Below are 269,760 nucleotides of genomic sequence, written 5' to 3'. Positions count from 1 at the left end.
CCGGTGTCGGTGATGGTGTCCGAGCCGGTGTCGGTGATGGTGTCCGTGCTGGTGTACGTGTCCGTGCCGGTGTCCGAGCTGGTGTCGGTGATGGTGTCCGAGCCGGTGTCCGAGCCGGTGTAAGTGCTGGTGACTCGTTGGCCTTTAAGGCGCGTCTCATCCTTTTAGCGAGACGGTCCACCTGAGTGTTTTGCCACCACTCCAACAGACCCAGGAAGTTCCACACTTTGTCCCAAATCTCAGCGTACATGTCAGCTTGAGACTGAGGAACACTGAGGGTCCCGTCTGACTCACTCCCTCTAGACGCTCCCTTGGGTGGCTTCCTCTCCGTCACACGTCTGAAGATGAAGTTACTCAGCACCCGTGTGATGATCAGGGCTTTTCCTTTTGGAATCCTCTTTAACATGGGCAGCACACATTCCTGGTTTCCGGCCTGTGGGGTTCCATCGTCCGCTGTCATGGTGGGGATGATGTCATTTATGTCTGACAGCGTCAAGGGGCCGCTTTTAGCTTTGGAGTGATGCTGAAATTTGGTCTTTAGTTGAACCAGCATGCGATTCAGCCAGGTTTTGACAAAGTGCTTTCCAAAAAAGCTCTTGAGTTTGCTTCCTTTGTCTGTCTCGGCCGGCTCGCTCTCCTGTTTGCCCTCCACTTCCTCAGATTCCTGCAGCTCTTGAAGGATGTCCTCATCAACTGTTATTTCCAGGGAGCTTTCAGACTGCAACCTCTCGTACTCAGAGTCTGACATTTCCTCCAAGAGAGAGTCAGTGATGCTACTCATCTCCCTCTGAATTATTTCTTGGGGTGATTGAACTCTCTCCGTCTCTGTCACGCTGTCTGATGGGACCTTCTCTGGGTTTTCTGTTCTCACAGGTGAAACCAGTGTTTGATAGTGCTCATCACTGTCTGAGTTTTCTGGTTTTGGAGACTCATCAACTGGCGACTCCAGGTCGATCATCACCAGGTCTTGGCTTTTTCTCTGCCGTTGTGGTCGAGGTGTGAAAATCCTTTTCATCTTGCCCGTAAATTTCTTTGTCATTTTCAGGGCGTGATGAACCATTGTGTTGAGTCTTCCAGGGGGAGTGATGTGCTGTGAATTGACACTTGCTGCGACCTCTGTGTTGATTAGGTCTTGCAAGCGGTCCACGCTTTTGCACTGGACATGGCCTGGGATGTCCAGAACAACCTGAAAACAGAGTGTGACTTTGTCGCCCAGTCTGGCCTTGACGTCTTCTTCAGACACCGACATGTCTTTGCTCCCTAATTCTGTCTCGTAGGCTTTGGACAACGTTGTTATCACCTCCAAAACCAGTTCTGCCATCAAAACGTTGGTGGTGTCATCTGGGGTGCCGGATTTTAACAGTCCCCACTGTTCTGCTGAAAGCCTCTTAAAAAAGGAGTCGATCAGTGGGTGAATTTCAAAAGAGACCTCCATCACCTGCTCCTTCTGTGATTCTTTGGATTCATTCATGGTGCTTGTTGCCGTTTCATTATGGCCGATCACCTTCTGTGCTTTGATCTTCCGCTTTGCGTCCTGCACTGTGTTATCCGGCGCCGGAGAAGCACGATTCGGCGGAGCAGCGCTCTTCTGGTGGACGACGTCAGGTGATGGTGTCCGTGCCGGGGTCGGTATCGGTGATGGTGTCCGTGCCGGGGTCGGTATCGGTGATGGTGTCCGTGCCGGTGACGGTGTCGGTGATGGTGTCCGTGCTTGTGTCCGTGGTGGTGTCAGTGCTGGTGACTCGTTGGCCTTTAAGGCGCGTCTCATCTTTTTAGCGAGACGGTCCACCTGAGTGTTTTGCCACCACTCCAACAGACCCAGGAAGTTCCACACTTTGTCCCAAATCTCAGCGTACATGTCAGCTTGAGACTGAGGAATGCTGAGGGTCCCGTCTGACTCACTCCCTCTAGACGCTCCCTTGGGCGGCTTCCTCTCCGTCACATGTCTGAAGATGAAGTTACTCAGCACCCGTGTGATGATCAGGGCTTTTCCTTTTGGAATCCTCTTTAACATGGGCAGCACACATTCCTGGTTTCCGGCCTGTGGGGTTCCATCGTCCGCTGTCATGGTGGGGATGATGTCATTTATGTCTGACAGCGTCAAGGGGCCGCTTTTAGCTTTGGAGTGATGCTGAAATTTGGTCTTTAGTTGAACCAGCATGCGATTCAGCCAGGTTTTGACAAAGTGCTTTCCAAAAAAAGCTCTTGAGTTTGCTTCCTTTGTCTGTCTCGGCCGGCTCGCTCTCCTGTTTGCCCTCCACTTCCTCAGATTCCTGCAGCTCTTGAAGGATGTCCTCATCAACTATTATTTCCAGGGAGCTTTCAGACTGCAACCTCTCGTACTCAGAGTCTGACATTTCCTCCAAGAGAGAGTCAGTGATGCTACTCATCTCCCTCTGAATTATTTCCTGGGGTGATTGAACTCTCTCCGTCTCTGTCACGCTGTCTGATGGGACCTTCTCTGAGTTTTCTGGTTTTGGAGACTCATCAACTGGCGACTCCAGGTCGGTCATCACCAGGTCTTGGCTTTTTCTCTGCCGTTGTGTTTGAGGTCTGAAAATCCTCTTCATCTTGCCCGTGAATCTCCTTGCCATTTTCAGGGCGTGATGAACCATTGTGTCGAGTCTTCCGGGGGGGAGTGATGTGCTGTGAATTGACACTGGCCGCGACCTCTGCGTTGATCAGGTCTAGCAAGCGGTCCATGCTTTTGCACTGGACTTGGCCTGTGATGTCCAGAACAATGTTAAAACAGAATTTGACCGTCTCCCCCAGTCTGGCCTTGACGTCTTCTTCAGACACCGTTATGTTTTTGCTCTTTAATTCTGTCTCGTGGGCTTTGGACAACGTTGTTATCATCTCCAAAACCAGTTCTGCCATCAAAACTTTGGTGATTTCATCTGGTCTGCCAGATTTTAACCGTCCCCACTGTTTTGCTGAAAGCTTCATGAAAAAGGAGTCGATCAGCGGGTGGATTTCAAAACTGAACTCCATCTCCTGCATCTTCTGTGATTCTTCTGATTTATTCATGGTGCTTGTTGCCGTTTTATTATGGCCGATTACCTTCTGTGCTCTGTGCTCTGAGAGCTGACTGTCCTCGTCGCCTGTTGGTTTAAAACTGACGAGCAGTAGAAATGTTGGCTGGATATAGGCTTCAACAAATGTCCTACTTCAAAGAATCAAAGCCATGACATCACACATCAAAACCACTGGACCACAGCTGAAGCCAAACAAAAACAACTCCCGCAGCTCGGCAACCGTTGCTAGACAACGGCGGCACAAATCCAAACAGACAAAAACTCTTTTATGTGGTTTTCATCTTGACCACACCTAGGTCTCACCTGGATGTGGTCTCACCTCTCGAGCTCTCATCGCCACCTCAGTGGTCGACACACAGCTAGAAGGCGAGGGTTCGATTCCCGGACCTGAGCCATCTCTCAGTTTGTGTGTTCGACTACTGGGGTGGCGTGAGTGGGTTTTCTCCGGGTTCTCCGGTTCCCCCACACACAGTTCAAGATCTAATAACTAATTAAATAAAAAATAAAAAAATCAGAAATAAATTCTCACTTTCTGTATTTTTCTGTAATTATTCAACTTGGTCTAAAGTTGTGATGATTCAGTGAACTTCACATTTGTAAAAAGTATAATAAAAATTACCAAAAGAGTAAAATACAAACCAGTGTATTCTTTTACAACAGTGTTTTTTATTAAAACGCAATAAAGTCATAGTAATAACCACGTTTAATTCCTACAAAATAACCAAATTAACTTCCTAGAAGAACAACAATATTAAATCAAAAATCATGACCAATTTCAGACTTTAACAACCAATTTCAAAATATAAAAACATACATTCACATATTATATCTGTACATTGCACATATTCTCCATACTGTGAACTTTTGCATATCCTCTGATAATTATTTTTGCAATTCAACATTATCTTAATAAATATGTGCTAATTGGCATAATTCAAATTTTTGGTTTTATTTTGTTGACATACTAGAGTCAAAGGTTTCTTCACAGGAAATCACTCCAAAAATCACGGAAATTATTGGACTGTCAACGGGATGACAGTGTCAAAAAAACACTACAATCAATGGATGTAAGTCAAACAACATGTGCTCAAAGAAAAATATTGAAATGTGTTAATTTCAGGTGCAGTGGCGTGTAATTTTTTTTCAAATAAGTTACTGTACTGAACCAAAAATGTGGGTACTTTCAATCATTTACTCCTTCTGAGGAGAAATGTAAATGTAAGAAATGTAAAACTAGACGTCCAAAGGTCAACATTCAAATAACACAGAAAAGATTAATGTAACTATTTGAAGAATAATGTAACTCTAGAAAAGAAAAGGTAAACAAAGAGAACACATTTTAATACATGAACTTTAACATTGAGCATTCAAGATTGTGTATTTTACACATGTCTATCTTATACACCTGGTTTATTCATCAACCATTTATTTTAATGTTTGTTATTAAAGGTGTTTTGACAAAATTACAACAATTATACCTCTCATCTGGTGAGACAAGAGCCTGAAAGACGTTCAAATTAGGCACAAAACCCCCCCACAATTGTAAATAACATGTTTTGGTTTCATCAAACGTGATAAGTCACCGTCCCATTTATATTTATACCACTTCTAGAGCCTTAAGGCACATTGGGATTGGACCTAAACCATAGAGATAAGGAGCATTGACAGTCATGTGACCACATCGATCCAATCAATGGGCTGTTGATATTTCAGATATCTCTGCCCAGGAGGGTTTGACAGATATTGAACACCGTGTTCCTGTGTAAAAAGCTCACTAACTTCTATCACTTCATCCTTTTGTTCGTCCAGCGTTGATCCTGTACAGTTGAAGAACAGCTGACATGGCATTAAATGGTAAAACTGCAGTGCTAACTGGAGCAGCGCTGGGGATAGGGAAAGCAATAACGGAGAGTTTAGACACAGTTACACATCATAAGTGAACAGTGAGTGGGTGTGCACATTTTATGGGCACCTGTGTGCTATTGTTCACATTACAACAAGCAAAGAGCCATCATTTTTGCAATTTCGTGTATATATTTTGTGCAATAACATGTAACAATGTGCAGTTTTTTGATAGTTGTATTTAATGGTGAACGTTTTACTACAAAGTAATACATAAAAGATAAAATCAAGAGCTCTTACTTTTGTTTTTTGCATTACTTACAGTGTATGTTTGGCAGTTAATTATGACATAAATATGGGTAAGAGTATTCATCGACATTACTTTTTGTGACGTATACATATATATTTTCTGTGCCCATTGAATGGCAGTATATCTCTAGAAACCGTCCAAAAAAATGCATTCATGAATTGCACATGTTTATATATCTGGTGGTCCTCCACCTGTGCAGGTAGCCCTCCTGGATGTGAATGAATCTGCAGGGAAGAGTTTGGAGGAAGCTCTCAACAAACAGTACGGACAACAGAGAACTCTGTTCCTCAACTGTAAGGTTGAATCAGAGGAGCAAATCAAAGGTGACTCGCACTTATTTTCATTATCACCACTGAAAATGGTGATAATAGGACAATAAAAGGATGACCTTTTCATCCTTTTATTGCATGCATTCTACATTTAGCCTCTGAGCAATTGAAACCTGATTGTGTGTGTTTTTGTGTCGTTTCCCAGGCTGCCTCCACCGGCGCGGGCTACGGTATACGGTTCAACGCCCTTTGTCCAGCTTTCGTCCAAACTGACCTCTTCTCCAACATTTATGACAGAATGGGACAATTTTCCCAGCTGGCTGCTGAGACACGAGTGTTTGTGGACAAAGGGGTGTTGAAGTGAGTTGAAGATTTTTTAAGAAATCGAACCACATTCTTTATCTTATTGTTTGCATTTTCTTAGCTGTGAGGTGTGTTTGTGTTCATGCCAATTGTCTAAAAGGGGAACGTGACAGTGTAAGTAAGTAACAAAAATGCAATGTTAATCATACCAAATATAATTTTAATGCAACGTCCAAATCTAAGAAGTGAACTCAATGCAAAGTGCCTTAAACTTGCAGTCTTTCTAATGGCCATCAGGGGGCGACTCCTCTAGTTATATAGAAGTCTATGAGAAAATGACTCTACTTCTAACTTGATTTATTCCCTCAGTAAACATTGTAAACATGAGTTTATGTTCTCAATCTTTTAGTTTCAAGTCTAATTATTGTCCATTTAGAGTCAAATATACCATAAAGCAGGGTATGCTTGTGTGTTGTCAGTTCATGAAAGTTCATTGTAACAATTTTGGTCACCAAAATGTCCTTATTTAGCGTTCGATTTTACTTATCTACACCCTCTCACCTCACCTCTGGTTGTAAAATAACAAGATGGCATCGGCCAATATGCCAAACTCAAGGCTTCAAAACAGCAGTCTACAAACCAACGGGTGACGCCACAGTGACGACGTCCATTTCTCAAATACAGTCTATGGCACAACACCGTTATCTAGGATTCATTGCAGTCTGCTTTAAATGTTGCCCAGAGGAATCTCTGAATGGAGACCTGTATTAAATGTTGACAAAACCAAAATGTTTAATGTTTACATGCTTCTGCCATTAAACCACTGTACCTTTTTCATTCAGTCCGTCTGAGGTAGCGGAGGGCCTCCTCGAGCTGGTGACCAACGAGACGAAGAATGGAGAGGCCTTCATGGTGAAATGCAACGTAAAGAAATACATGACGTTTCCTGATTTAAGCTAGTGGCTTCTGACACAACAACAAACAAAACGAATCCTGCAATGTTTCTCAGTGCTATAATCATAAAATAACATCACGTTTTGTAATATTTTTATCGTAACATAGTCCACACTGGTACAAGTCAGAGCGATGAAGTCCAGGGGATCATAACCTGTAGAACAGATAGATTATTGATTATATTCATTTTGAAAAAGAATATGTTCAATCATTACTTATCTGACTATCAGGCGACATGTAATGCAAATAATAATCAAATATAAAACATTTGAATAGAACCTTACATCTCCTTAAATGTTATGTGTCTCATTATCTTTTACAACCATCTGAGATTGGTTCTGTTTTGTTTTACTGCGCTGTAGCAGTTGTTGACAGTGGTGGTAAGTATGTGTATTTATTTAATTACATACATAAGTACAGTTTTGAGGTAATTGTACTTGAATTTTAGCAATTTAATTATATACCTATTAAACAGACAAACCCAGCCTGCAGGCAACTATGTCAAACCAGTTAGTGGATTTAATTCAGTTTCTCATGAGGAGTAGCATAAGTAAGCTAGCTCGTGATCCAAAGTTATATAGGAATTAAGGCTATGAAGTATATAAAGTATAATTTGTCTGTACATGCACTTGAAAAATCAACGTATTTGACTCCTTTAACGCAGATGTATTCTTAAAAAACACGGGACAGCTTGGATGAGGGCCGAGACCTGCAAGATGCAGGTGACATTAATCAACATTAGGGTTAAATCCTGACTAGGGATGCACAAAATTCTACGTTGTCTTTTATTTTACAACATGATCATCATCTACATTTCTTTATGCATTGTGGAATGGGTGTCTATATAATAATTAATCCCCGTTCAGCAACAAGTAGAGGTCCAAGACCAACAAATCAACCTCCTATCGAGGCAGGTTTGATCCTCCGCAGGTTGACATCATACAGGTTTTGTGGCTGCCCCGTATCCAAAACACTACAAGCAGTGCAGCTAAAGCAGGTCTGTAACTCGAATCATTTTCTTTACTCTTATCAGATGTGCTAATAGTAGTATCAAAAACGTAGTTACTGTGTTAAACATATTCAAAATACGACAAATGAAAATAAATGTTACTCCCCCGTAACGTACTTCCCCGGTCGGTCCACAAAAGGTCACCCCACCCTTTTATGCTTTAAGTTTTCACCCCATGAGGTAAAAATTTGGCATGGAGGTCAAGTAGGCGGGTAATAAAAATGCAATGCTATTTATACAAAATTATTCTTTTCATGCAACATTCCAAATCTGAAAAGACACACCAATTCAGAAATGTCTTAAACCTCCATTCTCTCCAATGGCCATCAGTGGAGTTGGCTCCTCTGGCTGCAAAAAATAAGTCTGATTGTATGGAAGTTTATGAGAATATGACTCGTACTTCTCTCTTGATTTATTCCCTCAGCAAACATCGTAAACATGAGTTTATGATCTCAATATCTAGTTTGAAGTCTTCTCCAATACAGTTTAGAGGGTTGAAAGCACAGAGGAAGAATAAATCTTTTCCTGCCGTGAAGTATACCGTATGTCTTAACTATTCTTTAAACACAGGTCTGTAAATCTAAGTTTGCCTTTAAATAGAGTGTAAATGCTAGATTTTAAGAGTTTAAAATTTAATTTACAAGATCATGTTGTCATAGTGATATGTTTTTGAGAACATTCTGTAAAATGGAGATGGAAGGCTGTAGGCTAACCTGCTAATGCTAGGGGACTTTTAGCTAGCAGGTGGGGAAAGCTAACCGACAAAAAAAACTACTGAGAAACTCATGCAATAAGTTATTTTCTGGTTATTATGTGTAGTCAAACGGACACATTTGGGGGATATGACCCTAAAACAGAATAGCGCTATTGTAACGTTGTAAATGGCGAAAGCATCACAAAGGACAGCGCCATTAAAAGGAGTGGGAAAGTATCTGTTGTACTTGAACTTAATGTTTGAAAATGTATAAAGGTGAAACATGTGTTTTTATGTTAAGAGAATGAAACCAGAACAATAGATGTTATGTTACCTGCAGGACAAAAGCCATGTTATTATTTATTTTATAAAGAATGGTCTGCCAAGGCACAGAGAATTGTTGACTCTGTGGCACTGGTGTCGGACCGCATGCCAGCCTCTATAATATTAGGAGAATAGCATTATTGATTATATTAGATCATGAACTGAGATACTTGGACTGTTCAACCATTGATTACATGTATTTTGCATATTTGAACATATATGACCTTTAACCACAGAGCACAGCTCAGTTTCCCTGAAGGCCCTCTTATTTTTATGATACCTCCCTTCATGTTGAAAGTGGCCATTAGTCATTAGTTTGTTGCTGAATAGTCTGTGGTACATTAACAGTGTTGTGAGGTTAACAATGCCTGTTAAAGGTGCTCTTTCGAGGACTTTTCAGCATTATTGCTGATGGCCATAACTAGGTTTCCACTTTAAAAAGAAATATTAGAAAATAATGAAAATGTACTCACATGTAATAAGTAGCTTGCCTTTGATAAAATAATATAGCATTTTCCTTACTTATTACATTATTAACAGGATAACTTTTCATCTGTAACCTATTACATTTATATAGTGTAACATTCTCAACACTGTTTATTACACAGTATCATACTGTTAAGTTTTTGCTGTTTAGCATGCAGCAACAAACAATGTTTTGGCCTCTTGTTTGCACACCATGCCTTGTAAATTCGTTCTCTCCTCTGCAGTGTATTTTTGCTGTGAAATGGGCTGAAAACGTATTTTATAGGCAACAGTGATAGTCCACGAAGGCAAACGCATAAGCAAGCTAACACCAAACATTTCATTTAAAATGTAAAAGTTTACTTTTCACATATATATACATATACATAATAATAATATAATAATAATAATAATAATAATACATAATAATAATAATATATGTATATACATATACGTATATATGTGTAATACGTAATAATAATAATAATATATATATACATATACATATATATATACATATACATACATATAATAATAATATATATACATATACATATATATATACACATACATATATATATACATATATACATACATACATAATATATACACATACATATACATACATACATATATATACATATACACATACATATATATATATATACACATACATATATACATATACACATATATATATATATACATATAGTACATACATATACACATACTAATACATATACACATACATATATACATACATATACATATATGTGTATATAATAATAATAATACGTACATATAATACATAATACGTATATACATATATGTAATAATATACATATATGTATATACATATATATATACATGTATACATATATACGTAATAATACATATACATATACATATATATAATACATACATATATATATACATATAATAATATATATTTTTACATACATATATATATAATACATATATATATAATACATATATACATACATACGTATATATATACACATACATATACGTACATACATAATATATACATACATAATACATAATACATACATATATACATACATACATATATATATATACATACATATATATATACATACATACATATATATATAATAATATATATATATATAATACATACATATATATATGCATATACATACATATATATACATAATAATAATTACATACACATATATATATATATATACATACACATATATATACACACATATATATACACATATATATACATATATATACACACATATATATATATACACATATATATATATATATACACACATATATATATATAAACATATATATAGTCAGGTAATACATCTCTGTGCGCTGAATATGATGATAATATTTCATCATATAATATTTCTCTCTTCCATAGGAAGGTCAAAGTGCATTTTCCTCCATATATAATTGAAACATTTTGGTCGGCTATTGAATAGAATTCGCCAAGCTTAGATTAATTAAAAACGGGTGGGGGTGCCATTACAACTTAAAAAAAAAGTAAATAAAAACACAAACAAAATTGTCTATCAATAAATCAGCTAACAAGCTTTCTATTTAAGTACACTGGTATTTGTGAGCGATAAAATCCATATATATATACATATATGGATTTTATCGCTATATATATATATATATATATATATATATATATATATATATATATATAAAAAGATATATAGTGTGTTACTTTCCTTTTATTATTATCTTGCATGTATTTCAGAGAGGCTTTCTTCATCTTCTTGGCTGTGGCTGGCCTGAGGGTGTACAATACGTGTGAATGTGTGCCATTGTGTGTATGTGTGCCTATGTGGAATAGAGCAAATACAGCTCATTCATCATCCCTGTTATCCGTTCTGCTAATGAACCTGAGGCTGGCTGCACCTAAGGGACAAGAGATGTGGTCAGAGGTTGCACCTCCCAGATAAGCAAAACCCTCTTAGGCCACACAGTCCACAGAACACTACTAACTGGTCTAAAACGTCCATCAGCATATTCAGATCTCTAGATGTGCTCCCTCACCCATGTTTTCACATATTTGTTGAAGCTGGTAATTCTGTCATTACACAGATTTGAATTGTGGTTCAGCGATAATACTGCACCTAGACTTCATTATACATTGCTCTCACTGGCCCATCCTCTCTTCTCTCCAATCCATCCCCTTTCTCCATTCTCTCGCTAGCTGATCTCAAAGGAACAAAATCCAAAATCATGCTGATCCTTCCACCCACTGTTGGCCTGTTTCAGTTTCTCAGGGTAACCAAGTCAGTTGTATAAATAGTCATGTGCTGTACGCAGAACGAATTTTTGAGGGGGCGTTATTCAGAACTCAGTCAGAAATGAAAGTGAAATACTATGAATCAAGTCCAGGATAAATCTATTTCCCCCTTGAGAATCCTTCACCAACATGATCTATTGCTCCTGATGCAAATTGTAGCACATGGCAGATCCGTCATTTCCCACCACTCCTAAAGCATACAGATACAGAAAGTAGTAGACAGTCTGTGAAGATACAACAATGGCACACAACCTGGCAAGACTGATTGGAAAAGCTCCCCCCCGAGGTAACAATATTAGAAATGTGAGGAAGAGCACCAGAGGAGGGATCAAGTCTACACCGTCTGTGAGCGCTGAACAATACCGTTGTGATTTCACATTTATTTCATCAGCACAATAATTACACAGTTTGAACTATAACACTGCCAAGAATATATACATTTTTGTTAAAGCAATTCAAGGATCTTACGTAATTAGAGCAGAGCAGAAAGTAATTTTTAATAGTGGCTATAGCAGCAAGTGCATTAAAATGTATTATAATTTGCCCTTTATGGACCTTATGCAATATGCTTTTATCTTTATGTAGAGCTCGTTTTAATGTGCATTTTTCATAGAACCCATGGGTTCAAATTGGGTGAAAGGCAGGATACTGGTTGGTCTAAATCTCATTCTTATCACACCCATAGTCACACACTTATTGGTAATTAAGTCACCCATTCACCATCTTTGGACAATAGAAATCACTGGCACAAAGGTGCAGTACTTAGCAATGTAGCTTCACAGAAACAAGTATATGATCCATCTCTTTTGTGACATTCTTCCTCAACACTTGCAGTCCGTGAACATAAAACTTCTAATTCCCTTATATCACACTGGCTGAAATCTGGTCCTCTCCCTGACCTACTTCTTGCTTCTGAGCCCCATCTCACAACAAGGACCTAACCAGCATAATGAGAGAGGGCATACACCAGGTGGTCGAAGGTGACACATGACAAATTGGTCGCATGTACTTTTGCTTTAAATAGAGTTGAATGGAATAGTAATATGCTAGTGGGATTCATTCTACAGAGACTTGCTGGACCTTTCATGTTAGTCCCATCTGTTGTCCATGATACAGCCCAGTAACATGCTGCAGCGCTCGCCAGATAAACATCCAGTAACCTGAGCATGAGAGCGGAGTGGAAATATCCCTAATGGTTGCTTGAAATCAGCAAAGACTTGTTCTTGGATAGAAATGATCAGATAAAAAGGGGAATGTCTGTTGTAAAGAGAGTCATATATATATATAATGCATAATTAGTGTTGTGCCTCTAGTCCTAATCAGTTACAGCAATAGAGATGCTAACATCTACGTAGGTTCGGGGAATGGTATGAATAACTCACAAAAGGAGTTGGTGTTGAGTTGAACAGTTGCCTTACAGCAATAACAAACATATACATTACTGCACTTTGCATATGAAAAATGAAATGAAAAAATATAGCTCATTAAAGTATCAAATAGAATAGACAAAAAACAAAGAATGAATCCTCTTTGAGTGGAAATCTACAAGGAATGCTCCTTTAAGTTCAGTTCCTCCTCCTTATGTGTGTGTAATAGATGTACTAACACAACAACAATTTCTACCCTGGTAGAGCTAAAACTGTATATGCGTTCTTATTTGGTGATCGTCCACAGTCTCACTGGGCTGGACCCGACATCATGGAATCCTCCAGATTCTATCTAGTAGTTAAAAAAATCAACCTACATAAATAGCTGAGAGTATTACGTTATTCCGCTCTGTCTGTTGCTAACATGAGACTTCATTAACTTCTTTCATTCATTTTGAATATCTTAGAATGTATAAGCAATATCTTAGGAAAAACTTCATTTATAATAAGAAAAATTTCCATTACAATGAGAATATTTTCCATTAAAATGAGATCAAACAACAATTGACATTTTAGCATTATTAAACTAATTATTTATCTTTGAACCTGTTACCAACAGCGTTCGAGCTACATTCACTTAGCAGTTTCAACCCCACTTCTTCAGTTTATGTTTCTATGTGTTTTCTTTGCATCATCTGACAGGAAATTAATTAATTTAGAGCTAAAAGTGTGACTGAGGAAACTAAAGTCAGGTGATGCACAGTTTTAACATTTGGAAAAGAGCACTTTGACACTGAAAACAAAAAGGACAGGATCAGTTTCCCACTCTGCCACCATCCTGTGGACACCACAGGAATGAGATTACTTCCTATACGTCCTTCAACAGTATTATGTTATCATTTCCTTCACGTAGAGGTCGCTTTTGAAATTTGATTCTTAGTAAGTCAGACAGTAATATGAGGAATGATTGAAAGAGAGAGGAGACAATAAAGTGATGAAGAGGCATAATGAAACGTTCTGTTAAAGATTGAATGTCTACAGCTGAAATAAAACGAGAGGATGAGGAGAAGGTTGTGTCTCCTAATAGGTGAAACTTTAAATGTGCAAAATTCAAAATTCAGAGCAACTATGATTGAGGGATTGCCACCACATGAATCTCAACACATTGACTGCTAAGCCAGCAGCTAGCAGCTAACAATGCGAATAATAGCAACACTGCTGACAGAGCAAACTTTATTTACCTGGGAGGGAAACAGAGGTTGGGCGCTATTCATTTGCATATTGTGTGAAACTAAAAGACAGAGCAGATCCCTGCTGGAAGGTTGAGGGTAAATGCTCTGAATTTGGAATCAAACACCTTTAACGTTTGGCAAACGGTTGATGCCTGGACAAAAAGGAGGCGTAAAACCTTGCTGGTCTCTTACAGACATGGTCTTCTCATTAGCGGAAGTTGAATGTTCCCATAACGCCACGGCCTTCAGAATGTATTCAACACCCTTCTCGAGTTACACCAGGTCTCAAATTTGCAATAAAGCACATTTGGCTGCCAGATTCAGTTTCCCTGGATATGCCTTTCATCTTGGCACAGTTCCTGTTTCTCCTTTTCAGAGTGGCTCAAGCTCGGTAAAACTGGATGAGTATCTGTGAACAGCTATCATTGTAATGATTGATTTTCAGTGACTGTCAAAGGGAAATCTGTACTCCAGCCTGACGACTCAAGGACTTTAAAGTGTTGCTGTTTCAAAATTGTTTTAGTTTTCATTGATAAGTATGCTTGGGGCACAAATGTTTGCATTACTCCCTCTATCTTAATATATAAATCAACCATCCCCTGCTGCTGAAACAAAATTGTATGATGCTTCATCATGGTGCTACGCACAAGCAATTGCTTTAGATGCGGAGACCTTAATCTCTTATGTGTACAGGTCTTTCACAAAATACATTTTGGAACGTCACAAAAGGAGGAAATTAATAATTGCTTAGTTACATTTAGCTGCTTTAGTTTCAGGGTCCTGTTGTTTTGCACAGAGTTGATGCAGATAGCTGCATAGATTATAAAAAGAGCATATGTGTTGCTTGAGATATATGAGGGAAAAACGCGTTTAATAGACTTGCTGTCTAGACTTAGAGGCACACATCATTACTGTGGTGAAGTCAATTTAGTTGCGCATTGAGAATTTCCCAGCATGTTTTGCAACATGTGATCAGCTCTTCTTCTTCTCCCCTGCATTGCCAATCAGACTATTTTGAACGATTATTGTCCGATGACAATTGGTAACCAATTGATGGAGTACCCTTAGCAGAAATGTGAGGATTTTTTTTTTTTATAGTAAACTTGTTTTTTTTGGGATATCCCTCTACCTAACATCCCTAAAACTCCCTGGGCTTCCAGGAATCATGACCCAGTTACTCAAGATAATCCACAGACCTTGTTGTGAGCAGGTTCATGTAGAAACTGGGTTGAGAATTCTCAAAAGAGACATTGCTGGTGAGTTTAAAAAAATATATATGTTTTTGGTGTTTTGAGAGCTACAAGCTGAGCGCCATATATTCCCAATATATTCGAGAGAAGATAGACATCTCTACATCCAGAATCTCAAATAACACCTAAACAATCTAGAATTTTATAAATAGTACTACAGGCAAGAGGACATTTTTTATTATTATTATTTTGGGTAGAACTGTCGCGTTAAAACTGCAAAAAAAAAAATCAGGTTTAACAGTATGTCCCTTCATAATATGCTGATGCAGCTATCACACTAAGGTCTCTTATGTCAGTGGAGGACTGAAAACATGGTTCTGTAAAATGTCATCCTTTTCACTAGAGTAGATGTACCGGTGTACCTCAGCTTAAAGAAAAGGAGTCCAGAGAGCAAAAGTCAGCAATGGATTAGGAGGACTGGAAGAGCAAGACAGAGATAGAGTCAGTCTAAGAACATCCAAGCAGGGCTTTAATTTCCCAGGGGGCCTCACTGGGATCTTTTAGTCCCCAATAAACTAGTCTTGGCTGAAGAGAACTCTGACCGAATGAAACCAAGTGCAAACCCCATCAATGACAAGCAGGCCAATTAAGGCTCAACCGAGGGTGTCAGATGACCTTTGACATGTCAGAACTTACGTGAGAAGAAAGTGGAACTGTGTTGGATGCTGCTACTGCACCCTATTGTGTGGAGCTGTATATGACTATATGCATGTGTGTTAACATGTTTGTTGTCTGTCCTAATCCGATTTGAGAATCTTAAATGCTTATGCGTATATAACACTTTCCCTCTCAGGCCACATGTTGTTTTTGATTATAACATTTTGTCAAGAGTCAGAGGCTGGATGATAAATACTAAGGTTGACTTGAATAAGACTCTTGAAAGCTATAAGGAGCCAGATATATATATATGGGCGGCTGTGGCGTAGTGGAGAGCAAGGTAGTTCTCCAATCAGAGAGTCGGTGGTTCGATACCCGGCTTCGGCAGTCGATGTGTCCTTGGGCAAGACACTTAACCCCAAGTTGCTCCCGAAGGCTTGCCATCGGTGTGGACTGGATGTTGCATGAATGTTAGTTAGAATCTGATGGTGGCACCTTGCATGGTAGCCTGTCATCAGTGTGTGAATGATGTGTAATATACTACTGATTGTAAGTCGCTTTGGATAAAAGCGTCTGCTAAATGACTGTAATGTAATATATAGCATACATTGTCTTAATTAACATAATGCCCTGTGCAAAGGGTCAGACTCACATCTAGAGTTCAACTCTATTCATAAAACCTAAGCAGTCCACACAGACAGCCTCTTAAGTGCAGGCCAGCAATTAGTTTTCTTCATCGCCTCACTAAAGTGGATAAAGTGGCCTTAGAGGCAAACACACAACGTATAAATTACCCCCCAAAATAGGACTACCGCTCACTGTGATCTGTCTTCATTTTTTATGCCTGGTTGACAGGATTAATGAAGGGGTTTTGAGCAGATGCTATTGTTGTCTTCGTTCAGAGGAAATGACATAAGGATGAATGGCCGAGTTACGAAACTGGCAAAGTTTTACAAAATCACCAATCTCCATATGTGTGTCAAATCACCATTTTCTTTTCCTCTGAGAAGTGCAGTTTTAGTTTTGTACCTTTAGACAGTTTCATAAAGCTAAGTGAATTCAATTTGATATTAGTTCTGTAGGTTAGAGTTTGAAAACTTGGCAAACACAAATCCTGATAGGATTAAGTTGACTGCAAGGTTATAGAATAACATCTTGTTGCGCTAATGGAATCTTGATTAGTCGTGTCTGAGACCAAGCCAAGAAACCACTGGACTTGAACACTTTGTTTTATTTAAATTGTTTTTTATGACCATGGACATACATTACATTTTTTTTACATTACAGTCATTTTAGCAGACGCTTTTATCCAAAGCGACTTACAATCAGTAGTACATATTAAGTATCATTCACCCATTCACACACTGATGCAAGATCCAGTCCACACCGACGGCAAGCCTTCGGGAGCAACTTGGGGTTAAGTGTCTTGCCCAAGGACACATCAACTGCCGAAGCCTGGTATCGAACCACCGATCCTCTGATTGGAGAACTACCTTGCGCTCCACTACGCCACAGCCGCCCAACATACTGTTCTCATTGTCTATAAATAGTTACTAGGACTAAAGTGAACTCATCTAAACCTATTCATCATGTAACATTAACAAAAATAAGTCTACCATTTAAGTTCCATTCTATTCAAACCTCCTAACATATTTTTAGCCATGCTAGCAGAATGTTTGGATGGCAAATTGGTCTTTAGGGTCACCACTTTGAGCCAGACTAAAATATCTCAACAACTATTAGATAGATTGGCAGCAAATTTTGGTCCCCAGAGGCTTAATCCTTATGACCTTGGAGATCATCAGATTATCCTCTAGCGCCATTGGGTAAAATGTCTTGACAACTGGTACAGACATTCATATCACCCATGGCAGTATGGTTTGTTAAAGATTAGAACTGTTTAATATCAGCATTTTAGGATTGCCATTGTGAGCATGCAGACATTTGGCTCAAAGCAACGCTGTTAACAAGTACAGTGTCACAGAGCTACTAGCAGGGCTAATGGCTCTTAGATGTCTATTGCTTAAATTCCATAATTAAACCAAACACCATTTAATAGATGTGGGCTCTTTAAATGTAGGAGAGCATCTACTTTTACAGTCAAGAAGCTGAATGATAGATTCAGATATGATAATACAACCTTGAAAATTGAGCCAATTGTCTGGCGATTGGTTTGTTGTTGAAAGTAATAATGACACTGATTTAGCTTTTGCTATTTTTTTTTATGTAGCGTTTCATTATGAAAAGCAAAAAAAATGCATGAACTGTCTTCACAACTTGCAATCACAGTCTCTTTTCATTTGTAGTGTAGATGCAGCATAAGGACATCATGTGGGGACACCATCAGCAGATCTAAAGGGAAATCCGTGAGTCACAGCATGTTTGTGATCTAACCTTCCTCAAACACATTCCTGTGATTGCATCATCTTTACAAAACACATCCAAACATTTAAAATAGATGTATCCAGGGAATACGACACACATGGCTTCAGGAGTCCACAGAGACGTCGCTCAGTGAACAGCTAATTGGTTTTTCACATTTGTTGTTGTTGTTTAACATTGCGCCAAACAACAGCTGATGATTGATATTATTATTATCTTGGCGAACATTTTGCTGAAGGTTATCAGTTACAGTGTGGTTGTTGTTATTTATTATCATACCACCAGACTCTTGCCAACCTGTTCTGATCTTATGGTTTGAAAGGAAGCCAAGCGTTGAGCTTCTAAATCAACATTGGTGGCTGTGTGAATTAGAATTAAGAAAAGATCTGTGAGTAACGGTAATCTACTGAAATGCTTTAAATTTGACTGTTGACATGTAAATGTATTAGAAGTGAATTTGTGGTTTTGGTAAGTTCAATTATCTTTCCTGTAAACTTCTGACAGAAAGTGATTAGTGGTTTGATTCATAGCCTGCTATTGATACTGTATATTGTGAAGAGAGGAAAATGCAATAATGCAGCGTTTATTGCCAGCGAAGCAGCCACTCACTAAACTAGTAGAGATTGTAAATACTAAAATTAGTAACAGATCAAAGTCGAGATTTATGTCAAAGGACCAAAATAGAATAAAGTAATGTTAAATGTTTCTGTGTCAAATGCTTATTTGAAACTCCCTGAAAGTAAACACCTGAGGGTTCTCTGACCCTGCCAAAATAAAACTTTTAAAAGGTTTCAACAATGTGACCTGATTTTTTTTTTTTTCTGTCAGTATAGCATTTCAAAAACCTTTTCAACTTTCAATCAAATGTTCTTATATCAAATGCTTATATTGAACAAGGTTTAAAGATCTCCAACACGGCTCTGTCACTCTCACCACTGTGTCGTTGTTTTCTAAATTAGAACACAGTAGTAAAACAGCGAACATACCCCATGGGAATATGAGATTTACCGGGGCAGCTGAAAATGACCTGTTCTTCAATGGACATTTTTGTTGAAGGGGAATATTCAGAGCTAAAAGAAAGTGCAATGACCCACAACTCTATTTAAATTCCAGTCATTTTTATTTACTTTTCCTGCTTAAAACTAACAGTAAACAGATATGTCTTGCTCATACTGTTCAATTAGATAAATATATTTCAGATTCAGTAAAAGGCCAATCAATTTCAACATGTATACACCTTCAACACCACATTTCAATGAGAAATAGGTAAAAGGAGCCCGCTTATATTACATGCTGCAGTTTGCTGCTTTCCCGTCAGTTTAGACAGCTAGAATAACTAATATTTCAGCAGACACTTATGGACTGATGATAATAATGGTCGGTCCAGGTCACAAGACAGGGAAAAAAGGGTTAGTTGATTTTGGGTTGCTTGAGTGTGTTTTGTTGCTCTGACAAGATCCGTACTTGTTGCCATATAGGTTCTAGTGTCTGCACTGCAGTTCATCCCACTTTCTTTCAATAATTAAAACATTATGTAATACCCTAACTAAATTCCAGTACATATTTTGGAGACACCGAGCAGGTTGCGACTCTAATCAATAAGCCTCCTTGCGGAAGAAACCTCACAAGGATGATCCGGTTCATTTAATGCCATTTCTTCGTTAGAAAAACTGGCTTCTTATCAGCTTCACAACGTATACTAAATTAAATTTATCTCGTTGAGCACGGCCCCCTGTGGTGAGAGCTTGATGATATTGATGCGCAGTGAATTCATAGAAAGTTGATGTTGTGGAAAAGTAGGTTAAGCCTGGTATGCACTGAATACATATTACCACAGGAAAGATACATGTATTGAAATACATTTGCATTAACCTCAATGGGAAGACTATGAGAAATAATTTATTATGCATGTAGCTCATTTCTATCAGCTTCTCTTCATCGTGTCCTGAGAGAGGATTCGTTGTGTGCGTTTTATCTTCCAGTGCCTCAATGGGAAAAGGAAGGCTATTACTGCTATTATACATTAATGTTCTACAACACTTAGGGTAATGGGAAACACAGAGGGTGGTGAAAGGTTGTGTGAGTGGGTGTGAATAGACAAAGCACAAATGAATAACAATCTGGAAGGTAGAGAGGGGAAAGTCAAAAGCTGGTAGCGCCATACAGAGAGCACAGATGCTTGTCGATGTTAGAAATAAACCTCTGATCCTTCCCGTCTTCCCTGTAGAACAGGACTCACTCTGCTTACTGATTTGAACGCCTTTACACAAGGGCGAATAACAAAAAAACTGAACTGACTAAACTTATAATCATACATATGTATTTTTTTCTGGATTTTTTGGGGAGAAAAAAAAAGGGATGCTCGACAACTACACAAAGTGAATCAGCAGGCCCTTTTAGAATGGACTGGCTCTTTTGTTACAAGATTGCTGTAACAAAACGTATAATGTATTATGGATTGTTTACAGTATAGTGTACATGTTGCTGGGCTAGTCACATAGGATCAACTTGTCTGTCTACATTTAGTAATCCCCCAAAGTGTCGATCTATGTACAATTTACAGAGACTGCTTACGTGTTATATGAATATACAGCACGCATCATTAGACCAGACTGATCTTTAAGGTTAATGTAGTCCTTTTCATAGAAAACGTCCAGTCATAAAAATAATCAAGGCACAAATCATGACAAAAAAAAAAAAAGAAAAGTGAAACCGTAAAAACTGCCTTTCTACAATCCAAGCAGTCTGGGAACCATGTTTAAATTCATGGCGATTTCCAACTTAACTGTAACTCGGTCGAGCGATAGCGTCACACAACACAGCAGGAAGCAATGGTGCTTTAGCCTTAGCCCTGGCTGCCTACAGGTCACAGACCTCCTCTCCTAAAGCAAGAACATCTAACTGTGAAGAGTCTTTCACAGCACTTGCAGTCAGTCACACCTGTTCTTGATTCACTCAATGAGGTGTAAAAGCCTGAAAAATAACTTGCCGTGTGTTGAGGTGAACTTTGCTTTCATGTTTACTAAGGTATTTGTTAACTTGAAAAATCAATAATCCAATCTGCAATGTCTGTTAGCCTTTCACTGATGCACAGGCCAGCAGTAGCCTTACATAATTGTTTTTTCTAAAGCCACTGAAATAGGTGATTGTAGCACACACACACGCACGCACACACACGCACGCACGCCTTTGTAAACAATTTGTAGGTCACAACAAGGGAACCTAATGTCAAACTTACATTAAGTGATGAAGAGCAACAAGCTTCTAATGGTAATTCAGTGACATTCTGTGTTCAGAGACTGTTCTGTAGATTGTAGTGACTGACGGGGAATAAGCTTCACAGCCTTCTTTGTTGAGTTTTACATATCTGACTTTTCTTACAAGTTGCACAGTGAATGAGTCATAAATGGAGATAATGATGGATTTGCAGGCAGTATGTTTTTTTAATATTTAGCTCTACGCAAATGCCAAGATAGTTAGTTAGTTTGACAGAAATAAGCGGATCCCATAGGGGAAACCTAAATTAGCAATTCCGCCATGACTTTCAGAGCTTTACAAACATTATAAATTATTCCTTAGTCATTTTATCTACTCCACATGAGAAAACCTTTCATCTTGCCAATCGTACTTATCGCTTGGCTGGCTGTGACCTAGTAATCGTAAAAACCCAGCTTTCCAACTTTGGGACGCCTCTACCACCTAAGGGGTCACCACTGCTGGAGTCAATAAAACTATTTGAGGTCTTTTGATGAGGCAGCAGTGGAAGGAAATGTAATTTAGCTGAATCGTTACTGCTGGATCTCCTCTCATAGCTCGTGTGCTGTGGTAATTGAATCAAGCACAGCAAGGGCACCGTTAGCCTAGCTCTATCCCCCCTTCCCCAGTCTCATCAATCAGACTTAATCACTTCCACTTAAACAAGCCTCTCCTTTATACACATACTTGGCTTTATAAAGCGAGGAGTAAAATAAATCACAATGATGGCTGGATACTCATCGACTCCCCCCCCCCCCATTTGGTTGAGATTTGACGGGCTTTGTTGATGGTTTGATCGCTTATCGATTGGCCAGGCTAGTGCAGGAAATCCATAAGGTGACTGAAAGTAAATTATGGTCACCACAAACATGAAACTGAGACATAAATGCTGATGTTTTAATTTTTACATGCAAGTTTCCTTTGAAACACAAAATGTTCTCTCACTAACAAACAAACTCCATAAAACGATGAGTCAATACACTCAGTAACTCCACCACCAATACAATACATAAGTGGCTTAAAATAGCCGATAACACTTCACAAAATGCTTTAAACTACCAGTATCACACTTAAGGTTTGTGTAGTAATTATAATATGGTGCTCAGGTTTTCTGTTCCCAATATAGGCCAGGTAAACATGCAATCTGAATGAGACAACTTCCAATTCACGATGATGTAAAAGTCTGGTCGGGGTCATAAAAGGTCATCATCAGTTAAGAAGCTTTCCCCTAATCATTGTTTGAGATAAAGAAGTTCCCCTGTAGCGAGTCTTTATGTTAGCTTACCAGGCTAATACATTCTTAATAAGCACTGTTGAGGATAAGGACAGCGAAAAGACTTATGTTACATGAAAAATCATCAAGAATCATCAGTGACTGAACAACCTTGTACAGTATATTGAGGCCAGAAATCACAATGGATTTCCAAATGTACAGTGCACACAACTTATATGGTAATAATTGTGTAAATCATGGCTCTGGAGAAAATTAAACCCTGAACTTCCTATTAGCATTACATGATGGATAGATGGCCCCTTGGTGACAAATCTTAAATTGGCTGCAAACCACTGAGTTGTCACAGTTTTACTGGTGTAACAAAGATGGCGGAAGCAGCACTTTGTGGTTAAGCTACACCACGCGGTATCTTGTATTATTAATTGCAGCGGTAATGTTATGGAGAGAGCAATGAGTCGAGGGGGATGGGTTGGATGTTGACGTTTTGGACAGGGGAGATTGATGGTTATGGAGAAGGCGCTGCAGGACTTCCCTGGAGAAGTTCTGGCATGAGGTCAATATAAATCAGGTTTCTGTAGATGATATGTTTGCCTTTTGCTGGGCCCGTTCTATCCATATCTCCAGCTTGTCATTCCACTGTAACATGTCACATCTGTCACAATGACAGGTTAACATTAAACTACCTTCCCCCTGTTTCTATTTTTATGCACATCGTTTACTCATGGGCGGCTGTGGCACATGAGGTAGAGCGCTTGTCCCGTAACCACAAGGTTGGTGGTTCAAACCCCTCTACCGGCAACATGCCGAGGTGTCCTTGAGCAAGACACCTAACCCCAAGTTGCTCCCCAGGCGCTTCATTGCAGCCCACTGCTCCTCCGGGATGGGTTAAATGCAGAGAAATAATTTCCCCATTGTGGGACTAATAAAGGATTGATTATTATTATTATTATTACTCTGTATGAAAATGATATTTTTTTGCAGAAAAGAAAAATAATCATATTTAGTCTAGGGCAGAAAAAAAACAAAACATTGAAATGCTTGCCTGTTCTTTTGGCTAGAAAAGAAAAACTTGTACAAGGGGTTTTCAGAATTACACCTTCAAGAGCGTTGTGAAAATCTAGCTCATTAAGAAAAACAAATTGCGATAGTCATGTAAATTTGGGGTAAAACTATGCACCTTTACAGAGAGTCTCTCGTGGAAGGCATTCATAGTTTTGCACTTGCTTGTACTATACAAAAAGTGACAAAAATGATGGTAAAAAGAATAGCAAAAGAGAGCTTTATGAGAGAGAAGTTAAAACCCTGCTTACATTCTCACTTCCATACAGCTGGCCATCTGGTGTGAATGTGGGACAGTCAGTTTTGGAAAAAAACAAACAGAAATTGTCCTGCACAGCCTCCGCAATTTAGCCTTCGGAAAGGTGTTGAGGAAAAAAAGGTTTTGATATATCCTCATTACATTACATTACAGTCATTTAGCAGATGCTTTTATCCTCCCCACTTGATTCCAACTGTTTAAGTATAAACTCATGACATAACAACAGTATCTACTCTGCTACTACTGCTAACAAAGGTTTTACAAGGAGGCTTTAAAAAAAAAACTATCCAAAGGCCATAAGCATTATCCAGGACTAGTGGACAAGGCTGTCGGAAGAAGAATGACTCTCACTCTCAACATGACACCTTGGCAGAACCGTGAAGCACATTCAGCGAGAGACCTCTGCGTGTACTGTGTTCTAAGGAACTTTCCAGGAAGCTTCTTAATCACATATAGCTGTAAAATTGAAATAATGCACCTGCTAGCTGGCCACAGTATATCTATTGGACTCAACATTTATAATTAATGAATGATGGCATCGTTTTGAAGCTCTTAAAGGCATACATCTGCTTTGTGTTAGATTTTCGTGAGGCGGTTTTATAGTCTTTGGAGGCTGGGAGTGAAATGAAGTTTGGGAGTGAAGTTGCTGTATTGCTGAGGATAAAATAGCCATTAATTACAGGAAAAACTGCTTTAACCGGATTAAATTAGTCCGGTTAAAGCAAACTCTAAGTGTAATGCTCTGCAGAGGTAATGGACAAGTCTGACTGGTCAGACACAATATAATCTTGATTTCTTTCCTTGCATATTGCTGTGCTGAGGCACTTTGTTTGTTTCCTGTTATGGCTTTTAAACCTCCCTCTCCAAACCTCCATCCATCAATTTGTTCACCTCACTGTCATCCTGACGCTGCCACCTCACCTCTTCATCCGTTGTTCTCTCTTGTTCCACTCCTTCTGCATCACACATTTCTTTATGCATCTTGCTTTTCTCGTAGATCAATATGAAGATTGAAAAGATGAATGTGTCACATTTTAAATCAACAAAAAGTAAGTGAAAGGACAAGATGAATGAATTGATCTTGATTGAGCAAAGATCCACTTCAGACGAGGACGCCAACCTGTTTTGCAAAGTACATAAAAAGTATATATATATTGTTATAGCCTATACCATGCCAATACGTTTTTTTATGGTGAGTCACGTTATTGAGAACATCATCATATACCTCACACCTTTTTTTGTCATTCAGTCTTTTCACTGCAAAACAAGTATATGCTGATGTGCTTTCACATTCTCTGCCCTGGCACCTCCGATCATGTCTTTACAACCACTGAGTAAGTCTTAACCGTCTGGAGCAATATCCCACGACCTCAAGAGACGCTGAACTTTTGACTGAAGCAACAGGGTGTACAGCGTGAAGCAAAAGCTGGAGAGATCTCAGCATGAATAAGCAATGCCGGATATATGTGTGCATGCATGAGATAGCGGGAGCGACAGTATGGGGCAGTCAAAAAAAAGTCTGCAGGCTTGTTAGAGATGAGTGGTCTGCTCGCCTGCAAAAAGTGGTCGACAGTTTCCAGCAGCCTTCAAAGAATATACAGGAAGTCACAGGAATATTTATATCCCATTAGATCCATCTAGCTGTGGTTTCTAGACCATCTCGGATTTCTGGAAATGTGTTTGTATGTGGAAATGTGTTTGTATCTGGCCTTGTACTCTATAATTATTTTGATGTGGTCAAAACTGAGAGCCAATCAGCTCTTAGATCAGGCGAGAGTCAGACGTTTCCCCATTGTGCCCTGGGTCTTGCAGTCGGTGGAGAGCAGCTGCTGCGCCTGGCTCTAGAAACTGCAGCTGCCTCGTGTGAACAACACAATGACATCAGAGGAAGTCGGGATCAAGTCAAATGTGCAAATCTGATCGCCGTCGATCGATTCTGCACAGTCCTGGCTCATGTCGAACTTCTTTTCATGCTAGGTTTTAAACACAATATGCATGATACAAATATCAGTACATGGAAAAAGCCAATAATTCCTCTTTTTTCATTAATTTCCTCTTCCTTTCATGCATCAGCCCAGTTTCTCTTCCGGCAATCAGCACCTTTCTCAGTCTACCTAGGTTCTAAATTTATTTTTTCCTTCACTCCCTTCTATTCTTCATCCTTTTAATTGCCTTCCTCTCCACTTCTTCCAGCACACCCCTCCTGTCTCCATTTCCTCGCTCTCCGTGTTTGTCTGCAGTGGTCAGCTGCAGTGTGATTCATATCTCCCCGATGACGGTGGCCACTCCTCAACCACGTCTGCGTATTAAATCAGTCGTACAAGCTCACATACGTGCACAGAAACACACACACACACACACACACAAAACATAACAGGATCAAAACATAAAGGGGCACGACAGATGACAGACACACAAACATGGTCTTAGTCATTTGCATATGTCCTTGTGGGCTTTCTTGCCCTTTATCAGAGTCATGTCTTGCTCTGATTAACATTCCAAACCCTTTCTTTATGTTTTTATTTTCCTTTCCTTGGTGGAAAATGGGCAACTTGAACTCGTCAAAAATAATTTCTTTCTTTACTGAGAAATTGGGAGGTACAGGAGAGTGTGTCCTGACCGGATTCTTGGCCAGCACATCTTTGTCATCCGTCACTGCCTCTGGCTAGATTCCCATTTCTAAATTACAACGCTTGAGAGTTTAGCCTCGCTTGTTGATATAATCACCTCAGTCCCACAGGTATTGTTTTTCCATTTAGATCACTCATTTCTATTACCTGTTGCAAAAACACCACTTAGTCCCTGACTAGGGATAAAGTTATTGACTCATTAACCCAGACTTATGAAGCTCTAGCGCAAGTTCAGACAGGAAGACAATACTCTTGTATGCTTAGTCTTGTAAGTCTTTATTTCTCATACATCTGCCATTCTCTCCTCATGCATGCTCACTCATGTTTTCCTCGCTGTCATTGTTTGGGGGTGTCAATCATGATATCAGCTGTTTAGATCAGCTGGTCTCCTCAATCCAATAGCACAGCGACATCATGACATGGTTAGCCTATCATCTTGCTGCTGTCTCTTTTAAATATGACTGTCTCTCTACCTTCAGTACGTTCATGCTGCTGCTGCTACGCGCCCCTCCACCTCCCCATCTCTGCCCAATCTTTGCAGATTCATCAGCTTCATCAACTCATCATTGTATCAGCCTCATCAGCCACCACCACGACCAGTGTCTGGACTCCAGGGGGGGGGTTTATCTTGCTGCTGCTCAGGGCAGACACCCCTCGATAACAAATGTCCCCGTGGAGTCCAAGCGCCAAAGACTTTGTCAAGACTTTATGATCACATCTCATCTGTTAATAATAAATGATTATCTTTTCCTCATTTGCTTTGTAATGATTGCCATTCTTCATGCGTATTGCTCGCCATTATGCTGTCAATATCAGTACAGCTGGCACTTGAGCAAGAAAGAAAATCCCATGATTGATGGTTGATGTATTGGCTTACTTGACTGATCAGAGCTACAAATCAACAAAGGGATTCTAGAGTCTACTGCAAAGACAATGCCACAGTAAGTGGGTTAACATTAGCTAGGAGGGAAAACCAATGTCTAGTTAATGCCTAAAATATCACATGTATAAAAATTCCACAATATAATATATACCGTATATTGAAATACAAAAAACACTCAGGCCTAAACAACTTCATGTCTTAGCTTTTCTTTCTGCATTAGAGGACTCGGTTTCAGACCTTCCCTCTCGTGTGCACATAGTGAATATCAATATTTTATGATGTATGTCTCGGCTATTTTCAGCCCATTCGAGGAATCATGTTCATATCAGAGGATTTCGCATTTGGCAGCCAACATCCAACACCAACACTGAGTGGCAATGGGGGAATTGATGTGCCTGTTGTTTGTTAAGGACCAAAAATAAGGAAGTAGAGGTTTGGGTGTTTTGTTGTGTAGCAAGTACGACTTTAATGGGACCAAAGTTTGCATCCTGTTACAGACTTGCAGCTGCCAATAGCCATTTAATGAACACTAACAATAATCTTTCTCCAATCTTAATTGGATAATAAGTGTTTTATTTGCCCATGCCTAACATTACCATCTTAACCATAGTATTCAGCCATGTGCACACATAAAAACTGACTTGGCATTGGATGTTAAAAAACTAAAAAAATCCATGATTTTGCAGAATTGTCCAATATAAATTTTCTTGTCTGGCACCGTTATCTTTCCCTGGTTGTGTTGCAGTCTGTGTTCATAATTTTGTTGTGCTTGCTAGTGGCTGTTTGTTTATAGTGACAAAAATTAAAGAAACAGAGTTTGAGCAGCAACCATCTGGAGAGCATCATTGGTTTACACAATAAATTAGGAGACACAGTGAATTCCTGCAGAGTGAGAGAGGCACTGCTGAACTTGAGCCAACTGATCTCCCAAAGCGGAGGTTATCTGCTTCCTCAACCCAATTAGTCAGGCTAATTTAAATTATTTGTATGCAATGTGGCTGATGAAAGAGATCAGTCTGGTGGTGACCGGATAGTAAATTAAGTCTATCATTACTACATCATCAAGTTGCACTTGGCACTGCTTTTGTTCATTAAGAAAGCTATAACTCCAGCCATCCACAGGTAATGAGGTAATAAAGTCCTGACACGGTCTCACGGAGTCTCACGGAGTCTCACACAGTGGATGCACGGCCTTGGGGAGCCTGGAAGCTTGCAAAGGTAGGCCATTGCCTCCGCAGAGAATATACGTCTCTGAGATCATAAATCATCAAGCAAAGAAAAGGTCCTCTGACAGCAATGGTAAGAGAGCTCTTGTCTGCGCATCTCCTCAGTTCCTTTTTTTGTGTGGCCACAGTTCAGATTTAGTCAGGCTGTAAGTGAGAGTTTATATGGAATAGTTGCCTTCTCTGAGGACTAAGGCATGAAGGTGTAAAACGGGCATAAATTAAATATAGACCAATATATGAATAAAACAATTCTTCAAAAGAAAAAATTGAGCAATGATTATTGATGAATACAATATCTGAATACTGTAAGAGCAAACCAACAGGTGACTTGTTAGAACCCCATGCTCTGCTCAGAGCTGCTAGACCGGAGTAGAGGTCAAGTTTTTGTTATAGAGAGCAAAGGTCCTACAAGCCTCTTCCATTATTCACACAGTCCTTGTGAAGCAGGGCGCACTAAGAGCCCATATAGACATCTATGCATGCATGCAAAAGGACATGCGAAACACTCTCGGCTATGCTTTTTGTCTTTCACACTAGGTCAACGCGTCTGAGATATAATATCACATGGTCACAATGGGCCTTATGCATGAATCGTGCTTATGCACGGATTTGATAGATTTTGTGGCATTCATTCATCCCTTTCTGCCTACTTCCTGCTTGTTTTTAGGCAATACCAAACTTTAAGTGCCTTGGACCACACGTAAGGCAGTATGCACAAAAGCTAACTTGCATTTTGTACTGTGAAATCTTAAATTTGTAAATTGTTCATTTATTTATCTAATAATTGAAATGTTAACACTTAAAGTTTTAAGTCTCGCCTAAATGAAAACAAAATTAGACACACGCATCTGTGCAATCATTAATTATGAAGTTTGCTGTCATAATTAGTAGTTTACATAGTAAAATAATGGTGCAGAGCAAAGCGCAAAACAAATCACAATGGCCTATTTGATACAGGTTAATGCGTTGGCAAATCAAGCCGTGAGAAGAGAGCGTGTACGAAGAGAGAGAGCAGATCTGTTTGCCAAAAGTGACAAGTGGCTCATTAGCAGTTTGATTACAGAGGCAGATTCCTCAAAACCAGTGTGCCGTTCTGGAGCCTCAACTTCGATTAGAGACAAAACTATTTAATCCAACTGTGCCTCATCAAGTTCTCGTTGCTACTGGTTTCATGGCTCCTGGAACCTTCAAGAGTTATACAACTATTCCATTCAATTGAAAAATGTCCTGCATAGTACATCAATACCTTTCAACATAAATTCAACTTGTAATCTAGGTGATCGGGGCTATCCCTTACTGCAGCAGTTTATGACAACCCTTACTAACCCTCAGTCTGCATGAGGTGACATAACTAGAAACTGATGGCAAGCTTTTTCTTACACACCTGAAGATGTGTGCAATATAATCACAGCCTGTTGTGTTCTGCACAATATTGCACTACACCATGGTGTACCAACCCAACCCACCTGCCACAACCTGAAGACATGGAGGCTCATGATTTTATGGGACCTGGTGTTGAAACCCAAAAGCAGCTCATTTCATTTTATTAACTTGCAAGCACATCACCTTTGTTACATTATGAAATGGCCTAGGCCTATACTTAAGGACCAAAAAATGTCATGGCATTCATTTGATTAAAAGGAAAAGAAAAAAAAAACTCTCTAAGTTTCATTTATTTCTTTGAGTGTCCTTAAATGAGAAAAATTGGATGACATTTTGAATAGTCTAATATCTTCTTTACCAAAGTCTTATATTCTCTTTTAGGACTCACTCTGAGATGATCGCTGCTCTAATGGATAGTCCATATATTTTTTTGTTTTTGTTGTTGTTGTAGTCATATACCAATGATTTTAATTGGCCATTTGATCAACAGCTATAGCTTTTTGAAATACTTTTAATGTGGAATCATATGAAGCTATCAACTGAATCAAATTCACTTTGAAGTTTGGTTGTGTACTTGCCATTGTCCTCACTGGTTGCTCGTTGACCCTGGGGCTTGCTGTCTGAGGGGATGTTGATGGCTGACAGGATGTTTAATGGCTATTGTCCAGACAAATATCAGACTGCATCCCCGACTCTTCAATCCAATCATCCATGTCTGTTGTTCTGACACTCTTTTATCTGAGTTTAACATAAGCTTTCAAATGTCAGTGGCTTGTTTGTGTGTGGTTTGCACAAGGTACTAAAGTCTGCTGCCCTTATATGGATTTATGGGGGCATTTGCCCTATGCTAATGCCAAATTGCCTAGCACTTGCATCAAATTTAAGAGGAAATGTCACGCATCAACATACCCAGGTGAGGAAGAAAAGACTCAAGTGCACATTTCAGGAATCCTATTCGATTTTCTTATTTTACTTTTATTGCAGAACAAATATAAGAGAAAATTAAGAATGCATTCATGCATGAGTCCCAATGTTTGCACAGCAGAGAATGAAGTCCACCTGGATCGTTACGGATTTAAAAGAATGTTTCTGCTTCTCCATCTATATTGACTGTTAAGCTTTTCAGGATAATACTGAAAGGGCTGGAGGAACAAACAGGGTTGATGGGGTATTGGGTCTCCAACTGGCATGAGCTCCTTACCCTTTCCTACTTATAACAAAAATGTTTCTTAAGCATGCATTTGTTTAAGCCAAATGTAACAATGTAAACTCATGAAAATAGTGCAACAACCTTTTCAAAGAGCAAAAAACTCAGAAACAGTGCATTTCGACATGAGCCTTGTTTTATTTTCTTTGTGCCGAGTGCTGCGCTTGAAGGCTTCAATAAAAGTAGATGACAATAGATGCTCTGCCAGATTTACCTGCAACGAGAAAACTGTCCTGTCACAGTTAAGCTTGGTCGTTTTTGTTTCTTTGCCAAACTTTTTAAATGTGAAGATTTTTCACAACAACAAAAAAAAAAAGGAGCAGCAAACCCAGCAAATCAACAGCATCTGAATAAACAAATGACCGTCGCAGAAAACTTTATTAACTATTTTCTGCTTTCAACACAGTGGTGTTATTATGCATTTAACCAAACTGTTGTAACACGCCTAATTTGTTATGTTTTCCTTAAATTGCGGTTTCTAACTATCCCTGTTAAGGGCTGTTGGAGTGCAAGTTGATGGGCTTTGATAAAATCCCTGCCTGTTTCGGCCCACTTATGAATCCACATCCATGGTGCCTCTACAGATTACAGACAAAAATTGTACTGTAAGAAATATGGTAATAAATTATAGTGGTGCCTTTCTCGTTGTTATTCATTGAAATTTTACGGTTTACATTTTTTCATTGATGAATTAGTCAGCCAATTAGTTAGGACTGGAGGGATATCAAAATGCAATTACCCCATGAGCACGCTGTACTGGCCATCTGGAACAGCAGGAGTTTTCCTTGTTGGCCAGTTGACCTGCTGGGCCAACAGTTTGTCAAGCAACATCAATATAAGGTTTTGAACAAGTCAAAGTTGATTATGATTACCTGTACTGATTAGACCAGGCAGGTGGCTAATTCCTGGTTTGTTAGAAGAGGTAAAATACGTGAGTTCATCTTTTTTCCACTCGTCAATATTATTTTTATACATGTCTGCCTTTCCTATTTAACTCAACGGTAGGTTTCCTTTTCAGTGGGGGCCCGCTGTAAATAGCAGAATTATGAGAATAAACCTAAGTTTCAGACACTGATCGAATATGGTTACACGTCATGCAAGGTAAGCAAGCAATGGTGATAAGTAAGAAAGTGGGATTTGTCTTAATAAAAAAAAGCAATTTTCTATGGATTTACTGATGAAAACTATGATGGGAATATATTGAAAAATTCAAGGCAGGCGGATGAGCTTGGTGACCTTGCCCAAAGGCGTCAACAACGACAACAAGCAGAGTGGAACAGAAGGAAAAAACTGCATTCATGTGATTTTCATGATCAGTCAAGGTGATAAGAGTGTTGTAATTTATAGTTTTAATTGTTTCCAATTTTTCTTCTGCAAGAAACATGCATGTGAGGAAAAAAAATAAATAAAAAAAATCACTGAATATTGCATATTAATACACAGTATTTCAACTATGGTGTCAAGGGAGGAAGATACATTTAAGAGTAGACTTGTCTCAGCAAGCTTCAAATTATTTTAGAAAACCATTAATGCAACATCTAAAACGTTTACAAGTATTAATAGGCCTAATAATCTTACTGACCTGTCAATTTATTTTTATTCAGCAGATGACATGGGTTTCGGATAATTTGTTTAAAGCACACAAAGGTACATCCCTATTAGATCCCTGTGTTTGGGAAACATTTCAATTAATAACAAGGGTATACCTGCTGTGAAAAACTGTGTGTAAAAATCATAGGAAATGCATCAAACAAAATAATTGCATCAAATTTTACTCTTAAAAATAATTCTGCTATTTTTACTTCTTCTCGGTCAAAATACGAATTAACTAAAATTAATTCAACTTAAGTGAACTTTTATGGGGCAATGGGATACATACCATTCTAATGAAATTATAATGTCATGTTCAGGTTAAAACTCAATGTTCAGTCTGTAAACATTACATGTTACAGTTACATGTAGTCTTTTTATACAAAGATGTACTTGAGATTAGAACAAATGTACGTTTTTTTTTTTTTGTAAATATCCTAAACTGAGTGAAACTGACTTTTATTGATTTAGTTATGTTAGTTATGTTAAGCTGTACATTTTAGGTTGTGTATTTATATTTTGTTTAACCTAATTACAGTTGTATTTAGATGGTTTCACTGATGTATGTTTGGCTGTGACGCTGTAATTCTTAAGAGAAGCAAGTTAGTGAAGCCGTAAGAAAGGACAGTCAGGATAGCGGCAGTGAAAGATATTCACCCAAGACTGTCTTTCTGTTTGTATTCACAGAATTAAAAACTCATCTGGCAACTGAATGGAAATTGTCATCATTCAGTGTGTAACACATGAGTTATCATTTAATTCCACCTAACATCTTTGTGTAGTCTAAAGTAGGGCACACCGGCTATGCCTCGGAAGGTTTGGACATAAATCATCACGTGACAAATTAATGGAAGCAAAGAGGAGACAGGTGCTCAGAGCAGCACAGAACATAGCAAACACAGCAAACACAGCACTGGTCAGGATCAGATAAATAGCAGCAGCTGCTGCACAGAGTCACATGCAGATACACTCTGTACTGATAACAGTAGCTACAAAGAATAAACACATATAGGTAAACAAAGCATAACCTCATAATCTGTTTTAACATATCCAACCCTTATCTAAGCTAATGTGTTAATGGAGAACAGTGGTGGAATGTAAAATAGTATACAGATTTACTCTAAATTGGAAGAACTTGTTCAAATTTGGAATTAGTGAATGCAGCCAATGGGGGAAGGACCCAAATGCAGACGAAAGGAGGCAGAAAAGCTCAGTTCAGGCATCTAATGAGGAAGTTGCTAAACGGTCAGCTTGTTAGGTTGGTGTGTAGTTAATTGGGTAGTCAGCAAGACTGCTGGTAGACTCTTTTCAAAACTTACTCACAAACTTAGTAGGCAAGGATGAAAACCACGAGGGAAGTCCCAACAGGCAAACAAATCCAAAGGGGCCGTCGAGAAATTCAAAGTCCAAAAGATGTGGCAGAAGTTCAGAACCAGCAGGTTACAAGTTCCAGATTCCAGGTTTTAAAAATAACATGGCAACTTTGACAAATTGGACACTGACTGGGGAAAAGGGGCTAGCAGGGCTGATGAGGAAATGAGGTGCAGGTGGGAGATTGGTGGGGAAGCTCGGGGAGGTGAACGAGGTGATTGCAGGGCAGATGGGAGTGGCTAGATCTGGTATGACAGGAGAAAAGTCTGAGGGCATCTGGTGCACAGGTAAAGTATAACACTGAAGGGGCCCACAAAAGATGTATCTTAAGAGAGGAGCAGAATGTGGCAGGAAGCTGGACATTGTGACATATTTCCATTCTATTCAATTTTATACTTCTACTCCACTACTGAGATGCACATTTTTACTTTTAACTCCACAAAATACTTCTTCCACCCCTGATGAAAAGCAGTCAAGGTGTTTGACTAGCTGTGAGAGTAGGGAAGTGACCTTACCAGATAGTGTTAACCGACAAGCGCCATTGACTCACCTTCTTTTCTTAAAATTTGGTGAAACCAAAAAAAACATGTAACCAAAACACAAGAACACTCGAGCCATTTGTGACGTTCCCAGATTTACAGGTATTTTCAGATCTCTTGGTGAGGTTTGTGTGGATGACAGCCTGGATATGTAGAGCCACATCCCTTTCAGAGTGAGACTGACCTCATCTTTAATTCAGATAGGAGTCTTCACCACACTTGGGTATGATGAGGAGGGTGGAATCAGGATGCCTGAGACACCAAAAACAGAAGACATGAAGGAAAGAGCCAGTTTATGAAAGGGAAGATGCACAATAGAACATCAGAGAACATGCAGTGATTTTGACCAATGACAGCGGTATGGCACAAATGAGGCTCGGTTTCATTGATGAATTCAGCATACTTCTAAATCTCTAACTGTGAAGAGTGGAGATACAGACGCCCTCAGTTCACGTTCTCCAAATCTGACACAGCACTGACATTTCCTTTCCTTTTAAGTTGATGTGGGGAACTTGTCAGCAAACAGCTGCCTATTTACACATCCAGCAGGTACGCAGCAACACTCGCTTTAATCTGTAGTTATGTTTCTGGCCACCATGTCGAGATAGAATTATGCAAGCAGGAGGAGTCTCACTCTCTGTATTTGTTCTTCAAATGCACGTTGGCACCAGTCTGTGCTAACGAATGCAAAATTTATTGATAGCAGAGAGAAACTGCGTTGAAATTGACATCAGCAGAATGAATGTGCAGAGTCAGTATAACAGGTGGTAGCCAGGGCCCATGAGAGCTATGAACGCTCTCTGCTTTCCACAACTATCTATTTAAATATCAGGATGATTTTATTATCCAAGACTTTAGGTGATCACTAATATATGTTGCTTTTCAAACAGCTTTATTTTATTGTTACTTTTTATTGCTCTATTTATGTGTTCCTGAAATGACCTTGATATGCATTTGCAATGACTTTATGACCCAGTAGGCTGCAACCTTAACTGGTAAATCACTGGATTTATCAGTGCTGTAAAACCTGTTTGCAAGTATAATCTTACACTAAAAAGCACAAAACAAATTCTGCAAAGCAGTTTTTTTTAATTAGCTAAGGTTTTATAGATATACAGTGTACTCAATAAATCAATGTTTATAGAGGAACAGTACACACACACTCCCCTTTACACACATTGCAAAAGCTGAGACCATATATTATTTGTGATTGACAATGCAATAAAATATTCTGCCAAAACAAAGATTGGGAACTAAGAGGGAGAATTGGGAGCTGATGTGACTTGAAAGACCATATATTACCATTATGGAGGTATGCTAATGAGGAAGGGAAAGGAGCCTGGACTCACCATGCATACCAGAATTTAAGAAGGCGTAAACCCTAGACATGGCAGAGGAAGGCAGCATTGTGTTTATGAATTAAACATAGTTTCATAACAAGAGAGTAAAACTTTCACCTTAAAACAAGAGTTTACAAGACAGAGTGCTTCCTTCTGCCCTCAGTTTTCAGGGACCTGGAAAGTTGAACACTCAGTTTTAAAAGCCACTGAGAAGCTGTAGTTGTAGTATTTTTTTTTTATGGAAATAAGATTTATTTACCTGATTTCAACACTTCCTGTTGTGATATTTCTTTTTATGTGACACTGTGTCAATCATGCTGTTAGTATCTGCTTATTTAAAACTTTCTTTTCAAGAACTTCTACTTAATGTTTTACTATTTTATTACGTGAGTGAAGAGGCAATAAAGATACCTGGCTTGTTCCATTTCTTGATGAGATAAAACACTTCACACCAGAGCGACTGTGAGTCACTGCACTGCTTGAGGAGAGAAGAGGAGACGGAAGGAGGGAAGGGGGGGGTCAGAAAAGAAGGACAAAGGGGGTTTGGAAGGAGAGACAAGAAGACGAGACAAGAAGGGAGGAGATAAGAGGCTGGTATTTAGTATTTAGGCTTTAAACACTGGCAGGAAACCATTAAATGTAATTTAGCCTATAAATGTGATGGCACTGATCAATTTTCAAAGTTTGTGTCTGAGAAACTTGGAACAAGAATAAAGATTAAATAAATTTTGTCTCAACTTCACAGAGTTGAGTGGGTGCACAAGTGTTAGAGTTAGAGAGCTATATTTATAGACAGCCTTCTGAAGTTTCTTGCTTACCTTGACAGTTTGAGCTTGTTGTGTTGGCATAACATGACACAGTTAATGATGAAAATTGGGATTTTTACAAAATGTATGTTGAAGTGTAAGCAAAATTCCAACAAAAGCTGGCAGTAAAAACGTTTAAAAAAAGACTAGTGTGGCAGCTGTGGCTCATGGGGTAGAGCGTGTCGTCCTTTGATCAGAAAAGTTGACGGTTTGATTCCCGGCTTGAGCAGGCTCTGTACCCCTAGTTCCTGCCCAGGCGCTTCACTGCAGCCAACTGCTCCTTATGTTAAGGATGGGTGAAATGCAGAAGTCGAATTTCATATTTGCGTGATGATGAGACAATACAAGACAGGTGTTTGTAGGAGACAAGATATACAAAAAATATGCAGAAACAATATGCAGGGGACAGATTGAGGTCTTCACTTATTACTTCAAAACTCATCACAGTGACAGATAGGGTCCTGTCAGAGGGAGAGAGTAGTTTGGGTTCATACCTGCATCAATAATATTGAAAACAAACAAAAGGCTATGGTGGTTCCTTAAAATAAAGTCGTACAGATCCTTAAGACTTTAAATGTTTGTACTTTTACATTACTGTAATGGTGTCATCTAAGCATAGAGCTCTTTAGTTTTTTTTGTCTATTTTTTGTTCCTCAAGGGAGCAGAGGAGTCAAGCAGAGTGATCAAAAGCCCCAGCCCCTCAGTGTTGAGCAGAGGCGCTTGAGTAATGTTGTAAGTAGCTGTCAAAAAGTGGCCTCCGAGAATTTGCTAGCAGAGACAGAGGTAAAGACACTGCTCAAGGACATGGATTTAAATGGACGCTTGTCTACATCGAATTAACTGAAAAGATTCAATAAGATGAATAAAGTCAACCCCCAGGTCTCATGGGCAACGGCTGGTACAAGCCAGGTACAAATACTGTATCATGGATATAAAGCATGATCAAGAGCAGCAGTGAGGTCTCTGGTGTTTGCAGAGGGAAAGCATCTCACCTTGAAGTAAATATGGCCATATTAAAGGACGCTGGAGAGGATTTGAGATCAAGTTTGACATAAAGATTTACATACATTGATTGTTTATTATGTCTTTAGCAGCCAAAACCCACAAATCTAAGTCCAATATCAAACTGTTTTAAACCCAAATGGCCCATTGATTGTGCATGACCTGATAACCTTCATTCTTTAATTTGCTCAGCATGCTGAAGCAAATGTTCATTCAAGGCAGTCTGGAAAACCGTAATGAGAAAGGGAATAGGTTGCGTTCAAAGTATTTAAATGAGAAAGAGAAGGTTTAAGGGAAAAGGACAATTAGGAATGAGTTAATTTAACTTTTAGCCTGCTGCTAACGCTGTTGGTTCTCCTTCCTAACTGATGTATCAACCTGTAATTTAAGCTCCCATTAATAAAATCAGGCAGTTCATTTTGCAATTGTGGGCCCTTTCTGGCTGAAAGATTAAGTGGAAGTATTAATAGTAACAGCAATAGTAGTATAAAGAGTGACAAAGTAGGTCCATATCTTATGAGTGGGTTGTGATGGATGAAAGGATCAAACATAGGACGGACACCTGGGTCCTTGTTTTGCCATGATATACACACCCGGGTGTAAATTGCCATATTGTTTTTTTTCCCACTTTCTGGGGTCTGTAAACAAGCTGGAATAAGAGTGTCGATTAGGAAAAAAATTCCCCCTATTGTCAAAAGATTATTATTTAGTTATTTGGTCTGATTGTATACAATTTATCAGCAAATGTGGAGTGATCTGACAGTTGGAAGGGATGCTTCCTGCTGTTAAGTTGGGAATGAGCAAAGGAGACGAATGAGTGCTGTTGTAGTTACATAAGCTCATTACGCGCACTCACACTCACTTTCTCTCTCTCTCTCACACACACACACACACACACACACACACACACACACACACACACACACACACACACACACACACACACACACACACACACACAGGGACAACGCTATGTTGCATTTTGCTGCCTGCAGTCTATCATTAACCTTGACTGTATTTCCACTGTGACCCCACTCCTGCCTCTCCCTCTCACAGGCTGGACCAGGATAGGTTAAACATCAATACACAGGACTGTGCCAGTATTTTATAGTTGTTTTATGTTATTGTTCTTGAATCCAGGTTAATTGTGTTGTTTCCCATGAGTTATGAATAGCCTTACTTCTCATAAAGGCACCACTCTGCTGCTGCCTCTCACTGGGCTTAAGCACGTTTTTAATGGGAAACCAATTAGACCTTCAAACAACATGATAAATCTCCCAGGAAGCTCACATGATAGTTGGCCATGTCTCTACATGTTCAATCAATTTAAATGATTACAACCATTTGTTGTACAAAATATAACCAATTAAAGCTTATGGAAAGCATGCCCTGCACCCCTCTAAGTTTAGAGGGAGATTTATTCTGGTGTTGGAAAGTTAATTGATTACCCCAGACAGGTTTGTGTTTAAGCCCAGTGAGAAACTGCAGCAAGCCTATTTTATTTAAATACCAAGTGACACGTCACGGCCAAATTTCAATGCCATAAATAAGAGTTGTTTGAACCCTTGTTCTGTCATGGTTGTTAACTTTCGATGTCTTTTCTTTAACTATTTCAGCGACTGCATTTCAATGTCTCCTGACTTGAATGGATTGAAAGTGTAGCTACTCAAACAGTAAACCCAGAATTGGTCATTTGGTCTCAAGGTTTATTTGTACAATAACTAAATATGAAACAAGTGACTGTAAGAACAATACTTGAAAAATATATATATAAAAAGAGAAACCATCAAGCTAATCTGCAACAAATTTTAAACAATCATGACATCTTTGAGCAGGCTATTCTATCTTGATCCAATTTAATTTTGAAATTACTCCAAAAAATGTGTGGTAATGGACAAAATCAAACAGATGTTTGTTATAAAGCTGAACTGGCAGCTACAGAGCAGTCAGCTTATGGGATGCTGCAGATTTGCTTCTGTAATTTTTCTTTTGACTTCAACCAACTGCACTGTAGACTGGTAAAATAATAATAATAAAAAAAATGTGAATATTCTTGAGGAATAGTTCCCAATTACGATATAATGACCCTTACTCGATTCATACAGAATAATGCAAAGATGTGTTAAATGAAATGAAGCACCAGACTTATCCTTTCATACGTAGATTCTTACCTTGCATAATTCACGAGGGATATGCAAAGCAATGCTTTGAAGTGTAACTCTACAATCAGAATCAGTTTAACATTGAGGTCATGGGTAATTGTCAAGTGTTTCTGAGTAGTCCGACTGATTTAGATTTTTGCCTTCAGATGAAAAGCTGATGAGACAAGCTCCAACCAAGTGATATGAAAAGAGATTATTGATCATTTCAGGCTCCATAACGCTAAATAAAAAGGTGGCATTCTCATAGATGTGAGCTAAATCCAATTCAGACACCAATGTTACATATTAGTCCAATGTTGAGACTGATTTTGAAAATAAGGTAAATTGTTTAAGGCATTTTATATCGAGTGCATCAAGACCTTTTTTGTTTGATTGTCTCTTAAAATTGATCCTTTATTCTAGTGGGTTTTATGTTTTAAAATGTTACTGTGTGTGCATTTGAGCCAACATTTAAGTTAACAAATGAGGCGGGTGAGAGAGCAGAGCAAGAGGACGTGTCAACTGTCAAGTGGTTGTCAGGTTATGTAAATGCGGGGCGAAGGCAGGAACATAGCGAGGACACCAGGCTCAGGGAGCTGGAAAAAAATATGCGTCACCATTCAAAATCAATCTCCATCGATCCTCTGCAGCGACATGATCTTCCAATAGCCACTCACTGTCAAAGTTACAACACCATTCGCTTTTTCCCGCAGCCCTCACAAATAAAACACAACTCAGTGGGCAAGGATGAAAAAAAATACATACATGTTTATTTTACAAGAAGGGCACATTTTTTTTTGTACAAACTGTAAACTAAATACTGTAAATATTCGAAGGGTTATAATCTTTGACATCACGTTCATGAATGAACACCAGAAACATGTAAATAAATAAATATATAAATAATCAGTGACTGCTGCATCTTACTGTAAATTATAATCCCGCACTGGAGAAAACATACAGCATGTAAGTCTGCTACACATATTAAGGATTCCTTGAAGATAAAAAGCACTTGTGTTCATCACGACTACATTTTGAACATCATTGTACAATACTCTATCCCTGCACTCCCCAACCCTTAAATACTGCAATTTAATTTTGTACATGAAGCTTTGTCAGTGAATTGATGTCGAGGTAGGGACAGTTTAAGTGAGCTGAAACATCATCACCACATCCCCAAGGCCCGGGAGTGTTGCTCGGCCCTACGTCTGCTGCGGTCCGTCATTCCGAGTGAGAAGATGGATTCTGCACTGTCAGATTTGCTTATGATGTCATACGTCATGTAAGTACACTGATTGCGAGACTGTGTGCTGTCACCATAGCTCCCCAAAGCAACATGTAGGACGGCCTGGAGGAAAGGCTCTGGATCAAACAAAACATCTCGCTTGTGGGGCTGCTGCCTGACATCGCCCTTCTCCAAAAATCAAAGCAGTGGCATCTGGAAAGATGACTCACCGAGTTGACAAGGTGAGGGCTCAGGGGGGTTTTACATGGAGCCAAAATACAGCAGAGATCATTTCAACTCGCAGCTGGAGGTATGTTTCTATAAATGTGTACATACAGCATATATGAAAAAACATCTGGTAAACCTGTAAATGCCAATGATGTCACAACAAATGGCAGATTAATCTCTATATCATAAAGAAACCCCACACACACACCCCCACACCCCCAACCCCCACATTTCATCTTATAAAACACTGGTTAACTCACAGCAAAAGCTACAGTACAGCCACATTCAGCCAAAAATAAGAATTTTTGGCAACAGCAATAATCATAATAATAATAAGCAAACGGACAGGTGGGGCTTTGATTCAGCGATTTAACTCGAACCACAGAAGGGAAACAGTAGGCCCTGTCTGTTTAATAAGAAATCCAGTCTGTGTTAACATTGGGAACACTCATCAAGTCGACAGAGGCAGCCAAGAGAAAAGAAAAAGAGATGGAGAAAAAGGGGAGGGTGGGGTGGAGGTGGAGGGGGGGAAACCAAATCTTCCCTAAGGCAGTTCCCCTCCATGTCCAGGCCTGACAGATTATGTGCAGTTCATGTTTTCTTGCATGTTTGAGAGGGCTTGTGTTTGGAAATAATTAGGGATTAAATCAAGAAGAACTGATGAAGAGGGAAAAGGGAGAGTCACTGAGCTGATATGGTCGAGAGTTTCTAAAAGGCATAGGAATAGAGGGGAACGTTTTAGTATTTGTGGCACTTGAAATCGAAATTTAATTACTCGGAAAATTTAATTAATTCATAATAAAAGATCGCTAATCCAAATTCCGCGTCTGTTTTTAAAGTGATGGAGCAGAGCAGCTAGCAGCAGCCGAGGACAGGGTGGCAGCGAGGACAGTGAGTTGCTTTTGTGTCACAAGCCAAGTCACATATTGAGCTAAAAGCTTTCCCCTCCCTTTTTTTTGCCATCGAGATAGCATTGGATTTTCCAGAGCAGGAAAATCAAATGCTTCATTCAAGACCAATTGCTTTCTATTGGATCAGCTCTTCCTTTCTCTGATGTGAAACAGTTTCACGCCTTCATGGACACACGGTGGACGCCCAGCATACAATGTCAGAAAGCATGGTGCTGAGCATTCTTTTCCCCAGCAACACTGAACACAACAAAGCTGGACAGGCTTCAATAGAGAGCTAATAATGTGTGATAATTATGTGTAGACTTTGCCTTCATTTAAACTCTGAAAATGGATTTAATTTATTTCAAAGGATAAAAAAAGAATCTTTGACATTATGAATTATGTAAGGGAAAAGATAATAAATAGGCCATGGGACTTTTTCCACACTCATATACTTTGTCCTTGTGTTTGTATTTTAAATCAGGCACAAATGCATAAAACTCAAACTTAAACTTATGTAACCTTTAAAAGAAGAAATAGCACAATTCTTCTCTTACAAAATAAACATTTGAATTCATAAGCATTAACATAGAGGATTGCTCAATTAGATACCCTCAGAGGTTTTGCTGCTACAGCCTGATTTGGTCTGGTATGACCAGTACTTTATTATGGCTAATGGTAGCTCATGTTAGCAAGCTTTAGATTAGCTGTAGAATGGACATTACAGAGTCGCTGATGACTCGAACTACTACTGCGACACTATGTTTTAAGATTTTCCATTTACACAGTGGCTACACTGGCCAATGTTAAGCAAATGTTACATTGTCTCACTGCACTCAAACTTAACCTTGCATGTAAAACTACATATTGTATATAATTATCTTTTATAAAAAGTGTTAAACATCAGTGCATATATATATATATATATATATATATATATATATATATATATATATATATATATATATATATATATATATATATATATATGCTACAGTGCATAAACAAATAACTGGGAGAGGAGTGGCAATAAAAATATGTTCGATATCTTGAAGGTGATCCTCACCATAGTGGTTTGTCTTGGACTCCACCCCTGCAAACACAGCGACTGTCAACCTGCATTGCTCCAAATCGCCACTCCAGAGCAGCATGTCTCCCAGCATGAGCAATTTACAAAAACATATACCTGCAAGTTTACAAAAGGTCAATAAGTGTCAACTCTGCTGCTGCTGCTGTCTCCTCTGTCCAAGTGCAGGAGTTTTAGTTTACAGATTTACATTCTTTTTGAATTATGGACTGACGACATTTGCCAAAATAGAATAATAAGTACCACTTTGAGTGGGCAGAGTAATGAAATGGAGGGCTGCCAGAGGAGACGTGGAGGAGGAGGCAGACAGACAAAGAAAAATATAAAAGGAAGTTGTGGTGCAGGTGTGAAGGACCGTGCTGACTGAGCGAACGGTCGGGAGGAGGGAAGCGAGAAGAGGTGAAGGTGAAGAAATAAGGGCAGCAAGAGGGAGGAAGGGACTTTGCTGACTGCGGAGAGAAAAGCAGGAAAAAGGGAAAGGAAAGCAGACTGTAGGGCCCTAGAGAGGGTTTGATGAAGAGCGACAGAGAGGGGGAGAAGCTAATGAAAAACGGGAGAAAGGAGAAGAAATGGAGGAAACGTCTGATCTGTCCCAAGAGGATTTGTCTCAGGATGGGCCAGAGTAGGATAGTAGGAAAGGAAAGTAGACAATAGGAGTGTTTTTTTTCTCATCTGGGAATAGTGAGAGACAACATGGGTAGTGGGGGGTGTAAAAATGAAAAATTTATAAATATATGACTTGGCATACGGTTTTCAACTCCATTATCTGCCCCCCTGCCTGTTTTATATTGAATCAGAACAGAATACTGTTACTTTGGTGTCTGAGGTGTTTTGATTCAGCAATAAAATTGTTATTAGAAATGTACTGAAGAGAAATAACTGCAACAAACAACTAATTAATCTGTACCGAAAATCCATTTACCCACATGGTTCTCTCTCTTCCATGAAACACATACAAAGCACCTACATACAAGACATGTTACTAATAGTTACTACATCTTCCTCCACTGTATATACTGTGTTTAAGTCCTTCCAGGATTGTGTCAGTACTGTACAGTATACACATGCAGATGTATACATCTTTGTAAATGTAAAAAAAAAAATGTATACATGTGCACAAAGCTAGTGTTCTGCTTTAATATTCACATTATCAACATTTATCATCAAATGTGTCAATTTCATCAATAAATGCTGAGAGTATTTTGCAGATAGTTATATCCAGGATAAAGTGCCTTTACTTTAAAACATTCTGTAGGTTTTTCCATGTAGATTTTTGTTGACAGTCATAAGGTCCTGTAATCCCACTCAGTGTTTCCCTGTCAGGCATGTTCTTAAAGATAACCGTCTCTTTTGTTACTTTGGCTGTGCTCCTGTGTGAGCTTTTCTTCCCTTTGTGTGTACATCCATGCCTCGGTGTACTCCGATCAATCTTTGCCTTCTCTCAACAAGACACGGTTTTATGCTGTCCGTTCTGTGTTATGGGATTGATCTTTTCCAGGGTGACCTCAGTATCGCTGTCTAAATTCCCAGAGATGGCTGGGGAGAGTTTCTCCAGGCTTTTGTTTACCATTCCCACCTCGATCTCCAATCCGCATCCATCCTTCTTCTGTAACTCCTCCTCCTGACACAGGATGCTGTGGGGGATCACATAGTTGGCTGAATGGTTGCCCTCCTTCGGGATGTGACTCTTGGGCTGATACTGACAGTTGGGATTTGAGGTGGGGGCGCCCATGTTGTTGTTAATGCTGACGATCTCAATGGCGTTGCTCCCGGGGCAGAGCCGGTGACAGCCCAGGAGGATGGAGAAGGCCTTGCGGAAGTCGGCGTTGAAGGCATAGATGATAGGATTTAGCGAGGAGTTTGCCCAGCCAAACCACACAAACACATCGAAGGTGGTGGAGCTGATGCAGAAGAAGTCTGCGGTCCCGTCCGGCATGTTCGGCTCGCAGAACGGAACCATGCAGTTAAGGATGAAGAAGGGCAACCAGCAGCACACAAACACTCCCATGATGACTGAGAGCGTCTTTAAGACTTTGGTTTCTCGCTTGAATGACATTTTGAACGAGCTCTCGCTCTCAATGCTCGAACTATTCCCCATGCTGCTGTGGCGGTTTTTGGCACTCTCTGCTGCCCGCTCCAGGGCAGATATTCTCCGTATTTGTTTCTGTGCGATGCGGTAGATCCGGGTGTAGGTGACGATCATGATGGCCACGGGAATGTAGAAGCTGATAAGGGAGGAAGAGATGGCGTAGGTCCTGTTAAGGCTGGAGTCGCAGTTGTCAGGGGGCAGGTCGCCGGGGTATGTTCCATTTAGCTCTGCGTAGCTGGTCGTCTGAGCTTTGTGCCAGTTTAGCTGAACAGGAATGAAGGAGATGAGGACTGACAGGGTCCACGCCACACTGATCATCAGACATGCCACTTTAGGGGTCATCTTGCGTTCGTAGCGGAACGGGCTCGAGATGGCCCAGTAGCGGTCTACGCTGATCACACACAGGTTCAAGATGGAGGCAGTGGAGCACATGATGTCGAACGCCACCCAGACGTTGCAGAACGCGCCGAACGGCCAGAAGCCCACGATCTCGGTCGCCGCCTTCCACGGCATTACCAGGATAGCCACCAGGAGGTCAGAGATGGCCAGCGAGATCACAAAGAAGTTGGTGACCTTCGACCTCAGGTGTCGGAACTTGGTGACGGCGACGCACACTAGCGTGTTGCCTAGTAGCGTGGTGAAGATGAGGAGGAAGAGGAAGCATCCTGTCAGCACGCGTTTAGACGAGTCTCGCTCTGGCAGCAGCTGCTTTCCATCTCGAACCGTTGAGAAATTCTGATCCATTGTTTATATTACACTGCTAATAAAGTAAGATAGGGGGGTGGGTGAGGGGGGTGTCAACAGTCACCCCATCACATCCCCAGCCTGCAGCAGCTGTGCCTCTCTGGGGAGGGGTTTTAGACAGACGGCGTAGCTGGAGGAGAGGTCGATTGTCTCGGCACCAGCTCTCCCACAGACTGGGTCATCCATAAGCTCCTTGTCACAACCACCATCTTTGCATAAGAAATGCTAAAAATATTTCAAAAATATCTCTTGGCCCCCCAAAATACCTGGTCCGTATACTCCTGCTGCAGCAGACATTCTAGATGGAAGAGGAGGAGGGATATTCCAGCTGTTGTTTGCGGTTCTTTTTCCAAGCACAGTCGTCATGAAATTGTATAAAGCAGCAGCAAGTATTCAATTAAAAGTGAAGTCCTTGTTACTTTTTTTTTTCCTCCGCTCTCTGGATGCCTCAAAGTTTCACACCATATTGTTGCCGAGCTGTTGAGTAAACAGAGGCTTGGCCAATCATTAGCCTTATATACCACCTCATCAATAACTTCTATCGATGGTGTTCGCGCTGCGTTTATCTGATTTGTTTAATGATCCTCTAGGCGTGTCCGTGTGATTATATTGGTGCCTGTATAGAAGCTGATCCACCCCAGTTATTAGGCGTCGTGTGTTTTTATTATTATTATTATTATTATTATTATTATTATTATTATTATTATTATTATTATTTACAGAATGCAGCTCCCTGTTACTTCATGGCACAGCATTTCTCCCAAAAAAAATGTGCCAAAAATTGGGCTGAAAAAAACTGCATTCAAAAGTCTCAACAGTCCATCTCGAGAACAGGCAGATAACATATTAAATGTCAAATGCATCACATAAAGCAAAGCACAGCAATCTCACCGCTCTGTTAATGCTGACATGTCGCTGTAATCCAGATGCGAGGTCGTTTTTTTTTTCTTTCTTTTTTTCCTCTTTGGCTTTAGTTCGCCTGCCCATTTGTGTGGACACAGCAAAACGACCGTTCGGCTTTCCAAAACATTCAGGAGTTATTTGGGCACAACCACCTAAAGTAATCTCTGGCTGTGGAATCCCCGGGTTGACGTCTGGGAAACAGGGTCGCAGTTTATTGTTTCTTATATTTCTAAATCTTTAGACAGCCTCCTGTGGATGTGGTCAGCTCAGGACCACACACACAAAAAAAACAACAACTCTGGTAATTGAACAGAGTAAAAAAAAAAAAAAAAAAAAAAAAAAAAAAAAAAAAATGATTCAGTCCATCCTGAAAATCCACATCTCTTCAATTTATATCAAACTTGTGTATCTTGGAACCAAGTGAAGGAGAATGAGATCACCCCTCTCTCTCTCTCTCTCTCTCTCTCTCTCTCTCTCTCTTGCGCACTCCTCCGTGGGAAGTCAGTCACGCTCCCCTGTTGCGACGGTCCTCAGGTGTTTTTTATCAGTCCACATGCGTCTCTGTTTGTAGGGTCATCCTCTGTTAGCCTCTGAGGTGTCTGATGGGAGTGATGGGGAAGGACTCGGTCTCTCCCAAGTCCCCGTTTCCATGCGCGCTCCTCTCTCTCCGCTCAGCTGCAGCCTGCTTCTGTGCGCCACGGTCTTTGCCTCAACTGCTCCATCTATCCAGGGGGAGGCTGTGAAGGGTGAAGCCAACCAAATTCACACCGTAGAGCAATATTGTGTTTTTATCTTAAAAAAGAAAAAAAAAAAAAAAAAGTTAGCCCACATATAAGAACATATAAGGATTATTATGGGCTAATAAAATACAGAGGGGAAACATAAGCTTACTTTTTTCAGTTTCTTAAAAAAAATACTTACATTTCTGCCTGAAACCAGGTTGGTGTCATATTTGATATTCCTCACTCAAAAATAGGCTACCTAACAAACTCACTGTCGCATGTTTTACAGTACCATTAATGATTGTGTCCTCTTTTTCTGCTTGCACTTGATGTTGCACTTGACCTCAACTGACAAAAACAGTATAATATCACTGCTGTAAAGTCCCAAAAAGTAAAGAAAGGGCTAAAAAATGAAGGTGTCTTAATGTCCTGAGATGAACTTGTAGCCAGCAGGCATGCACACAGAGGCACAATGAGGCCATCTACTGGATACAAGGATGGAAGATTAAGTGAGAGTGGGAGCCGAGAGAGTGAGCTGCAGTGCTGTTGAATTAACGTCACCTCAATAAACATGACTGAACAACTCTGAATTAGATTAAGGTCCCATGAGCCACTGCAGCAGGAAGACCCATGAAGTAAGAGAGACAGCGTGTGTTGAGATATGTGAATGTGTGTGTGTGTGTGTGTGTGTGTGTGTGTGTGTGTGTGTGTGTGTGTGTGTGTGTGTGTGTGTGTGTGTGTGTGTGTGTGTGTGTATTACAGAAGCTAATGCTATTACGCCGTTAGCTGCTGCCTGGCAGGCCTGGCCAGTGTGAATATTAACTATTTAGCTAGATGAAATCCTCAATGGACTCCGTCCTCCTGAGTCTCCTGTGTGTGACTCTTGTTATGCATGTGTGTCTGACTATGTGCATGTGCACCTATGACTGAGCATGTCTGTGTGTGTGTTGCAGATCTGTACACATGTATTTGTGTGTATGACTGTGTGTGTGTGTGTGTGTGTGTGTGTGTGTGTGTGTGTGTGTGTGTGTGTGTGTGTGTGTGTGTGTGTGTGTGAGTGTGTGTGTGAGTAATGCATGTAGACAAGCCAAGTGTAAGAGGCCTGGCAGACACAACGCCCACATTTCCCTGTAGCACAGAGCCAGGGTGTGCGTGCAGCCGACAAAGTTCAAACCAAGACCACGTCACACACAAAAACACACACACAGAGTCGCTCATGCACGCACACACACAACCAGCCATGCAGGGTAATTTATGTCTGCTCCAAAAAGCAAACAAAATAGAATAGAAATGTATTTTTGGGATGACTTTTTGCCTCATACAAATGTGGGTCAGATATTTCATTTGTCCTTCAATCTTTCCAAACATGACTTTACAGTATTTGTTTCCCATGTGGCGCCCTACATTAAAAATGCCAGAATTAAAAACAAAAGCGTACCCTCTGGTCATTAGGCTCTGTGCATCAACATTCACATCAGCGTACGTCTCTCATGATTCAATGAATGTCCTTGATGCATTTGAAATGAGCAGCAAGTCGTCGTACACACATCTGCTGGTTTAATTCAAATGAATGCAGCAAGTTTGCTAATGAAGCGGTATTCCAAAACATTGTGTAACTTTTCATAGCGCTCAAAAAGTGTGTCAGCTCGCCTCCTGGCAGGAAGTTAATCAAGTGACTCCATTTGGCGTTCTGCCGACCCTCCGTCATTCCTACGGGCAATGAATTGTAGGAGATAACCTGAAACTCTCCGGAAAGGTTTCTCACCGTGTCTGTATTGTGCTTGGTGAACTCTGTGGGGGGAATAGTGCCATCTTTTAATTTTCAAGGATTCAGCCTTAACCCAGTCCAATTCTAAAATATTACCACAAGAAAAGAAACCACATGTCAAAGATTTAAGGCTTTCGGGGGGCCAGAAACCACAACTTTCATCAAAAAACTTTTGAATATTGAATAAGGTTCCAACAACAATGTTTTACATGCATAAACTTGAATGTTGATGCTATCATAAAGGATAACTGCAGTCAGAAGGGGTGTGTGCAGCCAAGAGGCATCATCCCGCAGCACACAGATGAACGTGTATGCAAATTGTTATTCAGGCTCTAAAGTGCGTTTCTTAAATGAAAACAAAGCTGGTTTTGTGTACCATCATATTTAAGTGACGTTCACGAGTGTGTCTACCAAATGTCAGGTGGCTGTCTTCATTTGAATTTCACATCTGGTGCGATACATTTACAGCAGGTATTGTAGCAACCAATTAAAATTATAGCTTTTTTTCATGACATTCACCAGAGGCAGCCTTCATCACTCATTAGCTGGAGCCTATTTATTTTCTTCAACAATAAGTGGGGCAATTACCTAAAAACAACAGTGAATGAATACTTCACTGTTGTTCACAGCTTCCTATGATACAGATCTGTTCTTAAATTTTCTTTGAGATAGGCATTGGATCTTAAGGGATCAGGGATGGCACAGCAAATGTTTAGAGTCAATGTAAATATCCAATCAGCTGTATCAATGATATGATTGTTGACATAACTTAGTGTTTGAAATGAAAAGGCATCATTAGGATGGTTGACATCTATAACCAAGGTCAAGAGAGTAAAACAACCAAAATCAATAAAATATAGTTAAAAAAGAAAAAAAAACAACAATGTTAACGCCTCCTCTAAGACTTGATGTTTGCTGTCAGAACAGATTGCTTTTCAAAGGCACATTGATTTTTTCTGAGTAGTACAAGAAATCTAATTTGTGGTGAACAACGATAATAAAACATCAGTGGAAATTTATGAGACTTCTATCAAGGTGAACGCTGCGAAATTACACCGTTTTTCAAGCCTGTCGACAGCATTAGATTATATTCTGTAAAATGACCAAATAAAAATATGATTAAATAATAAGACCTGTCAGATATTAGTGAGTCATGCTAATCCAATATTTTACTGACAAGTTAGGAGCATGTCTCTGTGTGTGTGAGAGAGAGAGAGAGAAAGGGCCTGGGATGAACTGGAGACTAATCCTCAGCAGATATGGCCCAAACACACACATATACAGTACACACACACACACTCTCTCTCTCTCTCTCTCTCTCTCTCTGTCTTCCAAATCCTCTTTGTCAGAGTGCCATCCATCAGGTCCCAGGTTGTCGTGTCAGAGCCTCTCACCACCAGACACCCAGCAAGAAGGAAATGCTGAGCGCTAATCCTACCACTGAGACTCAACATCTGACACACAAAAGTATTGGTGACGTTCAACCTCATTCTCCTCATTGTGGTAATTTTAGGCAATGTATTCAAAACCTAATATATCATCTGTTTGTGTCACCACATTTATTTGGCAGCTTTTCATGTGATAGAAGCTCATTGCTATTTCCAAAGGGACCATTTAGATCTCTTTCAGTTATTAGGACCTTAATTAGTGCTTGCTTTGAAATACCTCAGAGTGATAAAAGGTAATTTATTACACTACTTCAGACAGGAGATAAGACAAAGGAGACAGCATGTAAAAGTAAAGAGATGATAGGTAATGAGTAAAATAGGCCCTTTCATCATTAAATGGAGCATTAAAAAACCTCACTTTGGTCATTAAAAAGTCTACTTTATAATTTGTACATTTAGAGACATGACATGTAAAAGTTTCCAGTCTTTTTAAAGTGCCATTACTTTGGTGGAACCATTAAATACATGACCTTTGTAATATTTGTGTGTTTTTAATATCTGCAGATTCCAGTTATGCACATACACAAGCTGGCAAGCACTTATCCTCTCCCTTTCTTCTTCTCATCATCCCTTGTCTCTTCCTTTTGTACCCGAGGATAATCAATTCAGATCAGTTGATGATATTTGGACCATCTGTCGGGAATTTCATTTGATAAAGTAGGTTTATAAAGAAGTGAAGGCAACACTCACGCAAAAGGTCAATCTCTTAATATAATGTTTGCACACACACTATCTATCAGAATTATGTAGCACGTTTGCTTGGTGCAATAATTAATTTCATAACAAATTAGGCTGTTATGGAAGACTATCAGAAGTGTCTGTTGGAGTTTACTCATCCATTTTCACATCTTTTCATTCAGTGGCAGGTTTCATGCATATGTTTACAGCCTTGCAGTGAGATTATTTACTGCAGGAGGGTGGGGGGGCAGCAAATTTCCTTGTGATGGTCGGTATAAACATTTTCTTGCAAAAGTATTTGCTGCTTCACTTTTAACATATGTTGAAGGTTGTTTTTTTTTAGCTTGTGCAAAGAAAAAACAACCTACAAGGAGGCATTACAGCAAAATACGATTATACTATCACTTTCCACTTTCTAATAACTTTATTCTAAAGTGCTCAAAAAACTGATAATTTCTTATCTTTCAAATGTAACATTTGATTGTGCTTAAAGTTATGATTTTCAGTAATTGTCTTTTCTTTCTTTTCCTCTAGCAAATCAAAGACAGGGGACTCTCCCTTGTTGGCAGTACTTTGTTCAGAGATAATATGTTTGTGTCACAAGCCCAAAGACATTGAATATGATTATGCACATTTCTTATTTATCATTTGCTTTCAAATGATTGTCAACAAAATGTTTTTTTTTTCTGATGGAATAATGTTTAACTAAATGTGTTTTGTATCTTTAATACAACTCTTCAGTCAGTTAGTCTCAGAGATTTCTCTCCCCAACAGCTTCTTTCTCTTGATCTTGATGTGCCGGCCTGGCAGGACACCATCGCCTGTTTTGAGATTGTTTGAAAATTTCATTGCTTCCTTTATGAATTTTAATTGCTAAAGGGAATTCATTCATTTCAGTCGGGCACATTTTTATCTTTTTCTCTCACACACACACACACACACACACACACACACACACACACACACACACACACACACACACACACACACACACACACACACACACACACACACACACACACCACACAGTAGGATTGCTTCCCACCAGACACTATACAAAGTATTGCATCCTTTTTATCAAGACAGCTTTGCAGCTCAGCTTTAGTGTGCACGGCTTTAAATCCTTGCTAGTGCAGCTTACATCCTGCTGTGGATTAAACACAAAAAGTTTAACCTCGCTCAATTCCAAGCTAGGGATGTTTCGCTTTTGTTTGTTTGTGTGTGTGTGTGTGTGTGTGTGTGTGTGTGTGTGTTATTGGTTATAGCATCAGTAATGAGGGAGACGAGGTAGCAGTGGTGTGAAACAAGGTATTTAACCAAAATCGATGATGAATGAAGCATCTTAACCCTCTAGTCTGTTGAAACCTTTCTTTGTTGCCAAGCTTAATATGTTTCTTTTTAATAAATGTCTTGCAGTGTGGCCTCTGGCTGTAAAACTAGAATGTATGAAGCCTGTGCCTCTCAGGGGCTGGGAGAAGCAGCTACAGGGTATAATCAGCAAGTAGCAATGAGAGGAAAATAAGCAACAATTGGCAGTCATTTCGTGGAAAAATGCTGAATTGGAAGTGGCACAGAGTGAGAATAACTTTCCAAAGATGGTTATCCCAGATGATACTTTATTACAATAGCAAAATGGAAGTGACTTCTACATTAGGAGATGGAAGTGTATCGGAGACAGAATAATTGCTTCATTTGAGAGTCTGGGCTGGTAGCTGGATGAGCAAATGAGCTTTCGGAAAAAAAGCTGTGATCTACTCTTTTGCAGGACCACGGCACACATCTGTATGCTACACACACAGAAGGACACAGTTGGATCAAACGGGTCTCACTGCCAACTCTTTAAAAAAACAACAGTTGGTCGGTGGCACCCTGCGTTTGAAACAGAAGCACCACAATTTCAATTAACTCAAATGTAAACCCATGTTCGTCATCAGTAGTTGATCAAAAGTTATAAAAAGCAAGATAACAAACACAGGACTTTTGTCCAGGAGAGGGCCGTTTGTGTCTGGTGCAGTACTAAAAGTAAACATTGGTATTTTGACCCGTCATTAGTCACGTGAGTCGCAACCAACGGGGCTCGTTTGTCACTCGCTTGTCAAGTGACGTGAGTCGTTAGTCGGGAAAGGTAACCTTGACTGCACTCTTTTCCTAAAACTAACCAACTGTGCGTTCCAATACCCCTACTACCACATTTTTCAATATGCCAGAACAAGATTTAGTATGTCCCATTACATAGTATGTCAAATGCAGTATTCCAAAAATACCAGGATGTTCTAGTACATCGGGTCACATTTGTGCAGAATGCAAGCCAGCATGCTATTCTGGCTATTCTGACCCACAATCCCTTGCGCAGCAGATATGAGCAAGAGGGTCAACATGGCTGGTGCCATTGTAATAAAAAAGTAGCATGTCCCAATTTAAAATATACTGCATGCAGAAATATCTACTTAGTGAGGGCAGCTGCAGTATGTACTAAAAGTTTAATAAAAATGTTGGGATTTGTAACGCAGCGCAAGGGATTTTGTTGCCTAACCCTAACTAGGATGGAAGTTTATTTTGAAAAGACAGTATTGCTATTATGTAAGTAGAAATTGACATGCATCCCTGTCGCATCCAAAATAAATACCAAGATCATCATAGTTTGAAGCTTAGGTACACTGACCAGAGCTCGGTATTTGTCAGAGGGGGGAATGTATGGTTTGGACAAATAAAGATTCAGACAAACTACAGAGAGTGTGTCGACATTTATCCAAGAAAAAAAAACTCCAAATAACCACACAACCACTTCAAAATAAGTTGTACAGCTCTCTATTCATGTGTATTCTGCATGTTAAAAAAAGAGCATGAGCTAAGCTTTATATCTCATTTTTAAATAAAGGCGATGTCAACATTTGGTCAAGTAACGTTTAAAGTAAAAAATGTAGACTATCATGACTTGTCATTTTTGCAGATTACTTTCTGCATTTGTGTGGTTTTCCTGAGTGTTGAGTGGCTGCCCCGCCCTAATTAGTTTCACCTGTCCCTCGTTAGCATTGCACTCAACAAACCTCCAGCTCACCTGTTTCCACTCTCCCATCAGTCAGTCACTAGCCCAGGTCCCCTTTGTCAGTTTGTCTTTGTTGCATCATGTGTTTGGAATATGTTGCCTGTTCCTTGTTGCCCTGCTGCCTGTTGGACTTCATGGAAGTGTATGCCATTCATTAATTCATTGAATTGTTCCTGCTGCCTCCTCATCTGTATCTGAGTTTGGGTCATTCTCTTGCTACTTACACTCCTAATCATAACACAACTATAATTAAAAAAAACCCCAGATATTTATAATAAAATAAAAAATATAAACTTTGAGAATATTTTCATTCATCAACCATCCTGTCGGTTTTATTTGTATTAGCAGCAGTTGAGCCCGGACAATATTTGAATTAGCTTGTCATTCCTACATCGCAGGCTCAATGGTAGTATTGTTTTTCCTCTGAATTGACTCAAGGGAAAGAGGTGAACCTGGCTGGGCTCTGAAGATCTAAAACATCACTCAGAAAGACATCCAACACAGCTGTTTTCATCCACTGCTGTGAAAGCTAGACTTTCATCAATGCTGGTGTCACTCAGATACAGCCATCACAGTGTCCTGGAGTAATGCCTTTAATAAAGCTTCAGAGATACAGTCAACACCTGCATGCTCAGAAAGATTGTAAAAATCATTGAACTATGTCAGTAATTTGAAATGTAGGAGGGATTCTGGATACAAAGAGTGGCATTGATGAATCATGTTAGACTTCAGATGGCTGACAGCCTGGTTTCACAAATGAACATGATCATCATAATTACTTGAATAAGTACAATTTGAATAGAAATAACACGCTCAGTGCTGCAACATGAGAAACGTATGTCCTCACAATGAGATAATTAATGCATGCAAGAGAGATGATGAGAGACATTGATTTAATAAGGAAGGAAGCATGGCAGACATAGAATATCTTCAGCCATGTTGCAAAATGTTATTTGATTCTCTCTCCAGGCTAAACATAGACCGACTCAAAATTTATTCGCTTTTTTTATCTCCTTGATACTTTTTGTGAGAATTCCTAAATTTCCTCATTTCTAAATTACTCCATTTTTAGATGTCTGCTTCAGGTTCCTCCAGTCCAAATGTTCAAAGTGTCCTCGGGCAAGCTACTGCTCCCCACACCGCACGGTTTCTAGGAGACAAGACATGAGTAGAACAGATGAGTGCCTTAGATCAGCAACAGCAAAAGCCAGACAGCATAGTCACCTCTCTTGTTCATAATAATTGTACCCTTTCAAGCTGGTTGTCTTCGGTGAACACACTTGGCAACTTTACCTCTTCTGATTTCACGCACCAGCTCATTTTCCATCATGCAAGTTTCATCAAAGTGGGGCATCGAGCCCGAAGCTGAGATAAGATGGCAGGAACAAAACAATATGGCGAGATATTGCAACATCATGAAGCATCTGTTCAATAAACCAATATTTATTTCCAAACACACCATATCCGCAGGAGTTGAAATGCACAACAATATGGCAGGAAACCTTGTCAGTTCAGCTCAGCAGTCAAAGTAACAAAATGTCAATCATTTATTTTATTTAACCTTTATTTATCTAGGATAATCCCTTTAAGATTTTGAATCTCTTTTACAAGAGAGTCCTGGTCAAGATGGCAGTGTGAAAGTTTCACCACATGAAATCAGATAACAGACTTACAAAAAAAAACAGTACATATGTCTTCAAAAATCTGAGTTGGCAGGTATAGGCAAATATAGTGTAGGTCTCAAACAAACCATTATGATATATGGTGTATCCACAGTGCTCACACGTTTTAATTGAGGTTTTAAAAAGGCTTCAATCACAACACAGTTCAAACTGTATCAATGATTGGGTGGATATCACTTACAGAGACATTTGTCTTTACTCAAGCATATTTCATGTGTTTTTAAGTCAATTTTCTAAATGCACTAAAACCAATGGATGCCAGAAGCTGCCTGAAATGTAGGGAGATCTTTCACAACTATGAAAACCGTCAGATAATTTGCAGAAAATAGTGCCAGTGTAAAATGTTTTACGAAACTAGGATTAGAAGAAAAAGGGATAAAAACTTTACTGATGCTTTCACAGAATGTAAAAAATACCTTCAGAGTAGATTCATTGAAAGCTGATTTATATTTTATCCTCCCTCTGTCTTCCACCTCACTTTTCCCTCTCCATTTCTTTGATGCTTTGGTGGTCCAGTGGCTCACTGTTGTGCCATCGATGCTCTGTATCTCCTGACACCACTACGCCTCAGTAGAGTGAGGCTAATTTATCTCCCATTACCAGGTCTGGCCCATTTCCATCTTCTCTCACCGGCTTTGTGTCTCTATCTCTTTCTGCAGTGGTCTCCCTCTATGTGCGAGTATTTGGTCCCATAAAAGCAGAGCTAGCAGTGTGTGTGTGTGTGTGTGTGTGTGTGTGTGTGTGTGTGTGTGTGTGTGTGTGTGTGTGTGTGTGTGTGTGTGTGTGTGTGTGTGTGTGTGTGTGTGTGTGTGTGTGTGTGTGTGTGTGTTTCTGTGTAATATGTGTGTCTATCTGTTTTCCCGTTTGGTTTTATTATTCAACTAGTAATGTGTTTATTTTCATAATTACTGGCCTTTATCTTTTGGACAGTTTGCCACGCATAAATTTACTGCATGATACATTTAGCAGACCCATAATTCAGTCAGGTGCTGTGTGCCTCCCAAATCCCTGTGCCTTTCACATGGACGACCTGTTAACTCAGGTGTGACTAACAATATTAAAAATGGCCGCATTCCATTTGGCGGTACCACTTCAAGCAATTTCTCACAGAACACATTGTGAAATTGAAAAACATAGGCGTGAATAATGTAATAAATGATAGCTGAATTCTATTTCAATGTTGCAAATTCAGTGTTTACTGTCATGCCTAACTGGGACACTTTTATAAGATGGAGGCATGGTTAATGTTATGAGTAACACCTGTGCTTTTGTGAAAAAGGCCTATTGTGCATGCTGGACACTTTGCTGGCCTTTGTTATTGTTATTAATGCGATATTCTCATACAACGGTCAAGTTGCAAGAGTCACACGTACATTTTTCCCGTGTCAATTTCCACTCGTTACATGCATACAGTTTTTTCAACATAAACTTCAATCTTCACAGGAAACTACTCCGTTAGTCTTAGGCAACAAAACTGACTGGTTAGGTTTAGGATAAGATTGTGAAAAACTAAGTTAAGTTTAGGCAACTAACCTACTTAGTGGATTAGGAAAAAAACGTTGTTTGGGTTTGAATAACTCAGAAGTGCCATCACTGAAGTGTGCAAGTTACTTGACAAATAAATCGTTTCAAATGCCGAACCCATCCTCATCCCCTCCCTCCAGCCCTGTGTGGGCATTCGTGGTCTTTATACTTGCTCGTTCATGATTAAGTGGATAACATTCAAAACATTTTTTAACATTATTTTTTGCAGGTATCACAAGGCTATGCTGGATGAAACCAGCCTGAAATAATTACAAATGTGCTAGGACAGGAAACATCTATACTTTACACTCTTGTATTGGTGATAGTCCACTGAGGCTGTCATTCAATATAATCTTCTCTCCTTCTAGCCAGCAGCCACTTCTGTCACCTCCACCTTTTCTGTTATTAGAAGAGAAGTGGAGGAAGGTATCTGCTACCACTCTGCTCTGGGGTACTTTGGCTTCTCTTTCTGTTGTGACTGTGGTCTTTTCAGCATAAGCTGAGTATGTGTTTTTTAGATATTAAATAACATTAAATATCAAGTAGGCCAAATTAAGACAGGCCATGTATGGGCTGAAACACAGGTTCATTGAGTCATCTTTGTGTTTAGTGTTATTTCTGTGAGCAGTTAGTCTGAATTTATTCAATAGATAATCATAAATGTACAGTATTAACTGTTAATTTGAACACTGAACATGTATTTTGCACTGTCTGTCTGATAAAGACATATTCACAGTATTCACTGTCTGAAAAGAAAAAATAAATTAAAACAAAACATTTTTTTTTTCTCTCTCTCTTTTTATTTTTTTTACAAATAACTATCATGAAATATTTTTGCCAGTTTTGTCCGTAATAGTACAGGGTAGGCAAATGCCAGCATGAGCCGCCTGCTAATAATCAACCAAATCCACACAAGGAACTAACGTTAGATAATGAGTGGAGTGTATTGATAAGCTGGATATCAAATCTAGATCTTATAATGCCTCTCGCAATACTAGTGGTAGTAAAAAGTGTTGGGTGACTATTGTTCTAGTTGCTGTCATCATTTAGAGGAAGTTATGCTGTAGGAAGCTGCTCACAGAATTCATAATTTGTTTTTTGTGTTGCATTTTGGGAAATACACTTATTTGCTTTCTTTCCCAAGTTGTCTGTATGCTAGGTATGAAGCTAGCCAGCTAGCTTATTATAAAGACCGTAAGTGGGGAAACACCCGACTCGAGAAACAACATATATCAGTGCCATCACTTCTAAAGAGCTTTGGTTGACACAGAGCCAGGCTAGCTGTTTCCTCCTGTTTCCTGTCTTTATGCTACCTAAGCTAACAGTCTCCGGGCCACAGTGTGAAACGTGGTATACTGAGCTTCCCATTCATTTTCGTCAATAAAGCAAATAAGCACATTTCCCAAAATGTCTAACTATTTTTAGAAAGTAAAATGGTCTCACAGCTGACCCAGGCCAATGCAATCTAAATTGGACTGCTGGCTGTTTTATACAAGCGCTAATGTCATAAAGTTGGAATAACATTTGAGAGTTTATGCATGCAAATTCTACCAGAGTGACAGTAAAGCCAATAGCTCTGGCACCAGGGTCATATTCAAAACCTGCCGCACGACCACAGAATGGCTTGTAAACAGACCCTTTCCACGGAAGTGTCATGAGCACAGCTGCAGCTAATAAGATGAATAATGGGTCCATGTGATTCAGGTGTGCCAATATGCAAGCGCTGACAATATGCAATTGTTTTGTCATGCATATATTGATAATAGGCTCACTTAAATCAACAATACCCATCGTTAATTGCTTGCAGCTGCCTATTGTACATTTTACGTGGATTTTAGGATAAATTGTCATTTATTGTAGGACATTACACAGAGAGTGAAATAAAGGCAGACATGTTGGACATGAAGAGACACAAACAGAGAGGACCCTTTAATTACCTCATTACTGCCATTCACAACCAGGAGGTGTTAATTCATTATTTCCCCCGTATCTTTACCCATTTGACTTGCTTATATCCACCTAATTATTTTTCTCCACCTTCTCATATTCGCCTGGTTCTATATCTTTACTCTCTGCTAATCAGTTGCTTGGGTAGCCACAGTCCAGGGCAGGGAGAAAAGCCAGCAGCATAGAGATATTAAGAGAGAGATAATCTTTTTTTCTATTTCTCCAAACCACTGCCATTTTCCCTTCCCTCCACCATATGCCCTTGGGGCAGGCACAAAACAGCATTGCAACCCTGATGAAGGGACAATTGAGCAAAGGAAGTGGATCGCCGGAGAACTTGCCGACATGGGGATGAGATGCAGGTGAAGGGGCAGATGGGGATGGACGGACAGCTGACTAGGGAAGTTGGAACAGGTGTGTGGATGGGTGTGGCAACCATGCGATGGGGAAAAGAGTGAGAGTCCGAGGGCATCTGGTGGATGCATGGAAAATGGCAATGGTTTGATTTGGAGAGCTAGAAATGTGTCTGGGGAGGAGGGACAGAGAGGGCAAGTGTGACAGATATGGGGGATAACAGAACAATCTTATTGACGATCCTTCCATAGTGTTGGACGTATTAAAAGTGACAGAAATAATTGTGTGAAGAATAATAACTGAGACCTTGAGGGAGAAGTTTGAACCCTGCCCACGTTATCATACGGACATCTGGTCAATTGCTGTTTGAAATGGGTGCAATTGGCGGGGGGGTTTCAGATTTCTCTATGATAACATTGAATTATTCTTATCACATAAGCCAGCAACATCTACTGTCTAGATGAGGGCATATTCTGCCAGAGACGGTGAAGATGTATCCTATCTTTATCTTACATAATATTTAATACGGTCATCAGTCATGTCCTTGGCTGCCTTTTTGACCCAAACTGAGGGAATAAATGTGTAGCCATGCATGAAAACAAAGAGCCGAGTCTTTACTGAAGAGCACAGTGAAAGTGGTTTAAAAACTGCCTAGTATAAGCCAACGGAGTATTTCTGGTGATATTAACTGATGGGAGTAAAGTGAGGTCGATAAAAGAGAGTACAATGCCACATAAGCTTATGTTGGAGTTTTCTTAAAGCCTCTTCCGCTAGAACTTTAAAATCAAAAACGGGGGAAAGAAAAACATTTAAGACAATCTATTACTTATAGCCCTGAGCATAAATATAAATAAAACGGATAAAAGTGTCACTCACAAAGCCACACCAAAAAAACAACTCCTTGTGAAAGAACTACAATGCACTAATAGCTTGCTGGGAATTGATTCAAACACAGATGTATGTGTTCTTGTTTCCCAGGCATTGCACCATGCAGGTTTTAAATGAAACACTGGTTCTTTTTTTTTTTCATGTGTAAATAAAAGGATATAACTCTGGAAATGGATGTAAAAAGAAACAGCAAAGAAAGCTGAGCTGAGCGTGGCAAGAAGAGGTCAAGTCACTATTCATTTTGGAGCTGGATATGAGGGGAAGAAGTTGCTTTTCAGAGCTCAATCCATCTCTATTTTAGGCTTAGAACCATCTTTAGGAGACTGGCCGAAATAGGTCCTATTCTGAGAACTCAGTGGGGAAGTTTTTTGAAATAGAGTTGGTTCTGAAAAAAACAAGATTCGCTTTAAAGAATTATTGTTGGTTACTTTGTCGTGGAATTTGCCACGTTATGTATAATTTCAACTCTTCAACCAGCAGTTGCACCCTGATGGCACCCTCTAATGGATCAAATGAATGAGCTTTTCTTCCTCTTTCATCTCAATTCTCTTTCTCGAGACGTTTTCCAGCGAGCGGACCCAGCGAGTCCAATTTGCCATCAAAACAATCCCCTTTAGGATTTAATAAAATATTGGCGCTGCAATTTTTGTGAAAGGAGTTTATGAAATGTCAAATAACAGACGGTTCACGGTAAGTTAAGTCTGCCAGTTCTGCTGCAGCGTGCACCACTGATGACTGCTGTCAGTCCACAGCATCTCATTCATTAATCTAGCAGGAAAATATGGCTTTCAACCACTTTCTCTGCTGTCAATTCATCAGCATTGTTTTCCTTCTATCTTCTTCCACTCGCGCCTTTGAGCCCCCTCATCTTTTCCCTCCTCCATCCTTACTTGCTCGGGAGAGAACCTTGCTGGTTCCAGATTCGTCCGTGTGATTATCAAAAACGGCAAGTAAACCAATTCCATTAGCCATTTAGATCGGAAGGGGTGACCGTGGGCATGTGGGATTAGGCTTTCACACTCAAGCACATACACATAATAACACTCACATACACATATACCTCAAGTGGTCCAACACAATACACAAGGTCATGGCATTTTCATGACGGGACAGGATGAAAATAGAAAAAGGGCCATGAGCTGGACGGACTGAGGCACAATGAGTCAGTGGGCTGATAACAGAGACAGACTGAATCAGTGGGCTGAAAGCAGAAGGCGGCTTGTGGGAGTGAGTGTGTGTGTGTGTGTGTGTGTGTGTGTGTGTGTGTGTGTGTGTGTGTGTGTGTGTGTGTGTGTGTGTGTGTGTGTGTGTGTGTGTGTGTGTGTTTGTGTGTGAATTCTTTTAAGGGGGATAGAACGGAGAGGAAGTCAGAGATATGATGTTTTCAGTTCTATAGGGGTTTAGCTGCAGGTGGTGGAACACCAGTCCTGCAGGTCCCTGTGGATGTCGGCAAACTGTTCTTCATACCCCAAACAGAGGCTCAAAATAACTCATGTCCCTTTATCCCAATTAGATTTCTTCTCTCCCTCCCTTTCTCACAACACACACACACACACACACACACACACACACACACACACACACACACACACACACACACACACACACACACACACACACACACACACACACACACAGTTTCTCAGCTGTCTTGGAAGTTTTATGCTCTTTTTAATTCAGTTTTAATGGAATGACTAAGAAGAGCGCAGGAAAATGATTGCTTTTTTTTGTAAATTTTCAAGGATCATTTATTTTTTCTTCTCCATAAAATGATACTACTCTATATCGTACAGTTTTTAGGATCTAACTGGATTCTGAGATACTGCAATGGCCAACAGCCTAGAATTGTCACAGCAATACTCTTAACAAATGAGTGCCCAGCAATATGTGGAGAGGAGAGACCAGAATATGGTGTGATCTGTGAGATTTGGCAGCCATGGCGTTTCCAAAGGGAAACACTGTCCTCTTGTGGAATAATGTTCTAAGAGGAGGGACTGTCAGGAACATGTACCAATAGACCTACTTGAATGGATCAGATGTTAAGGTAGGATGAATCGTAAGAATCAGGCTGCTTTATAAAATTACTTAGCCTTAATAAACAAATAAAATAAACTCAATATTAGTGATCATTTTGTTGTATCTTCCCTAAGAGCCACTGTACTTGGGGCTGAGTGCCACGGAGTGTATGGAAATAATGCTGATGTCTTCAAGGTATTTGTTGATAAAAAGAAACAAACAATGGAATAACACCATCTCTACTTTTTTTTTTTTTTTTTTTTTTTTTTTTTTTTTTTTAAGATTTTAGGGATGCAAGACTTTTGTTTTGGGGTTCATTTGTACTGCAGTTCCATAATAATTCAAAAATAAATTATATTTCTTCTGTCAGAATATAAGGGTTGGAATACGATTGTTTATGAGGGATAGCCTACACATATTACAAGGAGATGAACATATTTCGTTTCATATAAAACGTTTGGTTGCGGGCCAAAAATCGATGTCTTCATCAGTACACAAGTTATATTTATAATAATGAATCATAACTCAACTTCTTGCATATTGAATGAGACGACTATTAACTGTGGTGCCCTAATGCATACAATAAAAGTACATAAAGATGGTTGTAACATATTGTTTGTTATGAAGAAAACATAAATAACATTTAGAACAGGATACTCTCACTCTCACCCACTCTCTCACCCACTCTCACAGTGGGTGAGAGGAGGATGAAGGCCAAACTCAGAGCCATCCTGGACAATCCCTCTCACCCTCTCCATGAGGAACTGTGGCAGCTGGGCAGCTCATTCAGTCATCGGCTCATTCTACCAAAGAGCAGGACGGAGCGCTTCAGACACTCATTTGTGCCCACTGCCATCAGACCACAGTATGTCATCATGCTGACCAGCCCCCCCCCATATGGATATACTGTACATTTTTATTTTTATTGTATAATATTTTTTTATTTATTTATTATCTGTTTCTCTGTAGCTGCTGCAACACCTGAATTTCCCCCCATGGGGATCAATAAAGGAATATATCTATCTATCTATAAACAAGTTAAATTCCCCCAAACTGTACAGGATCAACTCTTTCCATTCTTTCTTATAACCACTTTAAAAAAAATCCATTATAATAATTAAGGTTCTTTTAATATTCTAAAAAGTCCCATGAAATTTCACATGGGAATAGTCGGGTCATCCTGAACAGGAATCCACTGAAAGCTAGATAACCAACAAAGGAAATATTTAATAGGTCAAATATTATTATTAGATCATACAGTACCAGTCAAAAGTTTGGACACACCTTCTCATTCAATGGTTTTTCTTTATTTTATTTTTTTCTACATTGTATAGATTAATATTGAAGACATCCAAACTATGAAGGAACACATATGGAATTATGTGGTAAACAAACAAATGCTCAACAAACCAGAATATGTTTTATATTTTAGATTCTTCAAAGTAGTTAAATGAGAAGGTGTGTCCAAACTTTTGACTGGTACTGTATAAACAAGTTAAATTCCTCAAAACTGTACAGGGTCAACTTAAACAGGAATCCATTCTTTCTTATAACCACTTAAAACATTTTTTTTTTAATTAAGGTTCTTTTAATATTCAAAAAAATTGTACAAAAGTCCCATGAAATGTCACATGTGAATAGTCGGGTCATCCTGAACAGGGATCCACTGAAAGCTAGATAACCAACAAAGGAAATATGTAATATGTAAAATATTATTATTTGATCATATTTTAATTTTGAGAACTATTAAGACGCTCCATGATCCACCATTGCTGTAAAAAAAAAATAAATAATAATAATAATAAAATAAAATAAAGAAAAGTCCATTAGCTGCCGATTTGAGTGTTCATGACCGATCTATATGTTTCTATTCTATGCTCGTGTTCCCAAACCCGGAAGTGAGAACACGCCGCTCACGTTGTTTTCCTCTTAGCGCGGAAACTTAACTTCCACGTCTGAACCACAACAACCCTGTGAGTTTGGTTGACTGAAGGGCACATATATACGCCTGCAGACTACTACTTACCAGCAAAAGAGAAACGTTGTTGTTTTACTGCACGGAGGAGCAATTTGTTGGTCAAGTGAGTCGCTAACTATCAAACGCTGCAACGTAGCATGTAGCCCGGAAGCTGACTGTACACAGGTTGTGTATTCAACCCAACAGTCTCAACAATAACAACTTTGTTAAGACCCGTATTTGTGTGAACTTTGTATCATACTTTCATTTTCTTCAAATCAAAACTCATTGGCAAGGATAGAGGATTTGTCATATTCCTTTCAATCTAAAAATGTCTGTTCCACTCTTCACTTTCACTTTCTCAGTTTTTTAGTGTCTATTATTCACATGATACATTTGCTCTGGAAAGCAGTTTATACACAAAATGTCACAGATAAGTTGAGCTCATTACTGACTTTAAATGTCTCACATACTGCATGCATTTAAATTGAGATATTCTTGCACCAGATCAATAAAAGAAGTGAATTAAATGTAACTTACAGAGCATGTGCACATGACACACTGATTGCTTTGCTTGGACGGGAAGAGGTCGAGCTTAGTGAAGGTTTCCCCCCCGGCTGATAAATACATATAAAAAGAGTAATTAAGTTTCACAGGTTTTGTCACTTTTTCATATTGTCACTAAATCCCATGAAAATACCAAAGTTCATAGTAAAGTAAGTTTACTGAATGTGTTCACACCGCGGAGCTCTTGCATACAAATACTGTGTCTCATAATTCAAACTTTCTATTTTAGTGTGATTAAAAGGTACAATTGAGTGTAAATCTGTGACACAGTGACAGTTTTGTACACTTTTTCAGCACAGTGCTCAATGATAATGTTTATCATATTTAGGGCCCATTTAGAATCTGCAAAGTGTTAATCTGTGAAGCTACAGACACATTTTTAGGTGCCATTGCAAATTAGCAGTCGATATTCTTTGTGCCGTTGCATATGCTTTTCAGTTGATCTCGCAGTGAAATCCTTTGCTTTGTCTTTTGCCTGGCCTGTTTTCCCCTCTCTTTCTCTCATTCTGTCTCTCTTTTTCTTTTTCTCTTTCAGAACGCAAAAATGTCAAAGATAGACAAGATGAGCATCCTCGGGGTGAGGAGCTTTGGGATTGAGGATAAAGACAAACAAGTCATTTCATTCTTCACTCCGCTGACCGTGCTGGTTGGACCCAACGGAGCAGGGAAAACGGTACGAGAACATGTTTTGAAGAGAGCAAAGGTTGACTGTGAAGCATGACCTGCAGAGAGGAACAAGACAGTTGACAGTATGAATTGGGATTAGACTAAATGGTCTGGTGATTTGTACAGTTTTTTTTTTTTATATTTTGCATATAGCCACAGCAAAATATGGAACAAATATTTGAAAATGTTTACTGCAACTCTCAAGTTTTTCATCACATGACCTTTTTTCTTTTCTGTTTCCAGACTATTATTGAGTGCCTTAGGTATGCAACAACAGGAGAGCTTCCCCCTGGATCTAAAGGAGGGGCATTTGTTCATGATCCAAAGGTGAGCTTCCTCAATTGTACTTAACTTCTTATTTTGCAGGGATGTTACAGTGTCCACAGTGATCCATTCTTTATTTGAAAAATGTCAAGTTTCTCACTATTGAGTAGTCTTGTGTGTTCAAGTAACGCTGAAAATGATGTAATATGAAGACCACACATTTTATGAATTAAGATGTTTGAGTCTAGCCATCCTAACATGCAATAGCAAGATTATACATTTTAATATTTTAGTTGTAAAGTGTATGTGTTTAACTAAATCAGTACCAGATCATACCAGAGAAAGAGTACCTACTTTAGATGAAGGAATGGTATACTTCTAAGACTGAATACGACTTATTGGATGGATCGGGCCAATTTGTAATGGCTTTATCATTAAAACAAGCTAATTTATATATTTTTTATTGCCCTTATTATTTGAATCATTACCTAATTAAAGTCTCTGTCGCTAGTCCCTGACAGATGAGGATCACTTAGCCTATCTTTGTTTTGATAAATTCTTGCTGTGTGAATTCCAGGACGCCCATGAGACAGATGTGCGAGCACAGATTCGACTCTTATTCACCGATGTCAACGGAGAGAAATTGACTATCCATCGCTCCATGTCCTGCACTCAGAAGGCAAAGAACTACACCTTCAAAAGCTTGGAGCAGGTCATAACCAGGATAAAGTGAGCCACAGTCCAAAGTTTCATTCCTCACTTATCGATAGAAAAAAACCATAATGCCTGGACTGATATTTATGGTACTTGACCCTTTTTCTTTACATGTGACCTCCTTCCTCATTCACCCAGGGACGGTGAGAAGAAGAGCTTGTCATCAAAGTGTGGTGAACTGGATCGGGAGATGATTTCTGCGCTGGGTGTGTCGAAGCCTGTGCTGAATCATGTCATCTTTTGTCACCAAGAAGAATCCAACTGGCCACTCTGCGAGGGCAAAGCGCTCAAAGACAAGTTCGACTCCATCTTCGCTGCCACCAAGTAAAGAAGCACTCATTTTACATTTTTGTCATTTTGTTTATGTAACGCATCACATTCATAATCATTCCGAAGCAAAGCAAAAACATTAACCTGCATATGCCGTTCAGATGCTGCAATAATCTCTTTGTGTTTCTCTCAGGTATATCAAAGCTCTGGAGACAATGCGTCAGTTGCGTCTCAAAAAAAGTCAAACTGTCAAAGAGTGTCAAGTGGAGTTGCGCTACCTGAAGCAGAATAAGGAGAAAGCCATGCAGATTAGAGAGACCGTGGCCACCAAGGAAGCTCAGCTGACGTCCTCTAGAGACAGGATCCAGCAGATAGAGAGCGTGATTGAGCCACTGGAGGTTGGTTGGTGATGCATGTGTGTATTGATACACATTTTAAAAACAAAGCAAACAGATGGTTGTGTTGTTCCTTATATTTTTCACATAGATCTCAAATGACAAAAAATGTTTAGTAAGCGTTCTAACATTGTACTATAAGTTTGCACAGATCTTTTAATCATTTTAAGAATACACATACTCTGGGGTGCACTGTTAAATCGACAGACCACTTGTATTTATTTGATCATTTTCACCATTTTAAACGGATTAATAAACTATCGAATGTCAAAAATAATGCCAGATTGCCATCACTAGTGAAGTTAATGATAGACAGACAGAAACTTTTCCATTTTACAGCTGTAATCAGCAAATGTGTTGTACTTGACTTGACAATAATTTTGGGATATTTGACTTAATTACAACATTTGTAATCAACTAAGAGACTAATCAAGCACGAGTTTCAGTGCTAGATATGGTATCACTCTGAGAAACATCTACAGTTATGTTAAAAGCTCTGAATGTCTTAGAAGGAGAGATGAAGGCATTTGGTCAACTGGAGAGCCGAGAAGCTAAAATCACATGATTTAAGGGAAACGTACAGTTAACCCAGGAGGGTTATTGCATGTTTTACGGGTGTAGGCACATCTGAAAGGTAATTGTAGTGTTCCTAAAGTTATAAATGAACTTTTTAAATTATATTTTTCAGAATCGAATGACTGATATTGACTTAAAACTGGGGAAAGTGATGAAGCTGGACAACGACATCAAAGCTTTAGACAGCAGGAAGAAACAGATGGAGGAGGATAACAAGGAGCTGGAGGAAACCATGGAACAGGTAACATAGCAATAAGTAATATTAACACATGAAAACAAACTCAAGTTATTCTTTGTTGTGATGTTGAAATGGAAAATGAATCATTTGACTGGTTCCAGCACTACAAGCACTGCTCACCCTCCACAGACAACTCCAATTGTGGAGGCATCACATTGGCTTAAATGTTTTTAGAGAGCTGACAAGATACTTGAAAGGTAATTAAGGAGTGATAGATAAAAAAAGAGAAATAAAATAAAATGCAAGCACGAAGATGCTGATCTTCAAAAGAGGAAAACACAGCAAGTCCCCCTATTTGTCTCTCTGTTCGAGAACACCTGCTCAATAATACTCCAGGCTCACAGGCCACTCTGTAATTGTCATTAGCCTAAATGGGGAAGCTAACAGAAAGACTGCAGATGGTGAATGAGGTTGTTGTTGTTGATTCTGTAATCAAGCCAGTTCTGCATTGATATGAATGTCATTTACGACTGTTGGGTGTTTCTACTGTTCTGCCTTAAGGGAGCCAGGAGTCTCTTCCTCCCATCTGGTTGTTGCTTCTCGGTTGTGGATATGTCTGCATTTGAAGAGCGATTGTTTTTTGTTCGAGAGAGTGAAAGAGTCAGGAACCGAACGCTTTTGTGTATTTGTTGCTTGATTTCGGTTGCAAAGTGGGCGTAGTCATTTTTTCTCCCTTGGAGATAAAACAGCTGTCAATCTTGTTTGATTTGTTGTCGATAAAAGATCATTTGCGGACAGTTGCCAGTGAGAAGACAGACAGGAGAGAAACGGTATGACATGCAACAAAAGGTCCATGGCTGGAATCGAAACACTGTTGCCATTCGGCTACCGAGGCGCTACAATTTTTGCTTGTTTACTGTAGTTGCACTTATGTAATGTAGTAATGATGTAATGCTCTTACTGTATGCAGGTATTGTTTCACCTGAAGCAGATGTACGCTGCATCTATCGTCCGGATCGTTTTCAAAGATCCGTTGCTGCATATATTTTTTATCATTAAGGGGCCTAGTGAAGTCAAACCTTTGTCCATGACAGTTTGCTAAGCTGTCCTGATTGAGCTTCAGAGCTTCTCTGAGCCAGTGAACTGTGTATGCGGCAGGTGTTCCAGGGTTCAGACGAGCAGCTGCAGGAGATTTACCAAAACCACCAGAGGACTGTGAGAGAGAAGGAGCGGAGGCTGACGGACTGCCAGAAGGAGCTGGAGAGAGCTGGATGGGAGTGTCAGAGACTCAACAGGGTCAAGGCTGAACTCCTGGTAGAACAAGGTACACTCACCTGTACACATGAACCAGTCTAAGTACTGGGGTAGACTTTGACCAAAATAGCATCTCACCGAATCGTTAAGCTCACATACACCCCTAGTCTTGATCTATTTCTGGTGCCGCATTATTTAATGGCATACATCTTTCAGTGCCCTAGTAGAATGTCAGTAGAAATCTTAGAAACAAGTCCAAGGGGGACTCGAAATACTCTGCTGTTGTCTCAAGATATATACAAGGAAAGGATGACCAGACAGGTGGATAACTAGAGATGCCTTCTGAACACTAAATTGTTTTTTTTTGTTTTTTCCCAGGTCGTCTACAGCTGGAGGCTGACCGCCACACTCAAAACATCAAGAGCCGCGACACTCTGGTGAGAGGGAATAAATCTACCTCTCTCCACTTGTACTGAACAAACTTTTTTAGTTGTTTGGAAGGAAGGAAGGAATGCACTTACATTTCTTCTGACATCGACCTCTTGTTTCCATGGAGGTCAAATGGGTGAACTCCACCATACAAAGTCAACCCTATCAGTTCTATTAATGCACAGTATCTAAACTTAAAACTTTTTTTCCTTTCTATTAACAAAAACACAATGAATGTGAGTGGTTTGCGATATGTATAAAATTACAAAAAAAATGTAATTAAGAATTAAAAGCGCCATTATTGTAATTCAGTGCATGCATTGTACCTGAAATATAAAACACTTAAGCATTTCTTACAAAATAAAGAATATATCATTTTAAACTTGTTTGATATAAGTACTTGTGTATCTGTTCCTCAGGTTCGCTCTTTGTCGTCCTATCTGGGGATGGAGGGTTACGACCGACCGCCCTTCACTAAACTTCAGCTTGAGAGCTTTAATCGTCACGTCACAGAGAGACTTGAGCAGGAAAAAGCGACAGTCAGTCAGGTTATGGTAAGAAATACCCTGATCACAATACATATATCTACTATTATTTTTGCAGCCGTGGCATTTAATGCTATTTAATGTGTTATTTCACATAAAAAAAAAAAGTAAATTCTACCTTCAAGAATATTCTCAGTGACATTCAGCCAGATCATGAATAAATGTCCTTTATAAATGTAATGCCTGATTCCTCCTCTTATTATTCTGTACACTCAGGCGGACCTGCAGGAAAAGGAGCAGCAGAAGCAGCAGTCCATTGATGAAATGAGGGATAAGAAGACCAGCCTGGAGAGAACTGTGGAGTTGAAGAGAGACCTGCAGGGGAAAAAGCAGCAAGAACTGAGGAACATCAGGGCAGAGCTGCAGAGGCTGGAGGGTTCGTCTAGCCGGCTGCAAGAACTGGAGAATGACCTGGCTAAAGTGGTGAGCAAACACTCAATAGCTACGGTGAGGTTTTCCTGGATGGTGTGAATTTCAACAGGTGGTAAGTGTGTATAAAACTCACTCACTCGCCCCTTACCCTCTTTTCAGTTGGATACGTTGTGTAAAACACAGTTTAAAGGATCAGCTATGTGGATGTGTACACGAAGGTCGACTTGTTACATGAATTCATTTTATGAAGACGCAAAAACTCAATGTGTGTGTGTTTTTTTTCATTTTCAGGAGCGTGAGCTACAAAGTGCAGTTCAGAGCTCCAACGTGGAGGAGCTGAAGGCAGAGGTGGAGGAGCTCCAGAGAGAAAAGGTTGAACTTGACCGCGCACAGAGACAGCTCGACCAAGAGATGGGGATGCTCAACACACACACCACCGCACGCACACAGATGGACATGCTGAAAAAGGACAAGGTAATATGTAACCTAAATTCATTTGAAGGTCACTGGTGTTGAACGTTCTCCCCTTGAACTCGCATGTTAACGGAAAAAAACTGAAACATGCATTACTCTACTTCTATTTCTTCCTCTTTCTTTCTCTCCCTCCCTGAGTAAAACTGAATGACCCCTTCAGTGGTGATTTAACCCGGTGTGCTCATCTCCTCTCTCTGCTTTTCCTCTTCCTCTTTCCCCTTCTTCCTTACCTGCTCCTGTCGTCTTTCCTTCCTCTGGTTGATCCCCTCTCATCTTTCGTCTAAATTCATTCCTCCTAGACAGAGAAGGAGGAGCAGGTTCGTAAGATCAAGTCTCGTCACAGTGAGGAGCTGGTGACATTGCTGGGCCACTTTCCCAACAAGAGAGAACTGGAGGACTGGATCTATGCCAAATCTAAGGAAATCAACAGTACCAGGGACAGACTTGCCAAACTCAAGTTAGTCAGATTGATTTAAATCAAAGCTCACACATTATAAAACGAAAATGTGAATATAATCACTCGTATTATGTCATGATTTTCACAATTCTCAGTAAGGACCTGGCATCTAGTGAGCAGAATAAGAGCCACATTGCTGCTGAGGTACGGAAGAAGGAGCAGCAGTTAGCCAGCGACGAAGAGAAGTTCTTCAAAGTGTGTGGCAGTCAGGATCTGGAGCAGGACCTGGGCAAACTGCGAGAAGATCTGGAGAAGATCTCCAAACAAAGAGGTGAGTGCTTCGAAATGAAATTTAGAAGGAGCTTCGTGCCGTAGACAAATAAAAAAACTTTATATAGAGCACCACTTTTTCCTCAACATACAATGCTTGCCATTTGGTAGATATGAGTTAGATTTATGTGACACTAGTTTGAGTATCGGTACCGTTGATCTCTATGTTTAGTGTAAAACAAGAAGGAGGAGCCGATACAAGTTAATTAAGTAAAAATAAATGTATTCTTTCGTCCTCCACCTGTGTTTTTATAGCCATGCTAGCTGGAGCCACAGCGGTCTACACCCAGTTCATCAGCCAGCTGACGGAGGAGAGAGAGCCCTGCTGCCCTGTGTGCCAGAGGACGTTCCCCTCAGACTCCGATCTGCAGGAAGTCATCAGTGACATGCAGTCCAAACTACGCCTGGTGCCAGACAAGCTGAAAAACACCGAGCACGACCTGAAGAGGAAGGAGCAGAAGAGAGATGAGATGATGGCTCTCAGACCTGTCAGGTATGAAGACAGCTGGCTCTGGCAAAACGGAGATTGTGTGTTTGTGCAACAAGTGTACTGGACTCCAAGAAAATGTACAAAAAAAAGTTAGTTTTTTTACTTTCTACACAACTACTTGTCTCTTTACTTAAGTGCAACACAATGAATGTCGAAAAATGTATACCTTTTATTTTAGCAACAATCAAGTATCTCCCTTCTCTATGACTGCTGGCTTTTTGCCCGTCTTTGAGTGCGTCTAGTTTTGTCATCGGTTAATAATAAAGTTACTTCTCACACTTAATGAGAAGCACGATTTAGTGGTGAGCAGTGTTACACAGCAAGTTACTTTCAAAATAGTTAGTTTAAAAAGTAACAAGTTACCTTACCATTATATACTGTCTGTGTAGAGTGATGCTTTGCTGATTACACCACGTTTGTATTACTTTCACAATGATAAATGAATTGAATGATTGCAGCATTTTAAAACAGATTTATAATAAAAACTTTAAAAGTGCCAGTAAAGGGCATAATTACATTGTACTGTTTAGATCAGCTTGAGTATCATCAGTGGATTCTGTTCCACATTTAAGTGGCTTGCACTACGGTACCTTCATTACCCACGATCAAGCCAATTTAAAAGGGTAATCAAAAATATTAATATGTATTAATCCAATCACCCAACAGACTGTAGCCTTGCTTGTCACACTAAAACTACATATGCTGCTGTGTTCATTCAAGCAGGACGGCATGCAGAGAAAAGAGGATGAGTTTTTACCAGCCCACTAGGCTGCGGAGCACAAGATAGTTAGACTGAATTTGAGTCACGGAATTCATGACCTTGACAAAAACATGAATGACAAATATAGGATTTATATTCTTTTTTTAAATGAAGTTGTGTATTACATCTAAATAAGTCTGCTTCCGTCATTTATTTTCATAGTGTTACATAACTGTTTTCATTCAGATACTCGTATTCCGCTAGTTTTGATTGACATGTACCCCACTAGATGGAGCCATATTCTCATATAATGGAGGTTTTACCTCTGTTTCTCTCCACTGTCTTTTCATGACCTGAGGAGAACCCTACCACTATGAGTGAATAAACTCTCCCTTTTTTTTCAAAATTTCAAAGATTGAAGTGATATTCAGCAATTGAAACTATTGAAATTTGAGAGGAAAGCTCATTTAGAAGAAACAAATGTACAAAGTACAAAGCTTATATATGGGTTTCATTGATAGAATCTCCCAAAAATGACTGCTACATAATCATATATTTTGTTTATGGTGTAATGTGTATGGTAAACGGCTACCCTGTGGTTCAGGGGTCTTGCTAGCTCAAGTTCAACATATAATATAAAATATAATCCATCCTGAATAACAGCAAGGAGTCAAAGAAGATAGAATGTTGGATAAAAGTATCTAAATAAAAGTAACATACACTTTTATTATCTGCTCAAAGTATTTTTCTATTCTCTTCCATGCCTCCCAGGCAGTCCATTGTACAGTTTCAGGAAAAGGAGTTGCCTGAGTTGAAAAACCACTTGCAGACTGTTAACAGAGAAATCGAGAGGCTGAAGGGCGACGTGGAGGAGCAGGAGACTCTGCTTGGTACCCTGATGTCAGAGGAGGAAACTGCCAAGGCCTGCCTGCAGGACATATCTCTCATGGACAGATACCTGGTACCATCCTCCTGTCTGTCTCACTCTTTCTGACCGCCTCTGTCCCTTTCCATCCTTTACAATCTTCCTACAGGTTAGGGGATGGGCAAAAAATCGATACAGCATAGTATCGCGATATTTAGCGTGGAGATATTGTATTGATACATGATTGCAACGTATCGATCTTTTTATTATATATACTATTAACATTTTAATTAGGGATGTCAGGATCAAACTGTAATTACAGTTATATAAGTCAGTGTCATAACCATAATAATTTATAAAGCTATGATATCTATGCTATGCTGTTTCATGCATTTAGACATGTTCTTTGTGCATGCTGAATCTCCTCTCACGCGAGTCATTGGACACGTGTGCTCCTCTTTTCAGTTTCCATATTTTTCTGATGTCAAAGTTACAAATAACAGCAGTGTGGGCCAAGAAAAGCGATAAAATTGGCATTTTAGTTGTGACACAGATACATTTTGGTGATTAAGACACATCACTGGAAATGTATACACACACCTCTTCTCCCTTGTGTTTTTTCTTCACCTTACTAAATATTTGTTTCTTTCCAGATGGACCTTAAAGAGTTGGAGAAGAAAATCGCTCAGCAGGCTGCCAAACTCCAGGGAGTGGACCTGACCAGAACCATCCAGCAAGTCAGTCAGGAGAAACAAGAGACTCAGCACAAGCTAGACACCAGTAAGATGTCATAATACATGCATTCCCACTTTGAAGGAAATTCCATTTCTCTACAGTCTGGGTTCTAATGTAGTTTTACCACCAGTTATTTTAACCATCTTACACAGCAACTACATGCAGGCATCAACAATGTATTTTTTTTGGGGGGTAGGAATTTTAACACTGGTCTTCAATTTCTCATCTGAAGTTAAAGGTTCCCTAAAATATTGACAGGTGTTTCTATTGTCACATTTGTCCACCTCATGTATGTAAGTGATACGCTAAATCATAAAAACAGTTAATTGTATAATGCAAACTGTTTGCTATCACACATACTACAGTCTCATACTGTGGTATGTACCATACAGTTGAATCCCCAACTTTCTTGAGCACTTTAAACTAAAACTGAACATAATTACCTTCATGAACGTTAGTCTTACTTTAAAAATAGGCTAAATATCTCGATAATGTAGATGTACAGTACTTCATACACCGTTAAGTGAAATTTCCCCTTTTTTCTTCCCTGCCTTTCCTGTCTGTCTCCAAGCTGTAACTATCCAATTAAGCTTTAGATACTGGAAGCATGCTTAAAATAGGTCATCAATCAAAGTGATGAGAGTCAATGGGGTGTTGAGTGTTTGCATCATTAAAGCCAGAATTAATATAAAATCCTGTTGTATGCTTTAGACAAATATGCTTTCGACCACTTCAACACTAAAGATCCCTCGTTGGTCTTAGTTGCAGATTGTTTACTTCACAAGTCAGATGGTAAAGAGAATGGAGTGTAAGCATTTTTTAGCTTTTTGTCTTTGTCCGTTTGTAAAAAAAAAAAAAATGTTGTACTTGCAGCCTCCAGCAAGATGGAGCTGAAACGTAAGCTGATCCAGGACCAGCAGGATCAGATTCAGATACTGAAAAGTGCTGTGAATGAGACCAGAGAAGAGAAACTCCAGCTGAGCAGTGACATGCAGAAGCAGCAGCAGCTGGAAGAGCAGTGTGTCGAGTTCACCACTGAAATACAGGACTTAACCAGGGACATCAAGGTACATTTGATTGTTTTTGTTTATGTGAGCTACTTCTCTGAGGATGTTGATGTAGAAGCACTTGTGAATTACTGTAGATCACACAAAAATATGCAGGACACAAGATTGTTTATAGTCTATACTCTCATCTTTTGAAGTTCAAGTTCACCCTCTAGGCGTGTGAACGAGAATATAATGCAGGTTTTACACATTTCTCTTCCATACAAACATATATATATATATTATCTTATATACAGATAGTATCATTTCACTATACTCCTATTGTGCATGCCCTGCATTCTACTGTCATGTATATCCTGTTGTGTTCTTTTAATTTATAACTTTCTATTTGACATGTGTGCTTCATTTCCCCTTTTTTTTTGATGTTGTCACTTTAACTCTTACTTTGTGTCCAACCAGGAAGCGAAAGAACAGCTGGCTCCTTTGTCTGCTGCTCTGGAGAAGCTGCAACAGGAGAGGCAGGAGCTGGTGGAGCGCAAGAGGCAGAGGCAGGAAGAGGGGCAGGAGAAGGTGGACACATTCTCGCTTTTGTTGCTTATTCACTGCACTCTCTCTCTCTATACTGAAAATCAGTTAATTCACTTACATGAGACTGGACAAGGTAGATTATATCCACCTCTGCTTGTTATGTCTTTTCCTCTTTTGGTGTAACTCCATTTTTTTGTTTTCTTCGATTTAACGGGAACAGATGACGATGGGCCTTTTTCTGTTTTTCCTCTTTTTATTCCCTTACATTTAAAACCTAGATATATTTAAAAGCCAAAATGAATATTCAAAAGTGAGTTAGCATTATTTTAAAATGCCTTGAAATTTGTAGAAATACCTGTTGTTGTGGCTCTATAGTAAAAAAAAACTTAACATCCAACACATCGTCAAACAGGTCACATTACCTGATAATGATTTAAGTAAAATATTGACAGTGACTTCTTATCGCGTTTCTACAACAAGTTAGTTATCACAAAAAACGGTAAGGATGGAATAAAAGCAGTTTTTTAGCCTCTTCTGCTTCATTTGATTAATCTAGTCACTGTTCTAACCCTTTGTCTCTGACAGATCAGTGCCATTAAAGAGAGAGTAAAGGCGATCACCACCTTGGAAAGAGACATCACCAAATACGTTGATGATTGCAAAGATGAATATAAAGAGGTAACATGTTTGCTACTATCATACTTGATACATCCGTGTGTCTGATACCTCCATTGTTCATTTTGTGATGGGCACATGTTTATTATAAAAGGTTAACTTAAGCCGCATTCATTCACTCTGAAACACCAGCTTTCCTTTTATTTGAATAACCTAAACTCTGCTGTAGGAGCTTGTGTTGGATTATTCATTTTTTGTACTGAAGTACTGAACAAATTAATTGACATTGTCTGTTGTTTTTAATGAAGCAAAAAGAAGCTGAGCTCCAAGAAACCAACACTCAGCTCCATGAGGCCGAGAAGAATAAAGAGAAGATCAACAAGGAGATGGGGAACGTCCGTCAGGACATAGACACTCAAAAGGTACGGCCTCCGGAGTCATTATTGTCTTAATCCTCGTCTTTCCGTCTCTTTTCTTCTACTTTTCATATAAAAGTTTTCATTTCAAACCACCATTGTACTGCTTGGTGCAAATAAGGCTTTAGTAGATTCTGAATGTTTTTGGAACAATTTCACCTATTTGGAGGATGCACCAAGAAGGGAAGCCGTCTAAAAGGGTAACTTTTTTTTATATTAAGGTCCAGGAGCGCTGGTTGCAGGACAACTTGACCTTAAGGAAGCGTGTTGAGGAGTTGAAGGAGGTTGTGTCAAAACGCGAGGCTCTAATGAAAGACATGGGCAACATGCAAGTGTTGCAGCTACGCCAGTAAGAGCACTACACCGTTATTAATAAGAGCAATACATTTGCTAACCGTTCCATCCCCAATCTCTTTGTTCATGGTGGTATCATACTTGTAAAGGTTGCTTGCGGTGAGGCTGGTAGTAACATTAGAGGTTACCGACAATGTTTCGACTTTATCGCTTTCTGTGGTTGTCCAGAGAACGACGTGAAGCAGATCGCAAGTTGGAAGAGTTGAAGAAGAACCGCAGTATTGCCATGGGTCGTCAAAAAGGGTTCGAGGAGGAGATACTGCATTACAAGTGAGATGTGGAGATCTATTCAGTTGAGATGTTCAAATACCAATCTAGTATCGAAGGCAGGCCTTTGTCAGTGCACCTATAGTGATGAGGAAAGATTTTCCCATTAACATTTTCAGTACTTAAAGACTAAGCCACTGGTAATTGTTTCACTGGTTTCATGTGTTCATCACTACTGGTGGCTCCTGCTTTATATCAATAATATGGTGTCTTTTAATGCATTGAACTTCCTATTTGAACCTTATTGCTTACAGAAAAGAGCTGCGAGAAGATCAGTATGACAAAGCTGATGAGTACTACAAAAACATGATGATAACCATGAGGACAACAGAGCTGGTCATCAAAGACCTGGATCTCTACTACAAGGCCCTTGATCAGTAAGTGTTGCCCAAACATGTACACATACACTTAAAGTAGGTGTTAGCCACAAAGCATTTCTCGATTCAGTTCTAACTAATCAGAGATTTCAATGGATGGTTAGTATTGTCCTTTTTCTGTTTTTAATATTGTCAGCAAATGTCAGATGTTGACTCAGCCTGGGACTATGTATATGTACGTACACAATGACTCAAACCGAAACATCTGAATGAACGATTTCAGTGTGAAACTGCAGAGACGAATGTAACCACATGATAAAAGGCTGGGGAATTAATGAAGAATGTAAAAAAAACATGGCTGATATGTTGAGAAGAACCAAGAACAACACAACTTCATTGTATTTGAGTATAAGTTTACCTAGTATCAATAACTGCTCTAAAACAAATCCCTCAAAATGCATGTATATATAAAAACAACACTGCAGAATAATTGTTTGAATAAAAAAAAAAACACACACACACACTGAGATCTATCAGTATCTGATTTTGTTCATGAAAGGGACTTAGTGCTTAGGATGTATTAGTGTTGGTAAAATGGGGTGTCAGCTTTTGCACATCCTTTGTGGAACCATCTCTTATAGTTTTGAGAAATCCGTTCGTGTTCTCCTTATCAGGCCCTTTGAAGGATAGTTATCAAACCCACCACAAAGCTTTCAGATTACCAGGAAGTCAGTTGCCTCATGGTGGGGAACTTTAGTTTGAACGGTGATGTCAGTTCTCTTGACATTCTTCCACACAGTAGCACCGGGGGCTTGAGAAATGTCTCCGTAGGAAGGGTCCACAGTTTAACATTTGACTATTCCTAATAATTAAGAATGATGACGGCACGGTAATGCAGTGTCACAACAAGTGTTAATAGTTCTGGGTTTTTCAACTGCGACCTATTTTAGATCTCAAGTGAATTATCTCATCCTGTCAGCGTGTGAAGCTTTATTACCTCAAGCAGCTGCAGAACTGTTTAAAGTAGCATTCATTTAATGCTAATTTATCTCAATTGAACGTAATAAGTTGGATATCAAAAAATAGTGAGTCGTGACTCACCAGCAGCTTGTCATTATTGCTGTGACTGGCCAACTATGCAGCTGTGATCAACAAATACAATCTTGATACAATAGGATATTATTGCATAATGTCCAGTATTCCACTAATATAAATAATTTATAGTTTTGAGGCTAATTGAGTCATTTCATTACGGAAAACTGGCCAACTTTTCTTAAACTTAATTGTAAAAAAAAAAAATTGCATATTCATACCTTGATTAAAACTATGTAAACCACAACTTTATTTTGAGTTTTTAAGTAGCCCGTTCTGCCCCACTACATTTTACGACAAAAAAAATGATTTAGCCAACTTACCTATTTTTGAGTTGGTGCTGATCAAAATCAGAATCAGACTTTTATTCACCAAGTAAATGTGTCCAAAATGTTTGCTTTAGTCCACATGTCAGTACGGCAATCGAAAGAAATGTGAGAACACAATCAGAATGAGATTAGGTACATTAAGATCAGATTTAAAAATGCAAATATAAATACGTATGAACATATTTGTTAGTATACAAATGTACAATATAGAACAGAAACTCCCGTACACTGGCTTCTTCACTTGCGTATAAATGTATTTTAGTCACGACGTTTCGGTACGTAGACCTTCATCAGGTTATTTTACCTAAAGTCAAAAAATAACCTGATGAAGGTCTACGTACCGAAACGTCGTGACTAAAATACATTTATACGCAAGTGAAGAAGCCAGTGTGCAGGAGTTTTTGTTCTATATTGTCTACCTAAGGTATTCTCCTACGCACCTGTCGTCCTACTGGAGTGCAAAAGTTTTGCTCTTTTTAGTATACAAATGTACAAAAAAACAAACTGAACTTACAGTGGGTTAAATGTGTTATTGTATGGTTAAATACTGCTCTACACTCTAAATTCTGTGCAACGATATCAGTTATGTTTACGGATTGATATAGCACAGTCAGCGGTTTGGATGGATACATGCATTCAAAAAGTGAAGCAGTGACGACATTTGTGACAAATTGATTACATGTTGCAGCAGTTGAGTTTCCTTTTGTGTAGGCGGACAAAGTCTATGCAGTAAGACCTTTCAGTAGTCATTCATTTAAACTTTATCTTATCTTTCCTCATCCTAATGCACTAGAAAGTGTTTTGAAAAATACTTGATGGGTTTGCAAAGTCTTTTACTGTTTGGTTTTGGACTTTAGTTATTTATTTATTTTTGTATTTAAAGCCATCCCAGCGATGTCACATTTAACGAGTATAAAGGGCTGGGCAATATATGGATATTGTATGAATATCAAGATATGAGACTAGAAGTTGTATTATGGCATGTGTTGTCTTTTCCTGTTTTTTAATGGCTACATTACAGTAAAGTGATGTCATTTTCTAAACTTACAAGCCTGCATTATGCATTTTAGAGCTGCAACGATTTAGCAATTAATCTAGTAAGTCAATCAAGAGTGACTGACAATCCATTTAATAGTTTTAATCATTTTTAAGAAAAAGTGCCAAATATTTGGGGATTCCAGCTTTTTTAACATGCTACTGCCTTTTATCATCACATTTCATTATAAACTTTGGGTTTTTGACTGGTTTTGATAAAAAAACAAAAACATTTATATTCATTTTAATTAACGTTGGAAAATGATAATTTAAATCATCTTTCTTATGCCTTCACGCCAGTGACAGCCGTAGCTGGATGCATTATTTGTTCAGATTGTCCATCCGTCCATCCGGTCCATTCTCGTGTGCACCATATCTCAGGAACTTCTGGTGGGAAGATCTTCAAATTTGGTGCAAACGTCCACCTTGACTCAAGAATGAACTGATCAGATTTCGGTGGTCAAAGTTCATTTGTGCTCATGTCTGTCCTCTGCTTGCGATTGCGATATATATTAAGAACACCCTTTGGGAAATTCATTACATCTGGCACAAACATCCACTTGGACTCAAGGATGAACTGATTAGAATTGGTGATCAAAAATCAAAGTCACCCTGATCTCAGAAAACACGAATTGAACTGTAAATCAAGGAAACCTAATTTTGACAATATCACCCAAATGTCTAAAAGAGAAAATGATGAAGCAATGAGGTTTTAGACAGACATGGATGTTAACTGCAAAATGAGTAGTTGCAGTAATACAACTGCTAGGCAGTAATACTAGTTCACTATTCACTGACACTATTTACTGACTAAACAATTAGTTGATTCACTGAGAAAATAATCAGCATATTAATTGACAAGTAAAACAATATTTAGTTGCATTTCTAATGCATTTAGTTTAAAAATCAATATATTGTTTATTATTGTATCAAAAATCAATATATTGTTTATTGTATCAAAAGTAAAGAAAATATTATTTAATTGGCCATTTCAAATTATAATTAATGATTATTTTCAACAATCACATAAGTGTATATATATATGTGTGTGTGTGTATGTGTATATGTGTGTGTGTATATATATAACAAAAACAATGAATTCACCATGTAATTTTCTAAACGTATTGAAAACATTCAAAACTATCATACAATTTTCACTTTTCAACTGCTTTTTCTCGAGTACAATAATAGGCCAGCAGTAGATTCTATGAAATATAACTGATACATAAATTAATTAAGTGGTCAAATTTACCCCCGTGCTTACGAGCACAAAACTTATCACAAACTGTCAAGTTATTTCCTTGAATATGACCGCATCACTATCATTGGCATCATTGTAACGTGGCATCATTGTAAGGTTGGCATTTGCGATGTTGATTCCTGTGATAAGAATTTGCAAATAATTGAAACTCATCAGCAGGGCAGCAAAGCACGACACACAGCTAAAATAACAAAGGAGTGGCTTCGGAACAAGTCATGACCATTCTTGACTGACCACCATCCAGCCTTTAGAACTGGAGAGGATCTGCAAGGAAGAATGCCCCAAAATCCAGGTGTGAGAAACTTGTTGCATCATTCCCAAGAAGACTCATGGCTGTACTAGCTCAAAGGTGCTTCTACTCAATACTGAACACACAACGTAAAATGATGAACTGTATTAGAGGAGTTTGCAATCAGTTTGATTGCAAATTGCACAAATAGGTTTATTGTTTTATAGAGACTCAGGTGTTAAGACCTTTGCTTATTTTGCTTTTTCAGCTGCTTTTTCTTTTCCAAAAAGACTAATCAAAATCAATTTGGTAAACCATTTTTCTTTGGGGGGGGTTCTTGGATATATGGATAAGTCTGACAGAGACCCTAAATGTAAATAAGTAAGCCTCGGTAGGAAAGTGTGAAATCACCGTCCCAGATACCATCTGAGAAGAGAGCAGAAACATTTACCCATGTGTGTGGGTTAAGGCAGCAGAGTCTGCTCTGATGCACTGTCTGTTATCAAGATTGAAGATTGAAAGCAGGCCTTAGCAGCTTTCCAGCAGACCAGACATCCAGGTCACAGTCTCTGTCTTAATACACAGAAAATGTTGTCATGGTGAGATGTTTTGATTCGGAAGCGGAAAGAAAAATCAATATGAAACTCTTATCAGTCACTCGCTTTACAATAACTTGTTGTCTGTGAATAATCGATCAAACCCCTGAATGCAATGCTGACTTTAAGTCAAAACTGATTTATGTAAGTGTGTGTATGTTTGTTGGATAGTGCACATTAATGTCCATTGGAATTTTTTTAAAACATTGCTGTCTATGGTCTTATTTTCAAGGATCTCAAGACAAACCAAAATAGAATTGTAGCATATTATGTAATCACGACATGGTATAGCTGTCCTGGTGACTCATTTTCTCAAAATAATTTCTGTTAAAACTCAAACTTTCCTACAAGCAACTGTAGCCACCAGCTTTCTATTCATGTCATTCAAAACAAGAATAAATATGTTAGTGTACAGCTATTTATGAAGTCCACGTGATACTGAAACCGAATGTAAAGTATCTTCAAAAAGGGTCCCAGGCTGTAGTGTCACATATAGAGAGCATTCGACATAGGGCTGTGAACCAAATATTGTAAGTGTGATCACAAAAATAGCTTTCAAAACACTGGACCGGCATCTATTTTTTCTGCAGTAAACTGGTTATCAAACTTTCCCACTTTATGTATCTCCCCTTCCACCATAGCTTAGCAAGGAAACACAGTTTAAGGAAAAACAAGGGAAGAATTCTGTCTCCAAACAGGGCGTAACTTTGGAAGACACACGCTGAATTTGATCAACTCAGACTGCTGGAGACTTGTATTCAACTTACACTCAACTTCTGATAGCCTTTGGAATATGTTTTTGCACGGAGCAAGGACTATGTTTTTTGTCTCTTACATTGGAAGCATGTCAGGAAGGGACATTTTAAAAGCCAGTATTAATGGGAGGATAATTGAAATGTTATTTTTTCTACATTTTCTAATTCAATATTCATTAACAATATAACATGACAAGTCCAAGGAATACTTTTAATCGTCCCTGACAGCAATGTGATGTATCTCAAATGTAAAATAACTCTAGTTTTCATTTAAAGCAACACTAGGTCAGATTGACGCATTAGAACTGCTCTACTCCCTCTTTCTTTTCTTCCAATCTTCGTGGTTTGTCGATTTATCCACCAAATATGGGCTTTAGAAGAAGCGCTGTTGGTTATACTGTTATCACTGGTGTTTTCAAACCACATTAGAGTTTCTCGTCAATTTGGTAGATGATAGACAAAAGGATTCCTAGTATGCCGGAAAGCAGCCTCCAGCTGCCCGCCTTCATATCTTTTATATCAACATATATGTTTATTTAGTCAAAATAAAAAAATTGCTGTCGCTATCATTTTGTAACCAAATGATCAGAAAATAGCTTGCAGTTTGTCAAACAACTACCGTTAATGCACGCATGCTTGTGTGCACACACTGTGGTGTGTTCTGCAAAATGTTCACCTTTGATCCAACCCAGAGTTTGATCTGCCATACACTCTCATCCACAACACTGCTCCTATTTCTACCTGAAATACACATCATGACTACTCATCACATTTATAGTGTTATATCCTCTAGATCCATTGCACATTTTTCCCTCTATTGCACCACGACATATTAAATGACATTGTGTCCTCTCTTGCACCGAGATATATTAAATGACACATCAAAGCAGTTGTGCTCATTGTGAACTATGGGAAAGTGATCACAGATGAAAATACAAGACACAGGAAATGCATGATAGCCATTTTGTCCCCTTGTGGTGTGACTTGTATATTTTTTTATGTTATATGATTATTTTATATTATTAAACATACAATTTGATACTTATAAATCACAATCATGATACTGCTTCTGTCTTGTGTTTGTCAACTGATTGTCACAACAGAAATGACACTTGGGTGAAGTGAACCAAACAATGTCTTGTAGATGCTTGGGCTTTTTGAAGGTAAACACATCATCTTGTCCACGATTCGGTTTGTAGCTTTGTTTTCTTTTTGTTTTCCCCAGAACCATCATGAAATTCCACAGCATGAAGATGGATGAGATCAACAAGATTATCAGAGATCTATGGCGCAGCACCTACAGGGGTCAAGGTGCACCTCACTTTTAGATCTATTATTTTTAATGTGTACTTGTATGCACATAGTTCTCCTCCCTAATTCCTCCGCCTCTCAGTGTTTCATCCCTCCCTCTTGCCCCCTATCCAGACATTGAGTATGTGGAGATCAGGTCTGATATGGACGAAAACTCGTCCGCTGGAGTCAGGCGGAGGTTGTACAACTACAGAGTAGTTATGGTTAAAGGAGACACGGCTTTGGATATGAGAGGACGCTGCAGTGCCGGACAGAAGGTACCAGAAAAGGGTTGTCTTTATAAGCACATCTGTCACATATGTGAGTTATAAAAAAAATATATATATATATTTTCCATTGAATGAATCTATAAGCAAGTGAAGTACGAAACAAAGTCAGATATCTACTGTAGAGTTAATTTGCGAGTTTTTCTTTAATTGATTCCTTTCAGTTTTTATTATTTTCTCTTCTCATAACTTTGACTTCGTGTGTCCAGGTGTTGGCGTCCCTGATCATTCGTCTAGCTCTGGCCGAGACCTTCTGTCTGAACTGTGGGATCCTGGCCCTGGACGAGCCCACCACAAATTTGGACCGAGACAACATTGAGTCACTGGCACACGCCCTCGTAGAGTCAGTACACACGTACACACACACACACACACACACACACACACACACACACACACACACACACACACACACACACACACACACACACACACACACACACACACACACACACACACACACACACACACACACACACCTCTTCACCCACGTCTCCAGCCTTGCTTTGACTTCAAGGCTCTGCGTCAACAAAATACAAAAGGCTCCCTTGATCTGGTTTGTACTATATGACTATATCTCCCTTTTGCCCGCTCTCCCCAGAATCATCAAGAGTCGCTCACGCCAACGCAACTTCCAGCTGCTGATCATCACCCATGACGAGGACTTCGTGGAGCTGCTGGGGCGGTCCAGCTACATTGAGCACTTCTACCGCATCCGTAAAAACCAGGACCAGAACTCTGAGATCACAAAGTGCAGCATCTCCTCCCTCTCTGCCTATCTCCACTGAGCAGACGAAAGACTCTTTAAACTCTTTCGTAAATACACACTTATCCTCCTTTATAGACTTAAAACATATATTTTTTAAAACTGACATTGAAAGTTATAATGCTAATTAATAGCATGAACCGTTTACATGCTATGGACCTTGACTTATTTAAATAGTCTTGCACTGATGTTTGTAATCTTTACAAAGTGTTCAGTAGCCATCTGCTGGCCATGATCTCTGCTTAAAAAATCATTATGTTTGCAAGTTTGTGAGCTGAAAATGCTCTGTCATTAAACCTCTTGTGAATGACTTGAATTGGTATTTGTGACTGTCACTCTTTTCGCTGGATAAGTGAATGCTTTTTGGGTTGACAACCGTAAAGATTCAGTTCAAAGAAACTTAGCTAAGTTTTAGAGAAGTTGCTCATAAACCACAGCTCATTCATACAAATCTTATCTCACCTACTGCAGACTCACTGCATTTTCCTTTTTTGTAATGAGTGGAAAAACGCGGCAAAGGCGTGGGCAATGCAAGTATAAATTGTTGTGTTCTCAGCCAAGACCTCAGAACAAGCTGCAAGCTGACAATTGAAGAATCAATTCAAAGACTTCTTGAAAAAGCTTCTTCCAGAGGTCGAGAGCCAACGCGCTAGAGTCATGAAGAAGATGATCTTCCTGCTGGTATCTGCTGTGGCACTGCTGTACAGTGAAGCTGCGCCTACGCATCCCTATAGAGAAAACCTAAATCATATAATTGACCTGGCTCCACAATACAATGCATCTTTCTATCAGGTAAACAATCGTCTGATGAGCAAAACTGTTTTTTTGTTTAAGTTATTTTTCAAACAATTTATTGGTGCCTAAAGTAATACATTGTCAAATTTCTCTTTGTACTGCAGGACAACTATGTGGAAGATGTTGAACATCTGGTTGAAAGTGGATGTGAGGTGAGAAATGGCGTGATTTTTTTGGGGAAACTTAATATAACTTTTGCAATTAGACAGTAGCACCAGTATTTTGACTTATTTCTGTTTGTCTAGTATCAGTTTTCTGATTGACACCAAACACAGCAACTGAAGAAGACAAATTACAATGGCCATAATTTAACCTGAATGTGTGCCTGGTTTATTTTTAAAAGCCAATGTATTCTTGCTTATGTTCAAAACAGAATAAGTTCTTCTGCAAAGTGCAGAGTATCCTGAAGAAACATAAAACCTTCGCTAAGAGAGAAGAGGACAAGAAAGAGAAGGCGATTCTGAGAAACTTTGAGATATTTATCAATGGAACAGAGGTAAGTATTTCCCTTTGACATCACATTTGCAAAATGAGAAGGTTAACAAAGGATAAGAGTACCACACACATAGATAAACAAAGCAAATGCAGCGGCAATGTTGAGAAACGTTAATGCAAGTTGGTGCGCTGAACCAATTTTGATTTCTTGTTTTTCAGAAAAACTGTGCTGAGTTAGTAAAGGATGTGAGGGATCCAGGCATCAAAACAACAATTCCCACACTTGTGGGTCACCTCGTCAAATGTATCCAGAAGAGAAACATGAGCGGTGTCTGAGAAGAAACGCCTGAATGCCTCCAAGACCTGCGACCCGACTGTCAGGGTTGAGTTCTTGAGTGTTTCATTCTTTTCCGATTAGGAACTAAATAAGAAAAAAAGATATTTTAATTTTTAAGAAGTTAATATTGATAATAATAACGAGCAAAGTATTGGCGTATATAGTTATAGAGACATTGAATGATTTATGTTAGTTTATTATATTGTTTGTTATTTAACAGGTAAAACAATTTGTTACAGAATATAATTTTTTTTAATAGATTATTGATTGTTTTTGTTAACCAGCAACTATATACAGTATATTTACAAAGATTCACTGATATTGAGTTATTTTCAAACCAATTTATGTCTGCAGTCCCTCGGCACAATGCACAGCCAGCACAGTTCAAGACCATACCATAGTGAACTACAACAATGTGATCGTTAGTCATTTAACAGATATTTACTGTCCAGTTAGCTGTTTTTATTCAGCACAGCAGCCACTGTAGCAACTTGATAAAAGGCTCTGGGCTCACACAGCTTTCCAAGTAGAAAAATTAAAACAGGGCTGTTGTTATGACCAGGGTCCGGGTGTAAAAATAAACCTGCATATTTATTTGTTTCCATTGTATTTAACATAAGTTAATAAGTTAAGGCTCTTAAATACTTGAATGACATATTTATTGTAATAATATCATACAGTGTTGTAATAAGTGTATTCAGAAAAATAAATCTTATTGCCCATGAGTGGAGTGTGTATGTAAATGCTTTGTTCTATATGTTTATCGACACTTACAGAAAAAAAAGAATACTTTTCATCAAGAATATTTTTATATATTGCATTGATCTTGAGGTTGTACTTTTGAAAAGTCATCTTTTCTCATTTAGTTCTTCAATCTACTTACTATACGCCTTTTACATCCTAAAAAATAAAAAAAATCCTTGGAATGTGTTGAATCACATTTAAATGGACAATTATGAATGCAGCATATTGACATAATGTAGTAAGTGACTTTTGGTACTCTCACATTTAACTAGATATTTGTTGATTTCAAGATGGATTAAACCTAGATGTTTGAAATCAGTTTAAGTAGAGAACCGCAGAATTAAAAAAATAAAGACCAAGTTACTGCAGGTATGTAGAGCAATGGCTGGTAATCTCGTGAATGATTGATCATTTCCATTGTATATATGACAAGTGAAATATCTATTTGTTTTTGTTTGCTGAACTGACTATGGGAACTACTTTTGCCACTCACCTTTGACAGCAACACAAAATCCTCACACACTTATCCTCCTTAATAGACTTAAAACATATTAAAAAACAAACTGATATTGAAAGTTATAATGCTAATCAATAGCATGAACAGTTTATATGCTATGGACCTTGACTTATTTATATAGTCTTGCACTGATGTTTGTAATCTTTACGAAGTGTTCAGTAGCCATCTGCTGGCCAGCAGTGGCAACAGAAAGATGATCTCTGCTTAAAAATCATTATGTTTGCAAGTTTGTGAGCTGAAAATGCTCTGTCATTAAACCTCTTGTGAATGACTTGAATTGGTATTTGTGACTGTCACTCTTTTCGCTGGATAAGTGAATGCTTTTTGGGTTGACAACCGTAAAGATTCAGTTCAAAGAAACATAGCTACGTTTTAGATGAGTTGCTCATAAACCACAGCTCAATCATACAAATCTTATCTCACATACTGCAGACTCACTGCATTATTTTCTTTTGTAATGAGGGGAAAAACACGGCAAAGGCGTGGGCAATGCAAGTATAAATTGTTGTGTTCTCAGCCAAGACCTCAGAACAAGCTGCAAGCTGACAATTGAAGAATCAATTCAAAGACTTCTTGAAAAAGCTTCTTCCAGAGGTCGAGAGCCAACGCGCTAGAGTCATGAAGAAGATGATCTTCCTGCTGGTATCTGCTGTGGCACTGCTGTACAGTGAAGCTGCGCCTACGCATCCCTATAGAGAAAACCTAAATCATATAATTGACCTGGCTCCACAATACAATGCATCTTTCTATCAGGTAAACAATCGTCTGATGAGCAAAACTGTTTTTTTGTTTAAGTTATTTTTCAAACAATTTATTGGTGCCTAAAGTAATACATTGTCAAATTTCTCTTTGTACTGCAGGACAACTATGTGGAAGATGTTGAACATCTGGTTGAAAGTGGATGTGAGGTGAGAAATGGCGTGATTTTTTTGGGGGAAACTTAATATAACTTTTGCAATTAGACAGTAGCACCAGTATTTTGACTTATTTCTGTTTGTCTAGTATCAGTTTTCTGATTGACACCAAACACAGCAACTGAAGAAGACAAATTACAATGGCCATAATTTAACCTGAATGTGTGCCTGGTTTATTTTTAAAAGCCAATGTATTCTTGCTTATGTTCAAAACAGAATAAGTTCTTCTGCAAAGTGCAGAGTATCCTGAAGAAACATAAAACCTTCGCTAAGAGAGAAGAGGACAAGAAAGAGAAGGCGATTCTGAGAAACTTTGAGATATTTATCAATGGAACAGAGGTAAGTATTTCCCTTTGACATCACATTTGCAAAATGAGAAGGTTAACAAAGGATAAGAGTACCACACACATAGATAAACAAAGCAAATGCAGCGGCAATGTTGAGAAACGTTAATGCAAGTTGGTGCGCTGAACCAATTTTGATTTCTTGTTTTTCAGAAAAACTGTGCTGAGTTAGTAAAGGATGTGAGGGATCCAGGCATCAAAACAACAATTCCCACACTTGTGGGTCACCTCGTCAAATGTATCCAGAAGAGAAACATGAGCGGTGTCTGAGAAGAAACGCCTGAATGCCTCCAAGACCTGCGACCCGACTGTCAGGGTTGAGTTCTTGAGTGTTTCATTCTTTTCCGATTAGGAACTAAATAAGAAAAAAAGATATTTTAATTTTTAAGAAGTTAATATTGATAATAATAACGAGCAAAGTATTGGCGTATATAGTTATAGAGACATTGAATGATTTATGTTAGTTTATTATATTGTTTGTTATTTAACAGGTAAAACAATTTGTTACAGAATATAATTTTTTTTAATAGATTATTGATTGTTTTTGTTAACCAGCAACTATATACAGTATATTTACAAAGATTCACTGATATTGAGTTATTTTCAAACCAATTTATGTCTGCAGTCCCTCGGCACAATGCACAGCCAGCACAGTTCAAGACCATACCATAGTGAACTACAACAATGTGATCGTTAGTCATTTAACAGATATTTACTGTCCAGTTAGCTGTTTTTATTCAGCACAGCAGCCACTGTAGCAACTTGATAAAAGGCTCTGGGCTCACACAGCTTTCCAAGTAGAAAAATTAAAACAGGGCTGTTGTTATGACCAGGGTCCGGGTGTAAAAATAAACCTGCATATTTATTTGTTTCCATTGTATTTAACATAAGTTAATAAGTTAAGGCTCTTAAATACTTGAATGACATATTTATTGTAATAATATCATACAGTGTTGTAATAAGTGTATTCAGAAAAATAAATCTTATTGCCCATGAGTGGAGTGTGTATGTAAATGCTTTGTTCTATATGTTTATCGACACTTACAGAAAAAAAAGAATACTTTTCATCAAGAATATTTTTATATATTGCATTGATCTTGAGGTTGTACTTTTGAAAAGTCATCTTTTCTCATTTAGTTCTTCAATCTACTTACTATACGCCTTTTACATCCTAAAAAAAAAAAAATCCTTGGAATGTGTTGAATCACATTTAAATGGACAATTATGAATGCAGCATATTGACATAATGTAGTAAGTGACTTTTGGTACTCTCACATTTAACTAGATATTTGTTGATTTCAAGATGGATTAAACCTAGATGTTTGAAATCAGTTTAAGTAGAGAACCGCAGAATTAAAAAAATAAAGACCAAGTTACTGCAGGTATGTAGAGCAATGGCTGGTAATCTCGTGAATGATTGATCATTTCCATTGTATATATGACAAGTGAAATATCTATTTGTTTTTGTTTGCTGAACTGACTATGGGAACTACTTTTGCCACTCACCTTTGACAGCAACACAAAATCCTCACACACTTATCCTCCTTAATAGACTTAAAACATATTAAAAAACAAACTGATATTGAAAGTTATAATGCTAATCAATAGCATGAACAGTTTATATGCTATGGACCTTGACTTATTTATATAGTCTTGCACTGATGTTTGTAATCTTTACGAAGTGTTCAGTAGCCATCTGCTGGCCAGCAGTGGCAACAGAAAGATGATCTCTGCTTAAAAATCATTATGTTTGCGAGTTTGTGAGCTGAAAATGCTCTGTCATTAAACCTCTTGTGAATGACTTGAATTGGTATTTGTGACTGTCACTCTTTTCGCTGGATAAGTGAATGCTTTTTGGGTTGACAACCGTAAAGATTCAGTTCAAAGAAACATAGCTACGTTTTAGATGAGTTGCTCATAAACCACAGCTCATTCATACAAATCTTATCTCACATACTGCAGACTCACTGCATTATTTTCTTTTGTAATGAGGGGAAAAACACGGCAAAGGCGTGGGCAATGCAAGTATAAATTGTTGTGTTCTCAGCCAAGACCTCAGAACAGGCTGCAAGCTGACAATTGAAGAATCAATTCAAAGACTTCTTGAAAAAGCTTCTTCCAGAGGTCGAGAGCCAACGCGCTAGAGTCATGAAGAAGATGATCTTCCTGCTGGTATCTGCTGTGGCACTGCTGTACAGTGAAGCTGCGCCTACGCATCCCTATAGAGAAAACCTAAATCATATAATTGACCTGGCTCCACAATACAATGCATCTTTCTATCAGGTAAACAATCGTCTGATGAGCAAAACTGTTTTTTTGTTTAAGTTATTTTTCAAACAATTTATTGGTGCCTAAAGTAATACATTGTCAAATTTCTCTTTGTACTGCAGGACAACTATGTGGAAGATGTTGCACATCTGGTTGAAAGTGGATGTGAGGTGAGAAATGGCGTGATTTTTTGGGGGGAAACTTAATATAACTTTTGCAATTAGACAGTAGCACCAGTATTTTGACTTATTTCTGTTTGTCTAGTATCAGTTTTCTGATTGACACCAAACACAGCAACTGAAGAAGACAAATTACAATGGCCATAATTTAACCTGAATGTGTGCCTGGTTTATTTTTAAAAGCCAATGTATTCTTGCTTATGTTCAAAACAGAATAAGTTCTTCTGCAAAGTGCAGAGTATCCTGAAGAAACATAAAACCTTCGCTAAGAGAGAAGAGGACAAGAAAGAGAAGGCGATTCTGAGAAACTTGGAGATATTTATCAATGGAACAGAGGTAAGTATTTCCCTTTGACATCACATTTGCAAAATGAGAAGGTTAACAAAGGATAAGAGTACCACACACATAGATAAACAAAGCAAATGCAGCGGCAATGTTGAGAAACGTTAATGCAAGTTGGTGCGCTGAACCAATTTTGATTTCTTGTTTTTCAGAAAAACTGTGCTGAGTTAGTAAAGGATGTGAGGGATCCAGGCATCAAAACAACAATTCCCACACTTGTGGGTCACCTCGTCAAATGTATCCAGAAGAGAAACATGAGCGGTGTCTGAGAAGAAACGCCTGAATGCCTCCAAGACCTGCGACCCGACTGTCAGGGTTGAGTTCTTGAGTGTTTCATTCTTTTCCGATTAGGAACTAAATAAGAAAAAAGATATTTTAATTTTTAAGAAGTTAATATTGATAATAATAACGAGCAAAGTATTGGCGTATATAGTTATAGAGACATTGAATGATTTATGTTAGTTTATTATATTGTTTGTTATTTAACAGGTAAAACAATTTGTTACAGAATATATATATTTTCATAGATTATTGATTGTTTTTGTTTACCAGCAACTATATACAGTATATTTACAAAGATTCACTGATATTGAGTTATTTTCAAACCAATTTATGTCTGCAGTCCCTCGGCACAATGCACAGCCAGCACAGTTGAAGACCATACCATAGTGAACTACAACAATGTGATCGTTAGTCATTTAACAGATATTTACTGTCCAGTTAGCTGTTTTTATTCAGCACAGCAGCCACTGTAGCAACTTGATAAAAGGCTCTGGGCTCACACAGCTTTCCAAGTAGAAAAATTAAAACAGGGCTGTTGTTATGACCAGGGTCCGGGTGTAAAAATATACACCTGCATATTTATTTGTTTCCATTGTATTTAACATAAGTTAATAAGTTAAGGCTCTTAAATACTTGAATGACATATTTATTGTAATAATATCATACAGTGTTGTAATAAGTGTATTCAGAAAAATAAATCTTATTGCCCATGAGTGGAGTGTGTATGTAAATGCTTTGTTCTATATGTTTATCGACACTTACAGAAAAAAAGAATACTTTTCATCAAGAATATTTTTATATATTGCATTGATCTTGAGGTTGTACTTTTGAAAAGTCATCTTTTCTCATTTAGTTCTTCAATCTACTTACTATACGCCTTTTACATCCTAAAAAAAAAAAGAATGGAAAGATCTTTCCAAAAATTTTCCAAAATGAATTGCAAACATATCAGCATTCTTCCAGGAGGCTTTAAATCTGCTGACCAGTGATTACTCCTTGATATCCATTACACTGTAAAAGCAATGAAACTGTGATTTTAACACGTGGCGGGTGTATTATTGGGTACCCAAGGACTTGCACTACGGAAGCCGTCCCAATTTGGACAGGTTACAAGTTCAATATTTAAAAAACTGAATATACTAGACCCTTTGTGCAGTAGCGGGGGCGTGGCTTCACTCCGTATGCTGATGATGTGATGTCACTTTGCAACTCCAATCAAGCTGGAGTCATCCGCAGCGGGCCTCGAGGCCAATTGACAGCAGTGCACTCTTCTTAACTTCTCCAGATGTTGGAACAGCGCCACTCTGCCATTGGAACTGAAATAGAATACGTTTTTTATTTTATTTTTTAGTTTCTGCCATATTTACCTATAACCCTACTGCTGGAGTTCAACAGGGAGCAGAACTACAACATACACCTGAAAAATAACTCTGCTAATTCAGTATATGCTAAATTGATACACCTGCTAAGCGTTGTGTGTGTTTTCTTTTGGTGAACAATACTGTATACCACTGGTGGTGACTTTCTCATAAACCTTTCTGCTTATGGCAAACAGTAAAAATAGAAAGGAATGAAAAAATAATAATACTGCAGTTTTTTTTTCTTCATTTCAGTTATTTTCATGTTAAGTGGTCATCATTTTCAGCTCCTCTGCCATTAATTCACTTATTACTTGTTACTAATTCTTACTAATTTCCTGAATCTCTGAATGATAGGGCATGAATGCATGAATGCTTGAATGGTTTTGTTTCTATTGTGGCTACCGCCTTATCGATAGAGTTCAGAGAAGCTTACCTCTTTAGTTTTAGTGAAGTTGCTCATCACCCATGCCATATTCAGTCAGCAAAAGTTGTGGGCAAAGCAAGTATAAATATTGTGTTCTCAGCCGCGACCTCAGAAAAGCTGAGTGATCAGTTTAAAGACTTCTTGAAAGAGCTTTTTATAGAGGTCATTAACTATCCAGCTGGTATCATAAAGATAATGGTCCTTCTCCTGGTATCTGCTGTGGATCGGTTGGTCAACGCAGCTGTTACCAGTCCTCTTCGCATTCTCAATCCGATGTTATTCAGCATAATCCTCACAGGATATATGACCTGGCTGAGGAATGCAGAGCATCTATCGCTAAGGTAAGAACTGTAATCTTGTTTTGTGATTGTCTCTATTTCTTGATGCATTATCTTTAAAAAGAAAACATTGTATGTAAAATACTGAGGTCATGAGTCCAAATTCCCCTATCAGAAACCATTGTATGTAGTTTTTGGCCTAAAAACAATAACATTATAAGATATTCAGTGTCCTTAAGTCACAATTACCCATCTGTGTGACTGTTTTATTTTATATATTTGTTTTTGTGATAAATAAGTTGTTTATAACTAATAATGAGGTCTTAAAACGTTTTTCTGTACTATATTACACAGTCGTTACAATGATCAATACACAATTCTTGCTTATGTTCCCTACAGGAAGAGTTCTGCTACATAGTGCATTATAGCTTGAACAACCAGGAAGACTTCTGGAAAAGAAAAGAGGAGGAGGAACTTGTGAGAACCCTGAGGATGTATAATTAGAACAGAGACGTAAGAACTGGGAGCTCTGTGTTCTTCTGACAGTTCTGGCAGCTGGAAAAACACTTATGAAGCTCTGAACTGCTGATTTATTGTCTTTCAGGTAAAGTGTAAAAAAAACACAACAAGTGTAGGTTTTAAAATCAGATTTTACAGAGTTTGGTCCAACATGGAAGTTGTTGTGGTATGATCAAATACACCTGCTTTTTTATTACTTTTTTTCTACTGTATTTAACAGAAATAATTAAGCTACGACTGTTGAATATGCTTGAATAACATTTATTGTAATGATATCATACAGCTTTGAAATATAACTGTAGGGGGAAAAAAGTGAAATAAATATCATTGCTCTTGAATGGAGTTTGTATGGAAATGCTTTTTGCTGTGTGTCATTTAATCAAATATTGCAGAAACATAGAACATTTGTAATATTTACCTTGTTGTATTTTAAATGGTAAAAAAGTATCAATAGTCTTAAATTTGCTTGTATTCAAAATAGATCTTGCAAATTCGATTATGAATAGTCATAAATAAAAACAAGACACGAAAAAACTCAAATGATACTTCGAAATGTTATCAGTTGATTATTTACTTTTCAATAGGACCGGGGGGAACCACACAATAAAATTATTATTTTATTTATGTGTGGCACATAAATAGCACTGCAGAAACGTTTACAAGTTCAAGCGATTGCTCAAATATGAATGACTCTGTAAATCATTCAGCCCCCGTAGAACTTCTGAAGAACCCTGTTTTCGTGGAGTGCACTCAACCAATCGGTGCGCCCCCAGAAATACATATATGCGTAGATTCTCTGAGTCTGGCTGTGGTGAGCTGGTTGCCTGACTGAGGAGCTCTCTGGGAGAAACATTTTTCACCACTCTTTTCCCCCTTGCCTTGGACAATGTACCTGTCACTCAGTGACTTGATGCAATGTGAGAGCTATGGGGAGGCTTGCTCTTGGTGGTGGTTGGGTCTCTGTGTGGCGCTCAGCAGTGTGTATGTGGGCCAATGAACCGTGGCTCCCTCATTACTAAGTAAAGAGAATCACTCTCCTTTTCAACAGTTCTTTTTATAGAACTGTTGGAATATTCCCAATACTTTTCCTCCCATCCTTTTTTATTTTTTTATTTGAAGGACTTCAAAGGACAAATAAACTCTCAGGTCAGTTTAACATTAATTATCAGTGGTGGATGAAGTATGTTGAGCCTTTACTTAAGTAAAAGCCGCAGCGCAATTATGGAGAAATACATCATTACAAGTGAAAGTTCTGCATTCACAATCTTTTTTATAAGAAATAAACAGAAGTATATAGTTAAATATAGTTCAATTTTCCCTGGTAAAACTACTCATTATGACGTCTGTCAGTGTTATATTATTATTTTTGTATAATTTCATTATTATAACTTATTCGTCAACATAGGCAGCATTTTAATGTTGTAGCAGGTCGATAAGAGCCTAATAACTCTATATAATGTTTGGTCATTTTAGAAATTAAATTGATCATATTTTATCAAGCGTTCTAGGGCCGTCACAGTATCAGATTTTCAACCCCAAAACAATTCACAATACCAGTATTATTGCCATATCTTTAGAAAATTGGAAAAGCCAAAATCATACTTTCAGTAACATTAATCTCTAACTTCATTTTAATTGCGCTTTTTGACAAATTAATTACACCCAAAATACATGTGTGGGGAGTCGGAGAGAGAGTCTGTAACCGTAACCGTATATGTAAAACTATTTAAGTGCCGCTGGATTTTTTACATTATAATATTATCATGATATCAGTATGTCATTTTAACAATAGCACGCATATCGTCTATACCAGTATATCGCAACACCCATAAAGCAATCATCCATTATGGATTTTTTAAAAACAATGCAGATACCTCAAAATTGCCCTCTGGTAGGGGTTTAAATAGGCTAAATGTACTTGGATACATTCCACCACTGCTGATAGACGTGTGTTGAATGTATGTGTAAGAGAAAGAACATACTTTGATGTTACAGAAAAAACGACTCTTGTTGCTTGTAGAATCCGGGGACCACATGTACTGACATGTACTTAAGTCATTTAAAGCAACCTGAGTTGTGGACTCATTAAAGGATAAAATAAGATTTATTCAGACCTGTTATCGAGGCTACCAATCCAAACCCCATGTGGGAATATTTGAAAGCATGCAAATGAGCTTCAATCAGCCCAAGGCGATTTAACCTGAAACCCCATATTCAACCATATCACACTACCTTTGTTCTTCTACCTGATCTGATGGCCATTATTCTGTCAACTGAAGGATACTCACCGCGTCAAACGTCTCCGTTCAAATCTTTGCTCATTGACCAGAACCGTGTAGGCGTGAACCTCTTATGGTGTGTGAAAGGCCACGCTGATGAGGATCATCACTCTTGTATTTAGGGCGGCTTGATAAATATCGTAATGTTACGTTTCTTTCTCTTGATCAGCGCTCGCTCAGACATATGCGCTCAGCATCGGTTGACTCTGCTGCTTCTTTATTGCGTTCCTGGTCGATTAGCCTCGGGGCTGTCTTCAGGGCCTGGGGCCAGTGGGAGTAGACGGGGAGGGGGGAGGAGGCGGGTGGCTGCATCTGCTAGGGGACCTCCTTCAGGGGCCCCACTGTGGCCTGGCTTGGTTTTCATGTCTGTCTTCAAAAGCACAGCCCTGTGGAGGGGGTGAGAGGGGGAGAGAGAGAGAGAGAGAGAGAGAGAGAGAGAGAGAGAGAGAGAGAGAGAGAGAAGGAAGACAGTTCGCCAACAGTGGAGCTGCCATTGTTGTTTTCCCATGTGCCCTCAGTCTGTATGTGTCTGAGGTGGCGGAGCATGTCAACACCGAGCTGCTTTTCACGTCCTTGTTTACATGATTTTCACCCTCAAGGCTATCAGAAATGCAGAGTGTACACAGTGCAATCAAAGGATGTGTTTCCATCCAACGTTATGATTTTACTTGATTTTTCTGACAAACCCTGATTTATGTTATTAGCAGCAGGATTATTATTCATAAAGTATTTATATAAATGACTGTATGGTAAAAGAAAATACAGAATGTACTGTATGTTTCCATGGCCTACTGTTCTTTTAATGTTCTGATGAGGCCTAAGCATGATTGTTAAATCAACAATACTTTTATTTCATTTATAACACTGGGCCCATCACATTTTCCTAACATATATTGTATTTATTTTTGAGCTATACAAAATGATTTCTTTCATCTGCTACTTTTTTCCCCCTTTTTGTTCTGGGCTTTATGATGGAGCAGACATTTGACAGTGGGTGGCAGCATCGCCCAAATGTTGCATCTTAAATGAAAAAAAAAAAGTAGGAGAAGCCGCTCTCAGCATGTTTATTTTAAAAGGGCAATTTCCATCTTTCTTTATAACCTGACCGCATCCTCATGTAAAACTACAATATTCCGTATTCAGTTTCTCTTGTGCACAAAATCAACATAAAACAGGAGTGAAGAGCTAATTAACAAGCTGTCGAAATGGCCTCCTCCTATCTCCTCTCCTCTTGGCTGTGTGTCCTCTGGGTGCTCCCGCTGTCACACAAGTTTAGTGTCAGACGGTTCGGACCGGCAGGGACGCACTCACCTTGACATGATCAACTTGGAAATGAAAAGAACGAAATCCAGACCGTCAGAATGACAGAAACGTCAACCAGGGATTTAGTCTTATTCTTTCTTTTCTACTCTCTTTCCCTCTTTCTTTCACATGTCATATCTCTGGCTTCTCCTTCTTTAACCCCTCCTCCTTCCTTTCCTCCTTCCATCTATCTTTTCTGTCTTCCTTTACCACGTTTATTCCTGTTTTATTTCCTTCACTGCTTCCTCCTGCCATTCTTGTCTCTATTGTGTGTCTTTTTCTTCGTTCTTTTTCTTTGATACTCTCTTCCTGACTGTGATCACTCTCACTTGTGCCTCCCTTGAAAACAATTCTTTCCTTCCTTTTTTTCACTTCCTCTCCTCTTCCCGTCTCACCCATTTCTCCCGTATCTAGTATACACTACAGCCACATTTTCTTAGAGAGGATTATTATGTTCAGCAGACTGTATGGCGATTATATGTTCATCTAGTCTAATTTGAGTTTGTGTGCAGACTTGCACACGACCAGCTAAGTGCTTTGTAGAAAAAAAAAATCACGCCACAGTGAGTTATTTCTGGCTGGGTTAATCTTATTTCTCTGGGCACTTTGATAATGGAGAGGACTTGAATAATGAATGGAGTATATAATACTTTTCTTCAGGCCCGCTGCATGAATTAAGCAAGTACCTATAAGTGAGTTTCTGTGAGTGTCTCTAATATAGTGACCCGCGTCATCCTTTGTCCTTTCAATTCCATGTTCTTCGTTTGTATTTTTGAAATTAGAGCAGAAACATACGCTTCAGCAGAGAAAGATACAGGAGCAAAATGACAGAATGCTATTAATGTTTGCTGAAATATAGATCACACAATTGTCTCTAACATTTCTTATCAAGAAGGATCAGTCTCTCTGTGTGCTCTCATCTCTTCATGTGTGTGTGTGCACATTTCAGTAGTCTCTGCATAATGGATGGTGTGTTAGTTAGCACACAATATGAGCTCACAGACAGACAGACCATAACAATAGTTTTTCTCCGTCACAGAGGTTCACTGGTCGCCCTGCAGAGCTGATGCTTAGTGCATTTCAAGAGTAACGATCTTGTGTGAAGAGGGAGAGTCGATCTTTCATTTCATAGACGATTGTTCCGTTAACGCATAAATCGTTAATGTGTTTCATTTGATAAAATAAAGCGACCAATGGGGAAAAGTTTTTGTTTCATATCCACTTTGTCAGAGTTCAGAATGCAGCGAGGAAAAGTCACTAAATTATAGCAGTTATTGAACATACTCAGTAAGTAATTCAATTTTAGTTGTGGCAATATTTTAGTTTTTCAATTATCATCATATATTGAATATGTATTCAATATTTAGATGTAGACTGGGAAATCACAGACAGTAGTGACAAATGCCAATCACAGGCAGGTCCTACATCAAAGTGATGTCTAAACAGTCCAAAAATATTAAATGTTCTATTATATAACAGAGTAAAGCATTACTCATCAAAAACCGTTATCGATTAATTTCATGCTGATAACAAAATATATATAAAAACTTCATTATAAGTAAAACTCTTCATTCAAAACTGTATTTTAAAGGTAAAAGTAATTTTAAAGTATTTTTACTAAGGCATTATCAGCATAATTTACCCTACTGAGTATAAAAATAAAAGTACAGACTTTGCAAGCAAAATGAACTGTCAGAGTTTAAATGATCTAAATTATTATAATCATTGCTGATGCAGTAAATAACATTTTAATTAGTAACAGATGGCCCTAGGTGGAGCTGATTTTATATTTTATATTTAGTGAGTAGTAAAAAAGCAGAAATATAAAGTAGCGTTGAAATGATACTACATATCTGAGTGATAAGTTATTTTAGTTATTCATTCTTGCCCTGATCTGAATAGAATCAATCGTATAATAGACTACGTGGCTACAGATGGAAAGCATCTCCTGCTTTACCTTTTAAAAGACACCCATCAACCGGCCTCAAGTTTCTAGAGAGTAACCCAATCTCTCTCTGTGTGTGTGTGTGTGTGTGTGTGTGTGTGTGTGTGTGTGTGTGTGTGTGTGTGTGTGTGTGTGTGTGTGTGAGTGTGTCCATACTTGTACTGCACACAGGTGTGCGTGTAGACTTCAGCAGGAGTTTGGTCCCAGGCTGGTTTGTCTTGTGATGATAATAGGAGGTGACTAATAGAGAGCGCAGAGGTAGCTGTCTCCCTTCGCTCTGGTCACATTCTCATTTGTTGCTGCTGGCATTGGATGAATTATTGAGTTTGGGGCGTCTTGGCTCCGACCCCTCCCCTCCTTGCATTCCCTCACTCTGCTCCTAAAGATGACAGCCACCCTGTGTGTGTGTGTGTGTGTGTGTGTGTGTGTGTGTGTGTGTGTGTGTGTGTGTGTGTGTGTGTGTGTATTGTGTAGTGTGTGTATGTGCATGCATTCTTCAGCAATTAAACATAGCTTTCATCCTCATTCTGTCAAAAAAGGTCTTCCTTGCATGAAAACATCTCAAGCAACCACTCTCTCTCCATCTCTCTCTCTCTATTTCTCTCTCTCTCTATCTCTCTCACTTTCTTTTGTTTGTTTGTCTATCTCTCCTCATAATTTGCTCTGTGTCAAACAAAAAGTCTCCACTCAGCTCTTTAATTCTGCTTATAGTTTTAACTAATCAACTTGCATAAGGCTTTATTCTAAACGACTTTTTCTATTCAACATAATGCATCATTTGGAGTCGACGCACTCCCATTATTGCATGAGAAAACGCAATACACCTTTCAGCTGCTGCTGAATAATTCAAGTGGCCACAGTCGCCACATGCCGCTTACAAGCCTTCAGCTCAACTTACCAGGTGGCGAGTGCGTTATGATATCAATCCGCATTACAAAGATCAATTATTCACACGGAGAGGCTCCTCTCTTAACCTTTGCGTCAAACACACAGAGATGTGGTGCGTTTGAGGCCCAATCGTTGTCATTCTTAGATGGTTTGATATTTTAATGAAGCCAGTTAAATATTTCCAAATAGATATGTGTCACACTTTGGAAAGAGGCTTATGATGACAATAATTAACATTCGTATTTTACTTTTTGCCTTCCCTCTAAAAAAAAAAAAAAAAAAAAAATAATTCACATTTAACGCCATAAATTAAATACTGTGATTAATCACTTCTCAGCATCAAAGAGAATATTAATAAGAGCCACAAACGTTTCCGCCCTAATTGTGAAATATTGATCCCCTGGCTGAAAACAAGCCGCCGACAGTCTCACTGGGAAAACCCCACAACCGCTGGTCATGTTGTTACTTTGAAGCTTTTTATTGTTATAATTATTCAAAACAAAGTGTTTGGTTAATATTAGGAGAAAGTGGCCACTGTTGTGAGCGGATACACATAGCAGGAACAATGCGTAACATTACACTTAACATGAATAAAGCATACGAATTGCGATTACTTTGAACCATATTAATAATAAAAAAAATTATAGTAATAATAGTAATAGCAATAGCAATGTTGGCCTAAATGGATACAGAAGTAGCCTAGTGAGCTTGTGCCCTGATCCTCTAAATTAAAATGATTTAAAGAAAAATAAATATAATAAAGGGGGAAAATACTTACTTATTAAAAAGAGTTTTAAAAAAAAGAAACTAGTGCTCCTCTGTCCTCGGTGGACCTGTTGTGTGTCCAGTCCGTCTCTCCCGAGAGTTTCCAGACAACCTTCTCCTCCCAACGCCTCCACATTACTTTGTTTTATACCAATATATAATTAATATTGCATCGTCATTACTTAATAATTTCAAACCCCGTGAACGAGATAACCCGGTGACATGGGGGGGCATCCATAATTAAAGCCACTAATCAGGACTCAGGAGGCCTTCACGTGCAGCGCTCCGCGGTGTGAAAGTTGAGGCCCTTTATTTTCCTGTGGCGTTTATATCATGTACGACGATACATGTTTAATCCCAGCAGAGGTTTGGGGAGTCATAAATAAAACAGTCGGGCCAATTCCCATCAAACAAACAAAGATCGTATCGCGCACTGCGGCTCAGGGTTTATTTATAGGAACTCAGGTTTGTTAGACAGTTCATAACCTTTTTTTTTTTTTTTTTTTTTTTTTTTTTTAGTCTATAGTTAAACTCTTTGTAGCATTTATATGCCTCAATATTAGATTAAAACAACTTAATAAAGGACAAAAAGTCGCTGCCCCAGTGAATTAAAAAAAAAAAAAAAAAAAAAAAAAAAAAAAAAGCAATAATTTATTTAGTTTAAACATACATTTTTTTTTTTAAAGTGAAATCAAGAGTGAGGAAAAAAATAAATACTTCAATTAGGTGATACTGTATATATCTGGGCTACATAGTAATTATAGCTCACCTCTAATGCTCAAAAACACGTTCACGTCAAAATACTAAAATATAGCAGCAGTCAAAGCCACATGTACGTGCCTCATATGAAGGTGTCATTTCCATTTTTAAATAATTCAAGATAAACAGACTCAGTGTGTCATACCTTGTGAAATTACATCACTGTAATTATGCATATTTGTGCGTAAATGACCACCTTTAAAAAAAATGTGAATTGTTGAACCCCTCACCTTGAATCACATTAGTCTGAATTAATAGATTTAAAAAAAAATAAGTGAGAACACAGTTCAAGATAAGATGCAGGTGTGAGCCAGTGATGTGGAGGATAACTCAACATTACAAAACAAATCCAGTACCATCATCTCTTTCTCTTTTAGAATCAGTTTTTACACCACTGACATATAACCAGCCTCTAATCTCCATTTCATTGTTTATAAAAAAACAAAAAGTGAGTTAATATCCCTGAATGTGACAAACTGTCAGGGTGGATTTGCTGAAAGTTCATATTTAGTGTGTGCAAGATACATGATCAACAACATTAAAATCACCCTCCTCACAGATCTATAACGCAATCATTTATGAGTCCCGTATCAATAACTAAATCGAGAGAAAAAAAAAAAAAAAAAAAAGGTGCAACAACGAGGAGTGAGTGACACCGAAATGAAAAAAAAAAAAAAAAAAAATCAAAAGTCTTTTTTTTGGAGATAATCCCAGACGAGACGTGGAGAGCTGTTGATGGATCCCTGTTAGTTAGGCTACTTAGGCTATTATTAATCACTCGATCAAAAATGTAGTAGGGTATTTAATTCATGATGTGTGAAACTCAGTGCACCGCCGAGTATTTCATTCGTTTCTGTTTCTGCCTCTGGTTGCAAAACCACACTCGGACCACGTTCTTCTTCAGGTCCAGTTTCTCAGCGATGGCTGCAATTTTCTCGGAGGAGGGCCGAGGCTGGATGGCAAAGTACGCCTCCAGAGAGCGCTTCTCCGGGGCCGCGATGGAGGTGCGCTTCCTTTTCCTCTCGTTGCCGTTGAAAAGGTCCGGTTTGGTGCTCTTCTCCCGGTACGCAGCCTCCGCCTCCTCCAACCAGGCCTGGAGAACCGGCTTGAGTGCGATCATGTTGTTGTGGGACAAGGTGAGGGACTCGAACCTGCAGATGGTGCTCTGGCTCAAAGACCCCACTCCGGGGATCTTCAGGTTGGCCAGTGCCGACCCGACGTCCGCCTGGGTCACCCCGAGTTTGATCCTCCTCTGCTTGAACCTCTCGGCGAAGGCTTCCAGCTCCCTGGGATCCGACTCCACGTCGTTGACGCACGCCATGCCGCCGTGCACCGACAGAGAGTGAGGGTGGGCCATGTTGGCCATCGCCTGGTGCAGCTGCCCCATGGTCTGCAGGTGGTGGTGGGGGTGCTGGTGCTGGTGCTGGTGCTGGTGGTGGTGCGCCGACCCGGTCATCCCTGGAGGCTCCGAAGCGCCCATCCCGGTCACGGCCAGGCTGGTGGAGAGGTGGTCCAGGAGGTCCACCCCGGCCTCCAGGGTCTGTCCGAGGTGGTGGTGGTGGTGATGGTGGTGGGAGGCAATGCTGGAGGGGACGTGGGAGATGGGCACGCTGGTGGAGGAGGCAGAGGATGCTGAGGTGCAGGGGACACTGCTCATGGTATGGTAAGTCACGTCTGGTTTGAACGGGTGACTCTTGCCGTGAGAGACAATGCTGTCAGCCGCCGCCAGAGCCTCTGCCCGTGCCAGCAGGCTCTCATCAAAGCCTCCGAATATATTGCCCTGCAGCTGCAAGCAAGAGTGCGCATACTGGAGTCAGTGGGGAATTCTGTCATCTAAAAAAAAAAACATTTTCTTTTTTTTTTTTTTTCCAAAAGGCAAGAGGAGAGAGGAGAGAGGGAGAAGCCCTCCTCAGAGCGCAGGTCATAAAAATTAATATGAGAGCAAGAGCATTGCTTGAATGAGGGGGGAGGAGGGGATGAGGAGGGGGGGACAGGGAGGGGGGGGGGGAGACAGAGAGAGAGAGAGAGAGAGAGAGAGAGAGAGAGAGAGAGAGAGAGAGATAGTGGATAGAACAAAGTCCTGTCAAATCAACTTTACAGATATTTCCAGTGTGATATTTTCCCCCTCCTCTCCCCCCACAGACATTCTCCCCTCTCTCTCTCTCTCCCCCCCCCCCCCCCCTGACCCCCCTGACCCCCTGGACGTACCTGCGGGGCGGGCAGACAGACTCTGCGCATGCCCTCCGAGCCTGAGTGCAGGCCGGGATACTGCATGGAGAAATGCTGTTTGCCGTTCATGGTCATCATCCTCCTCCCTTCAAGCACCTCGCCAGCAGTGTGGCCCCTGACATGGAAGCCGGGGGAGGTGACAGCTAACAGAGCTCCTCTGCTCTCCGTCACCAGACTGAGCTGTTCACTACCAGCGGCGCCTCCCGGCATCCCTCTCTCCCTCCTGCTCCCCTCCTCCTCCTCCTCCTCCCTCCTGCTCTTCTTTCAGCCTCCCTGTCCTCCTTCCCTCCCACCTGCTCAGTTTACAAGTTGAGAAATGTCGCCCTTTGTGCGCAAGCGTCAAAATGAACCCAAACAAAATCACTAATGATATTCTAATAAAAACGCTGTTTTGTGTTGAGATACACAGTACCAGTCAAAAGTTTGGACACACCTTCTCATTTAATGTTTTTTCTTTATTTTTATTTTATTTTTTTCTACATTGTAGATTAATATTGAAGACATCCAAACTATGAAGGAACACATATGGAATTATGTGGTAAACAAACAAATGCAGAATATGTTTTATATTTAAGATTCTTCAAAGTAGTTGAATGAGAAGGTGTGTCCAAACTTTTGACTGGTACTGTATTTATTATGTTTTATTATTATAATTTTTTTTGCTGATGATGATATTAGAAATAAAACCACAGCACCACAATGGTCCAGTTATTTCAGCACCATGGACAGCGCAGCACCGCTGAGACTACAGCAGGCTGCTCAGGCGCTGTCCGTGGTGCTGACAGTGTTCCCTATACAAGTCTATATCACAGGTAGATATTTTCAATAAAATGTAAAAAGCACAAAAGATCACAATTATTGATCCACACGTTTTGGTATAACACTCTACACATTCTTTTGAAGTGATGAGGCCTGCGTGGCTGCTGACCGGTTGACCCCAGGGCCTTGGCCTGCTCTCCTGCCATGTGAACGCCCATCCTCGGGGCTGCTTTACAGCCTTCTCGTGTGGCTGCGTGGTGACTCACGAAGTCGGGGCGGACGGGCCGAAAGAGGAGCCAGTCGGGCAGAGGCAGGCCGATGACACAGCGGGTCCATCCGATCCTGCTAGCCGCCTCTCTGGTTCCCCAGACTCTGAATAATTTAGCTGCACGGTGGCAGGCATCCATTACCGCGCTGGCATGCTCTCATTCATTACATAAATTAAAACGGCCGAGGCCTTTTTTTTCTCACCATGCAGACCTGTTGCAGTCTGGGGAGCCAAACTTTAAGGGGCTGCGTGCAGACTGGCTATTGCATGAGGATAGGGCAGAGAAAAGACTTAACTTAAATGGAGATACATTTAAATAATTAAAAAAAAAAGAAAAGTTGAGATCTTTGATCACAGACTGAACGTTTTGATTTTGTATCTGATGAGTGAATATTGAAATGTTTCAATATAGCTTTAATATAATTCACCTTTTTTTTTTTTATGTGAAAAATGTAAACGTGAGAGAAAAGAATTGTTGGTGTCAGGCAACATGTGAGAACGTATGAGAAAGCCGTGCATGGATCCTGTGAGATGTTAGAGTGCATAAGGCCTCAAGTCCCTCTTCTCACACTTCCCTTTTTCCTTCCCCTTAATGGCTGTTATATAGCTGGGACCATTCATCATTTAGAGGCCAATGTTTACGTCTCTGTCATATCTGTGCTTTTTATTTTCATATTGTGAAGATTGAATTTGACATGTTTAATGAAGAGTGTTGTTATATTGTGGCCAAATATAACAGTGGCTCTTTTCTTTTCACCCCCCCCATCCGGCCTGCATACAGTCCACCAGATGACCCGACTACCGTCTCTCCATGCATTCCTTTACACACTGTGGTTAGTAGGTTTCGTACAGGCTGCTCATTTTGGTTAGCTACAATTTAGCAGCCATTTTTTGATGTTTCTCAATTAATCATAACTGATATGGATCTGTTCTCTAGACATGTCAAATCAGAGTTTGTTTATATATATACAGTACCAGTCAAAAGTTTGGACACACCTTCTCATTCATTGTTTTTTCTTTATTTTTTTCTACATGGTAGATTAATATTGAAGACATCCAAACTATAAAGGAACACATATGGAATTATGTGGTAAACAAACAAATGCTCAACAAACCAGAATGTTTTATATTTTAGATTCTTCAAAGTAGTTGAATGAGAAGGTGTGTCCAAACGTTTGACTGGTACTGTATATATACACATACATAACTTTACTTACTAAGGCAGTATTTCTTAGATCCTGTCTAGTAATTTAACATGTCATTTTTCCATTATTATTATTACACTAGCCTGAGCCATAATATTAAAAAAACATCCATTACAAATTCTTCTTTTTTTAATATCAAATTGAACTAGTAGAAACTGGCTTCCATAGAGAACAAGTAGGCTACAAGTGCTGGTTCCCTCACCTCCCAGTTACCAGGTTGCTGGGGGATCTTCCCACCACAGCGCTCACGCCCTATTTTGAAATCCTTTCTTCTCGGAGCCCCCTGCATTAAACTCAACAGACTCACTGGACTTCCTATTGCATTATTCAGGGCTATTTCAAAAGGTCATAGTTGCTGTACTTAAACTCAGTGTCAGAGGTCACAGTTTGTACGGTGATGTGGTGGGATTTGTTCTGGGGGTGACAAAGTGGAGGTTATTCTCATATATATATATATCAACATTAATAGTTTCATAGATACAATGGAAGGTATTGAAATATATTGACTATCCAGTTACATGCTCTATGCATTTGTGCCCCAGTTGTATTTATAGACCAATCATAAAACATGCAGCAATAATTGTGTTTTTGAGGAGTATTTAGAGCCCTGGGCACTCCAAGGTGTCCTGTCATATGAAAATAGAGCATGAGGCAGAGGCCTGCTGTATTTTTATAAAACAGGACACCCCGTCTCAGAGGCCTCTGCATAGTTGTCCGTGGTACTTTCGGTGAGCCAATTGGTTAACATTTCTATCATAACGTGAAAAATGAAGGAGACCACACAAGAGTTTAAGGTAATATTTTCTGGAATGCTTTTGCTTTCATTTTTTCCCCCTCCCCAATATTGACCTCTTTTTTTGGTCAATTTTCTTTTATCTCAAATTATTTTTCTTTCTTTCCCAAATCTAATTCAAATTGTATATTTTTTTTCTCTTTTTTTCCGCCCCCCTTTCTTCTCTTTTGATCGTCTTTCAAGCACCCCATTCCTCCATCTTTATTGGCAAAAGCAAACATGCTAGTAAATTAGAAATCCATTTTTTACAAACAAAAATACATGAAGAAAATACATCCACATCCTGCAAATATAAACAGTAACAAATCCAAAACTATTATCCAATAAACATTTACATTTTTTTTTTTTTTTTTTTTACACACCATTGTGATAGTAGCATACAGAAGATAGTAAAAAAAGTGGGAGACTTTTCACTGTTTTCTTGCTTACACAAGCAAGAACCCTGCCTGTATAGGTTTGCCCTATATAGACAAACCTATACACATGGGCAATATCATATATACATGGGCAAATCATATTAAAGTACTGAGTGCCAAAGAGAGAAGCTTCAGCTTTCCGTTGCACACCTGAAACTAATTGAACACCAAAGAACTCAATGGTTGAAATGGGACAATGACGTCACTGGCAGGAGGCTTCTGAGTTATTAGTCCACAGTGAGATATGAAATCCAAACAAGGGCGCTACCGACATTTTAGGTGGGAGGAAATCATGTAATGCGTTTCAAATGGTTTCCTTGTGATGCTAGTTAACGTTAGGGAACAATGCAGACCGCTTATGTTGTAATTTATGTTACTGACTATTCCCACGCAGGCAGAAATCTGCTTGTATATTTACATGCAGATTTCCATATACAGGAAGATCTCTACCTGCACGTTTGTGTTAAGTAGTCAGACTGCTACAGGTAACTAATAAGTTACTGTTCTTTGTTTTGGTGCTTCATTCTGACTGGTTCTGTGACTGGATATGATTTGTTGAGTTATGATAAGCACAAGTCCAAGAACACTTTATTAAGCTGGATGTAAACAGTTGTTGGTTTCAGGGAAGCACCAAAAGTAAAAACTTTCTAAAAATGTAAAAAAAAAATCTTGCATTGAGCACATTTTAATATAAACTTTAATGAATTGAATTCCTCCCACCCAAAGGATTCTAAAATACAGTATTTGCAAAGAAGGCAAAATAAAAATAAAAATTCATGAAAGGTGGACAGGTCGGTTTAGAGCACGGGCTGACAATGTTCAGCTGCAGGCAAAGCTGCACTGATGTAAAAATTATATTATGAGTGTTTTCCACAGCTCTGACTGTTCCTTTAAAAATAAATTTCCTACTAAGATGACAAATTGGCAAATGGAAAATTCTTGCAAATAAGCAGAGACGCTAAGCACTCTTGCTTGACCTTTTCTACCTGACTGAACCTTGTCATTTGTTTAAAATGACAGAAAAAAGAAACTCAAAGAAAAAGGAAACAAAAACAGTAATTTATCTTTCAAGCATTTACAAAATTTACAAAAGTAAATCACTTATCTTGTAAAAATTCAGCCATCTGCTGATTGTGTAAGGCAAAGAAATTATATATATATATATTGACGCCTAATATATATATATATATATATGTATATATATATATATATATTAAAATCAACTGTTCAGTTTTACATTCAAACACCTGTCTAGGGATCTCACATTTTTGAAATGGGTGATCTGATCCTTGTCCTGCCCGGCCCTTTGTAAGACCAGGAGACAGAAGAAAACAAGTGAAAAATGTTACACACTCTTAGGAAATGTAGAACCCCCGAGTGGGAGTTTAGATTTACACAGAGTGGCACCGGACATTTGGTGAGCATAAAAACGCAAGAGGGGAAAATTTGCAGATTTACTACAAGACTGTATCTGACGTGCATGAACACGGCAATTTGTAAACATAGTTTGGATTTTTCTATTGCACTGGAATCTTTCTGTACCTGCACTGGCTCTGAAATGGTTAAAGTATCATCAGCTTTAGGTGCTGAGCAGTTTGCTTAGAATACAACATGCGCTGACTAGTATGTATTCATGCCACCACAGTGAGTCGCTGTCAAACACATTTGGATTGTTTAACATTTTGGGCTTACCCATACCTAAACAAGCAGAGCAAAGTGAAATGGAAAAACCATACCATACTGTGCCAATATAGGTACGGCACAGTGCATTTATGCAGTGGAAAAATAAATAAATATCTCTCTGGTAGCAACAGAGAACGTTCTATTGGTGAAGGAATGGCTGTCCCTGAACGGAGGACAAGATTTTTCAAAAAACTGGTGAGAAAAGAGCTTAAATACAGTATGTATAAAAATACCTATTCACAGTAGACACAAATGTTGTGCATTACTGATATTAATCATCTGGTATGCACACTGAAACTTACATATGTTTTTCTATCTATAAGAACAACTTAACATTTATCTTTCTCAGCAGAAGTGAGATGTTTTAAATAATTGTTCAGTTCGAGGGATACAAAAACTGTCTGCCCTCTAAACTTCTTTTGATGTACAGTAAAGTAAAGACGCGTTTTACTTTAATTAGAGTCTAAAATTATTTTGTTTGAAAATACTGGAAAGGAAAACAAAAAGTCCACTGTATTGATTTTATCTGCACGTGGGGTAAAGAAACGACTGGTTCTGCTGGAGAGCAGGCCGAGACGAATCACAACGCCCTCATCGTCTCCAAGATCGGCTCTCATACTCGTCGTCTTCGTCGTCGTCTTCCTCCTCCTCCTCTTCTTCATCACCAGGCAAATAAGAGCTAGCTTCCTTCTGTACGAATGAAACAAAATCTATTGTTTAGCTGCGAACACTTCAACTGATGAGAAGATTGCCCGATGTTTCTGTACATCGCGTGTCACATATTGAGGGGATTTTAAAATCGAATAGTAGCAATACTCATTTAGATCATATTGACAAATGTTACTTCGCATGTGAGAAGGTTTGCAAATTTCAGCTAGAACCCATTTCTAAGTGGAAACAAATATGTATTCGCTGGATGGACTTGAAAAACAAGCAACCACCCGACTGAGCTGCAGCTTTGAATTGTGCAACAAGACGGAGAGAAGAGAGAGAAGCGGGATTCAAGCGAAACATTCATGACTTTTTGAGTTTTCTCACATGAACCACATTTTCTTTACTTGTTTTGCTAGACTGTTTAAAAGGTAAGCTTCTGTTTCCTTCTCTCTGAGGTCTGAGATACTGGCAGAGTGTTTAGGTTCAACAGAGAAGTCAGTTATCAATGGCTTCTCTGTTGAATCCTTTTGGTGTCTGTAACACAAAAAGTCAGCCCATAGTTCACAAAACTTACTTGCACATAAGAAAAAAATGCGACCTCAAAACAAAAAAGCGACCAAAATCATGAAAATACAGTATGAGGATTTCACCTGACAGTAATGCAGTTTTACTCAAAGGGCTAAGAAGCTCTTAGTACTGAGAGGCTTGCCCTGATTTTCCATTGGGAGACGCAGTGAAAAATTTAGAAGCACTGGAAAGAAATGTACAAGTAAAATCTGTGAATATAACTAAAACTTTCAAAACTTTTCCCACTTAGAATCTCAAGATGTATTGTAAATGGACTCCCTTTTAATGCTTTCTGGTCGGCTGTAGGTTTCTAAAGAGAACACGTGAAGCCATAGGTCTGTGTGTATGATGCGTCGTACCGTATTGTCCTCGTCTTTAGCCTCTTCCTCCTCCGGCTCTGTTGTAACAGAAGGCGTCTTAGGCTTGTACCAGGCAATCTGCAGCACACGACCTTTGAACTTAGCTCCCTGGTTAGCTGCCTAGAAAACAAAACAGTTGCAAGTTATACTTAAAAGTTTTCGCTGCTTTTGTAGCAAGTATTTTACTGTTTCAAATCATTTCAGGTGACAAGGAAAGGAAGAAAGAACGGGGAGAAGATGGACTGGTCTGGTCTGCAGTGACGTGACTTACATTCTCTGCTTCGCTTCTCGTCTTGAACGTCATGACAACACTGTTTGCGTCCTGGTCACGGACATCTTCGACCTCACCAAATTTCTAACATCAAAAGAAGATCAGTATTAATTTTAGTGTAATTCTTCAATAATCAATTCAGTTCTCTGTGTAACAGTTATAAGTGTTACTCCTGAAGCTGTTACTAAATAACAAAACAAAACAAAAAAAATGTAACACAGTCCTCACCACAAAGTGTGGCATTAGCTCTTCCTTCTCCTCCTGAGTGACCCCCAGTATAGACAGGGCCCTGGGTCTGTGGTCAACCGACATACGGTTCACGGTCCCGCCTCGACCCATCATCTCCCGGCTTCGTCCCCTGCCGCGGCCCAGGTGCACCGAACCGGGCTCCATCGGCATCTTCCCTCGGCCCCGGCCTCGACCCGCTGGGGGCCGGATCAGACCCAACCGAGTCGCCTAGAGGAGGACAGGTCGGGAGGTTTAATGTTATGAAACAACTGATTGGCTGCAGCCTTTTTCAACAGACAAGAGTGGAATGGCGCCACCTGGCTGTGATAAAAGAATCATTAGGAACAGATGTGGAAAACTTGAGTAGATGTGTTGTGCTTCTGTGAAATGTGGAAAAACTAAACATACCAGGAAACTACATTTTCTGTATTTATCACGTGTCTAGCATAATGAAAATAATAAATTCTTAATTCATACAATTAACAGCTTCATGCAAAATAAAAATACATTCGGTATCCGCAAAATATTACGTCATTTTCTTATCCTTAGCGCTTAAGCATTTTCTTTGTATTGACTCTGGCCTCCTTCTCCATCACTCTCTGCCCTTTACAATTAGTTGTCACTCCTGCATGTTTAAAGTGACATATCCTTGCTTCCCTACCATTCCACAACCACTCTCTCATCCATTTGTCCCGTGCTCCCTTCTCACTCTCTAATTGTCCCCCCGCAATATTCCTACAAGGACCAGCAGCTCAAACTTTAATGAAGCTGGCTCCATCAGAGTAAGACCTGTGTCTGATTTGGCTTCGTTAGCGGCTGTTCCTCTGGGCTTGCTTAAGTGGCTGCAGCTTAATGTGCAGAATGAAGGTTGGGTTTGGATGGGGGGGGGGGGGATATGCATTTTTAATATCTAGCTAATTTAAGACCCAGAGGGGTAGAAGAAAAAGAAAAAAGAAAAAAGAAAAACATGCTAGGCAGGGTGTTGCTAACAAAAGCTATGTTCTCGTTAGGCTGATGTTGTGACCCAGCCGACCTCGTCTGTGTTTGTGTGCGCGAGCTGTGGGCCAAGTCTGAGCTGACTCACAGCTTTGGATGCAGCTTAGAGACATTTTTTTTTTCTTTTCATGGTTCCAACAAAAAACCAAGAACTACTTAAATTCTATGATGAACAGCCTTAAGCAAACAAATTCACAGATTCAAGTTCTTTTTGGGTGTGTGACAATTATCAACTCAATTACTTCAGAATCAATAATATCATACTTTAGCTAATATCAATACGCTTCAAAGTTTGTGTTAAACTGTCCTACACAACAAGACATCTGGTGATCACATATTGTCTCGCATTCTTACTTCTTATTATTCTGTGCCATTTGTTTTTATTTCTAACATACCAATCACATATTGATAGCAGGGTAATTTAGATATCCCTTAAAGCATGATTTGCAAAAGACGCTTTTGATTTGCAAATCTCCAAAATAATTCATTCAAACATTATATGACCTATGACTTTTTAATTGTTAAGTAATTATATTTTTAAACAATCTTATAGACATTGATTGTATCTCAGAAATTGTATACAATACTACCTCAATTAATCTTAAAATACTAAGTGGCACGCACTGACTTACTACAGATAAGCTCATTATAATATCAATACAGTTTATGAGTTATAAAATGCATTATATCTATGGGACACACACTTATACAGAATAACAACTGCATTCAAATCTCAGAATTCTTAGTACTGCACACAGGTCACTAGTGAATAAGGTCATTATAATGACCTGTACAGTTTATAAACTGTAATATCTAAGAGTCCAAATCAGATGATCTTAAAAGCTCCCATTCACTCCCAGTGAATCTAAAATTCAACCTTACCATAAGTGTCAGAGTTTTCATATCATCTTAAAGTCATCTATTAACATTCCAATTAGCATCAGTGCCTACAGCAGTAGCACAAATTTTCTTCAGATAAAGAATTCTATAGTTCACAAATTCTTTCTGGCGTGAAACTCCACACTGATAGTGCGAATACAAAAACCGCATCAAAATTCTTCTTTTCTACTTATATCTTACTTAAATCAGGCAGTGTTGTGCGGTAGATGTGACAAGTATCTTTTTTGCTGACTTCCTCTTGTTTCTTAGAATCACATGGCCTCAAATTCTGCACAAACAAAATGCTGCTGATGCAAGATGCAGTCTGTCTTTGTGGTGTGTCCTTATAGACCTGTTTGTTGCAGTTCAAGCTATCTTCTCAGATTGTTTGCCTGTGGTTATGTACTGTGTGTGTGTGTGTTGTGTGTGCATGTGTGTGTGTGTGTGTGTGTGTGTGTGTGTGTGTGTGTGTGTGTGTGTGTGTGTGTGCGCGCGCATTACCTCCACCTGTAACTGTCCCAGTTTTCTCTTGAGGTCTGTTGTGTCCTCTCCAGAGATCTTCTTCTTGTGAAAGTCCAGCTCAACATCCAGCAATTCCTTCTGGGCCTGGTCATGTATCATGTAAATAAAAAACAACAACACTTGATTCACAAAAAAAAAAAAAAAAAAAAAAAAAAAAATACATAAACGCAATGAAAAACTAATAAGGATTTTCAAAATAGCTCTACAGTGGCAGGACAGAACTTCAGTCCATTCTCTGTGTAAATGAGATGAGACATTCCCGTCAAGCTCCCGGCCAAAATAGCCCGAACTTACGTCAGTCTTTGTCTTGGACTGGCCGTGGTTTGGTTTGGCACTGGATACCTGGGAGGCAGGGTTCATTTCATTCTGCAGCTGTGCGATCTTCTCTGTCAGCTCCTTTAGCGTCTTCATGATGTTGGCTCGCTCCTCAGGCTTCATCCCTCGGTTCTTCTCCAGGCGGTTGATTAAGGCCTGGAGATAGAAGGACAAGCAGTGAGGGAAGAAGGTGTTAAAGACAGCATAAGAGATATAGTGAAGGGATAATATAGTAAAAAAAATAGACAAAAGCAAGGCATGGACAGAGCATGGGAAAAAAAGATGAGGAGGACAGCAAGAGCTGAGGAGGGATGTTAAGGCCGGTCTTACCTTCTGGCACTCAATCTGTGTCTTTAACATCTCTTGCTTCTTCTTTCTCATGTCCTGCTGGAGTTTTAATGCCTCCTGAATGAAGAAAAAAAACCAAAACAATAAACAAAATACCTTTACAGAGGTTGAAAATATGCTATTTGCTGTTGGTAAAATTTCATTTCTCAATGGAAGCCTGCTTCCCAATAGTGGCCTCTTAGGGGACAAGAAAAGGTAAATCCCAGCTCTGCTATTCTCATCCCAGTCAAAATAAGTATTAAAAAAATGAAGCTGCATGCCTGTTTTTTCTTGAGGACTTCCTGTGCTTCTAGTGCTTTTCCCGTTTTCCCAAAGCTCTTTGAGGATGACTTGAGGGCTGTGGAAGTGTAAGGGCTCTTCTGGGTGTTTGTCAGTGCAGGCGCCACCTAAGAGAGAGAGAGAGAGAGAGGGAGAGAGAGAGATTGAGCAACACATTTAGGTCTCCAGAATGAGCTTGTGTACAGCTGCAACAGACACGAGAAAGACACCAAAATACAATTTATTCTCCTGCATTGCTCCTAATGTTATATCCTGTTAAGCTGTGTGAGGCTGTCTGGGCAGTGTCACTGGGCCCAATCTCAATGTCTCCGTGGCCACACAAGTTTCATGGTGGTAAACTGGCGGTAACAGTGTTCTCCCGTTTGTAATGTCACACACATCGCAAGGCTGTGTGTGTTGACCCTGATATTGTTGTGTTATGAATATCCCACATTAGCACGTTTGGAGAGCCTCTAGACTGCCCACACCGACTCGTAGTACTGATACTGATATTATACCGAGCATGACAATACGCTAAACTATAATAGTTGACATTATACCCGTCTAAACAACGGCATGTTAGCATTGTCATTGTGAGCATATAAGCATGCTTTGGTCAACTTAATTAACTTTCCACAGAGACACTACTTCCCTGGAATTATCTGTATTCTGCTGAAGATAACAAGTGTGGATTTCAAAGCTTGCTGAAGCAAATCATTTATTTGAAATTGCCATTTCATCGAGGTCTGGCATAACCTGCGTAAAGACTAAAACGTACAGGGGCGGCGTCTGTGTTTGGGTTCAGGCTGTCCGGCTTGGTTGTAGCTGTGATCCCAGGCGTCGCTGGCATGCGATGCTTTGGTACAGTCTTGTTAAACACGTAGGCGGCTGGACTGTGCTGCTTTATCCCCTGCTGATAAAAAAAAAAGTAAATCTGATGAAGGGGTTGCAGAAGTGTGGCGAGACTAAGAGATCAGCGTTAAAAGATAAAGGACTTGTGTATGCGTCAGCGCTTAATACTAACCTTATGCATGTTGCCATGCTGCAGCGCCTGGCTGGGTGCTGATCCGGCCAACTGGCTGCCTGAACTCTGCTCCTGCTGCTGAAGCCCCGTGGCGTTGGTGCCGGGTTCGCGGTGCCAGTACACACGGATGAAGCGGTTGTTGAGGACCGCCTCAATGCTCGATATGGCCCGCCTGGCTTCTTCATTCTTTGTGTACTGGATCAACGCCGCCTCTGGGTCACCGCCGAACACCACCTGGATTTAGAGCAGAGCGTGCAGATTAGGGAATCTGTATATGAAGAAACAAATTATTCTGCAGAGATTACCTTCTCTAGGAACTCCAAGACTGTGTTTTGGCAAGAATCTACTGATACGATACGCGTCATGATAAAGGGGTAACGATTCAATATATTGTGATACTGTAAGCAATGCAATATATTGCAATGTCTTTAATCTAATTTTAGGAAAACTGTGTTAGTTTAAAGAACACAACACCATATGCATAAAATCTGAGTATAAAACGTTTTACTTTTCTTATGCAATCAGAACAGTGGGATTCATCTGTAACATCCAACTTTAGTGCACTTTTTTTGTCCAATATGAGTCGCTATCTGCCATGAATCTTTACATGTAAACAACAAATAAAAAAATCAATAGTGTTTTTGAGAATTTGTACAGTATCATAGAATATCATAAAAACAGATGCAATTTACAAAAGTATTTTAAATAGTCATATTCCATGTCGTGTTGAGTCTAAAGGTGTTTGTGAGCCTCATATAGTCCTTTTACATTTTGTCACGCAACGTGTGTGAATCCTGCACTTTATGTCCGTCATGCATCTTAAAAAAATACTAAATGAAAATTATTTTTACTAGACTTTTTTGTAAACTAGGGTCAACTACTTCTCCTACCACTAATCTTGCAGGTTTGCTTAGTGCAAAACCACAGAGTAGCTGTCGTTAGGCCTATTTCGCAGTTAATGAAGCTGTTTCAATTATCTGACTACGACCAATAAAAAAAAATCTTGTTTCCTGTTTACTTGATAGATCAGATTTTTTGAGTGGAGCTGCATTTTGCAATTGCCAGATTACGAGCAGCCCCTCTTCTTTCACTCAGTGCACAGCCATTGTTTTGCATTAACAAGTGACCATGTTAACTGGTGTCTCCCTGCCGAATAAAATTGTTTATTAGGTAGTTTTTGTTGGTTGCATAATTGGATGTTGTGCTGATGTTACGGCACTTGCTATCTGTGATATGTATCTGGTTTATGTGGCCACCGTGCCAGGCCGTGTCATGCCGTTAGTGCTGCTCTTGTTGGTGCTTGTAACATCACCTATGAAGATAATGTATAAGAACTGTATGATGTAACTGTAGTGCATTCAAGTGAAGTAGTAATGGTTTATTATGGTCAACTGACACCTGATTTTCTCCGTGACCACCACCACCACTGTGACTTCTGCCTACAACACTGGTGCAAAGCAGCAAATGATGCATTTTACCTGGATATTGACGATGGTTCCAAACTTGCTGAAGTGCTCGTTGAGCTTGGTGATGTTGTTGAGCTCACGTGGGATCTTGCGCACCTCCAACTTGGTGTTCACATAATGATACCTCTTGGGGAAAGTGTTCTTATGTTGGTTGTTAAAGCTTGGCCTGAAATGAGAAGAAGAGCGTGATGCTGACATCTGGAGTTTTCCCATAGTATTTGTTTTAAAGACAAATTTGTAATAAAAGAAGACAAGCTTGTCAACATTTTGAGCGAGATCACTAATAATGATGATGATGATGATGGCAGTGAAATGCAACCCAGATTAAAAAAGGCAGGAGGTTTGAGTTTCTGCCTTCATGTTGAAGTTCCTAACCGTATACTTATGTGTCAACCTGGTTCACACTTAAAATAAATTACAAGAAGACCCTTTGCAAATGAAGCAACATAGTCACGGTGATGAGGTTTGTGTGAACCTTCTTCCCACGACTGACACAAAAGATGGGCTCTTGAATTATGAGTCACCTTGGCTTGAAACTAGGCTCCCATTACTTTTTCAAGGAAAAGAGGGAGGTACACAGTGTTATTTCTGTGGGTGATCCAAGTTTAAGGATGTTTTCCCTTTCAAATTGTAACATCTTCTTTTGGAGTGAAATTGTTAAAATGGTTTCTTTAAAAATCCCTACTTCTCCATCCAGGGTTTTTTAACTGCCGGTGCCTCGGCTGTACTGGGTCCCATGGTTCTCTTCCTGCTGTCCTGCTCCGTGTTGAAACGGGCCACGTTACTTCCAGGAGTGCTGGCTGCAGTGGCAGGCTCTGTCTGTATCACTATGTTGGCAGCTGGAGGATAAACACACAGAAAAGAACAAAGCAAAACCAAAGTAAACACTAGGGAGCTTTTGCAATTTGCTACAGAACTTTTGTTTGGACAAGCATTAATACTTTCCTAAATAAATATCAGCCCAACAGTGCCCATTACCCAGGATTAGGTTGGGGAAGAGTGTGAGTACTAAGAAGGCCAATACTTGCTACCTCTGGATCCTTGTCCTTCATTGGAGGTGAGGCCGATAAGGTTGGAGCGCTGGGTCTGCACCCGGGGAATGAACTGACGGTACGGGTTACGACCGGCTGCAGTCAGGCCTGGCGATTCTGGGTTATAGCCCTCTGGATCATAGTTATCTAGTGTGTAAAAATGAACACAGGCATAGAACACAAACACAGGCTTAGAGGGAATATAATAAAAAAAAATTAACAGCCATAAAAATGTGAAGAAACTAACTTAAAATACAAAAAAAAAAAAAAAAAAAAAAAAAAGGAAGATAGACTGAAATTACACAATGAAAACAAGCAGTACTGCATTAATAAACAAGTACTGCCTGGCATTCAGTGACTTAGCTAGCACAAACCAATGTTGTTAAGAATGTGATGATTTTAAATGTGTGCAATGAAGTTACAGCAACTGAGACAGTCTATGGCAAATACAGCTCTGAGTACTATTTAAATTAAAATTGTTATATTGAGAGAACTATTTACAAATGCTCACATGGTGAAAAAATGAAAGTACAATTATACCAATAGAAAAAACATATATCATAAGATGATAATCAAGATGAAATACCATAAGATGATACACTGTTTGATGAGACACGGTTTACTGTAAAACTAAATTTAACTTTCATGACAGTAATGAGTTGATTTAAGGTCAAAAACATGAGTTGGTAATTAACTAAAAATAGAAAACCTCCATTTTGTGTTGAATTTGAATTATTCATGTGCTGAAGTATGGGATAAGCACACCACACAATAGGATGTGGCAGAGTTCATGATAATTGCTCGTAGCTACTTTGCCTTAGGTTAATAAACAGTGCTACCCTCTGGTCAACTTTCATTACTGCAGCCTGAAGAAATTTCAAATCTGAATACGAAAAGGATTCAGTGCTTACATTCAGACTGGACATATTGGGGACGAAGAGACACCGATGAGGACGAGGAGGGGGGAGGTGGAGGAGGACGAGGATGAGTAGGCGGCATCCCCACCCCAGGTGGTCCGATAGGAGGAGAAGCAGTGATTGCCGTTTGGTGGTTGGGGGTATCAATCCCACTGGTTGGTATCATTTGGGGTCCTGTGGGAGACACAAGCCCAAGCTTAGGTCTCAGTATAGCGCAGCTATGAGAGTGAGTCTTTGGTTTATGCTACTAAAACCTTTTTCATGCCACACAGTTTGCTTGAATATGGCAGTGAAGGAAGTAGGAAGTGATAACAACTGTTCAAAAGCAATGCTTCAACTTGAACATGATTTATAGTTTGACAGAAAACAAACCTCACAGTAAGAAAATCATTTCTAGAATCAGTATCATGAAGACAATGGGCTACAAGTCAGTGAGCCACAATTAGACCCTAACAAAAAGGGTCTAATGTTTTTGATTTTATGTAATGGCCCTATACAAAATAGTAAAAACTGGTGAAGATGAAAAAAACTTCTGAAAAGAGGTAACACCAGATATTAATTAGGGACTTTATAGCAAAGAGGGTGAATATATATGCCCACACAACTTTTTTTATTTTTCTGACAATTTTTTGTAGGTCAATTACCTAAAGTTTTAATAAAAATCCATTTTGGGACTAGGATATAGTGCAAAAAAATTGAAAAACCACCAAGGAGGGTGAATAATGATAGGCACTGTCTCCAGCTGCATTGGTTTGTATAAATCAAAAGTCACCAGTTGCTTTCACAATTGTACTAGCCAGTGGAAATGTTGCTGTTCACATCAAATGGCACCACATACGCAATTTCTAGAAGTTGCATTTTAAGCACCAGTTTGGTGGTATTACTTACCACTCATAGGGAATACACCTGGTGGTGGAGGCTGGCCAAACGGTGGCATCGCAGGCATCCTGAGGGGAGGTGGTGGCTCAGTGATCGGGGGCATGGGCATGCCAGCAGGGGGCATGACGGGTGGGGGAGGGAACGGGATCATGTTCGGTAGATTGACATCATCGACGATGAGAGGGTCGTTTCCGTGGTCGAATGGACAAAGGTCACCACGCACACAAAATCCCTTTTCTGTTTGAGGCGGAGACACAGATGTCAAAACTTTGCTTTTTCATTTATAAAACATGGAGGTATATTACAAGTTCAGGACAGCATGAACAAACGTGCTCTAGGCCCCAAAGTAACCTACTGTAATCGTTTTAAGGGGTTTGGGCAAGTCAAATTCATTCACAAAAATATGACTGAAAGGAAAATGTAAACAAATGAAAAGATCAGTGAGAATAAAATTAAAAAAACAAGATGAAAGCTTGTTCAAAGCATCTAAGACATAGAGTATATGTATTTACCCCACAGTCTCATTAAGGATCTAGGTCCCTAGTGGCAGTGTTTGAGCACTGTGACAGATAGCAGTGTGCTTCAGGGACCGCGGGTAAGTTTAAACCCTTGAGTGTCTCTGGGGTGAGGTGGGTGCGAGCCGGATTGCTTTCCTGCCTTTCACTGGGGAGAAGTGCCTAACAGTGGTCATTAGTGATGAGGCTAAACAAGGCAACCAATAAGCCTCACGGGAACGATAATGGTCGCGGTTACACAGCAAACGTCATTTTCAATAGGCACCGTGATGGGGGGAAGGAATGTGTCAGCAACAGAAAAAAAGAACTGATAGAAAGCAGAAATCAAAAGGTATTGAGGAAATGATGATTCGCTCTGTTCTTACCATCGTAATCCCTGCAGCGCTGTTTGAGCGAAACGCTCTTGTTGCTGAATGGCTTGCTGACACCATCCTGCCTCTGGTTGCCGTAGTAGCCAGACCAGCTGTCTGTAGTGCTGTCGGGCAGGTGAGCCGGTGTTACTACGGGAACACCTCCCGCTCCTGAGGCTCCGGCGGACGACGAGGAAGAAAACGGGTGCGGAGGCGTGGGCAGGGGCAGGAGAGGCGACGGGTGCTGCTGCTGCTGCTGCTGCTGCTGCTGCTGCTGGGAGCCAGATGTGTTGGAGGAGTTGTAGCAGTCTGTATCCTTCCTTTCCAACTCAAACTTTGACTTGAATTCTGTTAAAGACAAGCACAACACACAAATAAGTCAAACAGTCGAGCCGTGGACCAAAGCAGAAGTTCAAACCCTAAACAATTTTAAGCTTTTGAAGAAAGACTAGTGTAGATTACCGTAACCTTGAAGGTGATATGGCCAATTCCAGGCCGTGTCGTTGAAACCCCAATGGTGTAATTTTAAAGCAGTCCACATTGTTCCTTATTGATAAAAAAGGGCAGAAAACTGCCAGCAACACTGACCAACAATCTAACAGAATATACTACAAACGGCTACATCCAGAACTCTACTCAAAAAACAAGACGTAAGCGCCTCTGTTCGTTCCACACTGAGGATGTCTTTAGCAGCCCTTCTTCATCACTACTGAACGGTTCAACTGTGCCTACAGGAGCATCAGGACCTCCTCCTGGGTCTGAACCCCTCCCTGTGCTGTTGTTATTGGTTGTGGGGGGGGGACGGGGGACTTTCTCACCTCTGCCTCCTCTGTGCTCCCTGTCCCTGCTCTTTCCCCGGCTGCCACTCCTGCTCCGGCTGAGGCTCCGGCTGTAGCTCCGCCCTCGGGGGCTGCCCCTGCGACGCTCGTGACGCTCCCGCTCGCGGTGGGATTCGCTTCCGCTTTTCCCGTGTCGATCGAAGTCACGGCGCTTGCGCTCATCTCGCCGCCTGTCATCGCGGCCCCTGTATGGTTGAGGAGTTAGAGGGAATATACTTTAATAATTATCTGTATGTCTGCTTTGAATACAAAAGTCCAACAGACATATTTAAGAGGATTGTGGCTGGATTAAATCTTAAACCAGCAACAGCAAATGTAGGTCTAAATGACTTTAACAAAATACTTAAAATCTGTTTTCATTAGAAAGATGTTTTAATCATATCAAGTGTATTCAATCATATCTTAGAAAGTGAGATGCCTCCATTCTTTCTGATCTGCTCAAAAGCACTGTGATAATTTGCTGTTCCCGCAGCTTTCTGTTAATGAAACCTCAGCAAATTTCTCAATGTATTTTATATATTACAACAATTACAGCATTTCTTGGAACACAATCCTGTTCTTTCCCTAAAGGGCTGTTAAGAGTTCAAAATCTACAGGGTGTGTTGAGATTCATTAACTTAACACAGTGGAAGCAAAGGAAAAATGTAATTGATCAGAATGAATAAATATCATACAGACAGAGCAAGTGGTGATTACGGCATGATTATGTTGTTCAGCCGTTTTAATTCTGCAGAATATAAATCACGGACCAAAGCTCGTTAAACACTTCAACTGTTGTTCTGAATGTTGGCATGACGGGTATTGTTTTGTCCTATCCGTTATTGACAAGGTGTGTTGTAGTCAAGGGACAGGCTGCTGGAAGCCAGGGCCTTCATCAAGCTAAAAGCAGGACTCACGGGATTTCAAAGTAACAATGCAAGTATATCCACAGGGTAGTTCTGTACACAACAACTATGCTAAACGATGTTGTATTTCTTACAGCAGTAAGAAATGAAGGACCTGTTTATCAGAAATTTTAGCCTAACTGAGACTGGAATTAAGGTGCTAGGTGTCTCATGTCAGAATAATATATGCATATGGACCGCTTCGACAATAAGCAGTTTTGAAAGGCTCAGCCCTACCTGGCATCGTTGAAGTCCGGGCGATTTCTCAGAGGACTTCTTCTCCGCCTGTTTTCTCTCTCTTCCTCTGGAGTTTCAGCCTATAGGGGGAAAAAACAGAAACTTCAATTAAACTCTTCTCTATTTTGTGTTTTGAAAACAGAAGATTTATATACAGTGGATCAATGAGTTTGATGAATATCTCATTGTACATTATAGGACCAAGTCTTATATAAAGAATCACAATTTGCTGTGATATGCTCTACCGACTTATCTAGAAAAGTACTTAAAAGACACTTTGATGTGTGGCAAGCTATATTTCACAGGCAAGCTATTCATTTTCAAAAGGCCTATTGTAGACAAAACACTACTCACTAAGGGCATCTGTCCATATAGCGCTTTTTTCCCTCTGCGCCAGCATCTCTTTTTCAATTGTTCCCAATGGCTAAAGAGCGTATGCAACCGCATGAAGCTGCCTAGAGAAAAAGCGTTGCACCGAGCGTATTCCTTCTGAGCGCCCTGCCTTTTTTAGTGTGGCCGCTCTGAGCGTTTTTAGTTGAAAATATCTGAACTTTTCAGAAGTGATGTCACTGCAAAAAATGGAAGTTTGATTTTACCAAGTTTGCCTATCCTGAGCTTTATATGTCAGACAGATGCCGTCATAGCAAAGACTAAAAAGCCCATTTATGAAAGCAGTTCGAGCGGCTGGAAACTGAATGTTGCTCATGAGTGTTGTGCTTAGAGGGGTGACATGTTGTCAAATTATTGTTGTCAAAGAAACATAACAAAAAACTGCTCAGCGCGCTTTACCAATAAAACGCTGGGATGAAGATGCTTTGCCCTTACTCTTCTTACCTCCACACCATCGGCTTTGACTGCAGGTGGTTTGACTTCTTCTTTCGGTACTTCCTTGGCTGCAGGATTTCCCAGGTAGTTTTTGGTCGTCAGACTTTCAAAAAGTTTATCGACAAATCCTGTTGTCTCTGCAAAGACAACATGAATCATGTGAATATATTTAATATTTTACTGAATTGTGTGCAGTTTTGCCAATTTTCTCTGAATGAGCAATTTATTAAATTAATTATGGTCCTGTTAAATTTAGGGCCCTGGGATTAAGCATTCTTGCTCACTGCAATGGCTGTGACACCCTGAAGAGAATGGTATTGTAATTAATTTGATCAATTACCCTTGTGGTGGTTACCTAAGTGCTGCTGTGAAAAGGGCCTATTGGCACTCAGGCGTAAAATGTACTGACTGAAGCGCCCTACAATGAAGGATTCTTTCTTCCTGGCTGCACTTAAGATATCCAAAGTCTAACAAACACCAAATCACAACACAGAAACAGCACATTAAGCGGGAAAAGCTGCTTTATAAAAAAGTTACAAAGGCCACAAAGATTAAAATGCAATCCACAAAATTGTTTTTACGTTCATTAAAAGAGGTAGTTTGAACCATTTGTTTGAGTGCAATCTTCCACAGAAAGAGGTTGCTATAATTAAGTTCGGACAGGCTCAAGTGTTAGTAACTTAATATGTGGGCTTGCCCTTTGCTTTTGTTCAGAAATGGTTAAGGTGTCAGGGAATTTTAATTTCAAAACAAAAATTAAGAGTTGCAAAACCAAAGTTCTCTACTTTTAAATGATGCAACACATACTCTGCTGGACATATGTTTGGGATCCACCAGTAGCAGATGGTGATCATGTACAGCTCATTGCATCTCTAAGTGTATAACTTAAAGTAACTTAAATAAACTACATCCATCTTGTTAGCTCAATGATAGAATTATCTGCCAGAGGAAAACCTTCTGCACAACTTTCTTGACCAGCATGAGCTGAGGATCAACATGAAAACCGCATGTTGCATTCAGCCACATTGGCAGAGAAGCTTTGTGTGACATGGCATTCATACCTTTTTGTAGGAAGACATCAAGCTGATCAGCACACAGTGCTTTCAGATCTTTCTCCAGTTTGTCCTTCTTCACAAGAGCCACCACATAGTTGGCTAATGCAGAGGGGTCAGCATCACATCTGTAGGATCAAATAAATACACATTCTCAAATTCAGCTATCCCGTATTTTACTCCAACAATACAATGGAAAAAAGAAAAAAAAAAACCAAAAAAAAAAACAATGAAGCTTCCAAACACAGGAGACGAAACTGAGAGAAAACCGAGTTCAAATTCATAATTAAAGTAACTGCAATAGCCTGCGTGTCAGCCCAACCATGCATGCAGCCATGTTCAAAACAAACCTAAATATAGTCAGTACCAAGTGAAACCCTAACCATACCTGCATGGTAGAACATTGCCACAAAAACATCCCAAAATAGCAGCCAAACCTTAAATCCACATGGCCCGGCATACATTCTATTTCACATAATCTTTGCATATCAACTGCTAAAAAGACAACATCACAAGCACCCACAGCTACAGGAAAAACCCTCTTGACAACTCCAAGCTAATATATAACCAGCAACAGAACTTAATGACTAACTATATACCCTCAACACTACCTTCACTTCCATTTGACCTTAGAGAACCAATAGGGTCAGAGATGAATAAGCTGTCAGTGAGAATTATTTCTGATAAAAGTTGATCAAATGCAGCAGCTGTGAGAGCATGCTTTTAATATGTGAGACAGCTGTTACTGCGTCACCTAAACACTGTCTGTGTGCACAACACCACCAACATCATCATCATCTCTAATCACTTTGTTTAACACATACATTCACCAATCCATCAGTGCCCTCTTCACTACAACGTAATGCAATGATTTACATTTGAAAGAGAGAGGCACCAAGAGAGGGAGAAAGAGAAGAAGTGTGTGTGTGTGTGTGTGTGTGTGTAACTATGGTGACTCAAAGAGCTATGTTTGTATTTATAAAAAACATGCATAACTCAATAACAACACACTAGACATATGATAATGCTATCATCAGCATGCAAAAGTCTGTTGCAGCTCGATAGCTTCCCCACAGAGCTGGGATAAAGTCACGTTAACGTGGGCCATCTGCGTGCCTAACTTACCCTGAGATAATGTCTGCACAATTTAAATGTATTTATCTTTACATATCAAGAAGTCTCACAGTCTCTATTTTCTATTTAAAGCCAGCTAGCGGCAATGCTGGTTTGCTAACTCGTGCAAGAAGTCGCCATCAGATTCTAGCAAGTCCCCCATTGATGCCCGGCTGGCTAACCCTCTGGCTAGCTGGGCTAACGCGGCTACGTACCATGCAAGCTAAACGCCATTTCTATTCAACACTCACATTGGTTCCAGGAGTTTTGCCAGCCAAGACTTCAAGGCTTCCACATTCTCTATGAGCATGGTGATAAAGACTATAATACTGTCTATAAAATGAAAGTGCGTTTCGATAATCCTGCTTTCATCGTCTATAAATTCATGAGCTTGTAAGGCCTGCTGTCTCTCTCCACTGGCAGGTCGGACCGAAGTGCTTTACGGCACGGCAACACAAGCGGAGTTGCCGTAACGCAGGCGTTAAAAAAAGACGTAAAAAATAAATAAAAATCGCGTCGTTATTAAACGACGTTAATTAAATTCAAATCAGCAGTTGTTGTGTTAATATATTTCACATTAACAACAACAACAAAAAATATACAAGTTTAAAAGTCCTAGTTTATGAGAAATGTAACAATAAGACTATCCGGACTGCATTTCCCAGCATGCATTGCGAAAAGCTGATTGTGGGTGTCATCAGCCAGGCACCGGTGGCGTGGGTTTCTCTTGTCAAACGGGAAACTATTTCTACAGTTCTTTCCTGTTTTAACACAATAATAGTTCGCATAATTGCTCGTATTTCGGGTCGAAATGACGGTAGGTCATTGGCTCCATTTATCCACAGCTTAAAACAGTTAATGTTTGTTTGTGTGAAGTGGTTTCCTTAACTTACTGGAGCTAGGAGCTAAGTGAGCTAACACAAGCTAGCTGGCTGTCGTGTCAATGCAGACTCAGAAATCTGTCTGAGCTCCACCAGAGATTACAGCTGTTTTCTTGTTAAACACATGTGTTGATTTTTTTTTTTTTTTTTAATTCTTATCTATTATATTATATTCTTGGCTACTTAAGGGTTTTTCTTAAAGTGTATTTTTTATTATCAAAAAGTGTGTATTCAGTTGAATTGCATTTTTCCTCTAATGGTCTATAACCTTGCACTTCATTGTGTTACAGGAGCGGAAGGGAACAGCAAAGTTGGACTTCTTGAGAAAGATTGAGCTAGAGATCCAGGAGAAATGGGAGAAAGAGAAGGCATTTGAACAAGATGCACCGACAACAGTTGGGGAAAGCACAAAGTGAGGAAGGACCATATGGTTATTTTCACTCTTTTACATACTTGACCGAGGAATAGTCATAAATGTAACACTATCTTTAAGGAAAGCAGTTCTCATAGATTGCTGTACTCAGGAAGGCCAGAGCATTTCTTTGCAGGTGTACTTCCTTCAACTGATATCTTCCTGGTGCAACTTAATATGTATTTTTTCCATTTGGGGGAAAAAAGAAAATACAAGCCATGCAAGTGTGGTTGAAGCTCTAAGCTTCAGTCATTTGGTGTAGTTAACATAGGGTGAGCCTCTGAAACTAATGGTTGCACCGTGTTAATCCCCAATTTACAGCACTTTGCTCATAGAAAGATGACAGATTTGAAATCCTTAACATATATTGATGAAACCCTTTATTTCCCTTCCAGCAAAACCAAGTTCTTCGTCACCTTCCCCTACCCTTACATGAATGGCCGATTGCACCTTGGTCACACGTTCAGTTTGTCAAAGTGTGAGGTAAGTTTTCATACAAAAGCAACTGAAATGACTTGTTCAGTCTGCACATTATGTATGATTAGGATCACTGGTCTCTGACTCACTGTTGTACTTTTTTCTCATAGTTTGCTGTTGGTTACCAGTCTCTGAAAGGGAAGAAATGCCTCTTCCCATTCGGGCTGCACTGCACAGGAATGCCAATCAAAGTTAGTGTTATTGTTTTCTATTCAGTCAATCACATACGCACTGTTTACGTTGTTGCAATGACATACAGAGGTCGAGGTAATTTTTAGGTAATACAATTGTTAGCATTTCTTGATATTGTCTTCACAATTTTCATCCGTAAAACAATATGCAAGTTGTCTCCAACTACATTATTTTCCTAACTTTCCTAAATAAGGCATAAGGTGGTAATCAGTACTGCATTTTTGCTGATAATCTACTTTTAACAATTAGTACATCATCTGCATCTTCAACCCCCTCACACACACTGCCTTTTCATCTCTATGGTGTTAATACATTCATATTGTTTCCACCAGGCCTGTTCCGACAAGCTGAAGAGAGAGATGGAGCTTTATGGAAACCCCCCACAGTTTCCAGATGAGGACGAGGAGGTGAAGGAAAAGCCAGAGACATCTGATGAATTCATCATCAAGGACAAAGCAAAGGGCAAGAAGGTTAGGATCCGAGGAACCTGACTGATGCAAATTTCTACATAGGGATCGGGGGAAAAAACAGAGTTTATGTTTTTGTTACAAACAACTAGGGCTCATTACTCTAATTTTCCTCTTTTTTTTTTTTTTTTTAGGATCAGCATTCTCAAAGGGTGTGTCAATTAGCATTATTTTCATCTCTTTTCTTTTTCTTTCTCTTTTAGAGTAAAGCAGTGGCCAAATCTGGAACCGCCACATTCCAGTGGGATATTATGAGGTCTCTGGGCCTGAAGGACCAAGAGATATCCAAGTTTGCCAGTGCTGAGCACTGGCTGGAGTACTTTCCTCCTTTGGCTGTTAAAGATCTCAAGCTGATGGGAGTCAAGGTGAATAATTGTAATAATGTAACTCTAGCAAACATCTGATTTTGTTTTGTTTCTGTACCTATGACCCGTTAATATGCTTTGATTCTACATTCTTTTTTTTAATAGTGTACATTTTACTGTTGAGCCTTCTCGCAATGTCATGGGGCTAAATTATCCAAGCATATGTGTTAAGAGGTACACACTAGAGTGAGTCATCTTTTAGTTTGACAGCTAGAAATCACCAGAGCGAATTAACCCTGAGAATAATCATGTTATTCATTAAGCCGATTGCCCCTAAATCCTGGTGTCATGCCATCACTTCACAGGTGGACTGGAGGCGTTCATTCATCACCACCGATGTGAACCCCTTTTATGACTCATTCGTCAGGTGGCAGTTTATCACACTAAAGGAGAGAAAGAAGATCAAGTTTGGCAAAAGGTGAGATGGTTTAGGAGTTACCGTGTCATTTTTTTTACTTTCTCTCCAACGCTGTCTTTGTGGTAACTTAGAGGAAAGTAGGATATGCTCTACATCAGGTGATATGAAAATGACCTACACTTTGTCTTTATTGCTATCAGGATCAGTTGAACTGTTTTGCCTAACACAATGTACTGTACCAATGTCATTTCTTTCCATGGGGTAAAAGCAAAGGGAATATATAAAATGAAGACACTTGTAGATTACTGTTGTTAAAGTTTGCCTTAAGTCTTAGGCAGTTTAATTTGCATTTGGCATCGTATTTCTTTCATTTATATATTGTGACTGTCCATGACTCCTCTGCAGATATACCATCTACTCCCCCAAGGATGGACAGCCATGCATGGACCATGACAGGCAGACAGGAGAGGTAAACTTACCTGGCTCAATGAAATAATGTATTAGTTGTGAAAAACAAAGCTGTGATCTGATTTATATATGATCAATCCTACAGTAAAACATTCAAAGGAATGTGTTCTCAGAATTTTGCTAATTTTTTAATTATTGTACTTTACTGTACTGCAAATTTACCAGACTACCTCACACCTGACATCCAAAACACCTCTCCATGGGATCACTAGTGCTTTTATTTAACTTACCATTTTTGCATTATACTGCAGTTTACTGGGGATGTAGAATATTCTCGTATTTAGTTTAGCAAATGTTTGCTTAACTGCACAAAAAGGAAAAAACAAATCTATTAAAACGGTCTTTCACTTTGAATTGGGATGATTTGAAAGCTGTATTGTGTTTCTTTTTCTTCACCTGCAGGGAGTTGGACCTCAGGAGTACACTCTCATCAAGATGAAAATAGTTGAACCCTACACGGCAAAATTCAAGTCCAAAGTCTTTTATAGCGGGTAAGAAATTACAATCACAGACAGATACTACATGCAGATACTACACCACAGACATGTTTAAATGCACTTATGTCTAATTATCATTTCGATAAACACAGTAATACCAACTCTTAATTTGAGACAGAAGTAAAGTTCTAATGCTATCCTCCTCACAGCGCCGTGAAAGGCAAAAACATCTACCTGGTGGCTGCCACTCTGAGACCAGAGACCATGTTCGGTCAGACCAACTGCTGGGTAAGGCCCGACATCAAGTACGTTGCCTTTGAGACAGCCAGCGGGGACATCTTCATTTCCACCAGTCGGTCTGCCAGGAACATGTCTTACCAGGGTTTCACCAAAGAGAATGGAGTCGTGCCCGTGGCCATGGAAATACTGGGACAGGTACTAACTTTGTCTGTTTCTTGCTTTCAGCTGCAATTATATTCTAATTCATATCAGGCATTAAAGACTTTTAAATGCAAGTGGTAAATTAGCAGCGTAAAGACATTTGAACAGACAAGGTTTTATAGCTTTGGTGCAAACATTGTTGTTCCTTTCTAGGATATCCTTGGCTGTGCCCTGAGTGCCCCTCTGACCTCCTATAAGATCATCTACGCTCTGCCCATGCTCACCATCAAGGAGGACAAAGGTATGAGTCAAGAAGTTAGGGGAAAAAAATAGCAGAGAGGAATTTATTCAAAGTTTTTGCGTTGATTGAATTTGACAGTGTTTTTCAAGGCAGAACATTTTTGGCTTTGTTGTTTAAAGGTTTTCTTTGCCAGTGTCACTCACAGCAGTCAGGATACCCTTGGGTCGAGGCACTTTACTTTCTGTTTTTTATGTGCCAACTTGAACTGGAGTGAAATGTATCTGACGGTTGGTGGATAGTTCACAGAAGCTGCTTTAAATAAAGTTTTAAATAAAGCTAATTTATTCCTGCTCCTATTGCTTAAGGTATTACTTTCTGCAGAAAATCTGCACTGAGCTTCATCCCTTATCCTTCCTTGTCTTCGATATAATTGGAGGAGCTTTTAGAAAAGTCTCAAAATAGCAAGCCAAGGTCACCATAGAATGTATTAGGTGCTGTGCTGTGATGTCACAGGATGAAAATTAATGGCTGCTTTTTTGCCCTGAAGGAAGACATTAAATGGTTCTAATTGCACCCAGAGTGCCCTTGTCCTGTCAGAAGTCGGTGCTATCTATTTTTCTGGTCCGTTGTGCTTGAGGGGAGTACTTTTTCTGAGTGTCTTCATGTGTCCTGTTGAGGGTTGTTTTGTAAATAGCCTTAATTGGAATTTCTGAATTACAAAGTGACCAGTGTGTCAATGAGGGAGAGGGAATCTGCGACGACCGGTGACATTTTTCAGTTTTCAGATCGGGTTTTTTCTTCTTCCTGCCCTCTACACAGTTAGTTGCTCCAGTGTAGCTGCTCGGCAGTTGAAATGTTGAATGTGGCGGCAATAGCAGCTAATGTTTATATTGTCACTGAGACGTATACTACCCAGCGTGCATAACTACATTTTATGTGTTGTCAATGTTTTTCTCAGGTACGGGGGTAGTTACCAGTGTGCCTTCTGATGCTCCTGATGACATCGCTGCTCTCAGAGACCTTAAGAAAAAACAGGTGAGGAAATGTCTACTATGCTGCCAAACAGGAAGCCTTTATACCTCAGGTGAAGTTATTAAGGTTGTGCTATTAAATCTGCTTTGCTATTTACTTAAGTTCAGATGGACTAAATCCCTCATTGTTAAGAAGAAACTTTTGAAAGATGCACTACCTTTTGCATTTGATTAAGGTGGCTCTTAATTCTTGCTTTTCCAACAGGCTCTGCGGGAGAAGTTTGGAATCGAGGACAAGATGGTGTTGCCTTTTGAGCCAGTAAGCTGATCTCTTTGTTTTTTGCCTTGAACAAATTCAGTCTAAGAGGTTTAAGAGCCTTAATGTGTGTGTTTTTATATTTGTGTGTGCGCATGACAGGTCCCCATCATAGAGATACCAGGCTACGGTAACCTATCTGCTCCTACGGTGTGTGATGAGTTGAAGATCCAGAGCCAGAATGATAAGGAGAAGCTGGCCGAGGCCAAGGAGAAAGTCTACCTGAAGGGATTTTATGAAGGGGTGAGTCGACTTAGTGGGTAGTAAGTAAAAAATACATGCATAGGTCAGCAAAATGCACCCCTCCTTTTGGTTTAACTAGGTTTGAAGCTTGTATGATTTATCTACAAGCCACAAACAAGTGATTCACACCTTTTTTTTTTTTTTTTTGTTGCAAAAACATTTTTTCCTGCCACAATGTCATGATATTAGTCAAGTCAAACCTACACTGTCAGCTGATATATGTACACTGACTCTGTGTCATCCCTGTCTCAGATCATGCTGGTTGATGGCTACAAGGGGCAGAAGGTCCAGGATGTCAAGAAACCCATCCAGAAGATGATGACGGAGAGGGTAAGATTTCTTTTGTTTCTAATGCAAAAAAAGGAAGTAAGAAAAAGTACATTCAAATAACATGCGGTACCACAACTTCAAATCACAACTTAATCCTGAATTATGTTTGTTGCACCTATATCGAAGAGTGCATTGTATGCCATGTATGGTAGATGTTTGATCTATATTAACCTGTAACAATGTTGGCTCTGTATTCATTTTATCACAGGGCGAGGCCATGATCTACATGGAGCCAGAAAAACAGGTCATGTCGCGTTCAGCTGACGAGTGTGTGGTTGCTCACTGTGACCAGTGGTGAGTGCTACTTGAATTCTGAACACAAATTATTTTTTATACTATTAAGCTTAAAGTGAGCTTACTTGTAACAGGACAAACTTGACAGACTGGATCTGAAGCTGCATTGTAGTGTGATAGAAACTAGGGGAATGTAAATTAATATATTTTTTTGAGGTAGCTTTGTTGTTAAATGCTGGTAACAAAACTTTTAATAATTTATGACAAAATATGACCAAAATCATGCCATTTGGGCTTTCTGTGATTAGCGGCATGCAAATGTGTCTTTCAGGTATTTGGACTATGGGGATGCAGAGTGGAAGCAGAAGGCTAATGAAGCCCTCAAAACTTTGGAGACGTAAGATACTGACCTCTGTTCTGACATACTGAATTCTCTTCCCTATCATATTATGCTCTGTGCAGTGTTTGTCCATGCCTGTGAGGGGCTCCTGTGAATGTCTAGACAACAAAACAAATTATATTGCTCTGTTGCCTGTTACTGACAACTGAAAACAAATCAAATCAACAACTACATTTTCATCCTGTGATATTATATTCTCTATTTTGCACAACATTACACAGATTTTGTGAAGAGACCAGAAGAAACTTCGAGGCAACTTTGGCCTGGCTACAGGAGCATGCCTGTTCTCGTACCTATGGACTGGGTGAGCGTTTATCTCTGGTTCTTGTGTGTTAATGATTGGATCATGACTGCAGTCACTGTTAATGTACTTGACATAGACAACTCTGTTGCTGTCATTGCTACAAATTTAAAATGTGTGTCTTGTATTGTACCACCCAGCCAGAGATGAACAGGACTTTATTTAAGTAGTGTATGACCGATGTTTTTGGTCTATAGATGGAGACAGAGGACTAATGATAAAGCACCTAGTAACAGTCTGCAGTTCTGTTCATGCAGGAATAGATGCAGACTCGGGGCCAGCTGGCACACAGTACAGGCCAGTGCAGTAGTCTAGGTCTGTTGTAGTCTCCCACTGTAGAAATCTCCCCACACATTTTTAGATTATGAAGCATAAAGTTTCACCAACCAGCATACCAGACATACCGGTATGCTTCATCATTTTACTACATGGTGCAGGTTGTGCAGATTTCTTTTAGGGCTGCAACTAACGATTATTTTTTATTTTCCATGAATCTGAAGAATTAGTTGTTTGGTCTCTATGATTTCAGAAAATTATAAAATAACGATTGATCAATGTTTCTAGAACCCCATAATGATGTCCTCAAGTGTCTTGTTTTGTGAAGCAACCAGAAAGTATTCACATTTAACAGGCTGGAATCAGAGAAATTTGACTCATTTCTTTAGACATTTTTTAATTGGAGCTCACTGGAAAAACTAAAACATGAGCTTAGGGCATTCAAGGCTGACTGAGTAATGTTGTTGTCCCCCCCCACCCTCCCCTCCACTCCTAAAAGTTACCAAAATTGTAATTTGAGAAAAAGCTGCAAATCAGCGAGTGAAGAATTGTTTCTGGTGTCTTTCAAAGCAGCAGGTTAGCAGGCTGACTTTAGTTACGTTTATTTGACGATAAAATATTTACTTCCCAGCTTGTTTGCCAAGAATTCCACACAATGACGCCAAGGACTTATTCTATTCTGTGAGTGTTTTTCTTGGCACCAGAATGTAACCAGCTTGACAGGATGGCAAATGCAACAAGAGATTGTGTCGGCTCAGAGGAGACAATTGTCCTTTTTAATAATTTTGTGTCTCTTTTTGTTGCTTTCTCTCCCATGTGTGCGTATGTGTTTGCCTGTGTGTGTGTGTGTGTGTGCGTGTGCGTGCGTGTGTTTGTGTGCACGAACCTCTTGGTTACCATAGGAACGCGGCTGCCTTGGGACGAGCAGTGGCTGATTGAGTCGCTATCAGACTCCACCATCTACATGGCTTACTACACCGTAGCACACCTCCTCCAGGGAGGTGTGCTCAACGGACAGGGAGCCTCACCACTGGGCATCAAGTACGGACACAAAACTGACAACACACACTAGATTAAACAAGGGTTAAGCCCTAACTGATTGCCTCTGTCTCCTCTCCTTCTGTCATCCTTCTCTTTGTGCATTCAAACAACCATAGACATGCTCCGACTGTGGGAGAAAAGACTCCAATTTAAAAACTAAATGTAATCATTTCAAATGACAGGTGTTGCTTTGTAGACAAAGTCAATATGTTGCTTGGTATTCACCCATAATGTGAAATGAATTGAAAAAAGTGTCCACCCAATGACAAATGAAAAAATCAATTCATACCTCCATGTTCATCTAAGCACTCTGAAATCTGAGACAAAATGGCATCACTGTCAAATGCTACATTTAATTACGTCTCTTCATCTTGCTTCAGCCGAATGCATTACTCTTTCTACCCTTGACCATTTCTTGTGTATTTTATTTATTTATTTTTTGCCCCACAGGCCGGAGCAGATGACCAGAGATGTATGGGACTTCATATTCTTTAAGACGTCTCCTTTCCCAAAGACTGACATCCCTAAAGACCGTCTTCAGAGGCTCAGGAGGGAGTTTGAGTACTGGTACCCTGTGGACGTCCGTGTGTCCGGCAAAGACCTGGTGCCCAACCACCTGTCTTACTACCTGTACAACCATGTGGCTATGTGGCCCAAAGACAAGTGAGTTTGCCCGCCTATTTGACCAGTACAGAGAGAATGAGAAAATGATTAAAGATCTATAGCATGTATTATAATGCATAGCATTCAGATCTAAAGTTGCTAGCATAATTTAATTTATATAGTGATTGTTTTTCTCTATGAAATGTTTAATTAGGGTCCAGTGAACTGGTGTTTTCTAGAAGTTTGATGGACTGTTAGGACTGGGGAACAGTGATATTTTTACTTTCTTACCAAGAATTAGATGAAACAAATGTGCAACTTTTTTAAGCCACTATTATTTTATATAACTTTTTGATAATTATTTTTATAAATCTAAATTATTTATTGCATTTAGTTGATTATTTTAAAGTCATTTTGCATAAGTTTGTTAGATATAAAGATGCATATTGATAAAGGATAAAAGGTCCTTATTTATATTATGGTAATGATTTTAATCAAATTGTCCAGCCTTAATGTGCATTTATTGAATGTATTAATTAAAGGTCTTACAAAGTATTGCATTTGATATTTAAAAAGTGAGCGTTGGATTCGGGTGAACTTGATTTATATTGATGGTGAAGATGACACACATGAGAACATTCTCTCTCGTCCACAGTGGTAAGTGGCCACAAGCAGTGCGAGCCAACGGACATCTGCTCCTCAACTCTGAAAAGGTGTGTCAAATATTAATGGTTGGCAATATGAATCTGTATAATTTAATAGGAATCTCTTAATTTGATATCAAGATTATAATCTCAGGAGTTACGGTCAGGTTCCATCTGATGTGCTATTTTCTCTGTGTTATTGAAACTTTGAATAACAATTTTATATTTTATATTTTTCTCTAAAGCTTAGTTTTTAAACTCTTATGTGTTGGTAATTATCTAGTGTTTGATGCTGTTATGAATTTTAATTACGCACATTGTATGTGCTGTTGGTTTTTTTTTGTTGATTTAACACCAACAGTCTGCAACTTGATGGTTTATTCCACAAAGCTTTGTAATGAACTTGTGTGGGTGGGCATGCTTGAAAGATTCTGGCTGCTAACATCTGTTTTCTGTTCACCAGATGTCTAAATCAACTGGAAACTTCCTCACACTCTGCCAAGCCATTGACAAGTTCTCAGCAGACGGTACACTCACTTTTTTCTAAATGAATCTCCCCTTTCGTGTTCTGTTTCCGATCGCTTGCTCTCTTATCTCTATCATGTTTCATTGAAACGTGGGAGACAAAACACATCGTTTAGAAGAGTTTTCATAGTGCATGGGCCTTTACCCTTGGTTATCTATTCTATCATCTATTATCCTGTTCTGAAGATAATTAGAAAACGCCCCATCTTCATAAGACAGTTGATGTGTTGTTATTGGGTGCTTTGAGCTATTGTAAACATCAGAACCCTTTTTAATTGCACTGTAAGTAATGAGTTTCTGTATTAATTTATTATTAATGCAGTGCTCATTTAAAATATGCCTGGTCAGACCGGGCCTAATGCTTGGCATTTGTTTTTTGCTACTTGCAGCACGCTCGTGCAAACAACTTCACATTCAACATTGTGCTTCCTTGTCCTGAGCAAAACACCTGCCATGACATAGTTGCGTCAAACACCCAAGTCACAGCCTCTAAAGCTTTGTTCATACTCGCTCTTGGCACCGTAGCGCAAGCCTCCGTAGATAGCGCGCTAGCGCCGAACAAGCATGGAGGAGTTAATGCTCAATGCGCTGTCCGTTGCATTATTCTCCAAAATGAACTGTGAAGAATTAATTAAAGACTCAGTGTAAACCCATAGACTGTGGGTGTAACCGTCAAAAAGCCATGAAACATCCTCCACCATGCTAAGAAGGGATTGTAATTATCGGTTATCTCATAACTCGTATTCATGGACTACTTTTTGCTTTTATACCAGCCCTGTAAAGAAAAAAAGTCAAGTCGTACATGTATTATAAAGAACCAAATGTTGAATATCCTGTAAACAATTTAATTTGGCTGCAAAATATTTACTCAAATGAAGATTTTTAAGACCTCCTGTTTCTAAAGCAGCTATAAATGAATTGGCCTTCTTTATATAATCGCTAGACATGTAAATAGTGCTTTTATCAGTGAACTATTTGTTCTTTTATCAGTGAATTATTTGTTATTTTATCAGTGAACTATTTGTTCTTTTATCATTTAACTATTTGTTCTTTTATCAGTGAACTATTTCTGACAATCACTTGATTGCGCCTGCCAAGTTACAAAAATTCAGAGGTGCACTACCAAGCGCAGCGACCTCTTTCGGACCCTTTTTTTTGTTTAATAGTCACTTGCTATGAAGGTGGTTATAAAGTAGAGCATGGATTTAATTAGTGGAGGTGATTTAGATCAGATGAGCTGGAGAGATATGCGATCGCAGACAGACGGAGATTACTTTCTTTATAGTTGGATGTATGCTTAACTCAAGGTGTAAAAGTAAGGCAGTTAAAATTCAACATTAGGTCCAGCAGCTTTATGATATTATTGCAATAGAAATGTTCCAATCAATCGTGAATTATTATGTGTTTTCATGAGCGTCATTCCAGAAAGTCAGTAGCTTGTGATGGTCTCTCCACATCCACTCGTAATGAAATATTTATAGGAACATGAGAGGAAGACATGATTTTCACTGAGACCAAGAATGAGACTTGATGCACAGTGAAAATGTATTTTAAAACATAACCCTTATGTTTCGGGGGGTCTCGTGAGGCATAATTAATGATAATCTATTTTGGAGAAGAGAGTCGAGTGTTGTTCATCTCCTAATGTTCACTTGGTTTTCCGCTGTGTGTTTGTAGCTATGGTTATCTGATCGTTTTCATCTATACCCGGTAGAGACATAAATTAACTCTTTTATACCCTCTGCCCTCAGTATACCTCAGGTTTAGTTGATTCATCCTTTTTGTTTTTTGTTATTTTTTTTTTTGTTATTTCTACCTTCTTTGTTTTTTATGTTCTGAACGAGCTGAATAATAGATAGATGTGTTTGTTGTGTCTCTGGAAGCTGCCCTGCTATGGGAGTTAAAGAAACAATATGGACTGACAGCAGATAGATGTATTAAGTTGACTTCCTGTCTAAGAGCTTGGAGTGATGTCTGCTGGGTATTTGAAGTTCTGTTATGCTGTGGAACTTTCCGCAGATCCTCTGAACTTCACCTGGTTGTCAAAGTATTTTGCAGAAGAGAAAATAAGTGCTATGTTTCTTGTTTGAATGCGTACCTCCAAAGGGAACTATGCAGTTGAATATTGACTTCACAGAAAATTACAAAGGCGTTGAGAATGGAGGCAATGGCCGTGTTAGTGTTTTGCTCTGAAACATTAACCATAAATCATCTACACACCAGTTATATTGCATCTGTTCGGTCTTCCTGCTTTATTAACTCGTTTTTTTTCTTCTTTTCCTCTTTCAGGTATGCGTCTGGCTCTAGCCGATGCTGGGGACACGGTGGAGGACGCCAACTTTGTGGAGACCATGGCTGACGCTGGCATCCTGCGCCTCTACACATGGGTGGAGTGGGTGAAGGAGATGATTGCCAACCAGAACAACCTGAGGACAGGACCTGCAGACACTTTCAACGATCGGGTCTTTGCCAGGTAGACGCAACTATTCATTGAGATAGGGTGTGATTGCAGGTACCAAGATATACTCCATAGCTTTCATACGGGTTTTTTTCAGGATATCTTATTAAGCAGGGTCATAAATTGATTTGAGAGATGGGGAATTCATAGCTGAAGTTCACATTTGATAAAGACATCCTTCAACAACGGAGTCTTTGATATGTCAATGGATGTAGGAATACATATTAGAAGCAATGATTGGTTGTGAAACCAATAAAGTCAAATTTGAGTTTGTTTATTATTCAGTCAATTTTTGAATCTATAAAGCGTCTCAACATAAGAGAAAATTTCCATCGTTAGACACGTATACGAAAGTTTGAAATTGTTATTAGAACTATAAATTAAGGGAATGAAACATTATTAACATTGTTATTTTTCATTTATATTCAACTACTCAATGAGTCTAAAAAAACACTTCATGTGTACTCTGTATTCACTTTAGTGTAAAATGTAAAAATAATCTATACTGTGTGTGGCCAAGTGGCACTCAATGAAACCAGCCAAGTAGAAGTAAGCCCGTCCTTCAGAGTTTGTATGGTTCCCTTTGGAAAAAGCCTGACCTTTTTGGCTCTGTACTTCCCAGCGCTGGATAAGTGAATGGTTTACTGGTTTGGCAAACTGATTGTAAGGATTTTGTGTCCCGTCTGTCTAGCGAGATAAATTCCGGCATCTTGAAGACGGAGCAGCACTACGACAGGATGATGTACAAAGAGGCTCTGAAGAGTGGCTTTTTTGAGTTCCAGGTAAATAAAATGTCCATTATAAACCCGCTCTGTAATGCAAGTTTAGTCATCTTTATGTCTTAAAGACAAGCATGCTCTTCATCCTCCGTAAGGATTTTACGATGATATTAAAAAAACTGCAGTAGAGAGAGCGTAACGTGACTGAAGATTCAAATTTCATCCTGAGCATGTGGTGGATCCACTGGAATAATGATGATGTCTAGGATAGTTTGGAAATAACATAATGACGTGACAATAACCTTTTTAACTGTCTATGTATGCAGGCAGCCAAAGATAAGTATCGTGAGCTTGCTATAGAGGGCATGCACAAGGACCTCGTCTTCCAGTTCATAGAGAGACAAACTCTGCTGCTGGCCCCCATCTGCCCACACCTTTGTGAATATACATGGGGTCTGCTTGGCAAGGTAAGAAAATATGTCTTTGACCTCATAATGTGGGTTGCCTGTTCACTTTGACTTTGTCTCCCCTTTATACTTGCAAGTAAAACTGAAATACTGTGGAAAAAGACGCATTTAATCTTCCTGTGTTCATTTACATTCATGAATACACCTGGGAACAACATGCTAATATAACATACTTCATGTACTGTAGGTCTGAAGGAGCACTTATCCCACTGCTTACTGCCACTTGTGTGAAATGGCTGCTAACACACACACACACACACACACACACACACACACACACACACACACACACACACACACACACACACACACACATATTCCCTCTGTTGGCGTACATGTCCACCAGCAGCCTGTCTTCCCACTATGGGCTTCCCATCAGTATGAAAGGAATGCACACACTTTTGCACGCTCCCAACAGCACGGCAGAGAGCCGAGAATATTTTTAACACTGGAATTTATAAATATGAAAGAGTGCTGCTGCCCTAGAGAGATTTTTTTTATTTGGTTGGTTGTGGGGCTTTTGTTGTTGCTAAGCGACAGTGTTTTCTCCAATCATGTGTTCAGCACTGCTAGCTAAAGCGCTAAGAGGGCGCTCTGTGGACACGGTGGTACACACATCAATCTGGCAGTCTTTCTCATGGTTAATACGGAGTGCACCTAGTTTTGTTATTTTTTTTGCCACCCAAAAAAACACATCTTGACACATCTTGCCATCCCTTCTTTCCCCAATAGACCAGTTCTCTGATGAAGGCATCGTGGCCCGTGGCAGGTCCAGTAGATGAGATTCTGATCCGTTCTTCTCAGTACCTGATGGAGACGGCACATGACCTCCGGCTGAGACTGAAAGCATACATGCAGCCCCCAAAAAGCAAAGTAAGAAATGTGTCTGTGTTGTTGCACATGCTTCACTACCTGTAGTGGCTTTTTATAGTCATTCTGAAAATGAATATTGATTTCACAATTGATTGCTTTCTTTTTTTATAGTTATTATGAAATTCAACACTTGTCTCAAAGTGCATTCAGTTTGGTAATTAAATCAGGGGCAGTGTTGTGTCGGAGTCGTTTTCTGCCTCAGATGTTGTTTTATTGTTTCATGGTTGTTTGATGAAGAGCACAATGAGGCAGAAAACAATAAAAAACAGATTGAAAATACCAGGCAGCATGCCGAAAGTAGAATTGAAGTTCAATAGCATTTTATCATATCTGCTTACAATCTGTTTCTTGCTCTAAATCAAGTTAAATCACTTATTAAATCTATTGAGTATTAGGATAACTAAAACTTAGGCTTGTTGAATGTCATTTGCTTTTTAGATAAACGAACCAAGGAGGTATTCATTTGACTTGGAGCTTAACACATCTATGCATTTTATCTGCTTGGAACTGGATTAAAAAAACAGCTATTTTAAGTATAAAGAGTAAGCTTGATACTACTGACTATCATACATTTCCCTTTGGAAAACTGTGCATATAGATTATGTTTTGAACAAAAATTAGGTCTATTTAAGTCCTGCTCTCATCCTGAATTCTGTGTTTTCCATTTGCAAGTTTCACTGACCCTGTTCTAACCATGCATATAAAATATGTAGGAATTACCTTTTCACTGGTGTCAACTTCACAGTTCGACTGATAGCAATTGTAGATTATCGGTGTTGCCACTTTGTCCACCACAGCATTTTGTATATAAAAGGCCTTGGGATATAGCTCTAAGGTTATTTGTAATAATGATCTATATGACTAAAGTCTTGTTCCCTTTAAATACTCTAAGAACTTTATATAACTCCACTTCAAAAAATTCTAACTGCTCCTTAAGTCTGTGTTCTGTTCACTGCAGGAAAGTGAGTCTATTGTTTGGTAACAGTTTGGCTCTTCGATAAGTGGCTCGAGGCAGATGCGAAAAACCAAAAACAACTGACAAGATTTGAAACAGCCGATATCTCAGGCTTCCAGACTGCTGTTATTGATTTGCTGTAAATGTTTTGTTGCCATGGAGACAAGATGGAAGGATAACGGGGGAAAAAGGGAGACGGGGAAAGTTGGAAGAGGCTTTTTATCATGATAAAAATATTATTTTCGTACATTTATGTCAAGGAGGCAGAAAGATTTTGTCTCTTACCCTAACCTCTTTCTGGCTGGAACTGTAATTGGACATGCGACTATAATTTTCCAAATTATATCATCATATCACATCATATGAAATTTGTGAAAACACCAAAAAATCGATTTTAAGAATCAATTGATTAACAACTTAAAGTGAGAGTGATGAATCATTTTCCAGAAGTTGTATCATGTCCTCTGTGTGACCTGTGGACATGAAACGTCACCAACCCAATGCAGTGTACACCATGAGTTCACGCAACATGACATTTTTTTTTTCCAACACATTTGATGCAATAAATGTTGCATGAAAGTTTAATTTATTTATTTTTTTCCCCATTAAGCAGCTTAATCTAATTCTGATAAAGCTCAATTGACAGTGGTAACATACTGTTACATCAAGACTCGGTTGAAATACAAGCATGCATACAGAACAGGACTAGAGTTGACTTGACTGCTGTTGCTTAAAATAAGTTCACAGATCGTCTTCATTGTAGAAGATCACACTCTCTCTCTCTCTCTCACACACACACTCTCTCTACACTCACGCACACACACTATTGTCTTCTCATTGAGGCCCTCTTCGGACATATATGCTGTCACTGTATTAAATAAAAGCAAAATCATCTGAGTCATTTACATGACTATGGATACATGAGATGAATCTGAAATGCTCCTCTTTTTTATGCTGGTTTCTTCCCAACAGAAAGGCGACTCAAAGCCCCCGGCCAAGCCTTCCCACTGCAACATCTATGTTTCCAAGAGCTACCCTCCATGGCAGCACAGTGCCTTATCTCTGCTCGGCAAGCACTACAAGGTGACAAACGACATTCATACATACATTTGCAATTTTATACATGTAAAAGCGAAGGGGTCCATGGCATAGTGATGCACTGAAGTACTTGCTCTTGTGTTTTAAATGATCACTTAAGTTTTGCTATGTAGTTCACCTCGTACATATCCATCTGTGTTCCTGGTTGGCTGTATGTTTCACCTGACTTTGTTTTTTATTTTTTCTCTGTGTCTTTCCAGAGCAACAACGGAGCCCTTCCAGACAACAAAGTGATCGCGAGTGAGTTAGGAGCCCTGCCTGAACTGAAGAAATACATGAAGAGGGTCATGCCTTTTGTAGCCATGATCAAGGTAAATCTGGATTAAATAGGTGCACAGTGAAGGTGTGTGTGTCTGTGTGTGTGTCTGTGTGTGTCTGTGTGTGTGTGTCTGTCTAAAGGCACATCCTGTCCATTTCCATTGTTCTATAGAATCTAAGATGGGTAATTAATCAGTGCATACTCTTTTTGTATTTAATATCAGCATTCTTTTAGGTCCTTTTTTGTGTTTTAATTTTTTTCCCTGCATTGTTCAAGTTGAGTTTGTTTACCAACCAAGAAACTGCTTAAGGTGGCTTATCTTTTGTTTTGTTTTCTTGGTCCAAAGTCTGTCCTGGTACTTCTTTTGAAAAATTGGAGTCTTTATTTTTTTTTTCTTATATTCTTATTATTCCTCTTTGTGTTGAACAATGACAAAACTGTAGCCAATATTGATTAAACAACAGTGCTAGATGGAATTTCCAAAGAAAAGTCTGGGATACTTGTATTGATTGAAAGAGTACAAAACATGAGTTTGGCAGGCTGTCTCAGATGGTTCTTATGTATGTTTTTTTTTAATTTTCCATACAGTTTGGCTGCACGTCTGTCTTTGTCCACAGTTCTCATTCCCACCTTTCACATTTTGGCTGCTTTGCTTTCAGATTATATAAAATTCCTATTAATTGCAACTGATCAGGTCTAGCTCAGGTGTCTCTTTTGATCAAGTAACGGCATTCACTTAATACATTCTGGCATGAGAAGTTGGTAAATATTACAAAAAACAATTAAAACAATATAAACTTTTTTTTAGCAATGTTAACTTCCTGTTCATTCCTCAGCAAAAGTTCATGTCCATCATTTTTGCTTATATTGTATGATTGATTCTGAGTATTTGGGTTCTACAGGAGAACCTTGAGAAGAACGGGCCAAGGGTCTTGGATCTGGAGCTGGAGTTTGATGAGCGGGTAGTTTTGATGGAAAATCTGGTTTACTTAACCAATTCTCTAGAGGTAAGTTTTGGGGATCACTCCTAAAATCTGCCATGACATTTAAGGACGACCGCACTCTAAAAGTGTCTGTCCCAGCTACAAACAAGTCCAGACGGGTCTACAATTTTGTGAGTGCAGAGTTAAAGATGGGATAAAAATACTAAATTTGTTAGGTAACAATCCCCAAGCAGTAAAAAACATCTCAGCTTTAGCAAAATATTATGATGCATTATCCTCTCAAATGTGAGCAATAATCCGAGCAAGTCCACTTGACTAGGTTCTCTTTGTCAGCACACTGTCGAGCTGTAACATGCAGCTGAAGCATTTTGGTATCCTCAAAAATACCTCACATGGTAAGCTGAGTTTCGCTACTTTTGCAAAAGTCAGTTGAGACAATCCTGAGCTCAGTTGTCAGTCAGGAAAGCCCTTAATACTTTTGTCTGCAAAGAGGCTTAGCCCAGACGAGAAGTAAAACCTAAAGTCCCTAAAATACTTTTGTCAAACCGGCACACATTTTTACCACAAAAAGAAAAACTGCACATAATCTACGTCAAACTAATACCCTGAATCCATTTCTAATGTTTGTGATAGATCATAGCTAAAAAGATAAGCTGCCACAGAGAAGAAAAACTGATAAGGAAATATGCTTTATAGGTCTGAAAAAGAGTGATGTGTCACTTACCTCACAAACGTCACAATACGTTAGGGGTTCATCTGCTCCTTGGATGTGGAAGTTTCTACGGGCACTTTGTTACTTTTTCTAACCTTTTGTGTAACTAGTTCACAATCCTGTTACTCTGTACCATCTCAAACTGAAATACTATCCACGATTTGGAATGTTTGACTGACAAAGCCAGCTGTTGTGTCTCTGCTCTCTGCAGGAGCCAGATTAGCACCAACAGTGTTTGCCAGCGCGCATACCAAACACACCTGTATACACACTATCCGATGGTGCACTGATCTCGGCTGATAGTCTTTCTTTTTCAAATCCCCTACAGTTGGAACAGATCGACATCTTGTTTGCATCAGAGGGTGACGACAAAGTGAAGGAGGACTGTTGCCCGGGGAAACCATTCTGTGTTTTCAGATCGGAGGTAAATGCTTTTGGCTGTGTTGGCTGCTCCTTAAGCAGTTTGCATGTGTGTGAGTCTGTATTATAGGGCAGGTGTAGGCTTAATTTTCAGCCACCTAGTTCTCAGATTTTATGACCTGCATTATTTGTTTTGCATATTTGCAATAGGTTCATGTTTTAATGTGTTTATCTCTGTAGGGGCCTGTGTAAGTGTGTTTTTGTTTCCCTGATGAAGAAATTGTGTGTTTGCACAATTAAATCGACAATTAAACGTTGTGTTTATGCATTTGTGTTGTGCCTCCATTTCTCCAGCCTGGAGTGTGTGTGTCCCTGGTCAACCCTCAGCCGTGCAACGGGCAGTTTTCTACAAAGGTTGACATCCGACAGGGAGACAGCGGTGACAGCATCATCCGTAGGTTAGCCAAGGTCAACAGGCTCATTAAAGGTTAGTAAGATAAATGGCCAACAGCAGAAATTCATAAACTATGGTTAGGGACCATAAATAGGTCTGTATATACAAGAATGAAGGTTATAATCAACCTTTTTCCGTCTTTCCCATCTGCCATCATTGTGCACAACAACTGGGGAAGGGAGGGGCTGCTTGCAGTTAAAATGATGATCAATTAACTGTCTACTTCCACACAGTGAATCCAATGTTTCCCCCCCAGTGTCTTAAAGCCAACTCTCCGAGCAATTTCAACAGGCCCCAGGCCTTTACATAATGCAGTTACCGCATTAAATATCCATAATTATATCCAAAACCAAGATATGTGCTTTTTTGTGATTTACCCACCCATCCACCAGAATTTGTTACATTCTTTTCACAAACATCACTTCGACACAACGCAGTGCTTTCTACACCAAATCTTCATGATTTTAGAAGCTTTCGTCTCATCAACTTCTCACAGAACTTCCTTCGATTGTATTATCATTTTGTGGGTTTTTGTTTTGGAAGAGTCTCACCATCTCCTAAGCTGCAGGACCATTCTCCAACTGTTGCCAGGCGGAAACATCCGTTTTTTTAAAACTGGAGACGATGCAGAAGTGTCTTAAGCTTGCATTCTCTCTAACGGCCAGCAGGAGGCAACTCCTCCTGTTGCAAAAAGAAGACAGGCTGTATGGAAGTCTAAACCCTACTTCTCACTTGATTTATTACCTCAGTAAACATTATAAACATGAGTTTATTGTCTAAGTTGCTAGTTTCAAGTCTTCTTCAATACAGCATGAAGTTTATTTCGTAAGTTATGGTCCCATTTAGAGTAAAATAGAACATAAAGCAGGGTATACTTTAGGGCAGGCTACCTTTGACAGGTCGCTACCACTACGTATAAAGGGTCTCTACCATGGCAACACTGCCCCGCAGTCCAAATATGGTCACTTCCGTTTACTACTTGCATAATGCCACTATGGTGACATCCTTAATCCAAATTGGTGACGACCAAAAAAGCCAAAACTCGAGGGTTCAAAATGTCAGTGTGCAAACCAATGGGTGACGTCACGACGACTAAGTCCACTTCTTGTATACAGTCTATGAGCGTTACTGATGCACCGGCAGGGGCCCCTGTTTTACCAAATTCTCACTATGCGATATCGATGTAATTGTTATGGACAGAATGTTTGCGGGTGCGAGCAGAGCAGACATCCACACTGTGTGAGCCTCTTTACTCTGTAGCCTGTTCACTCCTCTCCTTGCTGCCTACAACTTCTTAACTTCTCTCTGACTCTGCCTGCCTCCCCTCCACCAGATCTGTCCAGAGTGAAGTTGATGAGGTACGAGGACCCTTTGCTGGGTCCTCGCCGGGTGCCCGTCCTGGGACAGGAGGAACGGGGCAAACTGCCCATCTCCAACAAGTCTGTGTTCAACATCAATCTGGAGGAGAAGAGGGTCACTCTGGCCGACAACGGCCTCACTGTGGACATCGGGAACGCTCTGGTTTATCTGGTTCATTAGGTTACATTCACTCTTTCTCACACACACACACACACACACACACACACACACACACACACACACACACACACACACACACACACACACACACACACACACACACACACACACAAGCATATGTTGGTACATTCAGCAGTGAATTATTTGTAAAAGGTTCAAATGCATCATTTATTGTTGCAACAAAAAGGGTAATTTTGACTCAAAGCCATAGAACACTGACTCAAACATATATGTATGTTTTAATAATTCATGTTTCTGTGGATGTGACAGATTGTTGTGCACATTTTTCACTGCTGAATTCCACCTCAGTGAGCATCTGAAACTAATGGGACTTCAAGAGTTGGATTCTGTCCTCTTACAAAAAACATTAACAATTGTAGCACATCTGGATTTGGTTTCGGTCTGCACAAAACAGATGGTTCAGGGTCCACCCTATCCCACAGAAAATTGAAGGGGTATTTGATCTTTGGTACTAAAATTAGGTTCTTCAATGGTGTGAAAAAAACAAGTATTTTTTTAAATACCCTAATCTTGCCCTTAAGGCTTTTGAATAGGAAGATCACACCAGGATTTGTATTCTGTTCCATCTATTCATCGTTTGTTTAAGTTGAATCTCGTAATTTTTCTCAATGAGTCACAATTTAGCCTATTTTATATTACGCAATGATCTGTATAATAAAGCCCTTAAATCTTTTCTTTATTTTTATTTTTGAAGGGGACGAACATAAACCTATCATGTCCTTTTATTTCACTGGCCAACCACATATTTTATTACATTGTGAGACCGCTCCTGCATCCTCCTGAATGCCTGTTGTTTTCATATAGATGGTAATGTGCCTGCTGTGTTGTTTTATACATTGAAGGTGAGGCATATCATTCCCTCATGTTTTGTCATCCTGTCGGACAGCTTTCCTATTTTCTAGCGGTGGATGGTGCTTGTCTCACTTGTGCTTTCCAGAGAAATAATAAAACCTATGAAATATTCAGCCTCCTTGTTTATTGCTCCTCGCTACCCTCTCCATGCAGTTTTATTTTTTCGAAAGACATAAATAAGACGGCTTTTTACCACAAGAAGAAGACTTGTGTGAGTCATGGATTTTGGTGAAGCCATTGGATGTTTGCCCCTATAGTGAGGAATCTTACAATGTGAGCAGTCTTCTGATGAGGACGATGTGCACCAAGTGTACATGTGAGGGATGTAAGAATTCAGCATAAAGACACCTACTGGCAATACACAGTACCAGTCAAAAGTTTGGACACACCTTCTCATTCAATGGTTTTTCTTTATTTATTTTTTTACATTGTATAGATTAATATTGAAGACATCCAAACTATGAAGGAACACATATGGAATTATGTGGTAAACAAACAAATGCTCAACAAACCAGAATATGTTTTATATTTTAGATTCTTCAAAGTAGTTGAATGAGAAGGTGTGTCCAAACTTTTGACTGCTACTGTATATTATTGGTGAATTGTAGTGGGGATAAGCAAAAGAGATGGAACAGCCAATAAATGCTTCAGTTGAAAAATAACAAATAAATGTTTCTTATCATTTGGGTCAAGATACTAAGGAAAACAAATATATACTCTTTGTTGCTTAGTTTTAAATCAGAAGATTGTTGCTCCACACATGTTGTCCCCTCTATCTGTTTACCAGCACCTCTAAAGCTCACTAATTAGTTAATACGTTGGATGTAGTTTGGGCCGTTTTTTGACTGAGGACCTGAATACTTTCCGCCGGTTGCCTGGTAACTCGTCCCGGGAGGAAAGCGTCATCACGTCGGGCCTCTCCGTTCACCGCAAAACTGACACAACGTGCAAGTGAGTGAATCCAGGCCAGTCATGTTTTATTAACGTTACATGTGTGTTTTAAAAAAAAAAAAACGATTGTTCATGAATATATTATTTAGTTAATGCATTTATCACATTTTTATTTTATAAAAAATATTTTTTTATTTTATTTAACCCTTTCATGCATAGAGGTCACTACAGTGGACAGCTATTCAAATGTTGTTTTTCTTGTATATGCATGGGTTTGGATGGCATAGTTGCACATCAGCCACTACAATAGCGCTCACTGTAGTGGCTGATGTGCAACTATGCCATCCAAACCCATGCATATACAGTACCAGTCAAAAGTTTGGACTCACCTTCTCATTCAATGGTTTTTCTTTATTTTTATTTTTATTTTTTTCTACATTGTAGATTAATATTGAAGACATCCAAACTATGAAGGAACACATATGGAATTATGTGGTAAACAAACAAATGCTCAACAAACCAGAATATGTTTTATATTTTAGATTCTTCAAAGTAGTTGAATGAGAAGGTGTGTCCAAACTTTTAACTGGTACTGTACAAGAAAACAACATTTGAACAGCTGTCCACTGTAGTGAAAAACCTTTGTGGTGAAGCTCAACAAACCAGAATATGTTTTATATTTTAGATTCTTCAAAGTAGTTGAATGAGAAGGTGCGTCCACACTTTTGACAGGTACTGTACAAGAAAACAACATTTGAACAGCTGTCCACTGTAGTGACCTCTATGCATGAAAGGGTTAAGAACTGTTCCAGGGGTTTGGCTCTGTGGTTCTCTGCTTCAAAAGGCTTTTGGGAGAATGACTTTCCAAAAAGGGATCATTTTTAGTTAAACAACTGCCAATAATCAAATGCAAATCAGCAACAATTTCAGAAAAGCATTACTTTTTTTTTTAATTCAAGGATTCAATTCAATCATTTTTGACTTTCTGTGATGCATAGCCTACAAATTAATAACACCATAATAGGCTACCTTTTTTCATCCTGAGAAGGAACTAGAAAAGCGTCCACTTTCATGTAGGAAATGACATATTTCTTCCAATTTTGGGTTAAGTACCATTGTGACTGTGAGTGAACTGTCTGGGCCTCAAAACCCACGATGGCTGCACTACATGTCCTTCCACCACGTAAAGCTCCCCTCACTTCCGTCTTCTGTCACCCACTCACATATATCATCAGTCTAAATATAAAAGGTCGAAGTCAGAGCAGGAAATGCAAGAATGCAGACAATCCCCCCTCTAGATATGAACCACAGGTTTATCTTTTGTTCTAAAACGCATCTTTCACTTCCCAGCTCACTACTGCATCACACTGTGTTTGTGCCTCTGTCTTTTTGTAAGTATGACCATATATATATATATATATTTTAAATTATGCATGCCTTTAGATATATCATGTCAAACAAAAATGTTAGAATTGAAATAATGTGTTTGAGCTTTAATTTGTCACCCATAATTTGACATACGTTTGTCTTTGCTTTATTTCTCATATATTTGTTCACGTTTTAGATGTGCTGTGTATCTCTATTTAAGCTATAAAACCATGTAAATGAGTAATCACTCGATGTCAGCTTGTTCCGACCTGCTGTCGGGTCCGTGTTAAGTGTATGAATTCATTCATAATCTGATTATTCTTATGCCAGACATTCATGTTCATGCACCCTGATGTGCATCTGCCCCCTTTACATTCGCTGCATTAGCGGGGGCGCAGTAAAGTCACAGACAGAAGGCAAGTACAAGACTTATCTCTGTCACACAGCTTCTGGCCCAACCATTCGGCTGCTGGTTTATCTGCTCCGACACACACCCTCTCACTGGGGAAGTGTCACTCCGCACCCCCCATCCACCTCCTCATTCCTGCTGACTCCCTGCTCACCCTGTCCTCTCTCGCCTCACAGCCTCACCCCTCTCTGGATGCCAGTAGATTCCAGTAATGGAGCAGATGACAGTCACACAACAGTAAGTGCTTTTTCTTGTCTTCACCGTTACACACTGTTGTCACCGCTGAGCACAAAGGAGTTACAGCAAACAGCTCACTTATCTTATTCTCTTTAGTTCTTTGTGCTGCTCTGTCTCTTAATGTTTTTTCTCCTTTTATGTCTCTATGATTAATGATAATGCAAATCAAACTCTAACATTTCTTAAATCCTTTATTCCTGCATTTTACATTTTTTACTTATTCACTCAAATTTGTGGTGATTTAAGTGTTGCTGAAGGCCTTAATCATTTGAATGCAGGAATACATTATGTATCACAAATAGTGGTCAGCATAATATCAGTGGGATAATAGAGTAAAAAAATGTTGTATTAGGCCAGCGGAGTACAAAACATTCTGCTCTATAAAAATGAAATGAAACAAATCCAATTTCTGCTTTCAGGAAAGCAAAAAAAACAGTCATTTTCTATTTTAAGAATCATATAACATCAGGCCTAAAGTAAGGAATCAGTTAGATGTTTGCCATGATGCCTTTATCAGCCATTTATCTAAAGACAAATACATGAAAAAAATAAATAAAATCTAATTTCAGACCAAGCCTATCAGTCGCCGAAAGCTCAGCATCAGCGTTTCAAGAGGAGGAAGTTGTTGGCTTCATCATCGCAGGAAGTGAAGATATCTCGACGTCAAACAATGTCCCTGCAGTGACCGACCCAGTTCTCACGCAGCCCGGCCTCGGCATCACCACGACAACCATCACCACCATCACACAGACGGGAGGAGACTGGACCACTGGCCTGTTTGACGTCTGCGCAGACAAGACCACATGTAACATGAAAACACAGACAGAAGCTTTATTCTCACATGTGCAGGGCTCTCCGGCACCAATCAGAACTTCATGACGTTTTCTTTGTATCATTTTTTCTTCTTAGTTTAGTCTTGCATCTCAGAAAATTTGTGATTTTTTTGTCTGTCACAAGCAAACACACATGGCTCACACACTCATTGTGCTTCCCCTGTGCTTGCAGGTGTTCTCGGGGCTCTGATGCCGTGCTGCTTAGACCTGAGTTTAGCTCACCAGTACGGCGAGTGTATATGCATTACTCTGCTACCGGGATCCACTTTTGCCATGCGTGTTGGGATCAGGGAGCGGTACAAGATACTGGTGAGCGTGTGTGCACTGTTAGCCAAGTGCAAAAACATGTGTGTCAATAACAAGAAACGATTTGATGTTAGAGCGCCCTTGAACACACCAATAACAAGACTTTAAAAAAATGTTTTTTAGACTCCACAATAAATGGAAAACCGATAGCTACCACTAGATAATCAATTTTATAACATTACTAAATGCACTCATAGGTTAATTTTGAAGTTGTGAGAGTGAGTTTCTGTTTTCATATCTTTTTATGTAATGTACCTCACGGTTGTGGACGTGTTGCCGCTGCTTTGTTGTGTGCTTCTTCTCTGTGTGTTTGCATGTATGTGTGTGTGTGTGTGTGTGTGCCTGTCCGCATGTTTATCCACAGGGGAGTGTGTGTGAGGACTGGACCACAGTGTGCTGCTGTTACCCTCTGGCTGTGTGTCAGATGATAAGAGAGATGAAGCGGAGGATGACGACACAGACCTATCATGTGTCCACTGCCCACGACTGCTAGTGAAGAAACACTAACCAGTAAATGAGGCCGTACCTTATCAAGCCAATCCTACAATAAACAGCAAACAGAATCAGAGCTGTAAAGTCTGAATCAGTGTGTAGGGCCTGTAACTGAAACCTACCTTTACACTGCTGTTGGGCCTCTTTTTAGAGAGGATATTATAAATAAACTTGGTTACAATAGTCTCCTTTTTTTGCCGAGGCAGGAACTCATCAACTACATTCTGAGTTGGGTAAAAAGCAGGTGGTAAGACGCACACTTCTTTGGGTTTCAGTAGCTGTCTGGTACAACTCTCAGTCAGACAACAGAGAGACTTTCAAAAACTGACCAACTGTGTTTAATTCTAAATCCATGCAAATAATTCTGTCTCAATTAAAAAAAAAATGCAGTATTTCAACTAAGCTCATTGCCAACAGTTCACAGCGACAATTTCTTTAATAGAAAGTGGTACAAATGGAGTGAGAAAAGCAATGGGAGGGTGATTTAGGTGAGCCTCGCATTCCAAAGGTCACCAGAGATCGTGTTCAGTCTCTCTCAGACATGAGGGGGAGATGAAGTGAGGAAACATAAAACTTTCTGGACCTTGAAGGACAAATTGTGAACTGGGGACATAACTCAACATGAGGGACACTATTTACAAATCAGACTACTTAATCAAAATTTCAGCATCACATTTAGAAACTAAATCCAAGTAAAGCAGGAGAACCACAGTAAAGCCTAGTGTGCTCAGATATTTGGTTTCCTATGGACACGTCATTGATTTTGAGAGTTGTTTTGTTAATTTCAGAGTGTGGAGTATGAAAACAACTGTGCCTAATCAGTGTGTGATTACCCAGCATACAGGCCGCAACATCGCTCCGAGTACAGTCAACAGTTCGAGTACAGTTTAAGGATAATAAGTCGATTTTCATATTTCTGATATTCTTTTATCCCTCTGGTCCTTACTTCACCTCAGGCATTCAATCATATTATCAATCCAGTGCTGATAGCTGTGGTTCCCTGAACCTCGAAATGCCAACCAGCGAGAACGAGTGTGGAAAATGTTATTTCTAGACAAAGCAGATGGGTCCTCAAAGGGCAAATATGTAATATGTTAACTCTTACGGATGTGGTCCTCTACCTGGCCGCTGCTTCAAATGAAATGGGGAGAAAGAGAGAAAATGGATTTGCTCTCAAAAAAAGAGAGAGATGTGAATAATAAAATCTAATCAAATTTTACTTACTGTACAGTTAATCTACTGCATGAAAATAAATATTTTTGAAATCATTGCAATTCTTAACAAGTGCACATTTATCTGATTCTTTTTTTTTTTTTTTTTTTGCATTTACAAATTCCTAGCTGAGAAACCTGTTTAAAATAATATGTTCAGTGTTGTTATAGATTAAAATAGAGCATACTGATACAGATCAATATAACTACCCCGTATTAGCTACATTCGCTGCCATCCCTGTGATGTTAGTTGTTATTATTTAAGTCCTGTTGCTTTATTTTCAGTCCTCACCTACCTGTTGAAGTAAAAATCATTGTAAGTTTCTGTACAGCTGTGACATACTGTAAATCACACATTGCCACAGCGGTAATGAGGTCAGCAGTATATTACTTATGTCTGCATTAGGCCCCAGTGTTTCCTGAGCAGCCCTGGTTGGATAAATCTTCCTGCAGCTCCACTGCTCTCTGCCTACTGGGGGTTGTTAGTGAGCGGGATCTGCCTCGAGCAGAGATGCCTTCAGGCGCTATGGTAACATCTCTCCCTCCCTGTGCAATGACCAAATGTTATTGCTTCAGCATCAATAGCTTTAAATTGGGTTGGTAATTTGGAAAAATCTCTTTGTTTTGCAAATTAGATACATCCTTAAAATGTCCTACATGTCCTTTCAAACTTTATATCTATTATACACAAAAATGATTTGTATTTTTTTAGAAAACTTCTTTCAATGTAGTAGCTGCCATTACAAGGGACATTTAACTATTCTCCCAAGCCCACATAAAAGGCTGTTTTTCTCTGCCTAAGCAATACGGCCAGTGTCCAGAGTAAGCCCCACATTTCTACTATTTAAGGGTCATGCACATTTGTATCTAATTTGGGGTGAACTGACCCTTTAATTGTGTTACATTTGTGATTTACTGCTTCATGGAACAAAACCCAAAATATGACGAATGAAACAAGGAACCCCGATGTGTTAAACCTCAAAAACCTATTTGCATCTTGCAGGTTTACTGTATTGTCACACACACTGACACAGACTGGCCTTACGTCATCTACCAGACACACTTCCATGCCTGAACCATTAGGGGGCAGTGTTGTCCCAAATCTGGACCCCTGTTGTCTGTTTTCGACTCCCACAGCTGCTAAGTCTTAAGTGCTGATCTGAGGTCAGAGATGGGATTTCCACAGCAGTCGTAGAGGGCAAGATTGGGAACAGCAAAGCCCATCCTAAGTCAGCGGTTGAATAGAGGCCATAAAACATCTCTGCTGATGTTCTTTCCTGCTGTTTCAGCACGGAGACGACCATCCCCACGGATGCATCAGGTGGAGAGTACAGGCTGTTATCGACAACAGCCCCTCTGGGAGCTGTGTTTGTGTGGGTGTGGAAATGTGTGTGATATATGCAGTATGTTTCCGGAAAAGGCTTTCCCCATGATTGTTTTTGCTAGTTGTGCAGTGTTACTGGTAGAGAGAAACCACCAGTAAACAGATAACATACAAAACACAGCAGGGGGGATGGGGATGGGGATGGGGATGGGGGGTAGATCACGCCCTCCAGAGCTGCCCACGTGACTGAATAACAACCAGCTGAGGGTGTGAGTATTTGTGCTTTTCCCAAAACTACACACTGACATTTCTGATATGGCTTTTTTTTAATGGATTTCACTTCTCTTTTTTTCCTCTCCGCCATCTCTACCTCCTGAATGCATTTCCTCTCGATGTTCTTTTCATTCTTGCCTTCCTCTCCACCCCCGCCCCCCCCCCCCCCTTTCTCCTTAATAATTTCACTTCTTCTCCTCCATTTTCCCCTCTTTTATTTATTTCCCGACTCCTGCTAGTGTGTGTTAGTGTGTGTTTGTGGATAAAGAGAGGCGAGAGAAGGAGAGAGCGAGGTGTGGAGAGACCTGCAAAGCTGGAGCAGTTGTCCCCCTGGTGATACTTCTATCCAGGACAACAAGCACCACCTGGGGTTTACATAACACACACTCCCTCACACTCTCTCTTCATATTGCTTTTGCTGTGATACTCTTTTGTTTAATCCTTGCCCTTCCTATGTCTCTCTCTGTGTATTTCATTCTGTCTTTCTCTCTCTCTCACACACACACACACACACACACACACACACACACACACACACACACACACACACACACACACACACACACACACACACACACACACACACACACACACACACACACACACACACATCATTGCCATAGCTGCTGGTTTCGCCTGCAGCAACAACTGTAAAAAGCCTTGACAGTTTGTACGGGAGGCGGTGGGTTCTGCCACTGCTTGGAGTCGTCCTGATTTGGGTTGTGTGTTTGTGTGTGAGGATGGAAGCTTGGAATTTGCTTGGCACCGCTCCGCTCCTCAGATTTAGCAGGCGGTTTTATAGATTTATTTTTTCTGAAGACAGACAGGAGGAGGATTTCATTGTAGGAATGATTTGACTTCAGAAAACCACTGTCATACACAGGGATTATAATACTAGAGATTTGCTTGCTTTTGTAGTTTTTGTTCGGCAGCAGGACTTTACTCCTCTCTGCTAAAGAATTTATCCTTAAATTCCTTGGATGACAAGAAAAGGAGGATCATTTTTTTTTTCATTAAAACATGGCAGTAACCAGATCTAGAAAACATGGCAGATGCGTTTCTTTTCTTCTAGCATTGAAATAAACAAATATGGGCGATGTTTACAATTTTGGCATGGATTATACTGAATTATTCGGTTGTATTTTAGAAAAAACGATGTTTGAAAACATTAAAGCAGTTCATAATGAATTCAGTAACATGACATTGCTCATAGCAATTGCTGCAGATTAGTATTTTGTCCCATGTTCTATTTGGACACACTATCCCAGAGGTGAAGAATGGATTTGTACATTGTAACTCAATGATGAAACAGTTAATATGTAACTGAGCAGAAACACCAAATTCGACTTCAAAGTTAAAATTTGGGGTAAGTGTCAACTTCAAAGGAGGTCTGATGTGACCACATTTATAAGGGAGCTGAAGCAATGTGAGGCAAGAAACAGAGGTCAAAGAGTTTATAAGGTTTCTTGCAGAAAAAATGAAATCCTTAATGTGCAAAGAGTGCAAAATTGCAAATATAGTCCAGAATAAAAAAACAATAATCATCAGGATAATTTCTTAACATTTCAGAAGAACAACCTTAAAACTTACTGCTGGGATATTCTTAATTTATCTAACTGATGCTCAATGTAATTGGAAATAAAGACCTAAGACCTAAGACTAAAACACTTGCATTTCAGAAAGTGTTGCAACAGAAATGCTTCTCTGTTGAATGACACTCATTCTTGTTTAAAAGCCCCAAAGTCTGCAGATGCAAAGTTTTCTTGATTTATTTCTTGCCCTCCTGCATAGATTCTATCAATACTCACAGTTATGCCAGGATGCATCTTTATACACCTCTCGCTGTTGTTTGAAAGGTGTAATTTTCCACCATCTCTTTAATTCCCTGTGGAGTTCCAATACAGACAAACAAATGATCACACTACCACTGGCCTTTTTTTAAAATCTTCATCCTGTAAAAATATTTTTGATGTGAGCGTGGATTATATAAGGACTGGGCCTGGATTTCTCCCTGCTGGCTTGGAGGACCAATATTGCATGATATCAGTAAGAAGCCCTCAATGTCCAACTGAAAACCTGAGGGGATAAACATTCCATTTGATTCCATAAGTCATGATGGCTTATTTCTTGTGACAACTTCAAAGTGAATTTTTAGGCCAGAAGGTCTTTTTGGCATTTCACTGTGCAATGAGGAATCTTAATAGCAGTCCCTTCACACAGAGACCCTTCATGCAGGGGCCCCCTTGACCCCCAGGGCGTCTGATCTGTGTCTGGCTGGCTGGCCGGCTGGGAAATCAATCCATGGATATGAGGGGTGCAGAAATAAACCCATGAGCAATGAAAAACATTTTTGGGATCTGATGAGTCATCTATATCCCACTCGATACATTTACATCTCGACACACTTTCTGCCAGTTGTGATGTGTCTGATTGTTCTGCGTAACAGCTAAAGAACTTCAAACAAGGGAGTTGAACGTATATTTCTAGCTGATATTATTCCCACACACAATGTTCCCACAAACAATTTAAATTTGGTTTTAAAAACACCAGAGTGATGTCTGGTGTCCTGTGGGCGTCCCCAGTCACCAGATGTAAACAAAATTTCTATTTCAAATCTGTGAACTAGATTTCTCCCTTCCGTCATTCCTCTAAGACCAAGACTTCTTCACCCTATGAAGATAGTCAAATATCCCACACACAGATGACGATTTGTATGACATAGTTCCAACTCCTTCATACATTATAAATATTTAGGGGTTTTCGATAGGTGATTTTGTCTCATGGACGTATTCTTTTCTAAAAGGAATAGTTCAACCTTTTGGCAATATATATGTACTGCTCTTACAGGGAGTTATGAAGTGAAGCTATTCCTTGGCCAACAGTGGCAGTGACTTTCTGGGGTCTGTGTGTGAAATTACAGCTTATCAAATTTTACAATGCACACAGACGTGAGAGTTGTTCCCTCGGAAATAATTTCCAAAGTGTCCCATAAACTTGTTTAGTTTTATAGCCTTTATTTTTAGAACTAGTAGATCATCCTAATTCCATTTTACATAAAACTGAATTACCTGTAAGGTATTTATATGAACTTTCAACATAACAAAATTCTATTTGTTTTAAAATTGTGCAGTGAAATGTTTTTGCTACTCATTCTGTCAAAGTATGTTGGCTGCTAATATCAACAAAACACTATGTTAAAATAATAGTTTGTTTTCATTAGGATGAAGTTAATGTAAAAGAAGGCTGCAGTTTAAGGAAATGACAACTGTCATGGCAGCATTTTTGGATTGATTGTCATTTACATATTTCATTTTTAGTTTTTTTTTACATTTGCATAGGAAACAGAACTCAAAACATCCCCAACCAAAAATAAAAACAAAATCATTCAATATGACTCCAAAAATATTCTGTTGCTCCACATAACAGCACAGACTGGTGGAAACTGTCATCGCAGACAAGACCTAACACTGTCCCCGGAGATTAACTTCTCATTATCCATTCTATTTACTGCTGGCTGATGTGACATTGGAGGGTAGATGCCATGCAGCTCTGACAGAATGACGCTTCACTTTAAGCTCTGCGGCTTGTGTCCTGTAATATCTGTGTACAATCAGTGGGTATCAGTGCGGGACTGGTTGCTGGAAAAGGTCAAATGTGCTGCATTGCCTGGGATAAGTAAAGGTTTAAAAACAACTGTCAGTCAACATGTAGGCCAGGATAAAAATACTATGGAAAGTGGCATCTCACTTATTCGGCAAGGTTGTCAGCATAACATCACAAATTTTGAAATATGATGGATAAACCCTGACAAAAACATTAAACATCTAAATGATGTATTATTTTAATTTTCCCATCTGGCTTCATACCTGCTTACCTGTCAATCTCATACCCTTATTAACGCTCTTATTTATGATTTATGTACTGTTGATTTTGCATTTGAGTGCATATTATCTCTTAGTTGCATCATGATGTAGTCTTTGTCAATAACTCTTAGGAAACTCCTGCAGGCCATTTTTCAATCTGTTAGCCCTGTCACATTAGCTGTTCTGTAATGCATGTCTTCTATATGTCCCTCCATACCTAATATCATGTGACCTATAAGTGTGTATACTGTATATGTGTGTGTGTGTGTTTGTGTAGTGTGTGTGTGCGCCTCATAGTTGACATGACATGAAGGGTTGTTACAGGCTGGCATGTGTTGCATAATGCTTTTATCTCTACGACACACACGCTTCGACAGTCCTGCATTGATGTAGGTGTTCTTTCATCTGGCACATCCGAAGTGTGTGTGTGTGTGTGTGTGTGTGTGTGTGTGTGTGTGTGTGTGTGTGTGTGTGTGTGTGTGTGTGTGTGTGTGTGTGTGTGTGTGTGTGTGTGTGTGCGTGAGTGTGCGTGAGTGTGCGTGTGTGGGTGTGATTACTACATGTCAAAAGTCTGCAATGCCTCAGTAAGTGTGGAAAAATGTGTAGGTGTGCACTGTGAAGGCAGTTGAAATGATGCAGAGAGGAAAAGAGAGTGAGGGTGCGAACGAATGATGCAAAGTCTTTGGGATTCGTCTTCTCCATCCTCCAGTCCTCTCCTCACTTCCTCCCTCGCTCCGTCCGTCCTCCCCTCCCTCATTGCTCGCCATCTAGACTTTTATAGCAGCTTTAGACGTGGTCCAGAGACATTCCTCATCTTGACTACAAACATATCAGCTGCATGTCTGCTAACTAATATGGCCAATAATCAGAGCATGGCATCGCTCCAGTTAGGATGTTTACATGGCTGGACTGTTCCATTTATAGTCCTGTTTCCATGCTGCAGACTGGGATTAATGGTTAAAGACACATCCTACATGTCATGTTGAAATGTCACAGTCTCTCTGAACTGTTCAACCGAAAACCTTGTGTTTCTCCCCTGATGCCTCAGTGAGATAACCTTGTGGCTATTTTTATTGAGCTGTTCTTCTAGCAGTAGCTTCAAAATAGTGGCACATGTACAAAGATGTGTTTTTAGGAAAAAGACCATCATTTGTTTAATGCACAGAGCCCCACTGGATGATGTTAGTTTGTAGCCTTGACAGTGTTCATAAATAAACAATGTAAGGGACATGACCTTGACAATCGTGTTCATATTTGATTAAAGTATAATTATTAACCAATTTAAGTGCATTCTGAGAATGCTTGTAATGTTGAAGCAGCTCATTCAACCATTGGTTTGTGATTGCTGATGTGGATGTGATCAAGTATTCGCGCAGTGATGAAACCCGATTCACTAGCTGGATTTTCTAAAAATGATTATCAAGCTGCAGGCGGCCTGTTCTGTGTTTTTCAGACTAAGGTCCCTTTTTATTTCTACCTGCAGGCGTGGAGGACCAATATTATCAGTAAGGAGCACAGGTCCTAACGTCCAACAGAAAACCTGAGGGGATAAACACTTTGTCTGAAGGTGTCATGATGGCTTCTTTCTTGTGGCAACGTTAAAGTGAATGTTCAGGTCATACCTTTAGTTTCCTTGAATATCTTTATGACATTACACTGCGGAATGACTAAATCTTAATAGCAGTAACAGTACAGATGCTCTTTTGCTTGTAGGGGCCCCTCGAACCCCAGGGCCTCTGATCTGTGTCTGGTTGGCCCGCTCAGAAATCCATACATGGATGTGAGTAATGCAAACCTGAACCTACGAGCAATGCAAAAAAAGAACGTGGTGTGATGAGTCATCTATTTCCAACATGACAGCTGCCGACGTGGTTCAAGTAATTATTATCTATTTTCATAACACCCTGCGTATACCTCTGTTCTGTTTACCTCCAGTGTTGTCAGTCAATGTTCAAATGGCTCTCTCAACCATTGATTTTTATCTTTTGTGTTTTTCCAATCACGTATTCACACAGAGTGATGAAACCAGATTTACTGCTTCTTCAGGGATTTTCAAAGAATTAGCATGTGATTAGGCTGCAGGCTGCCTTCTATGTTTTTCAGAATAAGGTCCTCTAACTGGAACACTAGTCAATATTGGCTTCCATGTCCAAAACATCAAAATAAAAATAAAAATAGCTAGAAAATAAATGCCCAAGCACTGAATGGCCATGCACTCTATATATATACACTATATGTTTATATATAAAGGACATAATTTATCATGGTGCCAAATGCACTAGATTTCAACAGTATAATATATCAAAACAACTAGTAGCTTTGTGAAGGTCATATCACACACAAACACACATCTGTCACAGAAGAGGGGTCTCTGACATTTAGTTTGTTGTTGGAAATCTTTGAATTTAGCTATAGTCCATCTGTCATGGTGTGTGTGTGTGTGTGTGTGTGTGTGTGTGTGTGTGTGTGTGTGTGTGTGTGTGTGTGTGTGTGTGTGTGTGTGTGTGTGTGTGTGTGTGTGTGTGTGTGTGTGTGTGTGTGTGTGTGTGTGTGTGTGGTACATGTTCCTCTGCTTCATTTCAAAATGTCCTTGAATAACGTGCCACCTCCAGAGAACCATTTACAGAATTAAATTAGAACTGTGATTGAATTACATGACACCTGCCTACTGGCTCAAGTTCAAATATTCAACTGCTTATCTATGTGGGCTTGAGTTTTCTTCTCACCACCTACATACACGCTGATTAATCCTTAAGAATGATAAACTGTGTGTGTGTGTGTGTGTGTGTGTGTGTGTGTGTGTGTGTGTGTGTGTGTGTGTGTGTGTGTGTGTGTGTGTGTGTGTGTGTGTGTGTGTGTGTGTGTGTTTGTGTGTGTGTGTGTGTGTGTGTGTATTTGTGTGTGAAAGAGAGACAGTTATATGAATACAGGGGGAGAGAGTTGAAAGATGAAAGCTGGTTTCCATCATTCAGCAGCATGATAGCAGGATACTAGGCCCCACTAGTAAATGGATTACCTTATCACAGACCTCTAGATGAGTGTGTGTGCCTGTCACAGTTGTCACTTAGAGATATGACCGGAGGATTTTCCTCACAGGCGGGTGGCTGACTGCTCTTTTTCACCTGTCCACATCCCTCACTCCACTCTCACCCCCACCCACATGCTTCGAAATGGTCAGACTTTATATACAGTGTTATTTAAGAGGGACATTGCATTGTACAGTAAAAATGCATGATGCAGGGAAGTGTTCAATTGGTTGTTTTTAACTGTGTTAATATATTACTTTGCCACCCACCTTTTAGCTTTAAAATGAAAACTGAACTGCCTACATTGTGAGAAGACAAGACTACAGTCAAAGCCTAAAGATGCCTTCCAATTTCTAGTGGTAGCGGAATATTTCACCACATCACACTGGTTTATCTTTATTGCACTCATTGGCATAATGTGTGCAGGTTACCAACCACAGACCTCAGCACTCTGAATGATCATCTGTTTCATACTTACTTTTCTCGAAAACATAGTTTACAGCAATGCCAGCTGCTCTGTGACATTGTACTCGTACAATGGTGCTTCGAGTTAGCAACATCAGCAGGCAATCATGCTCACAATGACAATGCTTACATACAGATGCTACGCAGGTGTAATGTTGACCATCTTAGAGTGTTGTGTTAGCATGCCACTATTTGCACTAAACAGTACAGTTGAGGCTGATGGGAATGCCAATAGTTTTGAAAGTTTTTATTAATGAACAAAAGTAATGGACAAGTTGAAATGCTGACCTAGTGAAAAGTTAAGGGAAGGCCAGAGTGAGTATAATTCATTCTGGCAAGGAATTTTATGTGTGTACCGACTTTCACTGCAATCCATCCAATTGTTGTGGAGACAATTCGTTCAAAACCACAATTATGAAACTCATATGGGCAACAGTGGAATAGTCATGGGATCACCATAGTAATAGAGATTCGTCCCTTGGGGACCATGAATGTCTCTACAATATGTCATGGCAACCCGTCCAATGCTTTTTCCAAAATCTCTGGAGATTGCCATCTCTAGAAGGATGCTGATAGAGTGGCTAAAAACCTAATAAAAATACTAACACGGAATTAGTTCCGTGGGAATCAAGCTCAGTGGTGCATTTCAGCACCCTGGGACTATCATATGGATTCTTTTACATTTTAAATGGAAGTGAGTGATGAACAAGATGTCTTTGCCTGTCAATTGATGTGTTAGTTTAAAGTAACCTCCTTGCAAAATGTTAGCTCAGTTACTATTGGATTTTGTTGTCCCCCAGTGCAATGTGATGTGCTGTGGTTGTATTCAAGAACAAACATTAACAACAAACATTAAGCTCCAGCATGTCTCCCTACAATGGAAAACTTCCCAGACCCGATTTGACTCGCCTCACCAATCCGCGGAACATTAAAACAAATACCAAAGATAATGTGTAACTAGCGAGGGCCTGATCTCCCTGTGCGAGATGTCTTATCAAAACATAGTCTCTGCAGTGTGAACAAGTGTGGAAGACTATAAATAAACCAGAACCAAACTGCCTGTCTCTCTTCAAACAAAGCCCAGGCTGGGCTTGAGCAAGCGTGTCCAATCTAGAGTTCCTCGGCGATGCAAACATCTTTTGAGGATGACATGTCAGTCAAACGAACAGGAAAACAAAGAAGAGCGATGAGGCATGGAGGAGATGGACTGGTGGAGGTGTCATTCAGCTCACAGAGGACACACACACACACACATACAAGACACAAATGCGTACTCATGGAAATGTGTGTATTTGAACAAATTTGAACATGCAGCGAGCATGAACAAAGGTAGAGAAATGGACACAAATGTTTAAACAATTTTACACAGTAGAGGTACCCAGCTCATACATGTGTGCCATACCTGTCACACATGCAAATAGTGAACGCTGACAAAAGCAGCCTCTCGAAGGACACAAAGTTTGAAAGAAATGGAGAATATAGGGTTGGAAAAGACAGAGAACCAGGTAAAAAGACATATAGAATAAAGACAGACAGAGAAGCAAATGCCCTTCAATAGAAAGATTGACTGTGAGAGATTGTTGATGTGGCAACACAGGGGATTCAATTACAGAGTATTGTTTTGCCTCCCACTCCCTGGAACACCAGCAAACGTCAGTCTGTCAGAGGCAACACAGCAGGGCGGGAGCAGTATAAGTGTAGTCAGTTTGTGTGCATGTATCAATGCAGTACCGTACGCATGTGTGCTATTTCAGCATGGACTAAAAGCGCTCATTGGTGACGTCTGTGGTCGAAAGTGGGTCTGGCCCGAGGATAGCCCCGCAGGAAACCGGAAAATAAATGACAGGCTCCATCTCCCGGCCAACACCTACATCAGTCATCCTTTCGTTAGAACAGCTGAGAGCTGTGCGAGGATAGAGAGGGGACAAAGTAAAGGACAGAAAAGAGACAGGGGAGACCAAAAGGGTAGACAGGAAGAAAGACCAGGATAAAAATAGCAAAAGAGAAACTGAGATAGAGGCAAAGACAGACTGACAAATATTTATGTAAAAAAGAGATGAGAAGGAAGAGGGAAGATGAATCCACCGACGTGCTCTAAATCCTCTTCTCAGAGTTTCATTGACAATCCGAAAGGGAGGAAAAGTTGACATTTCAAAGTAGACATCTGGTAGAACAATGTGTTAGAGGGAATGAGCAGGCGAGGATCAGACAGAGAGAAGACGAGGAGAGAGGCTCAGAGAAACAGAGACTCAAATGCAGGAAAAACAAATGACAGCCATAGTGTGCTGAGCTCCTCAGATCTTACACATGACAGACAGGAAGGTGGGCGCACTGGGATATTAGTGTGTTTAAAGCATTTATATGTTAATCTCCTCTGCCCCTTAGTGATTATAACAGTACATTTATTTGATGGACCTTGTGGTGAGTTTTTTAATTGTCCTGCCAGGTGTGTTCAGCTGTGAGACTTAGTGAATCTATGCGTCCGTGACTAAGTGAGTGTGCACCTGTCCACCAGTGTGTGTCTGTCCAAACGGCATAATATTTTTGGATGCCCAGTTATGCCTGCATGCTCAAGGATCTTTCATGGCTGCAGTGAGTCAGACCTGCTCAAAATACCTGCTTTATACCACCATTAACTGCCTGTTTACACCTCACTAGTGGAGTGCACCGCCAATCCCCCGGCTACTCTGAGGCCAGAGACACAGTGGGAAAACAGTTTGCACACTGTAATTGACAAAAACAGATCTACCAGGACACACACTGCTCCGTGCTTCCAGAAAACTTGGTGAGTTAACTTTTTGTCGTGTTTTGACATGATTGTATAAATAAGTGTAATATACGACTACTTTGAGCCCATTGCTTGCATAATGTTACATCAATGCTTGTTGTTGAGTTTGAATAAAATCTGTTTGATGAGACCTATAAGTAGTCTTATTATATGAATCATTTATGTCATATACATTGAATGTGTTGTATCTCTGTTATGCTGTTCATTCTGTACACATGACATCTATTGCATTCTGTCCATCCTGGGAGAAGGATCCCTCCTCTGTCGTTCTCCCAGAGGTTTCTTCCTTTTTTCTCCCTGTTAAAGGGGTTTTTTAGGGGAGTTTTTCCTGTGCCGATGTGAGGGAAGGACAGAGGATGTCGCATGTGCACAGATTGTAAAAATAAACTGAATTGAATTGAATTGAATTGAACTTCATAGCACTGGTTGTATTCATTAAATCACACAATACAGTGTTGTCGTTGCAGACTCAGCCGGCGGAGATCTGCACTCTACTGACTGCAACTACTAGGGTTTATGCTAAAGTAAGGATGCATAGTTAACTGACTAACTTGTTCTTTTAACAGAGTACCTGCCCTTTAGCAAGTTCTGGTTTGGTACCGGAGTGTGTTGACATTTAAGCACCTGACATTTGCACTTGCATGCACTCTACGCATCAGTTCTTTTGAGATGATAGGACTAGATAATGATGTGCGGCGAATGATGCACGGCTGTATGGGTTAGGTCTGTAAGATTCATATTAAAACAGACAACTTAGTGTGTATGAACCTCTGTGATCTGCCACATGCTGACGACGAGACACAGTATAAAACACAGAATTAATAATAGACTGCTGTTCACAATATCTTCTAGTACAAATCATGAGATAGTATTACATAAATGAAGGAAATTAAAGAATGTGTTTGGAATCCACAATTTTTCAGTTAAATCCAAAGTGAGATGCCAACCCTGAAACAGTTTTTCCTCCCTGTCATTATCCCCCCTGCTCATATCAGCCATTTAAAGATCCCTTCCTAATGTGCTTTCAATGAGAGTGATGAAGGACAACATCCACAGTCCTCATTCTTTGAAAAACCTATTCAAAAGCTTATATAAAGGTATTAAGAATCTTCAACGGTCATATCAAGTAGTCTGTCTCTACCTTTTAGTACAAAATGTTCTCTTAATGTTTCCAGTTTGTCTTTGCTGAGCTGTTAAGCGTCAGAATATCATCCTGATTCTTACAATTTTTTCTCTACCAGCCTGTTCTTTTAACTGCAAACTAACTCTCGTAACGTTTCAGAACCTGCCACTTCCTCCTGACCTGCAATAACACCTGTTCCACCATTCCTCCATCACCTGACTGCCCCACCTACCTGCTCACCTGTTCTCACTTCCCTCATTACCCTTGCAGTGTATATACCAGCCCATTTCCACCTATCGTTGTCTTATGAACTCCCCATCAAGTGTTTGAGCCACTTCATCTGCCTGTTGCCTGGTTGCATGATATTCTTTCAGTACCCTGGACTTCTACCTTGGTAAGTTTGCCATTTGTTGTATGCCTGCCTTGTGTTCTGACCACTGTCTGTGTTTAGTAGAGCCAAACCTCTATGTTTATCTGCTTGGTCTCTGTGTCATGTTTTTGGGTCCAAACCGGCAGTCACTGAGGTATGACATGGAGTGACAGTGACGCACATTAAACTACTACATTCACTGAAATGACTGTAATTTTAGAAGATACCCACTTGATTTGTCTAACTCAAAAAGTCATAGCCTCAATTCATTAGGAAGGCTTTTCATATGTCTGTATGTTTCAATGGGCATCAAAGACACACTTAAAAAATAGTGAAACTTTCCTTTGAAATCTGTGGTTGTGGATGAATTGGGTCCTTTCTTGTTTTGAGCACCACTTTCACAGTGTGTGAAATTTGACCCACCCACATTTGAGCTAAAATCCACCACAGTTGACTCAAGATATACATATAAACACCCACATTATGGCCTTTCAAGACCACATTACCTGCTGCACTGTGCATGACAAATGAAGCTGAATGGAGAGGATGTGGTACCAAAGGGTTTGCGGGCTATTTTCCATTCGAGACAACCTTGCCAGAAATATGGGTTTTGCCCTGGTACTGCGAGGCATTTTACGTTAATGCTTCCATGAAATGCTCGATGCTATAATTTATTACGAAGACACCACTTTTTCTCCTCACTGTGCTATAGTGATGTCGTGATGTCAAGCTGAGAAAGAGCAACAGACTGCGCATGAAGAATAAGAACTAGAGGTGAAGAAAGGTCAAAGAATTAGATAAAGTCGGGAGGTAGGGACAATAAAAGGAAGGCTAAGTAAGTTTGTAATTATGTAATGTCTAATGTTTGCATTACCATGTCAGTGAGGCTGATCTTCTGACATCACTGAACTGTTAACGCAGAATTACAAAATCATTCAATTGCAGCATTTTTCACTAGGCCTATCTGAGAGGAGAGTAGCATTAACGCCAAGACAAGCTAATTGTATAACCAGTATATAAAATACATGGGATTCTGCAAGCTAATGATGGGTACGCCCCACATGGACGTTAATATTTAACGCACAAGGTAATTCAAGCACTAACACGTGCAACCTTTCAAAATAACTGTCCTTGGGCATCCTTATCTGCTCTTTTTCTGTCCGAACATGACCACATCCCTGCAGCAGTTTAACCCTGATTAGCCCTGTAATAGTGAATTTAAGTAGTTATAGCTGCCCCGGATAAAATTAGGCTACTTTGTAAAAGGACAAGCTACACGACAAAGTCTTAGTTTTCTGTTTTGTGTGTGAGGACTATAAAGTATTGTGTTAAATGCTCTTCTATGGTTCATTTTTTTTGCAGCTTCTTTTACATTAAATTTTCTGTTATTTTTTCAAACTTAATACCAGAGTAGATAAAGTAAGCTATTCCATACAGGATATATATATAATGTGAATAAAAACAAAGTTTATTCCAGAGTAACTGATTCAAACACATTGTCTTTTAAGAGCTTGGAAGAGTGATTTTCTGCACGGCAATTGGGCTTCAGTGCAATATGCTGTACTACATACTGATTTATTCAAATCTTACACTACAGGGATTACAGAAATACAGGATAGTGATTCCTCTGAGGTATTTTATGGTTGTAACAGGACAGTGGGAAGATAGAGTAATCGCATTTTGGTGACATGGCGAGTTCAGGGTACTATTCATTTCAGCAGCCAAGGTCAGGAATATGACAAATTTTGGTGCAGAAACCTGTTTGTAGATAATGGCATAATCCATCAATTTTGGTCTCTCTCTTTCTCTGATATACGGGACCATATCTTGGGAATAGTTTGGATGAAATAAGCATCCACATGTGATCAGACCGTTAAGATTTTCACACCCTGCTTGTCTTGTTTTTTTTTATACGGTGATGAGACAGACATAGAAAATATATTTAGGAAGTATTTCTTCTCACCTTTTTTGCCAATAGCATGGTCTTTTAATTTGAGAGCTGTATAATTGATTTCATTCAAGATTTTATAACGCTTTCCCTCAAAAACCTTGTCTTCACTCTCAAATAGCCATTGCTTGGGCTTGGATTTGCTCTGCTTCTGCTTAAAATGTACGCTTACATGCAGATATGTAGTTGCTCTCAGATTTCCTTCGCTCCAGCTTCAGCCCTTCTCCTCACACTCAAGGCTACTCGTGCTGGTGGAATGTACGCTCTCGGATATCTTTTTCTGTTTCTGGATTTTGTCCTAAATCCCTTTCTATACTCGCCAATAAATAGTATAACAGTATGCCTGGTGTAGCGTTGACCAGTGAAATGATCCCTTCATTGTTGTGTTCACCTTCCTGAGCGTCCCTGACATTTTTTTCCTTTAACCTGGTTCATCCACATCCGCCCCCAAAGGCTTTATTATGTCTTTACGAGTTTTGGAGTTAAATGACAGTATACTAGCACAAATACCTTTTCTTTTACTATAATGACGAAATATATTTTGAAGTATTTAAGGTTCTTCCTTCTATTTGAGATATTTGACGGTGTGAATGCATAAATAATGGCATCAAAACTCTTCCAGTACAGATATTGAATATAGAGTATAAATTTGATAAACTCATGTGTTCTTTCATTTATTATAATTTCAAAGCAATAATCTTTTTATTTTCCTCTATTTCAAACATACTCATACATACATGCATACAGACTTTAGTTTATGCAGCTATTAAGATCATTGTGGAAGAGTTAAAAATGGAAAATAATATATTTATTAACGTTGTTTATAAAGAACAACAAAAAAAAAAATCTGTGTATGAGTGCTATAGGACTGGAGACGGGCGTGGCCATCCAGACGGTGGAGGGTTTTGGTTCCTCACACCTCTGTGTGTGTGTGTAATCTGTTCCCCCTACTGTCTACAGGTATGGACAATTATCCTTTAGCACTCTCTTTACCTCTAACAATTTGGATCATAATGTATTTTTATACCATACAGTTTTAAAACTATAGAAATTATATTTATACATTTCCTGTTTTTGATATCTGGTTTAATTGTTAGTAGTTTTTGACAATATTTTATATCCAGCTCGGCCACACATGCAACTTGTTCTTGTATAGTTCAATTATTCTCCAAGTCTTCCATAAAAGTGTGTCACTCTCTTAGTGGAAAAGCTGGTCCCATGAACACAGAAGGAGCAACATGGTATTTATCATGTAGAATGTGGACCTTCAACCTAAATCACTCTGCTGCTGCAAGAGGAATCAGTCATGACTTTGCTGCTACAAATCCTTCTTGGTTTTCTTGCCCTACTGATTGTAGGCCTGTTCCTACTGGGGGCATTTCGACAGTGGCGACCAGGAGAACCTCTTTGGATAAAGGGCTCATCCCCTGGTTGGGACATGTCATAGAGTTCATAGAGAGGATGAAGCAAAAGCATGGCAATGTATTTACCGTACAGCTGGGAGGCAGTTACATCACAAAATATATGGACCCTTTGTCAATAGGGGCATTTGTTAAGGAGAGTCAAGAAAACTGGACTTTAACATGTTTGCCAAGCATCTGGTGCATCAAGTCTTTGGTTACAAAGCTTTGGAGTACGAGCACCACATTCTCATGACAAGCAGCTATAAAACACCTGATGGGGCCTGCACTGGAGATGTTGACACAATCCATGATGTCTAATTTGCAGAGTGTAATGTTGAACAATATTGGCTCATCTGCAGTTCAAAAGACTTGGATAGAAGACAAGCTGTTTAAGTAAGAAAGCTATAATATCATTTTTAGGGCTGGCTACTTATCCCTTTTTGGCAATGTGTTACACAAGTCTGAAGAAAGTGTGGAGAGAGCCAGAGAGAAAGACAAAGCTGACTCAAAATCCTTATTTTACAAGTTCTGTAATTTTGACCTATTCCTTCCAAATCTGGCTAATGGAGTCCTGCTCCCGAAGGAATAGACGGACGCAGAGAGCCTAAAGGCTTTCTTCGGGAAAGCTCTGTCAATGCAAAAGCTGAAGACCAAGGACAGCATCAGTCCTTGGGTGTGGGAAATGCAACAGGCCAGACAGGAGATGGGTATAAAGGAATCAATGATAGACTGGTACGTGCTTGTGCTTCTCTGGGTTTCCCAAGGCAACACAGAGCCTTCTGCATTCTGGCTGCTCCTCTTCCTCGTGAATCACCCTGAAGCCATGATTGCTGTGAAGGCGGAGGTAGATAAGGTTCTCAAGGAATCTGGCCAGGAAGTGCTACTTGTTGATCAACTTGACCTGTGAAATACTGAGAAAACCCCCCCCACTAATCCTGGATAGCGCTGTAGAGGAGACCCTCCGACTCATTGTGACCGCCCTCCTTACCAGATCAGTGCGACAGGATATGACTTACAACATGGCTGATGGTCGCAAATACCATATCTGCAAGGGTGACAGGTTGGCAGTCGTCCAGAGTGACCCGGAGATTCACACTGATCCACATTCATTCAAATATGAGGGTGCAGGGACCTCCATGTGTCCTGGGAGGTTCTTTGCTAACAATGAGCTGAAACAATTTCTTTTTTCTCATGCTGGTCTACTTTGGGTTTGATCTCAAGAATCCTCATGAAAAAATGTCTGACAGTGACGTCAGTCGAATTGGCTTTGGAGCATTACATCCCATGAAAGACATCCAGTTTCAGTACAGATTCAGATTCTGACCCACAGTCAAACCACGTTTCCTTTTTTAGTTAAGACATTTTCTGATTTTTGATTTTTTTTTGGGAACCTGAGAAAATAATCCATTATGAATATTATTATTCATTATCAATAACAGCACAATATGTATGTTTTTTTTGTGTGTTGTGTGTTTTACATTTAAGATCAACACGAAAAAAGGTATTAATATCATGTATATTAACACTGAAATTAAACTGCTTTCATTCTTACAGTTCCAGTGCTGAAGTAACTGATGAACCTGTCTATATGTTGAATCATCCACCTTCTTATACTGCCTGTCTATAACATAGCAGTACTCATATTGAAAATCTGGAAATGATTTCTGCATTTTGTATCAAGGTTTTCAAACCATGTAATCATCTTCCTGATTAATAACAATCTGCATTTACCCTTTGTAAACACACAGTCACTGAGTTATGCGTTCCTTCAGTCACCTCTCTCTTCCCCTGTGCTTTCCCTCGCCATCATTGCCATTCTCCTGCCGTCCACCAGGTGCCCTCGGACTTATCCACTTGCCCCTGTCACCTGATTCTTACATCCAGCCACTTCCTCCTGCCCTGCAGTCACCTGACCTGACCCCTTTATTCTCTCACCTGTTTATATTTTCATCTATCAGCCCTGTAGTACATATACCAGACCATTTTGCTTTGTGTTTAGCTTTTGAACTAAATGTATCCTGTCCCTGTAAACTGTAACCAGTTTACAGGTAACCAGTTTACAGGTAACCAGTTTACAGGGACATAATACAATACATTTGGCTCTTAAATTTTGAATGGCAAACTATTGCTCAATTGTGGAACAAAGGAAATAATATGTGCCTTGAACTACAATACCTGAATGTATCCTTTGGTAAATAGATTTCATATTATTGACAAACACGTTTTCTACTACTTTTTTCAGTACGAGTAAATTTAGTTTATTGCTCCGTCTGAAAATTATGACATTTTTCAGAAATTTCAACATTTCTGGTGTCAAAAGCTGTTTTTAAATCAGCTTATACTGTATGTTACCCTCATCTGATGATCATGATGACATGATGTAAGTGCACAGCTTGAAACAATATGACAAATGAATGCTTCTATCTAATTCCAAATTGGTCAGAATGAATCTGGTTATCAGTCAGAATTGTTTAGTTACAACCTTCTCCTTTAAACTGTGCTTGAAAATATACTTTGTCTACAAAAATTGTACATTTTCAGTCAAAACTATAGAAGAGTGTATTAAGTTAGTTAAGTGCTTCCCTTGGTACAGGTCATGGTACTGCTATACTGCAGAGTGTCATTTATTGAGGTGCAAATGGGCCAAATGTAACAAACAACCACCGTAAATGATATTGAAAATCAAGTATGACTTTTGCTGCTCTTCTACATTTACAACATGAAGCAAAAACTGAACGGCACAGTCCACGTGCCCTGCCAGTCTCCTGTTGTGCTAAAAATTGGTTGCCTGTAATTGACAAACAATATGCTCTGAGGACATTAATGCAAAAAAGATAAACGGTTAAACAGACATTTGACAGCTGTAATAATCAGAATATTGCCTCAGTCTGATAAGAGTGCATGTCCAGTATATTTTGATAGACAGATCTCATCAATTGGATATGGTGACTGTCAATCTCTGTGGATAATCATAATTTGTTTTATGAAAACATGGCTGATTTTAACTTTTTTAAGGACAAACATTTCTCCCTTGTTCCATCCTTCATCTCTCTGCCTCATTTTCTAACCATCCCTATTTTCATTTCTCCCCCACTCTGCCGCTTCTCCTCCCTCACTATGTGTTCTGTCAATGTGGCTTTGTGCCATACTCTACTTGCGCTCAGTAATCATGCAGACAACCGTGTGTAATTGAAATTACATGTGTTGGAGAGGGGTTGGTGCAATACTAAGACTGGGACCATGAGCTGAGGCTTTGAAAGGGAAGACCCAGAGTATCAAATTAATCAGATGTCCAAGTCCGAAGAAGGGACCTGCAGGGGATGTGATGGTGTGACAGGCAAATCAGGATTTAGATGGAGGAGAGGAGAGAAAGATTAGTGCCTGAAAGGAGGAGAGCAGAAATGAAGGTCAGGGAGTGGGGAGGAGGTGTGGGGAGGAAAATATTTGAGAGACAACATTGTCAACCATGTTGTTGTTCAGTTCTGTTCTTTCATAATTTATCTGGAAAGATGATAAACTTACTTACTTCCTTAGCAACCCAGGCTCCAAATGAAGGTCTTATTTATAGTGGACACTCATTTTCAGGTTCATACTTGTATTTTGGGTTTCTACGAACATTGAAAAATATGGTGCTACTTGTCAAAGGTAGTTTTTGAGCCGTATGTGGCTCAGGGATGTAATCTTCTAATGAACCTGCATGTGACCCAGAAGGGGAGCTAAATGTGAATGGCTTGTTTAATCACGTGTTTTCTTAACTAGGCAGCCTATAAATATCTGACTGGTCTGTTTTATTTCACAGTTTGTGTGCTGGTAGGCATTACAGATACCCAAATGTTTGTACACAGCACTGAAAAAGTGAGTTTTTCATGATATGTCCCCTGTAAGTAATTTTATGGTTAAGGTTAACACTGCAAGATAGATGTCTCATCAACGATAGACAGAGAGAGTTGTTGTATTCTGTTTTTCACCTTGTAAATTAATGCTGATGTTTTGTTACAAAATGGCAACTGAAATTGCCGGCCCTGTTGGCTTGGTTCATTCTTCTGTCTTTGTCTTGTATTTTTTAATTTCCTGTCAATGAGCCTTGTTGGAAAAATATCAACATATCGATACTGCTGATACAAAACAGGACCATCGCACCCTTCCATAGCGTTTTTGGATAACTTGCTGTTTTGAAGCACACCTTTCTAAATGTATGTAAACATTGTTAAAATGTAGTAGAGAGCTATTGAGATATGGTATCTATATAACGATATGTAAAATGTGTATATTCTTCAACTTGCCTTCAACAGACAAGCATTAGCTTCTTAATTTTACTTTTACTATTATTTTTTGGCACACCAAAACTCTGTTTTAGCGGTTGGTTCGATTGTTGCAGGTCTCGCTGAATTATTTTATTCATAACTTCTTTTGTGCGTGTGTTTTGTGCATGTGTTTTGACATGTCTTGTTTTGGGTTTATGTACAGGATTCAGAAGGAGATGGACAGGCAAAGTAGATCAAAATGTGCAAGCAGCCTACAGAGCCAACCAAGAGATGTAAGCTGCTTTTTGTTTTGCACAAAAAAAACACAAGCTACAGGAACAGGGACAGCACACACATTCACACACATGTACTCCCTGTTCTTCTATCTTTGTGAGGACACTTATTGACAAAATGCACTCCCTAACCCCTTAAACTTTACTTAACCATCACAACAAAATTCTTAACTCTAACCTAAATCCAATTATTACCTAAACCAAGTCAAGCCTAAGAAGGAAGTGAGGATCGACCAAAATGGACTCACTTTCCAAAGATGTCCTCAATCTGAAGGACTATAACTAAAATTGGTCCGCACAAAGATAGACATACAAGTGTACACACACATATATACATATACATACATACACAAAACACACTAAAAGTTTTGGTCCGCAAAAATTTCTCTCATTTCTCTTTTTTTCTTTAAAGATAGACATACATTGTTGAAGTGTAATAAAAAAATGTCATTATAAATGTATTCTCCATACACACAACACTCTATTGTTTTCCTTGTAATCAAAATAATGAAACAGAGTTGTGTGTAGTGGTCTTGTGGCAGTGAACAAAGTGAATAGTGATCTCTGAGGAGAGGTTCTGCCGAGAGAGCACCACCATCTGTTCTCACTAAGATGAATATTGGAACCCTATGACAGGTTGAAGTGCTGCATTATGCTGTCATCTATACCATTATTAGACCAATTATAATGCTGGATGGGGAAAGAGAGATTTGGAAAGACAGCCAAGGTGAAAAACAAACGTGACACCTCAGGGAATTAATTTGCAAAAATTGCATAATCACAAAGTACGTTTTCAAACCCTCGCAGACCTTTTGTGGTAGGTAATGTATGGAAATAGAGAGCAGGATCCTTTTAAAGGTGTGAGGAGTTAATTTAAATGAATAATTACAGCCTTTCATTGTGGGCCTGAAGGAGATCTTATAGATATAAATATTCCCTTGAAAAGAGAAATTAACCATTCATTTCCAACCTAACAGTGTGCAGACCTCCTTTGTGCCCTGAGATTCATACTGCAACACTTCCTCTCCCATTGATCTCTTCATCAGGATTCAGTTCTACCAGCTGTACGTGACCTATAAAATTAGTCTTTAGTGCAAGATTTGCCAATTTTGTTTTCCCTGAACAGTGTATTCTTGCTGAGCTGCAGTAGAAGGATATTACTCAATACTCATTCATTGATTTGACAAACTCAGATTAGCTTTGGTTTGAAATGTTATTTTGCAGAGGATGAGGACTGATGATTTTGCCCCCGATCACCTGCATTAAAATCACATTAGGAAGGGATCTGTTCATGAACAGTATAGACAGGAGTAATTATTACAATGCCCAAAAAAGTCCTTTGCTGCACACTTGAGCATGTTGGTAATGTTGTTTTAAGAGAGACTTGTCCTTTTGAACCCTAGGCCTCTAGCTCAGGCCCCTGCTCAAAAAGGTTAGGCCCACGACGAACAATGTATCTCTACCAGGTCTATTTGAATAATCTTTCTATGGTAATAAAGATAACACTTGTGAGATTTCTGCAGAGGTGTAAGCATCGGTATATACAGTATATTACTGGGTATTATGATGATTTAATGAAGATGGAACGACGCCTTACAAAACTGTACACTTTTAGAGTGAATACTCCTTTATGACTTTTAATGAACCATATCACAACATCTGAACAACCTGTACAGACTGATGATAATAAAGTGAAGCAGAGTTCAAGAGGTGGAGTAGAGGCATGTTTTGGCGGAATCTCAAATGGGCCATTTTAGTACCTTTGGGTTCCATCTAAGCCTTTTGATATTTTCTCCGGCAACTGTAAAACTCTTAATACTTACAAAGTAAGTACTGTCGAATGCAGTTTTTATTCAACTGGGACATACTCATTTTTCATAAAATTTGTGTCAACAGCATGAACTTTGACCTTTTTGATTCTGACTTTGGGTCAGAATAGCCAGAAAGGCATACTGCAAAATTAGACCAGAAGCAGTAGGGCATTCTGGTAATTTTGGCATACTGCATTTGACATGCTATGTATTGGGACATACTAATCCTTTTTCTGGCAAACTAAATAGTATGGTAGTATGTGTGTGTAAGAACGCACAGCGTTTCCAGAGTATGACCTAAAACTAGTAGGCGTGATGAGGTTTTTAAGTCTCATTTAGTCACTTAGCAACAGTTTTTAAGACCCATAAAACCTTCACGGTGGGGTTTTTACTGACCTATTTTATATCGTAGAACAATTTGTTAAAATCTCTGAAGCTTTTGTTAACCACAGACCTTGTTGCAGACATCTAACAAAGGATAATTTAAAAAAACAAAACATTGAGTTGAGATACAGGTTCTAGGACTCGTTAAGGATTTGTTAAGGAGTACCAATCTCCAACCTGCAAAACGGGGCTGTGTTCTCAAAGGGTAGCGTGGGTGAATCGCTGAAAAAACTGAAAGACATAGGGGTGGCCATCAGCAGCGTTGATATGCCCTGAAACACAACTTTCAATCACAAAACAGCAAAGGTAAGACAACAGGCTATATAGAGTGTGAAGTTTGAGACAAATGTTGGAATGTGGATAGCAGGATAGATAGATAGATAGATAGATCGTGTCATGCACAAAACGTGCCCAACCCTCATGGGTTTACAAGACACCAACAATACAGCTGCAGTGGATCCACATCTCATCAAGTCACTTTAATTACAAAATAACAGGTTGCTTCACCGCTCAATCTTAAACAAAACATTCCGCCTTCTCTCCCAGGCCTGGCAAATAAAATCTGCTACAAAGAAGGTTCCTTTCCTGAAACACAACTCAAGTTTTTCATAGTCATCCAGCCAAAATAATTAAACATAAATGGAAGGCTTTTTACTAAAGAGGACATCCCTTATGTCCTCGTAGACAGGACAGTAAAACAAAAAGTGCACCTCATTCTCAATCTCCCCGAGCTAACACAACAAACAGATTCTGTCCTCTGGAGTGGAATGAAACCTACCGGTCTCTAGGGCTAGTGGTGATGTTCCCGAGTGTAACTGTGCACATAGGGATCTTTGTCTTTTGTTTAAGTTGTACTTAACATAAAGTTCTGCATTATAGTTATTCTTTATGAGACAATAAGTTCGTAACTTTGGTTTACACCATATGTCAACAGACCATTTCTCCTAATATCCTGAATATTACAAAGTAACCTGTTCTGAAAAATGAAAGACAAGTCGGTCATATTAAATAGAGATTTCAAACCCTTAGCCCATGGATGGCCATGCAAAATGTCCCAATGAAATATCTATCTTTGATCAGACATATTCACAAGTCTATTCCAAAGTAGGAAGTAGTAAAGTTGCTATTACCACTATTGAGCATGCTACTTTAGTGCGTTTTTGCTATGTGCTCATTTAGTTGCTTGCTGTTGAAATTGTCAAACAAAAGTATTTATTGACATCATTACATCAAAATATGTACAAATGCACACAACTCCTTTGGTATTTCAATTTATGCCTTCGGTGTTGCTGGACATCCTCCATTGTAATCATCAGCTCTGTGTGGGTCGCCATTGTGTTTATATTGGATTAAGAATTGTATGTTCACTTGATTTTACTCCAGAGTAAACTCCTTCTCAAGTGACATCTGCCACGGCCGTTTCTCTCTTTGAAATGCAGCCAAAACTGCTTGAAATGAGGGCCTCCTATTAAGGCCAAGTAAAAAAAACAAAAAAAAAAACATTAGATGTAGAGCATTTGGCTGCCTCAATTTCCTTCGCTCCTGTAGTTATTCTTTTAGAAAAAGAGAGTAAAGCTCTGGAATCTGGCACAGCACAAAACAAACACATTGACATTCAAAGGTCTGAAAAGATCTAAAATGTGGAAAAAGCTGAGCTTCCCCTCACTGAACTTGACCCTGCAGCTCTATCAGCTCAGGTTGCTATATGGATCAATATTGTTAGTTGGCCTATTTGCTACAAAGTTATCAGCCCGTATTTGTAATTGGATTCCTCTCTGCACTGTATACAGCTAATCAGAGATATATTTATTCAGTGAGTAGACTTTTCAGCCAAGAAATCTAACGGCGCGCCGTTATTCCCATAATGCATGCATTTTATTGCTTCATTGTAGGTGAAACACGATTACATTTTGTCAGCCTTGTACAACTGAAAACAACTATTGCAGTCTTAGATACACTACCAACTGCTAGTGTCTATGCGGAATATCCCAGTTGGTTTTTTTGTGCTCCTGAATACACATAGAGTGCATCCTCAAGAGCATCATCCGAAGTAGTAGTTATTTCAGCACATATTCCAATTTCTATTGACTGAAGTAAAAAAAACAAAAGAAAAACACCGTGGAATAAATCAATATATTCAGTAAGACTGTAATACACTGGATCTTGCAAGGAATGTCCCTCATCCTTTAATCAAACAATGTTTCAAATATTTGAATAGATTTGTGGCTCTGCCTAAATGTACTGCCTGAATTGATGAGAACAATGTAGTCGTTTAAGGGTTATGTCAATTCAGAGATACTTCACTGGACATTAACATTTCTTCCAAAAATTGTCTTAATCGGCCTACAGGAAGAGTGTGACATTTTAATATCCAGGCTAGACAATGATTGATTATGCGTTTATCTCTGATAACCTTTTATTATGCTAATAAGACAGGTTTGCCTGTCTCTACATTGCCTCATACATTGTGACATGACTGTCAGAGCGGATTTTAATAGAAAGATACAAATATTTCCTGTCAATATAAAATTACACACACACACACTGTGTGTGTGTGTGTGTGTGTGTGTGTGTGTGTGTGTGTGTGTGTGTGTGTGTGTGTGTGTGTGTGTGTGTGTGTGTGTGTGTGTGTGTGTGTGTGTGTGTGTGTGTGTGTGTGTGTGTGTGTGTGTGTGTGTGTGTGTGTGTGTGTGTGTGTGTGTGTGTGTGTGTGTGTTCATAGTTTATATATATGTGTGTGTGTGTGTGTGTGTGTGTGTGTGTGTGTGTGTGTGTGTGTGTGTGTGTGTGTGTGTGTGTGTGTGTGTGTGTGTGTGTGTGTGTGTGTGTGTGTGTGTGTGTGTGTGTGTGTGTGTGTGTTTTTTTTTTGTAAAGTTATTATTTTATTCGGCAGCCTTCTAAAAGCTCTGCAGATCTTATTTATGATTTTTCATAAATAAAAAGTTATGACAATAAGACCTTTAAAACTCAACAGCAGAATTGTGTTTGTTAGAACCACCCCTTGGCCAACTTGGATTTATTATTCAGATAATGTAACTTCAGACACAAGTCACAAGCCATTTGAGGATTTCCAAATGGCCCCTGCAACAAAATCACACTTCTAATAAGCATAGGAGTATTTGCTGATTCCCGCCAGTTCGCTGGCCTGATTCCCTTGAAGCTGTTCTCATTTTGTCTGTGATTGCAGTTAGAGGAAACACTCGTGCATCATTTTTGTGAGAGGGATCCTTTTTTTTTTCTGAAGATGAAATTAGAGTGTGGTGGAGAGGTCACAGGTAGAAGCTTGTGTGGCATCACAGCCGCAAGTTGCTGCATGTGCTTAAGAATTCATGAGAGCGAAACACCATCACCACCACCATGCAGCTAATTAAAATGAGAGAAAATCAGTCCCAGTGACATATTAAATATTAACTTGACTGTGACTTGCAACATCTATCATTTGATAGACACTGCAATTAAGATAATGATGTTTAAATGCATTAGTCGTTCTATTTAAAACATTGCTGCTTTGGAGCAGATTTTTTTTAATGACCGTCTAATCTAAGTCAGTGTTGGAGGTGTCTGCTTTGTCATCATTTAAGTAAATTTGTGCTGTATCAGCTTATATTTTATCATAGCTAATTAAGTTGAACACTTTTTGATCTAGTCCTGGGCATGAAGTCTATTAAAGTTTTTCAACATTTTGGGGAAACATATAAAGTAGGGGTCTGTGGAAGCATCACTTCACTCCCTGCACTCTGATGAATTTTTATGCATCAATTTATGGTGGAAATTTATTCATTAAGGAAAACACAAAATATAAAGATATAATGGAATATAAACCCAGTAAGGCTCTCAGGTATTCTGTATTGCTTTTAATGATATTTCTGCTCAGTCAACAAACATGTAGGCATGAGTTACTATTCCCTGATCTTTTGTAAATTTGTTTGGGGAAGTAGGCATAAACTCTGTAAATGTGCATGGGGCAGCAATTTATATAATTAAAAAATTTAATCACTTTAATAGCTCATTTGTGTTTCAGTAGAAAATCTCCCCATGTTTAAAACGTGCTGCACATTCAAACATATCCCACATTTGTGTTTTCTGAGAAGTTGGGAATAAAGTCATTTCATTTTTAGAACTAAGTTTGAATATTGTGAGAGTAAAGTAATTTAATAATAAAAAGGTAAAAAATAAATAATGTACCTGCCCTACAGACTGCTGTGCATCATTACAACTTTATGGTCTGTAGTGGTAAAAGAAAGTCTGATGAAAAAACGCCATATTGTATAACCCCTATGCACAGCTTGTAAAACTGGGGCCTGTCAATGAAAAACATCTGGATAATCTTATTTTTTTCCCCCCATTTGGTTATAGCTGTAACAGAGGTAATAAAACTACAGTGAGAAAAACACTTGTGAACTAGATGGACCACAGACTTTGTCTGAGCTGCAAATCGTTTCTCTCTTTTTTGTCTATAACCTTTAGAGAGGATGTGCCATTAGTGTCTTCAAATATGGTCCATCACATTCATCTGTAACTTCATGGCTCCTCGCTCATCTCTCATTGGCTCCCTCTCATAGTCTCATCCATCTCTGATTTCCAGCCTTTCACTTTTGCCTTCCCTCCATCTCTGTCATCCTCAAATGTTCCTCCTCCCTTCTGCCTGTCAGCCACCTGAGGGCAGAGCAAGAGAGTGGAAAAAAATACAATCTGATTTTGGTGCTGAAATGGAGAGAGAGAAAGGGGGATAGAAGGTGTAGAATAGTTTTGGTTTCCATTTAAAAATGGCAAAACAACAGGTTATCATTACCTTTTCTCCAAAGTCTGCTGACCTGAGGGGAGAGTTTTTTTAAACTCTTTGTATGAGTAATTCCACCTTTCCCCAAAAATCTGGCTCCTGTGTGACTTCAGATTGATAACTGCCGTGGAGAAATTTAAACCGGTGTTTCTGAATGATCTCTGCTCCGTTGCGGCTTAAAAATAGGTGCTGCTGATATGAGTCAGTCAATACTATTCCCCTTGGGAGGGAGTCAGAAATAGCAGTGCAGAAATAATGAGAAGGTGTCAATTGAAAAGTGAGAATTTCACCTTCCTTTTTTTATTTTATTTACATACACAGGGCAAAAGTTCAAAGAGAATAAGGGGAGTACAAGGGAGTACATTACAGAAATGGGTGGAAAGTATATATGCTATCCTTAGGCCGACACAGTGAACCTTGCCAAGTATGATACAAACAGGGGGGTAATCAACACACCCATGCTCCTATGAAGGCAAACCAACCACAATAATAAACATCAACTGATCACCGTGTAAGGTAGGATTTGGTACAGCATCTCCTGAGAGTTTGAGGCATAAACAACTGGGAGCAGAACCAGAAATAGATGAGAATGATTCAGAGAGGAGCAGCCTGCACTCATCATGCTCATACCTGGTTCGTGGATACAGCATTTTTTATTTTAATTCAGTAATTTACACAGTTAGCACGTAGATGTTGCATCAGGCAATCTGGGGAATAGACTTCCATTTGTGTTTAAATTTGCGGCTCAATGAGGCTTGTCTCTGAGCACTCGGGTCCAAATGCATTATCAACCAGCACGGTGAAACCAAAACTATTATTTCTCAGTTTTCGATCTGTATCATCAGAGCACTGAAAATGGATTAGCTGGAGATCTATAGCCAGCAGAGTGCGTGTACTGTACCTAAACCATGAAGCTCATATTGCATATTGTATTTATGGAGGATAATGGGGATGAATGAATGTACATGAACTGTTAATGTGGAGACACAGAGAAGCAGCTTTACAGTGGCAATCATTTAAACCGAAAGCAGCAAGAATCCTGGCACATTAAACGATTCCTTCACTGCGATGCACCCAAAACAATTTCTCGCTCGAGTGACCATATTTACTTGTTCTGCAATCTGATTAAGCTGACTCGCGGTCGGGGAAGAGACAAGGGAGGGTGTCTGTCTTCTCTCTCTCTTTTTAAACCATCCGTCCAATCTCTCCGCTTAATAACAATCATCTGTAAGGATATTTGTAAGATTGATCGCGACATGCATGGGGCTAATGGCATCCATTTGTTAGATTAGTGTTTGTTCTATTTGCAGAGAAAGTTGCCACTGCCATCAGCAATTTAATAATATAGATAACACCTTTCAAACCTGTAAATAGAATCATGCAAATGCTGTATGCATTTATGGATTGGGCATAGCCTGTACATTTACACAGGCACTCACCGACACAAAGCAGACACACACACACACACACACACACACACACACACACACACACACACACACACACACACACACACACACACACACACACACACACACACACACCACACACACACAAACAAATGTCCAGCACATGATGCCAGAATGTGACCCGACATTGATTTAGGAGAAAGTGATGCAGATTACAGTACTGGCACTCATAGATGTGATTGAAATCTTGAATTATTCTCCAAACTGGTGATAAATTGAAGCTTAAAGGATGCTGACAGCATGAGGTATACCTTATTAGGCTTAATAAGAGTCAGACAGGCCAATTCTGGAAATGACAAAGAGGAAAATTAGAGATGCTGGCAATACTTTTATATGATGGGAACGTTAAATAGAAAAAAAGTCCATGAGTAGACTATGTTTTTTTTAATTTGGAATATAGATAACCAATCTCAGCAGCTATTTCACACTTGTGGGCCATTTTCTTTTATTTTTGGTTTTCCTGCTTCACATTGTGTATACACTTTCAATTCAGGGAGCTGCTCAGTAAACTAGTATTTAAAAGGCATACATTGGGATATATATATGCTTCAATCAAGCTGTATAACAATAAATAGACTTAATTGTTAGTCCAACAGAAAAAGGCTATCAATTATAAAGGTCCAAGGTTGAAAGGAAATATTTGTTTTCACAGTTTTTTTCCTGAAATGTACATGAACTGCCTCTATCCTTGTCTTTCTTAAATGATGGCATAATAGAATGTTTGCAGGGAAGGTATACTAATAAGAGTAATACATTTCAGTAGGAGTATGATTATTATTTAATCATACTCCTACTTAAATGGCTCACGGTTCTATAGGTTTACCCTGTTAGTCACACTAAGAAGCGTGTAATTTAAAGTTAAACACAAAATAGGGTCACGCAATTTACCAAATAATTGAAGTCATTACACTAGACAGGAAAACACTTAGCACATGGTGATTTAGGTTAAGAAACTAATTGTATGACTCATCAGTTCTAGTAATTACAATGTAGGATCAGCAGGGAAAAACTGTATAATTGTGTTCTTCCAAGGATATTTTTTTAATTGAAATAAAAGATGAAATTCTTTCTTAAAACTTTGGCTGTGAGGGGAGACGTTGCATATATTAGTCATGTAAGTTTTCACTTCAAATATTTTTTTGAGAGCATCTTTTCCAGAAATAGAGAAAGTCTGGACTGAAGCCCCTTTTTCATGTCTCGTCTGTGTTGTCTAAAGGACTTGCACTTGTGATACGAAGTCTTTTTGATATGTAAGTATGAATATATAAATCTTAGATTATAGATAAGGTCCCTGAGCGTTATCTGCCGGAGAAAACTTTTCAGTCATTCTCATGTGTGTAAAAAAACCAGAGATGCTTCTTAAGATTACACTATTAAAGAGGCTGAATCAGTCTCCACTGAGTCATGAAATAATGCGCTATCAAACAATAAGAACCAGACTACTCACCTTCCACAAGCACATCTAGTACAAAAACACACATGTATAAACAAACCAAATAAGTACACTAAAAGCAAGGTGTTAAGCCAATGTGATACAACTGTAAATGCAGCAATCATAAAAAAAATATATATTTTGGTAAAGGTTTTCAGTTTGACAGCAAAAGACATCAAATGTTGTGTTACTGATGCACTCGGCTCCAGTCCAATGACAGGAAGTCCTACAACATCTAACAACTCCCACACACACACACACACGCGCACACACACACACTCAGAGCACCTCACTCTCTCTTCTTTCTTTCACACACACAAACACACAGTGTTCCAAACTGGCTCCAACCTCCTTCTATTCTGGTGATCATAATTATTTGATGTCAGAGCTTCTGGTTTCTCAACCACCACCCTTCTGTACACACGATCCAGCTTTAAATAATTTAGCACAGTGAGCTAGAAAAGGTGGTCCCTTAAAACAAGCAGGTACATCCAAACTCAAGAGGCAGTATACACGGAGAGAGCTTTATCTCATCTAGTCGTCCACCCACTGCTCACACGCTGCTCTTCAGTCGGGCTCCTGTACCCCATGCTTCAATCAAGCTGTATAACAATCCATTATCTCATCCATCCATCCGCACATTCTTTCATCGCACCAGGGACCGCTATGTCCAGCTGATGTCAATTCGCCCCAGGTAAGACACTCTTTGGATGGACTGACCGTCTCTCTGCATCCCCTCCTCAATCACCCACCATGGAGGAACTCCAGAGAAAACTGAATCAACACTATGAAGGCACCAAGCCCAGAAAGGTGAGTTATTTTCAGGACCACTTCTTTTGACATGCAAGGGTTTTGAAGCACTTTAATAAATGCACTGTGCTCATAGTAGACACATTGAGATCTTTACCAAGCTTTCTGTTTGAATGATTTTAATGCAGTTTCTTTAATATCAGAAGCATATGGTTTCATATTTCACAACTAGCTGAGGCTGGTGTGCTTGAAGATAGTTCTCGGCTTCTAATTTCGCTTGGCGTCATACTGCAAACAGAATAAAGCAGAATGTTAGCTTGTATGTTGACATGCTGCAAATGTATGCACCCCTCTGTTTTTGAACATTATTATTTTCTTTTTCTACCCATAAATCATCTTTTGTATGCTAGCAAGCTATGCAAATAAGTCTCTAAACAGCAGTTAACATGCCACTGCATTTTTCCGGCATGTAAAACCATGGAGTAAACACATGTCACCTTCAACTCCAAACCACAGGTGAGGTTCAAGCTGGCCTCGTCCTACAGCGGTCGGGTGCTGAAGCACGTGTATGAGGACGGTCAGGAGCTGGACAGTCCGGAGGAGAAATACCCTCACAGCTTCGTCCACCGCAAGATCCCTCCCAGCCACTTGGAGGTGGAGCAGCTCTGTGGGTTTGAGGATGCTCATGGGGACCAACCGGGTGGGTTTTTTCTCATTGTGTAACACACTGCTGCTGTGTGTTACTTTATATGCATGACTGCACTGAGGTTTGTTTGCGTGGGCTGTAAACCAGTAACCAGGGAGACCAACGAGATGTGTGTGTTTTTAATTTGTGTACTCCAGCCTATACGTTGCAGGGGTTTCTGTGAAATTGTTTTGGCATGTTTTTGCTTTCTTGCTTTAATATGACTTTGCTGTACATTGTGTTGGTAATTATGTGTGCAAAGTGAAATTGTCAGAATGCTTATAAACATCTCAAATACAAAGTGTATACAGCAATCTTTGTGATGATGATGATGATGGGACACATCTCAAAGCTACGCAATTACAGGTTCAATAGCCTGCCTACGCGCACTGATCATATTGTGATCTGCAATCAGAAAAGCATATTCTATAGGGGAAGAATAACATGATGAGCTGAATCCTGTTGTTTCTCCCACCCAGTTGTATATGAAAGACATTTTCTCTGCTTTGATGACGGAGTTAATCTAGCTAAAATAATATCTAGCTGGTTCCTGAGTGCAAATGTTATAACGTATCACTATTTTGGAAGTTAATATTCCGGAAATTATAGCAGTGTGCAACAGAGGAGGTCAATCGATTACTACCAATTTCAAAGATGAAATGCGGAGTTATTTTAATATGCTAAAGATATATTTTCCAATTTCTACTGTAGTGAGAATGCACTACCTATTCAAAGCATTGTTAAAATAAGTGGATAATGTTCAGTTACAAGATTAGTTTTAGATTATTTATTGTAAATAAGCTTATTTGCTTTGTTGCAGAGAGTTAGATGAGGAGATTCATTCCACCCTCCTATTTGTACAGTAAAAATGAAGCGACAGACCATAGAGACTGAAAACAGGGCGAAACTGCTTTTCAAAGCCAACACAACCGGCCTTCCACCACCTCTAAAGCTCACTAATTAACATATTGAATTGTAGCATACAAATTCTATTTAGTCCTTTGACAGGGGTTTATGTGTCAAACCATTTGTTGACTTGGATCAGTAGCCTCCTGGAGTGCCCGCTGGTTGCCTGGCGACTGGTTACAGAAAATGTAGTATGCATCTTTGATATGTTTATATTTTTGTTCGTGTTTCTAGTGAGGAAATACACCACTTACTGTAATACATGACTTGACGTTGAATGTTGTTAAGATGGAGGATTTGATAAGGCTAGGATGCTATGCTAACACAGCAAGCCTGGATGGTCACAGTTAGGGAAATGCATGCTGTTTGTGGATGAAACCTGGGCCCTGGCCTCAAATTCCTGGTACAAGTTATCACTCTATCCTGACAACATGTTTTGTTGTGTACTCAGGTGTCTGTCCTCCAACGGGGCTCATTGCCCAGAGAATAAACGTGTACAGAGGAATGGGAAGCTACAAGCCTGCTGCAGGCCAGACTGAGGAAGCAGAGGGAGATGCTAAAGTAAGCAATAATGCTTACTGGTTTCATTTCTTTTAAATGTGTACATTCATCGAGATCAGCTTACTTATTAGATTTCCAACTATCAGTGTCAAGTTTTTACTAGTACTGAAGTACTGAGACCGATCTTTATTGTCTTAGTTCATTCTCCATGGCAGTTACATTACATTACATTACATTACAGTCATTTAGCAGACGCTTTTATCCATTACAGTCAGTAGTATATTACATATCATTCACCCATTCACCCAGCAAGGTGCCACCATCAGACTCTAACTAACATTCATGCAACATCCAGTCCACACCGATGGCAAGCCTTCGGGAGCAACTTGGGGTTAAGTGTCTTGCCCAAGGACACATCGACTGCCGAACCCTCTGATTGGAGAATTACCTTGCTCTCCACTACGCCACAGCCGCCCAGTAAAGCAGGAATCAGAATTAATATGATTCTCTTGAATGCTATTTAATATGTTCATCAGTTTGGTAATGGAGATTGTAATGTAGCACCAGAGAAATTGTCAGTTCAACATTTGTAGTTATTTATGGATGTGATGTTTAGAATAATTGTCTGCTATGTTAAACAACGCCTACAAAAAGAGCAGGTTATAACCTTTATAATTATGCTTTTGTGTTTCTTACACCCTTTGAATGCTAAGTTACTAATTGTGAAGCATGATCACTATGCAACGTCTCTGTGGGTATACTTATATAAAGGTAATTATCATAAGAAAGTATCACAGCTCCTTGGAAGAGTTGGTATTTTTTGTAAAACCCCACAGAGCTTTGCTGAAAAGCAAACCGACATGCCAAAATAAGCACATAGGCAATTACCAGCCAACACAAATTAATTTAATAATTAATTCATATATCTTTAGAACAGAACAAGCCATCAAGATTTAAATTAGAATATGAGAAGAATCCTTGGCTAATTAAAGCACCAACTGCGTGCTTTTCTGTGGAAAATTGTTCAACAATTTAAGTCTAACTACAAAATAGTTCATCAGAAAGGAAAAAGCCTTGCTGAGCTGCTGTGGCAGTGGCTTCATTAGTGCAGCAGGCGGAGGAGTCAGCTACGTCGCCTGCTGGCTTAGTGTCGGTTTCATTCTTTTATCTTCTAGACAAAGGCATGCATGGCCCTGGTGACCAAGGCCATTATTTATCACATTTATCAGTTGAAAACAGCAATCTGGATTTAGTTTATCCTTTTAGGGCATTATTGAAATAATGGCAGGGTGGTCCTAGAGGAGCACCCTGCCATTATTTCAATAATGCCCTAATGTATATGACTCTTTTTCTTTGTGTTTCATAATGAAAGAGATTAACTGACAAAATATGCTCTTTATCTGATTTTCACATTATTATTTTTTAAAAGTTCCAAAACTTTTGAATGAAAAGTTTTGAATGTCAGAAATATCAGGGAATAGCAAAGTAATCACAGATTTATTGGTAATTAACAATGTAGCCCTGCTGATATGGATGCAGAAGTTAGAATCTGATACATTTTCCCCATAAGCATTCCACCTTTGCAGCACTTCCACGGCTTGAATCAATATGAAACTCTTCCAGTTAAATCATCAGTTAAAAAGATCACCAAATATATTGTTCTTTGAAAAAAAAAGTTGAAGGTACTAGCATGTGTACATTAAAAAGTGTCAGACTGTAGAAGTCAACCAAGACACCCATGCAAGGTGCATTTTGACAAGAAACAATCTCTAACAGAGCATACAATTCTGTTATGTTCTGGCTCAATTTGCAATAAATTCAGCAACTGTGGTGCTGTGTTTTGAATTCCGAATTTGCTATATTTCACGCCTCTGACTAACTTCTTCTCCATGGCAATAGCAGCTGAAGCTCATGGGTATTGTAGTATTTTTAACTGTTCTTCATGCCAAAATGACATGTATCATTAAACTATCCAGTATACTCGAGTGTTTCTATGTTAAGTGGAATTGAAGATGTTGTTTAGAGAAAATAATGTAAACGGTAATACAGAATGGGGAACTAGGGACTCCTTAAACTTAGAAACGTTATGGTCATAGATTATATAGATTGAGTTTAATGCAATTATTATATTGCTAGTATCAGCCATTTATCTCCAGATTTAGATAATACACAGAAGAAAATCTGTGTTAAAAGAGAAAGTACTATAGTTTCCAATTTCTCCACCACTAGAAGCCAGAACACGGACACAAAGCATGTTGTGTTTTGCACAGGTGGTCTGACTCTTCATCTGCATTCAACTAGAAAAACCTCTTCTCACCCACACATAAAGCCCACAGCTAAATGTGGTCACTCTCTCTCCGAACCAAGAATGGAATCTGGGAGTTGTTGAAAATCTCTAACACATCTAGACGCTAATGAAAATACTTAAATCTTAGGATGCGCCGGTTGTAGTTGTAACTGTTGTAGGATTATATGACGCGTTCTGTTTTTGTTAGTCCTCAGTGTTGGACTTTGGCAAGATCATCATCTACACCAGCAATTTGCGGATCATCAGAGCACCTCAGAGGAAGCCTGAAGCGTCAAGGCACAACACGGTGCCTCCTGTGGACTTGGAGGGATACCCAAAGGCCAGGGAGAGGGGGAGCAGGAGGAGGGCTAAAGCTCTTTGTGCCCAGGACGGGGAGGAGAAGGAGGAGAAACAGATCAGCAACACAGAGACCAAGGTAATGATCCTTGGCTAAATTATTCTCAGTGGTGTGGTAGGGTTTTTATCACCCTGCTTCTGTTTCTTGTTATTCTGTCTCACCATGCACTTCTCTATCTCCTTACCCCCTTCTCTCAATTTCTGCATCTGTCTTGAGCCACCTTTTCTTCATTTTATCTGTGATTTCAAGAGTGTAACTGCGGGATTGTCTGTGCGGCCATATTGTTGTAATTTGAAACCTGTTCACAGAAAGGGCTGTTTATTCTCATCCCACAATCTCCTCTGTTTCCTTGTAACTGCCACCAGATTTTCCCCCTTGCCCCCCCCTCCCGCTGCATCAACCACCACCCCGCTGTCCTAGTGTTATCTGTCAACTGTGAACACATACTGATGAGTCTACAGTTTCACTCTGCCCTTGCAGCATTTGCCTGCCACTTGCCAACCCGCAAGGATACCCAGCTCGCTATTATTCCCACCCTCTCACCTCCTTGGCTGATTACTGCTCTCTTCCCCTCACTCCCTCCATTGTTTTCTCACCGATCTTGTTATTTTCTCATTTTCTCTGCCTCTGAAAGAAAAAGTTCACCCTCAGCTTTTTTTTTTTTCATTATTTGACAATCTCACTCCTCTTTGTTGCCCGAACTCAAAGGTAGTTAATGTTTCACTGTTTTTGTTTCTGTATTTCTACATAGGCTTAGATTTATTAAATGTGCGAAAAGTGCGATTTTGCAATTTCAGTCATTACAGTGTAATGCATGATATATATCCCTAAATGCTATGTGCATGCAGCTTAAACTGATAAGATGCACCAAAACATTAAGTGAAGGACACTTTTGTTAAAAGAAAAAAAAAATTGTTTCTAGTGCGTTTCAACCGCCAACATTTTCTCATTGGGTGGATTTTTACTGCAGTCGTGTTCCAATGGTTACAGATTATCTGATAAAAAGTGTAACTAGTAGTCTTGGATTTTTAACTCAATAATATCATACTCACTTTCAGCAAATATCATTTTACTTTTTTAAAATTACATTTTTTTTTTAAATTAAATGTTTAGAATGTTTCTGTGCCACGATTTTGAGATTCATGGGGGCATTTTCCTTAGGAACACTCTAGCATACATCGCTAAGAAGTCTAAGTGTTTTACTTTTCTTTCGGACTCTTATATAACATCCAAAATGATCAGATGTGAATGGCATTTAGTTTGTGGCACTTAAATACTTCAAGGAGCAGTGTGTAGGATTTAGTGGCGTCTAGTGGTGACGTTGCAGATTGCAACCAACTGAATATCCCTCCGCTCACCCCGGTCTTTCCAAGTGTATCGGAGAACTACGACGCCCTTCAGGCCATGTTAAAAGGCTTTGTAGAGCCTGTGTTTGGTTTGTCTGTTCAGTTCTACTGTAGAAACATGTCGTGAAGACGTGAAGACGAATGCTCCATCTGTAGATCTTATTAAAAGCTCATTCTAACGTTACAAGAGTACAACAATACTGAGTTTCAGTAGATTATATACTAAGGAAAACAAAACTATGATTTTATATTCCAATTCTGCCAAAAAATCGCCCTTAATCCTACACGTTTTTCCTTTAAATACACTTGGAACCTCAACAGCAACAACATACTGGTTGCTAAGGACAATTCACAGCCCTCCTTGTGCAAAGTTTTCACCAATTTGTTTTTCACAATCTACTGATTACCGTTGTGCAGTAGTTTGTATAGATTAACGCCTTCTGTAATTATCCTGCCCTCATGTCACTGATAATCTGGCAGCTGCTTGTTATTATACATTTAATTGTAATGACCAGCTGGCTGTATGACACAGCTCTCCCATAGACATTTAATTATAAGTAATATCGGAAAGTTCCTCCATGTCGTTAAGGTTTAGTATTTGCCAGCAGGCCAGCAAGTTAAACTACATAGCTGTGTTAATTGTCGCTCTTTATGAACTGGTCAAAGGTGTTGAAAGTTCATAAGCTTTCAAACTGTTGCAATGTAAATATTTGCTATATATTTTAATGAAAAAAAAAAACTGTGGCTTATTCTAAATATTGATGCATTTGACACATTTAAATACATTATATACAGCAGTCTTCCCTTTCAACTCCCCTCTGCAGTTTAGTCTCTCCCTCCATATGTTCCTTCTCTTTCTCACCCTTTCCAACATCTTCCACACTTTTTTTTACCCTTTGCCTAACCTTACGGCTCCTCAGTCTCACCTCCTCCTTCTCCCTCTCCTCCTCTTCTCCCCTCTAATGTGTCTCTTCTGTCTCCAGGAGGCCGACAGCTGCCAGCATTGTCGCGGTTCGGGCTGCGCTCCCTGCTCTCTGTGTCACGGCAGCAAGCTGTCCATGCTGGCCAACCGCTTCAATGAGTCCATCAGTGATCTGCGTTGCCAGGCCTGCTACCCCCATGGTCTGGAGAAGTGCCAGTCCTGCTCTAGCAAATAGCACTGTTTGGCTGACACCAATGTCTGGCTGAGAGAGAGAGAGAGGGAGTGAGTGAGTGAGTTAGGGAGTGAATGAGAGCGTGTAGCTGTGAGCGAGTGTATGCCCGGTGTGCTATGGGTTTGTCACAATTATCTCAGCAGCAATATTGCTCTAATCCAAAGTGTTCTTGGTGGGGTGTTCCGAGGCACTACTAGGAAACATAAGCCATCATTGGAAAGGGGAATTATGAACTGTGCAGCGGGCACAAAATTATAAAATACAATTACTGTGTGCAGTGAACATGGTTTGCGATAACACAAACACATAATCACTTTTGTGTTGTCACATTATTTCACATCTGCGCCCTTGTCCCTGATAAAACCGGCACGACAGTTATCAGTTTTATTAAAATGATGCAAACATTTTGCTTTTTATTTTGATCTACTGGGAATGCTGGCCTGTTCATATCTTCCCTCTATTCACCAGAGAGAATAAAACATTTTATATTCCAACACGGTGTACTGTTAGATGGTAACAGATGCTTTATTTTTCCAAAATGGAGTGAAAAAGAGACTCAGCGATAAACAGTTTAAGATGGAAAGAGAGAATAAAAATTACAGCCAGAATGGAAGATGAGTGAGTGATTCAAAAGGAGACAATTGCATAAATGGACACAAACAAAATAACTTGTTTGATTGAAGTTCATTCCAACCAGTAAGTGTGAAATGCACCCCTGCTTTAAGGAGGTTGATATGATGACACAATAGCAGTCTTTAGCATTTTGAGTTTTTAACTATTAGTGTTAGTGAGAAAATAAATTACACACTTTTTAAAACCATATTTTAAATACAAAATGTTGACTTTGGCTGGAGTATCACTTAAATACACTATGATATAAAGATAAAAAGAAAAGGAGAGCAAATAAATAATTGACAATATTACTGAAGTCAATACTTATGTTTTCCTATTAATAATCTCATTCTCAGGTTATTTGTTTTCAAATTTTTACCCACACAGTTTTGGTATATGAATGAAATAAAACACCTAATAATGTTAAATGCCTCTTTTTATGTGTCCAGCAACTACTGTTTGAAATTTGTTGTTTTTTGTATTGGGTTATTAACACAGGATTATCATATCAGTTTAACCGCAAAATGTCGGAAATGTCACTAACATATCATTTTTAATTTTTATGGCAGTAATCTGGACAAATCTAAATGCACCTGGTAGTCGGAGAAGCATTATAATTCTAACGACAATTTCTGTGACTGTAATGTGTGAAAGTCATTTCTTAAATGTTTGATGTGTTATCACAGTTGGTTAGAAATGTTTGTTTGTGTGTTCCCAGCTTGAAAATGAAATTAAACATGACAATAAAAACAAATGCCACACGCTGCATTATTCCTAGTCATTACAACTGCAATCAACCACGATGTTTCATAGAGTGCCATTTCAGGATAATTTAACAGAAAAGGAAACTCAGAATTAAATATTATCGCAGTAATCATCTGCAATTTTGTCTCTGGCAACATCAGCATCTACTGTACCAGGATAACATTAACCCATTACAAGCTAACATAAATTCTCCCCATGAGGTTTAACATTAGATAGTAATAGTTACCACATAACTTATGCATTTTATTTGTGTTTGCAGATGGCTGTGGGTGGAATTACCAGTTTAACTTTTTCAAAACAATACAGTAACAAAGCCCTTCGTATAAGCCTACCTGCCCGGTAATCAGATATGGACTGCACTGAGCCCAGTGTTTTGCAGTGGCTGCTGAAATGGCGTTTTCACCACTATCCTTATGCTGCAAGGCAGAGATGATCGATCAAAATCAGTGTTTGCAGTTGAAAGCACCGACCACATCCTCAGAGGTGTTGGTGGCCCAAAGTCATGCCAGAACAAGCACGCCCAGACCATTACAGCCAACTATCTCTGCCCCTATATCTATCTTTGTGCTGGCATATCCATTATTTTGTCTTATTATGTTAGATAGCCTCACACTCTAAACTAAAGAGCAGACTGTATGGCTTATCAGCAGCCTGGTCTAAAAGTCCCATCAGCCATTTATTGCCTATTTCTGGGATGAGAAGAGGAACCCGGGTCCCCCATCTTTTTCGTTTCTCTCTCTCTCTCTCTCTTTCCGACTGGTCTGCTTAAAAATCTGCCACCCATGCTGAAGTTAAAACTGAGCTTTGTCATTTCAGCTGCCATTCTCACTCAGTATTCCACAAGGGAGCCAAAGCGAGGCGAAATTGGGTCACAGTGCTGTTGTTGGCCTCTCTTGTCCCACAGGATCTACAGCAGTGATACTCAACTCACGGCCTGCGGGACAAATCTGTATAGAGGGCCCGGTGGTCTGCAGACAATTTTCTAATTCACAATAAAAATAAATAGATTCACAATGGGACAATTATTTGTACTTTGAATGAAGATAATGTGCAACAGTGCATAAAAAAAGACTAATTATGCTTGTTTATAAACAAAAACAAGACCCTCCCCCATGGCAGAGATGCTCAAAAGTCATTTTTTTGCAAGTCCGAAACAAGTCATTCTTTGACATAGATTCCAAGTCAAGTCTTAAGTCTCTTATGGTTGTAATGCGCATTTCATGATGTGCTGCATGCCATCTGGTCTGCTCAGAACACAAAATCAAAGCAAGTACTGTATCATCAGCATACAGTATCACCATTGATTAGCTGTTTGATATATGATACCAAACATGCTGTTGCAATGCAATATGAAAACAACTTCAACAGGTAACAGAATAAATAAAAAAAATTCAAACATTATTAGGCACAAAGTTGGACCCGTAAAAAGTAGGATTTAAAGGAGGAGAGGTTTACAAAAACGGTTTAATATCAGAATCCTCATTGACAATGTTTGAGCACTGGATACTTAGATAAAAAGTATTTTTGATGAAACATTACCTGTTCTGTGTGATAGAGTTTGAGAACCATAACCCAGTGTGTAGATAGTCCCCTGCGTGTACTTTGCTTGTATTTGTCCTTTGATTAATATAAAAAAACACCTGGATAATGTGCTTGCTAACACATATCAATACATTTGACTTGCCTGATAAGATTTCAATGTTTTATTGTATTTCTATTGGTAACTGAGCTCTTAACCCATCTACAATATAACAGTTCTTCAAAGCCATACAACAAATATCTTGCAGGTATTTGCAGACTAATTCACTGACTAGGCTTTTGTTCCACATACTATACGTTGGACATACACTGCCCACACATGCGTAACGCCACAATATCTGCTATTCTTGTGATATACTGTGGCACATTATATAAAATTGTCATTTATTTGAGATGTCCATTATCAAATAATGGCCAGTTAAATCACAACAGCTAGCAAACAATGGCTTGTGAAAACATAGGGTAAAACTTTCCCCCAGTGGCAGCATCATCATTTATGATGCTTTATAGATATATCTGTGATCTCTTATAGCCCATTTGTAATATACGACACAGGGAGCAGACTGGGAGCAGACTGGGTATACATAAATCATAAACTCTCATACAGTAATATTTTGCACAGTGCGGGAAGTGATCCATTATTAATCTGCAACCACGTCTGTTTAACTCTCTCCCTATCCATCACTTTCCTTTTGTTTATCAACACACATCATTATAATGAATGAATCTCTCTTCTTTACATCACCAGCCAACCAGTTTACTGAACTTATGACTTGCCTTTAATACAGAGTTATTTGTTAATTCTGGTCTGAAGACCTTTCACTCTGCTCAGAGAGTGAACAACAACAACATCTTAATATCATAATATCACCGGATGCCTGGTAGTAAAATACCTCAGACACATTACCAGTTTTGTTCTTTGCCTTTGCCCTTAAATTTGAGCAGCAGGGGGTTGTAGTGATTAGAAATATTTCCCTTCAGGGGATGGATCAAACTTTAAGCCTCCAGCACAGCAAGTTACGACCCTGCTGAAGCATTGATTCCTATTAGCTGATCCTGACCTCTTCATGGGAGGAGAAACAGCCAAGATTCAACGTTACAGAGGAGACAAATATGATGTTAAGTTATGGTTATGGTTATTTTATGGTATATATATTTATATTTATATGAATGAGGTCAGTGACATGGTAATGTTTCTAGTGCTTTGTGATCTCTAATTGTGGTTTTATTGTATTAATTATTATTTTGTCTCACATTTCTTACAATATTGTCAAAGTGTGTAAAGAAACATTTTATTCAAGGAGGATCAAATACAGTTAATTGTATTTATTTTAGTATCATGTATTATCTATTAGTAAATTATTTACTAGAATTCTTGAGTCTCACTGCTCTTAAATACTGAAAAGGTGCAATAAAAATAACATAGACTCAAGAGCTGAATATCCTGCTAAACTGCAGTTATAATTCTCAGTGAATTCATAATTATGAGGAACCTCTTTCCCATTATTAGCCAAAGTCATCTGATTAATTAAAATAATAACTACAAAGATGTTATTTCTAGTGTGCAGATCTCCACCAGGTGTGGTAACATGCATGTGCATTTCCATAAAAAAGGATTGTTATGTGATTTCAATACGACCATTATTTCCTAGAATAGAAGTTACTAAACATTTTAAGTGCTTTTCAATAATCTAGTGTAGATGCATGTGTTTTTCAGACAGTTCATATGTGATAAAGTTCTCTTTCAAGGAACGTGTAGCAATTCTCCTGTGAATTGAATACATCATGAAATAACAATATCAGGTTTTACATGTGAATATAAGATAATGTTGACGATCGCCCATTGTCATGAGCACAGAGAACACAATGTAAGAGGACAAGTGAGTTCTGTCTTGACGTTCTCTTTCTCCAAGGTGTTGGGTTTACAACCTTGTGGAATAATTGTACATGATGCATTATGGATGCCGAGGCAAGACCTAGCAAATGAGATTACACTATCAAATATCTCTGTGTTTGTATAACATTGACACTTTGACATTGTGCGTCCTGATGTAATTCAAGCAATGCCTAACACCTAGAGGGTCACTCTGGGTGAAAGTGTCAGCTTTAAACTGAATTTATAAAGTAAAAATTCACTTATCACCAAGGGCAGAAGTAATAAATTGTTTCTTATTCTTGTTATTATCACAAAGTTGTTTTTTAAGTAGTCTACTTGTACTTTTTGAATTATTTAACTTGTACTTATGTAGGCTACTCCTAATATCGAGTATTGACCTTACTGAGTAAGACAATAGCTAAAAAAACTACTTATAAAGCTTCGGTCTAGCAGTTTGTAAAAAGTACAATGATGCAATATAATTAAGAATGATGTCATAATGGGTTTTGGTTCGCATTATCAGTGGTGGAGGAAGTATTTAGATACTTTACTCAGGTAAAAGTAAAAAGAGCTGAACTTTTGCACACCAGTAGGACCACAGGTGCGTAGGAGAATACCTAGGGTAGACAATATAGAACAAAAAAACCACGCACACTGTCTTCTTCACTTGCATATAGATATATTTAGTTACAACGTTTCAGTACACAGAACTTCATCAGGTTACTGATATGCAACTGAAGAAGACAGTGTGCAGGGTTTTTTTGTTCTATATTGTCTACTTAAGTAATACTGCAGTTTGACAATAATCCACTGCAAGTAAAAGTCCTGCATTCAAACCTTTACTAAAAGTAAGCAAACAGTCCTGTTTAGAGGTTTGCAAAGATGCATTTTCTAAACCCACAAACGGACACTTCATTTAATTCGGTAAGAAAAAAAAAAACACCAAACTTGGAGATACATGGTTTTCAAAGGAACGGTATGAACAATTATAGTCTGAAATGTAACTAAAGCTGTCAGACAAAAGAGGAGCAAAGTGTACACTAGGCTATTTGCCTCTGAGATGTAGAGGTTTAAAATAGTAGTTATGAAATAGGAGCCTTCAAAGTACCTCAAATGTGTACTTAAGTACTTGGGTATATGTAAATGTACATGCCACCAATGCACATTGTAGTATAGTTTATCAGTGATTTCAAGCACCACCTGGCAAGCATGCTAAGTGGTCCAAATCAAACACCCCAACAGGTGCATTCTGGGTCTGGCTAGAATTATGCTAAAATGCCCAAATGCTGACGGTGTGGTGACACTTCAGCTGTTCACTGAGGAACCTTTGACCTGCAGTGAGGATGCAGGGCCTCTGTGATTGGACTGGTTGTACTGGGACAGACACGCTGAGTGGGTTGATTCATATTGTTTTTATTATGCTTTAAGGGTAAACCAGCAGAGAATCTGAACCTGGATCAGACTGAGGAGGACCCGAGGCGCACAGAGTGACGTACGGACAGGTGAGTGACGTTGCAGCAACAAGCAAACTGTGCAGCTTCTAGGGATGAAATCAACAGTTGTGCGTGTGTGAATGTGTTTAAACATCCGTGCTGTCCGCCTCGGTGATGGTGTATTTTTCTGTAGGAATTAGGGGGTTAGAATGGTATTGGCATATTTATATACAGAAATTTGCACATTCAGAACATATTTTTGAGGACTGCATTGGACATTTTAATTATCTTTTTAAAGCAATAGTGATTTATTTAGTTTAACACTCATAGAAGTAAAGTAATGCCTTTTCCAGTAGCCTTGAGCCTTTTCTCTCCCTGTGCTGCCTGCAGAAGAACAATCAATGACTGACCTTGATGATCATTTTTCAATTTCATACAATGAATATTCAGCTTGTATTTCTGGTTTTATTTACTTTGATGTTATAATGCATCATCTGTAAAGAACAGTACCTGAAACGCTATTGGTTGTAAAAGCCCACATTTGGTGGCACATTTTAATGCAACTATCCCATCATATACACTGTGCTTATTTTTTGCATATTTTTAATGAGCTTGCATGCTTGATTGTTAACCTGAATGTGGTGACATATTAGGATAATTAGGCTACTTGTGCATTCTAGCTCACATTCTTTAAATATCAATTCATATTTCAAACCACGCCTATTCCTGACTAATCAGAACATTTGTAATTATGATCATTAGACCTTATTTATTGACACCTTCAGTGTTAGATTTATCAAGACATGTCCATATGGTGATTAATGTATTGTGGGATGGCTTGTTTTTATTCCTGTGTCTTAACAGCCCTTATTGGTTTTAAATTTGGTTATTAATACAATAAACCTAATCCCAAAACTCTCCAATAACAAAACATACTTACTTTGACAGTGTTGCCTGTTTTAGTGCATGTTTGTGTCATGACTCAGCTGTATAAAGCTCAATGTTTAAAGATAATTAATGCATTAGCTCATTCACCAAACGATAACTTTGTTGTTTTTCAACCTGGACCCCATTTTCCCATGTTTTTGTGACTAATGGGGACAACCATTTTTAAAACCACAAAGAACGCCGCAGTCTCCCAAGCTTCTCAGTCTTGCAGGTTCACCCTCCTTTGCCGGTTACCTCTCTCTCTTTCTCTTCGTCTGCTCTTCAACTCGTAGGAGCTTTTCATCAGCACTCCTGCTCAAATAAATATGTGCAGCCAATCGAATTCAAAGACCTCATATTCTTTGTTGAAATCACCTAAATATTCAGACATGACATTGACACTTTTTTTAAATAACACTAAGCTACGCTTTCTGTACTTTCTGTTTATGTTTACCATAAGTTATCATAAATTAGACACTTATGATAACAATCTGAGCCATTCGGTGGACAAAAACAATACATTTTTGAAAACAGCTTCTCAGCTTTACTCACACTGCTCAGGTCATATATTGAAAGTTAAAAGGAAATAACAAAAGACAGATCCATTGACAGGGTTGATACAAGTAGGACATATTTTCTACTTTTTCTGTAGCTTAAGACGTGAGTTTTATCAGATTAATTCTAGTAAGGCTACACTGAAATAGGCAGCTGTATAATTGGTTTGTCAGATGCAGTCACAAGCTGCAAAGTGCCGTGTAAAAGGATTTTATCATTTGTTTGGAGTTGGGGACTCTGTTGTGTGATGTGTAGGCTTCACATTGACATGTTAATGTAGTTTATGTTGTAGTAGTGTATACTTTACATCTACAGATCTATCAGATAACGTTATCATCATACATGTTTTTCTTTACCCTCTCTCCACCCCATTTCCCTTTTTAAAAAATGTAAGCAAAGTACATTTTAACTTACCTACATTTTATTTCTGAGTACATTTTTACCAAAATAATTTAAACTTGTATTTGAGTACACATTTTTTACTTGAGTACAATATAAGTTATCCATTCAAATCTGCTTAGAATTGTGCGGGGGCTAGTCCAAGGAAACTTCCAGATGAGGATACTAAGAACAGTCTTAGTATTTGGTGTCAAAAAGACACTAAAACTGTGACGAATATTTCAAATTACATCCCTGGATTCCACCTCCAGGTTAGAAGAAACTTCTAATGAATCTATCCTTTTCCCTGTCCGCACACCTGCACCTGCTCAGAGAGGGAGAGGAGAGAGGGAGATTCAAGAAGTTAAGAAGCAAATTAAAGTATCCTCATTGCTCTTCTAGTGCACTCAGAGAGAGAGCTCCTTTTACTGCCTCAAATTTCCATTATCGAGGCTTGGCTGACATTCTGTGTTTATGTGCACGATGGGAGAATATGAATCCTGTACTACCACGAGACACAGAGAATAGAATAATGTAACAATGCATGGAGATGATTCAGAAACTATTAGGACATTATTTTGAAAAGGTGTTTGATTGATCATTTTGGGATTTGGATATTCGTTGTTGTTTTTCTAACTCCTCTAGATTACAAACATGCAACAAACTCACCACGCCTTTTTTGAAAATGTGTTTTATTCAATGACAAAAAAAACCAGTACAAATCTATACTAAAACTATAGAGTGTTGTAACAGTTTCCTTGAAAATGAATGGTTGCTATGTAGCGGTGTACATTTGACGGAAAGTTACATGTTTTAAACATGAGAAATAATTCAAAATGTATGCACTCATAATATTTTAAAGGATGCAATAAAGAAATAAGAACTCTACATCCTGGTTTTAAGATTGAACATTCTATAAGTCTGTTTTTCGAAAAAACATATAGTAAAAAGAGTGTTACCTAACATACTATGTGGGGGATTTAGGTAATCTGCATATTTTTCTTCACAAAATCTAAATCTTAAAGGTATTTTCCATGTCCACTACTTTTTACATTATGCCATTGTTGTTGCAGCCCACCACTAAAAGGATTTTCATTCTAAATGAAAAATCAAGTCCATAAACTCCAAAGTGTATTAACTGTATGCATAAAGCAGAACCTCAAGGCTGCTTCTCAGCACATCAACATATTCTTCTATTAGCATTTTCATACGTCACCAACTAATGCCACGGCTACTATTTGATTAAAACAATTCGAGACACTGCTTGTTTTATGGGGAAAATAGGGAAAATAGCAACTGAAACATGCAGAGAGTCCTGAATCCAAAGGGCAAGTTTAATCTTTTTAGTTTAGAAAGGACGGAGGGCAAAATGTCCCCCCTTAGCAAACACGGGCCACTTTAATCACAGTCTCAGACAGGATTTGATTCATGCGGCAGCAAATGCAAAAATTTCATCACACACTCTAGGAAACTGGAATTAATTCCTCTCTCAGTATGTAAACAATGTTAAGGATGGAAATAGTGTAAGTGCATTTAAATGCTAGAACTCCATTTCGTTTCTCTATATACCCTTGTGTTTATGAATTACCTAGTGTCGCTCAAAGTCACTTACAAATACCATGATTAAAAAATAAAAACGAATTTTGCCACAGATAATTCAGAGGTCCCCAGACCAATGAATTCCTCAGGACACCTGTGCTGATAATGAGTTGTAGATTAAAGTTGAGTAAAACGTATGTGTCATCTCTACCATAAGGGAAGAGAATATGGCTCTGCTGTCTTATTTGTTATTCTTTCATGAATCATATCAAAGAGTAAGATAACTATTCATCCCATAAACACGTTGATTTGGCACAATAGGCTCCTGAAGGTGCTTCCAAGTGAATCTTAGCCGCAGTGCCCACACTATATATGGCTATACAGACCCACAAGACCCAGAACACTGAGATACGGCATGTACAAAATGCACAAGGTGAGAGATATTGTAGCTGCATGTGGTTGTAAGGACTGGAGGGCAGTGCTGGAGGGAGATATCAGTCAGTCCAAAGCAGCAAAGTAGGATCGTGTATAGACTTCTATACATTCAGGCTTGTGATTTGGTGTTTGTATGTCAGCCGGTGCTGCTCAGCTGGAGGTGAGCGTGACTACAGTGCAGAGTCACGGCGTTGCTTCGTATATAATCATCTCAGTAAGTCTCTCGCTGAGCGGATTTTATGTTTGTTTTAACTCTCTGCTGATTATATGAGCTCCCACCGCCATCTGCCTTGCACAATGTAAATATGAAGGCTGTTATTCCTTAGCTGATCTGACTGATGAAATTATTTTCTACTTCTTTTGTGATTCATTTCAATTGTATTTCTGCCTGTTAGGCACTTCTGCAGCTTAAAGCAGTAAGGCGTTGTCTTTTATCTGCTTCTTTATGTCTATTACACAATTTCATCTCTTCCTCATTTGTCTGCAATTTGTCTTTCATTTAATGCACACATTTGTGCCCTTAAGATACATATTATACGAGTGAATGAATAATAATGTGTCCTTAATTTACCTGTTTGATTAAATATGATTAAATGAAAAGAATGCAAACGGTTGCCAACCCTAAGAAAAATCTTTTACTGCAAAGCTGTTACTTTCACTACATTAAATCTACAGTATTTTACCGTCTCTATTGCTGCCCTTTCCTTCCAAACCCAATGCCACTGCTGTAGAGTGAGAGTGACTGAAGCACACACAGTCCTGCACAGCCTTCACTATGTGTTGCAGTTTGTGCTCCTTACAATTTATTTGCAATTATTACGGTTAGAAATGTGTTACACACCAGGAATGGAATCAATTTGCTTTCTACTGTGACGACAGATGCAACCCATGGCTCCTTTCTCAGCGGAAAAGACCCTATACAAAAGATGAATATGCATAACATAGAGGTTGCTGCAGTTCAAAATAGAATATTTGATCCCTGTAGATATGGTAATGCTCCCATCATAACCATGAATAGCCCTCTTCACATTAATCTTTTAAACAATTTTGAATCAAATCAATAGTAAAGGAAATGGATATAGATTAGTGGTTCACTTAAATCTATTTATATAATCATAATGTAGGCCTTACTGTATGTGCTCATTTAAAATGCTTAAACGGATGTGAACATCCATTTTTAACTGACGGCAGCTCAAGATTATTTTCTCGTTCGACTCTCTTTCTACATGAAGCAAAGCAATGAACTGCTGTGGACATTTTAGACAACTAAAAGAAGGCTCATCTAAAAGAGTAAATATCAGTTTACTTCGTTGAATGTACGCTATATTAAGATCATTTTCACCACATTATGTATAGATAAGTTTAATTTTCAGTTAAGTTACCCGTCTGAAAAAATATTCTTAATATTCTAAAAATATTCTAAATAAAGCGTACACCTAAACAGATATTGATATTTCAAGGTGGGCCTTCCCCCCCTTCCAACACCACTTTAAAGCCCCTGAACTATCCCTTTTAATGTGACAAGTGCAATATTAAAGATGATGGTATTGATGGGTCAGACAAGGATTAGGTCATTCATTTTTATGTTCCTATATGATGAAAATGAATGACCTGTATCCTGGAAAACTGAAACCAAATATGACTGACAAACTGGGATTACATTGTTCAAACTGTGTCCCAAAGCATGCATTGCAAGTCCAGCTTCTTGTGGACTCCTTGTGAAATTGTGGGTTTCTTCCTCCAACCTGGAATCGTACAACCCAAGACAATGTGAGAACAATTGTTGTCAGCTCACCCGCAGTATTTTTCAAGATCAGAACAGTGAAACAAGGACTGATGAGAGATAATGTGAGGTTCTAAATCACTTTGATTGTTGTCCCTTTCCAATTAAAAAATTGTACCCGTCAAACTATTCCCTATTTGTCATCACATGTCTGACTGTGAGGCAGTGAGTCAACCAGGCTATCGGTTGCCACCGGCTGCCAGCGCCACAGAATAATTACCATAATCCCACCACACCAGCCCCAGCCAAGCTGCTCGCAAGGTGCTCATCTTTGTAGAGCTGGAGTCCAATCAGCAAAGAAGATGGGGCTAAGGCATCAATTTACACCCAGTTGGGCTGCACTCCAACCTATCTTGGATTGAGACAGACGGGTGGAGACGGAGAGGGACGGAGAGATGCTGTGATGGCAGAGGCAGCTGCGGTAGTAGATTACATTATGAGAGAGAGGCTGATTGATACAGAAGGATGGTTAATTTGGACTATGACAATGGCAGTTATAAGAATAGTTTTGGAGTGCTGTGGGCACAAGTGTGTGGTGTGAAAGAGTGTGTGGGTTCAGTTAGTGTGTAGGTCTGTGTAAATGTTGATGTGATCATTCTACACCTTTTTGGACTATGGGAATTATTTGTCTTGTGTTTTATTTTTTTATTTTTTTAACAACATAGTTATGTAACCTTTTACTAGTAATTCACACCATAAATGCTTTTTGGCTTTTAAAGCAACAAACTTGATTTATTTCTTTTTTATGTTGTTCTCTTCCTGAGCACTTCCTTTGTTATAATTTCTTGCCACTAAGCAATATTGTCAAATGTGCACTCTATTTAATTAGGTGCCTATAATATTTATGATCTAGTAATCTCCCAATTCAAGCAGGTAGCCATTTTGATAGGCAGGTAAAATGCTGAAATTGTTCTCCAACAGATTTAAGCTGCTGTTGGCGGGCAAATTTGTTTGTTGGCAGTTTGCTGCGTTGTGTCTAAATCATCTTTGACTGCAATAATAGGCCCGAGATGGAGAGTCCGCACAGAGGGTTGCTCTGCTAGAGCACAGACAAACAGACAAAGCGAAAGAGGGCTCAACTTCACTTCAATTCCTTCCAGTCTTTAACTTGAGAAAACTAATCTCTGTGTGCCTGCCAGTTCTTTTGATCACTTGGCCTGTTTCTTTCTCTGCTGGCTCCTTTAGTGCCACCTCTAAGTGATTTATCTGCTGCTAATTTGTTGGCTTGTTACAAGCACATGGAGGCGGTGAGTCCTCTGTTGCCCTCTGGTTTGGCCTCATATCCAGTAAAAGTGAAGGTGGGAGATAACTGACAGGCAGTGCTGCATTAAAGGAGGCTGGTCACCAACTGTGGATGTTCATTTTCCAATTTCACCACCTGTGATATTCATTGATATGGTCACCATGGACTGTTGCCTCTGAGAACAGTTATGTTGTTTGCCTTGGATGACTGTGGGAGGCACTAGACATTGACCTTTTATTTCTTAAATTACACTCAGAAATTGAACAAATGCCAGGTGTGTCTCTCTCTCTCTGCAAATACTTTATTTGTGTGTTTGGTGCAGCTACTCTTACTCTGCTGTACTCTGCATTTTTTTTTTCTGTCTCGTCAATTGGTCCAATTGAATTGAAGTAGAGCGAATTTTCAAGCTGTTCTAGGTTGCCAACTTCATAGCCTGCAGACTGCTTTAGAGAACATCCTTGATAGAATAAAGTGAATTATAAAGCAGAAGTGACAGTGACTTGTTTACACTGAAGAACCACTAGTTATCCTCGCGACTGCTGACTTCATTATCCGTCTAACACCTCCTTTGGGAGGTAATGGAATGAGGTGTGAATCGTGTGTGTGTGTGTACGTGTGTGTGCGTGTGTGTACGAGAGAGAGCTCTTCTGTACTCATAAGGCACAAAGCTTCCTTCATGGGTGGGAAGATGGGAAAAATCCTCCAGAGTGAGGACACAAACTTTGATTCCACCAACTTTCTTGTTTGACATAAGCTTGCTCCTGTGAGTCCAGTGTTTATGGCTTGTGCCAACGAGGTGCTCGGGTATACCTCATTTTAAGTTTGTGGTTCCCAAACTTACTCTGTCAGGCCTCCTTTTGCAGATAAAAATATAGATTTTCCCCCTCACCTCCCAAAATACAGCCATGTAAGCAAATACACACACAAACAGATCCTTTGCTGTGATCTCCTTCAAGGAATGAATTTGCAATATTTTCAAGTAATTGTTCACATTCACATTGAATGCCAAACAGTAAAGGCATCTCAAAAGAGAAGACATTGATGTAATAAAATATTTTTGTCCTATTCTTTCATGGCGCCATCCTTTTTTTATGGGTTTCAGTTGTGTGTGGGTTGCAAATGTAGCACATTCTGATGGATAAACACACATGGGAAAAGTTTGCCTTCCGGGCTTTTTTTTCTGCTAGAAAGCCCATACTACCAGAAATCTCCTAAGGTTTAGGCAGCAAACCTACATGGTTAGTTTAAGGAAAAGATCATGGTTTGGGTTAAAATGAACCCTTTCTGGCAGATGCCCTGAAGGCAAAGTTCTTCCATGTGCTGGATAAACCAGTTAAAAGTACATGAACTGTTTCTTTTCACCAGGCTCCGTAAAGCATAAAACACACCAGGACAACTACATCTTTACTCATATTTTGTCAGCAGTTACACATCCTCAAGACGTCCACAGGCTGCTTTTACCTGCCTGTGTGTGGCGTCCATGTAGATCCTGATTCACTCGTAACAATACATTATTAGTTTCCTGCCAAAATTCCTTTACTTTTCAGAAAAATGTGAAACAACAGTAAAATAAAACAAAATGTTCATTCTGTCAAGCAAATTAATTTAAAATTGACCACATAAGTGTAATGTAAAGAATAATATAGTAGCTTTTGGGTATTATAGCTTAATGAGATACTTCTGCGTGTAAATGCTCCATCAGTCCTTGTTGATCTGCATGCATGGTTTCTTCACTGAAGAAATGTAATATTTGTTCTGGTTCAAGCTACATCAAACATAAAGTTGATGCACTTTCTGCTTAACTGAATGCACAATCTAAAAATACAAACAATGTTGGTCAACTTGGATTTAAAGTTCATCTGGAGTTTCAAGTGTGAAATTGTGCATCTGAAAATGATGCATATCTCAAGGCTCAGTGTAAGAGACGATTGGGAAAATTAAGTTGCAAAGTTAGTAATCTGTTTTATATACTTCAAAGAGCAGAGACGGGGAGGCACATTAGAGAGGGAGAAAGACAGACAGACGGAGAGAGATCTGGCAGTGATGAAGTGTTTTCAGAGTTTGGGAGGTTAGAAATGGACTTCTCCTCTGGAGATGTGGAGAGGCTTTGGGCGCTGTGCTGACTCTGATTTTTCCTTTTTGCAAGTTAACTCCAGCTAGCAGAGAACTTGCAAGGTGAGCTGAAGTGACAGCAGGACAGGCTTGAAAGAGTGGAGTAGTTACTGCTGAGAACAGGGCTGGTCTGGAATTCAACTAGAGAGGCCTCTGATGACAGACTCAACTTTATTTTAAACATGTTATTATTAATGTGAATTTTCAGCTAGCTGGCCGAGCAACTCCTTTTTTTTTCTGCTTTAAATTAGCACCTGCGATGTGGTTACAAAAAAGAAGCTGAGTAAGCAAGCGTCATCCTCGGACACTCGATATCATGAGACCTCTTGTTCATAAGACCTACAGTATTTTCTGTGTGTATGGGAATGTGTGGGAGAGAGTGATATAAAAAGCATAAATCAATGTCCTTGACCTACAGGTTACCACCATAAACAAGATTTCATAAGGAAGAGAAAGTGGAGGCACACTGGGAAATTCCTTATATTCACCATGTCGAGGGGTTATCTTTTGTCAAGTGTGAAGGGGCAGATCTGAGGACATCCAGAGGGGAAACAACCCAGGTATGCATTCAGAAACATACCTAGAAAGGAGATTCTGCAAAGAATCAAATTCCAGTTCTTTCTGCTGTGAGCTGGGGTTACTCTTCTGCTTTAGGCAAGTTGAAGCGGAAAAATACACTGCTGCTGTAGCGCGACTCATATGATGCGTGTCAAGTGTGGCCCCTTGCACCAATAGAAAAGTTATTTTTAGACTGTGTTATAACATTTTTTTACTAAAGTAAATTATCTGAGTGCTTCTTCCACAGCTGCTTTAGCTTTAAATCGTGGACGATGATGGATAGGTGATTTCTTGCCTGAATCTTTTTAGTTTACATAATCACGGCATTGTGGGATGTGTAGTTCGGGGACTTTGTTGACCTGAACAACAAGTCTCTCCTCATCCATTCATCAACAAACATAAGAGACAGCGACAGCAAGAGGTGAGGAGAGGAAGTCGTACGGCCATGGGAGCAGATAAGAGGAGCTGCTACGGGAGCCGGGTCGACGTGGGGGTTGTACATAGAAAATTAAAAACGAGGTGCGGTTGTTTGGATTTGGCTTTAAACAGGCCCTATTATGCTATTTTCCAGGTGCATATTTTTATCTCAAGTTACAGTTACAACATGTTTACATGCATTAATGCTCATAATCCTCCTTGTTTTTCTCATCCTGCTGTCCTACAGCACCTCTTCTCACCCTCTCTTTGAAATGCTCCGTTGTTGCGCTTGCTCCTCCCTCCAGAAAGCAAAGTCTGCCCTGATTGGTCAGCTAGCCCGCTCTGTTGTGATTGGTCAACGTTTCACATTTCAAAAAACTCTTCCTCCGGAGCTTCAGGTCCGTCTCTCTCTTTTGTTGTTTGAGGGCCAAACTAGCAGGAGTTTTACGTCACTTCCGTAACATTGTGACCTCATAAAGTTACGGAAGTGAAGGAGAGAATTCAATGGAGCCGTTTCAGGCAGCTCAGGAGCAGTGTGTCTGAGGAGGAGGGTAACTCCTTTAAGGCGTGGACTTCAGGTTTTACACTCTACAGACCTATTACATGTACAAAAAAAATATATATATAACTCACTAAAGAAGAGGGAAAAAGTGGAAAAGCATAATAGGGCCACTTTAAAGGTTGTCCCTTTAACCACATTAAAGTTAAGAGAGAAACCAGTAGTGAGCAGAGTTTCTGGTCCAACTCGCTGGCTACATGTGTTTTATTGAAGTGACTATTTACTGTTAACAATTCATTTGACAACTTTGTGGGTAGCAGAACTGACATGGCAATCTTTTGTGGGCACGTCTGTCAGGGATGTGGTCTCCATGCCACAGTGCTCGCCAACAGACTTTTATTACTTTATGCAGTAATTTGTAGCAAGGCTTGTAATCAGGGAATTGGGCTCAGGTGTGTTGGATAGTAGCCTCACCTCAATCCCATAAATTGGCCCAGGAGCAGCTTGCGGCACTAGTCTTGGCGCAGTAGTGTCAGGGCCTGCTTGGGGCGATTTCCACTGATGTGGTTCCTTTGGGGCACATATTACCATTTAACACGATTGGGCAAATCACTGTGGTTAAGTCCTTTTATTAGATGAAGGCACTGTGCTGTGGTGTTGACATGAAACTGCAGCCGACAGTAAAATCTAGCTTTCGTTCTGTGCCTCTTTCTCTGAAATGTGCCTTTTGTGTCCTTTTCAGATTGAAGCAGCGGGTTTTCCTAAAAATAGAACTTTTTTGTCAGTGGTGATAAAAGGAGCGTCGTCCATTAGGGGGGTTGAAACACGGTGCTCCTACAACATGATTGGCATTTTACAACCACTCTCTGTTCCAAAGATACTTACAAATGCAAGAATAGATGTAATAATATATGTATCATGTCACAGGTGTTGTAATTTAAAATGCTGACTGGAAGGTCATAGGAGTGCAATTTCCAACAACAGTCAAAAGAAGTTGCAAACTGGAGATGTGAAGGGATTTCTCTTCAGTATAGGTACTGTGCATGTCTCTTGGATGTGTTTTTACATGTGCGTACTGGGCAAATTTCCCCATTTCAACTGATGTAATCTATATTCCACCAGTAGTGAGGGCCCTCAGGTCTCTGGTAAATGTCTGTCTTGACTAAATAGCAAAATGTGAGATTTATGATTCCTCTTGTTGTATCTTTTCTACTTAAATTACCTCATAACACCTGAGTTTTCCCATAGTAAGCTTTTGCCATGCATGGAGCCTGTTTGACTTTGCCTAAATGACCATCCCTTCTCATTTAAACAAGACAGACACATATTGATTTGCCTGTAACCTCTGAATGATGAATACAGATTGGTACTGTCCTCTTCAACACAATCTATCAATTGTGCCACAGACCTTTTCCGTGGTAAAGCACAATGGATGTATGTTACTACGGCACAAATAACTTGTTGGGTCTAGACAGTGAAGGTAAGCTAGAAATTGTTGGCTGCTTCAAAAACAGATGCTAATTCCAGCACTGACAAACGTGTTGTGAATTACATTAGTACCACAACTAGGATGTATTGTTTTTTTAGAGCTATATTACAAGTGATTGTAATTTATTCCATTCCTACACCCTTTTCTTATTAGGGACCAAATTAAAATGCAAATGTAGCTTAATAAATGAAACAGTCCTTTGGATTTCAATGCATTTACCCAATTCTCTGCATCCTCCCACTTCATATCCTACTTTCATTGAGAACCTAATTTTCAGCAATATACGTTAGCCATTTTCTGCAGAGATGTCAGAGACTCTAAATCCAGGCCTCCCCATGAAACGAGTTACAATGCAGAAGATCGGGACGTCACTGCAAGCTGGAACACAGGTGATTAACGAGTGTTTGTTGAATCGTGCTGTGAATATTGTTAGTGTGTTCATGTGCAACTATTTGCTGTGAAAGTGTTGATAGCCGTGATGTGTGCACATGCTTAAGTGCTTATGCATTTCTATTACAGTCAACAGCCGGGTTTTCAACACATCCATAAGTCTGAATAGAAGACAGCTGTTTGTTGTGCGAGTGCTATAGTACTTAGATGGAGAAGGAGATTAAGGCAATGGCAACTACTGGCTCTTGAAGGGTACTCAATCAGTGTGCTGTATCTTAATTGAATCCTGAATGAAGTTATTGAGTTAATTATGGGTATATATTCATGAGAAAAAGAAGAATGGCACTTGAAAGGAAAGTTTGATAGATGCTTTTGCAGGTTTATTTAGAAATGTGTTTTTATTGGGACATAACTGCTATGTTCCCAGTTAAACAGAGACTCTGAAGTAAAAGTTAATGGAGATACCCTTATATCACCGATTGTTGTCATTATCAATATTCAGAAACAGTATCTCTATATTTTAACCAACAGTATTTGAACTTAGCCCACACTGAAATGTACACTTACTAACCCAGACCCATTCCCCAATTTAGTTGGTGTTACCAGTGTAAAACAAGGACATAAACCACCTCACTGACATGTCCACTCTCAAACACTGCCAGTAGTGATGGTTACAATGCCTGGCTAGGACTGGAGGCCCAGATAGCATGAACTAAACCCATGAACTCAACCCATTGTGCATTAAAGGCCCTACACACCCCTGATCCATCCACACACGTTCTCACTTGTTTGCTTGATTAGACTGCATCTGAGGCCCGTATAGGTGTGCACACGCTATGCTTTATTAACATCTGCCTGAACCTTTTGCCCTTTTTTGTTGCAGCTGTTCAAACAAACACCAGCTATTATTAGCACTCATTATGACATTTAGAATTTTTACAGCAAATAAACGATTGTGGGTTGGAATCACACAAAAGCACCACTTTAAATCTTTTCCAGAGATGGATCATAAGTTTAATGGAAATATGTCTATCAGGATAAAATAAGCATAAAAAATGACTAATGGACTAAAAATGAATGATTCGTCAACCAAACGCCAAAGGGGCAGCCCCATTGAACATTTTATGATTAAATTACAGTACAACATTCTACCCTGTGCCGTGCCGTGCATTAGCTCGTCCAGATGCTCTCCACAGTGTTTTTATGTTCATACAGCTTGTTAGGCGCAGATTCTTTGAATCGCCCCTGAAGAACCTGATATGGAGAGAGCAGAAAAAAGTACCGACAGCTTTTGAAAAGTGCTGGTGGGCAAGAAATAGTCACGGAATGCCAAAGCGTAAAATAAAGACATTCCACCATTCAGGTTTATGAGCGTTCTTCTTCAATAAAATGTGCAAATGAACTACTATTACTCCTATTGTCACTGTGAGTCAGAAAATCCCTAACTCCATAGTTACATTATCAGTTTGTATAGCCTACTTATTCTGAGAGCACAGGAATGAAACAAGAAGTGTATTTGAGACCCGGAATCGAGTGTAGTAATAATAATAATAATAATTTACTATAATGCATAAAGTTTAAACTGTCCACGCAAAAAGTTAATAGAAGTTTAATGTGCACATTCTTTTATATTTGGAGTGTCCCTATTCCTTAACAATGAAGAATGACCTCCTTGCCCGAACGCCTGGATGTATACCCTTTACGACCTCTAAGAACCTTTACAGTTACACACTTAATGTTAATGGAGTCTTGCCATGGTGAACCTGCTTGGAAAGGAAAATGTCGAATAAAAATACAATATTGTCTTAAGACTGTATATAGTCTACTGCATGCTGCTTGCATCGGTAGAAAAACACTCTTATAAGTTTATATATATATATATATATATATATATATATATTGTATTGCAGCTCTCTGCACTAGCTCGTTCTGTGGTCAGCGGACTCCTCTCTTATTCTGTTAGGTTTCTCAGAGATAAAGCCACAATCGATCAACTACCCATCATGCCACTCTCCCCTATACCTCCGCCCTTGTCTTATCATGCTCAAGTATGCTGGCTACTACACTCAGCTGCTGCCTGTCTTTGTCCCTCCCTCATTCCAAGCTTCCCTCCATCTCTCTCTCTTTCCTCCCCCCAAACTCTTTAATGCATCATTTATTTGTTCCATTACCCTCCGAACAGCAAAACAGAGACGCTGGCTATTGTAAGAACTGGCTCCAGAGTTCATCTCAGAGCAGAACGCCATGTTCTCTAATGCTTGCAAATTCACATCGAGCACAGCAGATTACACGATTAGCTGTAAGATTTACTCAATAACGGGGAATTTTCTGAATGCAGAGGTTGCTGGATGAATAACTTTACCTGCCGAAGTGGTGCTGTGAGCTGAGTAGAATGCAAAGCAATATCACAAAGATTGACGGGTGCACAAGCTGTAATTGATCGTTTTTTGTCTTGTATAACCCATTCTGACTGACTGATGCACGCGTTGACAGCTGAGCTCACATTCATCTTGGACTTTTATATTGATGTGTTCCTATAAACATGAATGTATGTAAATGTATACATTTACATTCATAAGCAAGTGTTGTTGTTTATGTGAGCGTTTCCAAGGCTGCCTCCTCCTATTTGTGTGGACCCTGAGATTAAGTGAGGAAACAAAAGGAAACTAAATATGAGTCCTTGCCAAGACTAGAGGCACTCCTCTGAAAATGTTTAATTCAAGTAGGTAACGCAATTAGCAACATTTTATCTGATAGGGGTCTGTGGTCAATACAGTGCATCTCTGGGGTCTACTGAAGAAGAAGAATTCCCTGCTCAGCATTATCTAGGGAGAAAGCATTTTTAATTAGATGATGAAATTGTTATTTTTTTATTTATTTTTCCCCTCAGAGCAAGCAACTAAGCACATATACTTACTTACTTTTGATCCAGTACTGTACTTTTCTGTATTTGTTGTGGAAGACCATCTTTCCAGAATCCAGAATAATTTTTCTGACGTGCTACCCATATTTGATTCTAATTGTTATGACACATGGTCTTTGGTGAGGCCAAAAAAAAAGGGCTTGGTCAGGTTTAGGGAAAGATCATGGTTTGAGTTAAAATAAGTACTTATTTATCTTGGTTTCAATAATATAGATGTGGATAAAGACAGGGAACAACTGTGATGTCCATAGGAAGAAGTAAATGAACATCAGTCTTCAGAGAAAAGGCCGATCCAACCCGGCTTCATCCACATGTGGTATTTGACGCTGTAACTTAACTTAACTTCCTCCTTTGCTCAAGACAGACAAGAGTCATAATCGCTAGGCCCTCTAGAGGGTTTATTTAAAGGGGAAGGAAAGTTAATATTTAAAACCACCTTTTTTCAGTATTTGCATTAGTATGGATTCTAGTGTCTTCTCGTGGGGGACCTCATTTTCCCTTTGGTTGTTTGACATGTACATTGTGTGCATTGCTGTTGATTTTACAAGCTGTGAAATATGGATTTAAGTTTGAGTGTTATGAGTATTATGGGCTGAATTGATAAACTCTCTTGGATGGTGGTCCTTCATGTATACCTAATTTTCCGCTACTTCAGCTGAATGAGTGCATAATAAGTTTTTTGTTTTTTTTCTTAGGCTCGACAGAGACTTGAACCCTAATCAGTTTTAATTTCTCAGCACTTCTCTGCAGCTTATGCATTTCTATACAAAAATGATAATAGAGTTTTTCCATTGCTATAATGAAAGGTTGGAAGAAGCAGAATGCTGATACTCCAGATGATGATTTCTCTGTAGCTGCTATTCATAATAGCTCAAAATGTTGGAGGCACTTTTCTGTACAAAAAGCTGCTTATCATTTTAGAAGATTCATAACATACAGCAGGAGCAGTCTCACAAGTCGGATGGGTTAGAGGATTCTAAATATCTTTCTTAGTCCCCCTTATAATCATTACTCAGTAGTGTTTTCTACTATGAACAAAAATGAAAAAACACTTTAATTTTCCCTGCCATTTTTCATGAACATAAATAAAAGATCTAAGACTTTTTCTATGCACACAAAATGCTTATTTCTCTGAAATTATTAGTAAATATTTGTTTTAGTGAGCACTTTTTCTTGCCATGATAATCCATCCACCTGACAGGTGTGGCGTATTAAGATGCTGATTTAACAGCATGGGAATTACACACTTGAGGCTTGGGCTGTTCAAAATAAAGGGCCACTCCAAAATGTGCAGTTTTATCCTGAGAAAAATACTTTTATTAGGAACTCTGAAATATGAATTTTGCATGACTACAGAAATGCATTTCTGAGCACACTGGATTCATTCACAACTTGAAACATCTGCATCATTGTGTTGTGTGATAAAACTGCAAATTTTAGAATTGCCTGGTCACCCCCTATTGTGACCAGCTAAAGTAAAAATCATGCAGTTAAATCAGCATCTTAATATGCTACACCTGTCAGGTGGATGGATTATCTTGGCAACAGATTATAATACATTTGTACCTAAAATGTTAGAGAAATAATCCTTTTGTGTGCATAGAAAATGTTGCGTTTGTATTTTTGTTAAGAGTTTCACTAGGCTGAAGTTCTAGATAAGATTCATGCAAATCCCATTGTGTGGACACACACACACATAATTACACAGAGACAAATGCACTCACCGACAGAAAACTGTACCGTCTTAAAATGCACCCAAAGATTGCAAGATGCACACATCCACTAGATGAAAAGAAAGTCTAGTGTGTGTGCAAGCATTCTCCCATTGCAGACTACTCTCATTGGCAGTTTTCCTACAAATGAATGTATAGTCTCACCCCTGAAACGTGAACATTATGTGCAATAACAGACCCAACATCTCCTAAAGCTGAAGTTTTTTATCAGCGTTTGTGTACGCTTTGGCAATATGTCCTTGCATTTTGTGCTTTTCCAAAATAAACACCCCCTCAATTCCATGCAGGATTTTTCTTATATGATACAAATATGCATGTTCAGGCGTTTGAAGCACAGGGAGAAAAAAACAAACCGTATGGGTCTTAGCTCATCTCTTCGACCCTCTAATAGGTTGAACTTTCTTGTAATACACGCAACCACTATTTACCCAATTAGGCAGAACACTCAGTGATTGAAAGCATAGAGTAATATCGAAGGTAGCATCACGTAAGAGTGGATGGGTCTGCATTTTAATTGATAAATGATTAATAAGAATGCTGGGGTTAAATTATTTAGCTTCCTCTACTTAGCGAGGGGAGGATTGCATGCTAGCACTACTTTTAATTGTATTCTATATCATTCAGACAGGGCTAGGATTGAATGCTACTTCTTTTGAATCAAAAGGAAATATTCATACTGTGTTGTGAAAAACAACCCAAACCAAAAAACATTGTTTCATCTTTTGGAATTGAAGATAGTATTTGGACTCAGTGATGAAGAGCAGGTTAAGAAATATATTGTCAACCCTGTCACTCTGTGGAGTTTGATAACAATTTTGGTCAGATGTGGCTGATTTTGGTACCAGCCATTTTCTAAACTTAAATAGGGAATAAAATACAGCCAGTTCAATGCTGTCATTTCAAGTGAGACAATGCTACTGATTCAAGATTCTATCCTAGATAAGCAATTACAATTTGTATTGCAGGAAACTTCCTAAAAAACATGGATTTAATCCAATGAATAAACTAATTCACAAGGTGACCATTCAAGTTCAAACTATCCAAGAAGTAGTCTGCAAAGTTCTCATCAACTTTCAGTGATCCATAATGAACAAGTGGAGCAGAAGCTCTGAGCTGTTGAGTAGTCAAAGAGCAATCACAGTCTAACTTTTATCCGGCACATTAATGCAGACGGTGGACACGAGGACTCGCACTAGGATGGATGAGTGGAAGGATGGGGGAAAATGAGGGAAGAGAAAAAGAGATAAAATATGCAGTAGATGGATATGGTGCTGTGAGAAAGCGAGAGGCACATCTGCACATGAAACACAGGATGAACAGAATTTCATGCTCTTGTGCTCCAAATGTCATGGTGTAAGAGCTTTGTATCTCCCCCAAATGCCTTGAAATAATTCTCAACATTGCAAGAAGATTTCATTATATTTTTTCACACAATTAGAACATCCTTATTCTTTTGTGAGGAAACAATTGCCATCAGAATTTTTAAATGACAGCAGACATTGCCCCAGACAGGAGGACACATGCTAAATCCTCTACAAATTGTTTGTATCTTCTTTGTTGAATACTGTCATTTTTTCATCTCTGTGTTGTTAATGTGAAATACTGATAAAATGAGAAAACACTAAAGCTTTAGCAACATTTCATTCCTGTATCACCAAAACATCTGAATTTGAGTTTTACCAAAAGAACACTTTTCAGTCCAAAAAAGGATAAAGACAAGTTGAACTGGCCTTCAGTTAAAAACATGTGCAGTTAAGATAAGATAAGATAAGATGTGATAATTGCATAGGTATTTGTTACATTTGGCTGTCTGAATTTCTGTTGGTGCAGCGTTGTCCTGCTTGTTTGGCGTGCATGTGTGGCTGGTAGGTGCCAGTACTGTAAATAATTAGCATTGATGTAGACGGCTCATTAAAGAACACCTAAAGTGAAAGTCCCTGTCGCCTGTTCCTCAGCGAGGGGTAATTTGCAGGAGATGAGTCTACCATTCTCCATGTCAGCAGGAAGCTAATTGTTGTTTGTTTGCTTTCCTTTTTTTCAGGGGGATGTGCATATTTGCCCCCAGCAGGGCATTGGCAGTGGTGGTGAGATTAGGGGAGGGGGACAAAAAAACGATACACAAGCAGCATGACAGAGTCAGAGAGAGAGAGAAAGGGCAAGCAAGATTGCGAGATAGTCATTATTGCCTACACTAATGAGGAATTAATTACACCACAGCTGGCTGGTGCCGACTGTATTAGTTGAGGCTGAACGTAGGGGGCAGCATGCGGCATCAGTGAGCCTTGGAGGCGTTTGGGGATTTGGGGCAAACAAGATGGACCAAATTCAGAAAATGTGGAGAGGAATCCACAGCTAAAAGCAAAACAGATTGAGATTGAGTTTGTGATATCGTAAGCCTTTTAGAAGACTGAGCTATAAAGTGCACTAATGCATATAGATGTGCATGTCTGACATTTGATTTGTATGCACATTCTGGGATTGCAAATATGTCAGCAAAGCTCATACACACTGCCAATACTTCTGCATACTGAGGCATCATAACCCCAGCAGATTGGCTGTAAGCATGACATTTCAGGCTCTCTTTACCTTCCATCCTCATTCAAATGTGATGTGGAATGAATGGGAGGGCATTTTGTTTCTTCTGAGATTTGTCTGAAAGTCGGGTGGTTGCACGCATTAACAGACACACACACACATGCTTCCAGTAAGTGCCATGCACAATACGGCTCTCTGATCATGACTTTGTCTATGGAATATCATTTGTGGGTTAACCCCAGAGCCTAAAACAAGCTCATGGAGAGTAACTGAAACTTTGCATTGTGGGAAAAAAGAATGCAAAATGAAACGCTCAATAGAAATATCTAAGTGGGCTAAATTCTAAAAACAAAAAAGTCTAAATCCTTAAAAAACTTTATTGGCTCTTTGTACAATACAACCATAACTTACTGTATCTGAAGGTTGAAATGTAAAAAATTCAAAATGCAATTTACTTGGCACTCAATCTGAGTATATTGCATCAACGACAGATTCAAGTGAATTCAGGAGATTCAACAGTAGGTCATTTCGTGCAGCCAGATTTAACAGTGATAGGAGTTATCATTAGTTGGTTCTGTCACACAACATTTACAGGACATTGCAGATGTATGGCATGAGCTGTAACCACTCTGATATCAAGACAACATGACCTGGTGTCAATATTCTAGTCAACATGCTAGAAACACCATCCTCATGGTGCTGATTCGCCATCAGGCCGGAGCACTCGCTGTAGCTACCGTAGAAAAGAGCATCAGCTAGCTAACTACAATGCATTTACATGTGTCTGTTTGCACAGATGCATCTTTGTGAGCAATTACTGTATGTGCTTTGCAGAGGGTCACTCAGTCATGAAGGGCCCCGGTAGACTTGATATTCAATTACATGATGGAGTATTTGTGAGGCGAGACCGATGGCGCTGTAAAACCGCTGCATGGTCTGAAGGTACGCGCCATGGTTAATTTAGCTCTCATAATGAGACGGCCAAGAGGAGGAGGAGACTGCGGGGGCAGTGCAATATGGGGAGGGATGAAGCAGAGTAATGTTGCAGATGTGACTTAAAAATGTGGACTATGCAGTAAGAAAGGAGACACACTTTGCAAACTATACACTTTAGATAAACCTGTTTGTATAATTAGAAATGTTTGAGATGGGGAAAAAGGTGAGGGTGAGGTCAGTTTAGATGGATGAGAGGAAAATGCTGCCAGTGCTGCGACAAGGGCTCTTACACCCTGTTATTACTGGAGTGAGCAAAAGATCAGTCCCTATGGAGTTGGGCCATTTGAAAATGCACACACTCAGACACACAAGTAGCGATATTGATCGCAATAAGCCATTCTTACTCACTCCAGTTATTATGCAAATGTTGTTGGCTGTCGTTCTGTTCTGAAGAGCAGGAGGGAAGCCAGTTACATCGCATATTTACATCTTAATTCAGTCTTTGCTCGTTTTTTTGGTTTAAAAAAAGATTTTGCTAATGTTCTGTTAACTCAAATGGACAAAGTTTTAATTAGGAGAATGTTTTCTGAGTTACTCTCCTCCAGAAGTCCTTCAATACCCCACCCAAAGGTATGCTGAATATTTCTGGAAACACATTTAAAGCAATATATATTAATGCAATATTCTTGGCAAAATGTACATCTATTAGAGGAAATCTGCACTTCACCCTCCAGCTATGGGTAGACTAAATACCCATAACACTAGAACTGGCAAGAAACTGTGAGGATAGGCTGGTAGACTTTCTGCAGGCACTGCAATCCTACTCTGAATGTCAGCGATTTGGAGAGCAGCCATATTTCCTCTGCCAAAATGAGCACTATCATCTCTTTGAGAGACGGAGAAACAAAGGCTTGTTGTTCCCGATGGTGCTCATCAATCTGAATATAACAGTGGCTTGTTTCATATGGTTAATTCTTCCCTGCTGTGACACTCCATACACCTCTGCTGGCTTCAGGGCAGCAGGCTAGCTACCTATCTACATAACAACAATGAACCAATTACCTGAGTATCCACACACACACACACACACACACACACACACACACACACACACACACACACACACACACACACACACACACACACACACACACACACACACACACACACACACACACACACACACACACACACACACACACAGCCACAAGGATGCTTACAACATGCAGATGCACACATATCGAGGCCTCAACCTATTTGATTATTCTTGCTTACATAGTTGTACATCCCTATATCCACAGACAACCTTACTACAAAGCCTTGATGTTAAAGAAGCTGATGACTCCATATACAGACTTGATTCTCAGATAAAAAAACAAAACGGTTTTGTCCCAGCTGAATTCCTGATTCCCTCACACAACTATTGAAACTATTGAAATAATAAAAGTCTTAGTTGTTGAGTTTATTGTAATGTATGAGCACCTAATTGAGGAAATGTTTACGTCTTGTGGTCGTGTGATTCATGAGTCATGTGTCTAGGGAAGAAAAGTGGACGTAGCATAACATTTTTGTAGCAGCACAAAACCTTGTAGGGAGGATCTCGATATAGGAGACCATCAGTTCATTTCTTTATCAACACAACCATTTCCAACTGTAGTTATTTTATTTATTTTTTTCCCCCCAAAACACAAAAGTTATTTTACTTGTTGTGCCTGAATTGAACCAAACCTTAACCACTGTAGTATCTGATCAAAAAACGGAGGCAGAAATATTTTTCTTTTAACATTTATACACTAAGTTAAATAGGATGGACAAAATAATAGAAACCGTTGTCAGTATAATGCAATGCAGTTTAACAGCACCCCGAACTAGAAAGTTAAATCACCACCTCTCTGAAATAGTTTTCCTTCACAAAGGCAGGATTTAATGCAGGACTGTTTTACTCTACTGCATTAGGTTCAGCTCAGTCTACCTCATAAACTGACAACTGGGTGTATGTTAGTTTATAGCTTTGGAAGGCTCTGACAAATTATGTCGTCCTGCCAAAAACCCAGCTTGTATGTGTTGTTTAGGAAGGCAATGACAAATGAGTATTCTGTTGTTTAATTTGGAGGACGTGGTAACTCTACTGTGGCTAGCATGAGATATGAAGCCTTGGTAGGGGCACTTGGTTGTTGTGTAATGAACAATCCATTTTTTCCTTGTGGAACTGTTTGTCATTTATACTAATGGTTCAGTGGAGAGTGTTTTATTTGAATAAACGAGTTGGAAGTGAACTAATAAGCATTTACTTAACAGTATCTATGCATAAATGGCTTGGCCTTTTGATATAACCTCATCCACGTCACGCTCTTCGTCACTCATGGGTGGTCCCCCTCTCTCAGACATCGCATCACACCAAAGGCTACAGCATGAAAGCTTTTGGATTGACAGAATGTAGGCTGCATCCTTCAGACACAGTTATCTCATGGTTGACTGAGCCAGGTGTGTGTAATCAATGAGTCTAATTAGGAGGTTGTTTACCAAGCTGCTGATATGCACTGGCCTTTTCACATTGTTTTTCTGGGGCAGGGCAGGCCCATATGGGGATATAGACTGCATAATCTCACCTCAAAAGAAAAACATACAGTGCAGTATACACACCTTTTTACAAGCACGCCTACAAACACATAAACCAAAATGTGGCCATGGTTACCTGCAAAGAGGAGACCAAAACCTGGAATTCCCACTGTTTCATCCAGCTGGGTCTGTAGGGATGAGAGACTGAATGATCTGCCCTGAGGTGGTGAATATGATCACAACTTAAAACACACACAGAGCACATTTCTGAAAGGGATTTTCAACAATGCGCTCACTCTGAACATTTAAAACTCCACCTGGCAGTCTCTTAAGAATGTATAGACACCTACATTAACGGATGCTTAGGCAGGCAGTGAATGAAATAGTCTTGACCTGCGGGTTTACGGAATAAATTGCATGAAAACCTTGCAAAATATTACATGTCAATACATGTGCCTTTCCCCTGACAATACACATCCCTGGTTAATTAAAAAAATCGAATTTAACAGAATGATTGTTCAATGAGTATTCACTGTGACCAATATATAATACCGACAAAGACCATGTATTTTGGTCATATTTTTGCTATCCAGTGGCTAGCAGCGTCGCCTCACACCAAGAGGGTCCTGTGTGGATTTGCTCCAATCTGTTCATGGATTGTGTGTCCAAAATAACACCTCTGGACCCTAGTTTGCCTGATTATATGTTGATGTCTGTGTATTCAGTATTGACTCCGTTTCAGGTCGAAAACATGATTGTGGTTGCAAGTTGCGTCTGTAAGGTTCAATTAAGGAGGCAGTGATTGGTAGTGCGGAGGGAGAAACGGGCGATGACAAACGAGACGGAGAAGGATGGAGAAATCAGTGACAAAGAGGCAGAACACATCCCGACTGCAACCACTTACTCTGGATTTATTTTGCAAGGGAAAGAGAGGGGGGGGAGAGAGATGAAAGAAAGGTGAAGGAGAGGAATGCCAATTCCCCTGTGTCTGAACAAAAGCCCACACTCGTTTTCATCATGGTGGAAGCTTGGAGGTAACACGAAGCAAGTCAGAGGAGCAGGGAAGTCTTTCAGTGCGAGTGTGCGCCTTGTGGCCGTGTGTTGATGTGTGTGTCCAGAGAGGAATGTTATGGTTGACCAGGCAGACATTGTGTGGGCTGACTCAGCGGGCAGTGAGGGCGCCGGAGCTGGAGAACACATTTAGTCTCAGAAGGCTGCCTCTGTCACAACCTGCTGCTCAACTACTCTGAAGATACTGGCCTCTGATTCTTTCTCTCTTTTCCTCCTGTTTTCCTTTTCATCTGTTCCTCATAGCTCACTTTCTCCAGCCCTCCCTTCGTTTATCTCTTGGTATATGTTTCTGGTTTTCTCTGCATTTCACCCTCTGCCTCATTCTTTACCTCTATTCCTCTCTCTCTCTTTCTCAAACAAACTTTAAAACTATCTCACTGTGTGTTTTTTCTGCCCTTTTAACTTAAATGAAATCCACTTTAATTCAAAAGTTCTTCCTGAAAAGCAAAAACAACACACATAAAGCATTAAACTAGTAAGGCAACCTTTTCCTTTGAAGAAGATTTAAGTGCACTCTCACTATGAAAACAGCAGGATTGTAACATTTATGCAGAATTAATGCTAATAAGGGCATTGCTATGTATTTGATACACGACTTCTACAATATTGATATGTTACATGTGTTCTGGTCTATGGTTCTGGCAGCCTGCTTGGGAATCTCTATACTGTTGCCATGGGGTTCTGTGTGCACCATCAAAATGGGTGTAGCCAGTAAATAAGTGCAAGGAAGGAGGGTTGAGCATGTGTCTCTCCCAAAATTTAACAAAAATTGAGGGAGCACTCTGGTAGCCAATATCAATGTCAACATGAAGTTGCCCTCAAATGGCCAAGAAAAATAACTCTATGATACAAATGTTTACAGAAGGAACTGAATAAATAAATCATTGTTGTGTAATGGACAATTCTTTATATCAAACGTATCAAAGCTGGGGTTCCTCACACTTTTTTGTATTCAGATTTATTTCTTAGTTGGATGAACATCAATACTGTTTTATGATTATTGGAAAAAAAGGTAAATCTCTTCATGTAGATGTATGTACGAACTATGTGAATATGAATAACATTGATCGAAGACTGAGGAAGTCCAGCGCTTTTTAATCATTGTTTATGCTGACGATAATCATCACCATCAGGCTAAATCTATGAATTTAGGGTAACTCCCAAAGTGAAGACTTGTAAAATATCCCCTGAACCCCATTTAGACCTTCGGTAAAAAGTGTCTTATATTCAGATTGTACCCAGATATGATTTAACCTGTTTACATTTACACTTGGTAATATGTCTCTCCAGGGTCATCATTGAGATCCGATCTTTCAGAACGTAGCATCCTCCTCTCATTGCGGGTGGTGCCGTTCTCCAGCATTTCCGTAGCCATTGTTTCATTAATGGCTAGGTTGTGATATGAATTTCCAAGTTGCTCATGTACACTTTCATTTGACCAAAGCAGACACTTGGTGTCGCCTTAACACAAGTGTGTTGGATATCCATTTTGTCAAGCTTTCTTGGTTTCTTTCTTGCTAATAGCTAAACTATTTAAGTAGCTAGTGGCTGCTACCTCGCTGGTTTGGAGCAGTCACATGCTAGGGCTGTAGTCACCCAAAGAAAATCCCAGTATAAGGTGTAAAGTTGGTATTGGACAGTCTGCTTGAGAACTGGACAGCCCTCATCACTCCAGACTTTTAGTCTGCAAGTGTGGGGAGGTCCTGTTTGAATGTAGTTATTTAGTCATTATACTACCTCAACATTCATGAATGTAAAGCATATATCATTTGACAGAAAGAGACATAGAGACTGTTTGAACGGTTTTGTTTGTAGCTTCAAACAGAAGGAGTGAAGAAGTAATTGGAGAGTCACTTAATTAGTATTAGTAGCAGTTGAAGTGGTCACAGAGGGGGAGAGAGATCTGCCGGTATATTTGGGACTCCAACTGAGCCTGTGCACCTAATTAAAACTGCTGAAGTTGAAACTGTAGTCACATTTGGTGACTACAGTTTAAGTTCTGACTGAAAGAAATGCTGTGTTAGTTAAAAAAGTATAACTTGTATCATCTAGATTCCTTTTTTAAACAAAGCTGTTACAGCGTTCTGCATTTGTCTGCTATAGGTCATTAGATTTCAGTTTGACTGGAACAGAATGGTAGGCATGATCAGTGGCATACGTTACAGGATCATTTCATCCCATTAGCAGTCACGAAGCTTTCTGACTTTGCCGTTGTAGTATCTAGCCATGCAGATAGTTGGCTGTGCAACTGAGACTTCTGTCTTACAATTGGAGGCGAATGTAATAGCTTCAGCTTAGAGCTTTCAAAAATGAAAATTGAAAAATGACTAGTCCATACAAAGAATGGAATAATAAAATGATACATGAATAAGATAATAGTTGTGTGTGTTGTTTAATGCACACTTATCAGTCAGTTTAGGCCTAACTTTAGGCCATGTGAGTATGTGAAATTATGGTAGGTTCCTGTGCATTTTAATGGAACACACATTATCTTTAGTTCTTTACTGTATCTGTGAATTTATGGTAGTTTGTCTTCTTGAGAAAGTAAATGATGCAGTTTAGTCTAGCCTCTCCCAGTAGGTGTTCTTTAGTGTTGCACTGTACGTCTTGCTGCTGGGGGACTTACCGGTCCATTTCGATGCTCTTTGGCTGCGGGAAGAATATGCTAATAAAGTGCTCCTCTTTTCTGCAAAAGTGATGTGATGTTATTTTTCTGCCAAATCAGTGCATAATAGAATTTCTCTTCCTCACTGATCTCTCTCTGTTCCTGTCGTCCTCCTTTTGCTTCTCTCCCCCTTCTTCATCCTTTATTTGTGTCTGTGTGCATATGTTTTGAAGATGTTTATCAGCTATCGAGTCAAATTCATACAGATTTCCTGCCTCATAACAGGCCCGACGGCCAATTAATTTGAGAATATGACTATATGAGAGTATGAAAATGTGAGCTGAGGCAGAGGGAGAGAATGGGGTCTGTTTGTCACTTGAAGATGTTTGTATTCCTTTGGTTGCTGGGTTGGAAGAAAATTAGCAAGTCATTTCCATCATGATTGATAGCAGGTTATAGATTCAACATGGAGCTGAATTACAGAGCAGGAATATAAAGCCATATGTCAGCTATGCTATAGCATGCTTTGTTTGTAAAATTGTGTGGAAAAAGAGGTTCTCTTTATTCTGAAAATCCTGCATTGGCTGCGCAATAGTTTCACTTGAATGGGTATTCAAGAGGTCCTAAGTTTGAGCAACGCAGCCTTTCACCATATGGAACTATGACTGAAGTTAATATGTCACAGCTTGGAGCTAAATAGCCATTTAACTTATCTATGCACTCACACTAATGCAGTAGATTGAGCACAAGCGTATGGGATGTATTTAAAATATACTTTTGTAGGGCGGGACAACAGGGTTAATCCCTGCCTTTTGTCTGCAGAAGCACTTTCAGTATCGACAATGACGTATCAAGCATCTAATGCAGAGTACAATCAATCAACACGCAATCAATTAAAGTCACATTGCAGTATGTGAAGAATAAATTAAAGTACTTTGATATTTGCTCTGCAGGACCTTAGTGAGGGGAATAGTGGCAAAGCCATCATGTAATTAGTCCATTTGAAGAGCATGATAATGGATGGGATTGTCATGTTGACTGCTCATTTGAGTCCAATAATGGATCATATAATTAGCAAAGGGGTAGAAACATTGTCTTTTTTTCTCCACTGTAATTAATCTTTTCACTGAACAGACTTTCCACAAAGACCCTAAACCTCATGGACGGGAACTCAGACCTTTCTTCTCAGACACACAAAACAAGGCCGGTTAAAATACATTTATAGTATTAGATGTAATGAAATACACACGCTCATGATTTACACAGCAACCTACCAATTCAGAGAAAGCAATATCAATAGTTATTGTGATATTGATAAAGAGCCTGTAACTCATAAAACAAGTCTAGTCCAAATACCTTTTTAACAGTTCAAGCTGTTTGTTTGGGTTAAGACCTTTTCTCACTGCGATAAAATTACTGTTTGAAGAACTTATTTGATTTAGAATGGTTTTTCATCTATGTGTAGCCTATGTTGTGCTCACTTTTAAACCTAAAGACTGTCATTGAATCATAACATAATATTGTACTATCAACCAAGTTACGATTCAGCCTGTTTCCCTACCAGAATGCTGCCATGCTGCCATATTTATTCTATCTCCATGCCTTCTAGAGCTATCTATTGTAGATTAACTTTTTACAGCTAACACAATCAAACAAAATCAGTGCTCTTTTAACCTGATTAAAGTGTGGAAAGACTAAGGCATGCATGAACAAAGCCAAGCTACAGACAGAGTAAGATGGACTGCAGACTGCTGTAGGGGCTGGAGAATGGTTCATAACTGGTAGGACACAGGAGATGGGTGGCAGAGTGTAGGATGGGAACTCAAAGACTAAATCAGGACAGTGACATGGCTGAGGAAATTGACATGTGGCCACAGTTTATGCAGGCTGGAAGTCAGCATAAACAGCAGGAAAAACTTAAACTTGAAAACAGCAAAAACATATTGTGAGAACATCAAAGCAACTTTATGAAGAGTGGCTGAAGACATGCCTTTAATACTCTGGAGCAATGCATCTGGAGAGTCATCAGGGAGATCAGAGCACTTGAGACAATTCAGTGTAGACTGAAGGCCCAGCCAAGACAAGATGCACATACAAGATGAAAGGGTTCTTCCATGGGAAAATAGTCCTCCACATTGATATCTTTCTGATAGTGCAACTCAGGAAAAGAGGTGCTTCTTCTTCTTCCAACTCAGATGGTTTTCTCAACACATACTGTACATCATCTGGATCAACTGTCTATATTCAAACATTGTCTAGCCTGAGGCAGAGCTGACTGGCATCTGGCAAAGTCGAAACAGATGCTGAAGCACTAGATGATGAACAAATAAAAATCTGCTGATAAACCCAAAAAGCAATGCTAATGCTACATTTTATTGAGGGGGCCTGTTGATGTGACTTGGTGCTTTCTGCAGTGGTTGCTGTTATTGTAACTTTGACTCACTGCTTTCTGAAATCGTCTCAAAACAGAAGGGATGGGTCATGATTTTCAGATGTTTGAATAGTTGGCTCCTGCGTAGTAATGTGCTGGCTTATTTTATGTCACCTATTCTTTGTGTGTTTTGGCTCTTTTCTGTCGATTGTTGATTTATATTCCTGCAGGTGTGTGTGTGAGTGTGTGTGTGGCCCCATAAGTAGATACAGCCGGGAGATGTGTTTGGGTTGGGGTTAAACTTACAATACATTTCATTAAAACTTGACATAAACAAAATAAAACACACCAAAGAAGCCTTAGTTAGTCTTTTCACTCTTCTAACAATTTGGCAGAAATAATCTTTTGTATTTTTCTTTAAAATATACCTTAAACATCAGTGAGATACAATTCCAAGAAAATAAGGATTTCAAACATAGGATGGCATATGGTTTTGCATAACATGATTGATAGGTTGAGACAGGTGGCCTATCTCACATTTGAAACTTGAAAAATTAGTCAAACTTGAGAGATTTGTGTTCACGGCGTATCACACCATTTCCATAAAACCCTCATCTTCATTATTCTTAGCCGCACTTTTCTTTCACAAAGACACACACATTCTCACATGCCAACAAAGACAGGCATACATAAATACCTGCATGCACCGACATGGTCGCACACACATTCTCGCACCACTGGCACTGAAGCATCAGCTAGCACAGATGTTGGTTGGGGGGTGCTTTTCTTTTTGCTGCTATCTTGACAGCACAAGCAGTGAAAACAAATGGTTTGACTGAGTTTTGCATAAATATGGAGATCATTTTCATATCTAAAGCGTGTATTTACACACTGAGAAAAAAGAGAGATAGAGCAGCTCCCAAACGCATATCGTCTTCTCTCTGTTTTTAATGAACTCCCTGTTTTCCATCCTGCTGCTCTCAAAGCCATTTCCCACGCCACCATTATAGATGCATCTTATTTTTCATTTCGGAGCCGCACTCTCATGATTTAAGAATTATAGTTGCGATACTGCAGAATAAGAAACTAAACAGAGCTGTTATCTGTAGAAAGAGAGAGGCATCAATCACTCCGAGACCAGAATAAAGGGCAGCAGTGGGAGTAATTATCTGTGGTAAAAGACAATGACGTGTGACTCTGTAAAAAACCTCACGGGCAAAAACACCCAGCTCAATGATTTCTTTATCAGTTGCATTAAGACTTAAATAAGCAGGGGAGATTGTAGGGAAAGTTTTGTAAGGAAGGTTTGGAAAGCAGAGCTGACTTTGCCTCACATTTATTAGCTCTGATGGTTTTCTTTGAAAAAGTAGTTCAAATACATGAATCATCATATTTGCAAAGTCCTTCCACAGTAGTCCGACAGCACCACTGATTAGAATGTTAAAACTTAACATTGAGACCTGGATAAGTGCAAGTATTGCAAAATTAAATGCAAATTATTCTAATTTAAATGAAACTATAATACTATGTTTCTACAGAAGTGTGAAGTCTGGTTTCATTGCACAAAAAGAGCAATTTTCACACTTTTTACTCAGAAAATATGTTCTGGTCATAAATACAGACAACATGACAGCATTTAGTTTCTTGTGGAAGAAATGCAGCGAAGGAAAAGCATATTTTTGTTGTAACGTGAACTTTTCATAAAGAAATCAAGCAGGTTGGAGTGAGGAACTTGGATGGAAAATGAAACAAATAAATTTGATGTGGTGTTGGCAGTTGCAGGCACTTGAATTACAATGAACTTACAGTTACCTTTTCAACTTTGGTGCAGTGGCTCAATCTGATCTAGAGCTCTTATTCACAAGGCACTGAGTCATTGTTACAGGGAAAAAAAAAAAGACTCGCTCCCCATATTGCCCTGACATCCTGTATCATTCAGAAACGTATTGAACTAAGAAAGCAACTTGAGCACAAAATGCTGAAAAAGAATGCTACTTTATTCATTACATGCTGTTCTTCTGACCTCTAGTTTAATAGGAATGCAGCAAAACAACTTAAACGCCTTCAGTGGGGTTTGTATGATGCACTTTGAATCAATAGGCCACATGCTTGTTATTCTTTGACATGCATCTGTGGTTTTGCGATCAGATCAATCAATGTTTTTCTGTCTTTTGCGCATACATGAATGCATGTTGCAGAGAGAGATAAGACAGGAAATTTTCATATGAAAGCAACGAGAAAGCAGCAGCGGGAAGGGGAATAGCGTGTGTGTCTGTATGTGTGTGTCTGTGTGCGTCTATGTGTGTGTGTGTGTGTGTGTCTGTGTGCGTCTATGTGTGTGTGTGTGTGTGTGTGTGTGTGTGTGTGTGTGTGTGTGTGTGTGTGTGTGTGTGTGTGTGTGTGTGTGTGTGTGTGTGTGTGTGTGTGTGTGTGTGTGTGTTTGGCAAAAGTACCCCATGCAATTAGGTCATTCTGAATAATTGGCTGCCGCAAGCTCTCATTAAACCTATCTTGAGACTGAGGCCTTTGATCAGCCTACGGTCTGACCAAATGTAAATAGTTCAACGAGCATATAGAAGCCAAAGGGAAGTAAAGTTTGCAAGGAACATAATTCTTACTTTGCGGTCCTGAGCTGTATCATTATTGACTAAACCTTTGGCTTGGTCTGATTTCAGTTGAAGAAAAGAGTTTTCAGAAAAGGAGGAGTGTAGTGCAGACTATCCATCATGGTTATGACCACACTTTTATATCATTTTTTTTTATAACAAAGGGGTTCATAAAGAGTTGAAGGGCAACATTTTGACATTTAGTCCATTAAAACAAACCTTGTGTGAGTTCTTTTTTTACACTGGTCTACCAGCATGCCTTGTGTGGCAAACCCTAAAACCGACTACTTGGTGTGTGTAAAGTGTATATATAGCTGTTATAGGTTTTCTTTATTATACCCACTTACTGAACTCAAATACAACAAGCTTTACATTTAATGGAACATTGACTCCTTTTGTTTGATAGGGGAGAAATAAACATAAAGCAGCTAATCACATTAGTGATCACAAAATTAGAAAATTCCATTCCAATCGTATTGGTGGTTATAAACAACGGTAGTATGCTGGAAAAGCACCTCCTCAGTTGTTATTTGCAAGTGAAACAAAGTGAAACATGCCAACTCACACAATGTTAGCAATACAGCCAGTCTGTTCCACCTGTTGGCTCTCAGTGGCTCTGTCTGCCTCTCCATGTGGATATTCCTCAGTGATGGACAGTGTCTCATAAAAGTAGCTCACAGTTTGACTCTAACAACATGTCATAAAAACTGAAGTAATCCGCTGGCTCTTCAAAATACGACTGTCAACTGCAATAGTAGACTGCTACCGATGCCCCAAGGCGGATAGAAGAGAACTAACCTGATCTCTGCCTGAAGTCTCCCTGTAGTCCTCTCTACCCACTGATATCTAAAACCATCAGTGACACATAGAGTCCATTGACAAATATTATAGACCACTGCAATATGACAAATACATAGACATAGGGGTTGGAAACAAATTGTTTTAAGGTGTTAAATGTAGCATTTTTTGTTTCTCAAACGTCAGACAAAATACGCTCATCTCCATTCTCAGGCTCCTTGTTCAGTATTTAAAGAGGAAGAACACTAGAGATGTTCATAAAAAACAGGATTAAGGATCATTTTTGCACTGATTCTACATGGGAGCACTGAATATATATGCCCTACCATTAAATTAAGTTCTTTGATTTGTTGTTTGAGTCTTACCTCCGTTATTATGTGAAGAAGCTGCCATTTTGACCAGGAATCTCTTGTAAAAGAGGTTCAAATTCTCAATGGGATTTTCCTGGCTAAATAAAGGTTAAATACAATGAATATAAAAGCTAACAGCCCCCATTTAAAAGTGCAAATATACATTTAAACTTTTTTATTATCTTAATACAAAACATGCCCATATGTACAATGGCAGGTGTAATTCGTTTTCCTGTCTATACTGGCTGCCATTCCAATATAAGTGAAGTGAGTCAAAATCAACCTATTGATTAAAATATACTGTAAATCATTACATTACATTACATTACAGTCATTTGGCAGACACTTTTTTCCAAAGCGACTTACAATCAGTAGTATATTACATATCATTACCACAATTAGTTCCATTTCATATTTCCTCTTCTTAAAGTGTAAACACAAGAATACCAATTACCCAGTTAGCTTGCATGCCTTCGATGTAACATCACTGTTGATAAACATCATCATGAGAGAGATTTGCCATGCCTAATTGATATAATACATTTGGAAATTAGTCTCATTTACTTGGCAAGGAATGCACTCTCACCACCAATATTGCCTGTTACTTTACTTGACATATCTCTCACTTAGCGGAGGCGTACATAGTTGTTTGGAGGATGTTGTAATTATATTAATAGACAAAGGCTGCTCAGTAGCTTAATTAATGGAGGGGGATCATTTGCTGCGTTTTCTTCTGCCAAACTCACACTAAAAGAGGTGCGATCAACCCATCTTTTTTACTACCTTGCACCTTTCCGTCATTATTCAATATTCTACATGTCCTCTGGTCACTTAAAAAATATAATGAATTTCCCCTTGGAAGGTCAAAACGGTTTCAGCACTGCATAATGAACAAGCATTATTTTAAGCATTTATTTTTAGTACCTTCACTAGTTGTGTAATTTCTAACTTCTCTCACACCAGGATGTTGTGTATGCCATTTTTTTATAGAAGCTCACAGCTATTAGTTTCCTGCAGGTTTTCCCTGGGGAATCAGTTCTTTGAAGGCTGAATTGCACAACATTTTCCACTCTTCATCTCTCCCAGCCCAGAGCCATATATAGACAAATGAATACCTCTACCCGAACACAAAAGCCCTTTGCACAAATAGTGTTAATTCTCATAAACGCATATATAAATATTTAAGCATATATAAATATTTAAGCATATATTTATATATATATTTTTTTTCATTTTGATCTATAACTCTTGGCTAATCTTTTTTTTTTTTTTCTTTAATTTATTTTGTGGTAGAAAGAAAACATGAAATACTTCTCAATCTACTTCAATAGATTGAGAAGTCGATACACTTTTGAAAAGTATAAGTTCTATTTTTATTTTCCTAAAATGAAAGCTGAATATTGAATGATGATATAATTCTTCTTAATTACTGAATCTTGCTTTTCTCTGTCCCAAAACCGATGTTCACACACACTGCTTCATTGACTCCATGAACCTCAGTATGGGATCAGTGCGTGTGGATTTGGGATGGATAGGCAGAGAAACCAATTCCAATTACCATGTTGAAAGTGAGAAATGAAGCTTCTAAATCTTCTGACTTTTAAGTCTTTAATGCTTAAGCAATTAACTGAGAATAACATGAACAGGGTTAGGGACATTGCAAATGGGATATCAGGACCAGTGCTGTCCAGCCAAAGCACAACAGCATGATTTCTAATGTGTTATACAGATGGTAAAAGGCTGCCTTGCTAACACCTGCTGTGCATCATGCACCAGCACATTCAGCAGCAAGTGTCACACCTCCTCTGTAGGAAAACTGGTGAAGGCTATTAAGGTTTAGGGAAATGCTAATGTTTGATTTTCAGCTCACATTTCCAAGCATACTGTAGATTTGTTCTATTCTTTTTGTTTAGCCAAGAAAGCAAAATAAATCCGAGAGTTCTTTATTTCTAGTAGGCATATTCACATCCAATAATGGTAATATAATTTGTTTGATAAACGTGCTCCTCTTAAGATCAACTTACCTGCATGTTATCTGGAATTAGGGCTGAACAATAGATCTTTCAGTTGGGAGCCGACTGAGTGAACTAAAATAAACGAAATAATGACCAACATAACTTCTCAGTATAACAAATGTTTCACTTTACTTGGTGGTGCACAAAAAGAGTTACTAAGGATCAAGTAATGTATGAATGAGTCGTTTCTAGTTTGGTCTGGTTCTGAGTTAATCAGGAATGAAGAAAGTAGTCGTTATTCTGATGAATTCATATTCATGAACTAATCATTACCAAATGATGCATTAACATATATCTCCCAGTCTGTTGTCTGGTAACTCTTTATTTACAATAAAGTCTTTTTTAAATCAGAATTATTCATGAACTGCTAATTTACATGTTTTTCCTCACTCATTACTTGGTCACTTCTCAAATTTGTGTAACCATGGTGCGAATGAAAAGAAGCACAGATCTCATCGAGAAGCCGACGAATTATTTTTGTGAGCACTTCCCATTGACATACTGTTGTGTACCTAAGGGTTGTTTTTCATCTTCAGGGCCACAATGGTAGAGCAGCCTCACTATACTACTTCAACCACTTATAAACTTGATTCATCTTTCCTGTTTCGATTCAAGATGGCCATCTGTTGTTTTGTGTCCCATGACCCCTCCTTCTGTCTCTCTGGAAGATCTTGGGGATACAGTCCTGGCAAAAGACAAAGATTGAACCAGAACATCACTGACAACAATTACGGGGTGCGAATCCTACTGCCCAAACCACAAAGTCACATTTGTGCTGGGAGCTTTTCTCTGAGAGCTTTCGAGTATTCAATCTGGCTGTTAACTTGAATCCACAATTCCAAACATTAGTGTAGACACCCGGCAATCTGAGATGCTCTGAAGTGTTTCCCTCCAAGAGTTTCTCCAGTGTTCGCTTACATTGTCTGATTTCTGAAATTTACAAGACAGGCAGTGTACTCTGGTCTCCGGTGTCAAAGTCCTGTTATCTATGTAAGCATTCCCCAACCGCAAAACCTCTTCAAGGAAGGTAAATAGTGAAATCAGCTGGTTAAACATTTGATTTCAGATTTAACCTGATGGTAATTAGGGAGTCTGGGAGTGCCAAGTAAACATTTCCCCAAGAGAGAGAGAGAGAGAGAGAGAGAGAGAGTTCCTGCTTAGTCATCTTGGGGGGAACAGGGGTATAACAAAGCGTTATCACAATTTGAGATGAGCTTTGTGCTCTATGTCGCACTTTTGATTGAACAGCACAGGAGTTTCTTCCACCAGTTTATTTTTCTCTGCCAACATGCTATCTATCTTTGCTATCTTAATAATTAATCTTGAGGCTTTCAATTCTCTTTATTAGTTGACTGTCTACACAGTGTCTTTATTATTTATTGTCAAGTTGGATGCATAATTTTTTTTAAGGAAAAGTCACCGTCTGACTTATCACTTTGACCTGAACTGTCAAATTTGTGCATTTAAAGAAATAAAAAGCTAAACTAACCTACCTAACAGTAATATCCCTTCAGACTCTTGAGACGTTGTAACAACATTCAGCCTCTTACAAGGAACAGAGGGATCAATCTGGTACCCTGTTCACCAAGTCATGCACACAATATAAATAAAGCATCTGCAGTCGTAGCTCCCCTTCTGGGAATACATTCAGCAGAAATCAATAGTTCCCTCTGAGAAGCACGGTATGCATGTGCAAGAGTTTGTTTCAGAGTCTGCGGAGTGAGCTTTTCCACGCTGACACACATCCAACTTCTCTGGCACAAAGATCTCCAAGGTTCCTCCCACAGCAGCTCTCAAATCAGAGGTTAATAAGGAGTGGGCTCACCTCACAGACTGGCTGGACTGCTGCTGCTGTGTCCATTTACCAAGTTTTGTCCCTCGTTCCACTAAAATCATTATTCAAGTTGTAAATAAATGAAAGATGGACATCAACATTTTATTAGACCATTTTATGTGATGCCCTTCCTTTGCTGTCCTTCATACCACACACCATATCAATTTTCTCTAATCCTTTTTCTGCTGTCCTCACATAGTCCTCTCTCTACTAACCTTATCTTTTATCAAAGCACCCAAACCACACTCCATATTTATCTCCCACAACCTAACACTCCATCCTACGCTCTATATGTGTCAGGTTGTCTTAGTGAATGTGTTTATTCAGCCCTTACATGAATATTTGTAGTACTGTTGCCATGGAAGTTTGGCTTGTTCAATTGATAAGCAAAATGTTTCATTATCAGACTTTTTTTTGTATTTTTAATTAAACCTCAAATACTTTTCTAGTACACATTAATATCTCTTAACTATTCTTGACATTTTCTAAGTGGAAATAATCGTAAAGGTCAATTAGAAAAGGGTTTATTTAATTTGAGCATAATTTGAGTTAAGCCACATGGCTTCTCAGAATGGAGAACAAATTTTGTGCAAGTCTTTGCACAGCCCCATGAGAAAAACTGTGCAAAGGCAGTCAAGTGTTCTCTTGCAGATAATCGGTCTAAGCTCTGTACAATAACCAAAGTGTTTTGTGACCACAGTAATGATTGAACTGCTTTCCCTCTATCACTTGCTGATGAACCAGTCAGTTGCTTAAAAAATTCAGAGAGCCAGCTGCCATTGTCAAATCCCACAAATCTTTTTTTAAATCTGTCTTGAGGATCGATGTGCTGAAGTGTCAACATGTGTCAATGTGTATGCGGTCCTTTGTGGTTTCCTCTAGTCCATATGGAGATTTTACCTACTAAAATGCTATTCTCAAGTGGAGAAAACAAGGACACCCGCAGGCAATGAAACGGTTATAAAGGGAATTTTTCATTTAGGTCATCTTGATGGATGAGGATAGTAGTGTAACAGGGGAGTACATGGGTCATACTAACTAAAGGTTTAATCCCCCCTCTGTCAAATTAAATCAACAGTTTGCAGTCAATTCTGATGAGAAAGAAAGAGTTGTAGTAGAGTTGTTGTTTTTGCATGCAACCCCAAACAGAGCATGGCAGACAGAATCAGCAGATCCTCAAAGTCAGATTCCCTACTCTTTATTTTAACAGACTGGGAAAAAACCCTGCCACCTCTTCCCCAACCATCTGACAGTTTTGAGAACATAAAACTGTTCTCCTTGACCACTCTAACTTCCTGCCACACGCACTCTTTTCCCCTCTGCAACCACAAAAGCTACAGTCCCTGTGGTCTGCTAGTGCCTGTCTGCTACATCAGGACTTCCTGAGCTTTTAGCTTTCAACCTGATGGCTTTCTCCCATGGTTCCTCCATGGGCCCTTATCATGAAACACACTGATAATCTTCTGGCCACAGCTCAGAGCTACTGTTTTGCCAAAGGAGGCTTTGAAATAGACCCAGTTGTGCTGCTTGGATAAGTGTTCAAGGTAAATGCTTTCAGTTTTATTTTAGGATACATTACATCCCCTGATTGGGTGATTACGGTATGTATATCTATATGTTATCAATCCAACTATTGGCACTCTTTATAACATTTTGACACTGAGTTTGCAGTTAGAATTATTTTTTAGGTCACTGGTTTTATAACCTGTCACATTGAAATATTTTCTCATCAAAAAGAACTGCAGTTATGGTGGAAGTAGACCCAAGTTTCTGCATTTGAAGATTTAGTGACTAAACTCTAAAATAACCACAACAAATTCAGCTATTTGGCTCTGTCCTCAAGTCAGCAGGTGTTCCTCTCAAACTGGATCAATTTAAACCCTCTACCAGTGTGACCCTTATCAGATTGGGTCTGCACAGCTGATATCGGCCCCTTAGCAGTCCTTGATGCAGAGTGATACCTGAATGACCATTACCAAGACATCAATCTCCATTCAATTGCCTTCTGGGGAATATAGCTTGGTAATAAATTAGGGAAATGACCACTTTTGCCTGCTGATGGTAATTCCCTATGTATGCAGGCTGTCAATTACATAGGCTGAGGTCTTTGATCAAAGCTTATGAATGTTTTGAAGTGACTTAAAAAAAGATAAGGCACGGGGAGGGTAAGAGAGGTGGAGAGAGAGAGGGAAATATGGAAATCTGGAGATATGGGGGTAAAGGGAGAAGGGGAGAAAGAGAAGCTAGATCCCACTTCCAGGAAACAGGTGAATACTTTAAAAAGATACCAAAAAACATACTTATTGGAAGAATGCTTCACTTTTTTCTTTGTTTTTTCTTTAGATACTACCCAGCTGTTTTCCTACCAATTAAAGGAAATATTACACCGCATGCAATTTGCAGGGTTCAGTTGGAATATCTTGTTCCACACAGATATATCAAAAACACAGAGACACTCTCTGTTTGTTTTGATGTTACCATTTTTCAGACTCTAACAATAACAAACATAGTTTGATCTTGCATCCTATGTTCATAATGACTCTAAAAAGTGACCTTGGGGGCAGCAATTGCTGTTGCCTAGCCATTAAGCACCCTGTGTTCAAACGAAAGTAAGGGAGTAATAGATGTAGAATTTAAATTTTGAATCTGCCAGACTAACATAAGTAATAGTTTGCAAAGCTCATGGATCTCCAGGGGTTCTTAGATTTCGAGATAAATTAGGCAAGCGAGAAAGAGTAGTCTTGAATGATTATCACTACATCATCAATACAAAGTGTTAAACTAAACAGTAATATTTTCATGTTAAAGTCCATATACTGTTAGTCATGCATAATTTACATTACTGCGGCAGTGATGCAGATTTACAAAAAACGATATAGGGTTCCACGTAGACTGTAGCTAATTAATGAACCAATTAATGAATCTGAGCCACTGGATAAGTCCTGAATAATAGAAACCTTTACAACTTTCCTTTCACAGCTAGCAGCAATAAATTGTAACATGTCATGTTTGAGTTAATTGCCAGTCCTGCGATATGACTACTGCCCATGTGCAAAAAAAGTCAATTTACAACAAGGTTTCAGTATTTTTTTATTTATTTCATATAGTTGTTTCCAATTAATTTCCGCAATGCCATAAGAAGCAACTGGCAGGAAATGAAAGGAGAACCATCCGCCTGAGTCTGAATGTGTGTGGCTTTCTTTGAACAGCTCACTCTTTTTTTCCCTTTTCTTTTTTTTTAAATCTAGATGGAACAGATGTGTTTTTACACCCTCACTGGTTATCTTCAAACATTAAGTCTTTTGCCCGTCCATTTTTGAAGGAACTGAATCATTGTAGAATAACTTTCTTGGGCTGCCTGCATTTAAATGTGGGCAAAATGTCCCCATTTGTATTTCCTTTAGTGTTGGGCTATCACATATACAGTATTTGCCATCTTCAGGAGAGGGAATTGAGTGTGTGAGTACCTTATCTTTCTGCAGCCGTAAATCAACATTCAGGCACTACATTTGTATATATAAGCCACACGCCACTACTGTACATCACTGAATGAATACTAAAATAAGATAAGTGGAAATGAGACGAGCAGAATGATCCACTCTACAATTAATTGTGGCATATGGACTCTTGACATGTGCACAAGTGCTTTTTAAAAAAGAACGGTAGATGAAAATAACCCACAGCAGAGGCAGAATATACAGTTGAGGAAAAATGGAGAGACATCTTGCTTAGGAGAGGAAACAACACAGGAGATATAAAACAAAACAAGAAGGTCATGAACAGCACTCCAGTGGTCGAGTTAATGGCCAAAAATCGCTGCAAGACAAACGCATCTTCAGTCAGGGGTCAACTAAACAGCATTTGGGCGTCATACATCTCGGATAACAATGACTGTAGGAGCTGGAGCAGGAGAATTCTACCCACCAACTACAACAATGGTAAAAAAAACCCAGCATATTAAAATTATATTAAGTAAACTTTTTTACGTCCTTTACAGATTGTCTTTGTCTTCCTTTGACATTTTTTATTACATTACATTACATTACATTACAGTCATTTAGCAGACGCTTTTATCCAAAGCGACTTACAGGAAGTGTATTCAACATAACACAAGAGAACCAATTAGGGCGCTGTGTCCTGTATGTGCCTGATCACATCATTTAGTGTCAAATGTTAGTGCGATGCCAACGCCCAGAGGAGAATGAATCAGACACTGTTATATATTGTATTGGTTCAGAATGTTCAGGTAATCTTAGGATAAAATGTAATAACGAATAATTCAATCTCATTTATTTCTTTCCATGAAATTTCATTCTCCAGTCGTATTGAATGGACCCGCCATCACGTCCGTATAAGAAAATTATAGACCATGTAAGGTCTTAAGTTATTATAGCACCTACTGTGGCCTTATCAAGGTGGTATTCATTCTAAAAAAGGAGTAATCTTATGTAAGAATAATTCATGAACTTCCCAGTTCTAAGAAGATTTAGAATGGCAATTGAAAAAAATTCTGCATATGAGGGAACTTTGACAGAATGATTATAATCATGGCTAAGGTTTTGTATGTTACAATTATCCACGAACAAGCTATATTCTTTAATATTTCACTAACGAGATTAAAAGGGAGCAATACATTTGTTTTAATACCGTCGTGAATCTTTGATGCTCTTCAGGAAATTATGTAAATCAATTTCTGCATGACACTGATGTATTTAAAATTGTGAACAAATGCATGTTTGTGAAACGAAGCATTCAATTCTTATTTCAGAAGTAAGTTTGGCAGCTGTTATTATTCATACATTTCTCATTTTCATATAGCATAACATTACACATGATTATAAATATTTTTTGTGCCATTATCCAAAGCCTCTTTATCCGTATTAAACACAAGTAACCCCAAACATACTGGAGCTCCAAATTATTTTCCAATACCTGTTTGGATTTAGTGCTATTAGCAAATGTCAGCATGCTAAGATGCTAAACTAAGATGGTGAACACAAACGCATATTAGCATTGTCATTGTGAACATGTTAGCATGCGGAAATTAGCATTTAGCTTAAATCCACACTCTGCCAAGTACAGCCACACAGAGCCATAACAATATCAACAAATGTAATGAAAATGCTATGCTATCAGTGCATGGGCACAATAGAATGCAACTGAACTAAAAAAAAATAGATCAACACAAGTTGCTCTTGTAAGAAGGATTTTTGTCGTTGTGTTTTATTGTTGCTGGAAACCTGTGGCCCCTGTATGAATATTAGTGTACTAAGAATGTCTTTAGTCGAGGACAGCCCTATTGGAAACGTTAGACAGCAATGTGTGCGGATCGATCCATTTGAATTCAGTTCGATATTTCTTTGATCCATGTTTGTTGGATTTGCGTCTGTTTTCAATTGTTTCTTATTCCCATAGTAGTATGCAACTCACATATAGCACAAGTCTGATGCTCTGCATTTTAAGCATGTTCTCAGTGTACAATGTGGACCTTTAACCCTGATGGGAATACAGTTGGACCAAGAGGCAGACACAGACCTCTACCTCTGGCAGTAGAGGTCTCAACAGAGAACATAATGGATAAGGCTTTCTCCATCAAAAGTTTCAGTCATGACGCCCTTGAGCAGGACACTACTGAGGGAAATCAGTGAGCTTTTTAATGCCCTAACCTAACTGCTATGTCTCCAGCTCTGTCTCGCGTTGTTGACACATTGAATACCTCATGAACTGCAACAACTCTGGCTTTAAAACTGATCTCTGTGTTTAGTCACAAATACATCCGTCTACACTGCAAAACTACTCGCACGACAAATACTCACATAACACCTTCAGTGCACTGTGATCGCACTGTGAGTGCAGGCTTTGTTCTACACAATGCCATATAAACCTGGGCATTTTTATTATTCTGTTCATTTGTTTCTTTCTCTCGAGGCTGTGAGCATCGACTTTGGCAGACCACTTTCACTGGAAGAGAAATTGAAGTAATACAAATAAACTGACTACAAACGTCCTTTTCCCAACAGAGTGTGATATTGTAATTGATATTGCAGAGTACTAGAAGTTTTAAGACAGAGCAAGACAGAGAGGGGGGATGACGCTGAGAGAGAATGCCAGGGAGACCAGCCCAAAAAACAAGATAACCTAATAGTTCATGTTGGAAACTTAATATACAGACTGATCAAAATGTGATTCTTTTGGGTATGAAGTTTCAAAAATAATTCTGGAAGAGAGGATGAGAAAATAGATGTGATCAGTACCTCCACAAGAGATGAAAAACGCGTATTCATGCTGGAATGGTCGCATATCGCTTTTCAGCAATCAGGTCTGACTTTGAAGAATCTTTGCAGACAGTCTTTCCAGGACAGACCGAAAGGACATTTTAATCCAGGTCACAACGCCATTTTGCTTTCACTCTGTTTCCAAAGTGTTTTCTAGCTCTGAGTCACGGCTAACCTGACTAATCAAAAGAGACATGAAAGCGTTGCTCCTTTTGAACCAGCGTCATTAGCAGCAGCAACCTCAGGGACTTGGTGCCATTGCAAACAGTGCACTGTCTAATCACTGGGATAACGGCTGCATTTAACAAGAATCCACACGACTCTGACAGTTGTGTGAAGCTTTACACTCAAGTTTCGATGCAGAGCTCTGTGTGGCTTGCTGCTATCTCCAGCTGGATGTCTACTTAATATGAGATCCCATATTGAAGAAAATGCAGATTCTCTTTCAGTTGAAAATCCAATCTTTTACACCTCCATCTACACTGACTGTAAAAGACTGTGGTGACCACTTAGCAGAGGAATTAAATTCAAAGTGCCTCACATAAGACATTAAGTTTTAAGCAACACAGGCGATGAGAAATAAATCAAGTGGGAGATTAGAATAATAATAAAGAAAAGGCTTTAAGAAAAAAAAAAACCTTCTCCATTGTAAGGCTTCAAGCAGCATCATTCTGAATTAGCTGCATCTGAGTGTTTTTTGTAGAAAGACCTGAGAATGGTCCATTACAGTAGTCCTAACTAGCCGAGCTAAACCAGCTGGCATGAAGATGCAGATTTGATCTCTTAAACATGTATTCAGATTTCTCCTCACCTTAGTTTGTTGCGATCTCACTCATCCCCCATCTGGACCTACCACAGCTTCCTCTAAGACAGGCTTCATTGCAGTCTGTTGTCAACCTCAACCCATTCTTGAATGTCACTCGTCTTCTACACCGTATCCACTGGATGCTCGCATGAGTTTCTCAGGTGTTGTTCAAACATAGAAAAGGATTAACTGTATGTCACATAACCTTGACAAGCCCAGTATTTTTCCTCTTCCAAGCTCTGTACTTGTTTACCTTGTTATGCATTAGGGTTGCAACAAACAAATGGCGATTGCCAATGTGTGTGTGTGTGTGTGTGTGTGTGTGTGTGTGTGTGTGTGTGTGTGTGTGTGTGTGTGTGTGTGTGTGTGTGTGTGTGTGTGTGTGTGTGTTTGTTTGAGCGATGGGGCATCGTGAAACACACTTCATTCAGGCGGGATAGAAACAAAACTCACCAACCGTCTTTAGAGACACAACTCCTGTGAAGCCATTTTAGCTGTGAGTACAGAAAAAAATGATTTATCTGATCAGCTCTTCTGATCAGCCTTAATATAGACCATCAATGAAACTATTTACACTGAATATCAATAACAATCAGAAGCAGATTCTTCTGAACAACCTTAATTAAATTAAATATTATAAATAAGTCTGTGGTTTTGTTGAATCATCCAACGTGCCACAACCGCTTCTTTTGCGGCTCCTTTTTTTTTTTTTTTTTTTTTTTTACATGTTTTGGGGCTTTTTTTCCCTTTTTTTGACAGAGAGACAGAGGCAAATAAAGCGAAATAGGTGTGTGACATGCAATAAAGGTCTGCCACATGGCATTTGAACTGTGGACATTGCAGTTACGTGTGTGGTATTTGGCTTAACATAAAAAGTGGCCATCTATGACACTCTTTTTTTGTAATTTGTCACATGCCCTTCATTTCCCAAAGATCAATTTTTTTCATCCACCATAAATCAGTGCAGAGGGTTATTTTAGCGTGACTTCTATCCAATTAGTTACAGAGGGTCTGTATGATTTGCCATTATTCGTCTTGCCTTTCCCCCTGTTATTGGTCCTTAAGATGGAAATCATTTTCTGGCAGTGTGATGCCACACCATTTACACCAGGTCAGATGAGTTCCTGTAATTATGTAAATCACTGTGGTTGTGTGAATTGGGAATTCAAACTGGTCAGTAGGTTAGAGAGAGAGATCATGGATACAGCTGCGGTTCAAGGTACTGTCATTGCCAAACATTTTGAGTATGCATGACTTATTATGAAAATCATATGCACCATTATGTCCCTGATTCAGTTCTTTGTAACACAAAACTTTTGTCAAATTAACGGGAAACTTTTTGTGGGTGTTATGTGAAAATAAACCATGTCTGGTTTCCCTACATATATCCTATATGTACTATATTCAAATATATTATCATGAAATACATTCCCATTCATGCTACTCAGTCATCAAAGTGAAGCGCCGTTCATCGTAGGAGTTCATGTGCAGTTTATATGGTTACTTCTTCTAGCCTATATATAATACACACACTGTTAGATTCTTGTAAATAGATTTCTGAAAAGTTTTGCATGAATGAAGAGATATATAAATAAATAGTTTTAGATAGTTAATACAGAATTCATTCTCTGAGTAAATATTAATCTATACTTTGCATGCAGATTCTTCTCTCAAATGGTTTATTTTAGCTTATTTCTCTCTGGATAAGGTTTGTTCCTATAGCCTGTAACTATGGAAATTGTTTGTTTGATCTTTTCCCTCACTTTTGTAGATTTATTTTTCTTTTTTTACTTCAAATATACATTGTCTCTGCAATAAGTTTCTTGAACATGAATGGGAAGTTCGTATTTCTGTAACAAGGAATATTTCGCTTTAGTAACAGCTAAGAAATGCAGAGGGTAACCGTCAAGTCCTATTCAGGTGCAGTCAATTCCTTATATAGAAAATAACTGAATATTTTTTTTCCTCCCAAAAACCTCTGTACTCAGATTTAAATATTAAATTACATTTAAATGGTCTGCCTTTAGGTGTTGTTGGTGTCTACTGCTATTTATACATTTGAGTTAAGCTGCACAAAATACTAGCCGGAACTAAATAAAAGGTGTGGAACAAATAGTGGAACAGGATATTTCAACAGTGCAGAAATACAATTTTTGCTTAAATAAAACTGGTGGTTGTGTTTAATAGGAGGAGATCCTGATGAAAATAAAGTTGGTTTGAAGTGTCTTTGTCAAAATTGATAACGCTGTTGAAAAGATTCTGATAGCTCTATTTGACATTTTGCACACACTTTTATGATGGTCCCTAAATATTTTTCACGTTTATTAGCAAGCCGCTGAAGGTGTCAGGCTTCAATACCGGATCATTAGTGGAAAATAACAACACATACAGCCCGAACATCATCTTTATCCTGACATGCACCACACAATAATTCTGGTGAAAAAGAATGAAAATCCCATTGGTTACTTGTAATCCAAAAGAAGAAGTGTGAATCTGATGATTTATGAAAAAAAGCTTTAAGAAACTGAGCTGCTGATTGCATCTTTCTATAGTGCATCATCTGTCCATGCCCAAATAATGAATAGTTCATATTCAGTTTCATTTCCACTGTATACACAAGATTGTATGTTCTCCATGGAAATTACCTGGAGCAATCAGAGAAACTTCCCAGCCTTCCTGAACATCCAGTGTTGGGGGCTTTATTGGCAGATATTTAATATAATATTCATAACTATGTTTTCATTAGCATATAATGACCTGAAACTAGGATTTTTTGTTTTTTGTTGGCTTGCAGGTCCTTTTCATTGAGTCCACCATATTGCAATGCCATGTTTCCACAGCTGCCAAAAACAAACACTGGGTCTAGCAAGAGCCTTTTGCCAATTTCCGTTACCTGAAAGGACTGATGGGTACAGAATCCCAGTATTAAACAGGCCCAGTTGCTAAATAATTAAAGACCTTGTTATTGATAAGCCCCAATTTCAAAGTGACTTTACTTTAAGCACAGCAGCTCTGGTTTAAGCGAACCGAAGCCTCAATGAAGAGTAGAATACAAACATGGCAGTGGTTTGGGACTTGCTCACCTTTGGACCAACCTATTATTAAGCTGAAAGGTTCCCTGTCTAAATGTCATAGCATATATGGGATCTATATTTGATGGTTGTTGGAATTGGCTCAGTATTGGCTGTTAAAGAAATTTGTTTTACATCTTAGAACCCCTGTCAGAAGACAACATGACAGACAATTATTCAGACAGTTCTTCATGAGTGTTTAAAGTAATAGTTACATTTATAATTTGTAGTTCTCGTAGTGTACAAACAAACAAAAAAGAGAAGCACAATCTTGCTTCTTTTGTTATGTCATTAATAAATGATATTTTTTCTCACTTTCAGTCACCATGAAGTCTAAATGGTAGTTTTGAAGCATAAATCATTTTGTACACATACACACACATTTCACCCACACATTCACAATTGGTACAGCAATCACAAATGCACAGCCATGAATCATTGACACAGATAAAAACTACTCTCTTAGTGATGTATTTTTACTGCTTATTATAGGTTATGGATCAATGACCAATCCAGTCCTCGGTTGAAATGACAGAAGATTCCGTGTTTCTCTCCCATGCGGCACAGCAATGACCCAGGCATTGTGTTGTTTGTCTTTATCTGAATCCTTGAGAGACAAAATGACAACCAGTCTTTGTCTCTGTCGCTTCCTGATGGAACCCTGTTGTGTGCCATATTTCTATTGTCAGAACAACTCTTTCATTATGCTTTCCTTCATCATATACCTAGGTAGGTATCATTTCTACACACATGCACATATTGTTAAGTAAAATACATGTACAGTACACAGTCATTTTCCTTCGTTATTTTAACCCTTACAGATGCAGGGAATGAGTTACAGGAGCTAGAAAACAAGGGACATAATGAAAAGAGGGATGATGGATGGAATGACTGAGATAGAGAGGGGAGGGAGGTGTCTGATTGAATGTTGGTATGGATTTCTCAGTGTTAACAGAATACCTTGCCATGTCCTGCTTGTCTGAGGGCTAAAACCTATCAGATCTATAATCCGTCATCAGCTGCAGAAATGCCGATCAATTCTGTCACGGCCGATGGCTGTGCTTTCGAGCTTTTTTGAGGTAAATCAAGTGATTTCAGAGTAAGTGAAAAGGTCACACTGAACCTGGAAAAAGAAGCAGGAAAAATGTGAATGAGTCTATCTTTGCGCTACCTGGTTGAATATTTGCACACATAAATGCTTTTCCTCGGTGACATGTCTCTGCAAAGCTGCTTTTCTAGCACTCAACATTGTGGAATGAGTCATATCAACTCAACCCGTTGACATTTTTTAAGTCATATTAAGTTGCTCCATAGTAAGATTGTTGTCCTTTAGAATTTCTAATTGAGTTTCTGTCATACCTTCTTGTGTTTGTTAGAATGCCAATATCATTAATGGAACAATTGTAACAGCCTCTGTACCTCTTTACTCTTAAAATGCTGTTTCAGGTAACTCAAATTGACTTTCTTAGATGCGCCTGACCAAATTTAACCTTGCAATACAACAACCAATTGACAATCTACTGCTTTTAATACAGCTGGCTTGCAGTAAATCTTGTTTGTATTTTGGAACTGTGTCAACTCACTTGCAGCTTTTGAGGCTGCACGTTGAGAAATTGTTATATTGGACTGCATTGAATGAAATCATCCCTTTCTTTTAAAAAAATGTAATGAATGTTAATTACATCCATTCAAATTCCCTTGAATCAATTAATGTCATAGGTTCCAAAAATGGATAGAGATTTCTTATTCCGAACACGATTCGGACTCCACTGTGAGCAAAGGTGTTAGAAGCAGAGGTGTCTGTGTCCAGAGCGGAATAGCAAACTTCTAAAGTCAGCTAATTAGAGCTAAGATGAATGCCCAGCAGGGAATGAGCCAAGGTTAGGCCCCATCTGGCCCCGCTTCACACAGATAACAACTGCAATGGGCCTTCCGTCTCAACTAAAGATAGCTATGACCTATGCATATGCCCCTATGATCAAGTCATTTTCTTTTCCATTACACACTACAACAATGGTTTATTTGCTGGTAGTTGTTGGGATTGGCTTCAATTCTCTACAGGGGGCTTTGTTACAAGGTCACTTAAGATCAGTGTGGCTCTTGTCTAGGGTAACTGGCTTTCTCCCATATAGCTATGCTAAAATGAGCAACATACATTTTAGCAGTTCCAAGAATGAGTTCATGACTCTGAAAGAAAGGTTGCATGCTTGTTAATATGGAAACCATAATTCTACATTCACAAATCCTCCATATTTAAATCCTGTTTATAAAGAGACAACCAATATACATACAAGTATTCTAAACAAAGAACTTTACACACAATGTACCATATTGTTCCTGCATTTATATTCGTCGTTCCACATGTTTAACAAAGAGCCTTAAATATTACAGAGATTGGAGAAGAAGAAGAAGACGCCTTTTATCTGAAAATTACAGTGATGCTCTATAAATACTTGTCATGCCAGGAGCAGTAAAACAAGCCAGACTGGCCATTTGACTGGCAGCTGGAATAAAGGAGCACACAAAATCACTGAGACAACGTCCAAGTGACCATGACAAATATGCAATCTGTAAAACAAGAACAGAGGAGGTTTTTATGGTGGGTGTTTGAACAGGGAGGGTGAAAACACATTTGTGTTTCTGCCAGCAGAGACTTGAGTTCTCACACAGCCAGATGGCTGGTGCTGTCTTGATTCGTCTATCCCGGGCAGCTAAAATAGATAATTACACACCTTGGTGCCAGAATCTGGCTGCTACACATCAGTGGAAGTGGCTGACTATGAATGCTGCACATCGCTTGAGAACTAAATGACATATCTAGCTGAGTGTTTTCAAGTAAACATGTGTATTGCCTATTGCCAAATATCCATGACTACAACTGGGTTTATGATCATTTATAATAAATATATGAAGTATTTCAAATGCCAAAGAGTCTCCTACACAGTTATACAGATACATAATAGTTAAACAATATTGTAAGATTGTTATTGTCAACATTTGAGGTGACTTATATTTCAAGGACGAAATCCACAATGTCTCTGCAACAAAATTTACAAACAGCAGTGGTCAAAAACTAACTACCTTCAATAGAAACACAGTGGGAAACATTAAGAGTACATTGCTGCAGAAGGAAAAAATATTAAGTAGTCGAATAGCACATTAAACCACTGCAGGGATAATCTTCAAATGAAAAATATGAATATTAGAAAGAAAACACTGGTCCCACTTGTTTTTTTCTTCTTATGACAAAAGGATTTTTCTATTTTTCATATTTAGCATTTTCCAAATGCAAACAGTTGATTGTTATGCATAGGCGCTGTAAAACGTAATCAAGCTGCAGGTCAGAGAGGTGTTTTTCTCCAATGCTCCATATGTGAGAAACAATAGAACTTAATAATAAATGTCTGTCTAGCTATGCTCACCATCTTTGTTATGACTCTATGAATCCCAGGCTCTTTTTAAGAGCGGAACCCATCGAGCTAAAATGAGCTGCAGGTCAAGAGGTGTTTGGCGTACTTTCCCAGTGGGAGCTTAATAAACGACTTGTTCGCCAGAGGAGGAATCTTATGAAAAGGAAAGGACCGAGGGAAAAGACCAGGAATTCACCACAGTAATGTGCAGTGATCAGAATGTCTGTGTCTATCTCCCTTACTGTGGACAACAAATAAATCAGCAACTACTGAGATATAATGAAATAATGAGAAATAGGTCAGAGTACATTATATTATATTGACCCGCAGCTCGCTGTATTTTACAGATGTTGAACTTTAGAGTAGGCGAACGCAACAAAGCTACACGTGCAAAAGAAATAAAAAGTAAAAAATGCTAAGAAAATGTACCAGGAATGATGAGTTGTCCCACCTCACAGATAATACATTCCCAAAAAACAACCAGACAGCCTTAATTGTTCATCATTTTTATTTCTGTTTTTTTTTTTTCAGCACTAACATAGCATGGCAAGCCCAAAGGAGGACACATCAGTCATCAGCTCAACAGCACAAGAGGTTGAAGTTGAGTTTCGCCCCACCTCTCATTGAGACTGCATCTGACATATCACCATTGCTCTGTCTCAGTTACGAAGGCATCTCCGACGTGAAGTCAGCAGAAGGGGACGAAAGGCCTCCAGCTCTCACTGGGTCATCTGTCTTGCCCTGTGTGGCTGATAATGCCTCTTTATTTCATGCCTCAGAGGAAATAACTCAGCTAATTTATAAGGCCTTCGAGTTCAAACACTTCTTACAGCTCAATGGGCATTGATACAAGTAGAGATGCATTTGAACCCATTAGAAATGTTGGAAAAACTGCTAACATGCTATTAATAAAAGTCTGAGTAAGTGAATGTAAGGATGCTAAATTCCTGCATACACAAACTGAAAATTATTACTTTGTACAGCATCTGAATTGGAGATCTGTACGAACACTCACTGTGGGTAAAGCTAAGTTACAGTACTTATAGATGATCAAGAATATGATAATATATTTAGTTAAACATCACTTCTTTATTCCAGGCTCTGCATACATTTTATCATATTAATTTAATATTAATTAAAACAGAAAAATATGCAAGGTGGTGAAATCAACCCCTTTGGCAAAAAAATCTTGCCTTCTTCCATTTAGCACAAATCGTACTTAATGGAGGGACATGGACGTTTTCACTTATTTGAAAAAAATATTAAAATCTGAATTGAAAGTCCACTGTTTTTTGCAGAGCTTTCAGGTGTACACTACCATAGTCTTTATGATTATATGCTTATTGTGGTTCTGAAAAGATTAGTCAATTAAACCATTAGTTGATGGTCAGATAAATAATGTACTTTGTGTTTTGTTAATTGATTAATCCCTTCAAATCCGTGCCCTCAACAAGTGTACTATATGAATACTCTGCTTTTTGTGTCATCAGTTTATATTGATATTTTATCATTTTAATTTTTTTCAAAATCATTTTCGTATTGGCTCATGATAGATGGTTATCCAGTTGTTCCCATTACGGCTGACGGGAGTCCACAGCCTGCTATCATGGGATGCTATCGCCCTCAAGGTAAAATTTGTTTTGTGCAGGAATGAATTCAGAGCCATGCCGTAGACCTGCTCCCTTTACTCCAAACATATTGGTGACATCTCTAATTCATGTACCTCGCCGCAGTCTCCCTGAGGACTTCTCACTTTCTCTCTTTTATTGATATTTATGGTGTGATGCTGTCTGGGTGCGGGGACTGTGACAGCTCACTCTCTAAAGCAGCACTTGGATTGTTTGCTGCTGTGCGCAAAGCAATAATGCATTTGTCACCCGCTGCCAAACGCCATACACGCCCCTGTTCATCTTTTTGTGTTCCATTTTCTGTTCAACGAAGCAAAAATATGTCCTACTTTCTGATGCCAGGTAGGGAAAATATGGGGATCTGAAATCAGATTTCTTTTGGTAAAACTGTAAGCCATTATTATGGAAACAATTGGCTCAGTGTGGTGCTCCTGACTGATTTGGAATGGGACAGAGGGCTTTGCCCTATCCGGTACACAACAGGACCTTCCTTGCATAAACATTGCAACAGAATCAGGTTTTCTATTTCATCACAACCAGCCACAAGATAAAAAAACTCAACTTTTTCTAGCAAATAATATCCGGGATCTGTTTCTCTTACCGACTAATCGACTGACTGACTGACTGAGTGAAGGGTGAGAGGTGACTAACGCTCGACATTAGAAGGGGGCTCTCCGTTTACACTGTAACATAAACTCTATCTCCCTCCATCTTTATGCGTGTGTGTGGGCGTTGGTGTTAGTGCGCATATGCATGCATTATGTATGAGAGAGATGGATGTTGGTGCCCAGTGAGCCAGCATGTACCTTGTGGTGATGCGCTTTCTGAATTTTATGCTACAGTATGGGTTTATAATGATTTTGTGACTTGTATTTGATGTCATAACAGTCATAATAGCTTGGGGTAGTGGGGAAGGGCCTTAAAGAAGTCGGAGCCCCAGGGCTTATGGTGCTTCGTCCACCAAATATATAATTTAGAAAAATGCAACAAAACAAAAAAAAGTGGGCAATTTGGGCTGAGAGATGACACCACCGCCACTTCCGTACCACAAAAGCCTCGAAGCAACATCGACAATTATGAAAGCTACAGTAGCCTGTAGCTAGTTATCATAATTCCCATCGCTCGTCTTATACCTAATCTTCAAGCAGGTAAAGGCTAAATACGACTAAATAAGGCTAAATATTTAATGTTTAATGTGCTATTCGACTACTTAATATTTTTTCCTTCTGCAGCAATGTACTCTTACTGTTTCCCACTGTGTTTCTATTGAAGGTAGTTAGTTTTTGACCACTGCTGCTCTGCATATTGAGTCGACTGTGCACTGCCTTCCCCAGCCTTTCTTGTCTGGTTTAAAGCAGATCTATCTGACTAAAATTGAAGGCGTCTCTGTCTGTATCTCTTTACTTTGGCTCGACGACCGTTATACAATCAATTTAACTTTCAGCGGGCGTATTGCCGGGGACCCATAGGAAGTGCAGTGTCGAGTGCAAGCACTTGAGATCTACATATTAGTAGTGTGTTATGTGTGTATGTGAGGGGAACCCCTATTAACTAATTCACAGCGAACGGCTGGGTTGGTACAAGGGCCTTCACGACTGCTGCATTTTATTAGTCACTGACTACTCTCAAAAAGTAGAGTGATAAGTTGTTTGGATGAGTGGCCCTCGAGAAAACTGCATGCAGCAATGACTGAGGCCAAGAAATCTGCACGTTAATATTGTGAACTGCACCCGTCTGAAATAGATCTATGAAATCTTGGATAGATTAAGTAGAAGGCTATTTATAGAGAGCTGTATAAGGGGGCTATTCTCTGTGTGGCATGGTGCATTAGACACTGACAATAGTTGAAAGCAGTAGATTTGCTGGAGCAGAAAGATCGGGACTTCCTCTGTGATGGCTTGAAATAGAGTCAGAGCCGAGGCAATGATGTCAGGGCAGCGACCCAAGCGTTCAGATGGAGATCATAGGGTTGTGCCTTGTTAGAATATTTCCCCTGTAAAAGTGACGCCCTGTCAACAGAAGTGCCTGCCCCATCCCTGACCGTCTCTTTAGGGTAAAGCCCTAATCACTGAATATATTAAATGTGATTGGCTGGATTTTGTGCAGATGCATCTAACCTCTATTACATCTCATTCCTGTAATGACTGAGCCAATTTAATTGGATGGATGAAAGCGAGATCTCTGCCACAGTGAACTAAGCTATTATGTCCTATTTGTCACCCAATAGCAGCATGTACGCATCACACACTGGAGAGGCCTGGGGTTTCTTAAAGGCTTCCTGTTTTCTGCCAGCTTCCTCAGTGAAATCACTAAATGGAATGAACATAATTGGTGAATCTGAGGGCTGAGCTGTGTGGCACCATGGAGGTTCAGGACTTATCTATATTCAAAATGAAATAACAATGCCATTTTAACATTTCAAAAGAACTGAGGTTCAGTCTTAGTCTGAAAATACCAAAAGATAGAAGAACACTAAAGCAGTTTGTCAGTTTATTTCATCTCTGTCAAACTGTTTACAACATGAAAAACTCAGACAGTTAAAATTTTCAACAACAAATCTGAAAGCACCTTTCTTTTCAACCAAATCAAACATTTTCATCTTTCATTTCCAGGTAAATCTGAGCGTGGGTCTTTTATGGGACATTTCACAGTCAGACTATTACCTGGAAAATGTCTTTTCACTGTTCTGCTATTTCCTTGTTGCCTGCGAATACCTTCTTGGTAAAAGGATTTGACTACCATTTCCAAGTAATCCTGCCACGGCACTCTGTCTTCCATTTTCTGTCCATATCAAAACACACAGAAGATTCAACATTCGCAAATTATTCTATATTAGTTTGTTTTAACTGTGATGCAGAAGTATATACACTGCAGATTGTCAGTTGAAGGTTTTGAATGCGTAGTGGGGTAAATGACACACAACAAATACTACAGTATGTGAAGCTAACACAAGCCATGATCTTATTTGCCCATATTATGTGAAGCACATAAGCCAGGATAAAAAAAACAGTACATAATACTAAAGGCTTGCTTTTAAAATAATTACAAGCATTTCCTTTGTCATTACAACTTGGTACAAACTCCCTCTAGCTTCAGTACACATAAGCTTATTATGAAGGCACTGCAAGACTTTCTATTACATTCACTGTGTTAATATTGACTTTCAATAACACACAAATCAGATTTCAATGAAAAGGAATGACAATTTTCGGTTCTGTTATTGCCTCTGAGGAGATGAAACCGATCTACTGACAGCTTGCAGACGGGATTCAGTAATGTATTGATGGATGGACGGATGGTAGGGCTGCTATTTTGGACACAGTAATATCCTTGGTATTGACTTAAAAAAAAGCTATTTTAAAGTCGGATACCATATGTCTTTTAGATTTAGAACCATACAAGTTGACAAAGGCCAAGAGAAATCAAAACATACATAATATGAACCTTAAAGGTATGGACGTCTTTTCAAACACTCCTACATACATTCAGTCTCTAACGACCCTGCACTTATATAAAGTCTTATTTCAAAATCATGTTGCTTTTAAACTTTTCAAAACATCTGTTACCAATAGCAAAGACAATTCACAATTAGAAACAGCATACAAAAATGTATCATTGCATAATGAATTATTAATATAGGAGCCTCTCAGCATATCTGAGACTGTTTTCAAATAACTAAAAAATCTGGAACTACTAAATACTGACCAATTATCATGTACCTTATAACTAATTCCTCGTTCATTGGTTCTCAGGGTTTTGTCTACCTTATTGTGACCTCAAAAGAAACGGGTTGCAATCTGCCATAAAACAGAAAGGAGATTCAGCAACTATGCATGGATCAAGTAGGATGTACCTTGACATTTCCACCATAAATGGATGCAAATTCACCTGAATGCAGAAAATGAAGTGTTTGACACTCTGTCTTGGGGGAAGACCCTCAGACCTCTTACTTAATAAGTGTCGCCCCCCCAATTGTTAAAAATAAGCTCTACACCCTTGACCTTTGCTTAGCATCTGTAGCAAGTGTGCTAAATAGCACTTAGGTAAAAGTGCAAGTATAGCTCTTGAATGCTATATAGTAAAAAAAATAACTTTGTGTGTATTCACCATGGAAGGACCAATGAAGCATCATGATCTTAACAATTCCACTAGCAACATCATGGTTCCCTCTGGCCCCTTCAATATCTTAATGCTTGGATTTAAGTCATAGTGTAGAAACACGAGTCCTCGAGCCGTGAATAGAGTTTGTAAGGATTTGAGCTGACATTAATTTTGGATTTCACACCACTGTAATACAGGTTAGGGAACCATCTTGACTAATGAGCTCTACGCATGAAGAAGTAACTCATTTGTCTGCTTGCACCTGTCTGCCCTGAGCTGCTGACCCTGGTCTGATGCTTGGGGATTTGAGCGTCTCTTAATCTCAACAGCACTCCCCATGCCAACCTAACACAGGCCCCTCATGCTCTCCACAGAGCCACACTCAGCTGTCAGGCTTCATACATGATAATAACTAGACTTCCATGTTGGCAGGCTGCAGTGTTCGGCACTATTACAATCACTAGTGGCCTCCTTGGCAGTGTTTAACAGGTATCAACATAAAGAACAGGCTGTTTCCGGATTTCTCTAGTCAGGCTCTCTCTACTACTACTTTTTTGCTGTAACATGTTGGCTTTCAGGCTTCACACTTTGAAATAATTGGCTGGGCTTCCATTTGATGCTGCTGTCACTCTGCCCAGGGGGAAAATAGTCCATATATAGAGTTTTTAAGCTTAGTTATTTTTTCTAAAACTGGGAGCTGTACAATGAGTAAGACCAGTGATAGATCAGGATATGCAAATTATGAATCAGGCAATTGCTGAAGGCAATTAGTGTAAGTATTTTAAACACTGGAACTTTGTTATCAAATTAAACAAACTGAAGATGCACATATACCCTGCTAACAACATGGCCTACATACAGCAAGGCTTTCAATGTAATTTGTAACTCTTTCAGCTGGTTTGTCTGAAACCCTGGTGCAGAAGCAGTTGTCTTGAAAACATGGACTTTGGTCCAAGAAGTAGTCCCATGGCCCCGGAAATTGATTTCCAAAGATTTGGTGACCATCTGGCTTTTAATCTAGCGCTGCCATCAAATATCAAAATTCAATGTGCAGTTTGCTGTTAAATTAATGAGCACATAAACGCCCATGGTATATTTAAAGTAAAAAAAATATATATATATCTTTTTTTTCAGTTCTTTCAATGACTTTCCAACAGCTGACTAAGAGCCCAATCGATATGTTTGCAGATGACACAGTTCCTTACTACATATTACTAAGTGAGAATGACAGAGTTGTGTCAGCAGGCTCTAACAAATGATTTTGAAATAACTGACTTACTGTTTGGTTTGCAGTTAACAAGCTTTCCCAAAATCCGCAAAAATCTAAATCCATGATTGGGCTTTCTCCAAAATTCTGGAAACTTCATTTGGGTGAGCATTTCCTTTATATATTTAGGTGTGACGATAGCTAAGGTCATTAATGCAGTTGGTTTGGGCATCCAATGTAGAGCAAAGAGTTTGGTAAACAGCTATTGACAGTGCTGCAGTGCAACAAAACAGGGCTACACCAGAATGATTCAGCAAGTGATCAACAGACCAGCCTTAAGAGGGTAAAGTCAACCACACACTGTATCCTGCTATGCACATAAGCTAAAGCTAAACAGATGGTCCTGACACTTCAGTACACATAAAATTAAAGACATTTTGAAGAAAACACACACACACTGAAGGTAAAATTACATTTTAACAGTACAAATCTAACATAATTTATTACACAAGAGAAGACTATACTTACGTGTGATACTGTGTTTGTTTTCCAGCCTTGCCATGCATAGTACAATTAATTACAGTGCTTGTATTTATAAGAATCCTCTATTAATCCGACAGAGTGTTACAGAAATAGTCACAGCCTTTTAGCGTAGCTAACAGGGCCTGGTCACGACGTGTAAAACTAACTCTAAATTTATCTTACGATAATACACATACACTGTAATTGCGACACACACAAAAACACAAGTTTCACCCTTGCTGACTTAAGACATATAACGATTTTGCACCAAGCTGATGAAGCACGTTAGATCGTAACACCACAGGGCACTTTAATTAACACATTTAATATTATAACGTGGTGCAATATTAATGTTTCTCACTTAGTGCTACCCTCCCCCTTCTCTCCCCCCCGATAGTGACAATCACAAACATAGACAATGTTTGTGTATTTATGCATGTACTCTATAGAATATGTTTGTGATTTGTATTCAAACTGCTTTTGAAGTTTTCCTTTTATTGTTCAAATTAATGAGGTGTCTCCTGAAGTTACAGATAACAGCCAAAAGCAAAGCAGAAATGGTGGCTGATTTTAGTTTTTTAATTGTGATTTGGCACTTGTGAATCTGGCGTTCTGTCTTGGGATGGAATAATAGAACACATTCGATGGAATAACAATGTGGTCCAACATCCAAGGCCTTTAAAGAGCACTTATGACACGTTTTCCTGATTGAGCCGTCATGAGCTTATTGGCTTGGTTGAGCATTGAAGATACACAAGCTGTTGACAGCAGAGGCAGCCAAATGTTGTGAGTCAACATATCTAAAAATATAGCAGGTCAACAATGAGATAAAAATAGAAAGTAGTTTGGAGTGTGACTGAACAAATCACTGTGCATCTCACAGTGGCTTATTTCTTAACCGTAGCCCTGCCATCCATGTTAAAGGGATAGAAGTCATCAGATTTGGTTTACGCCTCAACTTTCAAGATGGCATTCAGTCAATTAAATAAAAACCTGCAACCGAATCAAACATTGCTGGCCAAGCTTATGCAAGCAAAACTTAGAGAATTTTTGTTTAAATTTATATTGACACTAAAATAACTGTCTCATCTAAATTGATTTTGAAATATAATATTTTGTTTTTCAAATAAAGTTGTTAGTTTGTGTAGCCATTGATTTTGGCTAACTCGATTCACGATGAGGTGAGAGGAAGATGAAGAACCTGGAAAACCTCCATCTCTTTCTCCTCACACTCGGCACACCAAAGAAAAAAAGAAATCCTCTTCCATTTACACAAAACCAGAACTGCAGATACATTTAACACTTTTACATCTCACCCTATGATCAGTATGAACAACAGCAGACTAATGGACTGTGGATGCAACTCTTTAAACTGGAAATGGTTTCCCTTCAATATTCAACAAAACTGTATAAACCTGTATAAACAGGCATGAGTGATCCTGATGGCTTTAAAATCATTTATGAGAAATGCTAAAAGGATTGGATATTCACAGGCAAAGCATTTAAATCAATGCAAATGATCAGCCACATCATAAAGTATAATGCCAGTGTTACTCTCATTACTGAATTAATGCTTGAAATTAGGGCTTTCAGACATTTTATTTTAGCATGTTATTATGCAGTCTGGAGTGCACCACTGACATAATAACAAACTTTTTCAATAGTCAATTATATTATATCAATAAATTAATAGATCAAATGTTAATTTAAATAATGCATTGAAAAAAGCCATAAAAACATACAACATGGTGAATAATCATTACTAAATAAAAATGAATTTATTTATTTAACATACATGCCTATAATACTATTATAATATAGTATACACTTCATTTTATAATATGCTTCTTTTAACATTTACAGTTTATGTTCAACACTGCTTTACTCTATAGACAACTCTCCAACATACAAGAACAGCTACAGGTTTCGTAGAGTATTTGGCAAACTGTCATGCGTTGCTGTTATCTGTCTATTCTGTTCACTTCTGTTTCTTCTCTCTGTTCCCATGTGTTTCTCTGAGATAAGTCCTTGTAGGATTCAAGTGGTAGTGAGGGAGGAGAGGAAACTAGCAGATAAAGAAACACACCCAATTTAAAAATGGCTTATGAAATTATCACGGTCTTCAGCTTCAGACTAACACAAGAGTGCATTTTACAGTCTGTAGTTAATCAGAGCTTAAAATATCACTCATGAATATGTACTGAAGAAATGAATTCACGAATCTCAAATCAATAACAATTTCCCCAATGTTGAGGGATGTGGAATACCAGAGATAATGAAACATAAAATAATAAACCTAAATCCTGCAGTCAACATAAAAGGCATATTAAAGGCTCCCTGTGGAGTTTTCTTGTAAACACACACTGTATTATTTACATTCGCTGCTTCTAACCAAAACTCATTGTGCGAATCATTAAGATTAAACAAAAGTGTTGAATGTGTTTATTTTCTCATAAAATATTTGATGATTGTTTATGCTGATTAATTTAATATATCTGCAAACCTGCTTTGTTTAAATCCATGTTCTTCTTCCCTTCCTTTTGTTGGTGCAGAGCTACTGCCACCAACTAAGAATAGTGTGGAACCGATGGCAGCAATGTGTATGCCAACGCCAGTCAGCTTGTGCTTATATGCGCATCATTTTGTGTGTGTTCATAAAACAAGGGCTTCAAATAAAACAAGGACTCCCTCATGAAATCATTGCTAGGGGCCACACAGTCCAACAATGAGTCATCCCGTTTTATAGTTAATTATAATGTAACAAATATAACAAAGGGATTTAAAGTGATTTTTTTTAAAGTTGTTTTATTATTTAAAAAATTTTAATTGATCATTGGGGAAATTTCAAGCTAACTTTATCTGTACACTTTCCTCTGGTAGGAAAACTTCTTATCTCAGAAAAATCTGAGATTAGAAGGAGACCGGTTGTTGTTGATATTCAAAATCTGTGTCTCAGACTGCTGTCTGGTTTTAAATCGTTGTGAGATTATCATTTAAAATTGGTCAAATCTAATTATTTTTACAAAAATATGCTGGAATAAACATAACACAAGAATATTTTAAAGGTGTAATCGGATATGTTATCAAGTTATCCTAGACAATTTAGCTGTAATCTGCTAATTGCTGATTTTATCGAACGTAATCTGGTCTGATTATAGTATATTTTTGGTAATCTGATTATGTAATATTAGTTACATGTAAACCTTATTTTGAGTAAGTGCTCCTCTTGCGTAACAATAGCATAGTTCATCCATGTGGCCTTTGATTAAAAAGCAGCAGCAGCAACAAAAACTAAGATTAAAAAAGAAACAGTTATACTATAAGGTTAGTATAAGGGGAAGTATTAAATGTTAGATTTTTAAATAATCCAAAAGTATACATAAGAGATCACATTTTTTATTTTAATCGAATGGATTTCGTTAATAATTACGAAAACGTCCATCTAATTTGTATTCACTTACTGACTGCGTTTCAAAGTAATGTGGCTAAGCAGCTTTCAAATCCCCCCCCAAAAAAACAGTGTTAAGCTTGCCGTTGTTAGCCCTTTGCTGACATGACATCTGTTCTGTGTAGTAAAAAGCTTGCTGTATCTATTATGTGACTGTCATTGCACAGCGAGACCTCAAGTAATGTTTGGCTCTGTTCAGTTCACAGAGAAAAAGGAGATAACGCATTAAATGTCCTTTTACTAATCTCGTCAATGGGATAGGGGCTCCAGGACACAGTTAAAGCAGGATCAGCCTATTGTGCACAAAGGCTTGTACCATTGTTCGCTCCACAATGGCTGGCTATGTGCATCATTCAGCTGTGTTGTTGAGAAAATCATCCCGACTAGTGGCAACAATGACGATACACACGGCTGATCTGATTGCAGTGCAGGAGCTCTCGCTTTCATCTGTAATGCTGGAAAACAGATCATGTTGCCGGAGCGCTTATCTTGGAGATGGATAATGACAGCCAACAGAGGCTCTGTGCGCTTCCTCCGTCTTTTTTTTTCTCCCTGCTCTTCATCTTTTATTTCCCCTTCAATCCCATTGCTGATGTTCTTTTTGCTCCTTTCCGTCCTTACTCCTCCACCTGTCTCTAAACCTGCTCCTTCTCTGCCTAAAAAGTGCCTTTTCTTATCCTCAATATCTGTGACTTATTTTATATTTCTTCCCTTTTTCCTTTACTCCCTTTAATCTTCATTCCATCCATCGGTTTCCTTTCCATCCATCTTGTCCATCCTCTAAACTCTCCCTGCCCATTGCCTCTGCCTCATTTCCCTCCCTTTTCTCACCTTTAATCCTTATTTAATACCTCTTCCTCTTTCAACACTCTTTTATCACCTTTGCCTTACACTTCCATCCGCACCCCACATCCATCCATTTCTTGTTTTATCAGTCTCTTCATTACTGGCTCGGGCCTGCTCTAAGAGCCACATGAAGCCCCCATCGCCTGATCTGGAGAAGATAGCTGATCCCACTGATGCTATTTTAAGCCTGTCATGCATACTCTCCCTCCTCTTCCCTTCCACAGGGAGCTGGCAGCTACAAAGAGGGACTTGAAACATGCATTCTTCCCTCACAACCAGACTTTCTCTTCCTGATTGTGACTTTGAAATCAGTATAATTAACTGTATTGTCAGGGGACGAGCCAGTCGGACAGAAATAGCTGATTTCCCTCCATATGCCAATGCCAATTGGATGATTTAATTGTCTTGAAGTTTTCTCAGCGGACTTTGAGGCTTTTTTTATGGTTTATGTGGACTCTTTAAAAGTCTGTCTGCATTCAGTCCTGCTTCATTTCCGTCTCCTATGTCTGATTAGTCTCTGGTCCTTCTGGCCACCATGAGAACTGTTCCCTCAAAGACTTTTATAGACCTCATCTGCATGATCAGTGAAGGTGAAGGCTCTTTTCCTCACTAGCCTCTCAGAACAGTGCAGTTTACCCTTGTTGTTTGTCAGATCGTCCAACATCTTCTTCACACTGTTGATTTGTTGCCAGCTGTAAGCCTGACCTTACCTTGCAGGCTCTTAACTCTTAACTGTTTCATCTAGCCGGTCTGCTTGTGGATCCAAGTTCTGTCGCATCCTGTGACAAAAATAAACCCAACAAGCTCAATCAATGACGTACATGTTACGTATAAAGAACACCTAATACTGGGCTGAAAATATGGCTCTACTGCAGTGTCCAAAAATACTTTCTTGTTCACTCATTTACAATTCTTTATAGTACACAGTCAGTAGTTCACACAGTGAGCAGTAAATTGAGATTTGTTGATGCCATGGACACTACTTTTTCACCCATAAAATGTATTGAGAGTAAGTATAGTACTTTAGTAAAGTATATAAATAAAGCACTACACGATATACACAGTAAATAGGAATACGTTTTGGACACAGCATACAACTCACATTTCCTACCTGCACCTGCATAACAAAAAAATAAAGAGATGCCTGTATATTGCAGTACTAAAAGATATCGTCAACGTCAATATTAATGTTTTATTTCATGAAATGAGCACACACTAAACTAAGAAACAAACAACAGTTTGATTTGTTTGTAACGTGAACAGGGTATTGGGCTAATGAAAAGGGATACTGAATTAATATTCAACAAGGTCCAGTTAGCGAGAAATAACTCCTTAAAAGGTCTGGAACATCACAATAATGTCTTACTTGAGCTATGATTTAGTCCAATATATATTGAAGTAGCCTAGCAGTTGACTTGTATTTAATCAACGACTGATTGTCAAATCAAATAATGAAAGTTCAAATGAATAATATCTCAACAATATGTATTGTCAGTTTTCAGATTGAATTGGATGAATTATAAATAACACATACTCTAATAATAAATAAATGTTCTTCTCTCATTTCAATTAAAACAAGGGATGCATTTGAGAATAAATTACATAACAGAAAGCCTTTGAAAATGTTTATATTGAAAGAAAGAACTTAATGTAGCTGAATTGTCCTTTCCCTGCAGCTTTAAATGTATTTAATTCAGAAGTGAAGTGATGTCAACTGAAAAAGCCACGATGTTATATTCTTCTCATCTTCTAAAAAGAGAAATTTTGTACTGAAACTTTATCTGTGCTTATTGAAAACAACTTGTTTCTGCTCTATTCCTCTCTCTGTTAACATCATTGTGGGGCAGTAAATTACTGCATTGGGATTCTGATCATATTGGGCTCATAGATTGTTGATTTCTTTGTGCCTTTATTTCGTATTTGAATGGTCGAATAGACAGTATTTCAATGCACTAGTTTGGTATGAGTATGCACCATTTTGCAACTGATGTGTAGCTGATCAGCTCATCTTCAAATTAACTCATCTGTGAAATATGAATCTCAAATGAATGATACATTTTTAAAGATTCTGTGTGGAGAAGAGAATGTGTGGACCCCAGAGGATCATAGACCAGGACGGCAAAAGCAGACGAGAACTGGGAATAAATGCAAGTCTTGGGTCACTGTACAGAATGTCTTGTTTATTGTTGTCGTCATACATTTTCAAAAGTACTATATGCTTTGTATCTAAAGACTCTCAGTTGATTTGAACTCTAAAGGTAGACGTAGTAGCACCTGGAATACAGGGTAACTCTCACCAGATGTTTGGCTGTTAACTTTAACATTCAATTTAGTTTCTGGACATAAATCTATGTATAATTTGATAGGCATGTTTTCATAATTCCATAATTACCCAAATACTATATAATATTTTCTGAAGGATTCATGGTGAATCAATGTTTCCATGAACTACTTTCATATGCCCGGGGTGAGATTCACTCTGTTTTGCAGGAGCTCAGTCACACTGCAGACTTTTTATTTGATAATGCTATACACCTGTGGAGGAACAGCAGACACTATCAACACATTTGTGCTTATCTTTTTTTTTTTCTTTTTTTTGTGCAAGTTTTCAGTTTTTCTGTTAAATATCAGTTTTTGACATAATCTTTTTCACAAGAACAGACTAAGTTAAATCTGTTATATGTTTTGTATACCAACATGCTCACAATGTATCTGAACCATTTTTTCTTTTTCCTTTTTAGTGTCAGAACAACATACATAAAAACAGACGCCCTTTTGTTTCAAACAGTATGTGCCAGGTGGTATCGGAATAGATGATTTTGTTTGTGGTTCACAGACTCATCAAAGGCAGGAGGAAAATAACAGGGCCTGCCGTCGTGTGCAGAGGCTTCACTTTCAGGGCATGACCTTAACTTCAGGGAAAAAAGAAATCTGTAGACGGGCACTCCAAGAAAACATTAATTCACATACTTAACGTCACTTCAGTCTCACTTCTTTTTCATACATCACATTTGACTTAAAACCAAATTTAAGTCATTCTTTTTCAATAAGTTTTACATCATATTTTTTTTTTATTTTCAGGCCATAAAGAACTGAATATCATCTGATGTGCTCTGAAGGTGAAAACTGGTCAGCTTTCTCGCTCATGACAGACACAATATTTGTGACTGTTTTGTGCATGTAAGGTGATTATTGATTTATCTCTTTTTCAAATACTTGTTTGTGTTTCTGTATAACTTTATACATTGTGCAAAAACAGCTGTATTCTACTCTAGAAGGCCACCGGGTGTCTTGGTATGCATCTTTCACTCTGTCTGTTCATCAGCTTTTCTCACGTCTTAAGACAAATCTGTGTTTGAAAATGCTCTCAGATAGATTTCCGTGACTGACCGATCTTGATGTTGAATCATCTCCAAGTAAACAAACCTAACACATTTATAAAATGGCAGGCAGAGTCAAGCAAACACAGTCCATTATATGACATTGCTTAAGCTGGACTGAATAAGAGCAGCACAAGACTAGCTAACTACTGCAGATGTCAAAAATAACTTTACAAACAAAAATATGCAAAAAGCTATGCAACATTTCTCTCTTGACAATCAGATGATCTCCATCTTTCATGTTTATTAAAACTGTTTCTGTGTTGGATCATTTGGCCAGACAATAGTTGTACCAGCAGCTGAAAAAACACATTTTATAAGTTAAAGAGAAATCTTGATTCAGTATCTTAAGTCAGCATGCTGTTCTCACAAAGCTTAAAGCAATAATCAACCAAAGGCAAACTATTGTCTGGCCTAATGCTCAAATTTAGCTATTTCCTCCTGTATTTACAAGCTGAATTCATGTGACTTTTACTCATAGGCCTCCGTTGTTTGTAACTGGCCAGTGTGAACTTACTGTGCTGTATGCAAGTCAACAACAAAAAAACATGAACAAAAAAGAACATTTTTCCTTTGGTTCAGACCAGGAACACTAACCTTGAAATACAACATCACTACAAAGTTCTATATAATGCAATCCGTTTTGTTGTGGTTTGACTCATGACTCCAGTGCATGAGGCTGTTATGTTTAAGTTCTGATTCTCAGCTATAACTTTTTGGAGAAATGTAGAAATGTTGCCCCCAAATGAAGTTGTCTTATTCAATATTTGGATGTGTGACTCCTTTGCATTCAATGCGGCCCACTGTGCCAGGCCTATACTGCAGCTGGCTTCACTTTCTGCTGGTTTAGGGGCTTTTGCCTTCAGTCTGGTATTCAGCAGTAAAACAGATGATCAGTTGGATTCAGGTCAATTCACTGATGTGGTCAGTGTTTGGTCATAAAAAACACCTTTGTTGCCTTGTCTGTATGTTTAGAATTGTTGTCCTATTGTATTGTCCTGCAATTGGCTGAAAGGTGCTGTGAATCTGACACTGTTCACCCAATGTGGATGTAAAAAGTCAGCACTTTAACTTCGTATTTGTTGTTTAATTGTGAATCCAGTGTCTTGGAGTACAGAGCCAAAACAACAACAAAAAAACATAACACTTTCTGACTGCAGTGTGCGGTAACAGACAGGGATAGATTGTTTCTTTAAGGCATGATCATACATCTTCAGATTTATTGATTACACTTCAGCATCGCTGAAATCTCTTAGTCACCATTGACTGCTTCTGTTGTGCTGTCAGACAAATGTGCTGGAAACCAGTTTATAACATTGTTATCTCGGAGAGCAAGTTGCTTATCATTTGGCATAGTGGTAAATATAGGCTATAATATGTTATAGGTGTGTATTATATTTTCCTCGTCCCTGATGGGCCAATACTGTAAATTATAAAACAAGAATGGCTGAATTACATTAGCGTCAGTCTACTGCATCACTAAAAACAACGCGGCAGCCACACCTCATGGATTTGCATGTTATATACACATAGTATAATACATTATTCTGGTTAGGTATGATTTATGGTGTTTATTTACATATATTGTGTGGTGGGCATTATCATATCTCAACTTCAGCTCATAAGATAAATGACTTCAAAATGAAAATGTAATATCCCAGCAATGTAGAAAAATAAGTCATATTCATTGTATTGACATGAGGAAAAATGGTTGGTTTTTATCTAGCACCTATTGCAACCATATTAATGTATACTATAATAAACCACAGCAGACATATGGGCACCACTGAATATATACTTTAACTACAAATATTTTACTACCCATGAATCACTTCTCTCACAGGAAATACATTTTATGGGCAACATAAGGGCATTGTATAATCTATTAATTTAAAGGCCTTTAGATAAAAAAATAAGTATAATCGAATTTCTTTTAACTGGGGTACTTTTTTTAAATAAGATTCCATTTTGCATACTTTACATATGCATGAGTGTGTGTGCTTTTAATTTAACTTTAAACGTTGTGCTGTGTAAAAGCTTTGATTGTTCATGAAGCCCATTCCTCTACACTTTCATAAGCTGCAATAACAAAAAAAAACATGAGAACTGTATTTATGTCTTTCTGTGAAAATGCTTTCCACTGTGTCTTTTTATTGTCCTACTACTAATACTACCAAGACGGCTTTTCTGAACTTTCATTTGTACAAGTCAATTTATCAATATTTATAACTTTCCAACAAAAACTACATCTTTCATCATAGTTCTCTATCACACTATTCATAAATAACATGATTTGTACCTGAAGCTGGGACCAACATGTCCCTGTATGCAGCTGTCTATCTTATCAGCTACTTCCTCTTGTGGAAATTTAAACCAAATCTGATCAAATTGTCTCACAAATTAGACATAGCGAGGTTATTGAAGCTTCTTTCCACAACACTTCATGCTTTTTATTTGCCCCTCACAGTACAAGTTGCTAATATAATATTTTTTCATGTTGAACTCTTATTCTCTTTGCAACATATATTTGTTTCCTTAGTTGTACAATCTGATGTACAATATACATCCAATCCTTTTTCTGTTTGTTCTTTCTTTTACATGCGTCTCCTAAAACAGAGATTGGGATGTCAGCAACACTACCCGTTTTAATAAACAATTATCTATTTTGACAAGGATGGCGTTTATCATCTTCAAAAGTTTGCCATCATAACTCTCAGAGGAAATGTTTCACATTTGCAACATCACTGAATGCCTGTGTGCTTTTGCCCTTTGAAGT

The 269,760-nt window shown here is 39.0% G+C and overlaps 8 protein-coding genes and 1 pseudogene across 12 annotated transcripts; 6 read left to right on the top strand and 3 right to left on the bottom strand.

Moving 5' to 3' along the window:
• Nucleotides 1-4,096: 4,096 nt before the first annotated feature.
• Nucleotides 4,097-6,719, top strand: LOC129113870 (15-hydroxyprostaglandin dehydrogenase [NAD(+)]-like). Its single transcript, XM_054626353.1, has 4 exons — nucleotides 4,097-4,102; nucleotides 5,387-5,485; nucleotides 5,662-5,816; nucleotides 6,602-6,719. Exons 1-4 carry the CDS (start codon nucleotides 4,097-4,099, stop codon nucleotides 6,717-6,719), a joined length of 378 nt encoding a protein of 125 aa, XP_054482328.1.
• A 38,433-nt stretch (nucleotides 6,720-45,152) lies between these two features.
• Nucleotides 45,153-46,544, bottom strand: drd1b (dopamine receptor D1b). The gene has a single exon (XM_054626425.1). The coding sequence runs from the start codon at nucleotides 46,542-46,544 to the stop codon at nucleotides 45,153-45,155; it is 1,392 nt and encodes a 463-aa protein (XP_054482400.1).
• An 18,868-nt stretch (nucleotides 46,545-65,412) lies between these two features.
• Nucleotides 65,413-87,210, top strand: rad50 (RAD50 homolog, double strand break repair protein). 2 transcript variants are annotated; one of them, XM_054625401.1, is made up of 28 exons: nucleotides 65,413-65,493; nucleotides 66,580-66,717; nucleotides 66,954-67,037; nucleotides 67,552-67,703; nucleotides 67,827-68,012; nucleotides 68,152-68,356; nucleotides 69,042-69,170; nucleotides 70,266-70,431; nucleotides 70,740-70,798; nucleotides 71,210-71,344; nucleotides 71,552-71,758; nucleotides 71,999-72,181; nucleotides 72,481-72,638; nucleotides 72,734-72,909; nucleotides 73,164-73,401; nucleotides 74,870-75,059; nucleotides 75,617-75,743; nucleotides 76,572-76,765; nucleotides 77,165-77,275; nucleotides 77,819-77,911; nucleotides 78,157-78,270; nucleotides 78,486-78,613; nucleotides 78,787-78,888; nucleotides 79,140-79,262; nucleotides 85,725-85,810; nucleotides 85,925-86,067; nucleotides 86,286-86,419; nucleotides 86,678-87,210. In XM_054625401.1, exons 2-28 carry the CDS (start codon nucleotides 66,589-66,591, stop codon nucleotides 86,862-86,864), a joined length of 3,939 nt encoding a protein of 1,312 aa, XP_054481376.1. In that variant the 5' UTR covers nucleotides 65,413-65,493; nucleotides 66,580-66,588; the 3' UTR covers nucleotides 86,865-87,210. The 2 variants fall into 2 exon arrangements, with proteins under 2 accessions (XP_054481376.1, XP_054481375.1); XM_054625400.1 differs by having other exon boundaries at nucleotides 65,430-65,601.
• Nucleotides 87,211-105,342: 18,132 nt separating this feature from the next.
• pou4f3 (POU class 4 homeobox 3) lies at nucleotides 105,343-106,826 on the bottom strand. Its single transcript, XM_054626515.1, has 2 exons — nucleotides 106,728-106,826; nucleotides 105,343-106,305 (listed from the first exon to the last, which is right to left on the bottom strand). Exons 1-2 carry the CDS (start codon nucleotides 106,824-106,826, stop codon nucleotides 105,343-105,345), a joined length of 1,062 nt encoding a protein of 353 aa, XP_054482490.1.
• A 2,951-nt stretch (nucleotides 106,827-109,777) lies between these two features.
• On the bottom strand, nucleotides 109,778-128,844 carry rbm27 (RNA binding motif protein 27). 3 transcript variants are annotated; one of them, XM_054626091.1, is made up of 21 exons: nucleotides 128,653-128,844; nucleotides 127,298-127,416; nucleotides 126,246-126,373; nucleotides 125,412-125,491; nucleotides 124,270-124,475; nucleotides 123,467-123,799; nucleotides 122,596-122,823; nucleotides 121,702-121,881; nucleotides 120,791-120,937; nucleotides 120,445-120,598; nucleotides 119,772-119,925; nucleotides 118,294-118,527; nucleotides 118,048-118,182; nucleotides 117,272-117,397; nucleotides 116,994-117,068; nucleotides 116,643-116,819; nucleotides 116,328-116,432; nucleotides 113,952-114,179; nucleotides 113,724-113,807; nucleotides 113,453-113,572; nucleotides 109,778-112,562 (listed from the first exon to the last, which is right to left on the bottom strand). In XM_054626091.1, the coding sequence occupies exons 1-21, from the start codon at nucleotides 128,709-128,711 to the stop codon at nucleotides 112,464-112,466; spliced, it is 3,171 nt and encodes a 1,056-aa protein (XP_054482066.1). In that variant the 5' UTR covers nucleotides 128,712-128,844; the 3' UTR covers nucleotides 109,778-112,463. The 3 variants fall into 3 exon arrangements, with proteins under 3 accessions (XP_054482066.1, XP_054482068.1, XP_054482067.1); XM_054626093.1 differs by having other exon boundaries at nucleotides 116,691-116,819; XM_054626092.1 differs by having other exon boundaries at nucleotides 118,048-118,179.
• A 242-nt stretch (nucleotides 128,845-129,086) lies between these two features.
• Nucleotides 129,087-150,784, top strand: lars1b (leucyl-tRNA synthetase 1b). Its single transcript, XM_054625389.1, has 32 exons — nucleotides 129,087-129,218; nucleotides 129,573-129,694; nucleotides 130,090-130,177; nucleotides 130,282-130,362; nucleotides 130,696-130,833; nucleotides 131,034-131,195; nucleotides 131,501-131,613; nucleotides 131,959-132,022; nucleotides 132,424-132,512; nucleotides 132,668-132,893; nucleotides 133,053-133,140; nucleotides 134,039-134,115; nucleotides 134,317-134,370; nucleotides 134,470-134,610; nucleotides 134,863-134,940; nucleotides 135,149-135,234; nucleotides 135,506-135,571; nucleotides 135,796-135,878; nucleotides 137,054-137,192; nucleotides 137,643-137,855; nucleotides 138,451-138,508; nucleotides 138,903-138,966; nucleotides 141,254-141,437; nucleotides 142,114-142,204; nucleotides 142,468-142,608; nucleotides 143,341-143,481; nucleotides 145,409-145,519; nucleotides 145,735-145,845; nucleotides 146,696-146,800; nucleotides 147,778-147,873; nucleotides 148,164-148,296; nucleotides 149,597-150,784. The coding sequence occupies exons 1-32, from the start codon at nucleotides 129,213-129,215 to the stop codon at nucleotides 149,800-149,802; spliced, it is 3,555 nt and encodes a 1,184-aa protein (XP_054481364.1). The 5' UTR covers nucleotides 129,087-129,212; the 3' UTR covers nucleotides 149,803-150,784.
• Nucleotides 150,785-153,421: 2,637 nt separating this feature from the next.
• On the top strand, nucleotides 153,422-156,495 carry plac8l1 (PLAC8 like 1). Its single transcript, XM_054626151.1, has 4 exons — nucleotides 153,422-153,580; nucleotides 154,150-154,385; nucleotides 154,586-154,722; nucleotides 155,084-156,495. The coding sequence occupies exons 1-4, from the start codon at nucleotides 153,555-153,557 to the stop codon at nucleotides 155,210-155,212; spliced, it is 528 nt and encodes a 175-aa protein (XP_054482126.1). The 5' UTR covers nucleotides 153,422-153,554; the 3' UTR covers nucleotides 155,213-156,495.
• Nucleotides 156,496-169,596: 13,101 nt separating this feature from the next.
• On the top strand, nucleotides 169,597-196,300 carry LOC129113685 (glutaredoxin domain-containing cysteine-rich protein 2). 2 transcript variants are annotated; one of them, XM_054626119.1, is made up of 6 exons: nucleotides 169,597-169,678; nucleotides 188,077-188,228; nucleotides 188,685-188,868; nucleotides 190,211-190,320; nucleotides 192,756-192,983; nucleotides 195,235-196,300. In XM_054626119.1, exons 2-6 carry the CDS (start codon nucleotides 188,172-188,174, stop codon nucleotides 195,406-195,408), a joined length of 753 nt encoding a protein of 250 aa, XP_054482094.1. In that variant the 5' UTR covers nucleotides 169,597-169,678; nucleotides 188,077-188,171; the 3' UTR covers nucleotides 195,409-196,300. The 2 variants fall into 2 exon arrangements, with proteins under 2 accessions (XP_054482094.1, XP_054482093.1); XM_054626118.1 differs by lacking the exon at nucleotides 169,597-169,678 and adding an exon at nucleotides 177,471-177,542.
• On the top strand, nucleotides 172,957-174,328 carry LOC129113684 (7-alpha-hydroxycholest-4-en-3-one 12-alpha-hydroxylase-like; annotated as a pseudogene).
• Nucleotides 196,301-269,760: the final 73,460 nt, after the last annotated feature.

The sequence above is a fragment of the Anoplopoma fimbria genome, chromosome 24, assembly GCF_027596085.1.
Source record: "Anoplopoma fimbria isolate UVic2021 breed Golden Eagle Sablefish chromosome 24, Afim_UVic_2022, whole genome shotgun sequence".
NCBI lineage: Eukaryota > Metazoa > Chordata > Actinopteri > Perciformes > Anoplopomatidae > Anoplopoma > Anoplopoma fimbria.
This window is presented reverse-complemented; position numbering and strand designations above follow the sequence as displayed.

Bases quoted from the DNA above. Each gene is read 5' to 3' on its own strand.
- plac8l1 (XM_054626151.1), top strand. From the start codon at position 153,555: ATGGAGCAGATGACAGTCACACAACA. The intron at 153,581-154,149 runs GTAAGTGCTTTT...ATCTAATTTCAG, and splicing joins CAGATGACAGTCACACAACA to ACCAAGCCTATCAGTCGCCG. The intron at 154,386-154,585 runs GTAACATGAAAA...CTGTGCTTGCAG, and splicing joins CTGCGCAGACAAGACCACAT to GTGTTCTCGGGGCTCTGATG.
- drd1b (XM_054626425.1), bottom strand. From the start codon at position 46,544: ATGGATCAGAATTTCTCAACGGTTCGAGATGGAAAGCAGCTGCTGCCA.
- pou4f3 (XM_054626515.1), bottom strand. From the start codon at position 106,826: ATGATGACCATGAACGGCAAACAGCATTTCTCCATGCAGTATCCCGGC. The intron at 106,306-106,727 runs GTACGTCCAGGG...TCTTGCTTGCAG, and splicing joins TCTGTCTGCCCGCCCCGCAG to CTGCAGGGCAATATATTCGG.
- rad50 (XM_054625401.1), top strand. From the start codon at position 66,589: ATGTCAAAGATAGACAAGATGAGCATCCTCGGGGTGAGGAGCTTTGGG. The intron at 70,799-71,209 runs GTGAGAGGGAAT...TCTGTTCCTCAG, and splicing joins TCAAGAGCCGCGACACTCTG to GTTCGCTCTTTGTCGTCCTA. The intron at 77,912-78,156 runs GTAACATGTTTG...TTTTTAATGAAG, and splicing joins GCAAAGATGAATATAAAGAG to CAAAAAGAAGCTGAGCTCCA.
- rbm27 (XM_054626091.1), bottom strand. From the start codon at position 128,711: ATGCTCATAGAGAATGTGGAAGCCTTGAAGTCTTGGCTGGCAAAACTC. The intron at 127,417-128,652 runs GTGAGTGTTGAA...TTGATCCTACAG, and splicing joins GCAAAACTCCTGGAACCAAT to ATGTGATGCTGACCCCTCTG. The intron at 118,183-118,293 runs GTTAGTATTAAG...TTTTTTTATCAG, and splicing joins AGCATGGCAACATGCATAAG to CAGGGGATAAAGCAGCACAG.
- LOC129113685 (XM_054626119.1), top strand. From the start codon at position 188,172: ATGGAGGAACTCCAGAGAAAACTGAATCAACACTATGAAGGCACCAAG. The intron at 188,869-190,210 runs GTGGGTTTTTTC...TTGTGTACTCAG, and splicing joins TGCTCATGGGGACCAACCGG to GTGTCTGTCCTCCAACGGGG. The intron at 192,984-195,234 runs GTAATGATCCTT...TTCTGTCTCCAG, and splicing joins TCAGCAACACAGAGACCAAG to GAGGCCGACAGCTGCCAGCA.
- LOC129113870 (XM_054626353.1), top strand. The intron at 5,486-5,661 runs GTTGAATCAGAG...GTCGTTTCCCAG, and splicing joins CTCTGTTCCTCAACTGTAAG to GCTGCCTCCACCGGCGCGGG. The intron at 5,817-6,601 runs GTGAGTTGAAGA...TTTTTCATTCAG, and splicing joins GTGGACAAAGGGGTGTTGAA to TCCGTCTGAGGTAGCGGAGG.
- lars1b (XM_054625389.1), top strand. The intron at 134,116-134,316 runs GTGAGGAAATGT...CTTTTCCAACAG, and splicing joins GAGACCTTAAGAAAAAACAG to GCTCTGCGGGAGAAGTTTGG. The intron at 135,235-135,505 runs GTGAGTGCTACT...TGTGTCTTTCAG, and splicing joins GTTGCTCACTGTGACCAGTG to GTATTTGGACTATGGGGATG.